Genomic DNA, 280073 nt, shown 5'->3' on the forward strand with positions numbered 1-280073 from the left:
ATAGCTGTCAGAAACACTGCAGGCCAGGAAAGAACTCCTCAAAATGGCCAGACTGCCGCAATGTGGGCAAGAACTAGAAGACAAAAAAAAAAAAAAAAAAAAAGAAGAAGAGGGAAAGCCCTCTGATTTGAGGCCATGCTGGGAAGAGACACAGAATCTTTACCTTAAATATTTCCCCTCCAAGCTCCTCCTAGGCCAGAGGTTTTGAGGGTTTTTTTTTTTTTTTTTTTTTTTTTGTGAACACCAGTCCTAGGAGAGACTATGGACAAACATCCACAGTCAAATCAGTTTGAAAAATATTGAAGAGTTTAGTATGTTAAAGAATCTGAGAATTACTATAGCAAAAGAATCTGCTGACTTTGTTTAACTGAGCACTGACCAAGAACCTTCTCTCAAATAACACCTATTAATATCTGCAGGCCTACAGGAATGCCACAGGGAGGAGCTGAAGAGACCCAAGTTAAAACCTGAGTTTTGTCACCTTCTAGGCTTTGTGACCTTAGTGAAGTCACTTGCTGGGCCTAAACCTGTTTCTTCATCTGTAATAAGGACAGCAAGTTTCGGGTGTTCACTTTGTTATGCTTTAATACTTAGGTATTCTTTTATGACTACTAATAACAACAAGATTTATTTTTTTTAATTTTTTGAGAGAAAGAGAGTGTGTGCAAGCAAGGAGAGGGGAAGAGGAACAGAAGGAGAGGGAGAATTCCAAGCAGGCTCCAAGTTCAACACAGAACCCGTTGTGGGGTTTGATCTCATGACTGTGGGATCAGGACCTGAGCCGAAATCAAGAATTGATTGCTTAACCAACTGAGCCACCTAGGTGCCCCAACAATAACAAGATTTTAAAGGGGTGGACAGAATTAGAATTCCCTTCCAGGCAGAATTAGAGTTGTAGGACCACGTGGTTGGCACCCCTGGAAGCTGTAGGGCTGCTGTGAGAATTAAGTTGGATAATGCAGTATGCCTGGTACTGCACTCCCATTTACCAAGCACGCGACCCAAGACAGAGGGCCCTGGACCACCCTGGGGCAAGCTAGAGACTTGGGCTCAGCACCTGCCAAGGAAATGTGATCTGGGTTCCTTTTGCAGGGATATGCCAGCAGAAGAGGCCTCATGGGTCCCATTCCAGGGCTAGGAGTTCCAGAGCTTGTCCTAGGCTCCTGTCACTCCACATTGGAAGAATGCAACTGTGGGTTGCAAGACTGTTCTGTATAAACACAAGACATCCCCAGAAAGAACTAAATCCAATTCTCCAAAGGTAATCCAAGGCACATTTTTTTTTTAAGTTTGTTTATTTACAGAATGAATGAATGAATGAATGAATGAATGAATGAATATGGAGCAGGTTCTGCACTGTCAATGTAGAGCCCAACATGGGGCTTGAACTCCCGGAACTGTGAGATCATGACCTGAGCTGAAATCAAGACTCGGACACTCAATCAATCGACTGAGTCACCCAGCTGCCCTCAAGGCACATTTCTAAGGCCTGAGCCTACAGTACTGGCCACAGGCAACCTACTGTTAACAAGTATCAGTCCATCTGACGTGGCTATAGGCACCTGGGGTCCTCACCTCCCATCTTCAACAAAGAACCATTTCCCTTAATGCAAAAGGAGCAAAGCCAGACGTTTGTCACACCTTAACTGCCCCCAACCTCCCAAAGGGCTCCAGGATGAAGAATAAGCCATGCCAGAATTCTGCCACTGAGTTCAGGCCTCAGAGGAACTAGTATGGAAGGAGGACTATACAGGCCCCCAGAAATGACCATGGCACTGAACGCACCCGAATGGCTCATTAGCACCGGTCTTCTAGAACTTCCTGGCAGCTGTGACATAGCCCACTGACCCATCCTCAGCACCTCAGGCTCCTCTAGGAGCAGGAGGCTCTAAGTCCTGGCCAAGAGAAGCTCTTCTGGTTAAACTTCAGCAGAAAGTGTCCAACAAAGACCACAGAAGATTATTCACTGCTAAGGAACCTACAAGAGAAACTGTCTGAAAGTCCCAATCTGCCAGCTTGAAACTTAATATGCTCTGGGTCCAGCCCTACCCTTGGCATGAAGAAAAGTTCCAGTGCCTCCTGCTCTTTTGTTTTCACAGGGAAGGGAGAAGAGGAAATACTTCATGCTGGTCAGCCTCCTGCTCCCTCCTGAGCCCTTTCAAGATCTCCCCACCCCACGTAGCAGTGACCACATGCCACAAGCATCAAGAGTGACAGAACCTGGCTCTGCCACCCAGTAGCACTATGCTTTACAGGAACTCTTGAGAGTTGCCCCCATCCCCCGCCCCAGGAAGCTTTCCTCAAATCTCCCAGACTGAGTTCCCCCCACACCATCCACCTACACCTCTCTACTATGTTTGGCCTCATGGAAATTGTGTTTTCTCTACAAGACAAAGCGCTGCAAAGGTCTTATTTATCTCTGCACTCAGTTGTCCCTAAATAAAATGTATGTTAAGCTCAACTATTCTCAGTTTCTACATCTAAAAAACAGATCTCACAGGAGATCCTTCCTTAGAAGATTAGATGGAGGTTAAATGAGGCGTCTGAAAAACTCTAAGGGGCTGTGCAGGACTGTACACCTCTCTTCTAGGAGACAGTTTTGGAGACTGTTAAGTTTTGGTTGTTAAGGCACATTTCCAAGATGGCCACCAATGCCCATCTACTCTGTGCCCTGCCCAGGACAGAACAGAACCAGAGATGGAGGGACTGGCCAACATCACCAGGACTGCCTAGTGACTGCCTCCCTCTAACTACAGCTACCTGCTCTGGGCAGCCCCCAGAGGTCATACCACTGATAGGCCTGCAGGACTAAGAAACTTAGGTTTTTGGGACAGCATGCCAGCCACATGGGCACAAGGGTGGGATTATGAGCTCACACTCATTATAACCAGACCCAAACTTCTGAAAAGACATATGACCTAACTTTATGAGAAGTCCTAGGACTTTCTGATACATAAGGAAGGTTGGCCTGCTTCAGATCCCAATTCTCTACACATCAAGGTATAAATAGATAGTACCTGAGCACAGAAAGCATCTCGTCTCCAGAGACACTTTACCTAAACTTCAAGCATTCAATAATGTAGGAAGAAATTCAATCTTTGGTAACAACTCTATGGCATCAACAGCCCCATTTTGCAGAGGAAAACTAAGGCCCAGAGAGGTTAAGAAACTTACCAAACGTCAAACAGCTAAAGTGGGGACACTGGAACTCTAAGTCCAACTCTGATTGCAGTATCTATGCCATACTGATTTTTGGTTTTTTGGTTGGGGGGAGGAAGTAGATAATGAGGAGTAGAGAGAAAAGCCCATCTGCGTTTTCTGATCACAAGGTCCAATCTGCCCTGAGGGCCGCACTGGCCTCAACAAATGACATTCACATACCCACCATCCCCAAAGAAGAAATCTCCAAAGATGAGCCCATGCCCCCAGACAGCTAGCACCATACCACAGCGATGGATGCACACTGATTGCCCAGGCCAGAAAATGGCCAGCTAGCCCTGAAATTTTTATGGCCTATTTACTTTATGCTTGCTCTGAGTTTCATGATTAAGCCCATGGTTCACCTGCTAGCTTCCTTTCCTTTGCTGCCTTCTGCCTTCTTGTTAGGCTTGGCAGAACGAAGGCCAGTCAACCCCCCTGGCCCAGGGGTCCTCCTGGGAATGCACAGCCCTGACTTCCTCCTAAGGTTCCTCCCCCTCCTGTGGAATCAGAAGATCGCACACAAGAGATGTGGCCCAGGACCTATCTGCCCTACTTTCCCAACTATTTTAAGCCAGAAAGCTAAATTCTGCTTTCAAACAGCTGAACAACATCAGCCCTTGGCCCAGAACGGACAGGGGTGCCCACTCCACCCGATATCAGTTATTACCTGGAAGTCACAGGCTTTGCTCACCTCTGCATGTGCCATGGTTGGATGGTAACAGTCATTTTCAGGCAGGTGGCTAAGGCCTAGGTCTCTAGGCATGTGACCACCACAACCACAGACCATGCAACAGTGATTAAAAGTAGCAGCAAGCAAGCAATTAGGCTTGAGGAAATTATTCTAATTAATCCAACTGAAATCTGTTTTAATCTGCCCATTCACCCTACAGAGAACAGGAGAAGGAACACAAGAAAAGGTGATATGAAAAAAAGATAAAAAGAGACTTAAGTCCCCAGAGAATAGCACTAAGAGGTGACCCAACTAGGCCCAACATGGAAAGGTCACAAAACAAGCAAACAAAAAACAACTGGGCTTGGAAAGAAGTTTGAAGCACTTCCAGAAGGGTCTATGAGGCCTTGCTCTAAATGTCCACATTTGGACACTGCTGAGTCAATGTTTGTCACACGCTAACATCTACACCGACAACTATTAAATATAAAACTGTATCCCTGCCATGTTGCCTCGGACGAGTGCAGACTCCACTGCCACCAACAACCAATGTCTGTGAGGAGAATTACTAGAACCCCTCTCTACCTACAGAGAACCACTATTTTCATCAGTCCCTCCCTTCCAATCTGCAGACTTAGGGCTCATCACTCTGGGCTGGGATACATACCAGAAAGTGACAGAAAGCATCCCCTCTTACCAGTTTGGGGAAGAGACCAAGCAGCATTTAAAGAGAATCACTAAGACAGGTGTTCACCCACCTGCATACCAAGTAAACTAGAGTGTTAAGTGAGCAGGTGCTGGAAGATTAAAATTAGCAGGGCATCCAGAACCCTGAAGCAGAGGCTCTCAACTGGGATGATTTTGCCACCCCGCCCTGGGACATCTGTGGTCATCATGAAGGTGATACTGGTATTTAGTGGACAAAGACCAGGAATGCTGCTAAACATTCTACAATGCACAGGAGAGCCCCCACAAAACAAAGACTCGGCCAGTCCAAAATGCCAATAGTACTGCTACTGAGAAGATCTGACCTAGAGCTTTCCCATGGCATGCCTCACCAGAATCTCTACTTCAGGTCCTGGTTGAATCTGAGGACTAAAGACAAATTCCATCAGCCTCAAGTCAGCATCCACCCGCCCCCCATCTTACCGATGGCCACCCTCTGGTACTGCCACCAAAGATGCCAAGCTCTCCCTGCTTCTTTGCTTGGTTAACTTCTAGTCGCCTTAGTGCCTTACTGCCCTCCAGTTCTATCTTTCTGCTTCTGAAAACTTCTAACACTACAAAATGGCTTAAAAGGTTCTCTGCCCTCCCAACTTCAACGTACTTCTGCAGCTACCTTCCTGGGCTTCCATTAAGCTGTGCACTCCATGAAGAGAAGAGCCCTGTGATAGGGTCCACCAAATCTCTAGCCCCTTCCCCCAAGAAGGAAGCAAGGAATCATTACATGGTTGTATATGAAAGCAAACACCCATTTAAGTGTCTACCCTGTGCCAGGCTCTGTATGAAACACCAAATCACCACATAGGCTTTGGAAGCTGGCATTAGCCCCACTTTACAGATGGGAAAACCAGCTCAGAAAACGCCCACAAGATCCCAAAGCAAATGAGAGCTGAGCTGGATTCAAAGCCTGGGGCAGCACTTTTCAGGACATGACTGAACCTCCCACATTAACTCCACAGCCAAGTCAGAATCCAGGAAGGGACTGGGAAAGCTTTAGGACTTTATTATTCCAAGGAAAAGATGAAGAGAATTTTCCTGATGATGCAATCCTGCTGATCACTAACAGACCTGCATTTTAAGAACTTGAAACTTCTGCTCTCCAATACAAGGGTGTGCATGTGCGGGGAGGGTGGGGGGCAAGGTCTCAGTCACAAACCGCCTCTTATGATCTCCCCATTACACACCCAACAACCACCGCTAGACCTCCTTGAGGATCCATGACTATGCAGAAAATTAATATCCCCTTAAGAGACTAAATGGCCTTTATGTGAGGTCCTTTTAGCATCAAGAGCCATTCTATGAAGTCAGACACCAAACTGCCCTACACAGCAAGCCACTTGTGAAGGTCTGCTCTGGAAATCCCATCTTAAAAGGCTCTGCTAAGACATCAATCTGGGAGCGCCACTTAGATCTGAGGACAAGCTTGGAAGCTCAAATGACAAAGGGGCACCTGACAGATAAATGGCCCTCTAAGTTTCAGATGCCTAAGGAAGCCAGAGTAGTGTTTCTGCTACCACTGACTTCCCAAACTTTCCCATCAGAAGACCTGGAGTATCGCAAAGCTCCGCTGCCACCCCCAGATAGAGAAGCAGCCTCAGCTGTTCAACTGAAATGAGATAGATGACCTGCCTCACGTTAAGAGGTCTCCAAAGACCTGCTTCTCCCCATGACCAGGGCCTATAGCACTGACTTCAAAGGTTAAGCTGCTCACAAAAATTTGGTGTGTCCTGATCCTGTACTAGAATTCAGTGGTCAACCAAGCTGCTTTGAGCAGCTGCAGTCTCGATCCCCTAAGAGGTTTTGGGGATTACTGAAGTACCATGCTAGATTACTTGTTTTAAGGCTGGAAGGGCTCTGCTTCAAAAAACATTTTCTGCTTCATATAAACAACAAAGGTGTCCCAGCAGGCAATCATTTTGGGGGGCCAGACTACGTAATTCTCAGCAGGATCTGGGGCCCAAAACAGGCCAAGAACCTAAGTTCTGTGTCTGACACAACTATAAGGCCAAATCCCAGGTAGAGAGATCCACTTTTGTTTCATATGGCCCCGGTAGCAGGTAACACATTCTTACAAAAGGCCGACGGGCTCTTCTGCAGCCGACGGGGGCGGAATTTTCAGTCTGCTTGCTGCACTCTATTTATGCCCCAACCACTAATCTGTTCAACTCCAGGGAAGTCACTCCCCATATTGGAAATAGAGAACGTGTACCAGTTCAACACTTTTGAGCACGTTCCTCTGTATTTTCTGTTAAGGAATCCTTAAACATTTCCTCTGTTTTAAAAAAACAAAAACAAAAACAACAGAATGGCAGAGTTGGAAAAGCTTTTAAATGGAAATTCAACTCATTTTCTTAAAAACAGATTTGAAAACAGAGGCCCAGAAAGGAAAAGTGACTTGCTAAAATCACACATAGAAAGACACTCCTAAAATCCTAGCCTTCTAGAAATACGCCTTTGCATTAATTCTTGATCAAGTGTGCGATCACTCCAAACCTGCCCTCGGGATACAAAATTCTGATTGGTTCCCTGACCCCTCCCTGCTTTCTTACTAGCGGTTTTAAACGCAGACCCCTTTCCTCCTCACCCTCTTCACCCCAAAAAGCAGAAGAATGGGTCAGACTGTAAAGTGCGGGCCATTTGCTGCTGCCTCCTGGGTGAGGGTGGGCAGCTAAGGCAGCAGGATGCAGGGCCGCCCCCTCCTCCCAGGTGGGTTACCTGAGCACAGTCACGCTTCCCCTGCGCACCGGCAGAGAAAGCACAGGTTCCGACACTCGGATAGGCTTGAACTGGAACTTGCAGCCGAAGCAGAGCGCAGAGTCGCTAAAGAAGGACACGGACACGATGGGGCGCTCGAAGATGTGGATGGGGTCCACGTGAGACACAATGCAGCCGCCGGGCTGATAGTCGTTGATGACGGCGCTGTTGACGAAGCCCTCGGGGATGACGCGGTGCTCCACCAGCTTCTGGATCACCAGCTGGTGCACCCACTCGGGGATCTCGTCCACATCGCCCGGCGGGTAGAGGCGCTCCTGGCCGGGCCCGCGCTTCTGCAGCTGGGCGCCGTACGTGTAGCCCTCGCCGAAGAAGTACTTGTTGCGCAGCGGGGCGCGGTCCACCGTGTGCTCGTTGTACAGGCCCTTCTCGGCGCGGGACACCACCTCGTCGATGCGGGCCTCGATCTTGGCGCACTCGTCCTGGCTGAACAGGCGCATCTGGCGAATGCCGCTCTTCACCTTGCGCGCCTCCTCCTCCTTCTGCAGCTGCTGCTCCTCGTAGTCGCTGCGCTCGGGGTCCGAGTCCTCCTGGTATTTGCGCTTGGCCCCGGACACCGGGTAAGGCTCGGCGGCGGCGGCGGCGGCGGCAGCGGCGGCTACGGCGGCGGCGGCGGCGGCCGCTGCCTCCCGGCTGCCCGCCTTATAGTTGTCCCGGGACGTCATGGACTTGAGCTTCTCACGCAGGTCCGTGTAACCGCTGGCGGCCGCCATGGCCCCCGCGACGCTGCTCTAGGGTCCGCCGGGGCGGGAGGGGCGGCCGGGCATGGCTCTCGGAGGACGCGCCCCGACGCCCCCGGAGGAAAGGGGTTCCTCAGCGCCAGGCCCCCATGCGAGGCCGGAGGGCCCGGCGGGGGGCGTCAAGGGGCCGGGCGCGGGGTCGGGCCTCAGGGGCGGAGGGTCATGCAGCGGTGGCGGCAACGGGGCTTCCTCCTCCTCCACCTCCTCCACGTCCCAAGGAGCAAGGGCGCCGGCAGCGCCTCATGCCGCGGAGGGCCGCTGCGGAGAACCGACCCGACTCCCAGCCAGACCCTCGGACGCCCGGCCCAGCCCGCACTTTAAAGCGCTCCTCACGACGTCACGGGCCGTCCGCCCGACGTCCGCCAGCGCCGCTCCTCAGCGGGCTTCTCAGCGCGCACGCGCAATGCCGCCGGCCACCGCGGCTCTGCGCGCAGCAAGCATGCGCGCGCGTGTAGGCCGGGTCACCAGGGGTGCCGGGCGCAAGCGCAGATGGGGACCGCTCGGCGTCCGCCGCCCCTCCCCCACTCACTGAGGCGCTCCGAGGGAGCACCCTCAAATAGCAACCTGCCTTCTTGTCGTGCCACCTCCGCGACCGAAGGGCTCCCTCCACAGGGGTGCGCTCACGCTGTCAACGCTGTCGCTGTGCTGCGTCACGGCATTGTCTAAATGCTCGAAAACGCCTCAGCCCTAAACGCGCAACCACCGGGGAACCGCCACAACCTAGGCTGCCCGGTCACCGCCCCCTTTGGCGTTTCCTGTTCTTTCATTGGGTCACGGGCCACGCGCTGGGCGGGCCCAGACGGTAGCTTCCGGAAGTTGGTTCGCGTTCATGCCTGTCAATCAGGCGGTCGCCTTGGCTACTGCGTCCGTCACTTAATTAGGTGCGTGGAGGGCGTCGAGGACCCCTGAAGGATGAATAGGTGGCTATGTAAGTGCCTGAATGGGTACGCCAACGGAGAAAAGCCCTCAGACGCTTTAGGAAACTTCTGAAACCAGCGGAAACTTCTCAAACTGCGAGCCCGAGAGCACCAGGCCCCATCTCTGAGCCCGGACGGCGACAGCCCCAGAAACTGCACGCACTGAGGGCGCACCTCCCTGCCCCCCCCCCCCCCCCCAGCCCCGCCGCCCCACCGCCCCGGCGCCCCACCGCCCCCGCCGCCGGGAGTGGACGTTCCACGAGTCACGTCCCGGTGATGGCGGGCGCGTGCGCAGCCGCGGGACGCGCGGGGATTCGGCGTAGGTCTTGCTTCGGGCTAGAGATGGGTGTAGGGGCACCTCTTCGGGAACGACCGAAGGAAACTTACGGAGACTAGTAGGCTCACGGTGAAGGCAAAACTATAGAGAATTACTATAGACGATTCAAAAGTTTCGCAGCAGTGCGGTTGGATAGGGTGCACGGCGTGAGCAAAGGGGTGGCAATTCCGCGCAGCGGGGGGGGTCTCCAGATAGGAGTTTCTTCTTGAAAACCTCCCGTGACTCCCAAGATCGCGTTCCTCTGTTTTGCTTGGCGTTCAAGGCCTTTGTTCAAGACCTTTCCGGCCTTGCCTCCTCTCCCCTCTGCGCTAACTCTGAGCCCCAGCCTTGCTCTGACGCTGCCTGGGCTTGCAGACATACTCCGTCACACCTCCTGGCCTTTGCCCAAGCTGTTTCTTCCTCCTGAAATGCCTGTTCCCTTCTACCCATCTCCTTCATTTTGATTTTTTGAGGCTCATCTCACATCCCTAGCTGACTTCCCAGATTCTCATTGAAATAAAATGCATCCTTGGTTTCATGATTTGGCTTCCGCATCTGCCTTCAACCTCACCGCCCCAGCCATTTTGCTCCCAGCCAGCGTCCGCACCCTCTCCACCACCGTCCCCACACCCCGATATGTCAAGCAACAGACTGACAGGCATGGGTTTGAATCTTGACCTCCTGACAGGCTGTATGAACCTGGGCAAGTGACTCCTCGTCTCTAAATCCGACTTCTGGTCTGTAAAGTGGAACGTTAGTACCCATCTCAAATGGTAGTTGTGAGAATGAAACACAGTCGTGTGGGTGTTAAGGAGACTGCGCATCGGTAGTCGGGTCTCAGTTTCCAAGCTGAAGCGCCTACTGGTCCGTGTCGGGAGATGGGGCATGTTGTAGTTACTCAGGCAAGGCCAGGCCATCAGGGCCTGTGAGATAGGGAATCCTGGACACCTGGTGCCATCCCCAGGCTCCCTGCTGGGCCACCTTCCAAGAAATAGCAGGTGCAAGGGAAAATGGGGCAGCCTCTAGTAAGTCCGGTTCTGGCTCTTTTCTGACACAGCCTAGTGGGGCGCTGGTGCTGGTGGTGGTGATAGGAAGGCAACTACAGGTAGTGAGAAAGTGGCCAGTGGGCAAGGCTGTGGTCAGGTGGCCTGGGCTCCTGCTCCAGTCCTGCCTGGGCCATACTGTGTGAACGCCCGCACAGGGCCTCCTTTCCTGCATGATGAGCAATTAGCCTGTGAAGGCTTGGGCTCTTGGAAAGCCCAGCATCCACCCCTAAACTGCCCTCTAACAGGGCATTGGACTCTCGCACACCTGCTTGACAGAGAGGTGACCATCTCAGTAAGGAGAAAAACTCCCAGCGTCTCCTCTGTGGAGCCCAGCTCCCCTCACCCAGGCAAAAATGAGGCTCATCTCTTCTCTAGGTCTCAACAACCCCTCCCATCCCAGGCACCTCATCCAAAACTTCCATGTGCTCCTTCCTGACTTCTAGAGCCAGAGCCCTCACCTCTCCGAGCCTCACAAGAGAAAGCACACTCTGGAGCCAGCCTGCCTGTGTTTGAATCTTGGCTAGGCTTAGTGGTCACCTGCTTCACTTCTGTGGGCCTCAGTTTTCCCATATGTGAGATGGCAAAAATAGTACCAACTAACTGGGGGTACTTGGAGGGTTAAATGGGTCAGTATATGTACAATGCCTGGTGCAGAGTAAAAACTCGGTAAGAACGAGCTTTTTAAAGAAAAAAATTCCTCCCCACCCCAGACATCTATTTGTATTTTATGCTGGACCCAACGATGACCACTTAGAAGGTATTTGCTCTAACACTTCTGTCAGTGTTTCCAGTTTCCAAAGAAGGGAGTAGAGGCTCACAGAGGGCAAGGAGCTTGCAAAAGGCCACAGAGCTAATCAGCAAACGTGGACTTTGAACACAGGCCTCTCTGGCTTTACAGCCTGGGCCTTCAACTACCAAGCCAAGATTCTCTCAATAGGCTTGTGGGTTCTGGGCAGCAGAGGCACCCCGAGGCAGGGAGGGGAGTATCTGGACACCAGAACCTGACCAAGTCTAGCCTATTGTTGCACACAGGGGTAGCAATGAAGTCCTTCTGGTTACTTTTTGGTGCCCAAATAAGGCACATCCTGTCACACCCATCTGGGACCTCAAGCCTTTACCAGTTGACTGTCTCAGACCCCCATGCCACCTAGACATTTCTCCTTTATTGTTCTCACCACACACTAGTCTGGGAACCCTGAGGCTTGGTCCCTTCGCTCTGGATCTCCCCACACTTACCTGGAGTTCCTGTCTTTCTGGGTCCTGGCCCAGACAGAGGGGCCTAGGACGCCTGGGGAACACACTAGGGGCTGACTCTTCCGTCACCCCCAACTCTCTCCACTCTGCCTTGTGGGGATTGTTACCTCCTTTTACAAGGGCCTGAATTGCTGATGCTATCATGAGTCTCCAGAACAGCTATTAAAAGCATGAGCCATGGGGCACCTGGATGGCTCAGTTGGTTAAGCATCCAACTTCGGCTCCGGTCATGATCTTGCGGTTCGTGAGTTTGTGCCCTGCATCGGGCTCTCTGCTGTCAGCGCAGAGCCTGTTTCAGATCGTCTCTCTCCCTCTCTGCCCCTCCCCTGTTCTCTCTCTCTCTCTCTCAAAAATAAATAAACAAAAAACAAAACAAAACAAAAAAAGCACGAGCCTTATGTCTTAAGGCCCAGGTCCTGAAATCCAAAAGCTCTGGTGTTCTGGTTATCCAGTGCCATGTACCAGGCCACCCCCAAAACTCAGACTTCAGTCACCTGTCCAGCTCACCAACCTGCAGTCTGGCCAGGGCTGGGCTGAGAGGCTCCTCTCTGTCCCACGCGTACCAGCAGGGCCCCTCAACTTCAAGGAGCCACTTCCAAAGGGCCTCACTCACATGGCCCACCTGTATTCTGAAGCCCACAAGGCCTCTCGCCTCTCACCTGGGCAGAGTGACTGTGGCAGGGGCAGCCCGATGGATAACTCACTCTTTCTGCCTCCTCTTTTCCACTTGCCCCATGTTCCCAATCAGCTATATGCACTGGACTCCTTATGTCGGGGCCAGGCTGCTTTCTGGGGAAGCCAGCCTGCCGGGTGAAGGTGGGACAGCCCTGCGGTATGGGCGTGAAGGGCTGTTCCTTGACCTTTCCTGTCTCGAGACAGCTGGATCGATCCCCCAGAGATAACAACTCCTCCGCACTTGTCATCACCAGCAGTGTCTGCACCACAGAGTTTCCCAGCTGATGCTACAGCAGCTCCCCCCTACTTTGGTCTCCCTGTCCCCTACATTCACTCTGCTCTGTGGCCGGGATGATCTTTTCAAAGTATGATCTGAGCAGATTCCCCCGTCTCCCACTGAAAAACCTTTGAAGGCTCCTTGTGACTCTTGGGATGAAATCGTACAACCTTAGTGTAGCCTGCAAGCCTTACTCAGTACCCCCTGCCGGCCTCTTCAGCCTCAAGTCCTCCACTGGTGATGTCCCCTCCAGGGTTTCTGCACATGCTGTTCCCTCCCCTCATCAGCTAGCTAGCTCCCACTCCCAGATTTTGTCATGGCGTATGGTTCTTTAACTGTGAGCAACTCCCAGGGCTTGGCAGCTGGCTAGGACACAGTAGGTGCTTAATAGGTACTGATAGAGAGGCACCTGGGTGGCTCAGTCGGTTAAACGACCGACTTCGGCTCAGGTCATGATCTTGTGGTTTGTGAGTTAGAGCCCCGCATCGGGCTCTGTGCTGCCAGCTTGGAGCCTGGAGGCTGTTGCGGATTCTGTGTCTTCTTCCCTCTCTCTCTGCCCCTCCCCTGCTCATGCTCTGTCTCTCTCTCTCCAAAATAAAATAAACATAAAAAAAAATTAAGGGGCACCTGGGTGGCTCAGTTGGTTAAGAGTATGACTTCAGCTCAGGTCAAGATCTCACGGTCCATGGGTTCAAGCCCCGTGTCGGGCTCTGTGCTGACAGCTCAGAGCCTGGAGCTTGCCTCAAATTCTGTGTCTCCCTCTCTCTCTCTGCCCCTCCCCCCCTACTCACATTCTGTCTCACAAAAATGAATAAATGTTAAAAAAATTTTTTTAAATTAAAAAAATAGGTATTGATGGAATAAATAAATTCTTCCTCGGGCACCGTGGCTCCAGCTACCTATGCCCTCACATACTTACCAGGCCTTCTTCTCCCGAGACCAGTGCTTCCCTCCTTCACAAGTTCCCCAAAGCACCAACACTTTCCATCAACATTTATTCTTTCATGTAACAAGCATTTTTCAAGTGCCTACTCTGTGATAGGCATTGTCCTAGGCTCTGGGGGATACAGTAGAGAACAAACACTGTTTTTGCCGTTTGGAATGTTCATTCCCCTCCCCTCCATCTATTCTTAACGAACTCCTACCCATCCTTCAAAACCCAACCCCAATGTCCCATTCTTTGGGAAGCCTTTCCCAGACTTCTTCCTCCCCAACCCTGACATAAAACTTCTCTCTCCCTCCACTACACCACTCTCAAAACTTGTGTGACCCATCCAATGACGGGGGACTGGGTTGGGGCTACCTAAGAAGTATGGAGTTGGGGGACAGGGCTCTGAAGGGAGAGGAAAGGACAGAGGTCTCTGCAGGAAGCTCTGTTCATGGGCAGTGAGCCAGGGGCACAGCTGGGCCTCCAATTCCTGCCTCCTTCCTTAGGCTTCTTTTCCAGCTCCTCAGCCAACTGGCTGGAGAGAGGAATGGCGGCCAGGCACACCTTTTTGCATAGAAATGACCAAGGGTCACAAATCCCAGCTGAGCGGCTGCGTGGGGAGCACTCAAGGAGGACGCGTGAGGGGCCGAGATGTGGACGTGGTGCAGATTTGAACATCAGAACGTGGGTAAGCCACACACAAAGTCCAATTTGACTGGGCCATTGGTGTGGGGCTTCTCTAGCACAGGTGGGAGTCAGGGGCGGGGCCCACAGTGGGTATGTGACAGAGGGCCCCACAGCCCCGCCTTTGGAAGTTCCTCCTGTTATCTGACCCAAGTTTGCACACTGCAATTCCATCCCAACTCTGCATCTGTCATTTCAGGTTCCCAGGGACTTAGGTCATTCCTCCTACCACCTCTTGGTCTCTCCTCCACCAAGGGTCTGGCCCCTTACAGGGATCACTGGCCCAGAGAGGCCCAGTAACTCCCCTGGGGCCACACAGCAAGCCTTCTGGCAGAGGGCAGCTGGAGGGCTGGGGGCCGGGTCAGAGTAGCGTAATCTCGCTGGGGGGCAGCGTAAGCCGCTTCTCCCGGGCACTGAGCAGGTTCTCCACGTGCACAGCCACCACTCGACACAGCTCCAGGCCCTGCAGGAGAGACCGTGAGAGTCCATGCACCCGCCGACGCTTCCCCGGCTCTCGCCTCGGGGTGAGGACCAGTGGCTCCCACCTTTGTCCCCACCTCCCCCAGGGTCCCGGGAGGAGTGTGAGGAGCCGGAAGGGAGAATTGTTGGGTTAATAGGCTGGAAGGGGTAAGTAAGCAGGAGATCAAGTGCATCTGGTTTGCTTCTGGCCTTGCCGAGTGTGATCTGTGTGACCTGGGGCCAGTAGGGTCCCAGTTTACCAGGGCTTGCTTGCCTCACAGGTTGTGGTGAGGATTCCGTGAGATTTTATTACATGTAAAGCCTTTAAAAATTAAAAAATCTTACTCTAGTCAATGAGTGGTAAGTTTCTAACTATGCGTTGCCATGGTCAACACGGGCACCCACAGCCTAGAATAAGTGGTGGCCCAGCCTCAGGGCTCCTGGATGGGGTACGGAGTAAGAGGCAGAAGAAAATTAGGGCAAATCCACCCGAGTGTGGTTTTCAGACCCAGGTGGTGGTGGGATCCCCGCAGGGACTTCCGGGGGCAGGGGGCACAGGGGCTGCTCGGAGAGAAGGTAAGCATAAAGGGCAGCACTCACTGAGCTATAACTGTCCTGACAGCTTCTGCATCTTACCCCTTCTAGTCCGCACCGTGTCCCTATGAGGCAGACACTTTTAGACTCCATTCCACCGGCGAGGAAACTGAGGACACGGCCATGAAGCCACTTGCCCCAGACCTCACATCTGGTAGCTGATGGGGACCTGAACCCAGGTAGCAGGAGGCCCAAGGCCACACTCCCAAGTGCTCCGTGCTGACTTCAGCGGTGTCTGCCCCACCCCGGAGGGGCCACCTCTCGTAATGAGATCAGAGTACGTATGATGGGCGTCCTCTGCTCCAGTCAGTCCTCCAGCCAACCCTGCCACCCACGTGCTACGATGCCAGGCCTTACTGGGATTGTTGCACGTTTGACAGGGGTGCAAACTGAAGCTCAAGAAGAAGTGGGGCGGGTGAACCTCAGATCCCTTGAGATTCCTTCAAGGGATAGCCTGTCAGAGGTGGGCCACACGGGGACCTAGGACTGTCGGCTGCACTGCTGCTATACTCAGACATCACCTCCTCTTAGAAGCCCTCGCTGATTACATGCCAGATAGCTCAGCTACACCTTTCTCAGCACTGACCACGGTTTACCGAAGAGATTCTTTGACCTGGGGCTCCATGAGGGTCAGGGCTGAGGGGGTCTCAGTCACTTCGGTATCCCTACAGCCAGTGCAGGGCCTGCTATGTAGAGATGTTCAGTGGTTATGTGTTGAATGAATGTGTCCCCCCAACCTCGAACATGCCAGAGGCAGAGGCAGAAGTGGCAGCAGTGGGGTCTGCAAGGAAGTAGAAAAGCCAAAAAGGCCTCCTCTAACCATCCATCCAACTATCCATTTACTAAGCATTTACTACAGGCTCATTGCTGTGCTATGGACACAACACAGACAAAACAGACCCAGCTCTGGCCTCTTGGGGCTGGCGTTCTGGTGGGGGAGACATAATATGTAAGCAAATAACTGATCTGCAAGCCATAATGAGGTCTACCAAGGTGGAGATAGTGATATATCAGGGAGGAGGCTCAGGAAAGCTTCTGGAAAGAGTGATGTCTGTGCTGAAACTCAAATAAAGGGAAGGAGGGAGGGAGCCCTGTAGCGAACCAGGGAAGAGCATTCGGGTGGAGGGAACAGTGAGTAGAAAGGGTCTGGGGCAGAGAGGGGAGGGCAAGCTTGGCAACAGGGAGCTGGAAGAGGCTATGGCTGTGAGCAGAGGGGAGGGGGTGAGAGCAGAGGCCAGAGAGGTGAGGAGAGGAGGGGACAGGGATGGAAAGGACCTCTAGGGCAGGGCCTGAGTGCCTGGGAAGGTTCCAAGGTAAGGTGGAGAGTCCTGTTGGTCTCCGGGGGGAGAGGACGAGGGGTCAGAGCAGGAGACAGAAAGATGAGGGCTGTCACGGCAGATGTGGTTTTCCTAGGGCCAGAAAGGGTGCCGGAGGGAGGGCTCAGACTCAGCAACATTTAGAGGTCATCCAGGAGAGGGGGCAGCAGAAAAAGGAGCCCAAGAAAGAGCAGAAGGTAGGTCCGCTGTGCTGGGAGCTCAGAGAGGAGGGTTCTGGGATGCAGGCTAGGCCAGAACGTAAGGCCAGGGTGGGTGGTGGGCTTGGCGGGAGTGGGATTGGGGCGCGGCAGGAAGCAGACTGGGGAGCTTGGTCCTGAGTTGCAGGCTCTCCAAGGGGCACAGGGAGCCAGAAGGGCTCTGTTGTGTCCCTCAGAGGCAGGGCTGGGGCGGTGGGAGTTCCTCCCTCTTGCCCTGAGAAGTCAGCCCCTCCAAGGCAGGCCCTCGAGTGGGGGCTGATCCTAGGCCCAGGTCTTGAGGGGGTGTGGGAGGCTGGCAAGGGCAGCTGTGCATAGGCCCTAGCCCTGATCCCACCTGTCCCTCGGCTTCAGTCTTCTCTCTCAATGGGGTGCGAACTCTCACTCCAGGGGTATGAGACTTGGAAAGGAGCCTGTCAGTCATGCTTTTTAAGGAGCAGCCATAATTGCTGCAAATATGGGAAGGTACAGGGCAGGTGGACCTGAGTTTCCTTGTCTATCACACGGGGACTCCCCCTCCCTCCCTTCAATCCCAGACCCCACCATCCATCTTCCAAGCCTCAGTCCACGTGAACTTCCTCAAACTTCCTGTGTCTCTGCCTCTCAACAACCCTCTATGGCTGGCTCTCTAGTGCCCTCAGGAGAATGCCCCAGATTCTTAGCTTTCAAGACCTCCCCTGCCCTGCCCGTGTCTCCCCTGTTCCCCATCAAACTCCTCAATATACTGCGAATAACCTAGGCCCTTCTTTCCCTGCCAAGATGCTTCACTGGGAGACCACCCTAATGACCTGTAGTTCTATGCTCAGTTGGGTTAGATCTGTCCCCAGCACTGGGCTGGACACTCTCTGGGGCATGGCCAGGAACTGACCTACTATAGAGCCAGGCCCAGCGGAGAGCCTGGTGAGTGGAATGAAGGGAGGGGCCGGGTGACAAGGCCTGGGTGCCGGGGCTGGGTCACCTGCTCCAGCTGTAGCTGCATGGTGCGCTGGGCTGTCACATCCCCCAGGGCGATCTCCACATATGGGTAGCTGGAGCTGGCCGTGGGTCGCTGGGTCCGAGTGGACTGGATCTCCTTTAGGGGGAATTTCACCATCAGCTCCTGGAGGGGGAGGGGAGGAGACAGGCTTGTGGGTGGGACAGTCTCACCCCTGCTTGCCTCTCCCCTGAGATCACATCAGCAGGAGGCAAGTCTCGGCTGGAGTAGCAGTTCCCCGGCAACTTGCTGGGTGACCTGGGGCAAGTCGCTTTACCTCTCTGGACTTCAACAAACACTAACAGCGTGCCAGGCACTGTCCTGAATGCTTGGGACCTGAGGGTGAGTAAATGCCAGTGGTGCCCTGACCCTCACATCAAAGCTGCTTCTTAGCACCTCCTCTCTTTGTCTGGAGCTTTCTTTCTGCCCCCAGGAACAAACTCGGAGCACACGCAGGGAAAGCCAGAGCGATGAGAGTTAATGCCTTGATTAATGACAGAGGGTGACACGGCAGGGAGATACCCCAGCTCCCTCGCCCCCAGAACAGAGGGCCTCCTCCAAGGGCGTGTTCCTTCCATGCTATCTCCTAGGCCCCCAGCTCAACTGAGCGCCAGTCCCCACAGGGGCCACTTGCTGCTAACACACTCTTCCAGAAGGTGCATTCCCAAGGGCGTGTTCCATGCTATCTCCTAGGCCCCCAGCTCAACTGAGCGCCAGTCCCCACAGGGGCCACTTGCTGCTAACACACTCTTCCAGAAGGTGCATTCCCAAGGTGTGTGAGGGGTCCCTTCCTGGTCTCATTTCCTCACTCCAGCATCTCTTAGAATCACCTCCAAATAAAGTCCTAACCCCCAGCCCCTCAGAATGTGACTGTGTTTGGAGGCAAGGCCTTTCAAGAGGAAATGAATTTGAAATGGGTGCGGTCAGGGTGGGCTCAATTCAAACCTGACCGGTGTCCTTACGAGAAGAGGAAGACACCAAAGGTGTGCACTCGGAGAAAGGGCCATGTGAGGACACGGGGAGAAGGCGGCCATCTACGGGCCAAGGGAAGAGGACTCAGAGGAAACCACCCCTGTCAGCACCTTGGTCCCCCACTTCGGGCCTCCAGACCAGTGAGAAATGAATGTCTGCTGCTGGAGCCCCCGGTCTGCGGACCTTGGTCACAGCAGCCTGAGCAGATTGTGCGCCGTTGGAGCGTTTTTCACGGTTGACCTTTCACCTTCACCACAGCCCCATGGGGCGGGCACCACTATCCCCATGTTCCAGATGGACAAGTGAGGCTCGTGGTGGGGAAGAGATGTTGCCTGAGGTCACGCAGCCACACAGCTCGCCCGCCCCCCGGAAGGCAGTGCGGCTCAGAGGAGAGGGGGACGAGGGGCAGGGCCAGGCTCAGGCCACTCACATGGGTCTCGGTGCTGAGGAAGTTGAGGCCGTTCTGGTTGACGGCAAGGATGCAGGGGGCCGGCACGGCCACGTTGCTGCAGCTCTGGACGAAGAAGAAGGAGGAGCCGAACATGGGTAAGGCGCTGAGGAGGCCTGGTGTGGGGAGAGGGGGGCGGTCGGTCAGGGCGGCGGCCAGGGCCAGCCTGCAGCCTGAGTTTCCCCCCGGCTGTGTCCAGTGTATGGGTCCTCGCCCCAGGGCTCCCCCCACCTCTCCAGCCGCCCCAGCTGCCCAGGGCCACCCAGAGCCTAGGTAGTGCCTTGATGGCAATTTTAGAAAAGTGTTCTCTCCAGGCAGGCGCTCAGCTTGGCTGGCACCGAAAATGCCTCGGTGCGAAGAAAAAGGTGCCTCCGTCCCCACCCTCCGGGCCCCCTCATCAGTAGAGCACCCCGTGATGATCTCCCCCGGCCCCAGACTCTTACCCAGAAACTGGGCACGGGCCTGGTGGGGGCTGAGCGCCTGCGTCTGCTGCCGGTGCTGACCGACCAGGTTGAGCCAGGCCGAGCCAGCCATGGTGCGGTAGAGCTGGGCCGGGATGTAGTCCTGGACCTCTCGCCTGCACGTGGAGGGAAAAGCGATCCTGAGTGGCCACCACCACGCGTGCTCCGTGCAGGGCCTCAGCCCATCCCCACCTCGGGGCAGGGTTAGGCCAAATGGATGTGATCTTTGCACCCTCCCTGGAAGGCTAAATGCTGGCTGTCTAGTGCTCGCTCAGCATCTTGGGACACAGCAGGCGCTCCATAACCCTGGCTGGTACCACTAGGCTCCCTGTTTGGAGAAGGGGGAACTGAGGTTCTGAGAAGGTCCCCGACTAGTCCTCGGTCACACAGTGACTCGGTGAACTGGGGGGCCGAAGCTTGGACCCAAGGTGCGTCAGTCCTTTGTAGCCCCGATTCCCGAAGAGAAGCCCAGGCCACAGGGGTGAGACGCACAAGGGTGGGGGAAATAGCAGGGTAGGCAGAGCAACCACCAGCAGCTGGTCAGAGATGGGGCAGAGAAGCACTGGGTCCCAGGCTGGACCCCTAGGGCCATCAGACCCCCTACTCCAGTCCCCTCTCTCGGACACACGCTGGCTCTCTCGGGGAAGCCCCCTTTTGCCTCTTGGGGCATCTGAGAAACACCAACAGCAATGCCAGCCCATCCCGGCTGCCCTGGGCTACAGACTGGGGAAAGGTTGGGAGAAAGTCTGGGGAGCCTCCTTCCCCCAAGAGACCCCCGGGGCAACAGCTTTCCTTCTTTATACTGCTCGGGTAAAGGCCTGGCATCTGGACCTGGCCTCCCTAGGTTTGGATTCCAGTTCCCCACGATTTACTGGGTAAGCTTCAGTGAGCCGGTAACCTCTGTGAGCCTCAGTCTTCCCATCTGTAAAGGGGGAAAATACAGTGTAGTCGGGAAGATTACCTGAGGTAACGCAGGCAGAGTGCCTTCCAAAAAGGAAAACTCAGGGAGATTTTTGTTTTCCAGGACTGGGGTTATAGCTTTATGTGCTCCCTTGGCCTTTTGCTTAAAATTATAATAAAAAAAGAGCTTTACATATTGAGCACTTACTGTATTACGAGCTCCTGGACATATACCGTACCTACGTCACCTTTACTATTATTCATCCCAGGGGTTCTCGAGGTGTGGCTGAGGGTCTGGGAGGTCAAAGCCACCTGCCTAATAATGCTAAGACATTATTTGGCCTTTTCCTCTCCCGTTCTCTCACAAATGTGCAGGGGAATTTGCCAGAGGCCACATGACATGTGAGATCCCTGCAGACTGAGTGCAAAAGCACATCTGAGAATCCAACGGCCTTCCGTTAAGCCAGCTGGTAAAGTGATCTGCAAAATGTAAAACTGTGCCACTCTTCTCACTGAATTCTTTTTGGAAAATACAGCTTTTTATAAGTTGTTTGCATTAACGCGTAATATGAATTTACACTACTTGAGTTATCCTCACTTCTCACGTTATCACAACATACAATTATTTATGTTCGAGCATAATACATTAGACTTATTTTTCAAATAAGAAATCAATATTTAAATAAATCAATTTCAACTTTGACGCAGGTAAGTATATTGATACCGCAACCCACGTACATGAAAGCTCTTTGGGGTCCTATTTTTAAGGGAGTAAAAATATTCTGAGACCAAAAGTCTTAGGATGACTGATTCATCACCTCTTTGGGGACGTCGGCTTAAAGGCTGCCTGACGCCCCAGAATTTATTTAAGGAACCTCCTGTTGTCAGGGGTTGGGGTTGCTGTTGCAGGTGACACTGAGGTGAACGCTTCTGTGGCCACAGGGTGCGTGTATCTCAAAAGCTTTTTGATCATCCCGTTTTCTCTGAGCTATGAATACCAGCCAGAAGCAACCTATTGTGGAAGGAGGCCGAGTCCCAGCTCACGCTGCGAGGCTGAAGATTTCAGCCCCAGACCCAGGCCAGCCGCTCCTTCCCAGCCAGCTTCCCAGACACTGGTGCAAGAGTAGGGCCCAGGGCCTGAGGGATGGTGGGGGGCTGTGGGGGGAGGAGGCTGACAGGTGGGCAGGTGCTCACACGCTGGGCAGGTACGAGTGGTCCTTGGCCCGGTGCTGCAGCAAAGCCAGCTTGGACACTTGCTGCAACTGTTGGTCGCTGGGCCGGCTGGCCGGCACGCTGCTGAAGAGGCCCTTCAGGTAGTCGGGCAGGACCTGTGGGGGAGAATTCCACAAGGGCCTGCAGGCAGGTATGCGCTCCTGCCTTCGTGAGGGGAAGGTGGGACACGTGCAAGTTTAATAGTTCCAGTCCCACTGGCTTCGGGGCTGGGGCAGCCTGCCCCCTCCCCTGGGCTTTGGGGAATAGGCACGTGAGGGTGAGCTGTGGGGGCCATGGCATCGAAGTCCCTGTGGGAGTCCCCACAGTGGCCAGGAAAGAGTGTCGTGGACACTCTTGAATGCGTGCAGCATTCAGGAATGGCCAGGGGTCCGGGGTTTCTGAAAACTGGGCGCGTACCAGTTGTGCATGCTGGGGAGCACCGCGAGACCCCAATACACTAGATCTGGGGCAGGACTAGAGGATCTGCATCCTCCCAAGTTCCCAAGGGATGCTGCTGGCCCGTAGGCGGCAGCTTCACTAACCCCGTGCCCGGCTGCACAGGGCTGGTCGTCAACAGCCACAGCATGAGGCCATGAAGGCTGAGTGGCAGTATTCTGTACCTGGAATAGCGGAAGCTTTGGCACCAGCTCGACAAAAACGTGAGGCCTCTGTCCGATCCCTCCCACCAATGTGAGCACAGGAGGGGAGAACCCAGGTTTTGTAAACTCCATGGTCCTGACTTACCTGAATCTCAAAAGGGAATAACACGAAGACAAAAATAACAATGCCAGCAAGAGCTGGTCAGGCGTTTAGACAAGGGACAGATCGTGCATTCAGAGGAGGAAGTCAGGAGGAAAGGGGAAGTCAGAGCCGCCTCGTGGAAGAGGTGCTGTTTGGGGCGGCCCTAGCAGCGAGGACTTAGGTGAGCACAAATGCAGGAATCACAGGGCAGATGGAGCGATGGCGGGTGGAAAGGCCCACGAATTAGGTAGTGAGGGCTACATGGTCAGACCGCACCGCAGAGTCCATGCAAGGGAGCCTGGGCATCAGGGCTAGAAATGGGGCTGGAAACATGAAGGCACCAGATGCCAAGTCTGTGCAGTCTGACTTCACACGGGGGCGCCTGGAAGGTTCCAGAGCAGCAGAGTGGACCACACGCGCTGACCTGGTTGTAGTGCATGGTCACATATAGCTCATTCTCGAACTTGAGTGGCTGATCCCAGAGCACACGCCGGAACCAGAGCATGTAGCCACCGTCCACCTGCTCCATCTCCGAGGCCACGTCCAGGATGTAGGCACAGCGGCTGAGCGGGCACACGTGCTGGCCTGTGGAGAGCCGGGGGCGGGTGGACAGCCTATGTGCAGACCCCCGGCGAGGCCGTGGCCCCACTCCAGGACACGGAGTCCTCCCTAAAGCAGAGTGTGTTTGTGGAACAGGGTGCCCAGTGTTTGTGGAACGTCGATGACCAGGGACGGGAATAACTCCAGCCAAAGCTGCAGCCCACCTGGGTCTTGGAAAGTGCCCTGGGTTCTGCTCAAAGGAAGCCTGGCCCCCTCCCAGAGGACACTGGGGACAAGGAGAAGCACAACGGACTTCAGGTCATGAGACCAATGGGTGCCTTTCTCCAGAACTCCTTCAGGAGAGACCTCTCGCCGGGTTCCTGGAACGGGCGGAGGGTGGGGAGGACTGGGGCCTGCCGGTGAGGGGATCTGAGTCTGTGAGGGACGTTTCAGTTTTTCCTTCTTGCGTTGACATTTCTGCTCCCCATCCCGTATCTTCAGTAACATCGTACTGAAGAAGGGACGTGTCATGACGATAAAGGCCAGACTCTTGAGGCCAATCTGCTGGGGTTTAAATCCCAACTGTGTGTGGGGCACCTGGGTGGCTCAGTCGGTTGAGCGTCCGACTTCGGCTCAGGTCACAATCTCACAGTTCATGAGTTCAAGCTCCGTGTGGGGCTCTGTGCTGACGGCTCGGAGCCTGGACCCTGCTTCAGATTCTGTGTCTCCCTTTCTCTCTGCCTCTCCCCTGCTCACACTCTCTCTCTTTCAAATTAAAAAAAAAAAAAAAAAGGAAAAAAAAATAGGATATAAGCTCCCTGAGGGCAGGGCACACATGCTCCCGGCTGAACAGGCCCGAAAGGGCAGAGGCAGGAGTCAGGGAGGGCACAGTCCTCCATGAACTTCGGGTCTGGTAGGCAAGACAAACGTACAGAGCTGGAGGTGCTTGGCGCACAGGAAATTTCTTACACAAGGCAGCAAGGGCTTCCTGGAGGAAGTGGCATCTGACCTGGGCCTTACAAGGCCGGGCCCAGTGTGCTCAGTCCTCCTGACGGCTCACCTCGGTTGGTGACAACGAAGATGACGTACTCGCTGAAGGCCTCGGGGCGAGTCAGAGCCATCTCAGCACAGATTTCTTCTACCACGTCCAGGGCCACCTGCAGGGAGGAAGGTGAGGCTGTGCCAGCCAAGCTGATCTCTGTCCTCCTAGTCCACCCAGGCCCCGGGAGCCCAAGCACAGAGTTCCTCAGGCCCTCTGCAGGGACACAAAGGATCCTCTGAGGACTGCCAACCAGCCTCATGCAGGGAAGGAGCACCGTTTTTGGAGTCTGAGAGACTCAGTGTTCAAATTCTGCCTCTGCAGTACGACTCTGAGCCAGGTCCACCCCAGAGGCTGAGGTGCCCCGACCCCTCCAGCACCTGCCTGCCAGAAACATTCCCTCACTTACGGTGCATGTTTTAATTTTGAGGTGGCGTTCAAGGCCTCCGGGGAGAAGAAAGAGCTGCCGCTTGGAACTGCGGCCCGCCTGGGACAAAGAGAAGGGAGGAGATGAGAGAGGCTAGGACTTGGGACCTGGGCCAGCAATTGTCCCCTGCCATGTTAGTTCCTGAGCCAAGGGGCTCTGGACAGGCTTGTGCAGGAACACTTGTGCACCTGGACCTGATAGGGCCTGACGGCACATCTCTGAGCAGTGAGTGCACACGGGGTCTCTGGACAGGGCTCATGTCTCACACTCATCCTGATGTGCCCCCACCCCCCACCCCCCACTCCACGCTCACCAGCATGGCCCGAAGCTCCATGCTGCTGGGGAGCTCCACGCGGCCACCGAAGCGCAAGGTTTTCTGCACGTTCTGCTCACAGGCCTTGGCAATCCCTACAGAAACAGGGAGTCAAGGCCTTGCCCGGGGTAGGCAGCGGGGCAAAGAGGCTCTTCTGGCCACCAGCCATGAGCCCACTGGCTTCTCTCCACAGCCTATGGGGCATTTACTCTCCTGTTTGGTAGCTGAGGAAGCAGCTCAGGGAGGGACGGTGATTCGCCCAAGGTTGGAGCTGGAGAGCTGGTTGAGGTTAAGAGCTGCATTCGAACCCACAGCTCACGTGGTTAAAGCCTTTTGGCTAGCCCACAGTCCCCTTGGCTGCCTAGGAGCCTTGGAAATAGCCGTCACCTGCAGCTGTTGACTGGCGGGGTATGTCCCCAACAGGCTGCGTGGCTATGGTAATGTGGTTGTGCCCCTGCCAGCTGAGACCCCCTTGCCAACCGCCCTTCCTCACGCAAGGGTCCAGGGCAGAAGATTCCACCAAGTTTCTCTGTTTCTCTGTATTAAATGTGCCCTCACCCTGCTCTGGGGAGGTCGAGGCAAGAGTTCTAGGGCACATTCTGCTGTCTTCATGGGTCTGGGAGCCCTGCCTCATGGAGCTGGGTCTATTCATCTTACACTGTGGGAATGTTAACCAAATCAAAGAGGATGATTCATGGAGTGCCTGGGTGGCTCTTTCAGGTAAGTGTCCGACTCTTGGTTTTGGCTCAGGTCGTGATCTCATGGGATTCATGGGATCGAGCTACACATAGGGCTCTGTGCTGACAGCACGGAGACTGCTTAGGATTCTTTCTCTCTCTCTTTCTCTCTCTCTCTGTGCCCCTCCCTTGCTTGTGTGCACGCTCTCAAAATAAATAAACTGAAAAAAAAAAAAAAGAGAGAAGGATTCAGAGGCAGACAAATTGAGGTTTCCTATCTTCTTCATGACTGCCATGAGGATCACAGAGCCCTAAACGTTTTTAAGGGGAAATCCAGGGGTTGCTTCGGAAACAAGGGTGGGGGTAAGGCCGAGGACCGGCCCCTTCCCTCCATACTTTTAGAGTAGAGAGGCTGAGACCCTGCCACCAGCTGGGCCTCACCCCTGCCCAGACCCACCCAAGACCCTTGTTGATTTGCAATGGCCAGAGAAGCAGGGCCTCAGCCCATACTCCAGGCCCTGCCGCCTCCTTCCTTCTCCCACATGCCACACATTCCCACCTCTAGGCCTTTGCTCCTGCCACTCAGTCCACCTAGAAATCCCTTCCATGTGCTCACTACCCAGGGCCACACCTCCTCCAGGAAGTCTTCCCTGACATGCCACTCTCTGCGTTAGATCGGATAACCCATCACATCAGCCCCTGTGGGACCCCTGCAAATGTTTGGGGACAGAATTAATACTAGTAAACATGTGCATGTGAGGGACCAAGCCCTCTGCGTTTCCGCCCGCGGCTGGCTTCCCAGCCAATCCCCATGAAGACAGGCCCCTCACCCTGGAAGGGCAGGCCCGGAGTCCGGCTCACATCTTGGAGGAAGCGAACAAGGTGTGGCTGGAGGACCTCGGAGCAGCTGTGGTAGGCAGCCACGATATACAGCAGCCTCCAGCCTCGCTGGCAGCTGTCCCTGCAGGAACACACACACAGGGACACACTGCGGGTGGCCACAGCCCTGGAGGGCCATGCCAGGAGTCTCCAGGACGGGGCTGGAGTTCTTTGGCTCTCGGGCAGCTCCTGTCTTGTGAGGATGCTCCTCCTTGGCCAGTGAGAGGAGGGCGGGTGGGCCCCAAAGCCATGCAGGAGGTACGATCTGCTCGGGAAGCCAGGGTGGGAGATAGGGAGAGTAGGAGATGAGGCCCTTGACGTGACATGCCGGACATGCACGCACACACACACACACACACACACACACACACACCCCACGAGGATTCCCCGGTAGAATCCCTCTGTGGAGGCTCCTGGGTGAAGGTCCTTGAAGGAGGGCAAGGGGGTGCCTGCTGGGACTGTGCGGAGTAGTGGTAGGGGAGGCCTGGGCATGTGAAGGGACAGGGGGATGTGCTGAGTGCTTCCAGAATTCCTGGGGGGATAGAGAGCAAGTGGGGGAGGTAGAGTAGACGGGGACAGGAGGATGGATCTGGCGGTAACAAGAACATCACACACTGGGCACTTGCTGGGTGCTCATCCCGCAAGACACAGTAATTCACCTTCACACTGCCCTGGATGTGAGGCTTTCATCTGTGGGGACCTGCTGGTGTCTGGGGACGGCATTTGGGCTCCTTTAAGAAAACACTCACGCCTCCCTAGGTCACTGTGGTTGGGGGATGGGCATGGGAGCCAGGTCTGACCAACTAGAACCCTGCAGTCCGCTGGCCTCGATGATGTTTGGTTTAGGGATGGTTATCTGGTCCAGGTCTGGCCAATTAAGGGTTCGGTCTTCCTTTGGATATGGTGATTGGTTTAGGGACAAATATTTGGCCCAGTACTAGCCAGTCAAATCTCTGTGTCCTCCAGCCATTGTGGTTGACTCAGGGATGGCCAGGGGACCAAGTAAGCCAATAAGACTGGATTGGGTCATTTTTGCTACAAATATTGGGTCAATCTTGCTTTCCCTAGGATTACTGAGCTGGAAAATGTGTCTCCAGAGCTGGTATCTTACCAGCATATTGGAGATACTACTTAAGAACGCTATCAACACAGAGAGAAGCAGATCCAGAATATAGAGAAAGATGCTTCCTAATGACACTTGGATCCAGCTATGCCTGAATCCACGTTTGGACTTTTTAGTCACCTGAACTCTTTTGCTTAAACCAGCTTGAACTGGGCTTCTGTCGCGTGCAACCAGGAACCTGGACATACACATTACTGCTGCCGTTTTATAAAAGAGGAAACTGAAGCTCAGAGGACAACGGCTTGTCCCAGACCCGGCAATTCCAAGTACATGTACTCTGCCTACTGAGTGAAGGAGAGAATGAGGGGGGAGAATCAGGAGGGAAGGCCTGGGGAGGTGAGAGGCTGAACTGGCCCCTCCTAGAGCAAGGACACAGAGTGGGGACAAGAGGGCAGAGGTAAAGGCCCAGCTCACTCACTGCTTGGTGCTGGTGTTGTCTGTGATCTGCTTCACAACCTGGCAGTAACACTCGTCCCGCATGACTTCATGGTCCCCACACAGCTGAAGGAGGGCAGGCCAGGTCACATGCCGAGGCCACGCCAAGGCCCACACCACACACACCAGGCACACGAGAACAGGGTGAGCACCTGGAGAGAAGCCTGGGGTCCCTTCCCCAGCCCCCACCCCACCTGTAGGATGTACTCCTCTCTGGGCTTGCCATCCCCGTGTCCTGCAACTTTGGTTGACAGATGGGGAAACTGAGCCACACAGCAGGAAAGGAAGCATCTGACAAAATCGGCTGGACTGACCTTCAGGAGGGTGTAAAGCACGTCCAGTTCGCTCTGGCCCTTCAGCGGGGCATCGCCCATGAACCTCATCACAGCTGTAGGAAAGACCTGTCCCACTCAGGCCACCAGACACCCAGCTGCCCACTCACCCCAGGGCATCCCAAGGTTGGGTCTGTCCCTGGGAGGCCATGGCCAAAGGCAGCTGGGAGGCTCCTCTTCCCTTAAAGGGTCCCCAGGTCTGAGTTGAGGAGAGGGGAAGACTCTGAGGGCCACAGAAGTGGGATGAGCAGGGTCACACAGTGCTGGATCCCCCCTGACCCAAGGCCCCGGCCAAAGTCCCAACCCCACACCTAGGAACATGTCGGTGGCCATCTTGTTGAGGCTGCTGTCGCTGAGCTCGATGAGAGATTCCTGGAGCGGGGTCTGTGGGGGGAGGGAGGGTCCGTGTCATGATGGCGGACGGACAAGTCAGAAAGAGGAGGGCCACACGAGACAGGAGAGTCCCCCTCACAAAAAAGGAGACAGGTTTGACAGTGGGACGGATGCTGCTCCTGGGAGGAATCCAGGCCCTTGGGCTGCTGAGGGCTGGGAGGGGTCCCACTGAGGACAAGACTGTTTGCCCGAGGGGCCTGGGAGGGGGCTCTGGCGTCATCATGTTACAGATGGGGAAACAGGCCTGGGGCTGGACACCTTGGTGAAGCAAAGCATGTCTTCCAAGGTTCTAGACTCCCGACCCTCCTTGGATTTCAGCCTGAGGCCATCCCTGCAACAGGAAACAGGTGCTACTGACAAGTCTTGTCTCCGAGCCTTTGGCTACATCCTTTTCCCACACAGAATGTTCTTGACCCAATGTCAGTCAACCGGGCACGAAGGCTCCCATGGCTCCCAGAAGCGGAGGCCGCAGGCGGACCTCACATCGGGGTGGTTTCTCATCCCCCCGCCAGAAGTGGGGTCTCCCCGCCTTGGATGGCTGGGAGAAGCCCCAGAAAGACCCTCCCCTCCTCAGAGTGAGGATAAGGGGTGGGGCCGCCACTCACTGGGGTCTCCTCTGAGGGTCTCGGAAATACTTCTGGGCAAACTCAAGCATCGTGTACGGTGGGAGAGTCAGGCCGTCCTCTGCACGGTCAGGGGAGCCAGCCCTGACTAGGGGACCCTGCGGGAGGGCCAGAGCTAAGAGGGCCTGCCCTGTCACACCCGGTCACACCTGGTCACACTCAAGGATGACTCTGGCCAGACCCTCTCAGGCTGCCCCCCACCCCACCTGATCTGGCCCCACCGCCATTCACTTGTCCTGGCACCCTCTGCCTAGTCACACCCACCACATGTCCAGCTGACCCCCTGCCCCCCAGCCCTGCCACATCTGCCCCCACCCCCACCATACACATCCCATCCCGGGGTTGGCCTCCCCAACTGCTTAGTCCTAGCTGACCCTGCCCCTCACTTCTTAGTTTTACCTCACTCCACCCCTCACTGGTTCCATTCCACAAGGCTGACCCTGCCCCATTTGGCTGGCCCCACCCCCTCCCAGGTCGACCACCTGCTGGCCCCCAGGCTGGTCCTGCCCCACGGGCCTCATCACAACCCTTCTGCTGACCCCCACCATCCTTACCCCATTTGGCCACACCTCCAACCACCTCTGGTCAGATGCCACGGGTCACACATCTGGCTAGCCCTACCAAGTTCGCCCTGTCCCGGCCAGGACGACCTTGCTCCGGTCCACCTCCACAGTCGGGCTGACTACCACCCACCCACCTCCGCTGTCTCAGCCCCATCACCTGGCCCTGCCGGTCTCACCTCCCTCCTGCGGCCCACCTCCCGTGCGGCAGCCGTGGAGGCCACCGCAGCGGCCACCGCAGCAGCACGGCCCCGGCCAGGCTCGGCTGGCAACTGCAGGAAGTCAGGGGCGGCCGCAGGCTGCACCAGCTCAGAAGGGAAGCGGCCCACACGCCCGTGGATGGTCCCAAACCTCCAGCCTGGGGGGGGGGGGGGGAGAGGTAAAGGGTCTGAGACAAACAGGAGGGTCTCGTCTTGGGACTCAGGGGACCCTCTAGGTATACTCGAGAACCTTCTTGACCCTGCCTCAGTGCTCTGTGAGGGAGGCATGTCACGGAGCCTATCTGCAGACGAGGAAACAGGGGAAGGGAAGACATTCCCTCAGCGGGAGATGGAGCAGAAAACACGGTGCTTGTAGACTCCCAGGCAGAGAGAGAGAGAGACCTGGGCCACATACGTGGGAACACGAATACTCATGGAGACCCCACATCCAGATATGGAGGCAGAGAGCTGGGCTAGGTGGCCACCAGGAGGACCTGGCTGGCCAGAGCAGGCACCCGAGGAGACCTGGCCGGGCCAGACCCCCCTGGGGCACCGAGAACCCCCCACGGAGCATCTGCAGTGTGAGTGCATGAAACCGGGGCAGACTGTTTAGCTTTTCCAGGTTTGGGAGCATTGGAGACCGGACCGGGGGGATCGGGGATATCCACCAAAGTCAGGGCCTCTGCGCCGCAGCTCCTCCAAGTACACGACCTTCTTGCGGACCACGCATCCGGCACTGTAGCCTGGGGGTGAAGTCTGTATCAGCACCTGGAGGGAGGCCCCCTTGCCCAGCCTCCCCCTCCCGTACCTGCTCTGTCCCACGGCCCTGACCCATTCGAGGTGGCTCCAGGGGCTGCAGATGAATGATGTCGCCCTTGTGGAAGGCCAGCAGGGCCGGGTCCTCGGGCAGGAAGTTCCTCACTGCGACCACGTAGTCTGAGTCCTGCGTCAGCCAGGGGCAGGGTGAGGGGCTGCAGTCCCATCGCCCTCCTCCCAGAAGCCTGGGGCCACTCCCCTGCTCCTCTCCTCCATAGGTATTCCTTCCTGATTCATCAGGGAAGGGAACATGCCCCAGGTGAGAGAGGAAAGGGCCATGTAAAGCACTGGAGACCTGAATCAGATGAACCCAGGCACCAGAGTCCACGCACAGGGCTTACCCATTCCATCCCTCACCTGAGCTTCCCCACTGGGGCCAGGGACCCAGCACCCGAGGAGGGGGGCATCTGTAGGGCGATCCTGACCTTCTTCAGCTCCAGGATGAAGTCATCCACCAGGGTCTTGACCTGGTGGGCTCGGGCTGAGAAGAGGATGACCTTCTCGCTGGCCAAGTTGAACTCCAGCATGTTCTGGGAGGGGATGGTCACAAACAGGATATCCGCAAAGCTGGAGAACGGGAAAGTGGCATGAAGCCAGGGCTCCCTGGCCAGAGGTGCCCTCCTCGCCACCCATCCTTCTCATTCTGCCCTGTACCATTCCCAAAGCCCAGCCCCGCCTCAGCCCCCCTGCCCCTGCCACCGGGGGACCTGAGAACTTGCCCAGCCTCCCCTCCCCATCCTGCCTGTGGCTCCAGCTCACTTCTCATCACCCTTTGAACTGACACTCCAGCCCTCACTACCCTTTGCCTTTCTCTCTTTTTTTTTGTTTTTGCCTCTTGATCCAACCCCCCTGGTTTTGCCCACACACGTATCTCTTTCACCCACTGACCAAGTTCTCTGCATCTTTCACGCGACCGATGAACAAGGCTCTACTCCTGTCCTTGTGTGACAGAGAACAAAAGGGGCTGCTGGCAGGGGAGGGGGCCCAAGGACTCAGTGAGGTCTTATGTCAGAACACCCTTCCCTTCCCGGCTGCACTAAAATTTGGCTGTTCACAACACAGACACCGTTCGCTGCACAGTGAGCTCTGTGAGGGCAGGGCTGAGGTGTGGTCTGAAAGGCAGGAGAGGGTAGTAATGGGCTCCCAGCTCATCCGCTTCCTGGCTGACCTGAGAGCAACTTTTCTCACTGAGCCTCGGTTTCCCCATCTCTAAAATGGGCTTGCTTATAGGGCTTGGCACAGAGCCTGGCACATCACAGGCACTCGGTAACTGGCTGGGAAAGAGTCAGTGAGGAAATGCTAATGCCAGTCCCCTAACCCCGTCTCCAGCTGACCCCATTCTCGCCTGCCTGCCTCCCGGTCACCTGTACGTGCGCAGAACCTGCAGCTGCCCACCAGCCTCCCGGCTGCCCTTGACCATCCGCAGGAGCTTGATGCCCGTGTGGGACACAGCTAGGATCTGCACGCCAGTGCCCACGCTGCCCTGGGGTGGGGATAAGGGACATGTGAGAGTCTCCTAGCCTCAACCCTGAAGCCTCTGGGTGAGCAGGGGCTGGCAGGGGGCTCGCACCGTGGCTGGGAAGAGGCGGGAGAAGTAGACCTCCCAGCTGTCGCGTGCGGTGCTGACCACGGCCCGCTTCACACTCTCTGTTGCCAGCGGCCGCTGCGTGTCCAGCTGGTTCTGGGCTGAGGGATGCCAGGTCAGGTCAGGGATGGGTCTCTCCCCTCCCCCGCCAGCCCACATTGCAGGGAGGAAGGCTGACACCCAGCAAGAACGTATTGGAAAAGTGGGTCCTCACTGGCTACACTGGGAAACTAAGATCCACGGACAGACAGGATGACCAGGGCCACACGCTGTGTTAGGCAAAACTGAACTCAGAGTGGCAGCCTGGCCATGGAAGAGGCCAGGGGTGTCTGGGAGGCAAATGGGGCTGGGTTCGTCCTCTGGAAAGGGCCGGCTTGGCTTTGGCTGGCTGTGCCAGCAACGTCCCTTCCCTCCCCCTGTGGTACCAAACAGGGCCTTCATCTTGAGCCTCTCGTCCTCGGAGATGCGCACGCAGGCCTCGGACAGCGTGTCGTGGACGATCTGTGGGAAGGGGCCAAATGCGGGGAGCTCGTGGGACCCCCCTCACCCCAGCTGGGAACTCAGGCTGGACGGTTCCAGGGTGAGTGGGAAGGTAGAGGGTCCTATTGGTAGAGCAGTGGGGTCATCTGTGTGAATCAGATCTCATTTACTAAGGACCCTCCCCTTTCTCCTCTTTTCCACAACCAGTGCTGCCCTTCCTAGGCCTCAGTCTCCTCATCCACATGGTAGGGCTCGGATTCGACTTCTGAGTCCCATCTAACACAGACAATCCGTGTGTCTGGTTAAATCGAACCGTGGGCTTGCTGACCTTGTCCATGAGGGTGGGAAATTCACCAGAACAACCCCCCATCCTCACTGTGGTCAAGGACCCCAAATCTAAGAGTACAAAAGTGAAATCGGCAGACGGCTAGTCTATGTACCCATTGCCCTGATGAGTACACCGAGCCAGAAAGGGAAGAGAAGTCCTCACCTGCCGGAACAAGAGGTCTAGCTGCACAGGGTGGCTGTAGCTGTCCTTGGGGTAAAACACCTGCGGGACCGGGGCTCCCGTGAGGCCCTCTGGATAGTCCCCTCACTGTGCCTCACACTCGGCCCCACCCCCAGCCAGATACCGCTGGCTCCATACCGCCAGGGCCCCTAGCTCTGACTCTGCCCTCTGGCTCAGACCAGGCTCCTGTGCCCCCACTCCCGCCCCTCCTCCCCGCTCTCTGCTAGGGAGGGGGCCCTGCCCCCATCAGCCCCTGCTTCGGCTCCACCCTGGCCAGGTACCTCTTTGCGCAAGAAGATCCGCCAGGGGGCATCCTGGTAGCCGTAGTAGTTGGGGTTGACTAGGCGGTGCAGACGCGTCTGCAGGGGTTCCTCGGGGGGCTCCAGTGACCGCGAAGGCACCACTGGGGAGCACAGTGAGTGGGACAGGCATGAGTGAGAGAGGCAGGGCTGATGAGGAAGGGGACAAAGGGGCGACCTCCTGTCGGGGAAGGGGCGGGGGCTGGGTGCTCTCCCACACCCCAGGCTGCACACATACCAATCCTGAGGGCACACCTGTACAATCCTACCACTCAACCCTGGCTCAGTCCTTCATTTGACACATACATGCGACACCCTCGTATATGCAGCAGGTCTGTGCTAAAGGCTGGGGGTACCACGGTGAACATTATAGACAAAGAGCCCGCCCTTGTGTTTAAAGTCTCGTGATAGGTGTAGGTAGAACAGACAATTAAGAAACAACAAAGCTCTCAATTCTAGGAGCTGGGCTGGAAATAAATGTGGGCTAGCTGGGAAAGAGTCTAGGGGCTGGTCTGTGAGGGTCCTTTGGTCTCGGTGATCTGGCGTACCTCTCTGAGAAGACACTGAGCCAAGACTTGAATGATGAGAAGGCATGCAACGATCTTTTGAGGAAGAGCATTTTAAGCAGAGCAAGGTCAAAGGCCCTGAGGTAGGAGTGGGCTTGCTGTGTTCCAGGAACTGTGTGTGCCAAGGGGATAGTGGGAAGGGATGAGGTTGGGAAGGTGGGCAGATCATGCAGGGTCTCATAGGCCATAGTGAGGAGTCTGGAGTTCATCCTTAGAGTCACGGGAGAATTTCTGGCACGGACATGATGTGAGCTGATTTACATCCGTTAAGATTCACTGTAGTTACCATAGGCAGAGAATGTAAAGATTAGGGTTCCAATGGTGATGCTAGGAGGGCTGGTTTAGACACTTGATCTGACACTTTTGAACTGTGTGATCATGGTCAAGTCACTAACCTCCCTGCGTCCGTTTTCCATCTGTAACATATAGACAAAAATAGTACTTCCTTGAAAGATTTTAGTGAGGATTCAGTGAGGCCAGAGTGGGCCTGGCCTGAAGTCAGTGTTATTTAAGTGCTGGCACACTTACACAAGTGTCCACCTGGTACTTCCACGTGGGCTCGGGGACAGAGACACACGCACGCCACTGACATGTAGCCCAGGACGCACCTGTGCTCACACAGGCTTCCTCATACACTCAGACAGCAGCCCTTTTGCCCCTCCTCCCCTCCTGGCCCCTCACCTGGAGTGGGTCCTATGGATGGCCGTGGTGTGCTGGTCACTGGCTTCACCAAGGCCACGGCCTCTCTAGGCACCTGTCCCCACCACAAAGAGAGCGCTCAGGGGGCAACAGGTCTTAGCTCATGGGGGCAGCTGGTTGCTGAAGCTCTCCAAGGCCCCACTTTGTCTTTTGCTCTGCTTGGGCCCAGCCAGAAACCGCCCCTCACCTGGCTGCCAGAGGCTGCCGCCGGGTGGCCCATCTGCCCCTTGAGGATCATCAGCGCCTCCTCGTGGGGGTCTGGCCGCTTCACGAACACCTTTCCGCCATCCTTCCTGGTGGATTGGACATGAGTTTCTTCTTCCCAGCCACAAATTCCTATGACAGGGAACTTCTTCTCCCCCGACCCCCATCATTACACATGAGAACCCAGAGAGGATCAGAGACTGGCCTGAGATCACACAGCACAACCTAGAGAGCAGCAGTCTGGGCCTTCCCCTCTGCCTAAAGGGCTCATCTAGATCATAAACAAACTCACTCCCTAAAGGTTGCTGCTAACTGGGTAGATGGCCACACTGCTAATGGGCACTCAGGCACGGTGAGGAGGCCACTCGTCCAGAGGGCTGGAGGGCTGGGGTCGGGGCACAGCTGACCTGAGGGCCTCGGGCCGGCCTCCCCGGGGAGGATGCTGGTACTGCCTCACGATGTTCTTGATCTGCTGTGTGGGCTGCGGGAAGTGCTCCGAGTTGAGTGTTGAATACCGGACCAGCTCCGGGCAGGGGGAAGCTGTGGGCAAGGGGCGGGGACAGGATAAGGCCACAAGGAGCACAACCACACCCCCAGTCCTGTCCTGGGAAGCCCCGACTGCTGGGATAGGACACTCACAGGTTTCTGGACAAGCCCGGTCCTGAGCTAGAATGGGGGCAGCCACGGGCTTGGTGGGGGCTCTTGGGGCCTTGGCCAGAGGGGCCGGGGCCAAGGGCTTTGGAGTGGAGCGCAGGAGCACGGGTTTGGCTGGGGGTCCCGTGCCTACAAACTTCGGCCGCGCCTCTGGCGCTAGGGGTTTCTGCAGAGAACAGGGAAGAAGGTGCGCTTCCTGGGACACATCAGCCCTTTCTCAGGGGCCCCGTGCTTGCCCAGGATGGGCTCAGAGAGGCACCATGATGCCCTGGAGCAGCGCAGTGCTCACCTGGGCAAGCCGGGCTCACCTCTGGGAGCAAGGGCCTTGGGGCGGGACTCAGGGGCTGCTGCTGGAGTGCCATGGCCTGCAGGGTCATCTCCCGGGCCTGGGAAGAGGTGGTGGTGGTGACCAGGCGGGCCCGTGCTCAGGGCACCTCCCGCAGCCCAGCCGGCACTCACCAGTAGCACGGCCTGCTTGTGGATGAAGGCCTGCTGCAGAGCCAGCGTGGAGGCATCCAGGCCTGGGACTGGGGGAGCCAAGTCGGAGGGCGTAGATCCCAAGGGGTGAGAGATGGAGGGAAGTGGAATTCCCTATCTAACCCCCACCCTGCCATTAACTCGCCCCCACCACACCCATGGCTGCCCCCATTGTCGCCTATGAAGGAGCCCCGAGAACCAGCGGTGGGGGGGGGGCCTCCTCTTTGCCCAACCCTGGAACCACCCTGGCGGTAGGCACTGACTTGGCTTTGGCTTTGGCTTTGGCTCTGGGGGTCTCCTGGGGGGGTCTTCAGTGCTGCTGCTGCCACTTTCGCCAGGCCGGCCTCCCCCTTTCATGCGGTAGGCAATGGCTGTTGGCTTCTCCAGGTCCTGGGGACAGCAGATGGCTCAAGTGTCTGCCTCAATGCCATACTCCCGAGGTTCCAAGGCAACGGGCACCTGACACCGGCCACCTCCTCTGTCCCGGGGGCCTCCCGCCAGCCCAGTGTCTGCTCCACGCCCAGCCTCTGCCCCTGCAGCATCCCAGGCAGTACCCCCATAGCCTTGCAAACCCCCAACCCATTCTGCCCTCCACGGAGGGGTAAACAGGTTCAAAGAGGAGCTGTACCCTGCTCAGGGCCACATATCATGCCACGTAGGGGCTCCTGGGAGTTCCCAGAATGAGTAAGGGTGCCTGAGGGGGCTGGCTCTCACCAGAGGAGGGGGCTGAACCTTCAGCCGTGGGTCCTTCTGGGGTCCCAGCCAGGAGCCTCCCTAGCCATGAGGACACCCTCGTTTGGCCCCCAGGAGACCCAGATGAGACAAACCACTCCCAGGCCCTGGCTGGGAGAGGCTCCTGTGTCACCCTGTGGATGTGTGACTTGATGTGTACATGCGGTCCCAGCTGTCTGCAAACATCCCATCCCAAGCCTACCGCATCCCCGTAGGACAGCACGGGGTCGAAGAGGCTGTCCAGGTAGCAGTCCAGTCCCTTGTGGGGCACAGAGGGTTCTCCAAAGCTGTCTGAGTCTGGTGTGTGAGGGAGATAGAAAAGTCAAGTTATTTTCTCCTGCTGATCACCCTGTACAGCCCCCAGGATCCCTCTCCACCAGAGACAGTGGCCACTGCTGGTTGACCTTGGTGGGTCGCTGTCCCTCTCCGGGCCCCAGTCTCCCCATTTGTACCGTCCTCATTGTGGCTGCAGTACCCATCGGAGTCAGCCACTTTGGGCACATATCCCTGGGGCTCCGGTCTGGTGGGAGTGTCCGAGTCTGAGTCCCAGCTGTTCCCAAACACCCTGTAGGGAAGGGGGACAAGGAGCAGCTGACCTCCCGCGAGATCATGGCCCTCCCAGAATGACCACCCCCCCCCCACCACCACCATGTTCTCCTCTGAGCCCTGGAAACGGCTGACTCTCCTCCTTTAAAAATGGGGTGCCTGGCTGGCTCAGGCAGTAGAGCATCTGACTCTCGGGCTCAGGGTTGTGAGTTTGAGCCCCACATTGGGTGCAGAGATTAAAGCCTAGGTTTAGAACTCAGCTCCTAGCCAGCAGTTGGGAGGGGAGCACTGCCCTGGGAGAGGCCATCTGCACGAAGGGTTCAGGTAGCCACCTACGCTCTGGGGCCGCCCCTGCCGGCCACGGGCCCTTCTGCACCCACAATGAAGTAAGACTTCTGTCTCGGGAAATCCCTGAGCAGCTCTAGATCCGCCACCAGGTCCAGCACGTAGTCATGGCCTGCCAGCTCTGCCCACTGGACGCCATTCTTCATGGCCACTGTCCAGCCACGCCAGCCATCTGTCAGCCCCCTGGTGACAGCACATGGAGGGACAGAAATGAGGGATGCAGCCAACAGGTACTGCCTAGGAAAACCCTGGGACATAAGCCAGACCCCAAGCATGACCACAGCGGACCCCACGGGGGATCTGGGGTTCTGCCCCTCCCCTCCCTCCTTCCCAGGTTCACAAGCATGTGCTGGGTGGGGCATTCCAGGTGCCGACCTGTGCCTCAGAATGTCTCCAGCCACTTCTTCCCCTGTGCTCCAGGAGTGCACCGGGCAGGAGAGCTGGTCACCTGGGGGAGCGGCAGGTGCTGGGCTCAGCCAGGATGCATCTGAGGTCCAGGACTACTGCTTCCCCACCTGCACCCTGCTCTTAGGCCTCCCCACTCTTGTCCTGGACCCTGGATCCGCATCCTCGAAGCCCCAGCTCCCTTCCCCCATTCCAGGTCCAGCCCCCACACCCACATGCTGACCTCTTTCCAGAGCCACACCCAGAGGGCTCCTCCCCACTCCAGAACATCCCACGGCTTCTACTGGGGCCCGTGGACTCCAGGTGCCCCTTTGTGCAGGATAGAGGGAGAAGGGAAGGCAGCACAAGGTGTGGAGAGGACAGCTCACCGTTGAAGCAGCCCACATCCAACGCCATGTTGGCCTTCTCCTGGGTTGCTATCCACTCGAGCTGGGTCGGGGGAAAGGTGCGGGCTGCCCCAGAACCCTGCTGTTGGGCCCGGCCCATGGCCTGCATGAGGCGGTGTTGACACACAGCCTGGAAGCCATTCCGCCCGTAATCAGACACAAACCTGATGGGTAAGAGTTGGAACCAGGATGAAGAGGGATCTGTGGCTAGGCCAGGATAGATAGGGATTCTAAGTCTAGTCTGATGGAGGCCCAGGCTAGTCCAGAGCTCTAAGGTGAAGCTGAGAAGGCCCAGCTCTGAGGCTAGATCAGAAGGGTCCCGGGCTATGGTCCAGAGCTCTGGGATGATACTAAAGGGGTCCCAGGACAGCCCTGAGGTCCAGGACTAGGCTGAAAGGGCCTCTGGTCAGTCTCAGAGTTCTGGGGCTAGACTAAAAAAGATCTCAGGCTATCCCAGAGTTCTAGGACTAAGCTGAAAGGGTCCCAGGCTAACCAGAAGTATCTTAAGCCGGCACAGAGATCCAAGGATAGGCCAAAGAGGTTCCAGAAAGGCCCACCAAAACTTGTTGGAGCAAAATATCATTGACAGGCTGGGGGCTACAGCAGGGTATGGGCAAGAACTTGGACTCTGGAAGACTCTGCCTTCCATTCCTTCACCAAGCACCCCTGTGCGGTCATCTGCCCTCTCTGAGCCTGCCTCCAGGTTCCCACCTATACGGGAGATGACCGTGAGGGTTCAGCTTGGCCCAGGACCAACAAGCCTGATCCCTGCCAGGGCAGGTGATCCACATATCTGGCTTCCTGTCCCCCTTCCTGCTGCTGTCGGGCCTGGCCAGGAGCAGCAGGGAGTAGGCCCAGAGTGGCTGAAAGAAGGAACCTAGAACTGTGCCCACAGGAAGCCCCGCACAGGATGGCAGTGGTCCCAACCTGGCAGCAAGACTGACCAAGTGAGCTGCCCACCTACTGCACACAGCCCAGGTGAAGCTCTGTACGCTCTTAGGCTCACACCCACCCCGTAAGGTGGATCCTGTTACCATTCCTAATTTACAGGCGAGGAAAGAGACTCGGAGAAGGGCAGGGAGTTGCCCCAGGACACACAGCAGATAGGTGTCAGAGCTAGGGTTTACACCCAGGGCCTGCCTGAGCTCTTTCTCTTGCAAATCATCCTTCTCACCCAACAGGGTGACATCATCATCATCATCATCATCATCATCATCGGCCTCATCATCATTATCAATACCATCAGGATGCTGACACTAACCTCGCTCACATAGCAATTACAACGCTTTATAGGTTGAGTCGGGATTTGAACCCAGACTCTCTCGAGTCCAGACACGCTCTACTCCCATGACATGAGATCAGTGCCTTTTTCCCAAACTCCCCACACCCCGGTCTTGCCACCCTCTGAGCTCTGCAAATCCTTTATCTAGTTTTACCTGAGCCCTACTCTCCATAGTGAAGACCTGCCCTTCTTTCTTCCTCTGAGCCCAAGAGAGAAAGAGAACAGCCCCTGACCGGCCCCCCCATGCCTCAGCTTCCAAGCACAGAGACCTCACTCCTGGCCGGCCCTTTAACATCCCAGCCCGGGGTCTCATGCCAGCGTCACCGTCCCCATGCCCCGGCCCTGCCCGGTTCCACTCACTTGAGCAGGTACTTGTTGAGGCGCGATGAAGGTGCAAAGCCACTGAGGCAGGTAGCCAGTAAGAGCCAGCCCCGCTCGGCATTGTGGGTGCTGGGGTTGCGCCACACCTGGTTGGCCAGCTGTGCCAAGATCTCATCCCGAAGTTCGGGCACCGCCAGACCCTTCTGCACAATGTAGTTCCCGAAGACATTTTCCTGGGCGCCATACAGGTGGGGGTCGCCCATGAAGCGCAGGATCTGGGCCACAAACAGATTCTCCTGGGCCTCTTGGAAGGTTGTTCCTGCCAGGGCCCCACCCCCGACGGGCACCCCTCTCACGTGCTTCCCATGCGTCCCAGGAAAGCCCACGTAACGGCCCCCTGTGTTACAATATAATTGCCACATCCTATGCCAAATGACCAGGTGGCCCATCCCGACTATGAGAAAAGTCAAGACCCAAAGCACATACTGACCTTCTCACCTGTTCATGAATGTCCCACTACAGCTGCCCATACAGCCCCAGCCCTCCCTGCATCCCTGGCCTCCAGCCAGCCCCTCACCTCCTACTCCACCCAGGCCCCGGAGAGTACTTTCTAACATTCATATCTGACCACACCACCTCCCATGGAAGCACCTTCCTTGGCTCCCTAGGGCCCTTAGAATGAAATCCCAAGTTCCAGATCTGTCAGCCAAGACCTCCTGACCCCTTCTTGCCCCTGCTCTTCTCACTCTCATCCACTGATGTGTCCTGACTACATCAAGTCCCTCTTCCCTCTGTGCCTTCTCCATTTGTCCTGGCTGGTGAATTCTGACCCCTTCCACCCTAGCTCACATGCCCCCTCTTTGATTCTGTCCAGGACTGGATTAGGGGCCCAGTCTGGACTCCCCGGCCGCCATGCCTAATCTCTGTCCATGTTTGTAGTCACTGGTCAGGCCTACTCTACCTCCCCCCTCGGACTAGGCCTACTCTACCTCCACCCTCAGACTAGGAAGTCCTCGAGGAGAGGGCCTGATCTATTCTTGCTGTTCCTGGGAAGCTCCACAAAGGCCCTGGGGCAGCCTCTTTGCCAGGAAGATGGCTGGGAGAAGAAAGACTCCCAATCCTCAAATCCTAGCCCAGAGTGGAGCCCAGATTTTATCTCCTGGCCCCACCCCCACCCCCACCCCCAGAAGTCTTTCCTCCAAAGAAGAGGGCTGGGCTTAAGGGCTTGGGCTAGTGGAGCATCCAGGGGAGAGAGACAAGGCGCCTCAAGGCCTGTGAATTCAGGGGTGACCTGGGCAGACCCATACCAACTTGAAGACGCTCACGGCTTCTGCATGGCACTCTACTGGCAACCGCGTGAGGGGTGTCTTCAGGGGCACGGTCAGCATCCCGAAGGCAGGTTCCTGGGGGCACGGGGCAGGGGCGTGGGGACAGACCTGGGACTCACGGGCACATCTGGATCCACTGCCCTATGCCAGGTGGGGGCACAGGAGCCTGTGAGGTAAGGGCTCCTTTCCCCAGTATATGGATGGAGAAACTGAGGCTTGAAGAGGGGCAGACTCTGGCCCTCAGCAAGCTGGCGGTGGAGACTATCTGCGCCCCTTGGAGAGCCCCCCTTCCTGGAGAGCCAGAAGTGAGAGTAGGGATGACTGTGGCCCTACCGGTTGTTAAATATCTGAAATATTTCCAACTGGTTGGCAAATAGCCGCTTCCTAAGCCCCCGAGGGCCCACTGCTTCTGTCCAGCGCTTCCCCGGGAGCCCCCAGACTCCTCACGATCCACAACTCAAGGGCTCATTACCTCATGCCACAGGGCACGGCCAGGAGCCGGCCCCCGGACAAGTACAGTGTTAGCTTTAACTGGTCAGCGCCCACTGGCCAGAGCCACTTGGGCCTATGCCAGCCATTACCTTAAAGTGGCATCGAACAAACTTGGCCATGGGGTAGTTGTTGATATCCAGGGGCAGTGTGACACGGGGCTCGGCCTGGAGCCGGGGAGTCCGCACGGGGACCACCCGGGGCACCCGGGCTGGCCTGAGGCCTGTGGAGAGAGGAGGGTATGAGGTGCCAGGCTCCTGTGCCTGCCCACGCTCACCCCCACCCCACCGTCCGGCACGGAAGTACCTGCCACGGCTTGTAAAAGTCCCGCCAGCTCAGCGGGTACCTCCAGGTGCCCCACGGCCACCACCTCCCGCTTGCTCAGCTCCTGGAGGGACGGCGCCTAGTGAGGGCCAGGCCCACCACAACTTTACCTGCAAGCCTCCCTTCTTGTGCTGGCTGCCGCCCGGCCCCCACACCCACCTCCTGCTCCCGAAGCCGCGCCTCCTCCGCCCGGAGCCTCCGCTCTGCCCTCAGCTGCAGGAGAGCAGATGGTCAAGGCGGGGAATGGTGGGCAGAGGCGACGGCAGGCCTCGGGCCCGGGGGGCGGCCCCAGCCGGCCCGGCACGAGGCAGCGGGCGAGAGAAGCAAAGGGGGCATCTGCCCCGCCTCGCAGATGGCAGAGGGAAGGCAAAAGCGTGGCCAGAGAAACAGGAAAGGAAGGGAAAAAGAGAAAGAGGTAAGGGGCAGAGGGAGTAATACTTTGGGGAAAGGGAAAGACCCACAGGGGGCTTTCTGGGAAGAAGCCGAGAGATGTGCGATGGAATCCTCTCTGAGCTCCACAAAACCTTCAGTAGAAGCCAGGTGGTTCTTCGGGGCCTTGGGGATTGCAACTGTCGTTCTGGTGGTTGGTTTAGATGACAGTAAGCCAAGACCGGCATTCAGGTAAGAGCAAGACCATATCCGGTGCTGCTCAGGTCGACAAATTCCATCATACCCAACTGCTCAAGGCCCCACCGTGAACCCGGCACAGGCCAATTCCTTCCCGTGTAACAGCTCATTGAACTCACCCCCCTCCAAGACCCCAGGGGGTAAACAGGTAAAGTGAGGATACAGGAGGCCAAGGTCATAGCTAGGAAGTGGCAGAGCGGGGATTCGAACCCAAGACTGTCTGAGGCCAACAGTCTCCTCCTGGGTGCTAAGTGCCTCCTCCCTCTCCCTGCCGCCTGGCTCCCGGGAGGAGGGTGAGGGGTGGGACTGTACCTTGAGGTAATGCCGGTGGTTCACGTATGTGTGTACCAGGGACCGGAACTTCACCAGGCTCCTCCTCATCTGCTGATACCGCTGCCTGGGGGTGGGGAGGAAAGAAGTGTCTGGGGGGGGGGGGCGGAGGGGCAGGGGTTGGGATCACAAGGTGACGGAGATACGGAGATGCCCACGCCAGCCTGGCCCGGGTATCACTGCCCACGGTCAGTGTGGCAGCCCTGTGCTACAAAGAGAAGCTGGAGCTCAGAGAAGGGCAGTGACTTAGCCAAGATCACACAGCACATTAAGTGGCAGGGCCTGGATTAACTTGTCTCCAGCATGTACATCCTACTGGGGCTCCTAGGATGCAGGGTGGGACCCCTCTTGGCTGGAAAGATTCCCGCCCATCAATCACAAGCGCCAAGGGGTAGGTGGGCGGGACGTCCAAAAGCAGAGACCTAGAGAATCCCAACATCCTTCCCGCAGAGGCCCCGACTCTCAGCTTGCACGCCGCCAGGCCAGGGGGCTTACTGCCCAAGTTCAGGTATGGCCTCTCCCAAGCCTCGCCTAGCCCTAGGCCTCCGGGGAGGCCTGCCGTGTCTGGGCTGTACCTGGCCAGGTAGCCACGGGCCCGACTTTGCAGCAGGATGATCTTGCGGCGCAGGGAGCGGAAACGCCGCCGGATGAAGAAGCCGCGGAGGCAGCTCTGCAGCGTGACGGCTGCCAGGTTCAGGACGTGCTCGCGCATGCTCTCCAGCAGCTGGTGTAGGTGTTCCTTCAGGAACAGCTGAGGAGAGGAGGCAGGCATCGAGGCACATAAGGGCCTGGGGAGTGGACTGGGGCCCCTCCCCTCCAGAAGGCGGTGGAGACAGACTAGATGGGGCAGCAGCGCAGGCTGAGTTTGGAGAGGGAGAACAAAGAGGGACGGTGCGTTAGACCGTGGGAGCTACCCGAGCAAAGGTCCAGAGGCAGAGTGAGCATTCCATCGACCAAACTCAACTGCGCGGCCTCCGGGCCAGGGATCTTTAGTTTGGGCATTTCTGACTCCAGAGGCTCCGGTTCTAAAACCCCTGAACGCGGGGCTTCAGGGACCGCGTGTGGGGTGGCACTCACCTTGCTGACACCGACGCGGTACATATTTGGCGTGACCGTGCACAGCCGGCTCAGCACCGACACACACATGTCCCCACTGGCTGGCAGGTTGTGTTTGAGGGCCACTAGACAGCGGTACCTGCAGGGGTGCAAACTCAGCCTGGGGCTAAGGGACCTACCCCCAGCTGCCCGCTAGACCACGGAGTCTCCAGCAGAGGCTCTAGTCATAGTGTCTTCTAATCAGAAATAGGCACTCCATCCCCAGACGCCACTTCTGACTGTCAGAAAATCCCAACAGTTTCAGTCGAATAAGACGCTTTACCGCCATCTGCTGGAAACTTGTCATAATAACCTAGAATTATTTCCTCGGAATCTCCACACGTTAACAATAAAAGCATGAGAAAATTCAAAATAAGAAATGTACCTGCCACGTGACAGCTAGCAGGTAATAATCTTGTGTGGCACACAACCTGAGCAACTGTGCACAGCAAGCTCTGTCCTGCCTTGGGTTCTGTATTCCTGGGGCCATGGGGGAGCTGGATAAGGATCTGGGCAGCTCAGGACCCACCCTGGCTGAGGTACCTGTCGATGAACACCTGGAAGGGCAGGCGCACTGGAAAGCCCTCCTTGCGGATCCGCACGGTCTCCAGCACCCCCGAATAGCGTAACTGTGCCATTACCACATCTGGCTCAAAGAGGCCTGGCTCCTGTAAGGAAAGCCCAGATGAGGAGTTGACACACTAGCCCACCCGTGTGCAAATGGCACTATCGATGACAAATAGCTCCCACAGTGGGCTGGGAAGATGGAGGTCCAGAGAGGCACAGCCACTTGCCCAAGGTCACACAGCATGGGGAAGAGAATATGGCTCTCCCAGGGACCTCAGCCATCACATACCTTCTTGTGGTTGGGCTTCAGGCAACGTACGAACAAGGGGTTACACCTGGACGGAGGTGGGAGGAGGGTAGTATGAGGTCCCAGGGAAGGGAGGTGCTTACCCGAGGGTCACGGGGTGGGTCAGAGGTGAGGCTGGGTGCCCACCCCGCCCGCCATGCTCACCTCTCCATCTTTTCCACCAGATCCAGGAGCGACTGTTGGAACTTAGCGGCCACTGTGTGCGCCTTGTAGAGCCGGGTGACAGAGCTGCTCTTGCCCAGGCGCTGAGGGGCAGCCTGTGGCGCATGGCTGGAGAAGAGGTGTGCCACCACCTGAGCAGGGGCGGGCAGCAGGCCGGGACAGTGGTCAAGGCACCGAGAGACAGGGAAACGGGGAGAGATGGGGGCCGAGAGACAGAAATGAGGAAATAGAGGTTGAGGGGGTGGACAAAAGGAGTTAAGAACAAAAGGAGTCAAATCTCCAAACCGACGTGATCAGCAAACTAACCCACTGGGCCCCTGCCCTCTCTGCAAGGCTGCTGTCCTCCCAGATCACACACCTCCCGAGTCAGGGTGATCTGTGCTTTGCAGAGGACCTATCCCATGGTTGGGCTGACTTTTTTTTTTTCTTCAGTCTGGGGAACACACAGGCACTGACTGTGCACCTGAGTTGGCCTGTTACACACATGGTCATGAACTCTGGCAATGACCTGAGGAGGAGGGTTCCCATTTGGAAGAGAGAAGGTGGAGGTCCAGAGAGTGGGGTGGGTGGCTGAGCACAACAGGCCATTTGGGAGAACTGCTCAGTGAGGGGATAAGGCAGGGCACAGCTGGGTGGGCAGGGCCAGGATGGGCCAGAGGACAGACAAGGCAATCCAGTGGGGCCGGCCAGGGGCACAGACCTTCAGGAGACAGGATCAAGAATGGAAGAAAAGACAGAGCAAGGCAAGACTCTGGGTTAGGGTTGGGGCCAAGGTCAGAACCTGGCCGGCGCCAGGACGAGTCAGAGGCGAGACCAGCACCAGGGGACCTCCCCATTTCCTGGACTAAGAGAGGGGCCTGATGGTAGGCTGTGTGCTCTGGGGCAGGGCCAGAGGGCAGGAGGCGAGGCTTGCTCACCCGTGTCCGGCTCCGCACAAAGAGATCGAGCACATCCTGGCGCACCTGGTCATGGTTCTTGTCTAGGAACTTGTGCACCTGCAAAGGGGGAACAACAGGGCAGTTTGGGTTGGACCCACTGGTAGGCACGGGGGACAGCCTACCCCTACCCCCATGTGCATCAGCCTGTCTGCTCCCCTCCTCCTCCCTGCCTCCCTCCAGCAGGTCAGGGGCTCACAGCCCCTGGGGGACCCTGGCCCTGCCCCTCCAGGCCTCCCATCTCCCTATCTGTCCTAGGAGGTGCTGGATTCTTCTCCCTGGTATGGTCCCCTCCCCTTCTGCCTCCACTACCCTTCCCATCCTCCAGGGAGGGGAGTCCTAGCCAAAGCTTCACATGACCAGTGTGGCTCTTAGCCCCCTCTTCGGTGGAGGACGCTGTCCTGTGTCTGTCCTACAGGTGAGGAAAATGAGGCCCAGGTGGGGACAAAAGCTGGAATGTGTCAGATAACAGTGATGAGAGTGACTACATCACTACTGATAACAGTTACTCTTTCTCACCACCCCCAGCCCCAGGCTTCTCACACTCAGCACGTGAGATGGGCACCATCGTTATCCCCATCTTCCAGATAAGGAGATGGGCTCAGAGAGGTGACGCAATTTGCCCAGGGTCACACAACTGAGGATCGGCAGGGCCAGAACTAGAACCAGGTGGGAGCGTTTGCAGCCCACGTTGCCCTTTCATCTTCAGCTGCGGGGAACAGCGGCACTGGGGGCCGTGCGTGCTGTCTCGGGTCTCACCTGATAGGTGACTTTGCCTGCGTAGTGCTTGATGGTGAACTCGGGCAGTGGCATCTTGGGTTTGGAGTAGAGTGGGTTGGCGCCGTGGTGGTAATGGCACTTCTGCAGGAATGTGTGGTCTGTGGCCTGGGGGCAGGCGAGGGTCAGCGGGTGTGTGGGGAACCTGGGTACCCTGCTCCTGGGCTAGTGACAAGTTCTCCAGGGAGAACTGGTTCCCAGGGAGCACTGGGGAGAAGCAAGTCACAGCTTCCTCTGGCTACCCATTGCCCTGGGTGGGGAGGCTTAAATGGACCCCCCTCCCAGACAGGAGTGTCCCATTAGCTCCCAGCTGCCTCACCCTCCAGCCCAGCCTTCTTTGTACTCTTTAGTCCCACTGCCCAGAGCGCCCACCCTACCCTCGTGTCTTCTAATCAAGAGTTTGAGGCCCAACCTCAAGGTCACCTCCTCCAGGAAGGCTTCTATAACTTCCCAGGCTAGTACCCTCCTCTGGACACCCGCAGCCCCCTCTCCAGCCTCAATCACCCACCCCCAGGTTGTGAATGGCCGGCTGGGTGTCCTGATCTCCTGTCCCCAGGCCAGAGCACAGAAGAATGCAGGACTCGGGCCTGATGAGGACAGGAGGCCCAGAGATGTTGAGCAACCTGACCAGGCTCACAGGGCACCCGTGGCTCACCTGGGGAAAGCAACACTGGTCATCGAGGATGCGCAGGATGCCGTAGGGCTTCAGTGAGATGAGATTGATGCACGGCTGGTTGTCAGCAAAGGTGATCTCCCGCCAGTCGATCTGTTCCCGGATGTACTCCTCCTGCAGACGTCAGGGGCTCAGCCTCCTCACCCTGCCCAGCTCCCATCCACCCACCGCCCGGGCTGGATCCACCTGAAGGGGCCTGACCAGGGGCCCCTCTGCTTGCACAGGAAGCTCCCTCCCCAGAAGGGCAACACGAACCCCCTCTGAGCCCTGCTTCTCCCTCCACCTGGGCCAGCCCGGTACGGGGTGAGAAGGATGCCCTAAGAGGGCTTTTCTCTGGGCTCAGCACCAAGCGTCTTCCCCTCCAGAGCACAGGCCTTCACACGTGCTGGCCCTTGGCTTAGAATGCCTTTCCCTCTATTTCACCTGACACCCTCCGGTTTGCCCCTAAAGGACCAGCATATCCTGTCAGGCTCCGAGGAGGCCCACTGCCCAGTCAGGAGGGGACAAGAGTGCTAAGCGAGGCCCCGTCCACCTGCTCCTCCTGGAAGACGATCTTGTTGAACAGGTACTGAAGGTTCTCATTTGCATAGTTGATGCACAGCTGCTCGAAGCTGTTGAAGCTCAGGTCCTGCCGGGTGGGTGGTGAGGCTGGGCCTGCTCCCTCCTTGGCCAGTAGCCCATGTGTGCCCCTCACCAGGGCCCCGCTCACCCCCGTCTGGCGGCCCAGTGCCCTCCCTGCCTTCCGTGGCCTCAGGGAGTGCTTGCGGGTGAGGGAAGGTGATGGCAGGAGACTGAGGACAGATAACGGTGTGGGCTGTAGGCAGAGACGTGAGAGAGATGAGGTTTTATGTCCCCTGTCCCTCACCCACCCGTGCAGCCCTACCTCAAAGCCATAGATATCCAGGATGGCAATGGACAGCGTGTCCTGCCGTGGGGACACCAGCGCGTTGACCCGGGCAATGAGCCAGCCGAAGAGCAGTGCATACAACACCTTGGCGATGGCATCTCTGCAGCAGAGAAGGTATGGGGCAGGTGGGCCTAGTGCGGGGGGGCCTCGGATCTGGGGGCTCAGGCGTGGAGGACCAGGACTCACCTGGCATCCACGGCACTCTCCACTGTCAGGGGGGTGAAGATCTTCTCTCGCATTGTCTCCTGGGGAGGGATGAGACCCCTGAATGACAGCAGGCTGGCCACCACCTCCAGGAAGCCCCCAGAGGACTGGAGGCGGGACATGGGGAAGGGAGCAGGAACGATGATCTGACTGGTCCTGGGCACACAGTTGGCCAGCGGCGGAACAGGACACCCTCATCCCCCCTCTGCCTGCCTACACTGGCAGGGACAGGGCTGCTGGTCTAAGGGGGGAGACACTGGCATGAGCAGACAGACACAGTGAGATCAGCCTTGGGATGGGACAGAGGGGCAGCGGTTGTGGGAGCCTGGAGGAAGTAATGACCCAGACAGGGGTCAGGGGTGGCCCACTGGAGGTGGGGGAATGCCTGTATCAGGTCTTGAAGGAAGAGTAGGCGTGGAAAAGGGAAGAACAAGCCAGGCAGAGGGAGGAGCCCATGCTGTCTAAGGGCCGGCAGGAGGCTTGGTAGATCCGGGTCCCCCAAGGACTCACGGTCACTTTGAAAGTGATGGCCTTCTGCAGGCCCTCGGGGGAGATCTGCAGCAGCTCCGCCACGGCCTGGATCTCCCGGGCACTCACCACCGAGGCCGTCTCCTGTGCATCTGTCTATGCAAAATACCAATAGGACTGCGTTTCAAACTGGGTTTAAAGTTCATACAAAAAACACAAGCAAGGTAGGGGCGCCTGGGTGGCTCAGGTGGTTAAGTGTCGACTCTTGGTTTCAGCTCAGGTCATCATCTCAGCTCAGGTCATCATCTCAGCTCAGGTCATCATCTAACGGTTAATGAGTTCAAGCCCCTAGCCAGGCTCTGAGCTGACAGCACAGAGCCTGCTTAGAATTCTCTCTCTTCCTTGGTCTCTGCCCCTCTCCCTCTCCCACTCTCCCCTCCCCCCCCCCAAAAAAAACACACATTAAAGAAAATAAAAATTAAAAACATAAGCGAGAATAACCAGGAAAATTCCGAAAGAGTGAAGGAGGCCCTACGAGATAGCCTGACGCTATAAAGCTACGATAATTAAAACAGTCTGGGAATAGACACATAATACATTGGTTAACGAAGCACAACAGAAAATGGGGAATTAGGCAAAAATGTACATAAGAACTTAATACATGGTGAGTAGGTATTTCTCAAATTACAGGATTAGTAAAACTGAGGAATCATGTGGAAAAAAAGGAATTGAATTCCTACCTCAAACTTTACTGGGATAAATTCCGATAAGCCAAAGATTAAATATTAACACACACACACACACACACACACACACACACAGACACGCACACACACACGCACACACACACCCCATAAAAGGGTTTGAAAAAATTATGGGAGGAATCTGTTGTAATTTTAAAGAGATGAGTCTCTCTAAAAGTGATAAGAAAAAAATCTAAAATTTATACAAGATTGATAAACCAAATGCCTGAGAATAATTCTAAAAATCTACATGGCAAAACCCAAACCAAACCAACCACCAAGTAAAACATGAAAAAAACAAATCAAAATATTGGGGCGCCTGGGTGGCTCAGTCCGTTGAGCGTCCAACTTCAGCTCAGGTCATGATCTCACGGTTCATGCATTCGAGCCCCGCATTGGGTTCTGTGCTGACAGCTCGGAGCCTGGAGCCTGCTTCGGATTCTGTGTCTCCCTCTCTCTCTGCCCCTCCCCAACTTGCACCCTGTGTGTGTGTGTGTGTGTGTGTGTGTGCGTGTGTGTGTGTGTGTGTGTCTCAAAAACAGACAATTTTTGAGATTAAAAAAATTTTGTAAACAAAATATAAATGGTAATCCAGGAAATATATTCATAATTCATATCTGAGGCAAAGGGCCGATTTCCTTCACATATACAAAGAGCTCTGATACATCCATAAGAAGATGAGCAACCCCATTGTTTGAGGGAACAAATGATATGTGCGTGGTGGAACCTGAAAGGCAAATACGCGTGGCCCGCAAGCCTCTGAGAAGATGATCTGTGTCCGAGGGTGCCAGGGCCGCACGGCAAGCTGTGGGCTCTCTCACCTCGTACTTCTCAAAGTAGACGTTGCCCAGGTGCAGGATGGATGCCAGGATGCGGAAGATGCTGTCCTGGTCCTCGCCACTGAAGCCCAGCACCTCCATGGCGGCCAGGAGTCGGCGGAAGTCGTCCGAGTCGCTCTTCCCTGAGATCTCACAGTTCCCACCCTGGGCGAGGGCAGGGGCCGGGGGACCTTGAGAGCCCCCGGCCCCTGCCCAGGGTCCCTGAGGGCCCTGGGGGCTGGGGGCTCTCAAGGTCCCTGCCCTGGCTCACTGGCAGTGTGGCCCAAGGCGGGCACTCCCATTCCCACGGGCCAGGAGGCTCTGAGCAGGTGCTGCCCGCCAGCCCCTGTGCAAAGCCCTTGGTGTAGCTTTCCTCATCTCCTCCTCACCGCATCCCTAACGAGTGGCATTATGCTGTCCCCACTTTACAGATGAGGAAGCTGAGGCCCGAAAAGGGAAGTGCAGGAGCTCCAAGCTGCTTAGTGCTGTTCTAAGCTATAGAGAAATGAAGAGTCAGGTAGGCCTCTCCTACCCCCACCGTGGACCCTAAAGATGCCTGTCACCCTTGCCGTGATGAGACACTTTCAATCCAAACTCATGCCCCCAAACCCCATCGCCTACGCTGGCTGGCTATTAGGACACCATGAGTTGGTTCTCTCAGCCCCCCTGGGTGATGGGGCAGGGGTGCCAGGCCGGGGGGCCCTTGGACACCTGCGGGTACTCACCTGGTTCAGGTAGTAGTAGGTCTCGGCCTCCTGCAGACTGAAGGCCTGTCGGAGCTGGGCGGGCAGCCCGGCCAGCAGCTCGTAGAAGATGTGGTAGTTCCTTTCATTTTTGGCCTATAGGGCGGATAGGTGGGTGCAGAAAAGGGAGCCACCACCTAGGTGACCCCCAGACACACACACGATGCCAGGGCCCACAGTTGAGACCAGGCACCTCTGTGATGAGTAAGCTCCCAGCCTGGCACTGGGTGGGGGACTGGTATGGTGGTAGGGAGGGGGCTCTGGTCAAGATTTAATTCCGTTTGGAGAAACACGAGAAAGACAGCCTTTCTTCGCCTGTGCACGCTGGGCACACACACCTGCCTATGCTGTGTCCACAGCCCAGATGTGCACACACGGGACCTCCTGATGGTTTACTCAGCCAGGGTGGCTGAAGGACAACTGTATTCCAGGCCCTGCTGTAGGCCCCTGAGACCCAGTGGGGGAACAAGGGAGACAGAAGCCTCGACCTCACGGAGCCCACCTGATAGCTGGGGAGATAGATACTCAACAAATCACTGGTTAAAACCTGTCAGATAGAGACAAGAGCTCTGGAGAGAAATAAAGCAGGGGAGGGGGTGGGGGGGTTCCAGGGGGGTGGAGGGGGACTTCATTCTAAATGGGGTGGCTTCCCTGAGCAGATGACATTTCAGGAAAGGCTTGGAGGAGGTGAGGGGTTTGGTCATGTAGGTGTCTGGGGGGGGGGGGGGGTTAAGAGTGCTCAGATAGAAGAAACTGTAGGTACAAAGGTCCTGAGGCAGGATCATGGCTGGTGTGCTTCAGGGACAAGAAAAGAGTCAATGTGGCTGTAGCGGGGGAGAGAGGGGAGCAGATCACATGCTCACACGGACACGTCTTTGTTCATTAATTCAACATTTACCCAGCCCTGCCACGTGTCAGGCTCTGAGTATCTGCATACCCCCAGCCCGTCCCAACACACAAGGGTCTGAAAGGGCCTGGCCCACCTGAAACACAATCCTGGATTTCTCGAGCAGGTACTGGGAGGTTATGGCACCAGAAATCACGCCCCTGGAGTGGGGGAGCACAGTCAGCTCGTGCAGGGTGGCTGGGTGGGTGGAGTCGCTGGTGTGGGCTCTCAGGGGCTGCACCAGGACGCGGAGTGCCCTGCAAGGCCTTTGGGGGTCCCTCCACCGTCCCACTCACCCTTCCAGAAAGACCTCCACAAACTTCCCGAAGCGGCTGGAGTTGTCATTCCTGACAGTTTTGGCGTTACCGAAGGACTCCAAGAGGGGTGTTGCCTCCAGGATCTGGACCCCAGAAGATGTGGGAATTGTTCTGGGGGCCTAGAGTAGGGAGCATGGCTAGGGCCACCCCTAGGTTTTCCCAGACACAGACCTCCCCAAGGACCCCCTGTGTGAGGGGCAACCGCAGGTGGGCTCCCTGTAGAACCCTCGGGTCTCCCCAGTGTCCCCCAATGCCTGCCTCATGCTGCCAACCCCCACACTCAGGCCGCAGCTACCCTCTCCCAGCCCCGCCCCTCCCACCACAGCCCCCAGCCAGGACGGGCCTTTGGATGCCTCTTCCTGCGCATCCTGCCTTCGCACACGAGCGTGTGTACCACGTACACACACACAGGCACACGTGCACACTCCAAGTACCTTTATCTTCAGGAGTCCCCAGGATGGAGGAGGAGGAGAGAGGCACAAGAACAGAAGCAGGTCACTTGTAGGACTGACCCCCTCTCCCGCCAGGTCACCAGGGGCCTTAGACCATGGAGGGACCACCGACCCCTCTGGGCCTCCGGGGTGGGCAAACCCACAAATCTCAGAGACCCCAGCTGTCCCGGCCTGGGGCCTGCAGCATGGCCCCAGGGTGTGGGAGTCTGCTGGGCCCACGTGCCAAAAGGCTCTGGGGATGTCCCCTTTACCCCATCCCCATCCCCAGACCACCTCAGGCTCAAAGCCAAGCCTTTGCCTTGACCGCACACCCTGCACAGTCCAGCCCCCGGCTGGCCTCTCTTCTTCCCTCCCCCTCTCTGCAAGGCACCTCAGCCCTTCTGACTGGCCCCTCGATACCCAGGCCCCAGCCGGCCTCTGGACCAGAGTCCACTCCCTCTGCACCACTGGCAAATCCCCTCACTTCTTTTTTTTCTTTTTAATGTTTTTTAATGCTTATTTATTTTTGAGAAACAGAAAGAGATAGGGTGGGAGCAGGGAGGGGCAGAGAGAGAGGGGGACACAGAATCCGGAGCAGGCTCCAGGCTCCAGGCTCCGAGCTGTCAGCACAGAGCCCGACGCGGGGCTTGAACCCACGGACCGTGAGATCATGACCCGAGCCGAAGTCAGACGCTCAACCGACGGGGCCACCCAGGCGCCCCTCGCCTCACTTCTCCCTCACTAGAATGTCAGCCCCCACAGCAGGAATGTTTGTCTGTTTGCAACCTCTGGGACCCCAGCGTCTACACGGGAGCAGGGGCGTGGGAGGCCCTCATAAGATACCTGCTCCACAGATCTCAAGAGGGCTAGCATTTCACGACAGCAGAACTGCCCAAGGCGTAGCCAGTCACCGCTCCCGTTTATTAAGCACCTACCACGTGCCAGACTCTTTGCCCTAATTACACGGGTGTCAACAATCTCAGGAGGTAGGAACTGATGTCACCCGTTTTACGGATCAGGAAACGGACTTGGAAAGTCTACACGAGTGAGATCACAACACCGTGACAAGCATGTGTGTGTCGGGTGTACGGCATTTTCTGGCTGACTCATTTCCTCCCGATACATTCTCAGGGAAGAGGCAGGGAAGGCCCAGCGTCTGCAGAAATGTTACTTTGGGGAAGGCGCCAGCCCCCTCCATCTGTTCACTCTCCTGGTCCCGTTCAGTCCAGGAAATACCACGTCTACCATGTGAAGGGGCAGAATGAGGCGCAGACAAGAGGGGGAACTGGCCTAGGGTGGTTCAGTAAGTTGAGATCCGCCTGGGCCTGAGCGTGGGTCAGCCATTTTTCTGTTCCTAGCGCCCAGCCTGGGGCTGGGGAGAGGACTGGTGTTCTGGACGGGGGAACATCTGGCCCTGTGGGGGCCCCTAGCTCAACCCGCAGGTGGGGTGACAGCCTGCGGTTTGGGCTGGGCGGCATCCAGCAACCCTCCACCCCGTGGAATGCTGCTCACGTTCCTGGCCCAGACGCAGAGCCCGTGGCCGAGGCCTCGGCCAATCAAGACACAACCGGATCCAGTGAGGACACGTGGCCAGAACTAGTCCAACAAAAGGGAACCCTGAGACTTTCCCCAGAACGTTGGAAGGTTTGGGTGGTACCCCGTGGCACTACCCTGCTGACTGATGACAGAGAGGTTGATGATGACGCCCATAGATGGGTAAGGTGGAGCCAAAGCAAAAGACGTTGTTTAAAACCCTAGATTGTCGGGGCGCCTGGGTGGCTCAGTCGGTTAAGCGGCCGACTTCGGCTCAGGTCATGATCTCGCGGTCCGTGAGTTCGAGCCCCGCGTCGGGCTCTGTGCTGACAGCTCAGAGCCTGGAGCCTGTTTCAGATTCTGTGTCTCCCTCTCTCTCTGACCCTCCCCCGTTCATGCTCTGTCTCTCTGTCTCAAAAATAAATAAACATTAAAAAAAAAAATTAAAAATAAATAAATAAATAAATAAATAAAACCCTGGATTGTTTAAGAGTGTGCCTGAAACTGACCCTGGGTAAGGAGTGTCGGATTACACGAGCAGGGCAGAGCGGCGGCTGGGAAATGAGGCGGTGACCATCCCAGCTGGCGGGCCCATCCTTACCTCTACAGAATGCCTGGCACATCCCACGACCACGAGTGTCCTCCCTGACCCCTGCTAAGACAGCTCTCTGCCTTGGGCTTCAAATCCCAGCTCCTCCACCCTCTCACCTGGGGACACTGGGTAAGTCATCTCCCTTCCCAGGCCCCAGTCTCCGCATCCATAAATGGACACAGACATACCTGCCTCCCAGGGCTGCCATGAGGCTCTCGCACGACAACATAATGAAAGCCCCGAGCAAACAGGAGGGGCTCAACGCACACATTTCCCTGCTACCCAGCCAGAAGTCTGAACTTAGATTTTGAAAACCCTGGCTGAAGCAAAGGGAGGGCCCCAGAGGCCCAGGCTGGGATAGGAGAGGCTGGTAGGCCAAGGAAGGCGTCGGGGGCACCGGGGGAAGTAACCCCTCTTGACTCCTAAGCCTGGGCTGACCCAATTCCCACTGAGGGCCACGTGGCCCCCACCTGATGCCCCTGGATCTCCTGCCAAGATTGTCATTGGCTGGGACGCTGCGGCCACTTGCAAATCTTCATAGTCTGGGGCAGGGAGTCTGAGAGGTTCTGGAGTCTCAGTTGGTGGGGCTTCACCTCCAGCCTCACCGTCCCTGAGCTCTAGGCTCATGGTACATCTGCCACCTTCCCAACATCTCTGGATGCCCAGCAGACACTTCAGAGTACCTGTGTCTTTTCTCCACAGCCCTACCCATGTAGCTGATGGCACCTCCACATTGCCTATGGCTCAATCCAAATGCCTGGGGTTGCCCCTGGACCGACCCACTCTGTCACACGCCAATCTGGCCTTCAGCAAGTCTCTGGCTGACCTTTAAACTGCACCCGGGTCTAGCTGTGCTCACCATCTCCATCACCACTTCCCTGGCCCAAGCCACTGTCCTCCCTTGCCTGGACTCCATGATGCCACACTGCCATCCCCTGAGCACACCAGACCTCCTTGCACCCCAGGGCCTTTGCACTTGCTCTTCCTGCTCCCTGTCTGCTCTTCCCCCAGATGTCTTTAGGGCCCACTCTCATCCCTTCTCAGTGGAGCCTACCCTGACCACCATGCTTCAAATTACAACCCCCCCAAACTCCCCATCTCCCTCCCTGCTTTTTTTTCCCTCCACAAATTCCCACCCTTTCACAGAAACACGATTTACTTGTGTATTTTTTTTCTTCCATTTCTACTATAACGAAATTCCCATGAGGGCGGGAACACTTGTCCGCATTGCTGCTGCCATCACCTAGCCCGGACTGTGAGGGACACACAGTATGCCCTCGGGAAAGCTTTATGAGGGTCTAACACTCTCAGGTTTGGAGGACCTAGCACTGTCCACAATGTTCCAATCTTGTGCTTACCCCAGTCCCGTGTCCTCAGCACCCCAGCATCTACTGCACCCCACCCCCTTGACTAGACCTGTCCTTTCTCTTTCACCACCAAGAAGATGAGGCCAGGCAGCAGAAATGGAGTGACTCCCCTTGCCCATGGGGCTTCCTCTCTGGCCAGGCCCAGCACGGCTGGAACCAGAGCTGCCCTGGAGCACAGGCAGGAGTGAGCTCCCTGCAGGCATGGCCAGGGCGGGCAGGGGTGTGGCTGAAAGAGCCAGAGTCCTAGGAGCCCCCCCAGGGCAACCCTGGCCTCAGCCTCGCCATCCTCCAAATGGGGCCAAGGAGCCTTGTCTCTCGGGGAGCACTGAGCTTGGGAGTCCTGGGGAGTCAGACAGACCATGCAACTCACCTGCTGCATGATGCCTCGTTTCTGGTTCATGGCGGCCAGGTAGCGTAGAATCAACTTTGTGGCCTCGGTTTTTCCAGAACCACTCTCTCCACTGACCGGGAAAAGGACCAGAAGGAGACTCAACCAGTTCACTGCCTGTTCTGGGCTCCCCCTACCCCTACCCTTCTTCGACCTCCTATGACACCAGAGGACGTGGGCTGGCTGGCCCAGAGATGTCACGTGATCTTTCCCAGGTCCCATAGCAGGTCTGGCCTGATACAGACCCATCATCTGAGACTCCTCCCATACATACCCCCCGCCCACCCTGCACACAGAGGTCCTCGGCCTGACCCGCTGCTCACCTGATAATTATGCACTGGTTCTGTTTGGCATCAAGCATTTTGGCAAAAGCAAGATTTGCGATTGCAAAGAGGTGCCTAGAGAGACAGGCCACAGGTATCACTGGGACAGGACCCTGCCTCTCAAAACCCTCGGGTAGGAGAACATCTCTGTCCACCTCAGCAGCCAGTTCTGCTCCACCCTTCACCCTGGGGAAATGCTCCCTGCCCCCATTCTGGTCAGAGCCACAGAAGTTTGGGGAGAGACCACTCGGCCGAGCAGGTGGACGACCCGCCACCAGCTGGCCCCACCCTTGGCTCAGGGGCAGGCAGGGACCCAGGGGACCCCGGGACAGCCCCCTCCCCATCCCCAGAGATACTCACGGGGGGTTTTCTCCTAGGGCCCGCCCGCTGTACTGCTGCACCTGCTCCTGCCCATAGATTCCAAACATTCGGTACGGGTTCACCGACACCAGGATGCTGCCGATGTAGGTCTGCTGGGCACACGGTGGTCTCAGTTTCTCTGCCTCCTCATGGCCCTTCTCCCTGCTCCCAGGAGCCCGGAGCCCCGTTCTCACGGGGCCAGATGTGTGGCTGCCTGGCCTCCGTGTTCGCACCTCGGGCCCTCTCATAGTTTGATGGGTCACGTACTCTGGTAGTGGAATTTCAGGCACCGTACCAGGCTGAGGCTGGGAGAAGGCTAAGTGAGCAAAACCGCCCTGCCACAACTGTGCAAAGGTGGCTGTGTCAGCTGCTGCATCCTTCATTTATTCATAGTCAGGGCCAGGCCCCAGAAGCTTCTGCCTCACAGTGAGGTCAAACCTCCACTGCCTGGAGTTGGCAGGGAGTCAGAAGTCCAGGGCATTCTGAGGTGGCCAGAGCCCTTGTGGGTGGCCTTCCCTCCTTCACTGTGGTTCTGGGCCTCTGGCCCTCCGTTCCACTGTTCTGGGGCCAGAGATTTCCTTCCACCTCTCTGGCCAACCCCTTCCTGGGATCCAGGTCTACAGATTCTAGGACTCTGGAAGCTTTATCTATCAGGTCCCCAGTGAACAGCCACTCATTTCTGGGTTTCCTGTCTCCAGGTCTCTCTCCCTGGCATCCACCAGTCTAAGACTCTGTATTTTAGCGTTTTGGATTTGAGAACCCCAGGCTCTAGCATGTCATACTCAAACGGTAGAAACCCCAGAGTTCAAACCAGAAGTCACAAATTTGGCTTCTGTGGCTCAGCAGAAGAAATCTGTGCTTCCCACTGTGGCCCCGAGAGACCGCTACCTCTTGATCTGAGCCCAGGGCAGACCCAGTCCCAGGACTTACATAGATGAGGTTCCGTTCAAATCTGGTCTTGAGGTTGGACAGCACGGTGGTCTCCTGGAGGTCTCTGAAAGGGCACGAAGAGGGGACATCAGGGCCCACCTTCCCCCTCAGTGCAGGGCCTTGGTCAGAAAGCCCTGAGTTCAAGTCACCAACCAATCGTGAGGCCTTGAGCAAGTTCCTTAACTTCTCTGTGCCTCCATTTCTTCATCCGTCCAATGGATATATACTACCTCGTGGGGTTGGAGGATTCTCTGGGGAGCAAACGTGAGAGCTGAGTCACCGTGACTGGATAATGATCTTGACCAGCATAGCCCTCATGTTTTGGGCACCTCCAACGTGCCAGCCCCCTCACAATAACAGCCACCCACCCCCATCTTGCAGATGAGAAACCGAGGCACAGAGAGGCAAAGTAATGCGTCCAAGGTCTCCCAGCCAGTAGGTGGTAAGGCTGGGGTTTGAACTCAGGCCCGTCCAACTCAGAGCTTAGACACGCACACACCGGCTCCGGGACACTTCACAACTCCCACTTTGCAGATGAGGAAACAGAGGCTCTGGAGATGTTCTAGGAGGTGACGGGCACCCCTCGTAGGAGGAGGTGCTCGGGCCAGGAGCGTGCAGCCCTGTGGTGACCCCTTGCCGGCCCCACCCCACTCACTCCAGCTGCGTCATGTCCTCCACACCATCCTCCCGGCACTGGTCACGGAACCGTGTGGTAGGCAGATTGCGGATGGAGTGCATCTGGGAGAGAGAGTCTGTGGTCGGCCTGGCTGGAGAGCGCCCGTGGGTGGCCCCCTATCTTGGACACGCCTGGGACCTGCTCTTGTTCTGGAGAAGAGAACCCCGAGGCCAGGGCCCGGCCAGGTCCTGAGGCCTCCCTGCCGTGGAATACTGTGGCCCACGGAGCCTGCGTGCAGCCCTTACTCGGGGGACACATGCCGGCCTCCTGCCCGTGCATTCCCTGTGGCAGGTGCTCCCAGGGGCTCCCGAGTATCCTGACCCCGGGGGGGAAGCACACGCACACACACAGTGTTCTCTCTGACTGCCTAGAAGGCCTCCCAACCTCAGGCTCTCCCAGCCGCTCTTTCCCTGGGTGGACCCCAAATCCTTGCTTCTGCAACGACCTGATGCACGTCCGGGTCCTGGTGCGTGGGGTCTCTGGGAGGGCTGACACTGAACCGCCCCGCTCAGTACCGTACCCCTGCATCCAGCCCGGGGCGAGCACAGAGACCCTTACACGCAGCCCCGTATGCAACAGCTCATGCAGCCCCCACGCGCACCGGTGGTCTTGCAGAATGCCTGAGGGCATGCACGCAGGCCTGGGAGGCCTGGCCGGAGGCACACACGCTTGTAATACACACTCTCAACGCCCATTTGACACACTCTCGTGTGCACAGAGAGCCGGGGCTGTCTCAACCACACCTGGGGGTCTCAAGACAAAAGTCCCGATGCCACCTGTGGCCTGCGGGATCTCCATCTTGCCCAATGATGTGCACATTCGTGACACCCAGGATGCCACATCCGCGCGGGCCCTGGCACACACACATTACACACACACGCTTTCCTTGTCGGGCCACGGTACGCCTCAGAACGTGTCCCGGGCACAAAGGCCTGCATGTGACCTGCATGTCTGCAAGCAAACGTGTGCTTCCTGCCTCTCCAGCCTCTCAGCTCCAGCCCGCACCCTTCTCTGAGCAGGCAAGGAAAGGGGACACCAGGACAGAGCCCTGCATGCCGCCTGCCTGTCAGCAGGCTGCTAAGTAGGGCACGGCAAGTATCACCCTTAGGCCCTGGCCTCCCGCCCACCCGTCTGGCCATGTGCGCCAGTGGCCACAAACCCTGAATAATTCAGCCACTCACGTATTCCAGGGTGAGGAGGGCCCAGGCATCCTTGCCCCTCACCCCCGGGCGCCCCGCGCCCCGCTCCCACAATGCTGCCGCCCACACAGCACGGGGCACCCGCCGCCGGGGCCAGGGCCCCCCTAGCAGCCAGGCCGCCCCGGTCGCCATCGCCGGGCCGGCTAGCTGCCCGCTCCACGGGGCACCGTCTGCAGAGGCTGAGAAACGCCCACCACCCCCTGCGTGCCCCGCCCACCCCAGGCGTCCCGGGGGAGTCTCCGGTGACCACCCCCCTCCTCAGAGGGCCACCCAGCATCAGGCTCGCGTTCCTCCCTGAGCAGGGTAGCCACGCACGAGCTCGGCACCCTTCAGTTAAGCCACCTGCCCTGCACCCTACAGAGGGCCCAGACAGACTCCTGGCTCAGCCCCTGGTCCCCCGTGTGATCTTCTGGTCCTCATTTTCCTCACCATGCACTGAGGACCCAGAAGTTTGGGTCCTAAGCCCCTCACCCTTGGGCAGTGCAGAGTCCTGCAGCCCAGGGGACTGCCCTTAAGCAGGAATCCAGAAGAGAAAAAAGACTCCAGTCTGGGGGAGGGTCAGCAGGAGACAGGAGGAACAGCACGGACGTGGATGTGGGGATGGGACAGGGTGGACAGGCAAGTCCTAAAGTTGTGCACTCAGCCAAAATCTCTGGGGGGCTGCCGGGGACAGATGCGCCATTCAGCCTGGCCCAGGACAGGGCTGCCCAGAGCACAGGCTGGGACAAGATCCCTTCTCTGAAGTGACTGGGAAGAATTTCGGGAGTCTCTGTACTGTGCCTGCCTGTGCTGGGCATCCTCTTGTTCAATCTTCCAGAGGCTCTGGGAGCCCAAGGCCGTTCTCCTCAGGTCACAGATGGGAAGACTGAGGCCCAAGCAGGCGGCAGCTGACCAAGATCCCGAGGCCGTCCCTGTTTCCCAGCACAGAACCCCCAAGCCCTCCCTCTGCCCTCTGCCCTCGTACCTTGTTCCACCAGCTTTTGGGACCAACTTCTTCCCAGGGGCCCCCATGGTGCAGGCAATTGGCTCCAGGGCCCAGGCGGCAGGACTGGGGGCGGGCGAGCACTCGTGGCCAGGGTCGAGGGGCTTCTGCCGGCAGCCAGAAACAGGACCAGAGCAAATTCCAGGCTCTTGGCTTGGGGCCGGGCTCCGGGTCCCGGCTTATCTGGACAGGGGGCTGCAGAGGGGCAGGACCAACTCGCTGGAAAGCGCTGAGTTTTTGCACCTGTGGCATGACCACTGCAAAACGCCCAGGGCCTGCCTGGCGCCGCTCGCCCACCCTGGGCAGGGGCCCTGGGGCCCCAGTGGGTGCCAAGGGGGCTGGGGCGCTGGGCACTGTCCCCCAGCGGCGCCATGGTGGCCACGTGGCTCTCATCTTATCACATGTGGCCAGCGGGTAGGAGAGGCTGAGCCTTAGCGTCTTCCGCTCTGGCGCGGAATCCTTGGGAGGGGTGGGGGTGGAGGGCTCAGGCTCTGCTGGTGACTGAGGGCCCTCCGGAGTGGTCTCTTCTTCTGGCTTCTCAGGAATCGGGCTGGCTGATTTTACCAAATGTCCAGGCCCTGGGTCGTGGTGCCTACCCAGGAAGACACTGGTCAGGTCGGCGGAGGCTGGGTCCTCAGACTGGGAAGCAGGAGGTGGCACAGGGCCCACGTGCTGGAGGAAGGGGTTTTCGGGCACAGGGGGTGGCCTGGAAAAGCCCCGGCGGCTGCCTGCACCTCCCGGCCAGGGCGACGGTGGGCGCTGGGCGGGAGGCAGGTCCACGTCCCAGCTGGGGGCCAATGGGGGCACCGTCCAGGGTGTCTCTGAGTCCTCAGGCTCACGCTGGCTCTCCCGGCGCTCAGGAGCAGCTGCAGCCACCGGCCAGGACCCTGCGTTGGGAGGCCGCTGAAAGGGTTGGCGCACCCGGGGCTTCACGGCCCTGGTGGGCGGCTCGCTGAGTCGCCGCCATGTGTTCGGGAGGTGAGAAGGCAGGTTGAGGGAGCGACACCGCGAGCTGTGGCCCAACAGAGGGGGCGGGGAGGGCGGCCGCGGGGAGCCCAGCACGGGCGAGCGGGGTGGGCCCAGGCGCCCAGAGCGGCGGTGCGGGGACGGGGGCTCCCGCAGCGAGCGGGGCCGGCGCGGCGGGGGCGAGAAGGGAGGCTGGAAGGGCCGAGCGCGGAGCGATGGCTGAGGGGACGGGGGCCCCACGGGCGAGCGGTAGCCTAAGCCCGGCAGGCTCCTCAGCGAGGGCTGGGGCGAGGGCAGCGGGGGCCAGGGGAGGCCGAAGGCCGCCCTTCGCCGGCGGGAGCCTCTGAAGGAGGGCCGGGGGCCGGGGAAGGCCAGCAGGTCCGGGGGCACCTCCGGGCTCACGGGAGGTGGCTCCACGAAGGCCCACCAGCTGGCGGGGGGCGTGAGGGGCACGTGGGCCGGGGCAGCCCAGGGCGGCGGGTGCCGGCGGAGGGAGCCGTAGGGCGACGCGGGCCGGGGCAGGCCCGAGAGGGCGGGGGCGAAGGGCGCGGCGGGCGGGGGCCCTGGGCCCGGGCTGGGGGGCCGTCGGGCCGCGGGCGGGGAGAGGAGCGCGCTCCAGTGGGAGGGCGGCCGAGGCGCGGGCGCGGGCGCGGGCGAGGGCGGTCGGTGGGAGTTGTTGTTGTTGCGCGTCCGCGCCTCGGCCCTCCTCAGCACGATGGGCGTGCCGGGGCGCTCGGAGTCCATGCCGGCCAGCTTGTAGCCGAAGCGCTTGTAGGCCGCCTCCCGGACTGCCGGGCCTCCCAGCCGCGCCTTCTGGCTACTCCTGAGCCTCGGGATGGGCTTCTTTTCGGACAGCGTCTTTTTGAGGAACCGCGCCAGCGAGGTGGCCGGGCGAGGTGGGGGGCGGCCAAAGTCGGTGCCGAAGCCCAGGCCCCGGTGGGCGCCGAAGGCGGACAGGGCGCGCTGGAGGTTGCGCTGGCGCGGCGTGAGGAAGCCCCAAAAGGGGTGGGCGTAGGGCACCGGAGGCACAGGGGGCATCTCCTCCTCCTCCTCGTCTTCGTCCGCATCCCCCAAGGGCAGAGGGATGTCCAGGGAGGGGGGCAAGGACACGTCCAGCTTCTCCTTCCCGAACAGCTTCACCTGGGGCCGCGGGAAGAGGCGGAACCTGCGGATGAGGGATAGCTTGGACCTGGCGGGCTTGTCCATGCCTTGCTGCTCGAAGAAGGCGGCGCTGGGCAGGCGGAAGGAGGTGGTCTGCCGTTCCGCGCCCACCTCCTCCGGCTCCTCCAGCTCCGCGATGTCATCCATGGGGTGGGCGTACGGGTTGTGGGGCGACAGGATGGGCGGCGGCACCCACGGGTACGCGAAGGCCGGCTCCTCTGGGTAAAGATAGGGCACTTCGGGCGGATAGATGGCCTGGTCTCCGCCGCCATAGATGCCTTCGCCGTACGGGATGCCATAGGGGGCGCCATAGGGCCCCCCGTATGGATCAAAATAGGGCACGTCGTACGGGAGGTCGTACGGGCGGTCGTAGGGCGGGTATGGCGCCTCGTAAGGTGCGTAGGGATCCAGGTAGTAGCCGTGTGGGTACGCCTCGCCCTGGTACGCATCGTAGTAGCTGTAGGGAGACGCGTACCCCGATGGGGGCGCGTATGGGGGCTCGTAATCGTCGTAGCCGTAGCTGTATGGGTACGTGGGATAGTAGGGACCGCCATAATAATCCGGGTGGTAGTAGTCGTAGGGGTCCTCGGGCGGGTACCCGTGGGCGTGGTCTCCGTAGGGTGGCCAGGCCGGGCCGTAGGGGCCATAGGGGCCGTAGCCCATGTAGGGCTCCTGCTCCTCCTCGTACTGGTAAAGCGACTGCCGGTCGTAGTAGTCATCGCCCTCGCGGTGGTAGTCATAATACTCGCCCAGGTCCTGGAAGCCCTCGAGCCCGTACAGCGACTTGCGGGAGCCCGAGGGCCGGAAGGGGACCTCGTCCTCGAAGGGCAGGAAGCCCACGGGCTCGCCCGACTCGTAGATGCTGCGGCTGCGGGGGAACCTCCGGAGGCGGCCTCCGTGCCGCAGGATCTCGGCGCCCGACGGGAAGGGCAGCTTGCGGGAACCGATGCGGGAGCTCGAGCGGTTGAGCCAGGCGTCCAGCGTGGCCTGCTCGCTGCCGGACTCCTCGGCCTTCTTGATGAGGAACTTCTTGGTGAGCCAGTTGATGGCCGTGGATGCCTTGCTGAGTGACCGGGCACGCGGCCGCAGGCGGCCGTAGCCGCGCCGGCCCGGGAAGCGGATGACCATGAAGGACGGCTTCTTGCCCTTCATTGCCCGCTTCTTCTTGCCCATGCGCATTTGTGTCATGAGCTTCGACGTGGACTTGAGCACGGTGCGCGCCTTCTTCTTGCGTTTGGTCTTCTGCGGGCCGGTGTGCAGGCCCCAAAAGAAAGCCGACGCGCTCCGGAACTGGCCCTTCTTGGAGATCTTGGGCGTGCGATCGCGGAAGCCCATGAACAGCCGCGATGTCCCCTTCAGGCTCCGTTTGGGCTTCTCCGGCTCCGGCGCCTTCTTCCCCTTTTTCCCTTTCTTAGCTTTCTTCTCATCCTCTTCCTCCTTCGCCATGGTGGCTGCCTGCTCCCCACCGGGCCGCGGCCCGTGTCACCAGCTCTGGGACTTGGAGACAAGGAGACACCCCGCGTTTCCTGCCCGCAGCTGGACACTCGGCCTCTTCGGGCTGGGAGCAGCTGAGACTGGTCTGGGTGGCCTGGGGAGGGACAGCCAAGCTTCTTCTGGCTGGGACCAGACTACGGGAGGGCGGATCCATAATTCATCTCCTCCAGAGCCGCCTTGGGTTTCACCCGAGTGGTGGTGGAAAGTGCATGGGTGTTGTTTACCAGGGAGCAGGGGAAGCCTGGCCCAGACCTGTGCTGGGGGCGACCATCTTGGCGTTAAAATCGCCAGGAGGGGGACTGTTTTGACAAGTCAAGGTCTCCCTGTGCCTTAGCTGCCTCAGGTAGCTCCCAGGTAAATGCTGGGGTCACGGCTGCTTCACAGAGGGAGACTCTGAGTCCCAGAACAGGGAAGCCACTTGCCCTAAATCACCTAGCATATCTGTACTGGGCCAGAGTGGAGCCACATGCCCTGAGCCACAGTGGGATGTTCAAAGCCCACTAAGTTACCTTGGAGGGGAAACTTGGACCCACCAGGTCCTGGGCAAGGGAGGAGGGGAGTGGGCAGAGCACATGTCCAGCGCTGTGGTCAGTGTAACCAGAGCTGGCCAGCTCTCAGGAGCATGAATAATGCATTGGGGACAACTGGGCTGCCAGCTCAGAAAGCAGGACAAGGTGGGGGGCATCTTGGTGGAACTCCCGCAGGGCCCTGTGAAACCACACGCCAGGGGGCTGGGGTAGCAAAAACAGAGGATGGGCCAGTCCCGGCTCTGACTTCCAGCTCTGCCAGCAGCTGGCTGTATGCCCTCAAGAAAGCCTTTTACCCTCTCTGGGCCTCAGTTTCTTCATCTGTAGGATGGGAGTGATAAGCCATGCCCTGTCTCCTTTATGAGGAAGCAAGACTTGATGGAGCTCCTGGGTAGCCTAAGTGGCTGGAGAGGCCACACGCATGGCTCACATCTGGGATGCCTACCCAGCCCTGGCCTCTCCTCCCAGTTTCTGCCCTTGCTGAGAAGGTAGTGATCGTGCAGCTCCTGCCTTCTGTGGGTGCAGCTGATTGCTCCAGGGTGGACATCTGACCCAAGGCCATGCGCCCACTCTCTGGCCAGTGACCAGTCCACTTTTGAGAATCTGCACTTTAAGTGCTAGGGGTTGTGGCATGTTAGACAAAGGGTGTGTGTGGAAGGTGGGGGGGCAGTGGGGGGCCTCAGGGGCAGCAGCTCTGGAACCTGAGGCCTCAGCACTATCCCTCTTTTCTTCCTCCTCCCTCTGCCCAAGGATCAAGGATCAGGGCATCCTCTGAATGACTGAAAACAGATCTTCAATTCGCATAAGGTGGAGGCAGGGGCTTAACTGAGCCGACTCCAGAGCCTGGGCTTTCCTGGAGCTCTGGGGCTGAAGGCCCTGCTTAAACCACTGGGTAAGCCAGAGACCCAGCCAGGCCTCCATCCATCAGGCACCAGGGCCTCCACGGTGCTTATCTCTGACATACCACTGGAGGCCATGTCCGTGTTCAGGGCTCCCGCCTGGATTCCTCTGTCAGCCCGGCCCCTGCCCCTCCGGGGGTGCTGGAGGCAGCACACATTCGCTGGTCCATTCATTCATCCATTCAGTAGTATTTGAAAGCCTGCTGTGGGCCAGGCACTGTCAGAGCACAGGGGATACAGCTGAGAAGGAAACCGAAGAAAACCCTGCCCTTGTGGCGTTGACATTACAGGGCTGGGGGGGGGGGGATTGTCAACAAACAAAGAAAATGAGAGATGTAATCGGTCAGTTGGTGGGTAAGTGCTGTGGGTTAAAATAAAGCAGGGAAGGGGTGTTTGTGCAGCATTGAGTAGGGGTTGGGGAAGGTGACACCAGGAAGTAACACTGGAGCCAAGAGCTGCAGGAGGTGAGGGCGAGAGCAGGAGACTGGCAGAGAAGCTGCCGCGTGGTGGTCCGGGTGACCGACGCCGGGGGCCTGGCCTGGGCTGGAGGCAGCGGAGGTGGAGGGCGGTGGTGGGATGCTGGCGTATTTTGCTGGTAGAGCCCACAGGATTTACAGAGAAGTCATGAGTACCTCTGAGGTTTCCTTACTGAACAAGGGGAAGGATGGAGAGGCCAGTGGCTGAGAGGAGGAAGAGCGTGGGCGGAGCAGGTAGAGGACAAATGGCCAGATGTCAGCGTTGCACATGTTGGCCTTGCCAGGGGGTTGGGGGGCGGGGCGGCACTCTGCAGAGGTCAGGGCTGATGACATCAGTTCGGGAGCCAGTGGTATCCAGCCGGTGTTGAAGCCACAGCTCTGGAGGATGGCACCAGGGAATGAGTGCAGATGGAGGAGAAGGGATGAACCCCAGGGGCTGCACCGTCTGGGGACAAGGAGGCAGTGAGTGGCCGTGGAGGGGGGCAGGGCGCTGCGGCAAATGGGCACACGGGTCAGGTAAGTTGAGGACGTGCTGGATGTGGCTACGCGGAGCCATAAGGGTGGCCCCAGTGGAGGAGTGGGGGTGAGGGTAGTTACAGCCCGACGGGAGAAGGTTCTAGCTAGAAGGGAACGTGGTGGTCACAGGGGTGTCCGTGCCTGTGAACGTGTCAGACGCCACTGCACCACACACGATTTAGTTGGTAAATCATAAGGTGTGTGAATTACACGTCAATAAAGCTGTTACTGAAAAAGGAAGAGGGAGGGAAAGGGGTCCGTTGCAGGGAATCCATCCTGCGGAGCCCGTTGCGCACAGGGGAATGGCGTGCACACCAAGCTACGCATTGCACGGAGACGCATTCCATGATGGACTGTCCAACAGTGCGTGGCCGATAATACACACCTAGGCCTTTCTTTCTGTCATAGGTGCATGTGTTGGGGGGAAGAATGTACGTTAATTTGCTTTGACTTACATGTAGAGATACTAGGAAAGATATTCACGAAGTTCATGAAAGTGGCTGTCTTGCTGTCAACTGTCCCGTTATCGGTTGGATTTCTGAAGCATGTAAGGGTATTTCGGATCCAGATGAACACACCAAAAAGGAACATTGAAAAAGAAAAAAGGTAGGGGCGCCTGGGTGGCTCCGTCAATCAAGCGTCCAACTCTTCATTTTGGCTCAGGTCATGATTTCGCGGTTCGTGAGACCAAGTCCGGCGTCGGGCTCTGCGCTGAGAGTGGGGGGCCGGCTTGGGATTCTCCCTCTCCTTCTCTCTCCCCGTCCCCTGCTCTCATGCTTGCACGCTCTCTCCCTCTCTCAAAATAAACATTTAAAAAATAATAATAATAATAATAATAAACGTGGAAGTGGAAAAAAGGAATTAAAAACAGTGAGTGGAAACACCCCTTTCGAGGAGCTCTTGGAAGAACGTCAGGGCCTGGAACCACAAAATCCAACCCCATTCTCTGACCGTATGTGCCGTTTGAGGAAACCGAGGCCACGGCAAAGTCATGTAGCCTCTGCCCCTGGGTCTCCTCGTGTTAATAGTACCTCCCACTCCCAGGGCTGACGCGGCATTAAATGAGCACAAGAGCTTGGCACAGTGACTAGCCTGGAGTAAATTGCCGTTATTATTAGTAATATTATTAGTATTCGTATTTTATCATCGTCGTTATTATTTTATTATTATTATTTTATTATTGCTGGAATCGTTAGTACAGCCGGCTGCTCCCGGCTGCTCTGGGAAGGTGGTCTGGGTGAGGGCCAGCAGCAGGGCCTGCTCCCATGACCCTTTCTGGTCTCTGGGACCCAGGCTTGCCCCAGGCTATAGGGATAGTGTCTCCAGTCGACCAGGGCTACCCTTTGTCTGGTGGGCCTGGGTCCCACCTCCTTCTCGGTGTCCCCAGCCTCTGCAGCAGGCACAGAAGGGCTATCGGGGATCACGTTTCTCATCCGTCCATTCATTCCTTGACATTGATTGTGTGTCTACTGTGTGCCAGCCACTGTGTTGGGTGCCGGGTGGGGGGGAGGGGGGGTCACAGGGTTGAGTGGCACCAGGCATGGTCTCTGTGCTGGTGGAGCTCCCAGTGTCACGGGGACTCAGACTCGAAGCAAAAAGCCATACCGAGAGGAAACCGCAGCCATGAGAAGAGCTCTGAAGGCCAGGCCACAGCCCAGTGCATTGGAAGACCAGGAAGGTGCCCCTGAGCCAAGATCTGAAGGATGAGAAAGAGCTAATCAAATGAAAGAGGGAACAGTGTTCCAGGCAGATGGAACAGCACATGCAAAGGCCAAGTGGTGAGAGGGGCAAAGTGATGCAGAGCATGTAAAGCGAGAAGCAGCCAGGATGGCAGGAGGGACCTGCCCCTTGAGACATGGAGGCTGGAGTGGGACCTTGGTCTCCATCCCTAAGGTAGTAGGGAGCCTTGGCACGATTTCAGGCAGCCAGGATGCTATGACCAGATATGCATTTTGAGAGTAAAAATAACCAACACTGACAACTTTTCCTCTGTGCCAGGCTTGGTCCTGAATGCTTTGCTATTATCACTGAATTCACACGATGTCTAAGGTAGGAACTGCTATTCCCGTCTTATAGATGAAGGGTGCTCTATTAGGTTACATCACTCAGCAGAGAATCCCCAGCGAGGAAGTGAGAACTACTGGGCCACACAGCGTTCATTCAACCCTCACTACAACCTCGGGAAGTAGGTACTGTTATTCTTTCCACGTTACAGGTGGGGAAACAGGCCCAGAGAGGTCTAGTAAGTTGCCCGAGGCCACACAGCTTGAAACCAGATTCGAGCTCGGGGAGTCCGGCTCCAGAGTGTCCATGCCCTCAACCACTGCCTCTCACTGCTTCTTGGAAAGTGGTGTGGGAAAAGCTCTTGGGCCACCGTGTGGCGAAGGATGAGGAGGGGACGCACAGTGGAGGCCGGGAGAGAGAGGACAGCGGCTCGATCTGGGACAGCTGTGATGGAGCGCACTCAACACAGCCAGTGAGGGGCTGCGCGGGGGCTGGGGTGAAGGTGGAGCCTGGGGGACCCTTGGGTTGGCTTGGTGCAGCTGCGTGAACGGGGGAATCATTCGCTAAGATGAGCGGGGAGAGGCGGGAATACGACAGGGTTGGTCTAGGACACGGAGGGTTGGGGAGACAGAGGGAAGTCGGGGAAATTTAGACCCGCAGGGCAGATGAAACAGAGGCAGGGGGTGGGATGAGCCTGTGAAGGAGGACAGAGCAAGAAGTCGGGGGCTTCCCACGCCAGCCCTTAACGACTGTGTGGGATAGAGGTGAGGCACTGACTGTGCCAACCTTGCTGGGCCTGGTAAACGTGGTTAGAATGGTCGCCGTTGGGCGCCTGGGTGGCTCAGTCAATTAAGTGTCTGACCTTGACTCGGGTCATAATCTCATGGTTCGTGAGTTTGAGCCCCACATCTGGCTCTTTGCTGTCAGTGAGGAGCCTGCTTCGGATCCTCTGTCCCCATCTCTGCCCCTTCTCCACTGGTTCTCTCTCTCTCTCTCTCAGAATAAATAAATAGACTTACAAAAAAAAAAAAAGGATGGTCACTGCTCAGCAATGTGCGGCATCGGGCCGGGGCAGGGCTGCTCGGGCAGCATGTTGGGGAGGGCTGGTGGGTGAGGAGACTGACGCGGGGGAGGGGTGCTCGGAGCAGCTATGCCAGGAAAAAGAGGTGGCCACGGGGAATGACACGTCCAGGGGCTCGTAATTGTTTCCGTGGAGGAGCTGTGGGCCTGTGAGCCGGGGAGAGAGGCCTCAGGAGAAACCATCCCCGCTGACATTTTGATCTCAAGCTTCCTGCCTCCAGAAATTGTGAGAAAAGAAATTTCTGTTGCTTAGGACCTCCGGTCTGTGACACTTTGGTTACGGCCGCAGGAGCAAACGAATAGACTCGTTGGCAGGTCAATGGGACAGATTCAGGAAGACAGAGGGAGAGAGAGATTGAGAGAACACAGGGAGGATGAATTATCCACGCAGTGTGAAAGCCCTGAGAAGGTGGCCTGGACTTGGCCTCTCCATCATGGAGAAGTGGGTGCAGATGAACACAAGCGTTTGGGGGTGAGGAGTTTCCTAGCTGGGATCCAAGGGGAGCAGGGGGCGGTTAGAAGAGCTTCTGAGGGGGTGCCCGAAGCAGTCGGAGACCCTCCCCCACAGGTGGTTGGAGCTTCCCAGCACTGTTTCCGGGGCCAAGCCAGAGGGCACCTGGAGGGCGGCTGAGGATTCTTGCCAAAGGGGGTTGGGGACAGAGGCAGCGTGGAATCTCAGCGAAGCTGAGGGACAGGGAGGCAGACACACAGACAGGGGTGAACATTCTCGCCCTGGGCTCCTTTGCACCTGAGTCTTGTAAAGCTGCAGGCTGGGCCCTCTGGGAAAGCAGCCCTGTAGTCTGCGGACGGGCCTGAGAGAGGGCTTGGGTATTGTTGACCTTTCCAAAGACAATCAGGTTGTCTGAGCAGGAAGGGACTTCTATCAGCCCGGCCAGAGCCTCCCTAGCACAGAAGGCCCAGGAAGGGTGAGAGGTGGCAACAGGGGGGCCCAAACCTTGGAGCTCACCCTGGTGGGGTGGGGACCTCCTCCAGCCCTAGGGGTACCTCCTCTAGCATCGGGCACTGCAAGCTGCCAGTTCACACCGACCTGGGGGTGCACAGCATACGGTTCCTTTGGCTCTCACGCAGGCCCATGCCAAGCCACCGACCCCGGAAAGCCAAAAATTCAACACAGAGATACCGGTTGCCCTGATCTAGGAACACACAGACCTGGCCCAGGAAATAGTCCGTCCATGGTGAGGAACACGGCGGCCCAGTGGCTGGAGACTCTGACAATGCCTGCCCTGAGCCCATAGCCTGGGGACGCCCAGACCTCTGGCCTCACCTCCCACCCTTTCACAGCCAGCTTGGCAGACAGAATGGGCCTGGATCTGATGCTCTGCGAACACAGGCCCCTTCCCTAACTGTAAGGCAAGAAGTGGCAGTGGCCATCACCCAGGCAGAAATGATTACTTGGGACCTCATGGCCAGGCCTTGTGGCAGTCAGGAGAAGGGCTGAAGTCAGCCACTGAGTACTCACCTGTCTTGGCATACCACCATCACTAAGAGGGGAGCTGTATGGGCATCATGCCCGCTTTATGGACGAAGAAACTGAGGCCCAGGGAAGCACCTCACAGTGAGTTAGGGGCAAGGCCCAGTTCTTCCACTGCCCCCCTCCCTTCTTCCCCTCGCTGCAACCTGTGGGGAGGTACTTGGGGCAGACCCCAAGGGCCCTGGGCCGGGGTCTTCTTACCTGAGTCCTGTGGCCTGCTCCCTGCCTGCATGCCGCCTAACGGGGGTCCTGTGGCTGGCCCCAGGAGCAGGGCCAGCCTAGCAGAGCAGCTCAGTGTTGCGGGGAAGGGAGGCCCAGCCCACCACGCCGACCGCCTGGGGCCCCATGTATATTTAATGATGTCTATTATTCCTGTTTTGTCTCCGGAAAGGAGCCTGAGCAGCTGACAGAGGAGCCAAGAACAGCCTGGAAAGCTGGGCAGTGGGCCTGCTCCACGCTCCAGCTGGATCTGAAGACCCCAGGGGAGCCCTCTATGCCTCCTGCCAGCCCGGTGCCTGGTAGCCCCACAAAACCTGTTACCATTCACTCCCAAGAGGCACACCTCCTCCAGGAAGCCTCCCCTATGGCCCAGAAGACCCAGCTGGGGTCCAAATCCCAGCTCTGCACTTAGAAGCTGTATAAGCCCAGGGCAAGGTGCTGCCCCTAGAGAACAGGCTGCTGTGGAGACAGCTCCACACCGACTGTGGCACGTAGCGAGGACTCTCCAGGCCAAGGCCTGTCGACCTCTGCCTTCCGAGGCAACGGGTCTTCTACCCAGCCACCTTGCTCTCCCCTGTGAGTGCTCAAGGACCTTCTGGGGATGCAGCTTACCTTGGCAGCCAGGCCCGGCCTCAGGAGGTGCCACACGGAGAGCCCACAGCGTCTGGCCAACCTTCTAGGGCAGAGACCGCCCTGGAAGACCCCACATTTTCCTATGCACCCCGGACTTGGGCCTGCTCTTTCCCAAACCAGGCACCACCCCCCTCTGGTCATCACACTCGTTGCTGGCCCTGACCCAGCCTGGCCACAGACTTCACCAAATCGATAGAATTGTCCTCAGTCTGAACAGGAATTGTTTTCACTCTTTATTTCAGAAAGGAGAGCGGAGACCAGGGGCTTAGAGAAAAAAATACAGAAACCAAAAGCCAAAGCCTCTGCTCCAGGTGTCCCTGCAGGCTCTGGGTCCTGGGGTCCGTGCTGGGCAGGGGTTGCCCTCGGAGGGCAATACTTAGGACTCCTCAGGCTGAGGAAGGCATGAGCTGGGGCTTACAGCCACCATGAAGCAGCCTGGGGTGGGGCCGAGGGTCTGTCCTGGGAGGCGCCCTCCCCAGGTGCCAGCAGGCTCTAAAGGGCCAAGGTGCAACAACAGTAACTACGGCTTCCAGGGACCCGGGCAGGGTCAGCTCCTAGCCCCAGCACCAAGCAAGCCATCGATGTCAGGCCCCGGCTGGGGGGCAGCGGGCAACTTGCTTCTCCCGTGCCTGAAGGCAGCCAGGGGGAGGGTTCCAAACACGAGGGGCCAGTCTCATGGGAAATGCCACCAGACCAGCCCAGGTCCCCCAACCATGTCCCTTTGCCCCAACGCTCTTCATCATCTGCCTACTGGAGAAACTTCTGGAGACAGCAGAGACTTGAGAGACCCCTTCCTGGGGTGTATGTATTTGTATTTTTCCTGTTTGGGCTTTGGGGCATCCTGCTGGGGCCAACTCCCCAGGGAGGCAGGGCGGGCAGGCAGGGCGCCCAGCAAGAGGCACTACTTTTTGACAATCTGGATGACATCTTCGTGCTCCATGGTGTGGGTCAGGCCCACCCGCTGCGGGCTGTACTTGGTGCTGGTGCCCTAGGTGGGGAACAAGGCAGACGGGCCCTGTCAGCCTCTGCACTGAGCAAGGCCAAGGCTGATAGCTATTACAGGAGGAAGGTGGGTGGGTGTATATGTTACGGGATAGATGAATGCCAGAGGCTGAAGTGGGGGCCCCATCACTGGCAACACTCCCCCCGCCCCCAGACAGGAGGATGTCCCCAGTGGACTGACCATCCCCGGATCCCAAGATGGGAGAGGCCCAAGTCCAGTACGGGTCAGCACGCACACCCCGTAAACTGGGACACCACGCGGAGTGGCACGAACGCCTTGCTTCTGCCTAACCCAGAGGCTATGCTGGGCATGACTCCGGCCCTCCTCCTTCCCAGAGACTCACCCACACCAGCGCGTACTTGAACTGGCTGGCAAGTGACCGGTGGATGCGGTGGCACTGGGGGACGGGAGAGGGTAACAGTGAGATAAGTACCAAGCCCACCGAGCCTAGCCACACACCCAAGCCCAAGGCCTCCGCCAAGTAGCAATCCCCAAGGCAGGTGCTCACACAGCACTGGCCTTGTGAACACCACAGGCTCAATCCACAGGCGGTCTCGTGCATGGCTGCAGGCTCTTCTGATACTCCCACTTCCAGGTTGGCCCAAAGGCCATGGAGCTCACTGGAAACGTTCTCGAAGCCATCAGAAGAAGGTCTGGACCTGGCTGTCGGCAGGCTTCCTCTGGCCTTGCCTGAATGCCAACCCTGACAGATGCTCCTTCAGATGGGTGACGGTAGTTTTCAGGTCACCCCACCTCAGCCTGGAGTCACCATGCCTGGCCACTGTCCCCTGTGACCTGGAGCTTCACACCCATGACATCATCCGCCTCCACCTCAGGAATCCCAGAGCTCTTAAAGGAAGCTGGAAGGAGGGGAACTTGCAAGGGCGGCCAGCTCTTTCCCGGAGGCTGGGGGCCCCGGGTTGCGCAGGGGAGGGGGGCTGGGGAGACAGCTTCCGTGGGGACGCTGAGCCTGTAAGAACATTTCCTGAGCACATATGCGCAGCCGACCTGACAGGGCCTCCTCTAGGTGGCCGTGGTGGCCAGGACACTGCTGCCAGTAATGAGCACAGAGACCCACACAAGTGGTTCCAACGCTATTTTCTAGAGCAGAGAATGAAATCCGCTGGGGTCCAGCGGTCGTCTCTGGGTTTTATGTCTTCCTCAGCTTGACCCACAACAATGGAGCAGGGCCGCACCCCCGCAAGGACTCCCCTGGGACCCTGACAGCTTTGGGAGCACGGAGCGGGTGCTCCTGCCCTCGAGGCAGACAGGGCGTGCGCCCTCCAGCCTGCCACAGGCCCCACCGCACCCTAGTGTCTGTGACACTAGGAGCCATTTACCACGGGGCTCGGAGAAGTTTCTCCGCACTCGCATCTCTAGCAATGGGGGACAATGGCAGGTCACGGACGGCCGTCTTTTCTACTATGGGAAAGAACGTGTCGTTCGACGACAGGAAGACCACTGCTGCTCCGTGCCCACTGTACCCCCGCCTCTTGAGAGCCCTGCAAGGTCCTCTCTGCCTTGGGGGCTTACGGCCCATGACCCTTTTGGAAGCGAGGCCTTTGTCAGCTCTCACTGAATCCGTACCGGGGCCTAGGCTGGGTGCATCTCAAAGGCCCTGGGGATGGGGGTTCAGTTACCCCCAGATGAGGAAACTGAGGCACAGGGAGGCTGACACAGGATGGGGGAGAACCAGAATATGACCCTCGGTCTGCCTGGCTCCACTGTCTACCTGGGGCCCCGCTGCCAGCATCCAGCAGGCCTGTACTATACTCTGTGGCATCTGGGACAGTTGGGTGTCCCAGGAGGGAAGCACCTGTGGGGAGGGTGAGCAGGGAGGAGGAGGCCAGTCCAGGCTCTGGAGCAAGGCCCCCAGAGCCCCTCCCCTACCTCACTGGACCCTTGTCACCTCCTACCCCCGTGCAGCTGATGACAAACAGCCAGCATTCCCCACACTCACCCCTGCCTCTGGGCCTTGGTACCTATTAGTCCCACCGCCTGGAAAACCCTCTCCTACTGCTATCTCCCGCTTTTCTTCCCGGGAGTGGCTGAAGTCCTACATCCTCTTGGGCAAGCAGCCAGGGCCTGAGAGGGTTGAGGAAAGTACCCACAGAAGGTGCAGGGTAACTCCACAGAGGACCAGCACATGGGGGCACCCGTATCGACAGCTGCCGGGTCCCCAAGAGACACCGCAGCAGTCACAGGTTCCCCAAGAGACACCTCAGCAGTCACAGGTTCCGAAACAGGCCTGCAGCGGCAGGGACGCCCCCCGTCATGAGGAGTGATCTGAGGGATGCGGCTCCTGCCGGGCGTGCTAGCGTTCAAGGCCGAGCCCTGCCCTTTTGTATCAGGAACCTCTAGCTGGCAGAGGCCTCGGGCTGGGCTTGCTGACTGAATGCACGCATGAGCCCAGACGGCAGGCTGGCCCACCACCTGTCCACAGTACACATCCTGAGAAGAAATGAGCTAGATGGAAAACAAACCCCCAAAAAACCAAAGCCTAAGAAGTTGCCTGTGTCGACCTGGAGTATTGTTCCAGGCGCTTGAGCCATCATTTTCTCCCGCAGGGCCCAATACACCTCTGAAAAAGATGGTGCAGGGTCACATTGAAGGGACAGGTGACAGCTGTGCCTGCAACAAAACTCTAGACACCGAAATGCACCCTCCTCTCCCTGAGTCCACAGGCTCAGCCCAGAGCCCCTCTGCCTCAGGACCTCTGCATACCTTGCACCCCTGCCTAGGAGGGCTTCCACCACCCCTAAACCTTCACTGTCAGGTCCTACTTGGTCTACAGGCCCCCATGAGGACACCTCCCCCCAAGACCACCTGGCCTCTCTGTGTAGAGAGAGGCCTCAGGATCACTCCCCGTTCCCTTACTTTGTTCCACTCCCCGTTATGTGTGACTGCTTAGCTCTGGGATTGGGTATTTGGCATCTTTGACCCCGACGGACCCTGTTCTGGCAGGAACCGGGGCTGCTTTATCGTTGGTGCTCGATAAATGTGTGTTGAGTGTAAAAAGCAATCACAGCCATCCTGGGCTGGGGGGCAGGATGTGGGAGCAGGGAGGGCTGCTGGGGGCTGACTGAGGGACAGGAAGCCAGGAGGGGCCGAGGGCATGGAGGCAGTAGCTCTGAGCCGTAGGCACCGGGGAAACACAATGTGGAGTGACAGCACAGAAACGCCCCAGGGCAGTGGCTTTACCTGACAAACACCTGCACAGCTGTGGCTCTGAGCCTGCAACACCCAGACGTGACAGGACAGCGACGACCACCGCTTCCTGGACACCTTCCAAGTGCCAGGCGGCACGCTGACTATTCACACGCTGGACCTCCTTCAACCCCGCCCTCTAACCACCACTGGGGTAGAAAGTGCCAGCCCTGCCGGCGGGAGAGGCCTGGTGGCTTCATACGCAGCAAGAAAGGGGGGCTGGGATGCAACCCCAGGTCTAACTCCAGAGCCCACACCGGGCCACTCTGCTATTGCATCTAAGAGTCAACGGGAGAACCTCAGCAAAACCCTGCAGCAGGGACAGAGAGCTCCCTGACCCCACTGTCCCGACAGGTCTCGGCAACTCACCACGTGCTCCACGGAGGCCCCTTTCCGGAGGATGATGGCATCTGTGAAGTCCGGCCTCTCTGCAAAGGTAGAGGGAGGCAACCACAGTTACGGCCCCAAGCTGCTCTGTGCCCTTCCATCAGGGGACAGAGGCCCTTCCAGCCCCTTCCAGCCTTGGCTCAACCTTCCCCTCACTATTTGGTACACTTGCCCTACAGGTCCTCTTGCAGGGTTCTACAACCTTGACTTTAACACAGAAAATAAAAATAAACCCACATCCAGGAGGGCCGGCAACCCGGTCAGCCATGAGAATAAGTCCAGCCACATGAAGCATCTGGATGGAACTGGTAAGACATGGCAGCCAGCTGCCGGGGACCGGTCAGAGCTGCTACATCTCCTCCCTTGCCGACAAGGTCAAGGCTGATGCAAAGTGCCAGGACTCAACTGCAAGGTCACAGGGTGTGTGAGGTGAGCAACCAGGGGGAGGGGACAGAATGAAGGTTCCTGTGTATTCACTGGCCTGACCCAGGGGGCGTGCTCCTGCTCGAGGAGGCCGGGAGGGGGGTTACTGCTGTAGCCAGTGGGGAACCACAGGACAGCCTCTATCCCACTGCCCCTCCCCGCCTCAGCTCCCAAGCAATTCATCAAGACCAGCAGTCCCAGGAAGTGGCCCTCTGTACTGTAAAGGCTCAGCCGAGGTCTCTAGCAGCCTGGGGTAGAGGGCGGTGACAATTCCGAGATGGGAGAAAAGCTGAGATCTGTACGGGACAGGCTGAGCCAGGGGCACAGGGTCCGCACACAGAGCCGCCCTATGGGAGGGTGAGGCTCAGCCTGTTTCCTGGGCCACACGCCGTCTAACTCACGTCCTCTCTTCTTGGTGTAGATGCAGGTCAGGGCCAAGTATTCCCAAAGCATCTCAAGCAAGTAGTCCAGGTTCAGCTTCATGCCGCAGCTGCCAGGGAGGAAAGCGGCCGGTCAGAGTAGCCCCATGGGCTCTGTTCTCGACAGTGAGAACTGCTTTCTCACTGTTGCAGGGGACAGCCTCCATCTGGCTGGCCCGGGGAGAGAGGCCGGCGTGGCCCATCTGGGACCCGTGGGGAACTGAGCCTGTAGTTCTGATGGCGGCTCGACACTTCAGCTGCCAGCACCTCTGGCCACCACCACGGTCACGCCCAGCAGAGCTCAGCGGTCTCTCCTGGGGGTCCCGGTGGCATCTGTGGAGGGCACGTGGCATCTCTGAGGGACACAGGGCGCCAGGAGGTGGGGCTTCCCTCCTGACACCTGCTGGAAGGAGAATGCTGAGCATAGCTCAGCCCAGGGGGGGTTTTGTTGAGGGGGTGGCTCCTGGCTCGATCGTTTGTAGAGGCATGAGCCTGAGCAGGCACCTTGACCTCCACTGACACGCTGTTGGCATAGCAAATGAAGGTGTGTTGAGGAGGTGACCTCATGCCCTGAGAACCGGCACATCCTTGGGCAGCCCCTCAAGGCAGCCTGGGATATAGCGGCAGGAGAGGAACTGAGGCGGTCTTTCAGGAGGGATGCCAGCGCTCTCCTGCTCTTGGCGGTAGCTGGCAACGCCTGGGAGGGGGTCCGGGACCCTCACCCATCATTTGCACCAGTCACCCCGCCCCCTTGGCCGCTCAGCATCTGGTTCCCCGTAAGCCCTGCCTCAGTGTGAAGGTACAGAATGCCTTGTGATAGCCGGGAAGCCAGAGAGCGGAGCACACAGGTCGGGCTGCTCCCAAGAAGGAACTTGCAAGGACACTGAAAAATGAACTACAGGGGTGTCTGGGTGGCTCAGTCGGTTGAGCGTCCGACTTCGGCTCACATCATGATCTCGCGGTTCGTGAGTTCGAGCCCCGCGTGGGGCTCCGTGCTGACAGCTAGGAGCCTGGAGCCTGCTTCGGATTCTGTGTCTCCCTCTCTCTGCCCCTTCCCTGCTCACGCTCTGTCTCTGTCTCTGTCTCACAAAAATGAATAAACATTAAAAAAAAAAATGAACTACAGTCCCCAGGACCCACCGCTCCAAGGAGGGCAAGGATGCCCCCCACCCCCCACCCGAGGACTTAACTTCCCTCTTCCCTCTGCCATGCAGTGGTAGCCGCATCTTCTGGAGGATTAGGAGCAGCTGGCTCACAGCCTAGGGATCTCTTAAAAATTTTTCTTTTAATGTTTGTTTATTTTTGGGAGACAGAGAGCACAAGCAGGGGAGAGACAGAGAGAGAGGAAGACGCAGAATCTGAGGCAGGCTCCAGGCTCCGAGCTGCCAGCACAGAGCCCGATGCAGGGCTTGAACTCACGAACTGTGAGTTCATGACCTGAGCTGAAATAGGACGCTTAACCGGCTGAGCCACCCAGGCGCCCCTTGGGATTTCTGAGGTCTGCGGTTAACTACTAAGCTACGAAGCCTGTTAACAATTCTTATCCATTTACCTTGGTGGATGAAATCCTTCTGTTATCTTAACCAGAGCCCATCCCACATCATCCACTCTGCCCAGGCCGATCCAGGGTAGGACCAGGCCAAGGTCAAAGCCGTTACTAAGATGGTCTACTCTGGCCTGGGTGCGTGTGGGGGCTCTGCCTGGCCAACGTGGTGGGGAGGCCTGACGGGCTCACACACACACAAGAAGGTGCTGGGACCCTCACCTGATGACCACACTGTTGGGCTTCCGGGCCAGGCGGTCCACTTCTTCCATGGAGATCTGGTCAATTTTGTTATAAACCTGGGATTGAGAAGATGGAGGTGGGTGTCGGGGAAGGAAAAGAATACAGTAGCGCAGGAACCGGGTCCCCAGATGCCGCGGCCCTGCCCACAGTGCCTCCCTCCGCGTGCCGGAACACAACAGGGGCAGGGGCCGATGCCAGCGTCCTCCCTCCCCTGCTGCCTCAAGGGTGGGGAAACGGTGCAGGGTCCTGGGACCGCTGTCCCTCCCCAGAAGGGAAGGCTGGGATAGAACCCGGTGTCAAGCTAGGGAGGTCTGCAAAATTCATGCAGCCGCCAGGGAAGAGGGGCAGGGGGGTGAAGGCAGCTCCATGCTCTTCTTGCCCCTCTGGGAAGCTTGTCTCCCATCTGGGTCACCCCGGGGCCAGCTCCGCTCCCACATGTGCGCCCTAGGGCCCAGTGCCACTTACATACAAGCAGGGCATGTACACCCGGTTGCCCACGATCACATCGATGAACTCATCCGGGGAGCAGTCTTCTCGGAAGAGCACCTCTGCGTTGAAGATCTCTGAGGGGCTCGGATTAAGGGCCACCTGAGCACCAGCAGCCAGCAGCGCCCCCGCAGGAGAGGGGCCCGGATAGCCAGTTAGGAAACACAGTGCCGAAAGGGACCTCGGAGGTCATCTGCTTTGGAGGTTTTACAAGCTCTTCAAGTTTGGGGACTGCTCTCGTTGTTTTTCAAAAGGAGCCACGATACATAACGTTTCAATCAGTGGTTTCAATCTTCTCCATTAGGCAAGAAGAAAAATGGACTTGCCAGAATCCCCAAAGCACCTCAGTGGAACCCCAGGCTTCGGTGCCAGGAGCACTGTCTGCAAGCATTGGTCTAACCCAGCTTCCCTCGTGCAAAGCTCTCCTCTGGAGGCTTGCATACCTGCAGTGACAGGGGCCTCATCACCCTGCACACAGCCTGTCCCAAGGTGACTTCTTCACATGCTGAGCTGCTCTGCCTCTGGGGCCCTGCCCTGTCCTCCAGCACCCCCGACAACCAGCCAGGCCCCTGGTTCTTCCTGAGGCTTCCCCAGGCCAGGAACCCCCAGTCCTCGGGCGCTGTTTCCCTCACCATCTCATCTTCCTTCCAGATGTGACTGGCTGCCAGTGCCTAGTACTTGCCAGGGAGTTAGGAAGCCACTGCTGAGTTCACAGCTCTGGCCCAGCCAGCCTGCAGCTTGGTGAGCATGGAGGCAGGGGGGACAGGAAGTGTCCCATGTCACTACCGCTTTCCTGGCAGTCGCTCAGATGGAGCCGGGGTGGCTTGGGGTGGTCTGTGATCATCCTGGGCCGCAAGGCCTCCCTCCTGTCTCGGGTGGCCCCTCCCCTGCCCTGAGGGCTCTGGGCCCTCCCTAGCTGCTTTTGGGAGGATACTGTACTCATGCAGAATCAGCTGCACCAGCTTTTCCGAGCACTGGGTCAGTGTGACTGTGGAGTTAAAGGAGATGCCACCACCTTTCTTGGGCTGGAGGAGAGAGGAAAGGAGAGCGGCTCACAAAGGGGCAGCTGCAATCATCCCAAACCCGCCCGTGCCTGGCTTCCTGGTGAGGGGGGGCCTCACCTTGAAGTAGATGTTGGGCTTGTGCTTGTTGAGGCGGATACCCACTGATTCCAGTTCCTTTTCCAGCAGAGACCTGGGAAGAACCCCCACGAGCCTTCACAGGTGTCCAGAGGCAGGCCAAATGGCTTCCCTGTCACACAGGAAGCCCCTGCCCTTCCAGAGGGAGGCCAATGCCCTCCTACCCACCACTGGGAACCCAGAACGTTCCTTCTCAACAACCCAAAGCTGCTGAGGAGCCTCTGGACCTTCTGCCCAGTTCGAGGGAGACTGGCTGGGCCTGCGACCGGCACGCAGAGGCAGGCCTGCTGTGTCCCTTAGCCAGCAGGTCAGGGCATGAATAAGGCTTCTGTTGTTTGGGCCTGGGCTCCCACTGGGTTCTGGGCAGCAACTGAGGCACCTTGGCCTCTGCAGGCAGGAGCCAGAGCCAGCATGGGGCTCACGGGTGACACAGGCTTCAGTCGGTGCGGCGTACCACAGTCCCCAGCCTCCAGACATCTCCATGCCAGATGTAAGCCACTCAGAGAGGATGCTCCAGGCTGACTGCACGGGTTTAGCCTGTGGACAGTCCTGCTGCTGCTCCCACGTGTGAGAGGCCCAAGCGCCCCGTGGATCACCCATCATGATCAGGGACACAGCAGCTGGAGCCACAGTGTCCTACCAGCACGCCCAGGGATCCCCACCGCCCCCCAGACATGTTAGCCTGCCCCACCCCCCCCACTCCCCTGCAGACCTCTGCACTTCTCCCTTAGTGGCATCCAGCATCATGATGACGACGTCAGCCGTGCGTGCCACAGCAATCACCTGCCGGCCACGACCTTTCCCTGGACAGGTGGAAGGGACACGGTTACACAGTGACATAGGCACAACCCGTGTGACCCCCACCCAGGCCACGGAGCCCCAGACTCCTGTCCTCTACAGACCCATCATGGTCTCTGCCGTATGCCAGCCCCTGGCTGTGATTTCCTTGCCATTTTTCACTAATCCGTGTGCTGTTTTACTCCTGGAGACTTGTTTTAGAAGGTAATCTGACATCACCACCTCAGGAGAAGTAACATTCTCCTCCTGTCCCTACCCTGCAATAGGCCACACGCTAAGTGCTTCGTGAACATTTCCTCACAACCACCCTATGTAGTCAGTGTTATCAAGCCCATTTTATAGATGAGAAAACTGAGCCTTGGTTTGGAGCTCATCACTTGCCCAAGATTACAAAGCCAGTGTGCTATCAGGATTTGAACATGTCTGCCCTTTCTGGAAATGGGGCGGTATAACCCACCCCCAATCCAAGGGCTGCAGAAAGGATCACATGAGACACCACAGGAAGAGGTACTTTAGGAACTGCCACACAAAGGTCAGACCATGTGGTTACTGCACCACCAGAGAAGTCAGGCGCCTTGCCAAGGTCACAGCGCTAGGATCCAGGTAGTGTACATTTCAACCATGATCTGCCTCCCTCTTTGGAGAATGGGGGGCTGTGTCCAGTGATCTTCACAAGCCAGGGGCCTCCTGTCACTACCAAACGTACTTCCCCCACAGTGGCCAGACCACACCAGGCCCCATGATGCTGCTGGGACAGCAGGTTCCTGGGGGACCATCACCATTTCCACCAGCCCAATTCAAGTAGGCAGGACTCTGCCCTGATGGGGGCAGTGGGGTACGGAAACGTGCAGAGGAGATGGCAACTGGACCCCCAGGGAGGAGGTCCTGCTGCCCAGCCTGGACAGGGTTACTAAACCAGAGAGGTGGGCACCAACCCTGGCCCTGCCCCTTGATGGGTGAAGAGTCGTTTAGGGCAGACCCTTTACCTGTCTGTCCCTGCGGTTCCTCCTGGCTATGAAAGGGAAATAATGACACTTCCTAAGTCACAGGACTATGTGAGACAATGGTCAGCGCAGAGCCCGGCACTTAGCCAGTGCTGGATAACCATCAGCTGGTTACCGTGTCCGCAACGCTGCAGGAAGCCACCAGAAGCCACAGGCATGTTCCTATCTCAGAAAGCAAAGACAAGGGGCGCCTGGGCGGCTCAGTCAGCTGAGTGTCCGGCTCTCAGTTTCGGCTCAGGTCATGATCTCACAATTTCATGGGTTCAAGCCCCACATCGGTCTCTGTGCTGACAGCGCGGAGCCTGCTTGGGATTCTCTGTCTCTCCCTCTCTCTCTGCCCTTCCCCCAGTCACACTGTCTCTGTCTCTCTCAAAATAAGTAAATAAACTTAAAAACTTAATAAGTAAAAAAACTTTAAAAAATATTTTTAAAAGCTTAAAAAATAAACTTAAAAAAAGTTAGTAAATAAACTTAGTACATAAACTTAAAAATAAACGTAAAAAAAAAAAAAAACCACCCTTTTCTTAAAAAAAAAAACAACAAAGATAAAACAAAGGACAGGGCCCCAGGACTAGGAGCATGGCCTGAGCTAGCCAGCTGCTAAGGGGCCAGTCCTTGCAGGGGTCTGTCCAGGGACACACCATGGAAGTGGGAACTCAAACCTGCCAGGTAAGCTACACGACCTTGTACAGGTCCCTTCACCTTGCCGGGCCTCAGTCTCCTCGGCTTTAATACGGGGCCTGCCAGGACCGTATGAGGCCAGAGTCCCTGAAGCACAGGGCATTGAACCCACCCCTACCCGTTGAGCCCTGCAGCCATGTCCAATTTTAACGGTGAGGCCAGTACAGCAAATCCCTACAGAAGAGGACGGGCTGGGGTGCAGAGATCCACCCTGTTTCCCACCTGCCTGTTCCCACTCCCTACCTTGTGCTGCACCTTCAATGATCCCAGGAAGGTCCAGGAGCTGGATATTGGCTCCTTTGTACTAGGATGCAGAGGAGAAGGTAAGGTGAAGAGGGGTGACCGTGGGAAGGGCTTGCCTGAACCCAGGACCCCCACTCTGGCCTGCAGCTCAGGGGCTCTGGGAATCCCAGGGCTCAGCCTCGGGGGCCAGGTCCAAGCCTGCTCAGCCTGGCACAGCTCCAGCTCCAGATCCTGCAAGCTGAGGAGCCCCCAGGCACAGACTCTGGAGTTTTTGTAATCCTACCCACCCATCACTGATGGTAACAGCACCTTACAAAAATATCACTTCACCGCGGAGGCTCTGGGCCATAGGACCCCAGCTACCCGAGGCGTTGAAGCTTCACAGGAAACAGGGGGATACAGCCAACCACCACCAAGTGACCCAAGCCGGGGTGGCGCGGGCCAGTGGAGCACAAAGGGGCACCAGCAAGAGCGGCCAGGTGCTGGCCGGACTCCCGGAACCAGTCAGGTTCCAGGCAGGCATCTCTGGGGTCCCAGCAGCCAGAATCCTCAGAGGTACCACTGCTTGAGAGCAAAGAAGCTCAGTTCAGAACCGCCCCCCCCACCGCCCCCCGACCCCCCAGGGACACCTCCACTCACAACTTACAAATATATAATCGCAAACCCAAGCATGTACCCTTTCCCCTTCTGGAATCCAGCACACCTCGACTTACTTCAATGACTCCAGGGATACATGTCAGGGTTGTGAATTCGTAGGACGCAGCTTCGCTGGCTGTGGAGGTCATTAGACTCAAGAAGGTAGACTAGGAGGAAAAAGAGGTCATTGCAGTGAGGAGTCTTGTCCCAGCCTCCTTCGAGAATCCCCACAGGCCAGGAGTCTGCCGGATGCAGGCATCACAGAGACTCCCTCCTCCGCCTCAGGGTGGGGACCTGGGTAGCTAGAAAGAAAACCACAGCTGGAAAGGTCGCCTCTGGCTCTGCCCAGGGCAGGTAGGGCGCCAGAAGGACACTCTATTCCTCGGAGGCCTCAAGGCCCATCTCAGGTGGACACAGGGACGTGGTTTCTAAGTGGGATCCCCAACTAAATCAGGGGCCCCTCTCTAGCTCCACCAAACCCTCCAGCCTTTCCTGGGCCCCAGAGAACTTCAAGCAGGCAACAGCCTGTGGCACTCAAAGTGGCTGCTCACCCAGGGAGGGGTGAGATAAGCAAGGAGGCAGATGAGGTCTGAGACAGAGCCAGACGGCAAGAGAGGGTGCTGCCAGGCAGGAAGGGTCTTGATGGGAACATTTATGCCACGGTTTGCTGTGGGACCAGAGCCATGGCCTGGTGGGGAGTTAGAAATGTGGCTCCCCTGGGCAAGAAACTTCATCCTCTGAGCTTCAGAGTCCTCACGCATAGACTGGCCATCTGCTCGCTCCCTACCACATGGGGCCACGTGGGGTTAAAGATGATGAGGCACCCGAGGCGCCAAGCCCCGAGCATGGCGAGACCACGGCGATGGATGCAGTGGCCCAGAGGGCCAGCAAAGCAGTGGGCAGAGCCAGAAGGGGAAGAAAGTCAGCCCTGGCCTCCTGCCCCCATCCTAGTCACAGGACACCTGGAATAAAAAGTCTGAGACGCAGTTGTGACGGGGGCCGCCTGGACCGTGCCCCTCGCTGGCAACCGGAACGGCTGGGGGCACATCTCACTCACATATCTTCAGGCCTTGAAGGAAACACTGCCCTCGAATCCAGAAACTCTCCACTCTGGGGACCTCTTAGAAACTCGAGGAAAGATAAAAACCCAGTGGGGTAGACAGGTATGGACAGGTGGGGCAGCCCGAGAGCAACAGTTGCCGAGACACTGAGTGATGGCGGCTGGACGCTAACGGAAGGCTCTCTGGCCTCTGCAGTGGGGAGGCTGGGCCCTCCCATGGCTGGAGAGCCCAGATCCCCAACAGGACGGTGGCATCTGGCCACAGGGCAGACCCTCAAGGGCATAGCCCTTGGTAAACAAGATGGCTTCTCCCAGCCTGGGCTTCTCATCTGGAAAAAAAGTCCTCGGCAGGTTGGAAAGTAAACTCAAAATAAAAGGTGAAAACGGATAGAGTCCATGATAAACACCTGAAGAATTAAATCCTGAAAATACTTACTTGTCACTCTGTGGGACAGCTATGACCCAACATCTTACTGGTCATGTATAGGCAACACATAAGCATTTGTCCCGCCTTTCCAGGAACTTTTTCAGGCTAACCAGACAGCAACACTGATGAGAGAAAGTGCTACTCTCTTGAGGAACATCAGCTAATTAGTGAGGAAGGAAGAAGAGAACTAGAAAGTCGACATCTGCAACCACTAACAAAACTCACAGGCAAGGACAATTCACTGATGTCAAGGACACCAAGAGGATGTCAACGGGGCCTGACTTTTGCACACTACTGTAGGCACACCTTGCAGGGCACTTTGCAGTCCCCTGGGGTGGGGGCGGGGAGGCTAACGCAACTATGCGGAGGGGAGACAGGGTATCCCTCCCCTTAACCCAGTGGTTCTGGAAATGCAACCAGCTGTCAGGGGCTTTCCGGCATGGTGCAAAACGAGGTCTACCCCCTCTCCTATGTGGAACCAAGCCCCAAGTCCCAGGTTCCTACCTGACTTGCGGCTCACAGGAAGAACAACGAACAGACGAAAAGGTTAAGGCACACCACAAGGAAGCAAGCAGACAACTGCAGAGCATGGGCTTTCTGTAGGACCACTGTCCGGTCTCTTGAGAGCTAGGGTCTTGACAAAAGGGACTGTTCTAGATTAAAGCAGATGGAGGAATAATACATACAGGGGCCCCATGTGGTCCTACAACAGACCTCCGTTTGGACAGATCAGCCGCAGAGGTCATTTTGGGGCAAGTGTTGAAATCAGGATATGGTCCAGGCATTAGGTGGTTACTATTTTACTGTTAATCTTGTCTAGTGTGATAGATAGTTTGTGGCTCAGCAGGAAAATATCCTTATCCTTTAGAGATAAAGCTTAAATAGTGGGGTCAAAGGTCACAAAGCATGATGTCTGTAATCTAGTCTCAAATGGTTCAGTCAAAACAACAAAAGCCCACTCGCACACGCACACAAATACACACAAATACCAGGAGATGGAGCAATATGGCAAACTGATGGACCCAGATGGCGGGGACACTGTATTTGTTCTTTCATCTCTCCTGCAAGTCTGGAAATTTCTATTACACAAAATTGGGAAAAACGAGAAAGAGACAAAAAGACAGGGATCTGGAAACCACACCAGGACTGAAGACTGTGCGGGTGGCCAGCTGGCAGAGGGCACGGCTGGGGACAGTCCCACCTCTCCAGAGGGGCTCCTGCAGCGCCGGCTCCTCCTGAGGGGCTGAGGCGGGAGGCCCCTGCGCTGCTCGGCGTCCAGTTGAGGAGTCATAAGCACCATCACTACAGGTATCTGAGCGCTGGCCAGGTAGCCGCACGCCAAACAGGTGCTCGGGTTTGGCACGAGGGTTGAAAGGGGCAGGCTGGATGGACGCCGAGCGGCCTGGGGGGAGGGGGGGGTCACAGTGGCTCCCTTCCAGGGCATTCATCACCCTCGGCTACAGCAACCTTCCCATCCTCATCCTACCTGCGCGGATGATAACGAAAACGACGTTGTTTCCCGAGCCCGCACAGATGGAGGACAGGGGGCAGTGCACCCAACCGGGTACTGATAATAAGGTCCAACTGGGGTAAGAGCGTTCCCAAAGATTAAGAAGCACCTGCCTGTCATAGGGAAGGAACCCTCCTGCAGAACTTGAGGCAGAGACTGGGCCAGCTCACAGCCCAGCGCTGATGCAGCATCACGTGTAGGGGTACGTGAGCAGACACTAGAGACATTCCTACTGTCCCCACGTGGCAATGGCTACAGCTCCTTTGGGGGGTAAATGGCAGTGTGCCGACGGCCATTTCTAAAACCCACATCCTAGAGCTGCTGTGCTCACTTGGCCAAATGCGTCCTCCACAAATACCGGCTCCAGTTCACAAAGATCCACGCACAAGGATAGTGACTACAGCACCGTGTGGGCAAACAAAAGCCTGGGGGTGACCTAGCTACCATGGCAGAGGAGGGAAGGAGCAGACTATTGATGACACTATGACCACAGTGAGGGATTCTAGGCAGCTGTTAAGAGAGGAGGTAACTCTGGGGCGCCTGGGTGGCTCAGTTGCTTGAGCGTCCAACTTTGGCCGCTCAGGTCGTGATCTCATGGTTCGCGAGTTCAAGCCCCACATCAGGCTCTGTGCTGACAGCTCAGAACCTGGAGCCTGCTTCGGATTCCGTGTCTCCCTCTCTCTCTGCCCCTGCCCTGCTCACACTCTGTCTCTGTCTCTCAAAAAGGGAATAAGCGTTAAATATATATGTATATATATTTAAAAAAAGAGAGAGAGGAGGTAACTCTAATGTATGAATGAGACGGATACCCACAGGGGAGTGAAAATGCCAGGGCCCAATGTAGCCATAATCCCATTTTCAGAGAGTGTGTGTGTGTTGTGTGTAGACAGAGCGCAAGATCAATTCCCACCTCCCGTGATACACACACCCATCATATAGGCCAAGGGGAAAACAAAACCAAACCCGTACAAAGCATAGCGCTCAGCCTGTAGTTAGCACTCGGGAAGCGAGAGCTGTTACCAACTTCCCCTGATGCTATTCCACCAGCGTCTGCCCAAGCCACCTGGTCATTGTTCCCTTGGCCTATATCTGAGCTGGGGTCCCCGCTTCCGACCTATTATCTGCTCAACAGCCAGAACGATTCTGCTACAAAGTGAGTTAACACCCAGATCTTGGTTTCTAAACAGCATTCTCAGAAGAAAAGGAACCAGGGCTCCCTGGAAATAACGGCCGATTCTAGGGCTGGGGCAGGGAACATACATGATGAGCCTGAAGTATCTCGGTGGTACCAGAAGGTAAGGAAGTGGTTCAGAGCAGCCTTCCTGAACTCCCTGACATAAGCTCCACCCCTGCCCTGCATATTCCTCCACAACAGTCCTCACCAGTCTTCCACTGTTTGCTTACTGTCTTTTCTCTCCTAAGAAGGGGAGCTCCGTGTGGGCAGGGACAGAACTATCTTGTTCCCTATCGTATTACCAGTGCCTCGCAGAGCCTGGCACAGGGTGTGCACTCAATAAACGTTTGTGCATGATGGATGGGTCAGAGACTGAGCGGAGACAGGAAACGATGGTCACCAGGCAGGATGATAAAGGGGTGGGACCTGATCCTGGGGGAGGCTGGGTCTTCTTGGTCCCTGGAGCGAATTCAGAAAGGCAGCGCGAGGAGGCGCAGGCAGTCGTGTCCGGAAGACAGGCTGCTTCCTCCCCAAGGCCCACGCTGACCATCACTGACCTTACCCACAGAGGGAAATCCAATCAGCGCCACACGGGCGTCACCCGACTTCATGACATCGAAACCCTCTCCTTTGGATGAGGCCGATTTGGACGGTTCCAGCAGCTGGGCCCGATACTTGGCGAGTTTTGCTTTCAGCAGGCCCAGATGATACTCAGTGGCTGAAGGACGGAAAGCAAGGCAGAAGGTAAGTATCCAGGGTATCCAAGCCCCGTGGGTCAGGTGCAACCCCACATACAACCAAATGCTGGCTGGAAACATCAGAACCGGATGGCAATCGTCGAGATCAGCAAAGCAAACACTCCTTGTCTGAAAATGCCACCTTAGCCTCTCACTTCATTTAGGATACAAGCCAGTGTCCTTATTAAGACCGCATGACCCCATGTCAGCACCAGGGGACAGCACCACCCCCTGGGGTGTGCCGGAGGATGTTTTCTGTGGTCAGTGTGATGGTGAGGTCCCCATCGCCATTCACCAGACAGGGGCCAGGGACGCCAGTGGCCCTACAAAGTGTGAGTCAGTCTGGCACAGCCAAGAATTGTCCCGTGTCCCATAGGATTTTTTCACAGCCCTAAGACATCTGTGGAGGGAAAACCTGGGTTAGGAGCACCAGGGCCTAGAGCCTAACTCTCTTTCACAAAAAGAAACCCCCAGGACATTTTCTTACAGTGTTAATAAACACTGAAATTTCCAGGAATGCGACTGCTGTGTACGTCAAGGAAAGAGTCTAGCATGTTGTGTTTCAAACTTTACCCAGAGGTGCTCACCATCTTGGGATCCCAGGCTGCTCACAGTGATGCCTCTTGCAGGGTACCTGAGTCACCAACATAACACACTGCACTGGTGTAGATTGTGGCTAAGCCCACATACCCGGTGATTCTGCCCAGAGGTGCAAATATCTCACTTCATTATAACGTCGTTGTACCTTGGCTGTGCCCCAACACTTAAATATTGAAATAAACGCTATTTTAATTATGAATTACTTTCCTTTCGCTCTGCCTTTGTATTAGGATTAGAGCACAATACTGATTTTTCTCAAATTCGGTGTATACAAAAGTTGCACAATGATGGCGAGTGGTATTTCACGACAGTAAAGGTGTTACAAAATCTTCACTAGAAAAGTGGGCTGTGGCTTAGTAACCTGGTCCCTCACTACTGCTCCAACATCTCCTTCCACTCTCTCTTATTTACTATATTCCAGCCACAGTGGCTTTCTTTTTGCTTCTTCGGGACATGCTGACACCCTTCGTGCCTCAGGATCTTTGCATTTGCTATCCCTTCCATTTCAACCTTGTCTGCACGGGGCCGGCTCCTTCTCGACATCTGAGGCTCAGTTCGGATGTCACCTCTTCAAAGAGGCCTCCCCTACTCAGCCGGAGGGGGCGGTGGGCAGTGTCCCGCAAAGGTAAGTAACCTGTGCTAGAATCCCACCCTATCATTCCTGGCCATTTAACTTTGGGAAAGTTCCTTAATCTTCTTGTCTATCAGTTTCTCAATTTGCAAAGCGGGGACGTTATCAGTAGTAACCACTCCACTGGATTTCTGTAAGGCTTAAAGCACTAAGAATAATGCCTAGCACCATTAAGCACCCAGGAAAAATTGGTTAGTATCATGATCCACAGTAACCCCTGCCCTTCCTCAGGCCCCCGCTCTGCTTCATGACCCCGTGTATGGTCTTCATGGCTCTTATCACCATTTGAAACTATCTTGTTTCTTTAGTTCCCTCACTCAAGTGGGGCAGGATCCCCAGTCTCCCGTGGCGCAGGGCAGGCACTCAGGAAACGTCTAACAAGTGAATGAGTGAATGGATGGCAGGGAGAAGTGGTCAAGAATGGGTTCGGCAACCGTCAGGTTCATCTGGACCTTCCTGTCACCCTAGGTCGTTGAGATTCTAAGCACCTCTTGAAGGGAAGGACTAAGTCTTAATCCTTAAATCACCTTTCCATCCCCTTTTCTACCACTGCCAAAATGGCAGCACGTCTAGCCTCCCTGCTACTTTCCTTGATCCTGTGGAGTATCATCCACAGGGCAGCTGGTGGGAGCTTTTAAAACAAAAATCAGACTATGTCTGTCCCCTGTTTAACACCCTCCACTGGCTCCTGCTGCCCTGAGAACACAATTCAGACTCTTTCCCATGACCTACAAGGCCCGACATGACTGGCCCTTTCCTTTCCCATCACTGCACTCCAGCCCCAGACCTTCAGATCCTTGAACAAGCCAAGTCCGTTCCTGCCTCAGAGATGTTCGTTCCTCTGCTGGGAACCGCCTTGCCCCAGATCGTTGCATGGCTGGTACCTTCTCATTTTGGCCTCAACTCACAATGTCCCCGCCTCATGGAGGTTTTCTCTGATCATTCACCTTAGCAGGCCCAGCCCCCACCTCCACCCTTGCTGTGTCACCCTGGTCTGCCTTCACAGCATGTATTTTTGGATGAAACAATCGTATTTATTTGGACTTCTCAGCCTCCAGAACTAAATGGAGCCAAGGAAGGACAGACACTGAGATTAGCCACCTAATATCCCCTGCTTCCTGCTCCTGCAACCCCAAAGCAGGACTGGCTAGGCACTGGGCTTCACTCGCCCTGGCCAGTCGTATCCCCCCATTACTCCAGATCCTCCTTCTGTTCTAGAATGTTTTAGATCTAGAAGTCCCATGAACACACCACGCTCACCAGGACTCCCATGCTTTTGCCTCCACAGTGCCCCTCACCTGCAGTATCCTCCCCTTAAGCAGCTCAAGCCCCACCTCCTCCTGGAAGCCTTCTCGGGTGTCATCATTTGTTTCTCCCCACTGCTCTTCTCCGGTGAGCTCTTCCAGCCCTTACAATCTGAAGCCTAGATTTGATCCTTCATTATGTGCTACCTCTGTCGGGGGTTTACTCTAAATACTGAGTGCTTCCCATGTGCCTAGTACTTTGCACATGCTATCTAGTTTAACCTAGCTGTGGGCTAAGATGAGACAGGGACAAATGAGGACATTGAGGCGCAAAGAGGTGAAGTGACTTTCCAAGCTTTCATGGCAGGTACTGGTGGCGCTGGAGTTCAAATCCAGGTCCGCCAGACTCGAGTCTTGATGGCCCCTGTTCCCGAGGTGTTGGGTGAAGCTGTAAAAGGGGTACCTCCTGGTGCTGGGTACCTGTAAAAGGGGTCCTCCTGGACTTGCCAGCACAAAGGGGGCGAGCGCCAACTCCCCCAGGCCCGACCACCGGGAGACCCGGGTTTGAACCCAGACCATGCCTCTCTGGGTCAGATGCTGGCTGCGCGCTGGGATTTCTCTACTCGGTCACCTGGTCTGGCACCAAGCAGATCTCACAGGGATCGTTTGCACTTAGACCAGCGCGTTGGGACCCGGATCTTGCCTGGTCCTGCCTGCCTCGGCGCGCTGGGAGACGAGGTCACGTCTCTGGCACTTTTCTGCGGCCTTCGAGCCCGCTTCAGCTCTATCGCTGGAGTTGTTCCCCCATTTTACAGACAGGAAAACTGAGGCGGGCAGAAAGGAAGGCCCCGCCAGGCCGGCCCTCACCCTTGTTCTTCTGCGTCCGAGCGATCTCCTTCTCGATCTCGGAGATCTTCTCCAGGATCCCCATGGTGGCGGCTGAACCGGGCGCACCGACAGAGACGGCAGCGGCACCGGGAATTCCGCCCTCTCGGCGGCGGCCGAACTGCGTGCGCCCGGAAGCGCACAGAGAACAGCGTCCTCGTGCGCCCGGCGCTCCGGGATTCAGAGTCCGGGCGGCCACGTCGAGCGGAGTGCTAGACACAATTGGTTCCGCCCGCTGGGCCGGCGGGGCTGGCCTCCCCACAGTCGCCAACTAAGAACCGGGGCGGGGCCAGGATGGGCTGGGGCGGGGCCGGGGCGGGGCCGGGACGGGGCGGGGCGGGGCCATTTTGTACTGGGCCAGGCGCGATCTGGGCGGGATGCGAGCTTGGGAGACAAAGAAGGAATGTTGGGTGAGGAACCCCGAACTTTGGGTTCCAAGCGCACCTGGCTCTGCTGGTGTCAAAAATCGCTGAGCTGAAAGCTTGATGGCTCCTGTTTTGTGTAGAGGTTGAAAGCGGGTCCCCCTTACCACGTTAACGAAATGTTCCAACTTAGCCTTAACCGCCTGCCATCAGATGCCTCCTGATGTGGTGCATTATAAAGTAGCACCTCCTACGTGGCATTCTTGCCAAAAAATACCGTATCTGAGTTTAGACACGAGGAACCATCAGACAAATGTAGAACGGGGTACGTTTTGTAAGACACGTGGCCAGGGCTCTTCAAAATTGTCAATGACTAAAGGTGCGATAGGGAGACTGTTCCAGATTAAAAAGATACTAAATACGATGTGTGGACCTTGCCTAGAATCTGGTTTAACATTTCAAAAGCAGCTATAAAAAGACATTCTTAATCCAATTGAAATTTCGACTTAGATAGGATATTAGATATTATGGAATCATTGCTAATGTTCATGGGTATGATTATGTAGGAGAATGTCTTTGTTCTTTAAAATTTTTCTTAATGTTTATTTTTGAGAGAGAGACAGAGTGCGAGCGGGGAAGGGGCAGAGAGAGGGAGACACAGAATCTGAAGCAGGCTCCAGGCTCTGAGCTGTCAGTACAGAGTCTGACGTGGAGCTCGAACCCACAAACTGCGAGATTATGACCTGAGCCAAAGTTGGACCCTTAACTGAGCCACCCAGGTGCCCCGAGAATGTCTTTATTCTTTTTTTTTTTTTATGTTTATTTTTGACAGAGAGAGAGATAGAGCATGAGCAGGGGAGGGGCAGAGAGAGAGGGAGACACAGGCTACGGGCTCTGAGCTGTCAGCACAGAGCCCGACGCGGGGCCCGAACTCACAGACGGCAAGATCATGACCGGAGCCGAAGTCAGACGCTCATCCGACTAAGCCACCCAGGTGCCCCGAGAATGTCTTTATTCTTTTTTTTTTTAACGTTTTTTTAATTTATTTTTGAGACAGAGAGAGACAGAGCATGAACGAGGGAGGGGCAGAGAGAGAAGGAGACACAGAATAGGAAGCAGCCTCCAGGCTCTGAGCCATCAGCCCAGAGCCCGACGCGGGGCTCGAACTCACGGACCGTGAGATCGTGACCTGAGCCGAAGTCGGACGCTTAACGACTGAGCCACCCAGGCGCCCCAGAGAATGTCTTTATTCTTAACAGATGTACCCAGTGGCATTTAGGGATTGTCTTAGTCTGCTCAGGCTGCCATAACAAAATACCACACACTGGGTGGTTTAAACAACAGAATGTATTTTTCTCACAGCTCTGGAGGCTGGAAGTCTGAGATCAGGAAGCCAGTATGGTTGGGTTCTGGTGAGAGCCCTATTCCTGGATTGTAGACGGTCACCTTCTTGCTGTGTCCTTACATGGCCTTTACTAGGTGTGTGCACACAAGGAAAGAAGGTGGAGCTCTCTGGTGTCTGTTCTTATAAGAGCGTGGATCCCATTATGACCTCATCTGACCCTTCCAAAGGGTCAGATTCCAAAAGATGAATCTCCAAATACCAACACATTGGGGGGTTAGGGCTTCAACATATGAATTTTGAGGGATACAAACATTCAGTCTATATCAGAGTTAAAGAACATGATGTTTGTATCTTACTTTAAATAGTTCCAAATATGTATACATTTAAAGAAAGGACGCTAAAGTAAATGGGGCCATATGTTAACAGTGTGTAGGTGTGTATTGAATTATTCTTTCAACTTTTCTGTATGTTTTTCATAAAAATTTGGGGGTGGAAAGTGGGTCCTTGGAAATGACTCTGTGTTCAGATTTGAGGTTCATAACAGCGTGAGCTTGGTTAAATGTCTTAATCCCTCCGAATCTGTTTCTGTATCTTCAACATGGGAATAACACGGTTGCTACAAAAACGTGCACGGGGCACATTGTTTGCCCCTAAGTTTTTCTTGAATGTCAGGGCCACTGTAAGTGATTTCTCCCCTGTGGGTCTCACATCCTCCTCAGATTCCACCCACATTTATTGAATGTTTATCATGGGCCAGGCTCTAGGCTCGAGGGGGGCTTCTGGGAGGTTTGAACTTGCAATTCTCACCCACCTTTTACAAAGTGCGATTACTAAGCCATGCAAAGTGCCTGGTCTGGTGGCTCAAGCTATTCAATAGCAGGGCTGAGATTTGAGAGCAGGGCCTCCAATTCCAAGTCCAGTGACCCCAAGGGAACATAACAAAGTAGACTGTGGTTGAGAATACCTGCGTGTGAGGGTTTGGGTAAGCTTTCAAAAAGGTTCTGTGAAAGCCCTCTGAGACCTAGGGAGGCCCATGCCAACGTGGAGGTCTGTAAGAGCCCTTACCCAGGAGTAGGTCTCCAACACTCCTCCGCCTCCAAATTGGACATGACGTGGCTCACTGGGCGGCTTTTCCAACTATGCTTGTGCCTACAAAGTTTCCATTTGGGGAAACAGAAGTGTTCTGAAATATGACTCACCTTCCAAGAGTCCTGGCATCTCTGCTGTTGTGTCTGCTTCGGTCACAGTCCCCGTGGGCCTCAGTTGCTTCGTAAATTACATGAGACTCATTCCTACTTCAAGGGTCGAGAGAGATAAGCTGAATATGAAGCATTGTCTAGGTAACTGGCCCTTTCTGTTCAGAAGGTCTGGGTTCTCCAAACCCAAACCTGGGAAGCCTTGTTTGTTCATCTCACTTGAGGAATCTTTGAAACAGAGTTTACAGACTTTCTGGAGACGCCGCTACCGTGACTGTAGAAATATTTTTTTTAATGTTTGTTTTTGAGAGAGAGACAGAGCGTGAACAGGGGAAGGGCAGAGAGACAGAGGGAGACACAGAATCCGAAACAGGCTCCAGGCTCTGAGCTGTCAGCACAGAGCCCGACACGGGGCTCGAACTCACAAACTGCGAGATCGTGACCTGAGCCGAAGTCGGACGCTTAACCGACTGAGCCACCCAGGCGCCCCTGGAAACATACTTTTTGAATTTTTTAATGTTAATTTAAAAAAAAAAATTAATGTTTTATTTTTGAGAGAGAGAGAGACAGAGACAGAGACAGACAGAGCATAAATGGGGGAGAGGCAGAGAGACAGAGGGAGACACAGAATCCGCAGCAGGTTCCGGGCTCTGAGCCGTCAGCACAGAGCCCAACATGGAGCTTGAACCCACGGATCACAAGATCAATACCTGAGCTGAAGTCGGATGCTTAACTGACTGAGTCACCCAGGCGCCCCTTACATTTTTGCTCCAGTCCAGACATTGTCCTGAGGTTCAGAGCCACACATCATCACCCCTTGGAAATCTAACGCATATTTATCTAGACTTAGCGCATCCGAAGCTGACCTTCTTTCTGCTCTTCCTCCAGACCTCTTCCACCTGCAGCTGTTGTACCTCAGACTGACCAGTTGGTCCCCAAATCGATTCCCCTGTCCTCCCAAGCAACCAGCTAGGCCACCTTTCCACCCTTGTAGTTGGGTGCGGCCGCTGATTAGGGAAAAGCGATGCCCACCCTTCCAGACCCGGCGCATGGAAGCCTGAAGCTTGATCCTCTGCCTCCCCCAGGACGGTTGCGGAAGGCAGGGGTTAAAGATGGCACAGCCTCGTCCCTGATGACTGGTGATGACTGATGGAGAAGAACCCACACCCACCTTGTGCCAACTGGATTTGGTGGGAACGACAAACAGACGTCCATTAGCTCAAGTCCTGAGAGTTCAGGGTGTCTCTTTCTAGCAGCTGGAATACACAACTGTTCTGTTTTCTTTGTTTTTTCAAAGTTTACTTATTTATTTATTGAGAGAGAGAGAGAATGAGCTGGGGAGGGGTAGACAGAGAAGGGGACAGAGGATCCCTGACAGCAGAGAGCCTGATGTGGGACTTGAACTCCCAAGCCGAGCCATGAGATCATGACCTGAGTCGAAGTCGGACGCTTAACTGACTGGGCCACCCAGATGCCCCAACTGTTGTTTTCTTAGATTTATCCCTTTAGCATCCATTCATTACATTACAGGACCCATACTTTTAACTATGTATTTTCCTCTTTTCTTTATTCTTGATGCTCTGGCATTTGTGGCCTTGCTGACTGAGGAGACATAGCCCCTCCCAGGGCCAGCCAATTCTTAAAGATAGCTAAGGGCTCCCCACTTCCCAGTATGCCATTCATGTGCAAACCACCGATCTCCACCCCAGGCCTCCAGCCACCTCCTAATCAAATGCTCACACACCAAGCCAATATCCCTAGCCCTGATCGCCCCAGAGCCAGGTTCCAGACAACTAAGGACAGCCACATGCCCCAAGGCCCACTGGAATTATTAAAACTAGTCAATTCTAGATTCTTTTTTTATTTTTTTGTAATGTTTATTTATTTTTGAGACAGAGACGGAGCATGAGCGGGGGAGGAGCAGAGAGAGAGGGAGACACAGAATCGGAAGCAGGCTCCAGGCTCTGAGCCATCAGCCCAGAGCCTGACGCGGGGCTGGAACTCATGGACCGCGAGATTGTGACCTGAGCCGAAGTCGGACGCTTAATGGGCCAAGCCACCCAGACGCCCCATCAGCAAATCCTTTTGGCTCTACCTTCGAAACACATGCAGATGAGGACCCCTCCTCTCTTCTCTGCTGTGGCACCACCACGTCGCCCAGGTGCACGGTGGCCTCCTGATCGCTGTCTCTGCACGCTTGCTCCTTCAGGCTGCCCACCATCCACCAAAATCCTTTACAACCTGCGTCAGGTCACGTCCCTCCTCTGCTCACATCCTCCAGCGACTCCTGAGTGCAAGCCCGAGTCGTCATCATGACAACGATCTGTGAGGTCCCGCAGGGGCTGACTCTCCTATGTGTCTCTCCACTGCCCCCCCAACGGCCATGTTCTTGTCACCTCTGCCCTCACCTCCTCCTCCTCTTCCTCCTCCTCCTCCTCCTCCTCCTCAGCTTCTTGTTGTTCCTCTAGCACAGCTGGCTCACTGTCTTGGGAACTCTGCCCGGACTGTCCTTCTGCCTGGAGTGCTCATCCTCACACATCTGCTTGGCTCACCCCCCACCTCCAGGTCTTGGCTCAAACGTCACCTGCTCAGTGAGGCCCAGTGAGGCCCGGCAACCCACGCCCCTCCCCCAGCTGGCGCTCCCAGTCTGCTTTTACTCTTCCTGTAAGGCTTATCATTTAACAACACATCTGATACTACGGGAGTTTTTTATGCTATTGTTATGTAGCCCTCCCCTTAAGAACACAGGCCCTTCTTGGGATTTGTTGTGCAAGGACGCATCCCAGGCACACCGAACCGTGGCTAGCACACAGTAAGTGCTCAGAAGCATTGGCCAAGGGGCGCCTGGAGGGCTCAGTCGGTTAAGCATCTGACTCTTGATTTTGGCTCAAGTCATGATCTTGCAGTTTGTGGGATCGAGTCCCGTGTCAGGCTCTGTGCTGTTGGCTTAGGATCCTTTCTCTTGGCCCCTCCCCTGCTCGTGCTCTCTCTCAAAGTAAAATTTTTTTATTTTTTATTTTTTTATTATATGAAATTTATTGTCAAATTAATTTCCATACAACACCCAGTGCTCATCCCAAAAGATGCCCTCTTCAATGCCCATCAACTACCCTCCCCTCCCTCCCATCCCACATCAACCCTCAGTTTGTTCTGTTTTTAATAATCAAAATTTTTTAAAAGCATTTGCCAAATGAGGGGCGCCTGGGTGGCGCAGTCAGTTAGGCGTCCGACTTCAGCCAGGTCACGATCTCGCGATCCAGGAGTTCGAGCCCCGCGTCAGGCTCTGGGCTGATGGCTCAGAGCCTGGAGCCTGTTTCCGATTCTGTGTCTCCCTCTCTCTCTGCCCCTCCCCCGTTCATGCTCTGTCTCTCTCTGTCCCAAAAATAAATAAACGTTGAAAAAAAAAAAAAAATAAAAGCATTTGCCAAATGAGTGAAAGCCCGGATGAACATAAGCACTGACACAAGAAATGAAGTTCTAGATGGGGGTGAAATGTTCACTGGCTCTGTCCACACATGAGCCAACAAGATCAGGCTGGCATTTGCTATTCTGACAGATACTAACAAACTATGTTGCCTCCACACTCCAACCAGCATCCCAAGCCTGAAAGCCCTTCTCTTCATTTCTGTGGGAAGCTCAACCCTTCCCTGCACACTGGAATCATCTGGGAACTTCAAGGCACTGGAGAGGTTGTGATAGAACTGGTCTGGGGTGCTGCTGGACAAAAGCATTTTAAATGAGTTAGGTGATTCTGATGTTCAACGGAGTTTGAGAAGCACTGCTCCAAGTCAGTGCCAGTTCGAGAAGGTGTGGAGGGAGGGAGCTATTCATTGAGCAAATAGGGAGAGGAATGAGGACCAGTGGGTGAAGCAAGCTGAAAAATCAGAAGGGAAAAAAAAAAAATGGCAAAATGAACTTTGAATTTCAGCCTCTGCTCCTCTACAAATGAAAAGCCTTGCACGTTTTGCTTGCTGTGTGCAAGTAGGGAGTTTCAATCTTTAGATATTTTGGAAGAAAAATCTAGAAGAAAGAGCTGCTCAATTGCAATCCAATTTTCGGGCACTTTTCTGTGTCAAAGCCAGCTGCCTGTTTCATTACCGAGCAATTTTAATGCTTTCCTCCTCAGGTGCAGTTGAGGTCGATGCAGGCAGCGTTGATATTTATAATTTCTTTGTCCTGTCCTGCAGTGGGTTTCACGCCTACTACAATCCACACATTTTCCACCATGCCCAAGGATGACTTAAAAGCAAAGTGAAGGAAAGGTTAAAAGTGGGAACCTAGCACTAAGAAAGAGGGTCTTGACTCCTGTGGGGATCAGAAAAACATCAATTTCCACTCTATTCCTGGTAGTTCCCTGAGGCCCCAGAGCGTGGCCTTGGAATGCTCCTGCATTGCCTCAATGCTTGGAATGGCACCTTGCACATGGCAAGCCTCAGCAAATACTTTGTGTCATTATCCAAGCAAGAATGACATGTTACATGGGTGGAGCATTTCTACGGTTTAACAGGTGCTTCCAGGAGCACCTCCTCCAGCCCCTCAACTCTCTGACCTATGTGGAGATTGTTCCTTCCGCTTTCCAGGCTCAGAGGGTTTAGCTGGTACATGGGAGGTCCCTCTAGGCCGTAAAGGTAGATCTGGGAGGGAGAGCCCAGGTATCCCACACCTTACTCCCCCAAAACCACCAGTAAATGGTGTCTTCAACCGTAGGGCTTCAGCCTTGTGAACAGCCGATTCCTTTCTTGACCCGTCTTGGGAGGAAGTTTATTATCACTGTTGTTGGAACAACAGGAGATCAGATGATACTTTATATCCACAGAGGAACTGTGCCCACATGGATGTAAGTTCCCTTAGCATTTCAACTTGCTCAACCTTAAACCTTTTCAACATTATTAACGTTTTCTCAGCATTCACAATGGAGTTTCCGCGGTCTTCCTTGGCGCTGCCTAAGGAGGTGGTACCAGAAACCTAACGCTAGAGCAAGGGAGCCAAGGTGTCCTGGCAACGCCCGTCGGGGTGGTTTGTAAAAATCGGAGTCAGGCCTTACTGGCTGGGCTACGGCCCTCGGCCACAGGGTGCGGAGAACTCAAGGGCCTGAACTTGCCGCTGACATCTGGCTTCAGGACGTTGCTGGTGCAGCCATCTGGGAGCCCGAGTGCGTTGGGGCTCAGGCATTTCCTCTGAGGACCAGTCCCCGTCCGCTTTGCGGGTGCCCGCGCCGGTCTGAGAAGCAGCCAGTGAACAAATACCTCTGTTAATTTTCTGTGTGTTAAGTAAAAGCATACATCCTAAACACGTGCAAAAAAAAAAAAAAAAAAATTGTTCCCACATGTTTAAAGAAGTGTGGAGATTAACAAAACGGAGCTCAAACATCAGTGTTGAGCAGCAGTTGACAACACCGAAACGAGGAGGGACAAGGACATGGACTGCATCCGTCCCCCAGAGGGGACCTCGGCCCGGAAACCTCCCCAGACACAGGGCCAGAAAGGGGGCTGGGTTCTTCTACCAGAACGGTTTTGATTTAGAAATAGGACAAGGAGCGCCTGGGTGGCTCAGTCGGTTATGCGTCCGACTCTTGATTTTGGCCCAGGTTGTGATCTCGCGGTCCGTGACACTGAGCCCCGAGTGAGGCTCTGCACGGACAGCGTGGATGGAGCCTGCTTGGGATTCTCTCTGCCCCTCCCCCACTCGTTCTTTCTCCCTCTCTCTCAAAATAAATAAACTAAAAAAAAAAAAAAATAGGACAAAGTCACTGCTTAAATACCTTTATTATTTTTTAAAAATTATTTGGACATTGATAGCTCTGCAAAATACTTCTCCCATCCCAGACCCTCAAACCCTTTCCACATGTCCTCCCTAAAGAAACAAAATACTCATACTTTGTGCCCATTCAAATCTAATTTTTAAAAACATGTAAGATTCAAAATCAAATATTTTTCTTTCCCAGAACTTGTTAGTAATTTTAAACCACAATGCAACATACTTAATGGCATTTCTTTTTAAAAATTAGCTTATCAGACTATTTTATGAGGAAAAAAAAATCAATTCAAGGCCTTAGAATATAAATTCCCTGTTTCTGAAAGCAAAAGACGTTGAAAAGCCCCTTTGCTCCCCTGGAGTTTGTGATTTCCACGTTATCAACAGAACCAGCACACAGATGGGACTTTCTACTTCATGTGAAGGCTTGCTTAGTTACTTTGGGGCTGCAGCTGAAATGCTGTAAAGTTTGAGAGGATGGGTGGGTGGGGAGGGATAATTCCAGCACAGAGGAGAGACGAGGCTGGGGGTACAGAATGGAAGCTTTCTGAGCAGTGGAAAGAACAGCCAAATCCCTAGGATCCTACCTCATGGCAGGTTTGTTTGGGGTGGAGGAAGACGGTAGAAAATCTGCATCCTGCACTGATTTCTTAATGATGAACACAAGCGTCAGCCAAAACTATTGCACAGAGTACCAGAGGCACGTAAACCACGGAGGAGGTTCAGGAAAGAATAACCACAGAGGGGGGTGATCCCCAACATTCCTTGGGGAACTGAGAGAAAGAGAAGGAGTGGACGTGGATTCTTTGGGAATTACTAAGAGGAGGTGGGCAGGTAATCCCTTCCCTGTCCTCAATGGGCAGATTTTTACGCAAGCAAACCTTCATCTCGGATGTGCCCGAAAGATCTAGCAAAGGTATCACTTGATTTTCCCCAGTACAACTTCATTACCTAGCTAAGAGAGGGAGGGAGGAAGAAATCCTCCAACAGGACCTGGCCCATTTGGCTAGCTGAACAATAGCAGCGTTTCCAAATGGCCTTCCCTGCCCGCTGACTGCCCGGCTGACCTCTGAGCCACACATACAGGGCCCCGATGAGCTCACCTCTCGTTGGGTTCTGAGCGGGGCCTAGATCCTTCAAGGAGCTTGCAAAACTCAGGCAAGATTTAGGAGCCTGCCGTGAGAGGGGATCGGGGGTGAGATGGCCGGCCCGTGTGGCCAGGGAAAGCCAGCACGGCCCCACAGTCTCCTTTTACTGTCAAGCGACGCCTGCCAGCTAAACTGAGGCCACGCGAGTGCGGTCTCCTCGGTACTCTGCCATCAGCTGGTGTGACCACAGCCAGCCGTCCTGATGCCTTCTGGAGTTTCAGAATCAAGAAAACATTTGACTCCTGGCTGGGAACGGACGTGAATCATTTTTCCACTGCAGTCGCCGGGGCAACGTTTTGGGGCTCCAAAACCCTGGCCTCACCAGACGGGTTGGTCTCACCTCCTTAGGACTAGGCATCCTAGGTGTCCCGGTGCCCACTGACTAGAATCCCAAGTACTTGTCCTCTAAGGTTTCCCCGACATTCAGTCTCAGTAACATACAGTACATGTGTCGTCAAAAGGAAAGTCACTTGTTAAGAATAAAGCGTTTCCCTACACCGCTCATCTAGACCGAAGGGCCTTGTGTTTCCTTACACCGCCCGTGGATCTGCAGCTTGCAGCTGGTTGTGCTCCCGTGGGCTGAGGCTTTCTGTCTTGTGTTCTGAGTGAGTCTTGTAAACCGCCAGCAAATGCGATGCCCCCCAAAGCCCGGCCTGTCTCTGCGGTCTACAACTGATGCCAACCTATTAAGCTTTTTAAACATTAAAAAACAAAAACAAAAAACAAAAAAACCAACTCCCCCCCCCCACCCAAAACCACACCCCACCCCAACCCCACACCCCCACACACACTTTGGCACGTGAGCCTTGAGTTCTTCGAGCCTGTTCGTGTTCCCGCCCCTCCCCCACCCCAACATTTTAGAGTTGCTGTTTTAGGAGAATGACGGCCCCTTCTGCTTGACGGAAAAGGTCGCCACGAAGCACTGCTGTTCTGAGTAGCAAAAGGAGGAGGTACAAATGCTAAACTGGCCCCAAAAAACAGCTCTCAAGTTTAGCACTAGAATTTATGCAATGCTGCAAAACTTTTGTACCAGGATGACTAGTTTTAAACTGCTGGTTGATTAAATATACATTTACATATAGATATAGGTATAAAAATTACTAAGTCAACATTTGCTGTTTTCAATGTGAAAACGATAAAAATGTAATTCTGAATAATTGTGCATTTGCCATAGGGTCCTTGTTAAAGGGACCATAAAAATAATTTTGTAATAAAAAAACTCTTTTTTTTTTTCTTTTTTCTTTTTTTTTTTTTTAAGTTTAGTATTGCCCTCAAGTTCAAAAGTTTGGAGCAAACGTGCTGAGTAAGCAGGACTGGAATCCGTTCCTGCCAGGGATCTGGAAGCCTGAAATTTAGTGATCCCCGATGGCAGGCCCGGAGAACCTGGCAGCCACTGACTAGCTTAGCGTGACCGCTGCAGGGCTGGGCGGTGCCAGCGGACCCCGTTAAGCAATCGGCCTCCGCCTCGCGTTTCACTGGCGGGTGCTGCTGGTCACCGATTCCCTGCGCAGAGCTCTGGGGGGGGGGGGGGGGGGGGTGGCGGCGGCACACGTGTGCTGGGGCTCTGCCTTCTCTTGAGCTACCGGACTGAGCAACTGGGGGTGGGGGGCGCAGGGCTGGGGCCTGGGCCGAGACCACTGAGCACCAAGGCTGAGGGTGACTGGGGGGCTGACCTTCTGCTCGGCTGGAGGTGGGGACGGAGGAAGGAATGGGCCTTTCAGTGATACAGAAGTTAGCTGTGCAGGAAGGAAAAGTGCATTTAAGGTAGCTTACAACAGATTAAGACCAAACTGCCACAGAGAGGGAGGAAGCACAGAGAACACTCCCTCCGCCTGCCGTTGGTTGGCCATGCTCCTTGGATTCTGTGGGTTAACATTCATGCTTTCTGATGCGAGTCTGCTCGTGAAGAAACAGGAACACACGTTCTCCTGGTTCTGGCAGGTACACGATTTTCTTGGCAGAGTTCTTTTTTTGCCAAGTTCAGTTTTATTTGGTTCCTGCTCTGAACCGCTGTCACCGGAACTCGTAGATGGGTGCGCTGTGTTCGGGAACGTGAGTTAGATTGAGTGACTGATACCTGCAATGTGGGAAAAGAGAGAAACGGGAGGCAGTCTGAGCATCCTGAAAACCAAACAAAGGATGTCCAAAACTCCCTCCCTGCCACCGGAGCGCCTGACGGGCCACTTTCTCGGACCGGAACGCAAATTCATCTCAGATCCCGTCAGCTGATCCGACTCTGGTTTTATTTGTTTCTTTGGTTAATCCTCCCGAATGGGGGTAAGAGGAGCTGTTTTTAGGCCTTTCCCTTTTGCTCTGACCATGAAGCAACCATGGTACGTCTTGCAAAAGGAGAGGCGGAGTACGCTGTGGGAGAGATGCAGACCGAGGCCCCGGGCCTCATCCTCACCTGCCACGCTGCCCGGCCTCCCAACGGCCAGCACCTCAGCTCCCCCGTGTGTCAGGCTGGAGCACCCTCGGGACTTCGTGGGTAACACAGGCACACCCCACTTCTCATGCAATGCAAACAGGCCATGGAAGAGAGAACTTCCTCGCTAACCGTAAATCTTATTTGACCCTTTGGCTTCATTTTCTCGCCTCCCTAGACACGGCTATTAGACTTTGAGAACATCAGAGCTCTGACGTGTATGTTTCTGCCCCGTCGGCAGGCTGCTCCGAGGAGCTAAGCAGATGAAAGGGAAACGGCGGCTGGGACAATCCACACAAGGGGATGATAACCCCCAGGGACAATCAGAGCTGATGGGGTAGACGTCAGCTCTCCTCTTGTTTCACAGAGGAGTGAGGAGGAGCACAGGAACAAGCAGTTTATTTCTCAACAACAACAGCAAAGAACAAAACAAAACAAAAAATCAAGAAAAGATTATGCATTAGCCATCGGAATATGTGAATCAAAACCACACGACACCTGCAGATGTCGTACGCGCTAGGAGAGCTGTAATTGTAAAGACATCATCATAACAAGCGTTGGGAATGATGTGGAGAAACTGGAGCCCTTGGGCCCTGGTGGGAACGTACCAGGGTGCAGCTGCTCTGGAAAACAGGGAGGTGGTTCCTTAAAAAGTTACAGAATTCCCGTATGACCCAGCAATTCCACTCTTAGTATCTGCCCAAAGGAACTGAAAGCCGGGACTCGGATGCTTACACACCCTCACTCACAACAGCATTATTCACAACAGGCAAAAGGTGAAGACGACCCAAGTGCCCAGCAACTGATGAACAGAGAAGGAAAATGTGGTACAGTGGTCCCCCCCCTTATCTGTGGGGGATACGCTCAGGTACCCCCAGTGGATGCCGAAAACCGTGGATGGTACTGAGCCCCGTACGTATGGTATGGTTTTTCCTGCACATACATACCCGTGACAGAGTACAACTTACAAATTAGGCACCGTAAGGGGTTAGCAACAATAACTAGTCAGCAAATAGAACAACTATAACATTATACTACAATAAAAGTTACGGGAACGTGGGCTCTCTCAAAATACCTTATTGTACCGTGAGGATGTGAGATGACGAAATGGGTGCGGGAGGAGACGAAACACAGAATGACGGAGGTGCTGTGACGGGCTGTTAGGCTACCACTGACCTTCTGACACTGTCAGGAGGACGATCGTCTGCTTCTGGGCTACAGCTGACCGTGGGTAACCGAAACCCCGGAAAGCAAAACCGCAGATAAGGAGGGGCTACTGTGGATCCAGACCATGGAAAGTTATTCAGCAATAAAAATGGGGAGTGCTGACACCTGTTGTAACAAGGCTGAAGCTTCAAAGGCCAGACACAAAGGCCACATAGTGTATGGTCCCATTTATATAAAATATCCAGAACGGGCAGATCCACACAGCGAGAAAGTAGATTAGTGGTTGCCTAGGGCCAGGAGGGGATGGGGAGTCGGGTTGATGGTCAAGGGGTACGAGGGTTTCTCCCTGTGGCGATGAGAACGTTTTAAAATTGACTGCAGTCATGGCTGCACAGACCACTGACTTGTACAGCTTCAATGAGCAAACCAAATAGTGTGTGAATTAGCTCAATAAAGCTGTCATTTAAAACAGGATATAACATGTTTTGAAAACTCATGTGAAAACTGAACAACTACTGAAACCCTGAGAGTTGTGGCTCTCAGAGGCGCTGAGACTGCACTGAGCCACGGGCACGTATTGGCAGGTATCACTGTGCTGCCACTGAACAAGGAAGTTGAGTCAAGCTGGGGTGGCATCACTTACAAGTCACCGAAGTGTGAAAAATTTGGAAGGGAATGAGGGGTCTCTACATTCAGAGAGGAAATCAGGTATTTTATGCTATGGTTCCTTCTTCAGGTACAGCCAGGTGCTTTGAGAAGCAGCGAGGAGGCAGGAGATTCCCCCCCAAGAGGTGACAGAAGCTAGCACCTGAGGTGGCATTCAGTCCTTCACCTCAGGTGAGACACAGGGCAGGACCGCCAGCTCCACGGGGGGACCCTAGGTCACCAGACCGAGATCAAGTGCAATGCGGGGCCAGCATCTGAGGAATGTGACCACAAAATCGAAAAGGCTGCTGACAGCAAAATTCACCCCAGCAAAATTCATAGTTGGATTTTACATTTTAGTTACTGATTACATTTGGGAGGAAATACAAGAGCGGCAAGATTGGGAGAAACATTGCTGATAATACAGAACTGCTTGAAAGCTGTCAGCAATGAGTTCCTTTATCTAGCACTTCACTTTCATCTTGTTTATTCTGCTCCGTGTAGAGGGACAGGAGCCCCTGTACCAGCAACTGAGATCGCTTGGAGAGGCCCTCTGCATGCAGACAGAGCACGAAAGCTATGCAGAGACAGGGGAGAGGTCTTCTTTTGGTTTGGCAAGCCAAGGAAGAGCCAGGGGGACAGCAGCAAGCCGCCCCCTGCGCCTCTGGGGTTCCTTACCATTCTGAACTCCTATGGTAATAGTAGCCCTCTATGGAGGCTGCCGACTTCTGGAAGCAGATGTAATAGAACCCAGCAAAGGAAGCACCGCTGATGTCTTTGATCGTGTGGTCTGGGACCAGGAACTGTTCCTGCACACAGACGGAGGAGGTTAGTAACAGACGGTGTGGCCCGGCCACCTCTGGTGTTCCTCGTTAGCCTCCAGGTGCTTCTAAGGTTCCACTGTCACACGGCCTTGCCCAGACTTGCTGGACAATGGCCAACATGTGCGTTTCAACCCAACCTGCCAATAGCATCCGTGTGTTGCTCGAGTATTCTAGATGCTAACACAGGAGCCTGTGTCTTGAGCTCACTGAGGTCAGCAGTGAAGGGAAGGTCCTATGGTCTACATATCTCGTAAGTGAATCGATACCTACCTACCTTTCAGAGCCCACAGACAGAACCACCCAGGGAGAGAAATTCTCTGCTCCACCCCAGGAACTGGTGCTAGGTTCCTGATCACCTCTAGAACAGCGAGTCACTTCACTCTGAGGGCAGATCACACCCCATAACACCCCTTGAAAAAGCTCTACGCCTCGGCGACAGCCATCAGAACAGCACCTTGGGAAGAGGCAAGCTTGTTATCTCTGGCTAGAGCCAAGCTGAAAGGACCTACTGTCCCAGTAAGATGAAGTCGGTGGCCCCAAGGCTCCAGGAGGTCTCCTGAAGGCCCACAGTGAGTCACCCTGAGAAGTTCTTTTTTTAAGTTTATTTTGAAAGAGAGAGTGGGGGAGGGGAAGAGAGCGAGGGAGAGAGAGAATCCCAATCAGGCTCTGCACTGGCCGTGCACAGCCCGATGTGGGGCATGAACTCACAAACCTCGAGATCATGACCTGAGCCAAAATCAAGCCACCCAGGTGCTCAACTCTTTTTTTTTTCCAAAACACTCTCATCTTTTCCTTTCCTAAACCTCTGAATGGTAGTTTTTAAAATTAATTTTAAAATAAGAACTTTGGAGGATACTTCTTCCAACATGTTATTTCACTGGCACACTTCCCACTAGATGGCAAGCTTACAGGGCAGGACCCCGCTCTGACTCTCCACGCCTGGCAAGCGTCCACTCAGAAAGTGATGATCCCCCCCACCCCCCCCCAAAAATTAGCTATACAAGCTAAAGATTGGGAATCACTGGGGCGCCCCGGTGGCTCAGTCAGTTAAGCGACCGACTTTGGCTGAGGTCATGATCTCATGGTCCATGAGTTCGAGCCCTATGTCGGGCTCTGTGTTGACAGCTCAGAGCCTGGAGCCTGCTTCGGATTCTGCGTCTCACTCTCTCTCTGCCCCTTCCCCGCTCGCTCGCGTGCTCTCTCTCTCTCTCTCTCTCTCTCAAAAATAAATACTAAAAAAAAAAAAAAAAAAAAAAAAAAGATTGGGAATCACTACTCTAAATGATTGGCTTTTCGGAAAGCTGGCGAGATTTCAAGACAAAACGGCTTTTCCCCGCAGATTGGGGACCAGGGGTTGGAAGTGGGTGTCCGTTCACACAGTGATTTCACAAACTGGCTTCATGATTGTGCTATCCTGGAGCTGGAACACAGTAAATACCATGCTATCAAAACAGGGAACACAAAAGCCTTGTCAGCCCCAAAGCCAATCTATCGAGTCCAGCCAGATGCAGTTCTCTGAGGGCTGGTGAGTGGAAAACCCAAATTCCATTCCTGGTCCCTCATTTCCTGAGCTGGAGGGAACCAGACAAGCTGAGACAGCACCGAGCCTTCAGCAAGGACGTGGTGAGGGAGCGGTCCCTTAAGGGGGTGTCGCAGCCTGTGGCTGAGAACCGGAGGTGATGGGTGACTGACTTTGGTTCTCCCCTGAATCCACAGGACACTTGGGAGGACTCCACCTGGACGGTCAAAGGTACCGAGGGGGACCACCCCCTAGCCACGAATTCGTCAGCTGACCACCAAACAGTTTAACCAAAGAGAAACCATCTGGGAGGGCAGCAGTCTGCCAGAGTGGCCTGGAGCTGTGCCCGCTTTCCGTGAGCGTTAAAGGCACCGCATGAGGACAGGGCAGACGGGGCGGTGGGTCCAATGCAGGCACTGGCACAGCCAGAAGACCGCCTGGGGTGGGGCCTTACCTTCCACCTCATGAAGACATAATCTCCGTTCTTCAGCTCTTCGTAATCAAAGTCATCTGAATTAAATGATTTTGCATACTGATAAAAAGCCAGAAACTTGCCCTGAAAGCAAAAGACACAGCATGAGAACTGATCTACGGAGGGAGAGGCTGGTGTCAGAACGACCCTTCTGTGTCCGGCGGCGACTGCCTTTGCAAACGCGTGCCAGTTGCTGGAGGTGGCCTGACCAGAGCAGCAAAGGCCGAGGCCTGGAAGGGGAGCCCAAGGTCCCCACCAGTGACCTCAGAGCTAGACTCCAGCTGAGGCATCATGGGACTACGCCTGCCTAGTTCATGTTGTCCGAGAAAAGGCCCCGGGTTGGGTATGGATGCTATTCTGGGGGCCCGTTCTCAGGACACTTTTGCACAAAGCCAGGAATGACTAGTGACATCTCTGTAAGGGAGTCAACAGTAGCAACAAGAGTCATGCAGAACAACTGAGAGCCAGCATGTCTCACCGAAGGGGGAGAGAGGGCTTACTACAGTGGGGTCCTCTGACAGAGTAGAGTGGCTTGGGGCCAGCTAGTGAAGAAGAAACAGGAAGTGGGTAATATACGATTAATTTCTTTTAAAAAAGGAGACCAGATGGACTTCAAGATGTATACAAAGCGGTTATCATCAAGACAGTATGGTACCGGCACAAGAACAGACACTCAAATCAATGGAACAGAATAGAGAACCCAGAAATGGACCCACAAACGTATGGCCAACTCATCTTTGACAAAGCAGGAAAGAATATCCAATGGAACAAAGACAGTCTCTTCGGCAAGTGTTGCTGGGAAAACTGGAAAGCGACATGCAGGAGAATGAACCTGGACCACCATACACAAAAATAAACTCAAAATGGATGAAAGACCTAAACGTAAGACAGGAAGCCATCAAAATCCTCAAGGAGAAAGCAGGCAAAAACCTCTCTGATCTTGGCCGCAGCAACTTCTTACTCAACACGTCTCCGGAGGCAAGGGAAACAAAAGCAAAAATGAACTACTGGGACCTCATCAAAATAAAAAGCACAGCGAAGGAAACAATCAGCAAAACTAAAAGGCAACCGACGGAATGGGAGAAGATATTCGCAAATGACATATCAGATAAAGGGTTAACTCAACACTCAAAAAACAAATAACCCAGCAAAGAAATGGGCAAAAGACCTGAACAGACACTTCTCCAAAGATATCCAGATGGCCAACCGACGCATGAAAAAATGCTCAAAATCACTCGTCATCAGGAAAATACAAATGAAAACCACAATGAGATACCACCTCACACCTATAAGAATGGCTAACATTAACAACTCAGGCAACAACAGATGTTGGCGAGGATGCAGAGAAAGAGGATCTCTTTTGCGCTGCTGGTGGGAATGCAAACTGGTGCAGCCACACTGGAAAACAGTACGGAGGTTCCTCAAAAATTTAAAAACAGAACTACTCTATGACCCAGCAATTGCACTACTAGGCATTTATCCAAGGGATACAGGTATGCTGTTTCGAAGGGACACATGCACCCCAATGTTTACAGCAGCACTATCAACGATAGCCAAAGTATGGAAAGAGCCCAAATGTCCGTTGATGGATGAATGGATAAAGAAGATGTGGTATGTATATACAATGGAGTATTACTGGGCAATCAGAAAGAATGAAATCTTGCCATTTGCAACTACATGGAGGGAACTAGAGAGTATTACGCTAAGTGAAATTAGAGAAAGACAAATATATGACTTCACTCATATGAGGGCTATAAGATACAAAACAGACGAACGTAACGAAAGGGAAGCAAAAATAATATGAAAACAGGGAGGGGGACAAAACAGAAGAGACTTTTTTTTTTTAATTTTTTTTTTAACATTTTATTTATTTTTGAGACAGGGAGAGACAGAGCATGAACAGGGGAGGGTCAGAGAGAGGGAGACACAGAATCTGAAACAGCCTCCAGGCTCTGAGCTGTCAGCACAGAGCCCGACGCGGGGCTCGAACTCACGGAACGCGAGATCATGACCTGAGCCGTAGTCGGCAGCTCAACCGACTGAGCCACCCAGGCGCCCCCAGAAGAGACTTAAATATGGAGAACAAGCAGCGGGTTACTGGAGCGGTTGTGGGAGGGGGGATGGGCTCAATGGGTAAGGGGCACTAAGGCATCTACTCCTGAAATCATTGTTGCACTATATGCTAACTTGGATGTAAATTTAAAAAATAAATTAAATATATTAAAAAAAAAAGGGACACCAGAAATAGATTACAAAATTGTGTCTCATGATCCTATTTTTATTTAAAGAAAAAAAAAAAAAGAGATCAATACTTGTTTTAGCTTTGGTATTATTATTATAGATGATTTTTTTCCTTTTGTTTTTCTACTTATTCAAATGCTTAAAAACAAGCCTGTAAGAATTTTATAAGAATTACACCTTAAATAAAATTTAAGATACAGAATTACTAACCCATAGAATTTGTCACACATGTATTTCTATCCTCAGTAGATTCAGTTTATGGAATCTGGACTTTATGGTACCACCATGATACCAACTTTATTATCACTCAGGAAAACCTGAGCATGAAATAATACAGTGCCTCTGAATCTAGTTTACAGGGAGTCCAGTTTTATTTTGTTTTTGTTTTTTTTTATGCTTATTTAGAAAAAGAGAGAGAGCCAGAGCATGAGAGGAGAAGGGGAGACGGGGGAGGGAGACACAGAATCTGAAGCAGGCTCCAGGCTCTGAGCTGTCAGCACAGAGCCCGATGCAGGCTTGTACTCATGAACCACAAGATCATGACCTGAGCTGACGTCGGACGCTTAACTGACTGAGCCACCCGGGTGCCCTGGCAGTCCTGGTTTTATTGCACTTCACTTTATTGCTGTTTGCAAATGTTGCATTTTTTTTTTTTACAAACTGCCAGAGTTCCTGGCAACCCTGATCGAGCAAGGCTATTGGTGCCATTTTCCCAACAGCATTTGTGTCTCTGTGTCACATTTTGGTGATTCTTGCAATATTTGAAGCTTTTTCATCACTATTTTATTTGTTATGGTGATCTGTGATCAGTGATCTTTTTTTTTTTTAATGTTTATTTTTGAGAGTGCAAGCAGAGGAGGGGTGAGAGAGAAGGGGGACAGAGGATCCAAAGTGGGCTCTGTGCTGACAGCAGTGAGCCCGACATGGGGCTCAAACTCACGAACTGTGAGATCATGACCTGAACTGAAGTCAGCTGCTCAACCAACTGAGCCAACCAGGCACTCCTATGATCAGAGATCTTTTTTTTTTTTTTTTAACGTTTATTTTTGAGACAGAGAGAGAGAGAGCATGAACGGGGGAGGGTCAGAGAAAGAGGGAGACACAGAATCTGAAACAGGCTCCAGGCTCTGAACTGTCAGCACAGAGCCCAACGCGGGGCTCGAACTCACGGACCGCGAGATCATGACCTGGGCCGAAGTCGGATGCTTAACCGACTGAGCCACCCAGGCGCCCCACAGAGATCTTTGATATTACTATTGCAACTGTTTGGGGGCCCATATAAGGCAGCAAACTTAACTGATAAATGTTGTGTGTGTTCTGACTGCTCCACTCACTGGCTGTTCCCCCATCCGTCTCCCTCTCCTCAGGCCTCCCTCTTCCCTGAGACGTAACAATACTGAAATGAGGCCGATTAAAAAGCCTGCGATGGCCTCAAAGTGTTCCAGGGAAAGGAAGAGTTGCACGTGTCTCACTTGAAATCAAAAGCTAGAAACAATTAAGCTTAGTTGAGGAAGGCATGTCGAAATCCAAGAGAGGCTGAAAGCTTGGCCCCTTGCACCAAACAGCCGTGTCGTAAATGCAAAGGAAAAGTTCTTGAAGGAAAGGAAAAGTTCACTCCAGTGAACATATGGATGATAAGAAAGCGAAACAGCCTCATTACTTGTTTATTTTTAAATGTTTATTTATTTTGAGAGGAGAGAGAGAGAGTGCACAAACAGGGGAAGGGCAGAGAGAGGGCGAGAGAATTCCAAGCAGGCTCCATGCAGAGCCCATTGCAGGGCTCGATCTCATGAACCATGAGATCATGACCTGAGCTGAAGTCAGGAGTCAGGAGCTTAACCAACAGGGCCACCCAGGCGCCTCCTCAAAACTGCCTTATTACTAATGTGCAGAAAGGGTTAATGGTCTGGATAGAAGGTCAAACCGGTCCCAATGTTCCCTGAAGTCAAAGCCTAATCCAGAGCAAGGCTGATTCTTTTCAATTCTGTAAAGGTTGAGAGAGGTGAGGAAGTGCGGAAGGAGAGTCTGAAGCTAGCAGGGGTTGGTTTGGGAGGTTTAAGGAAAGAAGTCATCTCCGTAACGTAAATGTGAGAGGTGAAATGTCAAGTGTTGATGCCAAAGCTGTGGCAGGTTATCCAGAAGATCGAGCTAAGATAACTCATGATGATGGCCACACTCAATGAAACAGCCTTCTATTGGGTGAAGACGCCATTGAGGGTTTTCATGGCCAGAGAGAAGTCAATGCCTGGCTTCGAAGCTTCACAGGACAGGCTGACTCTCTTGCTAGGGGCTAATTCAGTGGGTGACCTGAAGTTGAAACCAATGTTCACTTACCATTCTGAAAATCCTCGGGCCCTTAAAATTTTATGCAAAATCTACTCTGCCTGTGCTCTATTAATAGAAAAAAAGCCTGGATGACAGCACATCTGTTTACAACATGGTTTACTGAATATTTAAAGCCCACCGTTAAGACCTACTGCTCAGAAAAAAAGATTCCTGCTTACTGACAATGCACCTGGTCACCCATGCGCTCTGGTGGAGACGTACGGTGAGATTAATGTTGTTTTCATGCCTGCCAACACAACACCCGTTCTGCAGTCCATGGGTCAAGGGGTAGTTTTAACTTTCAAGTGTTCTTATTTAAGAAGTATAGTTCATAAGACTATAGCTGCCATAGATAGTGATCTCTCTGATGGATGTGGGCAAAGTAGACTGAAAACCTTCCGGAAAGGGTTCATCATTCTAGGTGCCATCAAGAACATTTGTGATTTAAAAAAAAAAAAAGAAAGAACATTTGTGATTCATGGGAAGAGGTCAAACAATCAATATCAATGGGAGTTTGGAAGAAGTTGATTCCAACTCTATAGATGACTTTGAGGGATTCAAGACTCCAGTGGAGGCAGACGGGGTAGAGATGGCAAGACAGCCAGGGTCAGAAGTGGAGCCTGAATGCGTGACTGATGGCTGCAATCTCGGGATGAAACTTGAACGAATGAGGAGTTGCTTCTGATGGGTGAGCAAAGGAAGTGGTTTCCTGAGATAAGATCTACTCCTGGTGAAGATGCCATGAAGATTGTTGAAACGACAACAAAGGATTTAGAATATTACATGAATTCAGTTGATAAAGCCGCAGCAGGGTTTGCGAGGACTGACTCCAATTTTGAAAGAAGTTCTACTGAGGGTCAGATGCTATCAAACAGCATCCTGCACCATAGAGAGATTGTTTGTGAAAGGGAGAGTCGGCCAATCGATGAGGCACACTTCACTGTTCTCTTATTTTAAGAAATTGCTACAGCCATCCGACCTTTGGCAACCATCACCCTCATGAGTCAGCAGCCATCAACATCAGGTGAGACCCTCTACCAGTGGGGCGCCTGGGTGGCTCAGTTGTTTAGGCATCCGACTCTTGATTTCAGTTCAGGTCACGACCTCACCATTTGTAGGATTGAGCCCTACATCAGGTTTGGCTCTAGCAGCGTGGAGCCTGCTTGGGATGCTTCTTGCTTCTCTCTCTGCCCCTTCCCTCCCCCACACTCTCTCTCAAAATAAATAAATGAAAAAAAAAAAAAAAAAGACCCTCTACCAGCAAGATTGGGACTTGCTGAAAGCTCAGAGGATGGTTAGCATTTTTTAGTAATAAAATACTTTATTTATTTATTTTTTAATTAAAAAAATTTTTTTTAATGTTTTTTATTTATTTTTGAGACAGAGAGAGACAGAGCATGAGCAGGGGAGAGGCAGAGAAAGAGAGGAAGACACAGAATCTGAAGCAGGCTCCAGGCTCCGAGCTGTCAGCACAGAGCCTGACACGGGGCTCGAACTCACAAACTGTGAGATCATGACCTGAGCTGAAGTCGGACGCTCAACCGACTGAGCCACCCAGGCGCCCCAGTAATAAAATACTTTAAAATTAAGGTATGTACATTGTTTTAGACACAATGCTATTGCATACTTAACAGAGTACAGTGTAGCATAAATGTAAGTTTTACATGCACTGGGAAACCAACAAAATTCATTTGACTTGCTTTATGGCAATGTTTGCTTTGTTGCAGTGTTCCGGAATGGACCCTGCAATATCTCTGAGGCAGGCCTGCATCAGGTGCTGCAAATCCCTGGCAGACAGAGGTGCAGTACAGAGCTCCAGGAGCCCCACATGGGCATCGGGGACTCCTGCATGGGCTGGGAGAGTTACGGGAGACTCTGAGTCCTGCACAGGTCACCAGACTGCTGGGTGAAGAAGAGCCCTTAGGCCCAGCTTCTGGTCCTCCCCCATCTAGCATGCCGGGAAGGACCCAGGGAGGCCTTCTTAGACGCTCTTTCACTCAAAATATTTCAATTTAGCCTAACAGAGGTAGGAACAGATATTTCCCAGTATTCTAATGGAAGTCTGGAAAATTAAGAGTTGCTTTCTATGTATTTAATTCGTAGCCAACCTAACTTAAAACTGACTTTTCATAGACTCTCAAAAGATCTTGCTTTTTTGCAGAACCAATTTGAGCTGGAAAACAAAGCAGGATGGGAGACAGGCTGTCATTCGGTACAAGAAAGATCAGGAAGATCGTTCTCACGGGGACTGTCTGGGAGAGGAAGGAGCCACCTCGTGAGGTGTCGAGCTGTGCAGGAAGAGCTGGCCTTGGGCAGGGTGGGGTCAGACGGCACCGAGGAGCCCTCCACCACTTTCTGATGCCCACACGACCATGTGCCACTCGGGCTCCCCAACTATTTTTTTTTCAAGTTTATTTAAGAGAAAAAGAGAGAGCGAGCGAGCAGGGGAGGGGCAGGGAGAGAGGGAGAGGGAGAGAGAATCCCAAGCGGGCTCCGAGCTGCCAGTGCAGCCTGACGCGGGGCTCCAACTCATGAACCGTGAGGTCATGACCGGAGCCGAAACCCAGAGTCGGACGCTTCACTGACTAAGCCACTGAGTGATCCCCCCACTGAGAATCCCCAGAGACTTGGCTCTTGTTCATTCTCTAGTATTATAGTATTCTCTAGTATCCTCTAGAGTATTACGCCGTATTACGCAGTATTCTACAGTATTCTCTAGTGTCACGCAAATGACTTTCAGTTCTATTTGCTACAATAGTCAAAACATGTAGCTCACCAAAAAATGGTTTTAAAAGCTTAAGTTTAACTGAAACTCAACATTTGAGAGATGTTCCTTTCCTATCTCAAGTAGGAAACATTAATAAGCAAAGCAGCTAATCTATAGTGATGTTAACCCAGACGAGGGTCTGCGGTCAGGAGTTTTCTCCAAGGACTATCGTGCCAGAATCAGGAGAGACTTGAACAGCCGGGTGTGAGTGGCAGTGGGAAGCACGAAGAGTTCTAGAATCTTCATTACTGACACAAGAATTTCTGGTGGGTTTAGAGGGTGAGCACATTGGACTTCCCTAGTGTTAAACCAAAATTCATCATCGCCCTGGTCAGCTAAACCGGAAGGCTATTTTGACAGGTAGAGAAATGGATTTTTGAAGACACAACAACTCGTGTGAAAGCCAATGAAAAGACTTGAGGGCAGTAACGATGAGCTGTCTCTAAGTGCTCCCTACTGGTGAGCTAGAACACACTCCACTTTTGACACTGAAAAGCAGGGGCACTGGCATTTCTGGTGACATCCTGATGGTACTTCAGCTGAGCCTGGGTGTGTCCGTCAGGAGCTGGGGTGAGAAGCCCAGTGGACAGGTGGGCAGGACGGGGCACGGTGGTAAGACCCCGAGAGCTAAGTCTCTTGGCTTCCCGGCAGCGCGTGGGCGGCCCAGAGTGGACCAAACACCTACTCACCCAGTGTTTCCGATCAACGTCTTCGTCTGCGTCCCACTTCCGCGTTAAGAAAGGGTGTTTTTTGCTGATTATTTCTCCTTCGAAGAAGGTCGTGAGAGTTGGATACTCCTATGGTAAAAACCCAAATACCAAAACAAGATGTTGAACAGCAGTTTTAACCTTTCCCAAAGGAAAAATCAACCTTGCTCTTTAACTTCTCCCTAGGACTCTGAAAAAATGGTCACACTGGCTAAGCAACAACCCAGAGTTAGGTCCAGAGATTGGCCGATGGCTGTGGAGTCAGCTTGAATTGGAGGTGCCCACAAAGTCTCTTGGACGTTATGAACTTTGCCAGAAGCAGAGAACCCTTCCCTGACTTCGTTTGTTATGTACTAATCACTCGAAAAGAACCCGAACAAGTAAATTCTGAGTATTCTAGGATGCAAAGCAGATGGTAACTAAGTTGATTTTACTTTCCAAGAAAAACACCCCAGGAGGCTCCACAATCACAGCATTCACAGCTCAGTCTCCCTGACGCCATGCCCACTGGTTCTCAAACTAGCTCAGTCATTTGTCTCCTGTGCCCGTCCGGAGAGTGGGTTTTTTGTGTTTTTTTTTTTTTGGTTGTCGTTGTGGTTGTTTTGTGTTCTTTTTTTAAAGAATACCTTGATATGTTAGAGTAAGATTTAATTTTATCATATGAACTAAGGCAATTTATACTAGGGAAAATATACATAAATCACATCTGCAATGGAAAATCACAACAACGGGAAAAAAAACCCCACAAAAACGGGAAAAAATAAGCTGTCATCCTAACTGGGTGCTTAGAATGCTCTTGTCAATTTTATTTGCTATTTGTTCATCTGCTAAGAAGAAGGCACCAAAGATTCTGAAAAATACCAATGGAAGAAAAAGTTAACAATTTAATAAGTCCACCATTTCTCTGCATTTGTAAAACCCAATCAACTGACTGACCAACTAACCAACCCTTCAGCCCAGCCTGCCAGCCTCTGGTGCTTCTTGGAAGCATGATAATGGTGGTCAGTGGCCTGGCAAACCACGGATTACAGTCTTAATGTCCTTGGGACTAGAGGTCCCACTTTCTTCTTCAGACACTATGTATGCCCCTCTTATTCTGCATCAAACATCTACGTGTGTTTAAAATCAATCTGTTCTGGGGCGCCTGGGTGGCTCAGCCAGTTAAATGTCTGACTTTGGCTCAGGTCATGATCTCGCGGTTCATGAGTTTGAGCTCCGCACCAAGCTCACTGAGGTCGGCGTGGAGCCCACTTTGGATCCTTTGTCTTCCTCCCTCTCTCTCTCTCTCTCTCTCTCTCTGTCTCTCTCTCTCTGCCCATTCCCAGCTCATCCTCTCCCTCTCTCAAAAATAAATATTAAAAAAAAAAATTTATATAAAAAATAAAATAAAATAAAATAAAATAAAATAAAATAAAATAAAATAAAATAAATCTGTTCCGATGGCTTTGCTATTTCTCTTGGCTTGGCCTGCCATGATGTAGCTGGGGACGTCGCTAAGAGATAGCAGTTCCCAGGAAACAGTATGGCCGCCCGCCTGCACAGGAGCAGACTGAAGGGGCCTGGTTCACTACCCACCACCGAGGCTGGCGGCTGTCTTCACAGTGAACTCTGAGATATGTAACGCCCCCACCCCCCACCAAACCTCAACCCTTTACCCCCGACACGGTGGCCGGGTTCCTCGTTCAGGTATTTATATATATGGAGTGAAGAAATTAAAGAGGAGATTTCCTAAGTGGAAACCTGATTTTAAAGGTATAAATAAATTATCCTCATCTGTTTTAGGAAGAACTGCTAAGGGAGAAAGTTCTGTATCAGTACCTGACTTGAGATTTTAAATTATTTTATATTAATGTTTCTTCTTTTTTGAGAGACAAAGAGAGACAGAGCGTGAGCGGGGTAGGGGCGGAAAGAGGGAGACACAGAATCCGAAGCAGGCTCCAGGCTCTGAGCTGTCAGCACAGAGCCCGACGCAGGGCTGGAACCCACAAATCGTGAGATTATGACCTCAGCCGGAGTCGGACGCCTAACCACCTACGCCATCCAGGCTTGAGATTTTAAATCAGAAGCTATACATATTGATTTTCTGAGGTTTTAACTTTTTTTTTAGCTTCCACAAGAGAGAAAAGAAAGAAATGATAAATGGGCCCTCTTACAATACGAAGAAAATACTTATGGTTCAAATAGAAAGTCTTCCTAGTGAGCTGATTCTGTACTGACATCTCTCTAAAAATATTTCAGGCAGTAGATAAGGGTGACTGCAAGGTACCCCGAACTCCGAGAATTAAAATAAAATAAATACTGCCTAATGAGTGCGAGTCAATATGTACAGAAGTTACCAAAACCACGAACTATCTCTCAGGGCAGGACCAGGAAATTTAAGCACTTGACTACAGCCAAAGTGGCGGTAACGTATAAACTCAAAGGAAAAACTCTGTCTGCGGGTAGGTCGTCAAAAAAACGAGTCAGAGAGAAGAGACACGGCTAGCACCCCCCACTCTCACCCCCAGAACAGGCGTGGGCTGACTACAGTGGGCCTAGCAGTCGTGGCATTTAAGTCGTCCAAACCACTCCCCGCACGGTTAACAGGCCCACCAAAAACTCTCCAGTAATGGGTCTGGCTTTCCGTGTAGACCTGCCTTCTGGGGGGAGTAACACCCACTGGCTACTAAGTCAGAGAGGACTTCTGGAACGTGCATGTACCTCATTTTAGAAATGAGTAAATGAGCATTCTTGTTTATACATCAGTCCTGCTGAGTTTGATTAGCGTGACCTATCTCCCTGGCCTGGCTCAGAGCAGGTCTAGCACAAGCTCAGCAGAAGCCTTCAAACCTGTCTAGTGAGTGAGTGGAGGGCCTGTCCGTGACTCTCCCAAGGCTGGGCTCCTAGGCCCTGTGCCAGCTTCTGGGCCTCCCTAGAAATGTCCCTTCTTTCTGCTGGTGGCGGGCTCAGAATTGCAAAGAAAATGCTACCTGACGCCCATTCTTCACAATTCTGGCATTCCATTTCCACAAGGCACACGGACTTTGTAATAACTGTGCTCGTTCGTGAACATGAGGCAGCCAAGAGACCAATGATCTCCAACTTAATAATTTTCCATGTGGTGTACACGAGGAAGACTATGGCTAAAACTCAACCATTTAAATGGTTTTATTAAAATCAATTACATATTCGATATCCTAACAACTATAAACGTTAAAGCAAACAAACACGAACAGCTGTATTTTAGAATACGGGTATAAAGCCATTCAGAGAATCCTCACCCTTTCTGGCATTTCAGTGATCGTGTCCAGTGACCACGTACTGGATTTAGAATTTCAAAGGCGAGTCCATAGTTGTACCACACCATGACTATCCTAGAAGCCAACGAACTGTACATTTTACTATTGTTTTTTTTAAGTGGGCTCCATGCCCAACGTGGGACTTGAACCCACGTCCCTGAGACCAGGAGTCACATGTTCTTCTGACGGAGCCAGCCAGGCACCCCCTGCACCTTACATGGGTGACCTGTGTGGTATGTGAACTGTATGTCAGTAAAGCAACTAAAAAGGTTCTTAAAACAGATGAAATCCAAAGAACCCTGACGTCCTAGGAGCCTCGGAAACACAGCCGCCTTTCTCTAATTCAATGCCACTTGAGGGCCACACCTGAGTCCACGGCTCAACCCGGCGCAGACCAGTCTGGGGGGCCACGTGCTTGTGACGCCGCTCGTGCGTGGGCGGGAAGAACTGGCCAGGAGGATGGTCTCCTCATCCCTGCCATGAGCCTAAGTCCCCTTCCCGAACCGGCCCCGGCGAAGGGCCGAGCTAGCAGCTCCTCAGGGAGCCTGCTGCTCATGACTCAGAGCTTCCCCCACCTTGTTAGGGTTACCTGCTCCTGATGGAAACGTCACAGAGGTTCTGCACACGGTTTGGGGATTTTTAATGCTACCTGCCATTTCCGTGCAGCTTCCTATGACCAGAGTGGCTGGTTTTAGTGCTAACATTCCAGGTGACAGATGTTGCTGGCTTCCTTATGAAGTTAAGTGTTCGTGTTCTGTGCTCAGTGAATGCATCTGGCTGCCTGTTGTACGAGGTGGGTATACTCTATATTCACTTTTGTTTCCTTCTACCGCAAACTCAAAGGCTGGAATCCTTCATTTTGCCCTCATTTTCTGCCCCTACTAGCTTGGGTAAGGTTCTAGAAGGGAGGAGTAGTTATCTTTTCATGTCAACACCAGACTTCATAGAAAAGTCTCAAACTTCCAATAGAGAAGCAGAACCAGATGGAATCAAAGAGACGGAAACAATGGTTTCAAGACAGAGGATGGTCTGTGCCTTAGTTAGCACCCCCCCCCCATTTGTATTATATTATATAGTCTACACCTCTTACTCTTTTTTTTTTTTCAACGTTTATTTATTTTGGGGACAGAGAGAGACAGAGCATGAACGGGGCAGGGGCAAAGAGAGAGGGAGACACAGAATCGGAAACAGGCTCCAGGCTCTGAGCCATCAGCCCAGAGCCTGACGCGGGGCTCGAACTCCCGGATCGCGAGATCGTGACCTGGCTGAAGTCGGACGCTTAACCGACTGCGCCACCCAGGCGCCCCTATACCTCTTGCTCTGACATTCTCTCTTTCCCACTAGGATAAGCCCCTTGAGGAGACACAGCGGCTATTTTTCATTCTTATTAAGGCCATGGCACCAGTAAAGGGCAAAGCAACAAGGTCACTCTGACCTTTCTATGGCTCTGTGGAGCATTTCTCAACACTGCTGGGCCACGGAGACAGTGAGGACTGATCAGGCCACAGGGCTCTGCAGCCAGGTCGGGCTGGAGTCAGGCGGCCAGTCCAGTCCCCTCCTTCTTCTTCCTGTTTACTCACCAGCAGGAAAACAAAGGATGCTCTTTCTTGTTTTCTATATTCCCAGGGGTTCTGAGATTTAAAAAGTTGGTTCAAGGAAAGGAAAACAGTCTACATTTCCATAGCAGCTACTCCTGTTAGAAACTAGATGATGACTTTTCATTGTTCCAGTGAACTAAAAGGTTTAAGGAATTCCAAAGACCTTGGCCCTGGAAGGATTAATGCTTGCCTTAGAAACCTTAAAACTTCCGACGGCAGGTGAGGAGGGTCGTAGCTGTGTTCTTACCACATTTTTTTTTTTTTCCACAAAAGGATTAAAAATGAAATCAACAGTGTTGGTAACAACACGACGTATTTATAAACTTCTACAGATTTGTGACTCTGTATACTTTCCAACAGGGCACATGAAAACCACATGCTTTGAGCTCACTGTGTGGGAACGACACTTAACAGGGCACTTTAATCAGGCCTCAGAGTTGACTGCTGGTCCTTCACACTCTGAGCACGAGGAGCACGCGGTCCACCTTCCAGTTCTAGTTCGTCTGAGTGAGTGCTTACCTCAGTAAGGCCTTTAATCTTCAGGTACCCACAAAGGTAAGAGTTCCCCGTGTCCACATGCTGGAAAGAAAGGACACACAGCCTCATTACAAACGGAGGAACCACTGGGAGACCAGCTGGGGCTGCTGCAGAAAACCGTGTGCCCGGCCGTCAGAGGCCAGGTGGGCTGAGGGAGGCCCAGAGGTTGGTGGGCGCCTAGCACGGCCAGGGCTCACCTGCCTTTGAGACCTTTGTGAGTCCCCCCCCCCCCCCACCCCCCATGCCTGTTCAGAAGCTACCTGATCTCAGGACCCTCTCAACCTCCTTCAGCTGAGTATCTTGAGACCAAAGTGCCTTTCTGGAACAGTGGGCCCGCTCAACACAGGTCTCCGACTGGTCTAAAAAATGTACTCCTCGCCCATATTTATACTCAGCGCAATCCCGCATTATTTCTTTACGAAATGGGCAGCACATCCCGGCAAGGCATCTTAGGAAGACTTCTCTGGCAAAAATTGCAGTTGTGAACCAAGACGCTGACCCCAGAATGGAAAATACTGGGAGGGGCCACGCTGCCCATTTCATATATGAATGCTTGTGTCTCCCGATGAAGAGTTAGGAGCCTAAAATAAACAGGGGTAACAGGCAACATAGATTTTGAGGTGTAGTATGTACCAATTACGGGTTGCTGCGACATGGCCCGGTACCTACCCTACAACCAAATTCCTCCTTTTCCATGCTGGCAGGGCCCAGATCCTGTTCTGACACCTACCCTGCCCCCACAAGACCCGATCAGCCTGACGGGTGCAAGGCAAACCCGTGCCCCTGTCCCCTTGTGAGTCATCAGTTTGGGGGTGAGTGACCCGATTGTGACCGATCAGGTATGTGTGTAAGTCTCCTGGGTGCTGCTGGGAAAGACTGGGGCTTCCAAAGAGGCTCTCTTTCTTCCCGTGACGGTGGCAGCACCTGCACGCGGTGCCCAGGGCAGCCACGTAAAGACCCTGAGGGGAAACAGGCCGGGAAATGCCAAGGATGGCGGCACGGAAACGTGGAAGGAAACGGGCCGCCGCATGAGCCAGTCTGGAACCAAGCCACCTCCAGGCTTCTTGTAACCTGAGACGGCAGGTTCACCCCTTCTTTTAACTATTCCGAAAAGGGTATGGCTACCTACAGCTGAGTGCACCCTAAATGAGCCATTTCACCCAAATCCGGACGGACTGATCCCCAACAGGCAGATTTTCAGATTTCATGCTGGTTGGGCTCACGGACAAAGCAAACCCCCGGAATTAAAGCAAGACAAAGCACCCCGGTGCTGCAGCACGCTGAGATTTTCGTGTCAAGCGAGGTCTCATTTTAAGCAACTTGGAGAGTCTTGTGGTGTTTATCAGGTCTGGGGACTTAACGACTTCCAATTACACCAGAAATCAAACACTAAGGCCATCTTTAAAAACTGTAATGAATGCAGTCAGCCAGATGAGGTCAGCACCAAAGCAAATGGGCTTCGATAAAGCTAAAACGCTCCCACAGTTCGGTGCTGGTGACAAAGGTATTCCATGTGAAAACCGCCCAGGCATTTAAAATATCCTCATCTCCGAGCCTCGGCGCTGGACGTCATCCAAAGTGGCTGATCTGCACTCACACGGTTCAGCAAAGAACTTTCATTAAAAGACACACAGCTCTAACCTGAGGCCTTAAATTTCACGTATGCAATTCTCACTGAATTCAATATAGTTTGGGGCTTCACAGCTGCTGGAAAGGGTATCAGGTGGCCAGGATACCTGCTAATGAGATTAAAAACTGAACTGTAAATTGGCTAACATTTTGCGTGGATTATCAGGTGCCTGAGAATCAGAATTGCAGTTTGGCCTCCGTTCAACCACGGGTCTCTCCCATTCTGCCCCAATTGATCTTGGTGATGGTGGGTGAACTCAAATACACTACGAGGCAGAGAACTTTCACCAAACGACGGACCAGCATCTCCATGGGAAGGATGACAAGGCAAACGTTAGGCAAGGAAGTCTGACAGCACAGCTGTGTCCAACAGCTGCTCTTTTTAATATGCTGTCACGGTGACCCTGGCCTTCACGTTACTCTTGGCTCTTTGGATGGCAGAGGAGGAACAGAGTCGTCAAAGTAACAACGGCAACAACAAAAACCTAGTCAGAATCTCACGACGGTCTGGGGGAGCTCTTTAAACTGGAATTTCAAGAAAAGAAAGTGCTCCAAAAAAGCACAGGAAAAGATGTGCAACATCGTTAGCCAGTAAGGAGATTCCAATCAAAACCACAATGAGATAACCACCTCACACCCACTAGCATGACTACAATCAAAAAGATGACAGATACATAGCAAGTGTTGACAAGGCTGTGGAGAAACTGGAACCCTCATCGCCCGGTGGGGGGAGTGCAAAATGACGTAGGCACTTTGGACGTCGGTCTGGCAGTTCCTTAAAATGTTAAACATAGAGTTACCATAGGACCCCGCATTCCACTCCTAGGTTTCTACCCAGGAGAAATGAGGACAAGCCTACATAAAAACTCGTACAGGAATGTTCACAGCATCACTGCTCACAAGAGCCAAAAAGTGGAAACAACCCAAATATCCATCTACTGCTCCAAGGATAAACAAAATGTTGTACGTCTGTACAATGGATTATTATGCACCCCCCCCCCCCAGAAATAATAAAGCACTGACATGCTAGGACATGGGTGAACGGTGAAAACATTATACTTGGTGAAAGAAGCTAGACACAAAAGGTCACATAGCATACGACTCCGTTTAGTACAAAGTGGCCAGAATAAGCACATCTTAGGGAAAATAAAATTAGTGGCTGCCTAGAGTTGAGAAGCGGTGATGGCTAAGGGGTGGTGTTTCTTTTGGGGGTGATGGAAGTGTTCTAAAGTTAGACTGCAGTGATGCTTACCCAAGTGCGTGACTCTACTAGAAACTACTGAAATTGTACGCCTTAAATTGGGTGGACTGTATGATACGTAAATTATATCTCAATAAAGCTGTTATGAAAAAAAGCAAGCAAGCAAGCAAGCAGGAAGGAGGCTCAGGTATGAAAGGCAGAAGTATTCTAAGAAGGCTGAGTCTAAGAAACTAGTCCTGGCTGTAAAACCAGATGATGGAATAAGTCACATGTCACTGACTGTCTCAATGATGGACAAACAGGTCACCAGCCCAGAAGTAGGGCAGCATTCCTGGGCATGACCACCGCTCCCACCATCAAGACATCCTACTGGAGTGGCTTCCAGCCATCAGCCAGGTTTCCGCTCTGGGCTACCCTGAGACCAGTCACGCGCCAACTCAATCACCACGTACACTGGTTCGCGAGGAAATGGGCATCTGACAAGACTTCAGAAACAACACACCCATGACAGAAGGGGGTGGCTGCTGTGAGAACCAAAGACAACTTCTCTTTGACACTTAGCTACCCTGCCAAGTCATCCCCTACCACCCCGGAAACCATCAAATGAAACAATGGGTGCAAATTCAAGATCATTCCAAACATGACCCACAACCAAGGATCTCACTTCCAGAATTTTATGATTTGTTGCAGAACAAAAAAAAAAAAGCCTTTACTTCATAGTAAATTCTCACATTTTAAGCAGAAGGGAAGAGGGATCACCCTATCATAGATCTAATTATGGAGAACGAATGGCTCAGTTATTAGTTTTCCAGTTATAATAAATATCGTGGCTCATGATAGCAACTTAAGTTTACAAACCAAAGATACGATTAACGTGATGTTTTCCCAGTCGAAAAAAGAGGAAACTGTTGATTCCCACAAAACAGTAAGAAAAAAGAGGTTAAGGATGCCCTGCTGTTAGCAAAAAGAAAATGTATCCCCACTGACTTTTGGGTGGGAGACCCACTTGCTCAGAGGAGAGGCTGTTTAAGATTTAACATTTTTAAAGAGCCAAGGGCACATAAGGAAAAGACACGGCTTACGTTCTGTCCTCACGCATGGGGGCAGTAAGGTGGCACGCTAGGTCCTCAGAGCTCTTGTGAGGCCTTTCAAGGGGCCAGACGTTTGGAGGGGCTTTGGAGAACAGCCTAGGAGGTGGGGCGTCAGGCTAAGGAGAAAAGGGGGCAAAGGGAGGAGGAAAGTGGGTCCTGAGGCAGGGAGGGGTAGCTATGGAGGAACAGTTTTGCAGGGAAGGGGGAGAGAAAGGAGTAATAACTACTGTTGACCTCTTCCGGCTGGGAAAAAATATCAAGTGTGTTACCACTTGCATGAGAGGGGTGAGGTGCGGAAAAGGGCCAGAGTGGGTAAAGCTGAGCTCCAAAGCTATCAGGGGCTGGCAGCAGGTACTTAGAAATTCAGGTCAGACGGGGGGGAGGTAGAGAGACAGCAAGGAAATACTGTGTGAGAGATAATGCTGGGTGAGTTCGATTTCCCAGCACATGGGTATCAGACACCGGGAGGAAGCCCTGGCTGTGCAGATAAAAGTTAAGACCATAGAAAGAGGGTCCCCTGGAGCCAAGGAGAAGGAAGATGAAGGTAGGGGTTGGGGAGGTATGGGGAGACAGGTCAAGGAGACTGGGAGGGGACTGGAGGTGGCCAGAGAACGGAGATAGGGAGCATGAGAAGAAGCCTAGAGCAGGAGGCCTGGGGCTGCCGGCAACTGGTTGCCTGCGCCAGTTAGAGACTGGGGGGGGGCAGTGGGGGGCCCCAGGAGGCAAGATCGTAACAGACTGGGAGGAGCTCCACCCAGCAGCACCCAGGATGTGAGTGCCTGGTCTTCAGGGGGTACCAGAGGCGAGGAATCAGTTGTGGACTGGGGGCTCTCAGGCTCAGGGGCTAAGGGAGGGAGGATGCTCCCAGGTCTGAGGGGGCACTAGGCTCTCCCAAGGAAGAAATCCCGGGAGGAGGGCCCCAAGGTTTGAGGATCCCTGGAACTGAGGAAAGGGGAGGGGTGGAGGATTGTCTCAAGTCTGGGATAATTTGACACGGGCCCAGCCATGGCTAGGGTTCCCAGGCAGGAGAAACCAACGGAGAGTTCTTCAGGTTCTGGGAGGGACTGGAGGGAGAGCTGATCTTGGGGCGACAGGTCGTGGGGAAGAAGGACTCAGGTCTGAGGGTGGCCAGTCACAGGGGGCTTCCGGATCCCAGGCAGGCCGGTCACGGGCTTCGAGTCTGGGAGAGTGTTCAGGGTCGGCCAGGAGCTGCCCACGACAGGCTCCGGTGTGAGGGGCAGGTCAGGGTTGGGGCTTGGAAAGTGTGAGACACCAGCTGGGCAGGTCCCGGGGGTGAAGCGCCTGGTGCAGGAGGCCCGGCGGCGAGGGCCTGGTCCGCGGCTGCGGGCTCGAGGAGCCGGGGGCGGGCACGGCCAGTGAGCGCCGCGAGGAGGCCCTCGGGCCCCGGCCCGGCGCGGCCCGGCGCTCACCTGCAGCACCACCTCTACGTCGTACGAGTTCCCCTTGCTCTTCTGGTGGCCGCGGAACTTGGAGCCGCTGTAGAGCAGGCTGGTGGCCACGCCGGGCTGCTGGGTGTTGATGGGCGGCGGCGGGATGAGCGAGGCCGCGGAGGCGGCCGAGGCACCGGCCGGCGGGGGACACTCGGTGCGGACCGGCATCGCGGGGTCCCCCGGAGCCAGGGCTGGGGGGAGGGGGAGAGGAACCGCCGCCGCCGCGCGGGAGCCGAGGGGGGTGGCAGGGAGGGAGGGGCCGGGGCGCGCACGCGCAGGGTGGGGGCGGAGGGGGGACCACCCGCCCGCTGCCTGCGGACCAAGCGCTCTGGCTGCCACCGGGACCCCGGGACCTGCGAGCAGGGCCTCCCTGTCCTGAGCTGAGTCCCCCTCCCCACTTGCCCTCGCACACACACCACCCTTCCGATTGGCTCGGGCGCGCCCGGGGGGCGGGAACAGGCTCACGCGGCGCTTCCACCCATTGGCGGGCGAAGAAAACACGTGGCGGGGTGCGCGAGCGGCCCTCTGGGACTTGTAGTCTTCATCCCGAGGCGCGGCGTGGAGGGGGCGGGGCGAGGTGCGTTTGTGATGCTGATTGACTGGGGGTGTGCGCAGGAGGCGCGCCGGAGCGACGGCGCGCCGCTGGTGTCAAGCGGAAGATGGCGGCGTCCAGGGGAGGCTGAGGGCTCTGGGGAGGTGGTGAGCGGTTTCCGTACAGCCCGAGCGTGCGGCTTGGGGATCCCTTCACTCTGCTTCCTGCTCTCAGGTTTCGCGCGGGTCGTCCTCCCAGGCTCTCGGGCGCGATGTGGAGGAGCTGCCTCCGGCTGCGGGACGCGGGGCGCCGCCTCCTGAACCAGCCTCGGGGTGCCCTCACCGCCTCCGTGGGGCCGGGGCCAAACCCCCTGTCCCCTGCCCGGGCCTATGCCCCCCCAACAGGTGAGGGAGGTCAGAGCAGATTCACTTTTGGCCAGGGATCGAGCCGGGCTAAGGTGGGCTGAGGGGTTCGGCTGTGCAGGGCAGGGTAACCGAGGAAGGGTGCAGGCTCATGAAGTTACGCAGTGCTTTCGGGTCCTGCTACAGATGGGGGTGGGGGGAGGGCGAATAGAAGCGCAAGCAAGGGCAGACCGCTTGAGGGTCATTTGGCACGTGCAGCTTTTCTCAACGCTTATGGTTTTCCTTTCCAGTCAGGAGAGCAGATGGCATTCTTGTTTTCAGACAGGGAAATTTGGGTTCTGGATCAGGACTACACCAAGGTCACAGAGCAGACTCTGTGAGAAGTTTGTGGAGGGCAAAGATCGGCCTGTTTTCTGTGTCCCGATGGCTGCGCACAGAAGGACCCTGGAACCGGGGCATTCGGTCGGCATTCATCTTCCATCCCGGCCAGGTTCTCTGCGGGTTTCCTGGCCCTCCCTCCCACTGGCCTACCATGATCCCTGCCATTTCTGCTAAGGAGTTGACCCCGATGCCTCCTTCCTCTACTTCTGACTGATAAGGCCTAGAAGAAGGTAGTGGCTTTGTCACTGCTTCTGGGGACAATTTTTAGGGAAAGAGTGGGAGTGACTGCCTTAAATGAGTGAAGAGTAGTAACACTCTCTTTTCATTCAGTTAGTTTTTCTCTGCTGAGAGCTGGAGGCACGGTGGCCTTCCAGGCCGTCGTGGTCTCCCTCTAATGATGTTCACTGTCAACTGCAGGTTATAATAGTCTGATTAAGCAATAGTGTGTAGTATTTTGTGATAAGGGAAATACAAGGAAGCTGGGAGAACATAAAGAAGCACCTGTTTCCACCTCGGGGGTTTTGAGGCTCTAGAAAGGGTCTTGGATGGGAAGGATGTCTCAGCTGAATCTTGACAGATGAGTAGAAGTTCAGTGGAGAGGAGGAGGAAGAGTGTTGGTGGCTAGAACAAGTTCAGAGATGACAGCAGAGGTTGAGGAACCTTGCTGTAATGCTGCCTGCTTTAGAAAATCTAGAACTCTAAGATAGTTTGGCATTGTGGCCGAAGTACAGGTCTGGGGTTTAATGCTGGCTGAACCTGTGAGGTACCGTGTGATACTGGGCACGAGACTGCTTCCTTTGGGCCTCATTTTCCTCTGTGAGTTGAAGGAGTAGGTTGCCTTCGAGGATCCTTCTGTTAAGTTTCATAATTTTATGCAAATGGAGAGAGTTGGATGCAGCAAGGAGCTGAGCTTTTTTACCTGTCAGGGTCCAAGTTGACAGGCCTGGACGTGGGCCATGAAGAGCCAGTAAAGAGGGAAGGGCATCTGTGATATTGTGAGCTATAAGGAGAAATACACAGTTGGCCATTGAACAACATATGGGTTAGGGGCACCAGCACAACCCCCACCAGCAAAAATTCACATGTAACTGATTCCCCCAAAACTGAACTACTAATAACCTACTGTTGACCAGAAACCTTAGCCATAACATGAACAGTAGATGAACGCCCATTTGGTATGTTATATGTATTATATTCAGTATCCTCAAAGTAAGCTGGATTAAAGAATGTTATTAGGAAAATTATAATAGAATCATAAGAGAAAATAACACGTACAGTACTGTACTGTAAAAAAAAAAATCTAGGTATAAGTGGATCTGCGCGGTTCAAACCCATGTTGTTCAAAGATCAACTGTATGTATTTGGTTTTCCTGCAGTTCCTGGCACGCATCTCTTAAAACCCTTGTAATTACTAAGCAGTAAGACCTACGGAAGAAGCTTTTGTTACGCTATTTGGTCTCTTGTCCTAAAATAGCCTCAGAGATACAAAATCCGGAAGGAGTGTGTTATTCTTAAGGCCCTTTCAACCACACCTGAGGTTATGTTAATGAGGTGGCTTTTGGAAAGCACCTGAGGAGGGTGGGGGGGCTGGTTGCCAGGGGAACCGAGCACAAGATTAGAGTTTCGGTACTCTCAGTTCCACCCCCGGACCTCTGGGGAGGGGAGAAGGGCGGGAGATTGATTTGATCACTAATGGCCTGTGATTTAATTAATCATGCCCATATAACGAAGCCTCCATAAAATCCCTGAACTGTGGGGTTCAGAGAGCCTCTGGGTTGGTGAACACGTAGCGATGCTGGAAGAGGAGCATGCCCCGAGAAGGCACGGAAGCCCCATACCCTTTCCCCCATAGCTTGCCCTGTGCATCTCTTTGTGTGGCTGTTCCCGAGTTGTATCCTTTTATAATAAGCTAGTAATCTAGTAAGTAAAATCTTTTTTTCTGAGTGCTATGAGCTACTCTGGCAAATTGGAGGGGTCCTGGGAACCTCTGATTTATAGCCAGTAGGTCGGCAGCATAGGAGACCGACCATCTGGGCTTGCATTTGCCGTCTGCAGGGAGCCGGGGAATGCAGTCTTGGGGGACTGAGCCCTTGTGGGATCCGATGCTATCTCCAGGCGGATACCGTCAGAACTGAATTGAATTGTAGGACACCCACTGGTGTCACAGAGTTGATGGGTGGCAAAACCCCCACACATTTGGAGTACAGGGTGTCTGTGTGAATGTGTAAAGGAAAACGAGAGTTTCCTTTACAATATCCCAGGAAGATAATGACACAAGCAAAGGGACACATTCAGGAGTTCACTTAAATTGGCACAGGCAGAGGGTTAATTTAGACTCGTGGATGCCACCTCCCACTATGGTGGCCCACGACCCACCATCTCTGCTTCCTTTCTGCTGCATACTTTACTAGTTTAGGCTCTTGGAAGTATCTGGCTCGTGGTAGTTAGTCAAACATGAAAGAAAACAGGAATGAAAGAATGAAGCCCAGTGGGAGGGAGGTACCTGAAACCAGGCCAATGAGTGCACTGCAAAGACATTACCGGTTTGAGATTCTGTGAGTCTCTGGGATGGCGGAATAGTAAACCCAGGTGGGGGACTTCTCCATGAAGACTTGGTTGGCAAGCAGATTGAACTTGGCTCCTTAGGAATGGCAGTGCCGCTGAAGGGTGTCAGAAGGAGAGGAGGGGTTTGGGAAAGGGTCCCTGGGGTGTTGGAGGAGATTTTGCAGCAAAGGAGACCTGTGTGAGGGTGTGGGGTAGTCAGTCCAGCTCTATACTGCTTGTCCGCGATCCACCAGCTCTTTATAGAGGGGGAAGGTGTTCTGGAGAGGCTGCTTGTCTGGCTGAGTGCCATGCCCAGCAAAAGTCCAGGCTGGTGTCCTCTGTTTAAATTGTCACCTGGATGGGGCGCCTGGGTGGCTCAGTCGGTTGAGCGTCCGACTTCGGTTCAGGTCGTGATCTCGCGGTCCGTGAGTTCGAGCCCCGCGTCGGGCTCTGTGCTGACAGCTCGGAGCCTGGAGCCTGCTTCCGATTCTGTGTCTCCCTCTCTCTCTCTGCCCCTCCCCCACTCACGCTCTGTCTCTCTCTCTCTCTCTCTGTCAAAAATAAATAAACATTAAAAAAAAATTTAAATTGTCACCTGGACAAGTCATTTAGCTTCTCAGAATCTCTACCACCTCAGAGGCATTACTTGCCCTGCCTTTATAGAGCGGCTGTGTTGGGTTGCGGGAGATTCTGTAGACAGAGCCCCCAGCCTGCCACCTGTTTTTGTAAATAAAGTTTTATTGGAACACCGCCATCCTCATTTTCGTATAATCTAAGGCTACTTTCACTGCAGAGCTAATTGCAACAGAGACCATATGGCCCGCCAAGCCTAAAATATTTACTCTGGCTCTTTATGGGAAAAGTTGGCCAACCCCTCCTCAGGATGCTAGAGCAATTGGGGAAAAAACGTGTTTAGTGATTTAGCTCATTTACATTAATTGCTATGGCAGATGTATTTGCCCCGAAGAGTTTTTAAAGTGTATTTATTTGGGGGGGGGGGGGCAGAGAGAGAGAGAGAACCCCAAGCAGGCTCTGTGCTGCCAGTGCAGACCCCGGCGTGGGGCTCAATCCCACGAACCATGAGATCATGCCCTGAGCCGAAATCAAGAGCCAGATGCCCAACTGACTAAGCTACCCAGGCACCCCAACCCTGAAGAAATTTTTTTTAACAGCTTTATGGAGAGACAATTCACTTACAATTCACTCATTTAAAATGTAGAATGCAGTGGCTTCTAGTATCCTCAGAGTTGTACAGCCATCACCATGGTTCTCGAACATTTTTATCGCCCCCAAAAGAAGCCCTGTGCCCTTTAGCCATCACCTTTTCCTTCCCTCCCTATCCCTCTAGCCCTAGATAACCACTATTCTACTTCCTGTCTCTGTAGATTTCCCTAGTTTGGACATTTCATAAATGGAATGCAGTCTTTTTGGGGCAGGCTCTTTTTTCGTTTAGACTGTTTTCAAGGTTTATCCAAGTTGTAGCATGTATCGGTACCCTCGTGTTTTTCATAGCTGAGTAATATTCAGTTGTATGGCCATATCACATCTTATTTCTCCATCCATCTCCTGATGAACGTCTGGGTTGTTAACATCGTTTGGCTATTCCAAATGCTGCTCTAAACATTTGTGTACAAGTTGTGTGTGTGTACAACTTTTTATGTGGGTGTATGTTTTTTTTTTTTAATTTTTTTTTAACGTTTATTTATTTTTGGGACAGAGAGAGACAGAGCACGAACGGGGGAGGGGCAGAGAGAGAGGGAGACACAGAATCGGAAGCAGGCTCCAGGCTCCGAGCCATCAGCCCAGAACCTGACGCGGGGCTCGAACTCATGGACCGCGAGATCACGACCTGAGCCGAAGTCAGACGCTTAACCGACTGAGCCACCCAGGCGCCCCTATCATTAACCTGTTTTTAATTATAGCCATCCCAGTGGTTACAAAGTGGTTTCTCCCACTTTTGTTTTGCGTTTTCCTGATGGTGATGAAGTCCAGCATCTGTTTCATGTGCTGATTTTTGTACATTTTCTTTGGTGGAGAGATGTCTATTCAGATCCTTTGACCATTTTTTAGTTGGGTTGTCTTTTTTATTTTCAGGCTGTCAGTTCTGAAATAGATGGTCTGGAGCCGCCCTAGGATTATGGATGGAGTCATGCCCGAAGTCAGAATCTAGCTTTAAGGCTTCAGGCCCACCAGATGGCACTGTTTAAAAAGATAAAGGTGTTGAGACCTTCCAGAGGGCACTTTCTCTGTTCTTGCTGCACTGTGGGAGTTGTAGTTCTGAAGCTTTGAGTCTTTCCAAAGCAAAGGCCTGGCGAAAATTGAGGCTGGTAGAAAGATTGCTCACTGGTCCATGAAGCCGAGGACAGGAGGAGGAATGTAGGAGAAGGGACACAGAAAACAGCTTGTTTCTTTCTTTCTTTTTTTATTTATTTTGAGAGTGAGTGTGTGTGCGCGCGTGCACGTGGGGGAGGAGCAGAGAGAGAGAATCCCAAGCAGGCTCAGTACTGTCAGCATGTAGCCCGACACGGGGCTCAAACCCAGGAACTGTGAGATCATGACCTGAGCTGAAATCAAGAGCCGGGCACTTAACCGACTGAGCCCCAACAGGCCTGTTTCTTTTTATGGATTGAAATGACCTCATAGGAGAAGGACCTGATGGTCATTAATTTCCAAGTCACTCATCACACGAGCAGGTTTTTAAAGTCGCTCGCTGCTTCTCTGTGTATATAGCCTATTTTCTTGGGGCTAGCTTTTAAAATTCAATACTTGTTCACATACCTATGTCTTTATATCTACATAGTCCACGTGTAAAAGGCACCGACCGTGTTTTTGCCACTGAAACAGATGTTCTGTAAAGAGAGCGATTCATACTGAGAACAGACCCAAGTTCTGTGTGATCCTACAAGGCTTAGGTGTTAATTTCATCTTTAAAGATGAGGTCCCTGTTGCTGACAGCTAGTCCTGTGTTCACTGAGAATATGGGTGCTTCTGAGGTTCCTGGTCTCACGATTTATTTTATGTGACCCAAGACCTCTGAGGGTTCAGGTGAAGAACCTCCACCTTTTGACATTGTTGGGGGGCATGGATTCCACCAAATTAGTTTTCCAGATCCTGGCTTTGTTTTCCTATGTGAACCTCTAACTTGGCTCCCTCTGCCTCCGTACTGTGACCTACCCAGCCCCCTCCCCCAGATCTGGCCGTCACCCCCCTCTCTGCGCATCTCGAACCATCCTCTGCAGGATAGCTACGTTCTTGTCCTTCTGACCATCTTTTTAGTTCTCCAAACTCTCATGCTCTCATGAGGCCAAAGATCTTCCTGTAAGCAGTTTCTTCTGCTGGAAATTCCTTCCACACACACCCCCACCCCCCCTCCGAAAAAAGAATCCATCAGTGCAGACTGGCCAACTCCTGCCTCTCCATCAGGTCTCAGATGAAATCTGACTGCCTGGAGGTCTTCCTTTAGCCCACGATGAGATGAGATTAGGCTCTCCTGGTGTGTGTGCGTGTGTTTGTGTGTGTTTCCAGTGTTCCTTGTACTTGGGCCTTCAAAATCACTTTACTGTTTGGCTGGATTCGCGTTCAGCTTCCCAGTAGACAGGAAGTGCCTTGAGAGCAGGGGTGAGCTTTGACTCTGACCCCCAGGTCTTATTCCCCTTCCTGGAACAGGGTCGGTACTCACTGGAAGTTTGTTCTAAGCCTGAAGTTTGCCCCTCCACGTGTCCACTGCGCTCAGGTGAGCACGTGTTTAAAACACGCCGCACGTGGGCCTGCCCTGTCCTGCAGCCCGGCAGACTTTGTGCCCCTTGCGCCCAGGGCTGTCGTCTCTTTCTGCATGGCTTACTGCTGTTTTGAGCAATTTGGGTTGACCCATCCTTGCCCTTCTAGCCTTCCCACTCCCTTCCAGTTTTCTGAATCAGATACAGAGGGGGACCTGGCCAGGACAGAGGAACCAAAGCCTGACCAGCAAAGCAGAGAAAAAAAGACTTGCCTCGTGGGAAACCTCACTGTCCTGCCAGCTTTGGAAGGTTCAGCCTGTGCCGTCAGTTTCTGCCCCAAGTCCAGGTCTCTTGGGCCCACTTCCCGGGGCTGTGTCGCGCTGTGTGCTAGAATGCTCTCTGGTGGCGCTTCCTGCCGATGGGGGCAGATCCTTCCCCCACTGGTGATGAGTCAGCTTTCAGATCTCTTCCCACTTCCTGTCTGGCCTGGCTTTAGACACGTTGCCCAGCTCAGGCATTGGAGAACATACTGGATGTGGTCCGGGTGCCTCCAGACCTATGCAAGGAGGCCTCCAGGTTCGTGTTCCATCTGCTACCCGAACGTGACGGGATGGCACGTGAAGTAGGGGCATTGGAAAGCACCAGGATGGTGCAGACTTTCTATCTTGGAGTCAGATGTGTGAGAGAATCACTGTTATCGTTTCAGGGAAAGGTGGTAACTTGTGCCATAATAATGCAGGAGCATCTCGGTGGCCAGACCCTGCCACTTTATTTTTTAAGTATTTTGACTCCATAAAGACAGGGATTTTTGTCATTTTTATTCATGGTTTTATCCCACATACCTAGAATAGTACCTGGCACCTGGTAGGCGTACGGTTTTTGGAAGTGGGAAACCCGTTGGGCTTTAGTAAAAGCGTGACTGTGGACATGCAGTTTGGACTTGAAGCATCAATGATAGAACACAAAATTTGGGAAAAACTGATGGGTCGTGGAAAACCTGAAAATACCACGTTTGGAGGAAGACCAGATACTCTGCCTCCGTTTCACCTCCCCACCCCCGCCATGCACAAACGAAGCTCTCCTGATTTTCATAGTCTATTTGAATTAATTCTTTTTAATGTGTATTTATTTTTGAGAGAGAGAGACAGAGTGTGAACCGCGGAGGGGCAGAGGGAGAGGGAGACACAGAATCCAAAGAAGGCTCCAGGCTCAGCTGACAGCACAGAGCCTGACATGGGGCTTGAACTCATGAACTGCGAGATCACGACCTGAGCCAAAGTCAGATGCTTAACTGACTGAGCCACCCAGGCACCCCTGAATTCATTTTAACTTATGTTTGGTTTGCTTTTTTTTTTTTTTTTAAGCACTAAAAGAAGTTAAAAAGCATTAAAAACTAAGGAGTTCCCTCCTCCGCATGCTGCATTGTTATTTCCAACAAGTAACTTCACTAATGGACTCTGAAGGCTTTTAGCACCCAGTGAATATGGAACAGCAGGAACGAATGAAAGAGTCAAGGTTTTGTGCTAACAAAGGTTAAGACTGGGTTATGGTTTTTAGCTCCCAAAATGTGACCTACTTGTTCCTTATTAGCTGAAGGAATCTGCATAATTCCTATGAGGCCCTCTTGGTTTTTAAGCCCTCCAAGCAGAAGAGGGGGGATTTGTTTACATTTTCATACAAGATTTTATTCAAGTTATTTTCACATATCATAGGACACATATTCCTCTCCCCCCCCCCCCACTTTTTTAAAGTTTATTTTGAGCTAGACGGCACATGAGAGGGGAAGGGGCAGAGAATCCAGAGCAGGCTCTGTGCTGTCAGCGCAGAACCCAATATGGGGCTTGAACTCATGAAACTGTGAGATCACGGCCTGGGCCAAAATCAAGAGTCAGATGCTTAACCAACCGAGCTACCCAGGCACTCCTGTTTCCCCATTCTTAAAGGAAATGCTTGGAGGGGCACCTGGGTGGCTCAGTCAGTTAAGCATCCGGCTTCCGGCTTCCGTTCAGGTCATGATCTTGCGGTTCATGGGCTCGAGCCCCACATCAGGCTCTGTGCTGACAACTCGGATCCTGTGTCTCCCTCTCTCTCTCCCCCTCCCCTGCTCATACTCTGTCTCTCTCTCTCAAAAATGAATAAACATTAAAAAAAATTAAGTAAAAAAAAAAAAAAGGAATTGCCTGGAGTTCTTGTTGAATACACAGGCAAGCTGGTTAATTAGGTTAATTAATTGGATAGAGAGGATGAGAAATGCTCCTGGGATCTCCCCTTACCACACACGTGCACACGTACGTCCACACTGGCTTTCCTCTCTTGCCTACTTAGAGGCATCATACCCTTGCCCAAAATGGATCTCGGGCTTTATCACATTCGGATACGATCTTTGGATGGGAGCACGTTGTTCTGGCATGGGGGCAGTGCTGGTGGGGGTGGTGTTGGGGGAGGAGCATGCTTAGACGTTAAAGCACAAAGGGCTGGAAAAATCTGTCACGTCAGACAGTCTGCAGCTTTGCAATGCTTCGTGATCAGACTATTCCTGGGCTCGGGGGCTGGCGGGGGCATGACCAGTATGTCCTGTTCCTCCCTCATCCCTGGAGAGTGCATGCCCTCCTCCTTCCAACTTTAATCAGAAGCTGTTGATTATGCCGCGTAGAGTAGGGCAGACCTTGAATAGTGATAGGAAAATCAAGCCAATCAATCAGCATTAGCAGTAATGACACTAGCTGGTCTTGTCACTTCCTGAGCCGTCTCGACGTTATTTTAAACTGCCTTTTTGAAAAATCTTTTTTTACAGAAAGGAAGAGGTTTTATCAGAATGTCAGCATCACACAGGGTGAAGGTGAGTGTCTGAAGTTTTGACTGCCTCTCTTTCTTTCTTTCTTTTTTTTTTTCTGTGAATGGGTAGAAACATTTTTCATCTCTAGCTGGTTTCAGCAGTGAGATTACCCTTCGCGCTTTTGTTGGATAGGTTTCTGTAAGCCCTCCGTGAAGGGACTCAGAGTTGTCTTTGTCTGCACCAATTCAAGTAGCTAAATATAGGAATGGTCACTCGATTCCACTTAACAATCCCTGAGAGGTTTTCATTTGATCTTTCAAGGTGGCTTTGAGATAAACCTGGACCACAGGAAGCTGAAAACTCCCCAAGCCAAGCTCTTTACCGTCCCCAGCGAGGCCCTGGCCATCGCAGTGGCCACTGAATGGGACTCCCAGCAGGACACCATCAAGTTCTACACCATGCACCTGGTAACAAGTTCATGAACGTATACCCCGACTGCTGGCTTCCTAGGGTACCTGGCAAAAATTGAGAGTCTTTTCCAAATTCAGATGAGGCCCTCAGGGGTGGACTCCAGCCACACTCGCCTCCTTGAGCGTGCTGACCCTTCCCCTGCTGGTCTGGCCCGCTGCAGTCCCCCTGCTCAGAACAAGGATGTCATAAGGATTCAATTACATAGAGCAGAGCCTGGTAGTGGAGAGCACGAGACCTGGGCAGCTTCATTACTCCCAGGGCTGCTGTGAGAAGCCCACGGGCCCACGGGCTGTCACACACAGCGTGTGGCACGGAGCTCTCGGTAGATGTGCTACAGCTGGAGTTGTGGAGACACGTGGGGCCGGGGGCTTCGCTTTGGCTCCAGCACTTCCTGGGCGGTGCTGTCTGGTTCTCCGTGTTGCTGTGGTTGGAGGCAGTGTCTCCTGGGACGCAGTGCTTTTTGCCTGGGCCCCGTGGTGGTGACGGGGCTTTTTGCCTCCTGATTCAGACCACATTGTGCAACACGTCTCTAGACAACCCTACCCAGCGAAACAAGGACCAGCTGATCCAGGCGGCTGTGAAGTTTCTGGACACCGACACCATCTGGTAATTGACATTTAGATGGGCATTCCCCTTGGACTGAGTGGGTCCCTTGGGCTGTTTGCCTCATTTGCCCAGACAGTTATCAGCGGAAGACGCAGACCCTTTTCCTTTATCTCAGAGGGCAGGGAGGCGGTCTGCTTGACATCACCACTTAGCCGCCCGCCCTGCGCGTCCCTGGGAGGGAGGGCTCCTCGGGGTACACCAGTGTCAGAGCCCCGGGCGTTCCTTTCTGCAGCCCGGCAGCTGTCCTTTTGTCCGGGCCGGGGTAGGGTAGCATATGTAGCTCTCACGGGCTCCAGGACCAAGGGGGTCACTGGCCAACTCCCGGTGGGGCGTTCGATGCCGGACCTGTGGCCACCGGCACACTCTCACGTAGGCATCGTTGTTCTCACTCGTCAGCTTGGACCCGGAGACGGTCACTCGTTCTCAGGAGCTGGCTGCTTCCACTTCTGAATCCTCCCTCCCGTGCCAGTGTTCTTCAGCTAACTGGGCGGTGGTGTTGAAGGCAAGCTGGGGAAGGACAGAAGTGCTTGAGCGGCACGTGTCGGCCAGCCCAAATGCTCTAGAATCCTGAGCTGTCCCACAGCCTGATCATCGCAGCGGCCCATTTTCCTGCACACTCACGGTGTCTCTTCTCCCTTCTGCTCACGCCGCACGGTGGCCTTCCGGGGTGTCCCCTCGTCTTCCCGCCCCGTAAGGCCTTGCCGCGCAGCTCCCCTCAGCCGACTCCCATTTCTGGGTCTCTTTGTCACAATAAGTGGCACCACGTGGCGTCAGGCATCCGAGCCAGCAGCTGCATGTGTAGCCAGGAGCATGTGGGCTCATGAGGTGCCCACGGGCAATTTGTGGCCAGGGGCACGGTCTCTCGGAAGGGTTAGGGTAGGTAGGGACGCAGTGACTGAGCTGGCACAGCATCCCAGGATCCTGATCATCGTAGGATCAGCATCCTGTGGACCTGGGGGTGCAGCGTTAGTGTTCGGAATGGCATCGACCACGTTGCAAGCCTTGGCCTGTCAGATGACTGGGGACACTTAGGACAGTGGTTCTCAAACCCAAGGTTACATTAGAATCCCCTAGAGGGCTTGTTAAAACACAGATTGCTGGTCTCCACCCCTCAAGCTTCTGCTTTCCATAGATGGGGGGTGGGGCCAGAGAACTGGCATTTCTATCGGGTTCTGAGGTGACGCTCTGCTGCTGGCCCCAAGGCTACACTTTGAGAACTACTGCTTTCAGGAAGGACTGGTAGGGCTGGGTGGGGGGAATTGAGTGGAGAGGTTTTTTCGGTGGCCTTTTGTGTTTTTCCATCGTCTGTCACTGAGTGAAAGAATTGTACTTTTTTAGTAACGAAGGTGATTTTTGCAATGAATTAGCTACAGGGTGGATGAGCCAGCGACATTAGTGGAACTTCAAAGGAACGAGTGGGACCCGATCATCGAATGGGCCGAAGAAAGGTAAGAGGCGCGGCCCCACAGTGTTGGGCAGGCTGGTGCGGTCAGGGGGCACGCTGGACCACCAAAGCCCTTGGCTAATTGACCTACGGAATTCAGCACCTCTCGCATGTTTAGGGACGGGACTGGGCACCTTGGGAAAAAATGCTCCTCAAGTCAGTATCAGCCACCACTCACCAAGCACCTGCCATCCGTTCGCGCTATGCTGAACGTAGGGATGGAGCCCCAGCTCTGCCACGGTTGGCTGCGTGACCCCGCGGCTAGTGCCGTGAGCTCTCTGAGCTTCCTTGTCTGTGAGTGGTCTTCATAATCCCCACCTCTTAGTGTATTGTGAGGAGCAAACAAAGTGATGCCCAGTATCCCGCTTGGTACACGGTAAATACTCAGATCTGGGCAGTTACCGTCTTTATCATGGCCACGAGTGCTGTACCATTAAACTAAATCCGAAAACGGCGTGTGTGATACGTACGCACGTGAGGACGAGTCTGGTAACGTTTATCCTGTGAATGTAAGGCTTCTAGGAATTGACGATACCCAGCATGTTTCCTTAGCAGAAAGGTCCTTTTGTGCAAAGTCGAACAAACTGTTGATGGGGTGGCAACATGAATTCAATTTCATTTCATTCCGGGGGAGTTTGGAAGGGCTCCTACCATGGTACTGCTCTGACCGTAGTATTTTGTAAGCGTACACAGAGTTGTTTTTGGCAAACCATTTTTCACCGAAGTGATATCGGTCAGTCTCATTTGTACGCGTTTCCTGAATGCCCACAGTGTGCCGGGTATCCTTGGGTTTTACAGTAAAAGGCACAGCCACTGCACTAAAGGATCCCATAAAATGTAACCACTACAGCATTGTGTAAGGGCTCTGAAGGCACGGTGTCACTGCAGAGTTTAATGAAATATAACGATAGCGTCGGTGCCTGGAGATCTTTGCTCTGGTACAAAATTATCCGCTTTTGGTGGCACTTGAGATTCTCATCCTTAATGGTTTACAAAACAACCTGGCCATTCACGGTGTTACTATTAGAAATTTCAGCAAGAATATTTCTAAACCAACAGGAAAAATGAGTTACATATGAAAGAAAATGACAAAAAATGCCTTTACTCCATTATGTTTCTCCTGTGCCTTGTATGGTTAGGACCATTCTTGAAAATGTGTCATTGTTGAAGCCAGCTTCAACGCAATAGGCCGCAGCGAAGCGTTTTCCTTGCAGATACGATGTGGAGATCGGCTCCTCCACCAGCATAATGGGGCCCAGCATCCCAGCCAGGACTCGGGAAGTGCTCACCAGCCACCTGGCCTCTTACAACATGTGGGCCCTACAAGGTATTTGTGGCGCTTCCTACGGGCCTGGGAGGGCGGCCTGATGGGCATAGGCATCCGAAGCCCAGAGTGTCACGGGGGCACTCTAGGGGGCGGCCCCGATGCTAACCCTTTTATTCAGTCCAAGGGGGACAGCAGGCTCCCCACCCTCCCAGGAGAAGGTTGGCTTTCTCCTCTTCAGGCATCTCAACTTCAGATCTCATTGGCCTGGCTCCAGTCACGTGGCCATCTGCAAACCAGTCACTGGGCAGAGGGTGGAGCTCTCTTGACAGCATAGGTTCAGGTCCCGTGCCCACCCTGGGCAGGAGTGGAAGTGGGATCACACCCCCGAGGGAAACCAGAGGGCTGTCTAAGAGTGGGGAAAGAATACAGAGCCGACCGCAAAGCGCATGTCCCCTGTGACCATTCTCCCCCAGGTCGTGCTTTTGTACCTCTCTAGGGCTGCAGGGACTCACAAAGTGTAGGTCCAGTGACTGCCCTGTTTTGGGGTGGGGTGGGCCCTGGATCCTGACCTGGCTTGTATCCCCGCAGGGATTGAGTTTGTGGTGACCCAGCTCAAGTCCATGGTGTTGACCTTGGGCCTGATTGACCGGCGCCTGACAGTGGAGCAGGCCGTGCTGCTGTCACGCCTGGAGGAGGAGTACCAGGTGAGGCAGCCAGCGGCCCGAGGTGGGGTACCTCAGGGCCTCACCTCTCCTCTCCTCTCCCTGACTCAGATTAACTGGGGGTGGGAGCTAGCCCATCTAAAATGTTCTTATGTAGATTTGGCCTTGTTACTTTCATGTACACCCAGAAATCAAAACTAAGGGCCGATGAAAGTATTGTCAAGAAATAATAACACAAAATAAGGGCAGGGAGGGCTCCCACTGTGTTCTAACACTATGCTTAGCTCTCCCCTCACGCCTCACCTCTTCTGAACAACCTGGCCAGGTGGGGGCTGCTGTTATCCCTTTTTTACACAGGAGGAAACTGAGGCATGGGTCCCACCCCCGGAAAATGCTGGAGCCAGGGTTTGGAGCCAGGTCTGGGTGACTCCAGGCCTTCCCCACTATCTACAGATAGAGGTTCACAGGCAGATCAAGGTCGTCTGCCCGGGCCCCGAAGAACGGGCCCCGCTAACAGGACTAGGTAGGAGCCACGTTCGTGCTCACACAGAGGCTAAGCTGAGCCTTGGCGCCCTGACTCACACGGTGGGTCATCTGGCTGGCAGAGCAAACACGGGTGGCTGCTGTTTGTGCATAAGTTTTCATTTAGTGGGTTTGAAATTAATATGGTTTCGCTACACTGTCATTTGCATTTTTTAACTCTGAGAATTATGGCGTTCTCTGCAGTCTTTTTACTGCTTTCTTTCCAACCTCAGAAGGTTAATTGCTATTACAAATCGGCTCCTAGCATGATGAAAACCCTTTTGTAATGACATTATTTCCCAAGTCCGTCTAGTCATCTGCTCAGAAAAATGCCAGGGGTAAAAACTGTTTCTCTGTCGCAAAAGAGGCCAGCTAGGAACAATTAAACAGGCAGGGAGTGATGTGTGGGGGTGTGAGGGCTTTGAGAGGTCGGGTGGGGGGGGGCCAGGAAACCTGCCCTCTATTCTGGGCTCTGCATTTGATGGTGGCACCCGAGCCAGGCCATCAGTCTCTGAACTAGGTTCGATCTGCCACAAAACAGGGGGTTACCTGGGTTACGTGTGGAGGCCTCTCCAAAGCTGTAAAGTGCTCTTCAGACGACAGGTCACAGTTGTCCACATTGACCGGGCTGCCCAAAGATCCCAGTAGCTCGTGTGGCGTGGCAGATCCCAAGTTCCTGGATGGGCTGGGGCAGCTGGGCCTGTGGCCAGGGAGGAGCCAGCAGGGCCTGGCTGGAGTCCCGCTGACATCTGGATGGCCACACTGCGTGTCTGGGCTTCTCCCCTGCAGTTGTTAGAGCCCTGGAGACAATCCACAAGTCGGCTCCAGCGTGCAGAGCACAGGTTTCTGCAGCACCCCCGGGGAGTCGGAACTGAAGCGACCATGTGGTCTTGGTTGATTTATTTATCCCACCCACACTGGGGGGAGGGGGGGGTAGGCAGGGGGGCACTTGCAGCCCAGCCCAGCGAGGCAGCTTGCAGAGGATGACATTTTCCAGGCTGCCTCCCACCAGCCTCCTTGTGGGAGGAGGATGGCATTCGGGCTGGGCCCCCTTGGGGGGAGATGCACGTGGCATTTGTGGCAGTGGGTGCCTCTGGGCCCTGGACCTGGACGGCACCCCTCCCAAACTGTCCGCACCCCGTCAGCATGGCTGCCTGCTCTGCCCACCTGCATTTCTCACCTGCCGCCTCCCCCGTGGGGGTCTTGTGTTTTGGCAAGATGGAGGCCCAGTCCGGTCCCCCCACCCCAGCTATTGGGGTGGAATGTGGCTCTGGCCGGTCGGCACGCGGACACTTGGCCAGTCACCCAGCAGCATGTCACGTCCTCCCCTCAGATCCAGAAGTGGGGCAACATCGAGTGGGCCCACGACTACGAGCTGCGGGAGCTGCGGGCGCGCACGGCCGCCGGCACCCTCTTCGTCCACCTCTGTTCCGAGAGCGCCACGGTGAAACACAAGCTCCTGCAGCAGTGAGGCGGGGCGGGCAGCCCCAGCGGGACAGAGGCTGCACGCACGGCCACAGACGCCCCAGCTCGGCGCTGCCCCGAGATGCCCCCAGGACCCAGGGCGGCTGTCGAGGTCAGCTCGAGTCCAAGCTGGGTGCCCCCGCCCCGGCCGGCAGCCAGCGAGCCGGCCAAGCAAACCAGTGACTTCCTCCCAACCTGATTTTATTAAATATTTCTCTCCCCTGGAAATGTGGAGCCTTGTTTTCATTTGCACCTCCACTTTTCTCCATCCCTCTTGTCGTGTCTGGGTTTCACCAAGGTCAAACAGCTTCCCTCCTAACGGCACCTTCTGCTATTTGCCGCCCGTGGCCGGGAGCCTCACGCAATTGGGGAAATCACGTCAACACACAACTCTGTGCAGCCCTCGGCCTGAAGCCTCCCCCCCACCCCCACCCCCGGTTTTTAATCAAACCATCTTTTGAAACTGAGTCCTTTTTGTTCTAAGCTGGTTATTTCTGTTCCTGGTATTTTAGAAGAAATAATTTACTCTCGAAAATAGAAAATCGGCGTTGTTTGTGGGTTAAAAGCCCAGGCAGGCAGGGCAAGGCCACCTGACTTGTGTCCTGCTTCCAGGAGCCCTCCGTGTCCTCCCGACGTGGCCACTTGCTCTGCCCTGGGTGGCAGGTGCGGTCTCCTGGTGCCAGGACCCAGTGCAAGGGAAGCAGGAAGAATCCGAGAGTTTGGGCAGCAAAAGAGTCTGAGTCGCCTGTCCTGGTACCCGAGTAATAAAATGGCATCACCCCCCTCGTGGAGGGGGTGCTTCTCCACACTTCCCACGTGCCCTCCCTGACCCCCTTGACCATGCTCAGAGGAGGCACTGTTGTTGTGCCCCCACCTCATAGACGAAGCTCAGGCTGCAGAGGTGATGGGGGAGGTCCAGCCCATGCCCTTAACCTCCAGAGGGTACTCTGGTCCCCGCAGCCAACCTTAGAGCCACAGGGAGCCACGGCCTCTGCCTTGGGGGGCTGGCCCAGGCCCCAGGGCTATGCTGGGGTCTGCGGCCTCGGGCGTCACTCCTCAGCACGAGGAGAGAAGGGCTCAGACCATGTCCGCCTCCTCCGCCTACTGCCGGCAGCCTGCCCTGGGCGCGTCAGAAACGGTGGGCGCACAGCTGTCACCGGGCCCTGGCCAAGAGTCTCCTGGCTCACTGGCAGCCCCCTCAAGAGGTCGCTCTCAGTAGGCTGGCCAGTTGTTTGTCTTGGACTGTTTCTCCTGCTCAGGAACGAACGGGAATTCTGATTATTTTTTTAAAGACCAGAGAAAAGATGACATAATTCTTTATTTTTCTCTACCCTTCCCAGGGGTGGAGGAAGAATGGGGTTAGGAGGGTTCTGGGTTGAGAAATTCCCAGAAACGCTTCTGAGGCTGTCGGTCGCGTGAGTGTGCTCTCGGGCTGAGGGCTGCATCGGGAAGGACCGTCTGGGCTGGCGCGGCCCTAATCTATGATCTCGCTGCATTCCAGGTTGTCCAGCTCGTTCTGTATGTGGTCGACGTACTGATGGATCTCCTTCACGCGCCTGCGGTTCCTCATGATCTCATCCTTGTGGATCTGAGGGGTGAAACCAAAGCCCGAGGTCCTTAAGTCAGAGAACTCGCTTACGTTCTCTGAGTCCGATTTGGGGGAAAGGAAATCGTTCTTTGAAATGTGCATAGTTCCATCCGCGTTTACTTTAAAGCCTCCTCGATCCACCTATCTGTGTCTTTGAGGCAGGAGTTAGGACAGGTTAGCACGGGGGTTTTTAAAGTCTGTGGGGGCAAACGCTGTCTTCAGTGTGGAATTCTGCCATCCTTAATCCTACTTTATTTCTTTTTTTTAATTTTTTTTTTCAACGTTTATTTATTTTGGGGACAGAGAGAGACAGAGCATGAACGGGGGAGGGGCAGAGAGAGAGGGAGACACAGAATCGGAAACAGGCTCCAGGCTCCGAGCCATCAGCCCAGAGCCCGACGCGGGGCTCGAACTCCCGGACGGCGAGATCGTGACCTGGCTGAAGTCGGACGCTTAACCGACTGCGCCACCCAGGCGCCCCAATCCTACTTTATTTCTTATTGCAAAGAGTCTATGCTACCGGGGAAAGAGTTCCCCTTTCTCTCCGGCCGGTAGCTAGAGACCTGGGCACAGTGCGTACGTGACGCGCGTTCACTCACCGCGTCCACTAAGTGTGAGCACCAAGAGTTGGTCCGCGTCACCAGCTCATCTTCTCGATTGTCGATCTTCAGGAGGTGGAGGTCATGCGACGTCCCAACAGCATTAACAATCGTGTCTTTGTCGACAAAAAGCTGGTGAGCGAGAAAGGTCAAGGGAGCGTGTGTCTCGTTACCACCCCCCACCCCCACCCCGCCCTCCGCCCCGGCACAAAGAGGGCCAGAGAGAAAACCAGCTGAGTGTCCCCTGGCTAGTGGAGGCAGCTGCTCAGCGCCCAGTGGAAAACCCACCTTCGTGTCACAGCCCACCTTCCAGGGACAACGCCTCCTAGACCCGAGCAGCGGCGAATGTTATGGGGAAAGGGCCCACCATGGCGTTGACTTTGCAATGCTAGTTGGGAGTGTGTTTTCTTCAGGGAACCTCACTCAGGACGTCTGCTCTCACAGTGGTTCTCTCTTGCTTGCCCCCAAGCCTGACTCGCCTGAAACCGGCTGGTCAGGTGGGAAGCGTGAGTCTGGCTGAGGGGTCTCCAGGCTGCTCTGAGGACAGGGGGCCCCGTAAATCGATGCCTCTGTGCCCCATGTTGTCTCTCCATTGCCCCTCATGTTAGCCAGATTGAACCTTGGAGTACAGTTGGGGTCTCCTGCCTTCTTGTTCCCGACCTTGTTTTCTGCCTTCTAAAAAGTTGTCGAAAAACGGGGCGCCTGGGTGGCTCAGTCGGTTAAGCGTCCAACTTTGGCTCAGGTCATGGTCTCGCGGTTCATGGGTCCGAGCCCCGTATCGGGCTCTGTGCTGCCAACTTGGAGCCCCGAGCCTGCTTCGAATTCCGTGTCTCCCTCTCTCTCTCTGCCCCGACCCCACTTGTGCTGTCTCTCATAAAAAGTGTTTAAAAAAAATGTTTTAAAGGTTGTTGAAAATGACCACCCCTTCCCAGGCCTGGCCGGTTTTAGGTGTCCACACTATAGCTCTTGTTGAAAATCAGGTGGAATCATTTCCCAGAGTAGGGCAAGGCTTCCAAAGCCTTAGCCAACAGTTGCCCCCACTTTGAAGGAAGGTACTTTGTGTAAGGCAGGGGACCTGAATGTTCTACGTTGTAGAGCAGATAAATACTTGTTTGTTTGTTTTCTGTAATCTAGTAGTGGTTAACTTAATAGTCTCCAAAAATATGTTCTATGGAATCTTGAGATAAAAAACTTTTTCTTTGGCCGAATGCATTTGGGAAAGTCTTGCACACCCTAGGCCCCTCCTGAATTTCACAGGGCGCACAACATTTTTCCAGAGAAGGCTCTGGAAAGTATAAACCCTTTTCACTTTGTTCCTCTTGGTTTGCCAGTTTATTTGGCCACAGGCTTCTTTTCAGAGTAATGCCTGTGAACACCTTGTGGGTTGGTGGTTTTCCATAGAATCCCATGTAGAAAAGCCCGGCTAGCTGGGGCAGGGAATGGGCACCTGGGGGACCGGCTAGCACGGCTACATGGGACAAATGACAAGAAGTTATCAAGATCTTCCTCTGTGCATAGAGGCTCCCAGGCCAGACTCTGGGAAGGGCTCAAAGATGTGTACGCCCTTCCAGCCTGTCAGCTTGAGGCAGCCTGTCCTGGAGCATGTCCTGATGACCTAGAAGTAGCTACAGCCACACTCACTCATCACAAGATGTTCCTGGTGGTTTTGAAAAATGGGTCAGGGGCCCCTGGGTGGCTCAGTCTGTTAAGCTTCCAACTTTGGCCTGGGTCGTGATCTCACGGCTCATGAGTTTGAAGCCCTCATTGGGCTCTCTGATGTCTGCACAGATCCCGCTTTGGATCCTCTGTCTGCCCCCCCCCCCACCCCCACCTCCGCCTCTCCCCCTGCTTGCACTCTCTCAAAAATAAACAAACCTTATACAAAAATGGGTCATAGCAGGTCTCTAAGCCAAGGGGAGACGTCGTCCCCCCCACCCTCTGAGTTTGGATATGTAGAATATGCTTTGGGAACTGTGGAAGTAAAAGTCTGCTTAGAAACTGATGAAGTTAGAACTGGTCATGAAGAACGGTGGCATTTGTAGAATACAAACCAAAGGAATCTGGTTTAAAGAAAGGATTTTGAAATGCAAGTTGCAGGACACCTGAGTGGCTCAGTCAGTTGAGCATCCGACTTGATTTCAGCTCAGGTCATGGCCTTGCAGTTCGTGAGTTTGAGCCCGTGTCGGGCTGTGTGCTGACAGCGTGGAGCCTGCTTGGGATTCTCTCTCTCCCTCTCTCTGCTCCTCCCCTGCTTGTGCTCTTCTGTGTGCACACGTGCGCGTGTGCTCTCTCTCTCTCTCTCTCTCTCAAAATAAATAAGCAAACATTTTCAAAAATTAAAATGCAAATTGTTTCTGGACCTTGGGTGTCCTGGAGTAACTGGGGTGATGGCTGTGTCAGTTTGCCTTCTCAGAGTACTTCTTAGGGGTAGAGTATTCCAGATTCCCCTCGCGGCCCCTCGTAGCTAGACGCCACACGACTGTTCAGAGCCCCGGAGCGAGTCTGACCTCCTTCTGCCCCCTAAACGTGGCAGTGGCTCATCGCAGCACGAGGCTGAGTGCCCTCGGCCCCGGTGGAGGGGAGCAGCGGCGTGTGCTTGCTGCCACGCTGACCTCGCCATGGGGAAGCTGTGGCTCCAGCGCCCCTCCCGCCCCCTCCCTCCAGGCTTGCTCCCGGAGCACGCACGCGCCTTCTGCCTTTCCTTCCAAAGCAGTGAAGGACTTCAAAAGACAGATTTGGCCCGAACTTCGGCAAGAGCTGATCACAATCACTCAACTGGATGAGAGGAGTTTTAAAGAGATAAACAACGTCATCGTCATCGGTGGGACTTTGAGCCGTGATATGCTCACTGATAATTAGATAAGAGAAGCCAGATCCTTTCTTGGGTACGTCCCTGTCTTGCTACAGGCTCTGAATCACACTGCCTGTGTTCAGATCAACTCTACCGCTTCTACGCTGCGTGTCCTCCGGCAGGTTACTCTGCTCTCGGTGCCTCAGTTTTTTCATCTCTAAAAGGGAACCGTAATGGTACCCATTTTAGCGTGTTGATGCGGAGATTGAAAGAGCAAATACGTTGTGTGGGGCTTCTCAGACAGCTGGCCCCGGGGAGGCCCTCGGTAAATGTCAGCTGTTTGTTGTTATTGTTACTTTTTACGGTCAGGGCATCCCTTTTACCCCCCCTGCCGACAGTCCAGCCTGCTTGTTTCGGGGCCACTGAGTTTCAGGGCCCTTCTTTTTCTGTGCGTCTCAGTTATTAGGGAGGGATTTTTCGTTCCTGCACCCACGAGGTGTCACGGACCTGGGAGCCATGCCGTGAGGGAACGGCATGACCCCTCCCTCGGTGGTCCATCCGGGGGATAGCAGAGTGGGCTCTTGGGGGCAGCGTTATTCAGGGCTCAGGGAAAATGACCTCTTCTTGTGTCTGGTCAACAACAGCAGTTGGCAGGTGTTTGGGGAGGCCCCGCCCCTGTGCCACTGAGCTAGGTGTTTGTCTCTGCCCTGGACAGAGGCTGTGGGCGTCGGGACTGCCGGGCTCTGTCTGCGGGACTCAGCCAGCACCGACAGAGCGGGGCTTGGAGAACTCCCGGCACTTGGGCTGAGCTGCGGCAGCCGTGCCGGGCGCCCTCGCTGGCACCGGGGAGGTACATGCTGGAGAAGATGCCACCCCTGCCTTCCCTGCGAGCCTGTATCTGCTGTGAATGGTCACAGAAGCGAATCAACGCAAGCGCGAGAGCCTGAAATTGTAATAAGCGCTCTGACAACGACGGACGGGGTGTGTGATAGAGAGACGGAGATTCTCCAGGGAAGTGACGAGGGAAGGCCCCTCCAAGGAGCTGCCATTTGAGCAGAGAGCTGAACAAGGACGAGCCAGACACCTGGAGACCTGAGGGAAGGGCATGTCTGCTGGGTGGAATATCAAATGAAAGGAGCGAGGCGGGGAGCAAGGGCGCGAGGGGAGGAGGCCGCTGAGGCAGGCGGGCCAGGCATGAGGGTCTGGTGCACTACAGCGAAGTGCTTACTCCAAGGGTCACGGGAGGCCGTTAGAGCGTGTTGTGCAAAGGCGCAAAATGATGTGGTTTTCCAAGGCTCTCTGGCTGCCGCCTGGAGAACAGCCTGTAGGAGGGCAGTGAGGAGGCCAGCGGTCCCCGCAAAGGACAATGTGGCTTGACTGGGTGGTAAATGCAGATGAGACAAGCGCCACCACTGGACCCCAATGCAGGGGACCCAGGGAGCGCCCTAGGTGAGCAGACCCACGAGCTCTGGCTGACGGCTGATCTGGGACTACGCATCACCAAAAGTGCTGGTAGAGGGTGGGAGGGGCGACATGCCGGATCAGAAACGGTGCTGCCCATCGCAGACACTCAAGGGTTAGGAAAACCCGCGGGGGAAATCTCAGAACTTAACCTCTATTTGCAACTGCCTCTCTTGGAAACTGCCAGAAGCCCCGCAGAAACGACCTTTTGGAAACCAACCTGTCGGTAAGTTGAAACCACTTCATTATCATGAGCTCCTCTTTAGTCGGGCCCCACTGAGCACCCAAGGTTGTTCTATTTGTTGGCCTATTTCATCTGCCAACCACCCTGCCAAGGGCATCATTGTCCCTTCTGCAGGTGGGGAAGCTGAGGCTCTGGGAGGCTTTCAGGCTTACCAGAGCCACAGAGCCGGCCCCACCGCATCTGTCTGGCTTCTGTGCCAGTCAGCCTGGGGGGAGCGGTGGGGGCGGGGGAGGGGGGTGTCAGCCCCGTCCACCACCTTCTGCGGGCCCACTGTGCCAGAGCCCCGCCCACCGCAGCCACAGCCCCGCCCACAGTGCTCACAGCGCGCACATCGTAGGGCAGGTCCTCGTCGAGCTCACCCTTCAGTATCTTCTCGAGGGTATTGATGGAGATCTCCAGGAGCTTCTCGTGGTGGTGGTTCTCCAGGTCCCGGCACTGAGCCATCGTGCAGGCAAGTTAAGCAAAGGCCAGGGATCGGAGCAGACCAGGCGCGTCCCCACCCTCCGACCCTCAGACCCTCAAACCGCACGTCTGCAGACCCTCAGACGGCGGGGCCGTTTCCTCCAGGCAAGAACGGACGTTGAAGGGTGGAGGGGCACACCTGGAGGTGCCAATGCATCACCTCCTTCACAGCCAGTGGTACACATGCACGAAATCCCAGGGCCATCCTGATCCCCACTCCCCCTTCCCCCCCCCCCCCATCAACACTCACACACCTGCTCACCACTGACCCTTGGCGCTGGGTTCTCTCAGAGCCTCTCCATCCAACACCTCTCTCTCTGCCACCGCCTCCTGACTGGACAGCAAAGAGCTGGTCTTTCCGCTCTAGGCTTTTCTCCCAACAGCATCCAGCACGCTCTTAAACATAGGTAACCGGACCTCATCCCTCCCATGCTATGGCTCTCCAGGAACTTCCCCACTCTCTCTTGTGGCCTAAAGACCCCGTCTTGAAACTGGATCTCTGTGACCCATCCTTAAGGCCCTTGCACAGGCTGCCTCTTCTGCCTGGGATGTCCTCCCCATTTTTCTGCCTTGTCCCTCTGGCCCACACTCAGGTTCTCAGTGGACCCTCCCTCAGGGAGGCTCCTGGCCCTGATCTCTGTGTGGGCTGCTCACTTACTGCCTCCCTAACTCTGTCTCCTTGCACGACTGTGGACCCAGAAAGGTAGGACTAGGAGGCTACTTCTGGGGTAGAGCATAGCAGTTTGTCCCCTACACGGCAGGGCCCTGAATTCAGGTAGCAGAAAGGTTGGTCATGCCCTAAATGCTCTAACCCTGACATTTAACCTGACGATCTCATTCTAAATGATTTGTCAGTATCTGTCCCACTCCCAGGGTGTGTGTACCTGCGACGTAGGAAGCAGACAGGGATTCTGGGGTGTGGTCTCTCCGTGAACATCCCTCCTTTGAGAACAAATATGCCAGGCCTTATACTGCAATCGATGGGGCCCCACACAGCAAGCCCGGTAGGTATCCAAACCCTTACGCTAACAAGGCACCCTTGTTCTGAGAGATGGGAAACTCCCTCAGACCGTGTGGAACATTCTTTGAACATTCCAAGTAGTTGCCAAATCTCCATCTTTTGAAGGTGAGCTTTTTCTGTGGTGAAAAACTAGAGGATTTCTATTCCTCTAATGTCACAGGTCGAGATTCCCACTAAATGGGGTCCTGTGATGGGGTGGATATCATCTTGGTACAGGTATAGATCTTTCTGTACATCAGACTGGGGCTCAGGTATTTCTGGCAAAAAGTGAAGTATTCTAAAGTATGGACTTTTTGGCCATCTCTGCCAACATGTTTAGGGCCCTGGTGGCAGTGGGAGGGGGTAGGTGTGACCCCAAAGGTGGCTACCTGGAAGGGGACCACTTATTTGCATCCTGCTTAGTTGGTGAAAAAGCTTTAACCCTTCTCTGCCTTTTGTTTCAAATGCAGGTGCTGGGGCGCCTGGGTGGCTCAGTCGGTTGAGTGGCCGACTTCAGCTCAGGTCATGATCTCACAGCTCATGAGTTCGAGCCCCGCGTCGGGTTCTGTGCTGACAGCTCAGAACCTGGAGCCTGCTTCGGATTCTGTGTCTCCCTCTCTCTCTGCCCCTACCCAACTCGTGCTCTGTCTCTGTCTGTCTCTCAAAAATAAATAAACATTAAAAAAAAATAAAATAAAAAATAAAATGCAGGTGCTTCTCCTCTGGCTCCCCTGGAGGCAGGGGGAGCCCAGGTGTGGGCCAGGATAACCCCACGAGCCAGTAGCGTCTCCCCATGGAGGGTCATCTGGGAAAAGGATATAGGCTTTGGACGTTTTCAATAAAGAGTGCCACCAAGTCCATGATGTTCCTTTCAAATGTGTTTATAGTCTCCTGGAAATGATAAAGAGCACAGTTAACATGAATATTTAGACATGAACTTGACTGACCTATCATCAGAGCAAAAGTCACTCCTTAGAACTTAGCAGGTGCCTGCTTTAATCACAGACCTTCAGGGTAAAGACCAACCACCCTGACCTTCCCAGGTAGATGCCTATGAATGGCCCTCTCTCCTGACCTCTTTCTCACAGCTGCATTACTCTCCAGCCATTTCACCTTACTCACTCCCCCACAAGGTTTAATGCAAAGCTTCCTCCGGGCCTTTGCACGTGCTGGTCCCTTTGCCAGAAATACTTGTCCGGGTCCCACCCCCCGTAACCCTCACGTACACACATAGAGCTAACTCCCTTCCTTTGGGCTTCTCGATGATGGCATCTATCCATCACTTCCAGAGAAACAGGGGAGAGAGTTGCTGAGAGACTGCCTGGATCAGTATCCCAGCTCCACCACTGTGTTTAAATGTCCTTGGGGCTCAACATCCTCATCTATGAAATGGGTTTCCTTTGTAGTCCCCATCTCATGGAGTTGTGAAGTTTACATGAGTTACTTCACACGAAATGCTTTGCCAGGTGCCTTGGTGATGCTGGCTGCTGCCCCAGACCTGTCACCATCAGTGTGGCTGTCTGCATGCCTACCACCTCTCTCCGAGGCACCCTGCACTGCTGCCCCCCAGGGCTTAGCTGCCCCCCAGGGCTGAAATGGGACTTGAGTGAGGGAGCAATGGAAGAGGTGATGTGAGGCCTGCTCCCCTGTGAGCCCCAGGCCAGGTCATGCCCCTGATCTAGCACAGACTCCCGGGGCTACAGGGTGGGCCGAGGGCCCCGGGAATCTACAGCAGTCCGACCCCTGTCTGCAGGCCGAGCCAATTATACATGTTTCAAATGTGTGTGTAAACACTGTTGTAATGAATAAAAATGGGGTCGTTAGAAAGCATGACTGCACCTTAGAGCTTTTGGCTGCTTGGTGACACAAGTACGACCGACCATGTACAGATCTGGGGACTTTGGGGACGCTGCAATGGGGATCTCCCTGCATGAAAAGGCTGGGAGCCGCTGCCTAAGCCTCCCCCGCCGCTTGCGAGCTGCTTCCTGCAGCGCTTGAGCACTCCCGGCGGGAGCCGACACCTGCCATGTGACGGACGTGATGGGGAGATCTATCCCTGTCTGAGGTGTCCCTTGACATGTGAGGGATTGATCAGGCGCGATCTCTTGGCCCGACCACGGCAGCATCCAATGAGGTTTGATTCATCACAGCCTTCGGAGGCCCCGGCCTCGGCTGCCTTGTGAACACACAAGGCACTCTGGCTGCTAAGGAATTTTAGAGAGCGGCGCTCTGCATTTCCGCTGCTTCGTGCTGAATCGCAGGCTCCGCGCGCGGCCCTGAGATGCGGCAAATACGCACTGCAATGCGGAGGAGCCTTTGTTTGTCCCAGAGTGGGGGCCTACTTTGTCTTTCAAGCACCCAGATGACTCCTGCGGTCTAATCAGAAATACCTCTCCCTGCTGAGGCTCTGGGTGCTTCCAGGATAGGGGGTACATTCCAGAGGAATGAGCTCACCTCTACATGTGGGCGTGAGAATCAACTGCAATCTAAGTGACTGAAATATATTAAAAGCAAACACAGGACGGATGAGCAAAGAAAGCTTTAGTCCGCCGTGCTGAGTCACACAGCAGAGGAGCGCCTGGGAGGGCTCCAGCTAAAATACCATTCGGGGGCACCCGGGTGGCCCAGTTGGTTAAGCATCGGACTTCAGCTCAGGTCACCATCTCACCGTTGGTGAGTTCAAGCCCCGCACGGGGCTCTGTGCCGTTAGCGCAGAGCCCGTTTCAGATCTTCTGTCTCCCTCTTTCTCTGCCCCTCGCTTGCTTGCGCTGTCTCTCTCCAAAATAAAATGAACATTCAAAAAATAATTATGAAAAAAACAATAAAATAAAATACGGTTTTGCCACTGAATCCACTACGTTCTCGCAAAGGAGACTGGCAGGGCGCGATCTCATCACACCTGTGCCCCAGGGGCTCGGCCTCACCTCCAGCTGCTCTACCAACTGCATCTCCAGTGTCATGAGCATGTCGAACAGCTCAGTGATGTCCTTGCTGTGTTCCGCTACCTTCATCTCAAGGTTGGTCACTTCGGACTCATCTCGAATGGCATTTAAACTCTGGAAACAAAAGCCTGGGTTTTAGGAATCCACAACTAAGCGTAATTAGTTAATGACAGGCGGCGATCGGTTTTGTGGGTACGAATGTGAACTCTGGGCTTGGCCTGTCCACGTTCAAGTGTCGGCTCTGCCATTTGTCAGCTTTGTGGACTTGTGGAAGCTACTCACCCTCCCCATGCCTTGAGGCAGGTACAGCAGATGCCAGCACTAGTCAGTGAGCTCTCGGTCCACGTTAGCTCGGGTTTTCATTAGTGGTGGCTGGGCTGGGTGAAGGAGCAATGGCTTCAGAGTCGGGTGAACCTGAATTCGAATCCTGTCTGGGTCACTTACCAGCAATGTGACCTTGAATGAGCCACCTCCACTCTCTAAGCTTCAGTTTCCTTATGTAAAGTGGGACAGAAGTGTGTGTCACAAAGTTATGGGGATTTAGCAGTGTGTATGAACTCTTGGTTCACAGTGGGGCCTTGGCTAACAGAGTCCAATACAAGGTCCACAGCAGGCACAGGGAGACGGAGAGACACTGGAAATGTAAGACAGATCCAGTCTTTAGGAAACCAGTTGGACCCACAGAGCACCCCACTGAGCAAGGGGATGCCAGCGGTGAACAGATGCTAGGCCCCTTGGAATGAGAGGATGCTCACGGGCCGGAAAACACCCTGGGGTCCAAGCCTGGCACTGAATCCCAGACACTCACTAACAAAGGTTCTGGGGACTCGGCCATCAGGTGCACTGTCAACTTGTTTCTGTTGATATATGGTATTATTATTTTTAATGTTTATTTTTGAGAGAGAGAGAGAGAGAGCAAGGGAGGGACAGAGAGAGGCGGGGAGGAACAGAATCCGACGCAGGCTCCAGGCTCTGAGCTGTCTGCACAGACAGCTTGAAATCACAAACCGTGAGATCACGACCTGAGCCGAAATTGGACGCTTAACCAACTGAGCCACCCAGGTGCCCTGATGTATGGTATTAGTTGGGAAGGAGGACAGAGTACCTTGGCACGATTCGGTGCGATGAATGATATTTATAATAATGGTTACCCCGTCTGGAGAAAAATGAGGTTCAATCCCTACCTCGAACCTTACATGAAAACAAATTTCCCACAGAGTGAAGATTTAAACATACAAAGTGAAGCCATACAGTCCTAGAAGGAAAAATAGACAGACTTTAATAAATAATCTCAGAGTGGAGAAGTCCTTTCTAAGTATAACCAGAAAAAAGACTGATAGGTTGTACTACATAAAATGTGTAGAAATTTTGAATAGCAAAAGCACCATAGCCAAAAAAACGACACGATAAACAACAAAGTGGGAAACATATTTGCAACTCATTTCACTGACACAGGGCTAATTTCTCAATCTATAAAGAGCTTGTACAAAGTAATGATTTCTTTTTAAAGAAAGAGATATAGATCAAAAAACAGAAAAAAATGGATTAGGGCATATTAGAAGAACAAAGAGTTCACAGAAAAAGAAATAAAAATGTTTAGAGGAACCTGGGCGGTTCAGTCGGTTGAGTGTCTGACTCTTGATTTCGGCTCAGGTCACGATCTCATGGTTCGTGAGTTCGAGCCCTGCATTGGGTTCTGCGCTGGCAATGTGGAGCCTGCTTGGGATTCTCTCTCTCCTTCTCTCTCTCTCTCTCAAGATAAATACACTAAAAAAAAAAAAAAAAAAAAAAAGAAACACAAATGTTTATAAAACATGCAATGCTTATCCTCACTTAAGGGAAAATAAACACATGCTCCAAGTGTGCCAGACTGGCAGAGACGAGGAAGCCTGAGAGCACCGGTCTGACAAAGAGCAGGCCGAGGGGCAGAAGCCACGGCCTCCGCGGAGCACGGCTGAGCAGTAACTGGTAAGAGCAGCAATACCCAGGTCTACCTCTGGGACTTCATCCTACAGATCAGACTCGCGCCAACTTACCCACTGCAACACTGCTTGAAAGAGCGAAAGAATGGAAAAAAATGAATTGTCCGTCAGCAGGGACTGGGTTAATAAATCATGGCTCATCCGTGCAATGAGAGATGTTACAACTATTTTTTTTTATTTTTTTTTAACGTTTATTTTTGAGACAGGGAGAGACAGCATGAATGGGGGAGGGTCAGAGAGAGAGGGAGACACAGAATTTGAAACAGGCTCCAGGCTCTGAGCTGTCAGCACAGAGCCTGACGCGGGGCTTGAACTCACGGACCGCGAGATCATGACCTGAGCCGAAGTCGGATGCTTAACCGACTGAGCCACCCAGGCGCCCCGAGATGTTACAACTATTAAAAAAGAAGGCGATTCGAGTTTTGGAAGGATCTCTAAGATGCATAGATAAAAAAGCAAAGGGCAAAACAGCATGGTACACTTTCATCACACACACACACACACACACACACACACACACACACACACACAGAAAGGTTAGACTGACTGTACCCAACCCCCATCTACATTTGTCATTCTGTGCCCATGCTTAGACATGCATTACCTATCTAGAGACTGCCTGTCACAATTTTACGCCTGCTCTGCTTCCCACCTGTCCCCCCCCCCACCCCCCACAGTTCTGGGAGGCGGTTACGTCCATTTCTCTAATGAGGAAACGGAAGCCAGCAGAGGGTCACCAGTGAGGGGTCCATGTGAGCATTCTGCTGACCCACTGACCCCAAGCCGTGCCCCGTTGGGCACCAGGAGGAGGCGCTGAAGGAGCCCTGGTCTAGTGGGCGTGGCAGGAGGAGGATAGGACAAGATCAAGAGGTCCCATGAGGAAAGAGAACTGGGGCCTCAGGCCGACAGAGTCCTGTGAACTTCTAAGACAGCGGGCTCAGCTTGGGCTAGGCAGGAGGCACCTAGGAAGCTCTGGAAAATCCCAGTGCCGTGCCGCACCCCCTGAGCTGGGGCGTCAGCCCCAGCCCCGTGGGGTCCCTGTGGATTCTGGTGTGTGGGCTGCATGAAACCACTGCTCTAGGCTCTAGGAGAGGGGCGCTCAGGGTAGTCTGCTCATCCCAGGCAGCCTTTGAGGGTGTCGCCATTATGGGGGCCGTGGGGCCCGGTGCCTCAGAAGCCGGGGGAGCCAGCCTGCTCCGAAGAACTACCCCCTGAACGTTAGGAAGTCAGGCTTGGCGCCAGCAAGAGCACAGCACTGGCGGTAGCCTGGTCCAGGTCCTGCTTCTCCAGGGGGATGTGTTGCTGAGGGGGCCGGGCCCAGGCCTGGGAGGAGCCTGCTGGCTGGCATCCAGGCCTCCCAAACCCAGCGGCTGCAGGCACCAGATAAGAAATGTCATGGAGGGGGCGCCAGGGTGGCTCAGTCGACTAAGCGTCTGACTTCAGCTCAGGTCATGATCTCACAGTTCATGAGTTAGAACCCTGCGTCACGCTCTGTGCTGCCAGCTCAGAGCCTGGAGCCTGCTTCGGATTCTGTGTCTCCCCGCCTCTCTCTCTGCCCCTCCCCGACTCGTGCTCTGTCTCTGTCTCTCTCGAAATAAATAAACATTTAAAAAGAAGAAGAAGAAGAAGAAGAAGAAGAAGAAGAAGAAGAAAAAAGAAACCTCAGGGAGGATGTGCTGGACAGGGTCCAGGAAGACTGGAGACGTGGCCTGTCCAGAGGGGACAACTGCCACTGAGGCCCTGCTGACAAGTGCCTCCACAGAAGCTGGCAACCACAATTTTTCTGTGAAATCTTCCCATTTTTAACGTCAGCAGGATGTTCAAAACGTTTTAAAATCCTCTGCAGGCCAAATAAAACACATATGTGAGCCAAACGTGTTCTTCTGCTGACAGGCTTGAACTTCTGGGTGAATGCAGTCACACCCCACCCTAAAACATAAGGAGGAGGGTCTTGAGGGTTAAGTCGCGCAGAATGTGAGGTCGTTGGTGAGGCCGATGAGACGAGACCGGGGACCGGGGAGTGAGGAGGGCCGGGAAGTGTCTGGGAGCTCATCGCCAACCCTATTATATCTGAACGTGCATTACCTGGGGATTTTGCTTGACCTTAAACTAAGAGTTCTCAACCTGACGGTGCTTCGTGGGTTCCTTGAAGCCCCTGACACTGCAGGCGAGTGCCCACATACTCGGTGTATGTGGACAATTTTTTGAGGAGAAAGAAAGTCCATAGCTTTCCTTAGAGTCTCACGAAGATCTGTGACTTAGAACAAGAACCCATCTTTAAAAACAATGCTAACTAGGGGCACCCGGGTGGCTCAGTGGGTTGAACATCTCTGGCTTCGGCTCAGGTCATGATCTGCAGGTTGGGGAGTTGGAGGCCCGCATCGAGCTCGCTGCCGTCAGCCTGTCCGCGCAGAGCCCACTTCCGATCCTCTGTCTCTCCTCGCTCTGCCCCTCCCCCACTTGCACTCTCTCAAAAATAAACATTAAATAAAATAAACATGATGCTAACGAAAAGAAGCAAGTCCCACCAAGCGCACATGGCCCTGAGTGGCCTGGGTCCAGCAGGTCCCGAACGACCGAGGCCTGCTCGCTCAGGTGGAATGCCCTTCCTCCACCACCCCTGGCTCATTTCTCTTTGTCCTGTGAGCCTCAGCCTGAGTTAAGGTCCCTCCAGCAACTCCCAGAGGCTCCCTGGGCTCCCCTCCAGTGTCGTACTGATCACCGCAGTGGGGAGGGCCCGGGTCTGCACCCCACACCACATGGGAGCTCGCCGAGGGCAGGAGCCACGGTCAGCATTGGTCTGGCTGCCCAGAGCCAGGCACCGAGCGGAGGCTCAGAAAATGTCTGCTAAATGAACGAATGAACCAAAGCAAAGTAGCAGTTCTTGAGGTTGCTAATAACAGGAGCGACAACGCGAACACCATTGTTGACAGTAAGGATGACACCGCCTTAGCCCCCAGGGGCGTTTTAGGTGAAGGGGACCCACAGGCATCACCCTGGGCTCAGCTCTGGCATGGTGCTGGAGTTGTGGTTGGTGGCACCGGTGGAAGGCTAAACCCTTGGCTCTGCCACTGAGCTGGGTGATTTCTGGCAAACGGGGACAGTGACCGCGGGTCTTAGGGGTCGTCAGAGGTAGAGGGTGTGCAGCCCCTCCAGTGGGGCCAGGCCCGCGGGGTGGGGTCAGCATCTGGAGCAGGAAGCAGGGAGGGGACACGGGAGGGGCAGAGCCTACCATCAAGTGCGTCTCCTCGAACTTGGCAATCCTGCGTTTACCCTGCTCCCGGTTTTCCTGGATGGCCTCCTGGACACACTCATTGAAGGTGTCAAGCTCCACTCTGCGCTTCTCCTGCTGTTTCAGGCCATATTCGAAGATGTTCAGGCAGATGATGACGAATTTGTCCTTGTAGGTGAGGCCGTTAAGGAAGCTATCTTGGGGGCAGGCTGCTGGGAGGATGCAGGTCGAGGGTGGTGGCAGCTCCTGGCACAGGGCCGGGAGTTGAGATTTGGAGTCTAATGTGGTGCTGGGGCATCCCTATCCTCACCGTGAGGGACTGGTCTCGGGAAGGAGGCAGGGGCCATGGGGGGACGCTACAGAGCAGAAGAGAGACATGCTAAGAAAGGCCCCAGGAGAGGCATCCTGGGCACCCAAAGGGGCCGGGGAGGGGCTGGGAGCGCAGGCGGAGCCAGCCCCAGCCAGCGAGCTGGGCAGTGTATGTTTCTGTCTCTGCCGTGATATCTAGGGGGCCTTTGTTGGGCTCCTGTCTTTGTGCTCAGCTGTTGCAGGGGCGCCGAGGGAGCCTACGAAGGTCAGGGGACCACAGGCTGGACGCAGAGAGGTCCGGGTTCAAGTCCTGGCTCTGCTGCTCCTCCTCTCTGGCAAGCCACTTCACCTGCCTGGACTTGGGCTTCCTCACCTGCAGCATGGAGTCCTTGAGGTCAGGCAGGCGCTACGGCCCAGATGTGAGCCCAGGTCACCCAGCTGGGGGATGGCAGAGCCAGGCCGGGAGCCCGTCTGTCTGGCCTAGAGCCCTGATTGTCACCTTCTGCTTTGCCTCACACCCTCTCCATCCCCTCCCCCACCCTTTCCAAAATGTTGAGTTTTTAAGAGAAAGTTTCTTTCTACCCAGTGATAGCGGCTCCACAGACGTACTGTGTGACTCGTTGCCAGTCTCAGCGCTAATTCAGTCTGTTGTGAGTCTAACCTGAGTCCCTCAACGTATAGTTTATGTCAACTGAGGTCATCATGGCTTTGGCCATGACAAGTGCCAGTCACAGCCTCTGGGCTCCAGCTGACTGGAGGAAAGGATGCCGGCTCTTAGAGCGACACACAAGGGCTCAAATCCCAGCTTCTAACTGCATGACCTTGGACAAGTCAACCTCTCCAAGTTTAGCTTCTCCAATTATAAAATGGGATTAATATAATAACAGCACCCATCTGCTGGGCAGTTGGGAAACTATAAACACTGTATGCAAAGCTCACAGCAAGAGACTATAAGTACTACAGATTAGCGCCATAGACCCACACTTCAGTTTTCCCTCTTTGACAACCTGCCTTGTCGAGCACAGCGAACCCCGTGCCATGCTGTGCGTCCCCTGAAATCCAGGCAGCGTTTCCCCGCGCCACTCAGCTGACCTCTTGGGTTCTCCACTGCCTCTTGGGTACATGGCTGTGAAGGAGGGGTTTTATCTTCCAGGGTTTCACAAGAGAAATGGGGAAACCGAGGCCCAGAGCAGAAGGGGGACCTGCCCCCGGCAGGCTGGTGGTGTGGGGCCCGGGCTCTGCCAGGGGAGGTGACCATGAACTTGGAAGGATATGCCTGAAGGAGCTCGCTGACGCCGGGAAGGTGGGCCAGCTTGTTGCCCTCTACGTCCTCAGCGTACATGCTGTCAAACAGGAAGGAGCCGTTCAGGTGCTCGACGAACGCGGCCTGCAGTCAGAAACACAGCAGGGCTTGGGGGACGCTGATCCACTGGCAAGGGCTCCGTGGGTGGGGCCCTGTGCTGGGCGCTGGGGTCAGTGGACACTTTGCAGAGGGTGGGGGAGGGCACGCTACCCTTGGGCTTTAGCCCTCCAGGAGGACAGGGAAGGCACGCCGGGCCAAGGGCCTGGCACACGCGGAGGTCCAGAGGCATCAACTGAAGGTTGCACGAGGCTCAGTGTGCCTGGAGGAAGGGGTGCGGGTTGTGGGGCAGAGTGGGTCCGGGGCCGTGCCGGGGAAGGACTTCAACCTTCCTGGCTGCCCGTGGAACTGCCCTTTTCTTAAAAGGAGCTCCTCCCTCAGATTGTTTCCCTAGGCCCTCGTGCTGGACCTGGCAGGCTGGCAAGGAGACAAGGCAGGTGGCATCCGGGCTGAGACAGAGCTGGCTCTGTGGCGAGCAGAGCAAGGAGGGGACAGGGCGGGACAGGGCGCTGGCCTGTGGGTGATGTACATGCTCTGTCACAGCCAGGAGAGGCCACACGGCGTATGTTCGCCTTCAAGAGCGGTTCTTGGGGCCTGGGCCCTGCTGGCTTTGATCCAGCTGGGCCCGTACCCTGTGGCTGGCATCTTGGAGCCAGGGCAGGGGGAGGTGGGCGGCAGGGCTCCTCCCGACAGAATGTACCTTGTGCTCCTCCAGCTCCTCCCGCTGGGCCCGCTCATCATCCAGCTGGGCCTGAATCACGTTCTCTCGCTGCTTCAGCTCGTCGATGCCATACTGGTGTTTGATCTCTGCCAGCTCCTTCTGAGGGGGGGATGGGAAGGGGCACTGTTACTGAGGCATGTTTGGTCCCTCCCTCCCGGCCATGCCGGCCTCTGCCATCCCGCGGCCTCTCTAGCGGGGGTGGGGGTGTGGACAGTCTCCTAGTGAAGGCTGTGTGGGCAAGGATGGCTTGCTTCCTCCTGGCCTTTTCCAAGTATGCTGAGTCTAAGGGAAATGAGGGGAAGGACCAACAGCATGGGGGGAAGGCAGCACAGGCAGGCGGTGGGGATCAGGGCCACGTCCCGGACGGGTGCACATGCCCAGAGCAGGTGCTCCCGCTCTCTTCCAGGGATGCACGATGGGAAACAGGTAAAGTGAGTTACCCGAGTCACAGGCCTGGTCTCAAGGGCCTCGGACCTTGGCTCTGTGCCCTGCCACCTCCTGGCTCTCCTCCCAGCCCTCCTGCTCATCCCCTTATACCCAGCGGGCACTGCTGGAGCCTGTAGGGCTCAGTCCTCACCCTTCTCGCCTCACTCGACACACCCCAGGTGATTTCACCTGTGCTAAGGTCAAGTGCAAGCACGTCCAATGGCTCCACCCTCAGACAACATGCGGGTCTTTACCTTCAGCCCAGACCCTACCTTTGAGAGCCTCTCTCCCCTAGCTGCCTTGAGAACACTGCCCCCTCACCATGTACAAGATGGACTTCTGTCCTCCCATGGTTCCACTGAGGTGAGTGGCCCCCCCAGCCATCCAGCACCCCGGCCGGAGACCCGGGACACATGTGGGACCCTCCCTCCTCCAGCAGACCCAGGCTGTGCCCTGGCCTGTCTGTGCTAGCTCCTAATCCTATCTCACCATCCTTTCTCTCTGGCATCGACCCCTGCCTCAGCCTCCTAGTTGGCCTCCCCCCGTGCAGCCTGTCCCCTCACCCAGTCTGTCCACTGCTCCCGAGCAAAAAGCCAGAGAAACCTCTGTTAAACGCAAACCCAATCTCGTAGGTCCCTTGCCTGCCCTGTAGGAATTCCTCTTGGCCGTAGGGTAATGACAAGCTCCTGCTGTGGCCTGCGAGGCCTGCCTGCCACCCTCTCTCTCCAGCTCTCTGAGCGCCAGCCATTGGCTCCCTCGCTGCACTGCCTCCTGCCACAGGCCTTTACATGTGCTCTGTCCTAACCCTAGCCCTTCACCAGCCAACTCCTGCTCATCCTACGCTTCAAACCACCAACCCCCGCCTTGTACACCTCCTGGTATTTTCACGTATCTGTGAGAGGATCTGTCTCTGTGCGTTGGCACCACAAAGGAAGGTAAGGGCTTCCTCGGAGTCTGTTCGATTCCAGATACTGAGCTTCCTTTCGGCTCTCCTCCTGTGCTGCCTGAAGGCCATCCCGTCTTACTCCTGAACGTGATGCGAGTATAGGTATCATTATAGTTTTGTGCCTTAACTTGGGCCTTGGCTGCAAATAGCTTATATTGCACAGCTGAAATCCTTCTAAAGAATTATTATTCATTGAGCTGTATGCTTATATTGTTTTCTTACATATTCATACTTTATTTTTAAAATATTTTTAATTCTTTTTTTAAAACTTTTTAATGTTTATTTATGAGAGCGAGCAAGGGAGAGAGAGAGGAAGAGAGACAGAGCATGAGTGGGGGAGAGGCAGAGAGAGAAGGAGACACAGAATCCCAAGCAGGCTCCAAGCTCTGAAATGTCAGCACAGAGCCTGATGTGGGGCTCAAACCCACGAACCATGAGATCATGACCTGAGTTGAAGTTGGGAGCTTAACTGACTGAGCCACCAAGGTGCCCTTATTTTTAAAATATTTTTAAAATGTTTATCTATTTATTTTGAGAGAGAGAGAGAGAGAGAGAGAGAAGGGGTGGGGAAGAGAGAGGGAGAGAGAGAAAGAATCTCAAGCAGGCTCCGTACCGCCAGCTCAGAGCCCGATATGGGGCTTGACCCCACAAACTGTGAGATCATGACCTGAGCTGAAATCAAAGAGTCAGACATTTGACTGACTGAGCCACCCAGGTACCCCTACATATTTATACTTTAATAAGGAAATTTAAATTTTTATTTTTTTAAGTTAATTTATTTTTGAGACAGAGAGAGAGAGAAAGGATGAGTTGGGGAGAGGCAGAGAGAGAGAGGGAGAGAGACAATCCCAAGCAGGCTCCACTCTATCAGCATGGAGCCTAATGTGGGGCTTAAACCCACAAACGTTAGATCATGACCTGAACCAAAGTCGGATGCTTAACTGACTGAGCCACCCAGGTGTCCCAAATTTTTAAAAGTCTCTAGTTTCCGGGCCACCCTTTCTTCTCCATTCCCACAGCCCTGCCTTCTCCCTCTCTCCCTCCCCCCTCCCCCACCTCATCCCACATCTCTTCTCTATATCCTCTGTCTCCCAGATTCCTGAACTGTGGACCACATCAAGAATTCTGCTGAGAACCGCTCAGGGTTCCCCATGGGCCCCCACCTTCAATCGGAGAACCCTTAAACCCCAGCAGGGCCCTGCTGATTGACCCCTGCCTCCCCTGCCTGTCTCCCCACCTCCCCACACAAAGCCCCTCAAGCTCATAGCACCTGCCCATTCCATGTGGTTTGTGGGGGACTGTCCTCTGTTCCTCAGGGCTGGATTGAGGGGAGGGCCAGCCTTCAGGCACAGTCCAGGGCCTCGACTTAAAAGGGGCCTGATGAAAACAGGGGGAGAGCTCCACAGAGCTGAGAGGCACCTCAAGAGCCTGCCCTTGAACCTCTGTCCTCCCACAGTCCCGCTGAGGTGAGCGGCCCCCCAGTCATCCAGCACCCCGGCCGGAGACCCAGGGAACATCCTGGACCCTCCCCTGGTTGGCCTGTATCTGGGCCCAGCTGTTCCGCTGCCCAAGCCCTACAGCACCAAGAGGCCAGGAGCTTGGGGCAGGCTATGGCTGGCCTCAGGGCAGGCAGTAGTGTGACAGGGAAGTTTCGAGTGCCCCTGCTTTGCAGAACTCTGCTCTTAGAGCCTTTTACTCATTATTTATCTTGATGCATCTAGGCAAGTCTCTGAATCATGAAAGGAGCCTTTGTTTCGCTGTGGCACAACAGGGATGTCCAGACTGGGTTGTCTGCCCTTTATGGAAGCTTCTGGGGACTGAGGAGAGAATGCTTGGGGAGGGGCTTTGGAACTGTGCAGTGTCAGGCTGTCCCCTGGTTCTACAACGGACTTTGAAACCTACCCCAACAGCTCTCTGGCCCATTCCAAGCATCGGAGCCTGTGATGACTTCCAAACTATTATCTACATGAAGCAAAAAAATACTTGGGAGTATTAGAATTCGAGTCTCAGCTTTTGGTGCTGTCACGGGAAGCAGAGAAAGCCACGGTCCTCAGAGGGGCACCTCTCTGACCTCACCCTATCTCTGTGGACCTCCCAGGAAAGCACTGGCAAGCAGAGGGCTCCACACTTGGAAGGTAGCCCTGTCCACCTGGGCGCTGGGGCTCTGCAACACGGTCCAGGCCAGGCAGGGTCAGCCTTCAGACCTGTGGACGAGTCCTCCCTGCTCCTGCTGGGCTCTCCCAGGTGCTCCCCATCACCTCAGTGCCCCCAAGCCCAGGCTCCTTTCTCTCAGGAAGGCACCAGCTTCCCGCGAGAAGGAGCAGGCAGGTCAAACAGTCCCGTGGTCTCCGTAGCATCCAACATGCAGGGACATCCGTTTCTGCCACCAAAGGCCTAAGGTATTGGGCCAGGTTCTTTCCTTCCAGTGGGGAAGGCACCCAGAGAAGGATCACACTGCAAAGAGCAAGGGGTGAGCGAAAGGGGGCAGCTCATAGCAGGGGGACAGGAACGCGGCAGCCGTGGACAGACCAGGTGGTAGGTCTGTCCTACCACCTGGAAGGGCCCTCCTCACTGGGTTCTGCTGCCAGGCTGCCTGGCTCCGGCTCCCGGCCCAACCACCACTGGCTGCGAGCTCCCCGGCGAGGCATCTCACTGGTGCCAGCCCTCGGTTGGCCAGCTGAGGGCAAGAGCAGGCCTCCCCCGCCCCCCGGCAGGCTGTAGTGAAAGCGACATCAAACAGCAACGTGTGCGTGGCGAACGCGTATGGGAGGACAGTTAGCTGTTCTATTGCTCCCGGGTTCTGCCACGAGCCGCTGATGCTAACTGCTGGCCCTCGCTTGGTGTCCCCAGCTTCTTCATTCAGAATACCAGAAAGTGCCAGGTGGCTGGACGTGGCCTGGAGGCAACACATGGAGGGACCTGGCCACCGTGAGCAGGCACTGAACGGCTAGCATGAGGGTCCTGCTGGAATGGTGCCCACGGGGGCAGGTCGAAGGAGTTAGACCTCAGAGGGGCTCTGCCCCAGCGCCCTTTTCCGTGCAGTCTGGAGGGCCTGAAGACGGACTCACAGAGCCAGGAGACCCAGAGGAAGACACTTGCCATGTGGTCGTCGATGCGCCGGAAGTCCAGGTACACGAGGTCAGGAAGGTAGGCACAGATGAACATCTTGTAATCCTCCTCCTCCGCGATGGGGTTTCCAGAGAGGCTGAGCGTCCGCAGGTCCTTGAACCGCCGCAGGTAGATGATCTGGGGGGGAAGAGGGGAGAGTAACCCATCTTCCTGGCTGCCGCAGAGCAGAAAACACCTCCAGCGGCCTCTCCCCTCGTCGCTCTGCCAGGGTCTGTGGCCTGGCCCGCGACACCCTCCACGCTGCCTGGGTGACAAGCAGGCGGGGACGGGGGGGGGGGGGGGGGGGCGGGTTCCAGGCTGGACGGCTGTCCTGATCAGCAGGCTTGGGTTCAAAGCCCAGCTGTGGGACCTTGGGCAAGTTGCCTAACATCTGTGAGCCTCTGTTCCCTCATCTGTAAGATGGGCATAAGGGTGCTATTATGTGTGCCACAGGTGTTCCAAGGACCAAAGGAAATGAGCTACGAGAAACATTGAGAAGCGTGCCTCCTGCCTACTCCGTAAAGGGTGGTAGTTGTTGCTGCTGTCGTTACTGCTGGTCCCCCAGAACAAGCGCGCTTTTCCACCGTGAACTCTGTGGAAGGGCCAGATCTCTTAAATTAAATGGAACCCAATTTGTAGTTAACCTTGGATTAGCTGGATGACACTGGGACATTCGCTACCTGCCATTTAGTCTTCCTCTGCTCCATTTTTAGGTAAGTGGGGGAAAAGTCAACAAGAGAGCTACTGTTTCATTTGAGAGCATTTTTCTGCACACCAGACGCTGGACGGTGCAAAAGGTGGGGAAGGAGCCAAGCATGCTTTTCCGGAGGGTTCCTCCCAGTCATCTGTTTGTGCAACAGGATTAAGCACCTACCAGGCCTCCGAGGCAGTGCTAGACCCCGGGGCTGCAGCGGCAACAAAGCTCACGTGGTCCCCACCCTTAGAGCAAGGGCTCACATTCTACTGGCAGGGACCAGGAATGCTTTAAAGAGTAAATAAAATCATTACTGTTGGGGGTAAGTGCTGTAAGAATGCAAAGATGGAGGGGCGCCTGGGTGGCTCAGTCGGTTAAGTGTCCAACTTCGGCTCACGTCATGATCTCGCGGTTTGTGAGTTCGAGCCCCGTGTCAGAGCCTGGAGCCTGCTTCGGATTCTCTGTCTCCCCCTCTCTCTGCTCCTCCCATGCTCGTGCTCTGTCTCCCCGTCTCTCAATAATAAATTAAAAAAAAAAAAAAGAATATAAAAATGGGGCATGAGAGAAAATAACAGGGAGCCCTCTTTCAGTCAGGCCAAACGCCCCACTTCCAGTAGGTCCTCACCTCAGCAAATATTTGTGAAGTGAGCATGGGGCTCAGGGAAAGAGGTTCAAGTACGGACTGGTAGCCACCGATGGGCTCAGTGCGGTGTTTAAACATGATCAAATCTCTGGTAGAATAATCTGGATTTCTGGTTTTTCTAGGAAAAGGGGACGATCTGGAAGGCTAAGGCTGCATTCCCCTCCCCCACCACCCCAGATGACAGACCCTTCTCCCCCACCCCCAGCTACTGCAATGCCCTCGGGCGCCCAGACCCAGGGTCTGCCCTGGGCCAGAGGCCAGCAGGAGCGGCCAGAGCAGCCACTCCAGACCTGGCGCCCGCCGCCCCTGAGTACTCACGTTCATCATGTGGCTGATCTCGTTGTTGCCCAGCGACAACACCTGTAGCTTGACGAGGGCATCCAGAGAGTCAATCTTGGAGATCCGGTTGTTGGACAAGCTCAGGTCCTCCAGGTTCACCAGTGTGTCCAGCCCCTCAATGGCCTCGATGTTGTTGAAGGACAGGTCTGGAAGGAAGAGGGCTGTGAGGGTCCACTGGTTGGGGTTAGGGGTGGGACTGTCTTGGGACAAACCCATCGGGGCTACCTATGCTCTGGGAGCCAGCACCAAGCTGTCAGGCCGGTAACTGACTCACTGACTGACTCACTGACAGTCTTCTAGAAGCCATGCACGGATTCTTTCCTACTGTCTCAAACTTTTACCACCCTCTCCAACTCTGCCACTTGTCTTCCTGGCTGGGCACATGTGGCCAAATACTCAAGTCTGTGCTCTGTTGTCTGGGATGGAAATGATGAATGGGAGGTCCACAATGGTGCATCCTGGAGCAGGAGGAGACAGTCTGGAGGGCCTCCTTCCCTCACATCTATGGGCATTTTCATAATAATACCACCTGTCTGCTTAGCGCTTCCCAGTTTATCAAGTGCTTATGAGTAAGTCTTCTGACAACAGCCCTGAGTGGCAGCTTGGGATTTCTCTCCCCGTTTGAGCATTGGGAAGCTGAAGCTCAGAAAGGCTCAGTGATCTGCCCAAAGCCACACAGCTAACCATGGTGGTGCCAGAGTCCATCCAGGGCTCCTCCCAGGACATGCGGCAGGCCAGGACCCTCCAGCTACATCCCAGCTGACTCAGGTCCTCCAAAATCCCAACCCCGACCTGAGCTGAGGTGCCAGGCCCTCCGTGGCCCAAGTTTCACATCCCGGGAAATAAAACTGCTCTTTTCCCACCGTGCTTTTCCGGGATCGGTTGGGGTTGGAGTTGCAACTCTGTCCTGTAATACCAAGGGCCCAGAGGCCTAAACTAGGAATTTTTCATGAGCTCGGAAATATGCTCATGATAGCTGCAGGCCATCACGTTTTAACGGTGATTTGGGAAGTCGGTTTGTCCACACCTGAATTTAGCCTCCTTGGCGTATCAGGAGACGCTCACTGGCTGACAGTTGAGACTAATGGTAACTTATCGTCCCTTTCTTTTTTTTTTTTTCTTTTTAATGTTTATTTATTTTTGAGAGAGAGAGAGCGTGAGCTGGGGAGGGGCAGAAAGGGAGGGAGACACAGCGTCCAAAGCAGGCTCCAAGCTATCAGCACAGAGCCTGATGTGGGGCTCGAACTCACAAACTGGGAGCTCATGACCTGAACCAAAGTTGGATGCTTAACCGACTGAGCCACCCAAGCACCCCCTTATCGTCCCTTTCTAAGCGTGTCATCTTATCTGATGCTCACAACATAGGCCTCATCTTCTGCGTTTGGTGGAGGAAAACCAAGATTCAAGGGGCCTGGGGGTATATGCCCAACATCACCCAGCACATAGAGAAGCTGAGGTTCAGAAGGCTCCAGGAACTGGTGTAGAGTCAGTACGTGAGCAGAGCTGAGGCTTGAACTGCAGTCTGCGAGATGCCAAGAACACAGTTCTGTTCTTCAGAGGCTGGGCCTGGCCCACTAGAACTGGCTGCGTGCTGGTAAATGTTTAACCGGGGCGGGGGGCGGGGCAGGGTTTGGCAGAGGCGGGGAGGCCCTGAATCGCAGTGCTTGCCCATTTCTGTGGTGTAAATCCTCCCATCGTGGCCAATTTCAAGCTACCGGCTTGACATCCCTGAAGGCGCAGTTGGGACTAGTCGTGCGTAATCAGCTTTGGAGAGCCAGTCCTGGCTGGCTCCGGTACAGCCTCAGCCCTGGGACAGCTGATGTGGCACGCCACCAGCAGGGCCTCGCGTGAGGCGGGGGCTTGCTGAACAGTGGGAGACACCGTCTGCCCCACCCCCTGCACCCCGGGGACCCAGATCTTCCTGGCTGTGGTTGGGTCCCTGGGTGACTAACGCTGTGACTGACAAAGGCCAGCGTCTCTCAGGGGGATGACCTGACCTCTTACCAGAAATGTCCCCCCTGTTCTCTCACTCCCATAGTATCACAGGAGTACTGCACGGGGGCCCATGACACTTGTTTTAGGTCTGAGAGATAGATGGGCCTGGTGGCTCTCTCTTGAAAGCACGGCACTCAGACAGCTGGTACCTGGCAGGTGTTCCAGAGGGGGCGTGGCTCAGGGTCGGGGCTGGCCCGGCACCCTCTTATCCCTCTCATCTCCTACAGAGAAGATGCCTCCTGGCAATGCCAAGGAGGCGGGCTGCCAAGACCAGACTCGGCATTAATGGGTGCTGGGGTGCCAGGAGGGGTTGCCTGGGGCAAAAGACCCGGGCCCAGCTGTCAGGAGACCTGGCTGTGGTTTGCCTCCGCTGCCTGTAACGTGTGACCCCGTCGGGTCCGTCAGCCGCCCAGCGTCAGCTGCTGCATCTGTACCTGCAAAATGGCAACGTAATCCTGTCTGTGGGGCTGCTGTGGGCTGGTGACTGTCGGGGCCACTGTAGCTGAGAGTGTTTTGTAAATTCGGATGTGTGCCGATGCCCCGGGTTGCCCGTTGTCGGGAGCGGCCTGACCAGGCGGAGGGAGCATGGGCTTCGGGGTCACACAGATACGGGCTTGTGTGGCAGCTCCGCTGGAGCTTTGGGCAAGTGCCTTGGCCTCGCAAAATCTCAGTTCCTCTTCTCCACGTTGGGATTGTAACACTCACCGTTTAGGATTGCCGTGGGGGCTAAATAAGACAGTGATACAAAGAGCTCTCCGGCCAGCCCCCTCTCCTCGTTCATCAAAACCCCCTGAGGCCTTAGCAATGAGGGCCAGAGCTCTACACTCGGACAGAGCTCAGCTGGGAGCCTGATGCCCTCACTACTCACTGAGACCTCAGTTTGCCCATCTCTACGATGGGGATGCAAATGGATGGATTAAAAGGCCTCACAAGGAAAGCAGACAGGCCCGTGCTTAGCAGGTAGTCGTGCTCAAGGGACACTAGCAGCTGTGATAATTGTTTCTGGCTTGATCTGGGTCCCCCTGACTGGCAGGGCCCACAGTTGTCTGTCACCCTGGGTCTAGAGTAACTAGACTGCTCCCTTGACTCTCTCCCAGATGGGGAGGTTTGGCAGGTGGGTCAGAATATTCTGGCCTGGTGTGTCCAAGCATATCTTTGCTGGCTCTGCACAGCAAAGGCCCCAGGCTTTTAAAAAGAGCAGCTTTCTTGTTCCCAGTAGACGGACCTTCAGCTGCACACCAGCTAATTCCGGGCGGGCAGCGGAAAATTGCCTGCGAGGCAATGACCCTGGCAGTGCGTCACCTTTGATTAGGGCAGACGCACATGCAGGAGGGGCCCTTACCCAGCCAGACCAGGTGTACCAGACGCTCCAGGCCCTCGATCTTCTCGATGATGTTGTTGTCCAGCTGTAGCTTCCTCAAGTTCTCAAACTGCCAGAGGCTGTCTATGCGGAGGATGTCTGAAACGATTGGAGGAGGCGCCTTGGCTGCTTCCAGCCTGGGGTTAGGGTTAAGAGTTCAGTGCAGGTGCACTAAAAAATTGCAACGGCCAATACTAACCGTTCACAAGGCCCATAACTCCACCGCCCTGATCTGGAGTATGCGACCTGGGGATGTGGGCTAAGCACCCAAGAGTCTCTATTAGTGCAGAGCGGGCAGTGATCAGTGCTTCTACCCAGGAACGCAGCAGAACTCAAAGGCCTACGGAGGGTCGTCCTGAGTGTGGGCTGGACCTGCCCAGGGCATGGGACTCAGTCGTGCCACCTCTAATGTCCATCTAGGAGGCTTCTCAGGAGCCTGCAACACCTCGGGACACAGGACACCAACAGCGTCCTTCCTGCCACAGCGTGACAAATAGAACGAGGCTGCAGGGTGAATGCCTGCACCACCCACCCCTCGTGCACATTGGTGAGCATGTCAACTAGTTCAGCCGTTTTGGAGGGCAATTTGGCCGAGTTAACTGAAATATTTAATGCCTGTCTCCTTTGACCCTGCAATTCCTCTACTCGGAATCTGTCTGCAAAGGCACACTTGCGTGTGTGCCCAAAGAAATACCTATAGGCACATGAGAGGCAAAAAGTTCAGGGGACCCACAAATGTCCCTATATGGGGAGCGGGATAAATCACCCATACGACAGAGGCGGGTTCCTGATGTCACTGAAGCTCCTGACCCGTTGTCCCTAAAGACCACCTTCATAGACACGCAGCCAACTCATTCTTTTTGCTCCTGATGCCAGGCAGAGTTCAGTCTCTGTTGCTGACAGCCAGAAGAGTTCTGAACTACGCTGACGTATAAATAAGGAGATGTTAAGTATGTAAAATTCTGGAGGCCTAAACCTGCCCCCAGTTTCCTCTAGCAGCCATAATAGCTTTGTCGTTTACATGCCCCTTTTTTTCTATATTTGCTTTTGCAAGGATTTCTAAAACTTATAAAATTAGAATACGCTCATTAAAATAACTGAAATAATATAGAAGTAAAAGGGGTTAAAAAAAAAAAGCACACTTAATAACCACACATTCGGGGGCAGTGGTTTCAACATTCATTCAGAGGTTGTGAGGTCCTGGGGGAGGCCAGGTGCCCCCTCTTGGCTGCCCTCCCCAAGCCAGGTGGGGGTGGGGATGGGTGGACCGCATCTCTCTCCCCCAGGGCCCTGCCTCTGCCATTCCCAGGGGCAAGTGGGACTGGTGTCTGTTCCCCAGCTCGCTGTGGCCAGATTTCCCAGAATGATACCCAGGACCTCAGATACCGCCCGTCCTGGTCTGGATTTTCCAGGAGCCTTTTCTGGCCCTGGTCTTAGACTGACAGCTCTTGGCTATGACTGACTTTCCGGAGATGCTGCTCCCCTGGGTGGCTCCCGCACTCCGGGTGCTCTGCCTTGCACACCTATGTGCTGCCTTTTCCTTAGGCATCAGCAGTTCGTGTGGAAAAGCCAAAACAACACAACAAAAAACCAGGATGTATTCACCAGTTCTAAATGAGTTACTAGCAATGACAGGACTGCTCAAAAAGTCCAATTTTAATCTTCAACATAGACATGGGATCTGCCTCTACTACCCCCGGTTTGGTCTCAGCTCATTGCTATTGTTTCCTGGACCACAGCGGCAACGGTCTCACTCACTAGTCTCTCTGCTCTGGCCCTGGGATGCCACACTCTATCCTCCCGCAGCCAGTGGGATCTTGTGAAAAGCTAAGTCCCATCCTGTCCCTCTTCTGCTCAGGACCCTCCTGGGGCTCTCATCTCACTCACTATAAAAGCCAAACACTGCCTGTTGGCCCCCAAGACTGATGCTAGCTGACCTCCTCACCTCTCTGATCTGTCTCCATACAGGGGTGCCTGCCTCAGGGCCTTTGCCCTGGCTGTTCCCTCTACCTGGAATGCTTTCCCTGGATCTCTGCGTGCTTCCTTCCCTCACTTCCTTCTAGTCTTTGCTCAACTGTCACCTTCATGATGAGGCCTCTGACCACCCAATAAAACACCGTGCTCCACCCCCAACTCCCCTTTTTCCCTCCCCTTGATTTTCCTCCATTGCACATATCACCTTTAACATACACTATTTTTATTTTAATTTTCCCATCACCTGGATATCAGTTCCATGAGGACAGGGGTTTTTGTCTTTTTTGTTCACAGTTGAATCCCTAGTGCCTAGAACAGCACCTAGCATATAAGAGGCATTTTATAAATACCAGCAAAATGAACCTTAGGAAGGGGAGGAGGTGAGCTAAAGGAGGCTAAAGCCCCCTCGGGTGACAGCAGTTCTCCAGTCCCTTCACCCCTCCCACTGCTGAGGTGGCTGGGCCCGGGGTCCCTTCCTGCTCTGGGTGGTCAGCCGTGGAGGCCATGCTCTGGGGAGGCCTGTGGGTTCATGAGGCTTGGGCCAGGGCTGTGCCTGCCTTGCCCACTGCTGTGTCCCCGTGGTCCGCCCCAGACTGGCTGAGGCAGGGCCTCAGTAATTCCCGTTGTCTCCTGGATGTCCCGGCAGGCCAGCACAGAACCCCAGGACAGAGCAGGAATGTGAAGCAGCCCGGGTCACTGCTGTGGAGCCACCCGCACAATACACGCAGCATCCTGCCCGCCTCTCTCGCTTCCTCTCGCACCCCCTCTGTCCTGAGCCGCTGGCCTTCTCCAGCGAACACACTGTGCGTGTGTTACCTCACTTTCTCCTCCTAACCAGAGCTTGAGACATGGACTATCATCTTCCCATTTTATAGAAGGGGACACGGAGGCACTAAGGACCTGTCTTCCCACGGGCTGTCCTCCTGCTCCCGAGGCGCCTCTCCTGCTTCCTGCCCCCAGCGCACACCCTCCTCCGCCCCATGGCTTCTTCCTGGCTGCGTGGGACCACCCTTCTGGGTGCCACCTGCCAGGGACCCCGCTCCAAGAATTCCATGTGGGATCTGTGACGGAAGCAGCGGGGCCTTTGGGTTCATTTAGAGTTGGAGTGGGAGAATTTTACCTTTTTCCCTATTATTCAGAATCAGCAGTGCCGTGGATATTCAAATGCGAATGATACTCAGTATTAACTTTTCAAACACTCTCTGCCATTCCTATGCCTTCTAACCCACGCGGGCCCGCCCGCTGATGCGGGTCCCGTGACCCTGGACTCTGCGTGGAGTTCTGGGGCAGAGAAGCCAGGGGCGGGGCGCTGGGCCGCCTGGTGGCCCCAGCCCAACCCAGGATACGCACTTTGGAAGTCCAGCCGCAGTGAAAGCACATCCTTGAAGAGGATGCCCTCCTGCCTGGCCAGCTGCCCAGCCTCGTCCCGTGGGCCCTGTTCTCCCACAGCCAGCTTGAGCATGTCCTCGTCCATCACTCTTGGCTCCACTGAGTCGTACAGCCAGTTCATTTTCCCTAAAAAACACCACGTTCCTCCTCCACAATCTGCTCCTTCCTTGGTTTGAAGACAGGGTTTGGCTGGGGTCTTTTTAAGGTGCACGGTGACAGTCACAGATGCTCTGAGGCTGCCCCCATCCCGGTCCGTGGCCCGCCGCACTGAGAGACTAGTACGTTTGCACTAAGGCTTCTCCAGGCCTTTTCCAGCAACCATCTGTACCCATCCTGCCTGGCACCCATCTGCAGGGGTGCACCCCTTGGTCCCACAACCATGGCTGTGACCCTACCCCACCCCGGGGACTGGTGGTCCACACCGGTCTCTTCAGCCTTGGGAGCTCAGCTGCCCTATGGCCACGGCCGTCAAAGCCTCTGGCTTTCCTCACCCACTGTTACTCAGTGTCTTGCCACCAACCGCTGACCATGATCCTTGGCAGCTCCAGCCAGGCATAGCAGCTGGTGGCTCCCCTTCTGAGGGACTCGTCCCCATCAGGCAGTGGTACCCGTACTCCCCCCATCTCACCACAAACTGCCCAGTGCATGGATATTGGCAGACACTGACCTACGCTGGCCATTCGTATTCTCCCGCTGAGGAATGTGAACTTGGGGCAGTGGGATGAAAGTCTCATCAGAGCTGCCTGTGTGAGCTGGGGAGGAACTGGGGGGGGCCATGGGCTGGCCAGACGTGTGGTTAAGCGGAGATAACAAGAGGGGGGTGAGGCAGATGGACAGAGAGAAACAGAGACGGGAACCTGGGTGATCCAGAAAATAAGACAGAAGGGCGGACAGACTGACAGTCTTTGCTGGCTGTCCCACCCCTAGTGTCCCTAATTCCAGGCCCTGTGAGAGTTTCCTGACTCCTCACATTAAATCCTCTTTTAGTTAAACTGACACCAGTAGGTTTCTTTTTTTTATTTTTTTTCAATTTATTTTTGAGAGAGATAAAGTGGGAAAGGGGCCAGATGAGGGGCTTGAACTCATGAGCCATGAGATCATGACCTGAGTCCAAGTCAACACTTAAACAACTGAGCCACCCAGGAGCCCCTAGGTTTCTACTGCTAATGGGCCAAAGGGATCTGGCTGAGACTCGGCAGGCAAACGGGGGATCTGTGGAGTTGGTCAGTCGTAGGCTGACCCTGGGCTGCTGTTCCTGGCTGGACGGAGCCATGGCCCTGGGAAGTCTGGGCACCCCAACCTCATTCTCATCATTATCAACATCCAGAAGGGTTGGACCCTGCAGGAAGGCACCCCCTATTGGAAGCTCCCAGATTCTGCCTCTTGAACCCTCTGGAAACTCAGTCCTCCCTTCTTCTTTCCACTCCTGTGTCTCTCCTCCCTGCTGGCTTCACCATCTACCTTCACCTTCTTGTGTCCCCAGCACCCAGGCCTCCTCCCTGATGTTGGGCAGTCCCTGTATTATTCCACTGAGTGTTGCTGGAGAGACTCCCGGTGTTGGGCTGATGGTGTTCACTGCAAACTGGGGTGGGCCGGGCAATCCTGCCACCTGGTCTTAGAGACTGCCACTGCCCGCTGCCCTCTTCGGTCCTCTCCCACCATCCACTTGGATGCAGCTTATGTAAATATGCATCTTCCATTTCTGGGCTGTCCGTGATCAAATGTTCCTGTGCCTTTAACTCTCGTGCATCCTTTCCTTCTGCTCCTTAGGAGCCACAGCCTCCCCTCCCCCCCTCCCCCCCCCCCCCCCCCCGCACTAACCCCCACCCCTTCTCCACCTGCGCCTTCCATCTTCCCCTCTCCAGGCTCTCAATGCTGGCTCCAACTCCTTAGGGTGAATGAATCAACTCCCAAAGACATTTCTAGTCCTCCCCCTCTTTCCATCTCCCCAGTCTTTTGAAACAATTTTTTCTAAGACTTCCTATAACCTGACACAAGCTTGCCTTTGGGGAAATTTTAATGTGCTGGATTTGGCAGATGTTACCTGCAAAGTGTTTGTGCGTTTTCAAAGAAAAATGCCGTACTCTGGGAAGTGCTTCTTAATTCCGATTTCAAAACTCTGACTGAATTCTCATCACTCCCACCTCATCTAGGCCTGGCACCTGGGAAGGATCAGGCTTGCTTTCAGTCAAGCCCACAGTCACTCCGCAGCGTGGAACGGTTATGAGGCACAATCTTTTTGTTAAGCACACGAGGGCAGGATTTGGAACTGGAGCGTGCATCCTTCGGCAACTAACCTCACCTGTCTAAGCCCTTGATTTCCCATCTGTAAAAATGGATAATTCCTCCCTCCTACATTTGTTTAAGATCCTGTGTGTAGCCCACACATGTGTAATGAATTCACATTTTTATTCACAGCTACTACAAGCTGTGAATAAAACAGATCTCCTTCCCTCTGTTTCGGATGTGAATCAGATAATCATACATTTAATTACAAACCATGACAGGTTTGTAGATGTAGGGAACCAGGACAGCATACATCAGGGGCACCTGACCTGGCCAGGGGAGACAGGGCCGAGATCTGAAGGATGGGTAGGAAAGAAGGAATAGGGAACTGCACAGTGAGGGCCCTGAGCTGGGAGAGAATGAGACGTTACTTTTGGGCTGAAGGGATGCAAGGTCGAAGAGGCCTACAGGAGTTTATTATTCTAGGATCCCTGGGAAGCTCCTGGGGCTTAATAAGGGCAGTGATGTGAACAGCTTTCAATTTTTTTTTTTTCAACGTTTATTTATTTTGGGGACAGAGAGAGACAGAGCATGAACGGGGGAGGGGCAGAGAGAGAGGGAGACACAGAATCGGAAACAGGCTCCAGGCTCCGAGCCATCAGCCCAGAGCCCGACGCGGGGCTCGAACCCACGGACCGCGAGAGCGTGACCTGAGCTGAAGTCGGACGCTTAACCGACGGCGCCACCCAGGCGCCCCTACAGCTTTCAATTTTAAGAAGCTCACTCTGGCTACAGTACAGAGAACTGCAAGGGTTGTAAGGGGAGAGATGAGGGGAGTGGTGGTCAAATTAAAGGGAACTTAATTTACAGGTAGGACTAATCAGCTGCAGTTTCCAGATGAGGAAATGGAAGCTAGTTGGAAAGGCTGAGTAACATGCCTAATACATCTATATGGTACACGGCGGAGGCCGGAGAGCAGGATTCCAGAGCCTACTTCCTTAATCCTGACTCAATCGTACCCAGGGCACTGTGGATTTTCGTTGTCACAGGGCACAGAGTTTCTCACAGCTGTTCTGGCTCGGGGTGGAGGCCCGACCGCTCCTCCCCTAAGGGGATTTTAGCAATAATTTACCACCCAACCTGGGTTCCTGTTGACTTGCCTGACAATGGTGTTGTTGGTGAAGACCAGAGGCAGGAGATGGGAAACGCAGCAGCGAGTTTTACACCACTGTCAATGGAGCAGCCTCCTCACGGAGAAACAAAACCAGAGTTGTCCAGTGAAACAAGAACTTGGGATCATTTGAATCTGAAAAACAAAGCCCCTATCGGCCATGGATTAATAAGAAAAACCAACTATTTACCGAGTGCTTACTGGGTACTAAGTGCACATTCATTACTTGATTACGGGTCGGCTCTGGAAGCCGTTGGAGAAAGGAGTCCTAATTCTCTCATTTCCCAGGTAGGGAAACTGAAGCCTGGGAGGGGAAGGAAATTGTCCAGAGTCATACAATGAACTACTGACAAGAGGCAGACAAGGAACTCTCGGGTAACTGTATCCCAAGCCAAAATACTTTATACAGCACCAAGGTAAAGAATAAAAATAAAGAAGAGACACAATTTTATGACAGTGAAGAGGTCGGGTATGAGGGTTAAACACCTGAAGAAGTTATCAATGGACCGGGTAACTTTCGATAAAAGAGATCAGGCCAGGAGGCGCGGGGTGGAACCCTTAAAAATCTCTTTGGGCCCTGCTCCCCCAGGGAAATGCTTCCTTAGCGTTTTTCTCTCATCCAAAGGCTGGAAGCCCAGGGTCTCAGCGCGGCCGTAAGTGGCTGACAGAGAACCTGTGTGCTTATTTTATAGGTGAGGAGCGCCGGGCCGACTCCCAGAGAAAAAAGGTCAGAGGAAAGCTTTAAGTCGGGGTTCTGTCTGCCCACGCGAGACCTCCCGCACTCTCAGGTCCAGGGTCTCACCGTCTGAAGCGCCGGCTACCGGACTGGTTCCATGCAGCAGATGCTTCGCTCGGTTGCTAAGGGAACCAAGCGCGGCCAGTCGGTTGCTAAGGGGAAGTCTCGAGGTAGACATCCTGGGTGAAAGTTGACGGTCACGTGACAGCATTTCTTGGGTGGGGAAATACTCCTACCACCAACCAGCAGTAGAAAAAACAAATGTTTTTCCAATCAGCGCCTTCTATGGGCAGGGATATTAGTAGCCCCGCCTCTCCCCCGCCCCCTATTGGAGTGATTGACTCTCCTCTTGACCAATAATAGTAAGGATTCACTAGATTGACCAACATATAGATGAATCAAAATACACAGACTCCCGTTCGGGGGCGGGCCAGGGGAGGTGCCGCTACGCCTGACGGAGATTCCTGTGACCTAGCTCGCCGCTCCGCCCAATCGGACGCCGCGGGGTAGGTGGGGCTTCGCGAAGGAGGTGTGGGGGCCAATCGGAGAAGGGCTTGGCAGGCGTTGCCCAATAGGGACGCGACAAGGGGTGGGGTCAGGGGCCGGGCGTTCGGCGTTCGAGAGGGTGGGGCGGGGGCAAGTGTCAGTCAGGTCGGGAGCGCGGCGGGGGACAGCGGATACCCGGGCGGCTGACAGGGGGCCCGGGCCGCTGCCGTGTTGTCCGCTCAAGATGGAGTTCCTCCTGGGGAACCCGTTCAGCACCCCGGTGGGGCAGTGCCTCGGTAAGGCCGCGCGAAGGGTGGGCAATCTGGGTGGGCGGCGGCGGTGGACGGGGCTGGTGAGGACCGCGGGCCTCTGCCGGGCACCGGTGCCACCTCACCGGCGTGTCGGGGATCCTTGCCGTCGCGCCTCTGCCCACGGGCTGTCTGCGCCTGCTCACGGCGCCGGTGCCACCCTGCCAGGCGGCTCCCCGAGGCCCAACTGGGACTCGGAGATGCTCCGCGCGTCCCTCCGGATCAGGGCCCAGCCCTTCCTGGCTGATAGAGGTGGTGCTGGCTGCTGGTCGGCTTACCTCCTCGCCTCCTGGGAGATGCCAGTGAGTGCGTCCTTATCCAGGCTGACAGTGTTGCTGCCACTGCCGGCAGAACCTCGTTCTCCCACACCCTTCTTCCTCCATCCTTGTCCCTCTTTTCAGTACCAGCAGCCCTCACACCGGGCACCCTCCCAGAGAATACTGCCTGCTCTGAGACTTGCTAATTAGAATTGCAACTCAGCTAGGCTGTAGGAGGGACTGGGATTGTGGGGAAGCGTTCCTAGAGGGTGATTATCTTGGCGTGGGGATGGCATGCCTGACTGCCTCTGGGAAAGAAGGGAGCCTGCGTTATTTAATGATGAGAGCCCTGGACTGGGAATCATGAAACCTGGGCTTTGGTAGGGTCTTTGCCAATGACTTTCCCTGTATGACCTTGTGCGAGTCACTGCTCTTTCTGGTTTGACATTTTCCGTGTCACTGCTCTTTGTGGTTTGAGGGTTTTGGAGGTGAGATATGGTAGGTCCCTTCAAGTTCTCAAGTTTTAATATTCTTTATAGTAGTCTCTGCACATTGACTATTGCTTTCCTGCTCTGTTAAGTTTGCCCAAAGCTGAAGTCTATTGGTGACAATGCAGAGAGAGGGGTACTGTGCAGCACCTGTTAATCCTATATGGGGGCTCTGGACACCTGGAAAAGGGCACCAGAGGTGACCAGTATCCTGGGTAAGGAAAGCCCAAGGCTAGGTAAAAGAACACCAGAATGGCCCCCCTGTATGGGATTTCTTTACTTAAAAGGCAAGTTGCCTTTTCACCCAAGGCAGGAACTTAAGCCAAGTGATTAGTTGAGAATGTTGATTGGTTTCTTTTAAAACCGGGTTCCTCCTAGTTGGTGGAAGGACTGGTAAAACGTCTTTTTTTTTTTTTCAACGTTTTTTTATTTATTTTTGGGACAGAGAGAGACAGAGCATGAACGGGGGAGGGGCAGAGAGAGAGGGAGACACAGAATCTGAAACAGGCTCCAGGCTCCGAGCCATCAGCCCAGAGCCCGACGCGGGGCTCGAACTCACGGACCGCGAGATCATGATCTGGCTGAAGTCGGACGCTTAACCAACTGCGCCACCCAGGTGCCCCTGGTAAAACGTCTTTTATGAGCCGGACCTTTCCTGTCCTTTTGGGCTTGGCTGGTTTTGTCAGTAGTGATTTGATTATTTCCTGCTTCACTTAACGATTTTCCAGTTTACTTATCAGCCTTTAGCGGGGTATGTGAAGTTACTGAGGCCTCTCCTGGCGGCTAACTGGCATTTTGGAGCCTTTCTTTTCTTTGTAGCATAAGGTCTTTGGTGAGGGATGATGGACACTGGGCCCTGGAAGAGTCTCTTCCCACCTTTATGGACTACGATGTCTATCTAGATTTTCTTCATTTCCTTTCCTCAGGGGCTCTTTCACTTGCAGCCATATTCCAAAACCTCATTTCTCACTTGGGTATTGAATTACAGCAAGTTACTGGAGGGACCTGGCGAACTTGGAAGGATTTTTTTTTTTTTTCCTCCTTCCTTTACAGTAGGAAGTTCTACACCTTCAAAGTGCTAAGGTAATTGATAAGGGGTAGAAGTTAAAGGACATTTAAAAATCTACAAATATTAGGGCTATAGGGGTACATAGGGAGTGGAAAGAGCATGATCCTTCTGTCAGGAAGGCCTGAGTTGAATTTTACCTTACCCATTTGTTGGCTGTGTGACCCTTCTGAGCCTTAGTTTGCTGATAAAGAAAGAGACAGAGAGAGAGTCACACAGAGTAGTACAGTTTAAGTGAGATAATGGATATAAAACACTTAGTGTGGTATCTGGGACATAGTAGAGGCTCAATAAATCATAGCTGTCACTGTTAACAACAGAATAGTTAAGTTCAGGTTGAATTTGTTATCTGGAAAGGCTATGTGGGACAACTGGCCCATCTGTGACCTGTGACCGGGTCCCAGATCCACCAGCCCTTATAAAAGACACTTGAACATAAAGAGAGCAGAGCCTCCTCATTGCCAGTTAGCCAACAGGCAAGGCCTCGCTAATTTCACAGTTCAGATAAGTAATTAGAGGATGGAATGAGGTTCTAGTATATATTCTGTGCTGTTGGAGCAAAGCATAAAAGTGATTTTCATGACATTTAGTGTTGTTAGTATTCTTCTGAAAGTATTGCCAGGTGGTTGATGGGAGGGAGGGGATACAGAAATAAAACAACAAAGCTGGTGATTAGCAGCAGCAGTTATAGCTTACAGGAAGCAATTCTACAGCTGTTACTTGCTTCTTAGGGCCACTCTGTAGTGTAAGCTTTATTGTCCTTCCCACTTTAGAGATGGGGAAACTGAGGCTCAGGGGAGTAAAGAAAGCCACTGGTCAACTTGTAAAAGGGAGAGCTGGGATTTCATGGCCGTCCTGGTCCTCAAGGGATTGATTTATGGTATGAAGCGAGAGAGCACAGATGCACAGAATAATGATCACTAACAGAAGGCCACTCCATAGTTAAGTGTTCAGCGGAGTAGTGGGGATTTTCAGTGCTCTTAGGAGTCCAAAAGAATTCACAAGAGCCGGGGAGATGAGACTGGCTTCGTGGAGCCCGAGAGCTGCTCACGACGGTGGGTGGGAATTAGGGAAGAGGACACCCCGTGTGCGAGGAAGGGTACATGAGGCAGGGAGCGGGGTGTGAGCACATCTGTGTTCACCGGTCTGAGTGGAAAAGAGGTGGCTTTGGGGAACAGTGGCAAGTTGGGTTTGGGCCCAGGGTGAAGCCTTGTTTTGGGGGTGGGGGTAACATCAAAGATAACATTCTTTCTCTGACTTCAACTTTCAGTCTTCTCTGGTCCTCAGGTTACCCACTCATGAAATAATACCTCTCAACAGCTGCGTGGGGCTTGTACAGAAAGAATCCTATCCGTTTCGTTCAGTAGGCCTTTTGAGTGCCTGTGGGTGCCAGGCTCTGGGCTACACATATTTACAAGCTGCTCTCAGGGAGCTTTCAGTTGAGGTAACATGTTCACCAAAGGTGTGGTGGAACTGCAAAGCATTAGGCTTGTAGTCTGAGGGCTTGATAATTAGTATTTTTATCATTGTTTTTGGTGGTTTTATATCTTTATTTGACAGTCTGGTTGGTTCTCACCCACATTAACTGTACATTTTGGAAAGTACAGTTTGGTGATAGGTACGTAGGTAGAGAATGTGCATAGCTTGTTTGGTGACCCTTCATGTTTATTACACTTTCTGGACAATCCTGCAAGGTTCCGGCATGGGCCTTTCCTTGTGCCTTTGGCCCAGACAGCTTCGTTGAGCCTGATGTCCGTGCACACATCTGGGAGTTCTGGAGTTCCCATCTCCTTCATGGCAAACTTCTGGATCTTTTTGAGGGCCTGAGGGGCACTCTTCCTGAAACCCACCGCATGGATGCACTTGTGAAAGTTGATGGTGTGTTTTCTGGTCACTGCCTCGTTGATGGCAGAATGGCCCTTCTCACCACCCTGCTTTGTGGGAGCTGTTCTGCTGGGTCCAGATTGGAAATGGGTAGGATAATTATTATTTTATGCCTGGGGCCTCACATGGACATTGTAAGCTGGTGCTATTTGAATGCACAGATAAGCCCCCAGTCGGACATAGTCACCTGTGTATACTTGTTTGCATCCTACCTGTCCTTCTAGAAGGTCGTTCCCTAGTAGAATGCATGGTTTAGAGCAGAATGAGCAGTAGTACAAGGAACTAAGAAGTGTGGAGGAAGAAAAAATACTTTTATTTCTGGATTTTCTCCTCTGAAACAAATTTCCTAAGGTTACTGTATTTTTTATTAAAAATTTTTGTTTTAACATTTATTCATTTTTTGAGAGACAGAGACCGTGTGAGCTGGGGGAGGGACAGAGGGAGGGAGAAAAAGAAGCCAAAGCAGGCTCTAGGCCCAGAGCTGTTATTAGCACAGTGCCCGACGCGGGGCTCAAACTCATGAACTGTGGGATCATGCCCCGAGTTGAAGTCAGACCCTTAACCAACTGAGCCAACCAGGTGCCCCAGTTACTGTCTTTAAAAAAAAAATTTTTTTTAATGTTTGTTTATTTTCAAGAGAGAGCATGCATAAGCAAGCGGGGGAGGGGCAGAGAGCTAGAGAGAGAGAGAGAGAGAGAGAGAGAGAGAATCTGAAGCAAGCTCCAGGCTCAGAGCTGTCAGCACAGAGCCGGGTGCTGGGCTTGAATTCACAAACCGTAAGATCATGACCTGGACCAAAGTTGGACGCTAAACCAAATGAGCCACCCAGGTGCCCCAGGAAGATTTCTGTCATAATCTAAACCCTCCATGACCGCTGGGGGGTTGGATGTCCTGTACCAGGAGTTCCCCAAGTCAGGTCCATGATGCTCTGTAAGAGTTGACAGTTCCTTTTACTGGCTGGAGAACGTTTTCAGATTATTCTTTTTCCAAGAGTGAAGTTTGGAATCATTTAAATTAAAAGATTAGTGAGTAGCTAATTCTGATGGGAATATTGTGGGGGGGGGGTGAGGTGGTTCAGGGAGGACCATCTATTCTCTTCCTGGTTCAGCTTTCATAAACAGGTAAGAAGCAGATACTCTGTTGCAGAGTTTGTGCTTATAGGTTGGGTGGTGTTAGACATAAACAGCCTCCTAGTGCCCTGGGAATGCTAGGTGTTTGACAGCCTGGGGGTTTGTTCCAAGAAGAATTAGTTATCCCTCAGATTGCTATTGTGCTCTGCAATTTGCCAAGCCCTTTTGACTCCTTTTGACTGAAAGGAGCTTAAAATAACCATTAAGCACCTACTGTATGCAAATTCTGTTGGAGGGATTGCATTTAATCCCAATGGCGTTTTCATGGTCTCAGTGTTATTGCTGGTGTGTAATGGTCTCAGTGTTTTGCCTACAAGGAAGCTGAGGCCCTGAGAGCTTTAAGAGCCTTGTGTAGGGCCTTGTGCGAGAGATTGGTGCCAGAGTTAAGCCTGGAATCCACTCCTGATCCAGTCAGTGCTCATTTTGTGCTGCCATGTTGCTTCTTGTTCTTCAGGTCTCATGATTCGTGGTCGGTAGAATCACCTGGAGGGCTTGTTAAAACAGATTGCTGGGTCCTACTCTTGGAGTTTCTGATTCACTAGGTGCAGGCTGCGGCCTAGCATTCTACATTTCTGAGTTCCCAAGAGATGCTAATGCTGCAGCTCGTCCTTTGCTCTACATGAAAAGTTCTGAAAAGTTCTGCTTCCTTAATCTTTTCTTTATCTTTCTTCAAATGGTAAATATGGGTTTTCTTATGGACAGACCATAAGTGGGATCATTTAGAAATTGGTCATTCATTCAGTGGCTCTGTCTTGCCTCTGTGTATGTATCAAGCTGAGCATTTACCAGGATGCTCCATTTAGTAAGGGAGTGAAGACAAGTACCTAAATCAGATATGGTAAAAAGGGGTGGCATTAGACTGGACAGATAAATGAAGTAGGAGAGTGGAGGATGGAAGGGCTTATTACCTCCAGTAGTAACACCAATAGCCAAAGGCTTACTGTGTGCTGGAGACTGAAGTGGTCACTTTCAATGCCTTGCAGCCCTATGATCCATCCACACAACAATACCATGAGGGAGGTACTGTTATTGTCTACATTTTGCAGACGGGGACCCCGAAGCAAAGAGAAGGTCACACAACTAGGGAAGGGAGCTGGGGTGGAACTCCCCAGCATTCTGGCTCCAGAGCTGATGTCCTGTTATGTTGTGCTGCCCTCAGCAGGGGAGGGGTGAAGAGGAACACCTTAGGAAGGAAGGAAGAACTCTGGAAAACTCAGGAGGTGGTGGCTGCTGAGCAGGGCTTTGATGGACGGGTGGAAATGGAGAAGGAGGCTAGGGGGCTCTCTTGGCAAAGACAGCAAGCAGCTTGAGCACAGGCTGATGTTGAGGGGGGAGGTGCATAATACCATGGGTTCTATTGGCCTAGCAAGGGAGTGTGGCGGAAGGTGAGACTGGAAGGTAGGGTGAGGCCTGAGGGTAGGGGGCTTCAAAGGTTGGCCAGATAGTTTGGGCTCTTTCATTAGTGGCACTGGGGAGCCAGGAAGAACATCTAGGGAGGGGAGTAGCATGGGTATCATTACAGAGGCGGGGAGATTTCCCCTTGGCAGTCACCAAAGGTCATTCTTGTCTCTTACCATCAAAGCCCCTATGTGCGCAGGGCAGGGGTCCTACAGGGATGTCAGTAGCAGTCACTGCTCATTCCTCCCAGGTTTGGGGTATGGCCCTCCTTATGAGCCCCCATCAGAGAGGAGAAGTGCTGGGGCAGGTTGCTGGGCCACGGGAGGAAATCTGGGGTTCTGAGAGCATTTGTCCTTAACTGCCTGGACAGCTTATAAAACCCCAGTCAGTCCTGTGGTGAGGGTCAGCGTCTCCTTGTCCTGCCCTGCTTTCCATGTGCAAGACCAAGGAGCTAAGGCACTCACAGGGCTTTGCTGAAGGTGTTGTCATTGCTTAGAGTGGACTATTTGGGATATAAAAAATTCTCATAGAATTGCGTTTTTTAAAGAACAGTGCTTATCCATGTAGGAAATTTGAAAAATGTACAAAAAAATGCAAAGGAGAAAAAAAAAAATGACCATGATCTGTTTTCTTATAAACTCATTGAGATTCTTCTCATTTCATGTAATAAGTGGAATACTTGTATATTTCACCCTGTTTGCTCATGCCTTGGAGGTGCAACATTGTATAAATACTCTTGTGTATTGCTGTGTAATTTACTTGTTTTTTTCTTGGAGGGGGGTGGATGTAGAGTGAGGAAGACTGTAAACACAGTGCCCAGAGGAGTTTCAGTTAAGGGTTATTGTTCTTGACCTAGCAGATAAATCACTCAGAAATTTAGGCTAACCTAGTAGTCTGAAAAGATATAAATAACATTCAGGCTTGCTTTTTTTTTTTTTTTTTTTTTTTTTGTGGTGACCCACCTTGTTGTGGCTAGGAGAGGGGCCGTTAAAAACCATTTTCAGGGTCGCCTGGGTGACCTAAGTGTCCAATTTAGGCTTAGGTCATGATCTCACAGTTTGTGAGTTGGAGCCCTGCATCAGGCTGTGTGCTGGCAGTGCAGAGCCCGCTTGGGATTCTCTGTCCCTCCCCCACCTCTCTCAAATAAAACTAAAAATAAATAAATAAATAAATAAATAAACAAACACCATTTTCAGACTTGGTGCTTATTTTAGTGCTCCCGCTAATCCTCCTGACCTGGAAGAATGTTGCTGATCTAGTTAGCATGTCTGCTGTCTGACAGCACCTGCCTCCTCCTCCAGGAAGTTTTCCTAGGCCACCCTGCTTATGGTGCTGAATCTCTTCTCTGAACTCAACAGTGTTTGTTATTTGCTTTGGGTCTTCCCTCACCTATAAAAAAGCGTATTACTTACTACCCAGGTTTTTGTGAAGATGAAATGTGAGAATGAGAATAAAGTCTCTAGTACAATGTCCTGCACTCAACTAATAGACTAATATACACAGACCTGTTGATTCATTTCGTCCTGCCTGGTGCAGTTTCCTGAGGTTATTTATTTTATGTCTCCTCACGTGTTTTATTCCCTTATTTTCTGAATGAGACTGGAGCCTCCCTTAGGCAGGATGCCTTTCTATTTCTTTGTGACCTTCACAGAATGTGGCAGAATACACTCTGCATAGTTACTCCAAAGTTTCCTTTCTATCAATCTTATTGTTTAGCGTCTTCCAGAGTTCAAAATATTGGGCATCATTTACTGATCCTCCAGCATCTTCTAGGCATCCTGTGACACACATTAGCTTGTTACAATATTATTTTCTCTGAAAACTCCATTAAGTCAGTGGTATGATCTCCATTTTACAGAGAAGGAATGGCTTAGAGGAGAGGAGCGGAGAAACTTGCCCAAGGTTCAGGGGATCAAGCTCCAAGGCTTGTATTCCCAGGGCCTTGTAGATTGCAAGCTTGGTCTGTTTCCATTTAGACAAGGACGGGCCTTAACTGATAGCATGTGGGAGTTCCGGAAGCTAGCATAGTCCAATCAAGGAATTCTAGAGCAATGTGGACGCCGCTGTCCTGTCTTTGTTCTCTTCCAACATTTGACACTTTTTTGTTTTAGATTCGAGTTAGTCCTGTCTCTGGTGTGACTGGCCCGTGTGAGGCCATTGACTATTCTAATATTCACTTCCCTGATCCATAAACAGGGAAGGGAGGTGTGTATGTGACGAGAATACCTGCTCTGTGGTATCTTATGGGGAAAGAGGATCAACGAGATACCTTACGTAAAAAGCAAAACGTGGTGTTACGTTAGAGCTCCTTCTATGCATCAGACTAAATGTTCCATGAGGGCATCTGTTTTTGTTTGTACTTATTTTTTGATTTACTTCTAAAAATTGGGGTAAAATATATCTAACATAGACTTCATCATTCTGACCATTAAAATAAAGTTCAGTGACATTTAAGTACATTCACATTGGCACGCAGCCGTCACCGCCATCCATCTCCAGAACTTCCTTCGTTCTGCCTAACTGAAACTCTGGACGCATTGATAGCTCTCATCTCTCCCCTCCTCCAGCCCCTGGTGATAACTATTCTACTTTATGTCTCTGACTGTGACTACTCACGGTACCCTCACATACGTGGGTCTTTTTGTGACCGACTTATTTTATTTAGCGCAATGGCATTAAGATTGCTTCACGCGGAAGTATGTTTCAGAATCTCCTTTCTTTTTGAGGCTCAGAGTATCCCATTATATGTGTCTACCGTATTTTATTTATCCATTCCTGCATCTTTGGATACTTGGGCTGCTTCCACCTTTTGGTTACTGTGAACAGTGCTGCTGTGAACACGGGTGTGCAGATACCCATTCGTGTCCCTGCTTCCAGTTGTTTCGGATATATATACCTAGAGGAAGAATTACTGGATCGCAAGGTAATTCTGTTTTTGATATTTTGAGGAAGACCTGCCATACTGTTTGCCACAGCGGTTGTACCCTTTTACATTTCTACCAGCAGGGCAGAGAGCCCCGATTTCTCCACGCCATCGCCAGAACTTGTTATTTATTTTATTATTATTTTTTTTAATGGTAGCCATCTTACTTGGTGAAGCGATCTCTCGTTTCAGTTTTTATTTGTGTTTCCCTAATCATTAGTGACAATGAGCATTTTCTCATGTGCTTATGGGCCATTTGTGTATCTTTGGAGAAAGTCTGTCCAAATCGTTTGCTTGTTTTTTTAATCAGGTGGTTTTTTTGTGGTGATTGTTGTTGAGGTCTAGGACCTTTCTCGATATGTTGGATATTAATAGTAGCTACGTGATTTGCAAATAATTGTCTCCCATTCTGTGGGTTGCCTTTTTCCTCTGTTGTTCGGGTCCTCGGAGGCACAAAAGTTTGTAATTTTGATGAAATCCAGGTTTTTTTTTTCTTTTGTTGCCTGTGGTGTCGTGCCCTGATTTTTCAGGAGAGTCTAACACATGCCTTGAAGACCAGAACAATGACGCCAGCACTGCTAGTCAGCATGACTCTTCACCAGGAACTGGGCTAAGTACCTTACATGCATCATTTCCTCTCATCCTCACAGCAGCTCTGCGAGGCAGGTGCCATCATTCACATTTTCTAGAGCAGGGAACCGAGGCTTAGCAATTAAGTACCTTCCCCAAGGTCTGTGGATAATAAGTGGCAGAGCAGGGACTTGAACCCAAGTCTGTGGACTTGAGAGTCTGTGCACTCCAGAGCCAGTGCTCGTTACCACTAAACTGGAGAGCTCAGTAACTATTTGTGATTGAATGAATGAACACCTGAATGAACTTGGCAGCTGAAAATCTGACAGTAGCTGTCCCCAATTCAGATGTGCCTTTGTGTTAGAAATTATTCACCAAGTTCAATCTTAATGTTTCAGTTCACAAGTGTCTGCATCCTTCCAGCACGTTTTCTGAGAGTTCTATTAAAGGATGTGCTTTTTTTAAAAAAAAATTTTAATGTTTGTTTATTTTTGACAGAGAGAGAGAGAGACAGAGCATGAGCAGGGGAGGGGCAGAGAGAGAGGGAGACACAGAATCCGAAGCAGGCTCCAGGCTCTGAGCTGTTAGCACAGAGCCCGACATGGGGCTCGAATTCATAGACCGCGAGATCATGACCTGAGCCGAAGTCGGACGCTCAACTGACTGAGCCCCCCAGGCACCCCAAAGGATGTGCTTTCTTACAACTCAGTGAGGCTCTTCTTGCTCATGAAAGACCTGTGTATACCCATGTATTTACTTTCTCTTTGGATTTACTTTTCTCTTTGGATTAGTTTTAGACCTGCGGTGCTGGAAGGTGGGGGGAGAGGGGATTTAAGCAGATGTTAAGTTGTCTAACTGACCAACTTGCCTTTAAGACGTTACCAGCTGCTGTTTTAATCATTCATGAAGCACCAGCCTTGTAGTCTGGAAGGCACGTCAAAAATTCTGTTTCAGGTTTTGGTTTAAAATCGAGTGTAATGGAGAGAGACGGATTCCTTCATCTCCAAGAATCGGGCTGCACATCTTTGAGAGCTGGGGACAAGGACGGAGCCCTGTAATAGGACGCTGTTGAGTTTTTTTGCCGCTTCTCAAAGGAGAAACCACACAGAGTTCTGGCACATCATTAGTCAAAATAGGAAATGAGGCCTGAGAAATGATGTTGCTTGGCGTTAGGAAGCAGAATTTGCTAGTGGCTTCCAGAGAGTGAGAATCCCTCGTGTTAACTCTGTAAATTCTTAATCCAGCAATTCAGAGACTCATTGAATTCAAGCTAGAGGAGCATTAGCAGCATTCGGTCCAACCCCCCCTTATTTTTACAGGTGAGGAAACTGAGGCCCAGGGAAAGTAGGTCTGTGACACCAACTCAGTGTCCTACAATTCAGTTCTGACCTACCTGGAGTTGTTGCAGATGCTGCTGGTTGAGGGCTCAGTCTGTCTCCAACTGGGACCCCGGTCCCAAGTTCCAGGCTGCCACCTGTCCTTCACGGCTGGCTATAAATTGAGGGTTCCCATGGCCCCCTCCTCAGGTTCAGGAATTTGCTAGAAAGGCTCACAAGATACAGGAAGATACTTTACTTACGTTTATTGTAAAGGATTCGACTCAAGAACAGCCAACTGGAAGAGACGCACGGGACAAAGTGTGAGGGGAAGAGGCGCAGAGGGCCGTGCCCTCTCTGGGCACATCGTCCTCCCCACACCGCAGGGTCTTCGCTAACTCGGAAGCTCCTTGAACCACGTCATGTAGGCGCATTTGGTTAAGTCATCGGCCACTGGTGATGAATTCCTTTTCCAGCCCCTCTCTCATCCTGGAGGTTGGCGGGGGTGAAAGTTCCCAGTCCTCTGATGCCTGATCTTCCTGGTGTCTGGCCCCCATCGTGAAGCCGTCCAGGGGCCCCAGCCAACTCGTCATCCCATTCTCATACAAAAGACACTCTTAGCACTCCGGAGATTCCAAGGGTCTTGGGGAGCCGTGTGCCAGGAACTAGGGACAGAGATCAAATATGTATTGCCTACTGTATGAAAGTGACTTGCCAAGGTCCCACGTGAGTCAGTGGTAAAACCAGGGGCTTGTCTTTCCTCTTACCTCAGGGCCCTTTGCCCAGTTAAGGATATCTGTATATGGGCAGGGAGGCTAAGGAAAGTAGTAGCAGCCTGCCATTTAATGAAGGGGCAGGTTTTTTTCCCCTAAGATTTTATTTCATCTTTTCTTTTTTAATTTTTAAATGTTTATTTTTGAGAGAGGGAGAGACATACACACACACACACACACACACAGTCTCACAGCGTGAGTGGGGGAGGGGCAGAGAAGGGGGGGAGACTCAGAATCTGAAGCAGGCTCCAGGCTCTGAGCTGTCAGCACAGAGCCCGATGCGGGGCTCAAACTCACGAACTGTGAAATCATGACCTGTGCTGAAGTTAGACACTTAACTGACTGAGCCACCCAGGTGCCTCTATTTTATTTTTTATTTTATTTTTTTTATTTTTAGATAGCATTCAAGAAGGGGAGAAGGGCAGAGAGAGAGAGAGAGAAAATCTCAAGCAGGCTCTGTGCTAAGCATGGCACCCTAACACAGGGCTTGATCCCATGACTGTGAGATCATGACCTGAGCTGAAATCAAGAACCGGACACCCAACTGACTGAGCCACCCAGGCAGCCCAAGATTTTAAGTAATCTCTGCACCCAGTGTGGGGCTCGAACTCATGACCCTAAGATCAAAATGGCACTTTTCACCTACTGAGCCAGCCAGATGCCCCTGAAAGGCAGTTCTTGACCCAGGCTCATGAAGGCAGATTTTTTTTTAATGTTTAAAAGTTAATCACACTCACACGTAATTTGGTGGGGGTGACTATTTAGGTTTGAAGGTTGAAATGAAATTAGTTCATAAAATCACCTTTGGTATTTATTCTGTTTTAGCTGCTTTTTCTGGCACCAGTCCAGAATAGACAACCTAATCCCAGGCTGGCCCTTGGGAGGCCTGGCATTGGTCAGGACTTTGCAGCTGATTTGCTGTGTGACTGTGGGTTGGTCATGTCCTACCTGAACTCATTTGGAGAAGGGTGGATTGAACAACAGAGTCTCCAAGTTCATTTCCATGCTGAAAGCTTAAGACCTGAATCAAAGTGGCTTTTAGCTTTTCTTTTCTTTTTTTTTTAACTTTATTTATTTTGAAAATTTTAAAATATATTTATTTTTGAGAGAGAGAGAGACAGAACATGAGTGGGGAGGGGCAGAAAGAGAGGAAGATACAGAATCTAAAGCAGACTCCAGGCTCTGAACTGTCAGCACAGAGCCTGATGTGGGGCTCGAACTCACAAGCTGTGATATCATGATCTGAGCTGAAGTTGGACGCTTAACCGACTGAGCCACCCAGGTGCCCGTATTTGTTTTTAGAGAGAGAACGTGTGTGGGTGTGAGTAGGGGAGGGGCAGAAAGGGGGGGGGGGAGAGAGAGAGAGAGTGAGTGAGTGAGTGAGTGAGTGTCAGTCCCAAGCAGGCTCTGCACCATCGGCATGGAGCCTCATGGGGAGCTCGAACTCAAGAACCATGAGGTCATGCCCTGAGCCGCAGTCAGACACTCAAGCGACTGAGCCAGCCAGGTGCCCCTAGTTTTTCTTAAGACCGTTAGCCTTCATAGGAGATTCTGATGTCTTTTGCATCCAACTTATATACGTGTGTGTGGATTTTTTATTTTATGTACATATTATACACACACACACACAGATTTTGTAACATTTTTCCTTGAGATATAATTTACTTATGGCGAACCGCACAAATCTGAATTGTTAGTTTCAACAAATTCTTGGTTAATTGTAACCCACACCCTTACTAAGATAAAGACTTTCACCCTCATCCTGGGACATTCTCTGCTGCCCCTACCCAGTCAGCCCTCCCCTCCAACACACCCCTTGCAGAGGTAACCACTGACCTCAGCTCTGTCACCAGAGAGGAGTTCTGCCTGCTCTAGAAGCTTCTATATGTGGAGCTGTACAGTGTGTACTCTTTTGTTTGAACCCCAGTAGTATTTTGAAGAAGTGTTCTGCTTTCTCCTTCAGTCCTAAGAAGTCATACGCATTCCCTCCAGCTGCTGTCTTGAAAAGTTGTGTGGTCTGGGGTCCTGCCTGTCCCCGTGAGCTCCTGTGCTTTGAGAAGTGAGGGCCCTCTGCCAGTGGGTCACCATATTGCCTGCTGAGTGTGAGGGAAGACACGGAGAGAACAGCTTGGTTTCCAGATACTGGGTTGGGTTTGTTTCTATAATTATTGGTGTCACAGCCTTCCCACTTGTCAACTGGGCAAATTGGATCTACCAGCAGATGAAAGAGACTAACTCTGACACCCGAAAATGTCACTTGTAATGGCACGTTTCTGACAAGGTGCCCGTGAGATACACTCGTTTCAATCTCATAAATGCTTTTGAACAGAAAGGCAGACTGCTCCAGGGAGCAAGAGCAAAAGGAAGGGAGGGGAAGGCAGGGGAAGGGAGGTCCGGAAGGGCCCAGCAGACGGACTGGGGAGCCAGACGGTGATGGAGGTATTGGGGGCCTCTCTTGGCTGTGGAGCCTAGCGTTAGTGGGAGGGGATTTGTGTGTTTGTTTTTCTTCATAATATCTTTAGCCTTTGTTTCCTTTTCTTAGTTTTCACCTATAACTTAGGCCAGCCCTGGTCGTGCCTGGGCCGTTGGAGATACCTTCCAGCCGGTCTCCTTCATTCCATTCCCCCTCCCTTTCTACACAGTGACCACTCAAAACTTGGGACAAATCTACCAGAACCCTTCTGCAGCTCCGTGTCTCCTTGAGAATTAATTCTAAACCTAGGCTGGCATTCAAGGCCTCACTGATAGAGCTTCTTCCTGTCGGCTCTCTCCCGGACCTCTGCGTGCACCCTCCTTCCCTGCACTCCTCACGCTTGCTCTGTGCGTGGCATTGCTTCTCTCTTGTTCATGCTTGAGATCCATCTGTCCTTCAAGACCTGGCTTGGATTCTCCCACTGCCACAAAGCTAGTCCAGAAACTCATGAACTGTGGCGGCGCTTCTGTTTGTTGCTGTGTATTTAATAATTATGTGACTGTTTTAGTGCACCGTGTAGAGGGGGGTGGGAATTTGAAGTCCAAGTTGAATAATGCCCCAGGCCTGCCCTGAGAGGAGCTTGGTGCACTGGCCCAAAGGGAAGCTTCTGTGTGTGGGGTAGAAGGAAGGGAAGGGACCCAGTCTGCATGGAGCACCTACGTGACCCAGGAACAGTGCTGGGGCCTCCACTGGTTCTATCTCATTTAACCCTCTTGACCTTGTGAGTTGGGCACTTTCACTCCCGAGGTGAGTTTCTCAGAATCACGCAACCAGCAGGACTGAAACCCAGTGAGGTCTCCAGCAGCCTGTGTGCTTCCTACCCACCTTCCCAGGCTTCTGTGGTGTTGGGGACAGGTCATTGGGTCAGGTGTCGGCTGGCTCCATATCCTACTTGTGTGTATGCTGATGGCTGCGACTTCCCTTCTGGGTTGAGGCCAGGTGATGCTAGGGCTCTGCCCCCATGTTAGGCCTTGTTTGGGAACTTGTCTGTTCCCCAAATAAATGGTGAACCCCTTTGGGGGTGGGGACTATGTTTCTTCATCCTCCTGGGGCCAGGGAATGCGGCCTGCCTGCTTGTCTCCATCAGTTTTGGGGAAGAATTCTGAGACCAAATTGCCATTTGCTGATTAATTCATTCTCAAAGGCACAGAACAACTCTGCATACTTTTCAAAAAATGCTATGGTAGGGGTGCCTGCATGGCTCATTTGGTTGGGCATAGGAGTCTTGATTTTGGCTCAGGTCATGATCTCAGGGTTGTGGGATCGAGCCCCATGTCAGGCTCTGTGCTGAGTGTGGAGCCTGCTTAAGATTCTCTCTGTCTCTCTGTCTGTGTCTCTCTCTCTCGGGGTGCCTGGGTGGCTCAGCTGGTTCAGTGTCTGACTCTTGGTTTTGGCTCAGGTCGTGATCTCACGGTTTTGTGAGTTTGAGCCCCACATTGGGCTCTGTGCTGACAGTGCGGAGCCTGCTTGGGATTCTCTGTCTCCATCTCTCGTCTCTCTCTGTCCCTCCCCAGCTCGCACTGTCTCTGTCTCTCTCAAAATAAATAAGCTTAAAAAAAAAAAAATTGGGGCACCTGGGTGGCTCATTCGGTTAAGCGTCTGACTTCGGCTCAGGTCATGATCTTGTGGTTTGTGAGTTCCAGCCCCGCAGTCGGGCTCTGTGCTGACAGCTCAGAGCCTGGAGCCTGCTTCAGATTCTGTGTCATCTCCTTTCTCTGCCCCTCCCATGCTCATGCTCTGTCTCTCTCTGTCTCTTAATAATAAATAAACGTTTAAAAAAAATTAAAAATAAAAAGAAACATTAAAAAAAATTCTCTCTCTCCCTCTGGCCCTTCCAACTCATGTGCGCCTGCTTGCGTACTCTCTCTCAAAAATAAAAATAAAAAGATTGTGTTAAAGTGCACATAACACATAATTTATCATCTTAGCCATTTTTAAGTGTACTATTCAGTGGCATTAAGTACACGCATTATTGTGCAACCATCACTAACATCCAACTCCAGACCTTTTTCATCTGCCAAATGAAAACAGTGTACCCACTAAACAACTCCCATTTTCCCCTCCCCCCCTACGCACCCCCCCCCGCCCCGCCCCGTTCCCTGACAACTCTGTGTCTGTGAATTTGATGACTCTGAGTACCTCCTATGAATGGAATCGTAGCGCATTTGTCCTCCTGCGACTGGCTTATTTTACTTGGCATAATCAAGATTCATCTATCCTGGAGCGTGTGTCAGAATTTTTTTTCCCTTTCTAAGGCTGAATAATATTCCATTGTATGGATACACGACGTTCGCGTATCCATGCCTCCAGCTTTGGACACTTGGGTGGCTTCCACCTTTTGGCTGTTGTAACTAATGCTCCTGTGAACATGGGTGTGCAAATACTCATTCAGTTATTTTGAGTATAACCCAAGAAGTAGAATTGCTAGATGTGGTACCACTATTTTTAATTCTTTTTGGGGAACCTCCATACTGGTCCACAGCAGCTGTGCTATCTTACTTCCGTTCCTCCCAATGTGCACGAGGGCGCCAGTGTCCACACACCCTTGCTGACATTGTTTTATTGATAGTAGCCATCCTCATAGGTGTGAGGTGGTTGCACACTTTTGGGGGGAGTCTGTCCTTCAGGATCTACGTAGATCCAGGATTGTTCGGAGCCGAAGTGAAGGATGTGTATCTGGAGTAAGGCAGAACATCCATCCCATGGGGGGGTATTACGTTCCTTTTCCAGCATGTCCTATTTGCTAAATGATGCTGTATGGTGGTGGTGGTTACACAAAATCGCATTGTCGGTACCCACCTAGCCTTCCGGATTTAGAGGCGATGATGGACTAGAGGAACTTGAGGGGTCCAGTTGTGGGTTCAGTGACAGAGTAACAATTAGAGCCCTCAGTTGGGCTGGTAGCATTATCCTGGCCCCTAGTGAATTGATGTCATCCAGGAGAAGACACCTCCTATCTTTGGGAAAACTCACTGCCCTGGGCACACAGTCAGGTTGCAGTGTGATGGGGTGGGAGTGGGGGGGAAGCGGGACAGCCCCCTGGTGAGACACAATCACCACCCTCAGCGAGTTTTCCACTGAGAGGGAGATAAACACGTCATTTCAGTGCCCAGGGCAGTCTGGGATAGAAGTGGGGACAAGGCCCATGGGAGGCTCAGAGAGCAGAAGGAAGGTTCCCTGAGAGCGCTGCCTGAATCTCTTTTTTTTAAATTATTATTAAATTTATTTATTTATTTTGAGACCGAGAGACAGAATAGGCAGGGGAGGGGCAGAGAGAGAGGGAGAGAGAACCCCAAGCAGACTCTGCGCTGTCGGTATGGAGCCCGATGTGGGACCTGAACTGGCCAACTGTGAGATCAAGACCTCAGGCGAAACCAAGACGCCTGACTAAGTCACCCAGGTGCCCCTGCCTGAACCTGGTTTTGACGGACCAGTAGGAGCTGGCCAGAAAGAGAGAGAACAGAGTTGGAGGAGGGAACCTGCCATTGGGCTTGTTATTGAACTTCTTCAAATGTGTGCTTTTGGGGGCGCCTGGGTGGCTCAGTTGGTTAAGCATCCGACTTCAACTCAGGTCACGATCTCGCGGTCTGTGAGTTCGAGCCCCACGTTGGGCTCTGGGCTGACAGCTCAGAGCCTGGAGCCTGCTTCTGATTCTGTGTCTCCCTCTCTCTCTGCCCCTCCCCCGTTCATGCTCTGTCTCTCTCGGTCTCAAAAATAAATAAACGTTAAAAAAAAAAAATTAAAGCAAATGCGTGCTTTTGTTTGAGAGAATGTCCCAAGGGCTCTTTGGTTTCCAAACTTGATAGACTTAGGGAGAGGGGTGTGAGATGGCATCTGCCTCAGCGTCCTACAAGGGACAGGAGGGTGCGGGTAAAGGGGAAGGGAGCAGCCTTTTGGGTATGGTCTCCCAGAAGCCCCATTGCAGTCCCACTGTGGTGGTCAGAAGGCGGCCTTTGAGAAAGGGCCCCGCTCCCTGGCAGCCTTCCTTTGGTGGAGGCAGAGAGGGAAGGGGAGCCTCGGGGTGGCCAAGGGCCTTCTGCAGCGGGGGCCAGCAGTCAAACCCCCGTCTCTGCGGCTCCTCTACCCAGAGGCTGCCTGCTCTTTATTTATTTTTTTGTGTGCCAACTGTTTATTTATTTGCCTTTCAGTGAATGGGCATTGACCCGTGCACTCCTCCTTGTTTAAAAATTAGACAATGAGAAGTATGTTCTGTGTAAAGTGTGAGTCCCTACTTTCCCACCCCCACTTGGCTCCCCGGAGGCAACCCCGTCAGCTGCTTAGTGTGTGGTCCTTATGCCCTGAAGTTTCTTTTGTGCCATGGGATCCTACTGTAGGTTTCATTTTACAGCCTGCTTTTGTCATGCCTTTGTAGATTTTGGAGCTCTTTCCATGCAGCATATCCAGATGCACTTCATTGTGCATAGCACTCCTTAGAGTGGATCTGCAGTTTATACAGCCATGCTCCTACTCGGAGGCAGCGGATTTTCATCCTTACAAACAATGCTGTAGCAACGTGTCTTGGTCCACTTACGCATTTCTTTGGTTTAAATTCGCAGAGGTAAAAGCCTGGGTCAGACTCTTGGAGCAAATGAAACGGACAGAGTGCCCGTTTTCCCTTCCCCCGCATCCGTGCTGGGTATCTTCCCCGTTTCTGCGCATCTGAGGAGGGAGGAGGCATTTGGTTGGTGGTGGTCCCTGCTCCCTAAAGGGAAAACTGTCTCTGAGATGTGTGGATGAAAGCTTCCGCCTTTGGCTGACTTCCTTCTGGAGCGCCACGTCGTATGGAAATGCAGGGTAGAAAATGCCTGCTGGCGGAGCTGCAGAGACGCTCTGTTCCTCCTGCCTCCTTGGCCTCCCTCTGCCTTCTATCAGGCCAGCCAGGACCTTTGCTTTTCTTGTTGAAGGGTTTGCTCCTAAGAACCCTTTTGGTCAGCATTTTTTATTTATTTTTTATTTTTTATTTTTCTTAATTTTTATTTTTTTTTTCAACGTTTATTTATTTTTGGGACAGAGAGAGACAGAGCATGAACGGGGGAGGGGCAGAGAGAGAGGGAGACACAGAATCGGAAACAGGCTCCAGGCTCCGAGCCATCAGCCCAGAGCCCGACGCGGGGCTCGAACCCACGGACCGCGAGATCGTGACCTGGCTGAAGTTGGACGCTTAACCGACTGCGCCACCCAGGCGTCCCTGGTCAGCATTTTTTAGTTGACTTTCATAGGAAGTATATAGGTGCCTCGCTTCTTGGCCCTTCCTGCCTGCCTGCCAGCCCTGAGGGACAGCTCCAGGGCGGCAACTTTGATGCCCACACTCCTGTTCCCCTGCACGTTCCTGGTGACATGCGAACCTTGAGAATCCACAGGGTCTCCCTCCTTGTTGCTTAACCCAGTAGAGTAAACTAAAGTCTGGCATTGTGCAAATCCTTTCATTAGGGGCCAAGCAGAAGAGTAAAATTCTGGTTTCCTCCAAATCTGAGGAACGTTGTGAAAGACTGGATGTCAGCTTTGGTTCTCTGCCAGAGAGCCAGGGAGTGGGTGAGGGGGAAATTGCCCTTTAGTGAAGGTTGCTGGCCATTCTCCTTGAAGCAACCTTCAAGGCACGCACTGGTGTTATTTTCTCTGATTTATAGCGAGGCTGAGTCACATGCCGGAGACCTCCCAGGGAGTAAGTGACAGAGCCAAGACATGAACCCAGGTTAGCCATAAAGCGCTGTTCTGCTCATAGGTTGGTTCTAGGCAGATCCCAAGAGTTGCCATCCCAGAGATCCTCCCCCTAGAGGTGAAGACGAACCAGGACCTCCTTCCTAGTGGGCCTTCCAGGTCTCTTGGTCACTTGGAAGAAACTTGCGTATCTCCTCCTCCTTTTTCCTGCATGTCTAGGCTCTGTCTGGCCCGGGGTTTCCTGGATACCACTGTTTCCATGAACTCCTGGGGGATCACCTTCATGATTTCCACATATCCAGGGGTCACCTGTGCTGCTATCTGTAGGATATTTTCTTTATATTGAGTCACTTCTTTTATTTGGGCAAATTTGCTTTTAAAGGACCTTTGGCACTACTGTAAATTGAAAACCAGTTCTACTTGGCAGTAATCCAAAATAACATAAAAATAAATAAATACAGAGAGAGCAAAACAAGCTTATTCTAGCTGGATCCTCTTGCCTTGCTAAGGCTCCCAGCTGAGGCCCCCCTCCTTGTTAGAACAGGGAGCATTCATAGTGTTGGAACAGCCAAACTAGGGCAGAAGCAGGAGAATCTCAAGAGAACCGATTCAGTGTTTGAACAGCACCTCCCTGGCCCACTTAAAGTCATCCACTGGTGGTCCAGCCCACTCTTTGGGGAGTGCTCCGTTAGCTTCTGGCTACCCTGGATCGTGCCTGGATCGAGGCGCACTGCCTGTCTCTGAGCCTTCACTTCTGCCCTTGCCTCCACCAGGATGGGTTCTCCTCTCTGCCTCTCTTGCTCTCATGGTCAGGTTCTCCTCCTACAAGGTGTGGCTCCAATGCTACACTTACTAAGACATGGCCTCTGATCCCAGAGCGACTGTCGTCCTCACCCCAGATGTCCTGGTTACTCCAATTACATTTTTCATAGATCTATCCTGGCATCCTGGCACAGGTCAGATTATAGATTGAGTAGGGTGTGTGTGTGTGCGCGCGTTTATCCTGTGCGGTGACTCTGAGCTGTGGGGAGGGGTGCTTTGTAGCCATTTATTCCAATTCAACCGGAAGCCTGTGGGTGGGACAGGCTCTTGATAGAACGGAAGCCTCAGGGTGTGCTGTTCCCTGCACTGAGCCTTCTGTTCCTCCGTGCTAGATGTTCAGGCAGTGTCGCTGGTGAGCTGGGTCTTCCCGGCCAGTGTTCCCACAACTGCCACTCTTGGCTGTAGAGCGGCACCTAGCACTGGGAAGAGGCGGGCGTGGGGACCCTGAGCAGCAGGTGGCAGGAGCAGCTGTCTAGGGTAGAAAGCACCTGTGGGAGAAATGCAGGGCATGAAGCCCTCATGGAGGGTGCCAGCAGCATCGAACAGTGTAGCAAAGTCAGGTTCTCTGTAGATGCCGAGGGGGGCCCTGGTGTTCTCTTGCCTTTGACCTGCTTTGGCTTTCTGGCTCCCACTCCGCATTCACCTGGTCTTTGGGACAATCTCCTCGTCATGTGGTCCCCTCTGGCATTACGACCCCTGCTTGGCATGGTCACTTTGTGGTGTTCCCCACTACCCACCGTCAGTAGGCCTGGCTCCGTACTCCCACCCCGCTCCCAGAGTTAGCATGCCCGCATCTCATGGCCTGGCTGGCTTTGGTCCAGAGGGGTATGGGAGGGAGGCTGTGGGTCCAGGGTGAGGCGGCCAGCGAGGGCGAGAGAAGCGAACGCTCCATCGCTTTCCATGCACTTTGCTGCTCTCCTTCTTGGCGGGAGTGGGTGTGGATGGTGGGGAGAGGCACAGGGCTGCTGAACCCCAGGAGCTCTGGGGCCGCTCCTGCTTTGAGAATGAGCCTTTTTCTCATTTGCTTGAAACTCCGTATGGGTTGGCAGGGGCCCTGGAGAGCTGTGGCCTTCCCCTGCTGGCTTCCGCACCCCTTCCTAGGTAGGGACCAGGTGACATTCATCTTGGTATACAGAGTGCCCAACACTGCCAGTTTCAATGAGAGGCCAGTGCCTAGAGTTTAGTTCAGTTGGTCTTTCAAAATGAAACTATTAGACTGGAGAACTTAATGGAAGATAAAGGTAGTGCCAGGATGATACAGATATTTAAAGTCTCTGTGCCTCAGTTCCTCAGTTATGACTACTATGTATTGGATAATGCATATAAAACACTTGACTCATTACATCAAATGGTCTTTTCCACCATCAAAAATGTTTCTAAGGGGGTGCCTGACTAGCTTAGTTGGTGGAGTGTGTGATTCTTAATCTCGGGGTCATGGGTTTGAGCACCACATTGGGGGTAGAGATTACTTAAAAATAAAATCTTGGGGCACCTGGGTGGCTCAGTGGGTTGAGCATCTGACTTAAGCTTAAGTTATGATCTTACTGTTTATGAGTTCAAGGTCCACATCAGGCTCACTGCTGTTAGCGCAGAGCTGGCTTTGGAGTCTTTGTCCCCTTCCCCCTCTGCCTCTCCCTGCTCACGCTCCCTCGCTCTCTCAAAAATAAATAAACATTTAAAAAATAATAAAATCCTTAGGGGCCCCCCAGGTGGTTCAGTCAGTTAAGCGTCTGACTCTTAGTTTCGGCTAAGGTCATGATCTCACAGTTCGTGAGTTCGAGCCCAGAGTTGGGCTCTGCGCGGACAGTGCAGAGCCTGCTTGGGATTCTCTCTCTCCCTCTCTCTGCCCCTCCCTTCTCAAAATAAATAATGAAACTCAAATGAAAATAACGGGTTTTTATTGTTTTTTTTTTAATGTTTATTTATTTTTGAGAGAGAGAGACAAAGCATAAGCAGGGGAGGGGCAGAGAGAGAGGGAGACACAGAAGCCGAAGCAGGCTCCAGGCCCTGAGTTGTCAGCACAGAGCCCGACGCGGGGCTCAAACTCACAGACTGTGAGATCATGACCTGAGCCAAAATCAAGAGTCGGATGTTTAACCAACTGAGCCACCTAGGCGTCCCATAAATTTTTAAAGTTTCTGAAATGAATGAATCTGGAATTTGGAAAGTGTCGCTAGGAAGAGTACATACTGGGTTTTTAAAAAATGGAACAAAAGTTTTACTTTATTTTAACAGTCTGACCCCTTGTGCTGCAGAAAAGTTAAAAATAGGTTACAATAGTGTACTTTCTGGAAAGAACAAAACTTCGAAATCAGACAAACTTCAGTTTCAGTCTCATCTTTACTAACCTGTTTGAGCCTCAGCTTCCTTATCTGTAAAATGGGGATACTTGTCCTTTTTTTTTTTTTTTAAATGTTTATTTATTTATTTTGATTGAGCGAGAGAGAGCACGCATAAGCAGGGGAGGGGCACTGGGGGTGGGGGGTGGGGAGAGAAAATCCTAAGCAGGCTCCAGACAGTATAGGACCCAACTTCGGGACTCGATCTCAGATCAAGCTGAGCTGAAATCAAGAGTCTGCTGCTTAACCAGCTGAGCCACCCAGGCACCCCACTAGCCCTACTTTTTAAAGAGCGTTTAGGGGTATGAGATAAGTTTGATAGAGGTCCCATAACAAAATATCACAGCCCAAGTGGCTTAAAATTTATTTTCTCATGGTTCTGGAGGTGAGAATTTAAAGATGGAAGTGTCTGCAAGTTTGATTTCTCTTGAGGCCTCTCTCCTTGACTTACAGATGGCTGCCTTCTTGCTGTGTCCTCACATGGCCTAACACTGTTTGGACGTATCCCTGGTGTCTCTTGGTGTGTCCAAATTTCCTCTTATAAGGTCACCAGTCAGTTTGGTTTAGTGCCCACTCTAGTGGCTTCATTTTACTTTTACCATTATTTTAAAGACCTATCTCTAAGTATAGTCACATTCAACATAGGAATTTCAGGAGCGTTGGGCAGGGGGTTAGTGCACATACAATTTTACCCATAACATTTGCAAAACAGCTCAGTGGATGGTGGCTAGCTCTTCCTATTTAACTCTGTGTTCGTGAATTCTTTACTGTTCTTTGCCGCAGATTGTATCTAATGTGTGTGGTTGTCCTGAGGGCTGGTAGTGCTATTTACTATCTTCCGTACTTTCTGTTAAAATTAGACCAATATCGTAGGCTCACATTTAGAGACCAGGCAGGCTTCCTTCAGCTCCTGGGCCAGCTCTAAGGGTCAGTAACTCATTGTTCAGCAAAACCCAGGCTTGACTTTGTAAAGTTAGCAAAGGATTATGCTTTAAGTGTATAAAAATTAAGATAGGAAGGAAACCTAACAAAAGTGCTAATAAACACCGAATTCAGTGAAATGTTATAGTAAGTGAAAGAAGCCAGACAATAAAGGCTGTATACTATATGATTCCATTTATGGGAAATGTCCAGGATAGGCCAATCTATACAGAGAGCAAGCAGGTTAGTGGTTGTGGGGGCCTGGGATGAGGGAGGAACGGGCAGTGACTGCTGATGGGGACGACATTAGTTTTTTGGGTGGAGGAAAACATTCTGGAATTAGATGGTGGTGGTGGTTGCACAACTCTGTGAATATACTAAAACCCACTGAATTGTACTGCTTCAAAAGGGTGAATTTTATGGTACGTGAATTACATCTCGATAGAGCTGCTATTAAAAAATTGAATTAGGGTGGTGGCAGGCTTATGCGAATGGCTTTTCTTCTTTTCTCTGTTCCTTAAGTTTTCTGTAATTACTTTTTTAAAGTGGAGAAACCCGGAGTCCTACATCTCATAAAGATTACTTGGGATCCAATTTTGTGTGGTGCTGAATGCTAGCAATGCGAAGAAAATCCCCATGAAATATCAAGGGGTCACTTTTGCTCCTAAAATATCAACCACTGACTAAGATTTACAGGCCTATAAATAGAGAGGAAGTGGGTATGTATGTGCTGAAGCTTAATAATGAATTTGATGAGCTGTAATGTGCGTCTCCTAAGAGAGGGTCTGTCTTCTCACCAGTAGCAGATCTGCGGTTTGTAGCAGTATTAGCTCTTTGTGCGATGGAGTCCAAACGGTGCCAGGCATTGAAATCCATGTGTGTTTCCTTGTGTGTGTATTCTCTCAGAGAACTGCTAGTTCCCAGTTTGACATTGTTTTCAATCCAAAAGATTTCTGAGCCGTATATATTTTTAATATACGTTAAATAATTCACCAAAGAACGTGTGTGCGCGCGCGCGTGTACTGAAACATTGGTGGCTGCCTCACTTCCAATCTGACTGTTTTCTACCCAATTTTTAACCCCGTTGGCCCTATCGGCAGTCTGTTTCTTGGTTAATGACATGAAATCATCTCTGAAAGAAAAGCTAAAGACTTTTGCATTATCTTTTGCCAGTTTCCGCTTTAAATCCACCCTTTGGTATTTGCAAAGGTCAGATGAGCTATTTTGGTGTCCACGGCTCTGATTAATGGGAAATCATACACTTCCATTGGCCCCCGAGGATGAAGGATTAGTGTGGCGGCGGCGGCGGCAGGCAGGCAGCATCTGCTGTAATGTCAGAAGCGTGGTGTTGGGAATTGCAGGAGCAGCAGGCCCATGAAAAATGTAGGAGGAGGGAAGCTCTTCTAGCGCCAGCCCCTGACGAGTTTTTCTCCGTTTGCAATCATGCAAACATCTCTAGGAGCATTTGTTCTCCTCCGTTAAGCCTTGTCGCTAAGAATTTAATATGGAGAGCACAAGTACCCTTTCCCTGAGAGGGCTGTGGGCCCTGTGTGGAGGTCTCTCGTTACCTGCCAGAAGGTTCCTCAGTTCCCCGAGAGTCGGCATGTTTGTGTTCAGCTTTTTACCCCTCCTTGTAGGAGACGTCGGTTTTATTCCAAGTTAAATAAAAATCGTTGTGTTGGCTCCCAGATTTTCGCAAGAAAAGCAGGTGCCTGGTACGTTGGGGGGAATAACTGAATCCGGGGATCGCTGTCCCCACCCAGGAGCAGATGGTCTGCGTCAGTTCATCTTGTGACCTTTCTTTGCTTCTAAGACATGAAGTCTCTGAGCTCACGGATCATAAATATTCTTTAGGTTTGCAGCCATGGAGGTAAGGGGAGTGTCAAGCTGTCGTTATCATTTTCTGTTTGTCTGGAACCTTTGGAAGGAAACTGTTACGGCAATTTTAGGCACTAAATAAGCCTCCTGCAGCTGCGGGCTGTACAGACACACGAAGGGTATCACAGCAAGACTGTTTCAGCCAAGGTCAGGAAGGGGCCCTCTGCTCAGTGTCCTGCCGTCTTCCCCTGTCCGGTCACTGTTCTGGAAGCCCCTTCGTGCCAGGCACTGTGATGGCTGGCATAGCCTCTGCCTGCCTGCCCGGGAGCCACAGTGTTTAAGACACTAATGGTGATAATAGCCATCTTGTATCGATCGCCTGCTGTATTGATGGGGAGCAACGAGAGGGGTGTTCTCTCCCTGCCCTAGAGCCCATGTTCTCATCAAGAGGCAGTCCCACAAACCAGTGCAGCATGGGGGTGTCCTGACAACAGGGCTGTGCTGGAGCAGAGTGAAGAGGTGACATCTGAGCCGGTCCCCTACAGGAGCTTTTAAGGAGGAGGTGGGGCACGCTAGAAAGAGGGGACATTAGAGAAAGGCACTGTTGGGGGGCGCAGCCAGACCACAGGCTCTGTTGCCTGCATGGGGACCTGGCAAGGGGGGAGGTGGCACTGTGAGGGCTGGTGAGTGACAGTCACCCTGAGAGTCAGGTTGAACAGAGCAGACATTATCTGGAGTTAATGGGGGAGCTCATGGAGGTTTTTAATGTGCAGGGGGAGCATGTGATCAGATTTTTGTATGGGGGAGATTGCCCTGGGGTAGTGTGGAGGGTGGGCTGTAGGAGGGGAGACTGTGGAAGCGAGGCCAGCGAGGGACCTCAGGAAGAGAGCCAAGGAGGTGGCCTGAGCCCCCTTTTTGTTTGACTCACTGCTCCTTCCCCCTCTTTCTTTCTTTCTTTCTTTCTTTCTTTCTTTCTTTCTTTCTTTCTTTGTTTCTTTCTCCCTCTCTCTCTCTCTCTCTCTCTTTCTTTCTTTGTTAGTTTGGAGAGAAGTGGGGGTGGACAGAGCATCTGAAGTGGGCTCTGCGCTGACAGCAGAGAGCCCAGTGTGGGTCTCGATATCATGAACAATGAGATCATGACCTGAACCGAAGTCGGAGGCTTAACTGACAGAGCCACCCAGGTGCACCCTCCCCCCCCCCCCCCCCCCATTTTTATTCCTGCCTTCCCCTTCAGATCATCTAGATCCTCTCCATACCCTGGTCCAGTTTCCTTTCTGAAGCCTTTTCTGGACTCTCCAGGAAGGAAGGCTCCCCTTCCTCTGCACCCCCACAACAGTGTGGGCTGGCACCATTTGACCCTCAGTAGAGACTACCTGCCTCTCAGAACTCCTTGATTCAGAATAGCAGCACTTGGGCTCTCGAGTGATGCCTGTCCCCTCGCGGGGCTGGACTCTATGGTACCGGAGGGCAGGAGGAGTACTTTAAAGCGATTATCACAGTGGATTGGAGGGGACTCGAAATTTGGGGACAGACACACCTCAGCTTGAGATCCACTTCTGCCTTACACATTCTCTAGGAGGTGAAGTGATTTTTCTTTTTGTTTGCACTTTTTGTGGTGGGTAATTTCAAACATAGACGAGAACAGGGATAACAGTGTAATGAACTCCTGTGTAGGTGCCCATGACTCAGCTTCAAAGGTTCTCAACATCTGGCCCATCCGATCTTGTTTAATCTCGCCACCTCCCCCGCCGCGTTATTTTCAGAATCCTGACCTCGTATAGTTTTATCCGTAAGCACTGAAGTCTGTGTCTCTAAAGGAAAGGGCTTTTTGTTGCGCTGGGGATTCTAAGCTGTCTGAGCCCTAGCCTTCTTGCCTGTACAATGGAAATGACAGTTTCCTCATCCAGGGCTAGTGTGAGTAAGGTGTGTGAAGGCCTTCACCAGGATCTATTCCACAGCCGTCTTTTGTTTACGACCTGCTGGGCGCCAGGCACCGTCGTGGCACTAAGAGCACAACCATGGGGGAAGACAGTCCCAGGGCCCTTTTCTCAGCCCCAACATTCACCTCCTGTGTCTTCGGGGGCACGTTACTTAGTCTGAGCCTCCGTGTCCTCATCTTTAAACTTGGGAGGCAGTGATCGCTACTTCCTAGGGTAGTTTTAAGGTTTAAATGAGACTACGTGTCAGCACATAAGAAGCATTAATACACAGTAGTTGTCATTCTTTTAATTTATTTTTTTAGTAGTTCTTATCTTAAACATCCTTTAAATATAGATATCCGTCCTGATTCTCCCAGCAGTCCTGCGAAGTTTTAGTTACTCTGCCCCATTTTACAAATGAAAAGATGGAGGCCTAAAAGCAAGACGATATAACTTGCCTGAGGTCTTGGGGCACATAAATTGCAGAGCCAGGAGTTTGTGCCCAGGTCTGGCTGCCCCCGAAACCCCCACTTTCACTGTGCCTCCTTGTTGAAACCTGCTATGCGGCCTCGTGAAAAAGAACATGCTGAGCTCGGGTCAGGCAGACCAAGGACACGTGGTCCTTACCTTGGCCAGTCCTCGTTCTGTGCAAGCTGAGGATCCGTGTTGCAGACCTACGCTCCTTTGTCCGTGTCTCCTGCCTTTTTCCTGCTGCTCGTTTTAGGAGCTTGTCAGTGTTCGTCAGCACCTGCACTGGAGAGAAATCACGAGAGCAGGACGAGGAAGAAAATTCAAATAAAATGTTCACATCAGCCCTTTTGTGCCAAGTTTTAGTGAAAAGAGGCTGAAACTGTACGGCAAAATGAGGTTCGTAGGTTATCTGTGGATTTTTGTTTTCCCATCGGCCAAGATAGTGAGGAGCGGACAAGGCTTATTTATCCATTTCAACTGTAAAATTGCTAGGAATGGAAAATGAAGATAATGTGGCGGAGCCGGAAATCAAACCCAGACCTGACCAACTCACCGCCTGACTGGGCCCATTGTTCCATATTGCCCCGGGGGCAGACAGGTTCGAGACCCAGAGGGAAGGAGTGGAGAGTTGCTCTCCGGGAGGAAGCACTGGCTCAGAATCCTGTTCTGAAAGATCTGGTCTGGTTCTGGCCTGATGGGAGTGCGCGTCATCATACCAGTGGTCAACATTTTGTCTAGCATTCCACACGTGTTGCGTTTTCATGGTGCGGTGAGGTTCTCATGTTATCCAGCTTCATAAACAAGGAAGCCAAGCAGGTAAGTGAGTTGTCTGTGGCCACCGGGGCAGAGCGAGGACTTGAATGGCATGTTCGGACCACAACCAGCCCTCTTCCTGCACCAGCACAGAGGCCTCTGGAAAATGCTTGTCAGCGGTGCCCCCTCAAGCATGTGAACGGCAGAACTGCCCGGTCGGAACAGAAACTCCAGGGGCCGGGAGCTCTTCCCCAAGGTGCTCGGCCTGCCGTGGTAGGAGATGTGGCGGTCAGCAAACAGAGAAGGCTCGGCTACTGAGATGACCTTTGTCCCCCTGTTTAGTGGAGAGATGGTCTTCTCCTGGGGTTGGGGGGTGTTTCTGGGGTGACCTGTCTGGACAGCCGTCTTCAACAGTGTATTTCCCAGCACTAGAACAGATTTTAGGGGCAGGTTGAGAGTCCCAGCAGTATAAGGAGTGGAGAAGCCTCCCTCCTTTTGGGTAGGGATGCAAAACCCATCACCTCATTGCTGGAATGACAGCCTGGCTTTCTTGGGATTCAGCCAAGAAAACAATTTATGAGACTGACCCACACACTTAACTAGCTAAAGCTTTGGGCTGTAATCCAGAATCCTTATTATGGAAAGCAGAGTTAAAATTGTTCCCTCTGAAACCCCGTGGCTATTTATTTGAATTAGTGAGGTCACCCCAATGACAGCTGTGGAGACCAGTCTTTAATTAGAAGAAGAATTTGCCCTGAACTTCATCAGAGTGGCATTTCTGAGGGTCTTGAGTGTTTTTCTTCCTTCCTTCTTTCAGCCTTAACCTTATTCCTACTCTTTGTTCGCAGAGCTCATTTTTTCCCTTGACATTTTCATTCCTTGTGTTCTCCAGCAGTCACGGGGCCCTTTCCTGCCCTTGGCATGCTCAAGGGAGCCCAGCCTAGACCTAGCTCTGCTTCTGAAATCCAGGCTCTTACCTCTTATTAGCAGCATGACCTTCTGGACAAGTTACCTTACTTTTCTGAGCCCCCATTTCCTCAGCCATAAAATGGGTCTAATAGTATTTATTGCAGAGCGTTACATGAAGCTACCACTTACTGAGTACCTTTGCTGTGGGCCAGGTACTGTTCTGAGTGCTTGATGTGTTTAAGCTCCTCTCCTCTTACTAACAACAGGATGAAGCAGAATTCTTAACGTCCCCCATTTTGTAGATGAGGAAGTTGAGGTGCAGAGATCACACGGCTGGTGGAAACTGCCCGATGCAGAGCCTACTACAGGATAGGCACTGCATAAATACCTGTTGAGTCTAAATGTCTCCCTCATCTTAATGTCCATGCAATGTGTGGTCTAGGCCCTGTAGTTTTTGCTTTAACTTTTCTCTGCGAATACTGAGTGTATCGATCTTACCTTCAACTCTGGGCTTCCTTTTTAAGCTTTGTGTTCCAGAAAATTTCAAACACATACAAAAATAGAATAGTATAATGAACCTCCACTTACCCTTTAAACAACTCCAACAATTTTCAACTCATAGCCTATTAGATTTTGTCAGTATGCCTATCTGTTTCCTGTCCCGGTCCATGTTATTATTATTTTGAAAGTTTTATTTATTTGGGTAATTTTAATACCCCATGTGGGGCTTGAATTCATGACCCCGAGATCAAGAGTTGCACGCTCCTTTGAGCCATCCAGGCGCCCCTCGTCCGTATTATCTTGAAGTATATCCCTCAGATCGTACTAGTTCAGCTGTATAGTTCAGCCGTATATTTCAGTGTGTATCTTAAAAGGAAATGAACTCTTTTTAAAAACAACCACAATACCATTATTGTGCTCAGAAATCACCAGTTATTCCTGAATATTTCATGTTCAGTTAGTATTCAAATTTCTAGGTGTCTCATAATGTCTTTTTTTTTTTTTAAGTTCGTTTGAATAGGATCTAAGAAGGTCCAACATTACAATTAGTTGATATGTCTCCTGTCTCTTTTCGTATAATTTGCTCCTCCTCCATATTTATTTCATTGAAGTTTATTTGCTAAAGAAACCAGGTCCTTTATCCTATAGAGTTTCCCACTATAGAGTTTGCTGATTGTAACTCCATGGTATCGTTGAATACGTTCACATGTTCCTGTTTTCTGTATTTCACGTAACCTGGACATTGGATCTACAGTCTGATAAAACCCAGGTTTAATTTTTTGACGAGACTGCTTTGGAGGTGCTGTATTTCTTTCTCGGGAGGCTCATGAAGTCTGGTTGTCTTTTTTCTTTGTGATGTTTGCAGCTAGTGTCGATCAGTGCCTAGATCCATGGATTCTTTAGGGATTAGAGAATGGTTTCCAAACTGGATTTTAATTACCTGGAGGGCCTGTTCTTCATGATGCCTGTCCCAGGGCTGGACATAAAAAAGACTTCAGTAAGAATTAGTGCTAATTAATGAATTCTTGCCCCTCTTCCAACATCCTGGCTCACTGGCCGGTCATTAAGAAATAGCCCTCTCTGGAGTGCCTGGCTGGCTCAGTTGGAAGCGCATGTGATTTTCGACTCGGGGTCATGAGTTCGAGCCCCGTGTTGGGTGTAGAGATCACTTAAATAAATAAATAAACTTAAAAAAGAGGAAGGAAGGAAGGGCCCTCCTTGTGAAAGGCATTAAATTCTCCCATTGACTCGGACGCCCCACCCTCAGTCGTTCAGAGGACGCTTGGTGTGTGGCAGGACAGGAAGAGGGCGAGGGGAGTGTCAGGCAGCCTGGGTGCTCACCTGGGGTCTGCCTGAAGTGCAGTGTGTGATTGGGGGCAGTGGGTGGTTACAGCCCTTTCTGGCAGCCTGCACCCAGATGAGACTTAAGGTTCCTTCCAGCTGTAAATGCCAGCTGCCAACTTTTTGCCCAGTATCAGTCTCAACACCAAAAGGAAGGCAGTATTAAGGATGGAAAAGTCACACCAGAGAGGGCTGGCCTCACTTTGCATGCCCAGGGAAAGGTTTAATTTAGACGGAAGATTTTTTTTTTAAGTTTATTTATTTAAGTAATGTCTACACCCACCGTTGGGCTCGAACTCACGACCCCGAGATCAAGTCGCTTGCTCTTCTGACTGAGCCAGCCAGGCACCCCCAAATGGAAGATACTTCTGTGTATTGGGTGAAAACAAATTATTTAGAGACTGTCTGCATATCAGGGTTCTTAATTTTACCATTTTCTGAGTAGGTACATTATAACTTACTAGTGGGTAAACTTACTAGTGCTTGGGTTTTGAAGTTGGACAGAACTGGATTCTGGTCCAGGTCCTGCTGCTTGCTGTGTGTGTCTGAGCAGTCATTCGGCTTCTCTGAGCCTCACCTCCCAGGTGAGAAGGAAAAGTTTCCACATGAAGGGCGCCTGGTGGGCCCGGTCAGGCGTCTGACTCCTGATTTGGGCTGAGGTCCTGATCTCAGTTCGTGGGATCGAGCCCCGCACTGGGCTCTGCGTTGGGCTCTGTGCTGGTAACACAGAGCCTGCTTGGGATTCTCTCTCTCCCTCTCTCTCTGCCCCTTGCCCCCAAATAAGTGAATAGACATTTTTTAAGAAGTTTCCAGGTTAGCATTATGACAGGGATTAACTAAAGTAACGAGGTAAGATACCTAGGATATCATAAGAGCTCAGTAAGTTTTGTTGGTGGTATTTTACAGTCATCTGTCTTCTGGAATAAGTCATGTATATGTGGGTAGAAGTGGAGTCTGGAGACATTTGCAGCCTCCTGGTTGATTTGAGTGTCACAGGCTTCCTCCAGGCCAGTCCGCCTTCCATTCCCTAGTGGAGGAGTGAGTGGCTCCTTTATTCTTCCCCAGTGCCTCTCCTGGCAGTCATTTATTGTGTGGAACATCTAATTGGGTGTATGGTTGTTGTCAACGTTACGTTGTGAATGAAGAAGGCAGCTTTGGGCCTTCAGTGAAATCAACGGCACCAGGGTCTCGAAGGTGGAAGGAACCCAGTGGGTTACCAAGGGCAACATCTCTGGCAAAGCAATCATCCCTTCTAGAGCGTTCTGCCAGGTAGCTGCCAGCCCACACTTGTATACTTCCAGTGGTGGAAAGCTTAGTCTCACAGGCAGCGCGTAAGCACCGTTGGCCTCTTCTCCAGTGAAACAGCAAGGCTTGTCTTCATTTTATCTGAAATCTGCCTCCCTTTCGTTTCCACCTGCCAGTCCTGGGTGCGGTCTCCATTGTACCACGCTGCTGTAGAAGGTGGATGACTAGGGTGAGGGAGTAATACGGAGATGGTCTCTGCTCTTGGTGGCACTGTGTTCTTGAGAGAGCCCCCTCAAAGCAGATGTGCCAAGCATGTGGCACTGCCTTTGTGTGGGTAAGGGTGGAGACCTTGCCGTGAGCGTCGTGTCAGGAATGGAGCGTAATTCTCTATCAGACAGTGTCCGATGCAGGTGGATGGGTGAGACATGAGGGGGACTGACGTGGGAACTGCCTTAAGCTTCCGGGCTATGATTTGGAGCCTGGTGTGAAGTGTTAACCTTCTCACATGCCCCCTCCACCCTGCGGCTCTCTCAGATGTCCTTTGTTATGCTCCCGCGTGAATGGTGCTCACCCCTGCATTATTTAGTGCCATTCATCCCTGCGCTCTCCCCTTCCTACAGCCCGCAGGAAAAGACACTGCAGCATGTGGGCTGCGTGTCATTGCCGGGCAGTTTGTCAGCCTCGAAAGCTGCTAGCGAGCAGAGAGCCCACGACACCAGCCGGTGATGCAGAGCCTGCGTGCTGTGGGCTCCTCCATCACTGGGAAAGGCCCTCCCACGGTGGTGACACAGAAAAGCAGGAAGGAATCGTTGTTCCATCCCGTTGTTGTGCACCAGCCTCTACTTGTTAAAGATCTTTGGCCCTCACCATCCACCCCTGTGAAATTCCCCTAATTCCAAACCCGATGGAACCAGATGCCATGCATTGAATGGGCTAGCTATTCATCAGGGGTGGATCTTGACATACAGGCTGCCATTTCCTTGTTGGTTGACTCCTATCAAAGATAAAAGTAAAAATTCTGGTATTTCTTGGATAGGATTATAGTAGAATGCCTGTTCTAAGACCGGGATGATAAATGAGACGTTTCTGTGGGAGGAAGAGGTCATATTCAACAGCCTGCTTAGAGGTGACCAGATAACTTGGGACAGTCTGCCAGGGATTGCTGTCCTTTATCTTTGGGGTGCAGGGACTGATGGCCTCAGCCCTCCTGCTCCCCTGGTATTTGCCAAAACATGCTGTGGGTCAGGAGACCCTGAGCGGAACAGTCCTAGGAGGTCAGCACTGCAGTGGATGGGAGGTGTGTTCACTCCAGCTGACCTTGCGTGGTGTAAGGCCACTTTAGAGCAAGGTGGGAGAATTGGAGAGGTTGAATTTAGCTTCTTACACCTTTGTTTTTTTCCTCCAAGGATCTGAAAGCATGAAGAAATGTAGAGAAGGAGAGAAACACATTCATTATCTTACTACCCAAAGGTCACTATAAACATTTGGCATATTTCCTTCTTGTATGGTTAATGCATTTTTCTTTGCAGAGATTATACTGTAAATACAATTTTGCGCCCTGTTTTTCCCTGCACTTAACATATAGTAAGCATTTTTAATTAAAACACAGCTTATACGTATCATTTTAAAATGACTACATAATGTTCCATCATATGGATGTATTGTCATTGATTTTACCATTCATTACCTAAATGTTGGACATTGAGATTGTTTCTGTTTCTTTTGTCCTGGGCTGTTATAATTAACTCAACAATAAATATGGTAGGGCTTAAATCTTTGTCTGCATTTTAGATGATTTACATATTTTTTTATCATTTCATGGATGAGTTTTTAATTTTGTAATTTAAAACATTTTTTATTTATTTACTTTTTGCTTAAGGCAGCTCTACGCCCAGTGTGGAGCTGGAACTTACAACCCCGAGATCAAGAGTAGGCATGCTCCACCAACTGAGTCAACTAGGTGCCCCTAGATTATTTACTTATAATAAATTCCTTTAAATAGAATTGCCACGTCAAAGGGGATGCTGATTTTTAGGATTCTTACTCCAAAAAATTGGTCCTGTTTTTTATGTGCTCAGCCTTCATTGGGATCCAACCTAACCCGGTCTGGGTTGGGGACCTAAGGACAAGTATGTGGAATGGGGTTGGGGAAGGCTTCCTCAAAGATGGGGTTTTAGGCCATGTTCTCAAGGTGTTGAACATTAACTAAGGTGGAGGCGGATGGGGATCACGTGGAGAGACTGTCCTAGAAATCCAGACAGAGGGAACAGAATGTGCAAATGCCCCAGAGCTGCTAATGAGCACAGGCCTAGAGATGCTGAGGCCAGAGGACACGGAGGTGCAGTGAGATGGGCTAGAGAGGAAGGCAGGACAAGAGTCAGCAAGGCTTGGTGATGGAATGTAAACCGTACCCTAACAGCAGCAGGAAACCATAAAGGGGCTTTAAGCAGGCCAGTGACATGATGAAGTTTGCAACTCGAGAAAGGTCACTCTGACTGCTATGTAGAGGATGGATAGGACAGGGCAGGAAGGGATTCTGGGAGACCGGTTAGGACTGCTGCACACGAGGGGCTTCTCAGGTTTTGATAAATTGGCAGGAGAAAGTACATTTCATCTAAATTTCCATTTCTTTAATTCCTACTGAGGTTGGATACTTTTATGTTGATTTGCCAACTGTATTTCATTATTTCTGACCTGAAGGCTCTTGGAACATTAAATAGGCACCATCCCTGCACACTTCAAGATGGTGTGGCCAGACACATAATTCACCTTTGCATCAGAGCCCTTGGAAACCTAGCAAGGGGAGGTCATGCCCTGGGTCCCTGGGACCACAGTTGTAGCTTCCAAGGTGCACCATCCCCTGTCCTCTCCAGGCCTCCCAAAGCAGGCACCATGACTGGGGCCTTGGAAAGCACAGTACAGCAGGCTCAGGGTCTGTTGACTAGAAAGAGGTCACTTTTCTACCATCAGATTGGGAAAAAGAGGCCCAGGTGCAGTAAGCACCTATTTATTTTAAAAAAATGTCTATGTTTTATTTTTTGAGAGAGAGAGACCGAGAACGAGCAGGGGAGGGGCAGAGAGAGAGAGAGGGAGAGACAGAATCTCAAACAGGCTCTAGGCTCTGAGCTGTCAGCACAGAGCCCGACACGGAGCTTGATCTCATGATCTTGAGATTGTGAGCAGAAATCAAGAGTCAGAGGCTTAACTGAGCCGCTGCAGCAAACTCAATTTAAACCAGGGCATCCTTAGTGATTGGAACAGCTCTGTTGTAGAAGAACCCAGCCAAGGCTGTTTATTGCCAGCGGGCCATAAGCAATTGCTAGAATGGAAAAGGTGAGTAGAGAATAGAGCCTTAGGTGTGAAGTTTACCTCCCCAGACTCGACTCACAGTTCCGCTGCCTCCCCAAAGTTAACATCATCCACCTTGCAGATCATGCCTATTAATATATTTATTAGCTTGCTTGTTTGATAGCCACAGGCTTCCTGAGGAAATTGCAGGCAAGGGTTTGCGAAGAGCATACCCTGATTGGAAAAACTTTTCTTACTAGCTGGATGCTTGCCGTGTTGTGGGGTCTTGTGCCTTTTGGTTCTTCCCAGATGGGGGCTGGCTTTGTATGCAGTGTGCATGGCACCTCCAGTTCCACCCTAATTGCTGTGTGCAGGATAGCTGAGCGCACACAGTGGCTGAGTAATGACCCTGCATTTCTCTTTGCAGCTCCTCGATTAGGAAGTCACAGGGACCTTGAGCCTGTGTTTCATTCTGGAGTGTTTTCCCCTGTTAAATCAGAATGGTGGCAGATTGCTAAAACGCTACCATTGTAGCCAGCGGCTGTGTCACGGTGCCCTACATACACATGGTCATGCCCTTGCTTTGGCTAAAGTCCTTCTTACTTGCCTTTGAATTTTACACGAAGACCGGATAGCGTAGATATGGCATAGAGTTAGATGAGCTGACCCACCAGAGGCCTTCCAAAAGTTATTTTATGATTCCTGATGACTGTTAGAGGTTGACACAATTTTTTTTTTTAAATCCTAAATCTGGTTACAAAAGACATGCATGTTTTTCATAGAAACTTTTGGAAAGTTACCAGCCCTTCCCCCAAAGACCCGAAGGGAATAAAACATAATTACTCTCCCCAGTACGTTGTCCCCTGCTGTTACCAATTAGGATTAGATTTCCAGGCTTTTCTTGCTTTGCATAGCTGTACACTTTTTAATACAAAACTCTATGTAGCATTTTTATCTTGTTTTTTTCCCCCCACTTAATATGTGACGAGTACTTGCCCACCATCAGATGTTTTCCCCCTGACCCAGTGCTGTAAGTGTCAGTAGAGGGCAAGCAAGCCTCCCTAAGCTTGTGTTCCCCTGTGGGACAACGCTGTCATCTCACTCAGGGTATCATGGTTTCAGCCAGATCTGGGCACGCAAGTCACCTTCTTTAAGTACTGCCAGAGGTGACAGATTATCACGCTTTGAAGGATGGATTTGATTTTTAAAACAAGCCAGTGATTTACCACGCCCCAGTGTCCTATGCCGAGCAAAGCAAACTTGAGCTGTGGCTGCAGCGTGAGATTAGGTTTTTCTGGGTGGGTTGTGGGGGAGGAGAGGATGGGTGGGTGTTCGCTGGACGCTGGGATGGCTCTACCAGGCCGAGCACTTGAGAGCCAGACCTAAGCCTCTGCATGAGCACCGTACGCGTGGCGGGGTCCAACAGCCACGCGGTGGCCATCAGAATCTCCTCAGGAGCTTGGTACAGATGCCCACAAGGCCAGGATCCCTAGGGGCACTGGAAAGAGAGGGCCAAGGGGACATGAACCTTCAGCGTAATCGTAGTAGGCACTGCTCATTTGCTGTCTAACTCCCATGCCTCGCTCCTGTAACTGACACAACCTTGATGTTGTTTGGGCTGGCTGTGTGCCTAGCTAAGACGTTTTCTTAGCTCCTGGGGAGAGCGTTCCTTCATAAATAAACGGCACAGCCCTTCGGCCCCCGTGTCACCTTCTGCCTCTTACAGTCATAAGCATGGAAGCCACAGGCCAGGGATGGCAGAGCAAGAACACAGAAGGGTCCTGGGTCCTTCATGTAATCCGCGAGGGGCAGCTCCAGCTCTGTACTGCCTGCTTCTAGATTTCTTCTTGTTCCATGAGAAAAATAACCCCCCATCTGTTGAAGCGACTGTTAGTTTTTTAATTGCTTGCAGCTGAATGCAATCATAACTGATAAGGTAATGTTTTAATATTTTACAAGGGGGAAATGTATTTACATATTGTGTAATTAAAAATGAAAAATAATTTAAATCCCCACAGATTTCTGGGCCCCCCATCAGACACACTAACACAGTATCTTTGGGGATGGAACGCACGTATCTGTATTTTTAGCAAACTCTCCAAGTGATTCTGATGCACTGTAAAATGGGAGAGTCACCTCTGCATTCGTTAATACCATTATTCCCATTTTATACATGAGAGCGTTGAGGCCCAAGAAAGTTAAATAGCTTATCCCAGTTTTTTGTTTTTTTTTTTAATTTTTTTTTTCAACGTTTATTTATTTTTGGGACAGAGAGAGAGAGAGAGAGAGAGAGCATGAACGGGGGAGGGGCAGAGAGAGAGGGAGACACAGAATCGGAAACAGGATCCAGGCTCCGAGCCATCAGCCCAGAGCTGACGGGGGGCTCGAACTCACGCGAGATCTCTCGAGATCTCGCGAGATCGTGAACTCACCGACCGCGAGATCGTGACCTGGCTGAAGTCGGACGCTTAACCGACTGCGCCACCCAGGCGCCCCTATCCCAGTTTTTTTAAAGTGAGATTTACATGTAGGTCTGTCTGGTTGCAAAGTGCACCCCCTTGCCTGCTCCGGGAAGGCCTCACTTTTCACCCCACGACAGAGCCGCACTGCTTCTGAAAGGAACTTCCAAAGTAGCAAATTCAAAGCGGTTTTTGACACAGTTTTACACTGTTGGCAAGGGATGGCGTCACTGCCACATATATGTCCCCAGGAAATGAAGGGATGTATGGTTTCTGGAATGTTTGTTTAAAAAAATGGGCTCATAGGTTCTTGATCTTGCCTTCTGCTTTGGAAACAAAAATTCTTTGAATTAGCTTTTTCCATAGACTTTCTAGGGTTAAGTCACTTAGGAATTACTAGAACATCTCACCCATGAAAGGTAATTATGGTTGTTTTATGAGTGTGGAAGACATATAGCTTGTAAGTGCTAGAGTAGTCTCCTGTGAGTTATTAGAACTCACAGTATTCATGTTATACCAAATTAGCCATCAAGGGCTGATAGATTTTATCTCTGGTTCATCAAGGCATTGGTCAGTGCTATACATTCATAACAATTAAATACACACCAGCTCTCTTCAAATAGGATCTTTGGATAAGGTGGCCACTTCAGGTTGTAATAATGTGATTTGCATGGGTATTTGGAGACCTGTATGATAAGAATGACTTTCTGATGGGGGAGAGGGTTTTCACTGTGGGCAAAGGAAGTCGGAGTGCTTGAGAGCCTCAAGGGGCTGGCAGCATTGTGTGGATAAAGTGTGGCCCGGGAGTTAGGAGGTTTGTGTTTGGGCCTGGGTCTGAATCCACCCCGTGTCAGGATCTCTGACGTAATTCCAAATAGGCTTCCAAAAAACACTCCGTTATCAAGGTCTTCCTATGTGGAAGACATTTGGGGAGGGACTTCACTCTGTCACCTTCAGGGAGCTCCTTTTGTAGTGCAGGAGAGAAGACAGATGCCCAAGTCTGTACATAAGCAGCCATTGTCACGCCCCCTTTTCCTGGGGGCTGCAGTCCTGTGCAGGCCTTTATAGGTGTCCATTCAGTCCTTAAAAAGCTTTGCAAGGTATAGGTATTGTGGTTTTTGTTCTATAGATGTGGAAACTGAGGCTCAGAGAGAGTTAGCTGCTTGTTCACAGTCAATAAATAGCAGCATCAGATTTGAGCTCAGGTCAACCTGAGCTACCCATCCTGTCTGTGCCTGTGTGACCTCCGTGGTGCTCTCCCCTGAGGTGGTGGCAGGGTTGGGGAGGTGTGAGAGGAGACCTCTTTGACTGGGAGAACTGGAGAAATCTTTGCAAAGAGGCAGGAATTTAAGAATTTAGTTTAGGAGCGCCTGGGTGGCTCAGTCAGGTAAGCCTCTGACTTCAGCTCAGGTTGTGATCTCATAGTTGGTGAGTTCAAGCCCCACATCAGACTCTGCACTGACAGCTCAGAGCCTGGAGCCTGCTTCAGGTTCTGTCTTTCCCTCTCTCTCTGCCCCTCCCCCATTCACACACACACACACACACACACACACACACACACTCTCTCTCTCTCTCTCTCTCTCTCTCTCTCTCTCTCTCCCTCTCAAAAATAAATAAACATTAAGAAAAGTTTAAAAAAAGAGAGAGAGAGTTTAGGGAGGGGGCACCTGGCTGGCTCAGTCAGTAGAGCACATTTTTTTGATTCAAACCCCACATTGGGCATGGAGTCTACTTAAAAAAAAAAAAAAAAGAGTTTGGGGCACCCAGGTGGCTCAGTCGGTTAAGCGGCTGATTCTTGATCTCGGCTCAGATCATGATCTCACAGTTCATGGGTTCAAGCCTCAAGTCTGTCAGCACAGAGCCTGCTTGAGAGTCTGTCTCCATCTCTCTCTGCCCCTTCCTCGTGCATGTACGATCTCCATCTCTCTCTAAATAAATAAATAAACTTTAAAAAGAGTGTAATTAAAAAAAGAGTTTAAGGTGAGTAAAGGTAAGTAAGGAGAATACTAGGTGTGTTCCCGGAATGAGAAGTCTGGTTTGATTGAAATATGTAGTTCCTCGTGCGGATGGGAGGGACAGGAAGAAGGAAATGAAGCTGGGAGAGTAACTGGGACAGATTCTGAAGGGTACTCAACGCCTAAGTTATAGGAAGAACATTTTGTATTTTATGTAAAACTGTCGTTGAAGACGATTTGTATTATGCTACTCATTATTCCTTAATGTAAAGGATGGCTGCCGTAATTTTATATTAGAACTGAGTGTCAGCCAAAGAAAATCACCATCTTTCTCAGTGGAATGTTTTCTATTCTGCCTTTATTAATCAGAAAGCAAAGACTATGGAACTCCATATCTTTCCCTTTTTGCCCAGGCTACCAGGGAGCCCAGGCCTGATCTGTTGTTTAATTGTAATTACTGTCTTATCTCTCCAGTTCTTGGTCCAAATTTCATCTTTCAGGGGCGCCTGGGTGGCTCAGTTGGTTGAGCGTCCGATTTCGGCCCAGGTCATGATCTCAGGGTTCATGAGTTTGAGCCCTGCATTAGGCTCTGTGCTGACAGCTCAAAGCCTGGAGCCTGCTTTGGATTCTGTGTCTCCCTCTCTCTCTGCCCCTCCCTGGCTCACGCTCTGTCTCTCCCTCAAAAATAAACATTAAAAAAAAAATTCATCTTTTGTTTTATGTGATTTCCAGTCTTGCTTTTATTTTATTTTATTTTATTTTATTTTATTTTATTTTATTTGCCTTGGGTATAAATTATTATTAAAAACTACCTGAAATTCCTTTTGGAAGTAGGCAGGATATATTCTTTAAGTATATTTTAATGCTAGGTAAGAAGAAACTTAGACTGACTTGTTGCATTGTTATAGGGCGACAAGGAGCTGCAACAGGACTGTGAGTGACAAAAGCTTCTGTGGCGTCTTGATGGGCTGCTTGCAAGAGGCTGCTGGGAAGGGCATTGTATCTTTGGGACAGCGGATGGCATTAGTCAGTCGCTGGGAACCCCAGGGGTCCAGAGAGGCCTCAGATTGTCATGAGGGGCCTACCAGGTGTGTGTGTCTGCTGTAGGGGCTCTCTGCAGGCCCCCCCCCCTTGGCCCTGCCAAGTTGAAGTTGTCCTTCCCATGCCCAGACCACCTTTTCTTCCATGTCACAGCAGTCTCTGCTTTGGTCATTCCCCAGGACCACTGGGACCCAATGTTTTGGCTCTAATTAGGGGAAGGAATTACAGTTACAGCGTGTCGGCAGTTTTCTACACCCCACTTTCTGGAGCATTTAAGGAAACCCTCGGTAAATTGACACTGCATGATGAGTCGGGTGTCGGCTTGCCAGTCCAACGAAAAGAGACCGTCTCAGGGTCCACAGGCCCTGAGGATGTCAGGCTTGGCGGTCTCATGTCTGAAGATCCAGGGTAGATTGTCTTAGCTATACGTTGCCTTCCTCTGGGAGCCCAGGCATGGGCTCTCTGTGTCATTCCTGGTGGTCTTTGTGAAGCCACAGGCCCCTCCCCAGAGACCTGCTGCACATCACTTTATGCCGGTACCTCACATATCACAGCTGCCTTGCTGTAGTGGAAATTCATGTTGCCGTTAGCCTTTTTTAAAGTGTTTTATTAATAGCAGCAGCTAAAGCGCCTGAGACCCTCTAGGGCAGGAGTGGTCTCTGACTGGGGTCAGGAGTTCTTGAAGAACCTGTTGAAAGTGTGTGCAGAATTGTGTACGTGTGTGCACTTTTCTGGGAAGGTCTTACCCGATTCTCAAAGGGAATATATTCTTCAACATTTTATCCAAAAACAGTTACGAACCACGACTATGAAAAATGACCTATGGATTTCTTCCCAACATTCTTGAATATCCGTATGAAACCACTTCCCCCAGAGCCTGCTGCTCGAAGCAGCTCTAAGCAGAAGGCTGGAAAACACCCAGACTGGGTGGGAGCCGCCCTGGAAGGTCTTGGGGCCGGCTGTGCAGCTGCCTGCAGAGCCCTTTAAACTCAAGTGCCATCTCCAGCCTCGATGGGCAGTTCTTGTCCTCCCAGCCTGGGGCTGCTGTGCACCCGCGGCCTTTATGTCTCCGGCTGCGCTCTTGCTCTTGCCCTTCACCGCTGCTCAGCCACTGAGAGCAGCCACACAGCGTTCCCCTTTCAGGTGGTTTAGGAAAGGCCTGTTCTCCAAGCTGTACTTGGGGAATATCTCCAGACTTGGGATTAGGAACCATAGCACTGAGACTTATGACAAGCTCGCAAAACAAAATGAGGCTTTTCTCTGTGGTCCAGGGAGGCTCCGGACCCGGAAGTCACTTGACTTTGTTTTGCCTTGCTCTCCCACGGCGGCAGAAGCACTTTGTGAACCAGAAAGGGAAGCTTTGTTCTCTGGTAGTCACTGAGAAATGCCTTTCCTGAATGGTTACTGTGGATGTAAACGGCTCTACAGAAAAAAACAGAACAAAACAAAACCCAAACCTCTAAGACATAGACAGCCGCTATTTCTGTTCTAATCTGATGGACAAGCATTTATTGAGTACCTACTGTGTGCTGATAGAATTCCTGGAGCACTGGGGGCAGCAGGTCCAGGAAGAGCCATTGCATGGTGATAGGGGCTGGAGAGAATCCACAAGCCAGGGCTGTGGGTCCCAGAAGAATGCAATTAATTCAGCCGGTGTGTGTGTATGTGCGTGCGTGTGTGCGTGCAGGGTGTTGGGGGCCTCACGGAGCAGAGGCAGGAGGTTGTTAAAGGAAGGAGGTAGCCTCCTGTGTTCTCTTTTGACCCTTTTCATTATGTGAGCACGCATTTTACCTTCTGGTGATTAGTATGCACATAATATTTCATGCTGCCTGTTTTTCATTTAGCATTCCTTTACCGATTTCCACTTAGCCACGAGGCCAAAGTATTTATCATTTTAAAAAGCCACGTAGCATTTTTGCCTTATTGATGTACCCTCGCTGCTTGGCCATCGTCTCATTTGTTGGGAGTAACGGAGTTTTTCCGCAATTAGGCATCTGCAGAATCAGCTCTCCCCTCCCCCTAACTTATTTCCTTCGGGGCATACTGCTGGGTCAAAGTTATGAATGGTTCTATGCCTTTCCTACTGAATGTTCTTTTCTTTTTATTAGGGAAATTTTCAGACATGTACAGAAAAGAGAGGCTGTGATGATGAACTCACACATATTAGCAAGTTTGGATAGCTATCAACTCATAGCCGATTCAGTTCATCTACACCGCCCTCCCCCACCCCATCTCCTTTCCTGGATTGTTTTGCAGTGAACCCCAGACATCATATAATTGCATCTATAAATACCTAAGTGTGTGTTTCTAAAGGATAAGGAACCTTTTAAAAGTATACTCATAGCTTCATTATCCCATCTAAAAAAATTAACCAAAATTCCTAACGTAAAATATCCAGTCATCAGGTGAAAGATTAAGATTCCCCAATACTTTATTTTTTTTTTTTAAATTTTTTTTTTTTTAACGTTGATTTACTTTTGAGACACAGAGAGACAGAGCATGAATGGGGGAGGGTCAGAGAGAGGGAGACACAGAATCTGAAACAAGCTCCAGGCTCTGAGCTGTCAGCACAGAGCCCGACGCGGGGCTCGAACTCACGAACCGTGAGATCATGACCTGAGCCGAAGTCGGATGCTTAACTGACTGAGCCACGCAGGCGCCCCTCCCCAATACTTTCTGTGACCATTTTCAGGAGGCCAAATGGCTGTTTGCTCCGGTGTGTACAGGAGGGAAGGTTTCACTTGACAAGCGGTTCGGAGGCTGGGATTGCTTTAGGGAAAAGGGTGCCCTGCCCACGGGTCCTGGCCTCAGAGAATGCGAGAGGAGAGGCCTCTTTTCAGGGCCTCTGCTACTTGTCTTGTGTGATTCGTGCTGCATGTGCTACACGGGGTGATAGGTGCTATCCACCCGTTGCTCAGGCTTCCTCGGATAAATCTGACTGCACTGCCATATCCACATACCAGCCTGACTTGGGTGCGATGTGCAGAAAACGTCAGGCTCATTTCTCCCTTTGGACTCCGCTCCATTGAAGAATGAAATATCCTCATGCTGTTTCTTCGGTGCTAAAGAAGCTAGATAGATACTGTTTCTTTTTCTACAATAAAAATTCCTAGATGCTAGGAAAATGCCTATTCCCCATTGGATTCCCCACATGATCATCTTATTTGCATGTTTCCCTTGGCAGGCTTTGTTTGGTATTATTCAAGGTGACCCAGTTAGAGCCACTGTTTAAAGTCACGTTGTCATTAATAAGTTATACAACCTGTGTGTGATAAGTCTGTTAGCTCTGAATATTGTACAAGTAGGAATACATGCTGTGTCTGGTCTCTTCTTCATATTTAAATATGGTTACATTTAAATGTAATCTCCCTGTTTGTTCTCAATGTTGATATTCCTGATTTTTCTATGTTGATGGATAGGAGCAATTTCCCAGATGATTCAGAACCCTGTTGTATCTGTCTTTGGAATGCTAATCACATGTGTATATCATGTCCGCACCTCCCCTGTGCCAGCCCAGCTTGCTCTCTGTTTGCTCCTTCTTGACTAGCTGGGGCCCCTACTAGGTGGTGAAAAACCGAGTCATGGGACACCTGGGTGGCTCAGTCGGTTGAGCGTCTGACTTTGACTCAGGTCATGATCTCGCAGTTCGTGAGTTTGAGCCCCACATCAAGCTCACTGCTGTCAGCATATCAGCACAGAGCCCACTTCAGATCCTCTGTCCCCCTCTCTCTGTCCCTCCCCTGCTTGCACTCTCTCAAAAATAAATATTAAGATAAATAAATAAACAAACAAACAAACAAACAAATTGGTTCAAAAGAAAAACCAAGTCATGAGTAACCCAGTCTAGGAAAAGGGGGAGTTAATAGGCTTGGTCAGGATGCAAATGCCTTTTAGATCTTAGGGTAAGAGGGCTTTTATTCTTAGGGAAAATAGTCTCTAGAGTCAATAAAAAGGTTTACTTATGTTCAGGACAGCCCTATGCCTGGTGCCTGGCTTTTTTTTTTTTTTTTTATGTTTATTTATTTTTGAGACAGAGAGAGACAGAGCATGAATGGGGGAGGGTCAGAGAGAGGAAGACACAGAATCCAAAGCAGGCTCCAGGCTCTGAGCTGTCAGCACAGAGCCAGACCCAGATGCGGGGCTGGAACTCACGGATCGTGTGATCATGACCTGAGCCGAAGTCGGACACTTAACTGACTGAGCCACCCAGGCACTCCTGGTGCCTGGATATTTTTGATGGAAGAATTTAAATAACTGGGTTTTAGTTTTGGTTATGAACTTGCCATTTTATTTTTCAGTCTGTTGCGGTACAATATTCCATTTCTTTGTTTATAAAACAATAATAACAGAACTCATTAAAAATTTTTGATGTTTATTCATTTTTAGAGAGAGAGAGAGAGCACAAGCTAGGGAGGGGCAGAGAGAGAGGGAGACAGGGAATCTGAAGCAGGCCCTGTGCTGTCCGTCAAAACCCGATACGGGGCTCAAACTCATGAACCATGAGATCATGACCTGAGCCGAAATCAAGGGTTGGACACTTAACTGACTGAGCCACACAGGCGTCCCTGATGACAGAACACGTTTTAAAAGATATGTCTCTATGCCAAATGCTTCAAGATACTGATTATTTTCACTTTTTTCTATTTCTCTCCCAGGCCTTATATCCGGTGCATCTTTTTTTTGTTTGTTTTAAACAATTTTGTGTCTTGTTTGCTTTATGCCATCATAAAATGCTTCTATGTGATTTTAATAATGGCTGTATGATACTCACTTGAGTTGATAAATGTACCATAATTTCCTTAGCCATCCTTTTTCGATTTCATATTGGAGTTTTGTGAGTTTTATTCTTTTTAAGCTTATTTATTTTTTTGAGAGAGAGGATGCAGGCATGTGTGCGTGAGCTAGGGAGAGGCAGAGAGAGAGAGGTAGAGAAAAATCCCAAGTAGGCTCCATGCTATCAGCGCAGAGCCCCACACGGGGCTCGATCCTACTAACCGTGCGATCGTGACCTGAGCCGAAATGAAGAGTTAGATGCCCAACCGACTGAACCACCCAGGCCCCTCTAGTGTTGTGAATTTTAAATAATTCTGTATTGAACATGTTCCTGTGTGTAGCCTTTTCCCCTTTTTTCAACAGCTTTGGTGAGATGTAATTCCCATAGTAGGCAATTCACCCATTTGAAGCGTACAAGTCAGTGGTTTTTAGCGTATTTGCAGAGTTGTGTAGCCGTCACCTCTGTCAGTTGTGGAACAATTTTATCATCCCATACACATTAGCAGTCCATTCCCGTCTCAACCCTAGGCAACCACTAATCTACTTTCTGTCTCCATAGATTTGCCTCTTCTGGACATTTTGTATACATGGACTCCTACAACCTGTGGTCTTTTTTTCCCATTAAAAATGTAACATGGAGCACCTGCGTGGCTCAGTCATTTAAGCCTCTGGGTCTTGATTTTTGTCTCAAGTCATGATCTCATGGTTGTGAGATCGAGCCCGCTTCAGGCTCTGCACTGGTGTCGTGCCTGCTTGAGATTCTCTCTCTCTCCCCCCGTCTGCCCCACCCCTATGTGCATCGAGTACATTAAGTGCATTAAGTGTACATTAAGTGTACATTATTGTACAACCATTTCTACCATCCATTTCCAGAACTTTCTCATCTTCCCAAACTGAAACACTATATCCTTCAACACTAACTCCCCATTAACCTCCCTGCTGCTCCTGGCAGCCACCCTTCTGCTTTCTGAGTCTATGAATTTGACTATTCTAGATACCTCACGTAAGTGTAATCATACAGTATTTGTCCTTTTTTTTTTTTTAATGTTTATTTTTGAGAGAGAGCAGGCAAGCAGGGGAGGAGCAGAGAGAGGAGACAGAGGATCTGAAGCAGGCTCCACGGTATCAGCTTAGAGCCCAATGTGGGGCTCGAACCCACAGACTGTGAGAACATGACCTGAGCTGAAGTCAGACACGTAACCGACCGAGCCACAGTATTTGTCCTTTTATGTTTTGCTTCTTTCACTTGGCATAATGTTTTCTAAGTTCATCCATGTTGAAACACATATCAGAATTTTGTTCCTTTGTATTGCCAGATATTATTCCATTGTATGGATATGCCATATTTTGTTTACCTTTTTCTCACTCAATAGACGTTTGGGCGGTTTCAACTTTTTGGCTGTTACATTAATGCTGTCATGAACATTCATGTACAGGTTTTTGTGTGGACATACGTTTTCATGTCTCTTGGGTGTGTATACCTATGAGGAGAATTGCTGGGGTGGGTGGCTTTTTTCTTTGAGATGTTTCTTTAAGTGGAGTCCTAAAGAGAGTATTAGGTCAAAGGATTAGAATCTTTTACAGCATACCCCTTGGTAGCTATTGTCCAAGTTGTTTTTCCAAAGAGTTCTTAAATGTATGCTACCTTCAAGAACCTGATGTTCTGGTTTCACATCAACCTTCCTAGCAGTGCGTGTTATTCTTTTAACAGTGTGTTAATTTAAGAGTAAGAATTTAGCTTTATTGTTTTACCGGGGCTGTTTTTTATTAGCCGCTATGCCTCCCAAGACAAGGCCTCCAGATGGTAAGACTAGCTTAGAGTTGAGCCTTACTCTGCTGGGTTGCCTTTGACTGCTCCCCACAAATGCCTTTGACTGCAGGGAGAGTGTTTCTCTTTACCTAGTTCTGAAGGACAGTTCTTTGCAGGAGTTAGTCAAAGCACTCTGGCTTTACTGAGCACAGCAGGAGTGAGCCCGGGGGAACTTTGGGGAGTCTTTCTCCCAGCTTGGGCTTGGAATTTTGTAATCGCTCTTTGAGGCAGAAAGGAGACCTTCCTTTTTAGTTTGGTTCAGGATGATGCCTGTGGTCTCTGGCTGGTCTAGTAGGCCGATTGGTGCCTGGCCAACAGAGTGCAGCCCTGTCACGGTCCCTCTAGGAGGGACTTAGGGTGGCCTCCTCAGCCTCTGCCTTGAAGACTGTTACCCCCCGCCTCTGCCCTCTGCACGCGAATTCGGTCTTCCCCCAGGTCCAGGGCGCGGAAGGCGTGTGTTTAGAATTGTAGTTCACATTCCCCACACTCTCCCTGCGTGCTGGGTTCCCCATCTGGTGTTTTGTATCAGTCACTCTAATCTTCACGACCACTCCGCTGAGGCGTAGCAACTCTTTGGCCCCCTTTCATGGCAGACCGAACTGTAGTTCAGAGAGTTTAAGACCTGTGCCCAGGGTCGAATGACCCAGGACTGACGCCTACAACACCAAATTCACAGCCATGCCCTTGACCAAATGCCCTTCCTGTCTCTGCTTTTCCACGGAGCCGGTCTGGTAACCTGCCCCTGCTTCCTGCCGGCAGTCTCTGCGCTCCAGTACAGCCCCCACGCTGCTACCAGAGGGGTCTGTGTCAAACGCAAATATTCTTGTCACTCGGGTTGGAAAGGCCCGTCCGTTGCCTCCTGCGGAAAGCGCACACTCCTTACAGAAAATGAAAGGGCTCTCCCAGCTGGCCTCCTGTCACTGCTTCCTTTCACCACAGCCCGGCGTTTCCGTCCTCACATCTCTGCTCGCTGGTGCTGCGGGCGAGGACCCTTCCTCCTCCAGATTCCTGCCGTTTCGTTTCACAGGCCCTTCCTCCCCTCTCTCCAGCGTGATTAACTATTCCCCCAGTCATCTGTTGCCCATCAGTCTTCCTATTTTCCTCCCTCCCGCACACTCCTGTTGGAACACTCCCCACATTCTGTACTGGCTGCTTATTTGCAAGTCTCCTGCCTGGTGACCTCCTTAAGGGCAGGGGCTCCGTCTTGCTTATTTTTCTGTCCCACTCCAGCACAGTGCCTGGCGGGGGGAGGCCTCTCAGTTAAAGTTTTTGAATTAAACTGAGAAGCCTTAGGGTGGCCTTGCATGTTCCCGCTCCCCGAGGGCGGGCATTCAGTCTCCTCGAGGACGTAGGCCTCCATAATCAGGAGTCGCTGAGCACGGGCAGCGCACAGGGAGTGAAATTTTGCAGGCGCGCCCGTCTGCTCTCAGGGTGCACGGCCCCTTGAGAGGCACTCTGGGGAAGAAGGAATCAGCAGCATATCTGCTCTGCTTTAAGGCAGCTCTAACCTTAGCACCAGCTCCTCAGGGACCTTTTATCTTCCCCGTGGTCCACTGGCCCACCTGCCTGGCTGTTATGAGAGCAAACTGCTGGGCTGGCTGGGCTGGGCCCAGCCCACTACCACACCCTCCTCCTGGCCCCGGGCCTGGCCCTGGCCCTGGCCCCTGCAGAGACCTCTCCTCCCCCCAGTTGCCCACTGCCACCCCAGCCCTCAATCCGTGTCTTCCCCCAGCTCCTCTCTCGCACACTCGTTTACTCCACACATAAAATATTCCAGTAAGTACAAAGAAGAGAACACATCAAACCAGTGGCTCTGCTTCTAGAGAACACACCCCGAATGCATTTTAAAATCTGTGGATCCCTCTCAAGGGAATTCCAGTTAAAAAAGAACTTGGATCAGCAGCCCCGGGCCTGTGTGGCTAACAAGCTTCTATTTTCTCTGTTGTTTGGCTGGCCTGAAGGACTCCTTTGTTTGGGGAGTGGGAGCATGTGGTGTCCTAATTAGGCCAGGGCGTGGAATTGTGGCTCAGACAGAGCTGCCCTTTGGAATTGAGCTCTCCAGACAGGAGAAGAAGTTCGGGATGTTGTGGGTCTGTCCATCTTTAAAGAAAACAGATCAAAAAGAAGGGAAAACTAAACGCAGTGTGGTATTCTGGATTGGATTGTGGACAGAAAGGGGCATGAGTGGAAAACTGGAGAAATCCAAGTCTGGTCTGGAATTTCGTTAATAGTACTGTGCCAGTGGTAATTTGTAGTTTTGATAAATGGACAGTGGTTATGTAAGAGGTTAATATTCGCAGAAACCAAGAGAAGGGCATATAGGGACTGTTTGTATAATCTCTGCAACTTTTCAGGAAAGATAAGATTATTCCCATGTTAAAAGTTTATTTAAAAATTTAAAAAAGAAGGGAAAAAACGGATCCAGCAGCTAATTGGACTTGACCTTTCTTTTATCAGCACTCTGTTTTACATTTCAGACCCCAGGAGTCTTTTAAGCCCTCATCTGTGTGGTCAGGAGGGTTCCTGCATCCAGGAACTCCTGAGGCCACAGGCTTTTCTTTGCTCCACCGTCCTCTGTTTGGGGATGAGTCCAAGTCCAAGGTGCGGTCTACCAGGAAGACCTGGGTCATGACAGTGCTGCTACCTGCCAGCTATGCACTGTTGGACTAGTCACCAATCTGGGCTTGATGATACTCTTCACCTGTTAGAATGGGGCTACCCTGCCCGGAGGGGGAGGGGAGGGTTAAATAAGGTAACACAAGTGAAGAACCTGGCCCAAATAGAATGTTGTGCCAATAGACTTTGGATTTCTTTCTTTTTTCTTTTCTTTTCTTTCTTCCTTTTTTTTTTTTTTTTTTTTTTTTTTTTTTTTTTTTTTGGTGATAGAAATGAGAGCTTGGTTTCCTTGAAGACTTGAGAGCAGTATTTCGGTGCTAGCTTTGAGGGCAAGAAGCTGTCATTGGGAACCTAGCAGCAACATTGTACCCCCCCATATCTCCCTCCCCATGCCCCATTTCTAGAAGTCCAGGAAATGTGATACCTGTTTTGAGTAACTCATGGGGAATCTTCTTATTGGATGGCCTCTCACACCTCTTGGAGTTTTAACATTTGGATTCCTCAGGCAATTGTGCCGTGGCTATTTCTTTACCTTGCTGATGGGCCATGCTGTTTGGGGGCTTCCTTCTGGAACAGGAGCCCCTTGTGGCTTCTGGGCATGGAGCTCTCCTGGCTCAGAAGCTCAGAAAACAGGAAGGCTGGAGATCCTTGTATGATCCTAGGGCACTGAATCTGCTGGGCACAGCCTGTGGATAGCTATTTACCTGTAGGTGGCAGTGGTGACACAGGAATGCTGAAGGAAGGGGCGCCCAGGGGAATGTTAGCAGAATCCCTTTCACAGAAGCTGCAGTAATAATGAAAGCTGGGGCGCCTGGGTGGCTCAGTCAGTTGAGTGTCTGACTTCGGCTCCGGTCATGATCTCGCGGTTCATTAGTTTGAGCCCCACATCAGGCACACTGCTATCAGTTCAGAGCCCGCTTCACATCCTCTGTCTCCCTCTCTCTCTCTCTCTGCCCCTCCCTGTGCTCACTCTCTCTCTCTCTTTTTCTGTCTCTCAAAAATAAAGATTTTAAAAAATAATAAAAGCAATAGCCATTATCACGGCTTGTGGAGGAATGAAAGTCTGTATCCTAGGCTCTGTCCAGTGCTTTGTATGTGTTGTTTAGTCTCATAACAACTGTTGTGAGAAGTGCTGTTACTGGTATAGCACTTTATCGATGACAGAAAGGCTTGGACAGGTCAAATTACTGCCCTGGGGTCACACAGTAAGTGGCAGAACTAGGATTCACCAAAGTCTGAGTTCAAGCCCCCTGTTCACTCTCCACTCTCCACTATCATGGCCCATTTCTCCTGATTCAGAGTCCAAAGGGAGAACACAGAAACAGCTGGGAACCTAGTTCCACTTTTGCCAGACTGCCCAGGGCCTATCACCCAGGGGCCTTGGAAGGGCTTACAGTGATCATCTGACTTCTGAAAGGCCCTCATCAGCATAAGGTTGGGCTTTCCTGAGGAACTGAAGATACCCTGCCTTCATGCAGCTTCAGGTTTAGATATGGAGCCAAGAATATATTTATGGCTCATCAAGCCAGTGAGATTGGAAGAAACTCACAATGCTAGCATTAGAATGGTTTTGAAAGCTCATCCTTGCATAGACTATGCCTTCAAGTGCTGGGAAGCTCCTCTCAGGGCATCACTTGGGGATGGTATGAAAGGCTCTGGAAAGGTTATGGGATTGGAGTGAGTTAGCTGGTGTGAAGGCTTTACAACCAGGGAAGTCTAAGGTGATTTCTTCAGGGCTGGAGGCAGATACAAGGCCCCTTGGATTGCACAGTCCTCTGGATTCTGGTGTACTTCTTGCTTTTACACCTTCCCCGGCCCCGCCCAGCAGATAACCTACTTTTCCGTGCAGTGAGTACTCAGATGGGTCTTCTCTTCAGCTTTGTTTGTTCTTACAGCATATGATCAGGTTTTGTAAAAGTGTGTGTTAGCCCAAGAAGGCCCATTTGCACCAGCTTCTCTTCACCAAGGTACTGGAAGTGCTAGCCAGAGCAGTTAGGGAGGAAAAAGAAATAAAAAGCTTCCAAATGGGAAAGGAAGTAAAATTATCTTTGTTTGCAGATGACATGACCTTGTATGTAGAAAAAAAATCCTAAAGACTTCATGGGGAAAAAACACAACAAAAAACAACTAATAAACAGATTCAGCCAAATGGAAGGGTACAAAATCAACACTCAAGAATCAGCTGTTTCTATACAGTGAACAATCTAAAAAGGAAATTCAGGAAATCCATTTATAATAACATCAACAAGAATAAAATCCTTAGGAATTATCAAAGAGGCAAAGTCTTTTTTTAAAAAATTTTTTTTTTCAACATTTATTTATTTTTTGGGACAGAGAGAGACAGAGCATGAACGGGGGAGGGGCAGAGAGAGGGAGACACAGAATCGGAAACAGGCTCCAGGCTCTGAGCCATCAGCCCAGAGCCCGACGCGGGGCTCGAACTCACAGACCGCGAGATCATGACCTGGCTGAAGTCGGACGCTTAACCGACTGTGCCACCCAGGCGCCCCAAAGAGGCAAAGTCTTGTACACAAAAACTACAGAACATTGTTAAGAGAAATTAAAGAAAACATAAATACATAGAAAGACATCCCATATTCATGGATAGAAGAGTTAATATTTTTAAGATGATAATTCTACCTAAAATGAGCTACAGATTCAATATGGCCCCAATCAAATTCCACCAACATTTTTTGCAGGAATAGAAAAATCCATCCTAAAATTCTTATGGAATCTCAAGGGATTCCAAATAATTAAAACAACCTTGAAAAGGAAAGGCATTTGGAGGACTCAATTCCAAAACTCACTGTCGTCAAAACAGTGAACAATGTGGTACTGGCATAAGGACAGACCTAGACCAATGGAATAGAATAGAGAGCCCAGAAATTAACCCTCTCACATGGTCAATTGATTTTTGACGAGGGTGCCAAGACCTTTCAGTAGAGAAAGGACAGTCTTTTCAACAGATGGTGCTGGGAAAACTGGATATCCACTGACACAAGACTGAAGTTGGACCTTTACCTTATTCCATAGGAAAATTCAAATATGTCAAAGATATAAGCATAGAGGTAAAACTATAAAAGTCTTAGAAGAAAACACAGGGAAATAGCTTCATGACATTGGATTTAGCAGTGATTTCTTGGCTATCACACCAAAAGCATAGGCAACAAAAGAAAAAAGTAGATGAATTGGACTTAATCAAAATTAGGAACTTTGGGGCATCAAAGGACATTTTCAAGAGAGTGAAAAGACAGCCTGTAATGCCTTGGTGGCTCTGTTGGTTAATCCAGTTTTGGCTCAGGTCATGAGCTCACAGTCCTTGAGTTCGAGCCCCGCATCAGGCTCTTGTGCTGACAGCTCAGAGCCTAGAGCCTGCTTCAGATTGTATCTCCCTCTCTCTTTGCCCCTCCCCAACTTGTGCTCTATTTCTCTCTCAAAAATAAATAAATGTCAAAAAAAAAAAAAAAGCAAAGAAAAGACAGCCTATAGAATGGAAGACAATATTTGAAAAAATATACATCTGGTAAAGGATTAATATCCAGAATATGTAAAGAGCTTATGCAACTCACCAAGATGACATGACCTTATGTGTAGAAAACCCTGTAGATTTCGTGAAGAAAGAAAGAAAAAAAACCTCTCAGAACCCATAAACAGATTTAGCAAAACTGCCTAACTCAAAAATTGGCTCAAATAGACATTCATCCAAAGAAGGTATACAAATGGCCGATAAACATGTGAAAAGGTGCTTAACATCACTAAGTCACTAGAAAGTGCAAATCAGAACCATGATGAGACATAAAATAACAGGTGTTGGCGAGGACGTGGAGAAGTTGGAACCCTTGTCCGTTGCTGGTGGGAATGTAAAATGATGCAGCCTCTGTGGAACACAATTTGGCAGTTCTTAAAACATTAAGCATAGAATTACCATATGATCTGTAATTCCACTTCCGGGTATATACCCCAAAGAATAGAAAGAAGGGACTCAAACAGCTGTCTGCACACCCATGTTCTTAGCAGCATTCACAGTAGCCAAAAGGTGGGAGCAACCCATGTGTCCATCCACAGGCAAAGAGATACCCAAAGTGGGGTATATTCATGCAACAGAATATTACTCAGCCTTAAAAAGGAATGAAATTCTGATAACCTGCTACAATGCAGAATAGCCTTGAGAACATTATGCCAAGTGAAATAAGCCAGACACAAAAAGAGAAACAGTGGATGCTTCCACTTCTCCGAGGTTCCTAGAGTCCTCACATTCCCGGAGAGAGAAAGCAGAATGATGCTTGCCAGGGGCTGTGGGGAGGGGAGTGAGCAGACAGTGTTGAATGGAGACAGTTTCAGTTTGGGAAGATGAGGTTCTGTGGGTGGACGGTGGTGGTGATGGTTGCACAGCAGTGGGAAATGTACTTCGTGCCGCTGATCTGCACACTTTCAAAAGGCTAAAACGGTGAATTTGATGTTCTGTGTATTTTACCACAATAAAAAGAAAACCCCACTATTACCAAAAAAGAAGAAAAAGGACACATCGGCCAACATACTGTCAGAATGGGGTGAGCGGCGAGGAGCGTGAGGGTCAGAGATCACGCCGGGCTGTTGGCTTACTTGTCAGGAAAGCTAACGCCCAGAGAAGAAACGGGAGTAAGTAGTCCCGGGAGCTCAGCATCCACAGAGGCCGAGCCAGGATCACTTGACTCCTTGTCCTCCTGTGGGCCAGGAGCTTCGTGAGGGCGGACTCTAGGCTGTCTTGCCTTCCTCTGTGTCCCCAGTGTCCAGCATTGGTAGCTGTATAGTACATTTGTGGCGGCTGGATGACTTTGTTGGCTCTCCTTCCCCTGAGTTGGTGTTCTCAGCCCTGGCTGTATGATGAGCCACCCGGGGGGGAGCTGTTAAAACATGTCAGTACCTGGCTTTGTGCCCGAAAGGTTCGGATCTGAAGGTGTGGACTGGGACCACGGCAGGAATGTTTGTAAAAAGCTTCTGGGTAATTCTAACCTGCAGCCAAGTTTGGGAAGCACTGTCCTACCTCCTGCCCTCCTTGGAGCTCTCTCGCTGGGGTGTGTGAGAGAGAGGCGTGGTCGCTTCCTCCAGGCAGTCACTAGGTCACTGGCTGGTTCTTTCTGGTTTATCTTGTCAACGTTTGTGTTCTGCTTAAAGAAGCTGCTGTTGTCTGTCACAGTGTATGCGCAGGGTGCCATTAATTTCCTCCCGGCTCCTTGGCACCAGGGCACAGGTATCAAAGCCACTCAGAGGGCTGTGGTTGTCCTCTTACAGCTCAGACTGGACTGTACCTTAACCGACTGCCTGTCTGACTCTCCAGAGGCCTCTCCCATTATACTGACCTCTGAAGGTAGGGTCTTCGTCATCTGCAAGTGCAGTGCATGGCACGACTTGGGCTCTGCCAATCTGGAGCGAAGGGCACGGGCACCGTGGGGTTTTATTTTGCCTTAAAGTTACAGAGAAAGCTGCCTCACAATAGTCTACAGGCTGACCAGACATACTTTGTACACCTTCTTCTTGTCCTGTTACCTTCCTTTAGAGGGGTGCGAGAGGAGCAGGGACAGCTGTCATAGAAAAGGACATCCTATAAAATAGGGATGAGTATTTGGAATTCATTCTCTTGTCTCTCCGGTGGATGGGGAGCAGCTGCAATTAACATTCACAAAGCATGTTAGGAATTTGAAGCAATAGACAATAATGGCTCTGTGTAGAATGTCAGGATTGATTTTTCTTTCCACCCGACTGGTATATGCCAACCTGCCTCACTAGCATGTAGTAATCGAGAAGGTTCATCTCCTATTATTGGTGCATATTATCAGAGGAGCTTCCTGCCCACCCCAGCCCCCTTTTCTTCTTCCTCAATACCTGGCATGAAAGAACCCTGAATGATGTTCCTTTGTGCCAGTGCCTCTGGGCTGCGACCCACACTCTTGATTGTTGGGGAGGTAGATAATTTGGCTATTTTTTCTCCATTCTCACCAAAAGGATGTTGCTGAATGCAAAATGCTAAAGCCAGCCCTCTTTTGCCTTCTGGTGCTAGCTGCTCTGAAGTCACTATATTTAACATCAAAGTGTAGACAGCAGCAGCCAAGAAACCAAGCCACTGGATTGTGAGGCTCCTCCCAGCAGGACCGCCTGGGATTTCAGACTGTGGGGGTGGGGGTGGGGGTGGGGGGACAGAAATACCAAGCCTGAGAGAACACGATTATTGCCGTCAGGGTCTAGGCTTCAGGGCATCCTGGCTCCCAGCTTCCACCTGGCTGGAGGCAGCCTTTTGTGAATGGAGAAAATGCTTTGTCAATAGCTTTAGGATAATATACTGTCTTGCACTGAAGGTTTAATGGGAGCTGTGTTTGCTTCTGCCCAGCTCTGCCCATCCCAGCTCTGCCCTGGCCTTCCCAGCTCTGCCCTGGCCTTCCCAGCCCGGCCTTGGCCTTCCCAGCCCTGCCCTGGCCTCCCAGCCCTGCCCTGCCCAGTCCTGTCCTACCCTGCCCAGCTCTGCCCTGCCCGATCCAGTCCTGCCCGGTCCTGTTCAGCCCTGCGCAGCCCTGCTCAACCCTGCCTTGCCCAGCCCAGCTCTATCCTGCCCTGCCCTGCCCTGCCCTGCCCTGCTGAGCCCAGACCTGGTCTGCTCTGCCCTGCTCTGCCCTGCTGAGCCCAGCCCTGGTCTGCCCTGCCCTGCTCTGCCCTGCTGAGCCCAGCCCTGGTCTGCCCTGCCCTGCTCAGCCCAGCCCAGCCCTGCTCAGCCCTGCCTTGCCCAGCCCAGCCCAGCCCTACTCTGCCCTGCCCAGCCCTGCCCTGCCCTGCTTTGCTCAGCCCAGCCCTGCCCTTCCTGCTCAGCCTTGCCCTGCCTAGACCTGCCCTACCTAGCCCTGCTCTGCCCTGCCCAGCCCCAGCGCAGCCCTTCCCTGCCTGGTCTTGCCCAGTTCAGCCCCTGGCCATTAGCATATCACCAGAGAACTCTGAAAGGTCAGCTTTTGCAGCCAGGGTCACTGGTGTTTTGATCTTTATCCGTCCCCAGGGCTGGCTGATGGGAATGACTTGCCCCATCGCTCCCTGGAGCGTTGTGTTTCTGCTGTTGCACCAGGATTTATCTTAGGTTTTGACGATTTACGTGACAAAAGAAATGAGATTGAATTTTGCTTCCTCTGGCCCGGGGACAGGACTGAGTGAGGGAGCACGCTTTGAGTGGCTGCAGTTCCAGGGGCAATCAGATACAACTTTGTTCCCATTGCTGGGAATTCTTTTATGAGCAGAGAAAAATAAGAACTGATTTGAGCTCCTTTGTCAGCCCTACTTCCCTCATCTGTTTCAGCAGAGCCAAATACCCACGGTTGTATTTATGTGGCATTTCCAGCAAAATGAAAAGAAAGCAGCATTCTTTTTGGGTTGGTTCTTTATAATCAAAACGAGTATATATCTTTTAGCTTGGAAACTCAGAATCCCAGTAATTGAATAGAATGCGCTACCCGGAGGATAAGTTATCATGCCTTTGAACCCCTTCCCGGTATTATTAGAGGAAGGGAGCGGGTGAATATAAGGTTAATGGATTCTGCTGCTAAACCGAACTTGGAAATGAGGTTTCATTGATTTAATATTTCCTCTATTAAGCCTCCCAAGACAGTGTCCCTATGGCCCTACCAAAGTGCAGTCACAGACTTTCTTCCTCATGAGCGTCTGTGCCGCAGCCGGTGCTGTGACAGGGACGGATGACCAGCTCGGAGTGGCCGTTTGGCCAGCTGGCCTCTCCCCTGGCCGGCTGAGAAGGGTTGAAAGCCCGGGCCTGCGGGCAGAGTGGCTTTTTTGGGATTGGTCTCCTCTTGAGCATGTGCTCTGCACTCAGGGCCACAGACGCTCCCCTGTTGTGTGAGACCTTGGGGGGGAGTCACATCGTCTGGGAGTGGACACCTTGAAGGGGAGGGCCGTTCAGAGACAGCTGAGCGTGGCAGGGAGAGCAGAGGGCCAGAGGCGCGAATCATTTCGCTCACACAGTTACCGGCTCCAGGACCTGGCTGTGGCCTTCCGCCTCCGGCTGATGCCCAGTGCCAAGGGGACACGCTGCTGGGTGATTCCCAGATGCTGCCTCATGCCTGTCCCCTCTGGCTTCCTGTAGCCTCTGTACTTAGTCTTTTTCTCTAGGCTAAGCTGACCGGTGCTTCGGGCCATTCTTCCTGGGGGCCTGCCCCTACCCTTCCCACGGTGGCTGTTGTCTGTCCCCACCCTCACCCTCCAGGTAGCTCTCTGGCTGCTCTTTTCCACATGCAGGCGGTGGACAGGGCAGGGGAGCAGCGTCTCGGGGACCTGTCTGCCTCCAGTGAGTCTCCGACACGGGTTCTCACCCCTGCCTCTCCCTCTCCACACACACTTTTTTTCTTATAGGCACACACCAGATACTCCCTCTGTCCCTGCCAGCCTGGCACCATCGTGGACTTTGGTTAAGGGTTCCTCAGATCTCGGAGCCTTCCCAGCACCCTGCCCAGTCCGCTGCAGGCCCAGCATTCGCCTGAGACACAGAGCCGCCTCATTTATGGGCGCGCTTGCTTGTTTCAACGGGTCTTTGGGTGTTAAGGTTGATGAATAAAGAGGGTGGAAAAGTTGGGGATGTGTCATTTTTGGCAAAAATTAAAACAATGGGGCATTTACATGCAGACTGAAGCTGTTGCACAAATGTCTTGAGCAGTAGCTACATTTTTGGAGTATATTGTCACTGCTCATAAGTACAGCCTTTGTTTGGATGTGTGAGTTCTAGTATGTTATGTAAAAACAAGTGTCACTTCCCCAGAGCTGCATCCAGTAAAACAAGGACAATTTCAGCATGTACAGAGGTCGTTTGTTTTCTTATCTATCCGTGGAAGTGTGGGTTGTTATGAAGAAAATGGTGGTGATGTTATCCCTCTCATGAACTGTACAGGTAGGATGGGGCACGTTTAGAATTTGTCTAAGCTACGACCCCAGATCCAAAGTCCAGCTTTCCTAGGGGCACCTGGGTGGCTCAGTAGGTTGAGCGCTGGACTCTTGGTTTCTGCTCAGGTCACGACCTTGTGGTTTCATGGATTCGAGCTCCGCGTCGGGCTCTGCACTGGCAGCACAGAGCCTGCTTGGGATTCTCTCTTTCTCTCTCTCTCTCTCTCTCTCTCTCTCTCTCTCTCTCTCCCCCTCTCCCCCTCCCTCTCTCTGCCTCTCCCCCACTTCTGCTGTCTCTCTCAAAATAAATAAACTTAAAAAAAAAAAAAGTCCAGCTTTACTAGCAGGTGGGGCAGGATCATGCAACTTTGTACGCTTTGGAGACAAGCAACCTGAGATTGGACGCCGGTACCCCCAGTCCCAATGATGAGATCCCAGACAAGTACCCAGCCTTTCTGAGACTGTTTCCTTCCTTTTCAACGCGGGAGGGAATAATACCTACCTTAGGGGGGTTGTGAGTGTTTTCATTTAATTTTTGAAACTTTTAATTGTGTCGAAATACACGTAACGTGAAGATTACCATCTTAACCATTTTTTCAAGTGTTCCGTGCGTTCACATTGTCACGCAGCCAATCTCCAGAACTTTCCATCTTGCAACACTCAGGGCCAGATCTCTCTCTGGATGCTCCCTTGTGAAAATAGCACCCTTAGAACTGCTCTGTCGGCCCAGCCCGTGTGCTTGGGAGGGGGGTGTGGTGGTTCTGGCCCCTTCGTGTTTCCTGCCAGGGCCCCCTGATTCTGGGAAAAATGTAAATCCGTTTTCTCTCTGACTTTACAGAAAAGGCAACAGATGGCTCCCTGCAAAGCGAAGACTGGACGTTGAACATGGAGATCTGCGACATTATCAATGAGACGGAGGAAGGGTATGTGTCCCTCCCCCACCCCCACCTCATGTGAAACTTGTCCTGGGGGGGTCACTCAAAGCCTGTCAGGGCTTAAGGGCGGCAGTGTTGTACTTTTTGTTTTGCTTTTCATCTGTTTGCTTTGGCATTTAATAAACTGACACTCTGTCTTTCCTCCTGCCTCCACCACCCCCCACCAGCCCACCCCCCATCAGCAGCGCTTGCCTTAGAGCAGTGACGACCTCTTTTACTAACCTGCTTTGACTCACGAGTGAAACTGAAGTTGCTTGGGTACTTGGTCCCCCGTGGTTGTCACCTCCTCTGGTCCCTCCTCCCTGGCTCTGCCTCCCCTTCCCCCAGAGTGAGGCTGTCTCTGCCCTGCTTTGCCGGGCTGGACCCGCAAGAGGGAGAGGGCCCACAGTGTCCACAGAGGGAGGCAGGGAGCGGAAGTCCGCGTGAGGCACAGAGTGTCTCTTGCCCCACAGGCCACCCCCTCACATTCCTGTGCTGCCAGGTCGGTCCTTCTGGCTGTTTATGTCCTCTTCTAGCTGCATTCCAGCTGCATTCTGTTTACGCTTCTTCCCGATTTGTCTGTGTTTGGCCCTCTGTCCACACCGTAAAAGATGGTATTTGCCGTAGCCGTGCCCTCTCCAGCCCTCCCTAGAGTGATGAGGAGGACAGTCTGGACTCCGGCTTACATCTTGGCTCTGGCCCTTGCAGCCTTGCCCTGTGTAAACCGGGGCTGAACAGATACTTGCTGAGTGACAGCCTCGTGCTGGGCCCCAGGGTGAGTGCCCAGGGCACAGCAGGGAGCAGGACAGACGCCCTTGAAGCCATTACGTGTTCACATTACATGGTCAGTTGGTGACAAGATAGGAGAGAAACGAAGCTGGGAGTTAGCCATTTTAAGTGGAAAAATCAAGGAGAGCCTCACTTGAGAATGTGACATTGAAGAAAGACTTGAAGGAGATGAGGGGGTGAGGTGTGAGGATGACACCAGGGAAGAACCTTCCAGACGGAGGGGACAGCAAGCATGGCAGTCCCAGGACAAAGGGCAGGTAGTAATGTTGGAGGAATCACAAGAGGTCCCTGGGGCCAGAGCGGAGAGAGCGAGGAGGGGTGAGGTCAGACTTGTCCCCATCCAAATAGCGTGGGCACCACGGGGCTCTGGCCTTGACGTGGAGGGAGGGGATTTGAGCAGAGAGGGGCATGGTCTAATGTTCATTTTAAGGAGATCACTCTGGCTACCATGTTCAGAATGGTCTGGTCGAGCGTGGGAAGGACAGAGGGCAGAAAACGGGAAGCCAGTTAGAATAATACAATAACCCTGGTGTGGGGTGATGGTGACTTTGATCCAGAAGACCTTAGAGGAGGGAGAGAGAAATTGTCAGATTCAGAACATATTTAGAAGGTGGAGCCAGTGGAGTTTGTGAGGTGGATGGGGGCATGAGAGAAGAGCCAAGAAAACTCCACTGTTTTGGTTTTTATTAATGTTTTATTTATTTTTGAGAGACAGAGAGAGCGACAGAGGATCCTAAGCGGGCTCCACGCTGACCGCGGGGAGTCCGATGCAGTGCAGGGCTCGAACTCATGAACCATGAGATCGCGACCTGAGCCAGAGTCGGATGCTTAACTGACTAATTCACCCAGGCGCCCCCTCTCCAGTGTTTGGAACTGAGCTGCCATAAGGAGGGAGCAGGCAGAGGGGCAGAGATCAGAAGGTCGGCTAAAATCCCACAGATCTGAGCTGCCCGCTGGGTGCAGTGCTGCTGGGTCCTTGGCACAGAGGGGTATGGAGCTGGGGGCAGCGGCCTGCGCTGGAGGTGTGAGTTTGGTGCTGGGGTCTTCCGTGAACGATGGCATATTGCTGTTCCTAAGTGGCGGTGGTCAGTTTGGTGCCTGGCACACAGCCGAGTCACGGAGAGTTGTTGGGGACTGTGCATTTCTGATACTGGAGCTACTGTGCTCCTTTCTTCCTCTTGTCTCCCACTCACGGCCTCCTTTGTCTGGTTGTCCAGCCACATTCATTGACCCCACAGGGGGAGGTACAGCCATTGCCAGGATGTCGAGATGAGTGTCCCTCACCGGGTGAGGGGCTCACCCGGTGGGGCCGGGCAGGCTGTGACCGAGGTGTGTGCCCTTTGCAGCAGACACAGAGGGGCAGGCTCCGGGCTGGACCTCAGTGGGGCAGGGAAAGCAGTGTGGCGTGTAGATCAGAGTGGCATGAAAGGGCAGTGTGCTGGGGACACGAGCGATCTGGACGAGCAGGGAAATAGTGGGGAGGGGGTGGCCCTTGGGGAGGGAGGGCTTGGCATAGCGCTTCAGATCGGTCGGGTTGTAAAGAGCCGTATTCCTGCGTCATCCGTAGAGTCAGGCTGTAGCCTCCGGGTGCTCTACCTTTTCCCCTTTCCCTCTCGTCCCCTGACTGTCTTTTAGAAGACAAGCCTTCGCTCACAGTAAAAGTCCTGTGAGCTTTTCCCAAAGCTGAACTCTGCGTGATAACCCCGTCCCTCTGCCACTCCGTTTGGGGCCCTCTCCCCTTGTCCTCATCCTTTAACCCCACTGATCTTTTCAATTCCTTGAACTTCCCACTTGCAGTTCTCCACAAATGTGGGCATATATGAATATCTGTTAGAGTGGAGCTTCCTCCTTCCCAGGTCTAAGAGGTGGATCACCTTCCGTTCCCAACCCCTGAGTCCCCTTCTCCCACAGTGGCCCACGCTCCTGTTCCTGAAGTTTTGAGTGAGAGCCCTGGGCCTCACGGACGCCTGGGGATTTTCTGTCTTAGCCTCTGCAATGAGGGGGAGTGTCAGATCTCTTCTGAATTGGGAGAAAAACTCTAAAAGGTCAGCTAATGGTCGGGCACCCCTTCAGCTCCTCCCTGCTTCAGGGCTTTGGTCCTGGTGTTCCTCTCCCTTTCATTGATTAGTTCTGGCATTCACTGGATCTCAGTTTGAATCTCATTTCCTAGACAGCCCTCTCTTGATTTGGACAAGTGCCCTGTCTGTGATTTCACGGTACTGTGTATTATACTACACCCCTCACCATTGAAACTTACATATTTGCCCGATGCTTGTTAGAGTGGCTGTCCCCCTTGGACCCCCCTCGACTGTGCGCTCCATGAGGGCAGGATTCTGTTTCACTGACCATTTTATCCCAATGCTAGCACAGCATACATACACATAATTGACTCTTGACAAGCACTAGTTAAGGAAGCGAGTAAATGGATGGAGTCCCTAAGGGACTTGGTCTGATGAGGAATACAGAACATAATCCTAACACGGCGAGACCAGGGAAGCTGCATATAACTGAGAGAGACTAGAGCTGTGGCAGCTGGCTGGCCCTGGGGCTGTCAGCGCAAAGTTCTTGGAGGTGACACCCAAGTGGAGTCTTACAGCAGATGAGGGCACCAGCCAGGTAAGGTGGGGGGATGGTGGGGGGTGGGGTAGGGAGGTGGCCGCCCGGGCTGGTGGACAGTGTGTGCAGCATGCCCGTAGGAAGGGGAGTGTAGCGGGAGCCTGGAGCCACCTGCCTAGGCCGGAATTCTAGGTCCTCCACTCCTTTGCTGTGCACCCCTGTGTCTCACTGTCCTCATTTATAAAATGGGGGTGCCAGCAGTGCCTATCCCATGGGGTGGTTACAAGGATTAAAGGAGTAAATATTTGTGAAGTGTTTGGCCGTATATGTGTCCATATCCTGCTCTACATAGGAGTTTGCTCTTTATACACGTTAAAGACTCGCATTGGCGTGACTTCTTCACTTTTCATTTGTGGTGTTATCTGGCCGGTCCTTGGTAGTGATCTCTGTGGGTTTGCTGCCCTTCCCCTGTCTGCCATTCTCTGAACACTTGCTGTGTATATGCCAGGCCCCCATGCCAAGCCCTGGATTGCACCGCTCGTGCACTCAGTCCCGCAACAACCCCAGAAGGTAGGGACAGCCTGTTTTAATGTGGAGGAAACTGAGGTCCAGAGTGGTTTGCTCACTTGCCAAAGGTCCCACAGCACAGCTAAAAGGGACAGAGGCCGGACGGAAGTGCAGTCTGCCCCGGCTCCAGCCACCATAGTTCTGCCCGCACATAGTTATTCAAAGCCACACCTCTGGCAGGTGGCGGTCCTGGTGGGTACAGAGTCGGTCACCGGCCCCACAGGCCCCTCCTTGGGCTTTCCCTAATGTCCAAGGCTGAGATCCCCTCCATCCCCAGGTCTTGTGTGGCAGTCCCCCATACCCTGAATCATCCATCGGCCATTAACCGGGAGCGCCCGACTGAATAATCTACCTGGGAATGTTTTAGACCCAGTTTACCAGGCCTCGCCCAGACCTTCCTAGTTAGGGCCCAGGTGTGTGTGGATTTGAATCCCCAGGTGATTCTGATGTGCGGCTCTGAGGAGGAGCCGCTGACCTGGGTCATTTTCATGACCACCTCTAGACCTTTCCTTGCTGATGGCATCTTCGTGCACCAGCCTCTTAAGCTGGAGGGTGTGCGCAGGAATAACCACCTCCATGACTGCAGTAGACCACGATGGCAGCAGAAAGGCGGGGGGGCGGAGCAGGGCTGGAGGATGGGAGGGAGAGGAAGAGTCTGCCGTGGTGGAGGTGGGGTAGTCATGTCCTCCTGGGAGGGAGTAAGGAGCAAGCGGCTCAGAAGCAGCAGTTCTGGAGCCAAAGGCCAAGATGGGTTCAAGTATGACTAGAAAGAAGGGTTCTTATGAGTCTGGGGTGGAGGAGACCTTATGGGAGGCTGAAGATGGCCCAGAGGCCGGATCCTGAGGCCCTGGGTGCTGCCCTGAGGGGCCCCCCTTTCTGCTGAAGGCTGCCAGGGCGGTGGGGCATCTCACGGGGCCCTTCCCCCCCTCCTGCTCCTTTTCCCTGCTCCATCTTGGCTCTTGACTCTTCCTTCTCTCCTTTTTCCCTGTTTCCAGCTCCTTGCTGTCTAATCTGCCGCTGCTGCTTGAAACTTTGCAATTCCTCTGACATGACTTTGATCCTCCTCTCTGAAGCTTCTCCCCCGGGGAGAGAGATAAATACTTGCTTTTGTGCTCACCCAGTCACTCTGAGGCAGTACTTCCCGCCGCTGAAATTTCCATTTTAACTCTAACCCAGGAGCCTGCTGACTCTCTGATTTCCCACCACCACCATCACCCCCACACTGGGAGAGCTCTGCGCGTGCCATGCTCTGTGAGCTAGAAGTGATCGCAGCCCTTGGAGGCTGTGCCCATTTTTCTGCTCCGTGGAAGTTCAAGAGGAGAGGGACGAAGCTGGATGGAGAGGGACGGCAGCCGGGGGTCAGGGCTGACCGTGGCTTGGCAGAGCCTTTGAGAAAGAGGAAATCAATCCATGCTCCTGGCCAGCAGCCGCTGACCTTCACCAGCTCAAGTCCACAAACAGTCCTCAAAGCCAGGAGCTTGTCAAGCCCCGTATTTGCAGAAATCAGCATCCCTATTTGGAAACTGCAGCCGTACTGCAGACACACTTGGCAGGGACCCCTTCCCCAGAGAGCTCGTCCCATCAGCCTTTGGGCTCAGGAGCCAAGAATTCCTGCAGGCAGCCACGTTTCAAGTTGGGAATGGGAAATAGGTGACTCAGTGTTTTAAAATTTCTTCTAGAAGCCTTGTCTTGCTCCTGTGTATTTCTGTCTAAATTGGGCTGATTAGCAGAGTTCCCACCCTCCCTTCCCCCAGCTTCCTCACACATATTGGAAAGGACTTTTTCATTTGGTGAAGAAATCATAAACACTTCTGAGCTGCAGGAATAGGAGGTCCCTGACTGACAGACCTTCAGTTTTTCAAGAGACCCAGATGTACTGATACGCTGGTCAGGGGAGGGCTGGAGCCCACTTACGATAGCAAAGGGCCGGCCTGCAGCTGGCCCGGGGGCTCCCCGGAGCTCGGGTGCTGGGTGTCAGAGGGCAAGGCCTTCATGCCAGAGGTGACCCTGAGGTCCCACAGCTTTGTTGGATCCTGGTTTAGAATAAAGTAAATAAGCTTGTCAGACGCACGGGCTGCACCTACTAGGTGCTTCTGGAGGGCTGGCTGGGGACCCCAACTCCCGGCTCTAATCCATGATTTAAGAAAGAACGTGTTCCAGGTTCCAAACGATCAGCTTATGAACCTGCCTCTGGGAATCCACATCAGCTCCGTTACCTAAAAGCACATAGTTCTGTGGGTTTTGAGGAGACTTAAGTTTTCTCAGGGCAAAAAGGAGCTCCATGGAATTGGGGAGGAGCAGAACAGCCAGGCCTCAGCAAGGACCTGGCCATTCTCTCTTCTGCTTCTGTGTCTGTTGTCTCTTTAGTGTACCCCACGCCAGTGGGTTCATTGTTGTTCTGAATAAATAATACTTGAATTTGAGGCAAAATTCAAAAGGGCTGTAAAAAAGCGGTCCAGTGAAAATCCCACCCCCTCCTCTGTCATCCAGTTCCCCTCTTCAGGGGCAGCCAAAGTTACCAGCTTCTTGGGTCTCCTTTCAGGGATTCTTTTCCTCTGCTGTCACGTGCACTGTGTATGTATGTATGTATGTATGTATGTTGTCCTTTTATAAGCCAAAGAATAGCATACATTGTACACTTTCTACAGATGACTCTACTCACATCTTTGAGTTCCCTCCATGTTGGTGCATAGAGTGTGTCTTTATTCTTTTTTTTTCACGGTTGTTTGTTTGTTTGTTTATTTGAGAGCATGAGCAGAGAGGGAGGGAGAGAGAATCCCAAGCAGGCTGTGTGCTGAGAGTGCAGAGGGCCTCGGGGCTCAGTTTCATGAACTGTGAGATCATGACCCGAGCCGAAATTAAGAGTCGGACACCTAACCAACTGAGCCACCCAGGTGCCCAGGAGTGTCTTTATTCTTGGCTGCAGCTATGTAGTGTTCCATTGTGTGTATAAACATGATTTAAATTAACCTGTTTCAGGGCGCCAAGGTGATCTCAGGGTCATGAGTTCGAGCACCACGTTTGGGTGTAGAGATTACTAAAAAAGAATAAATCGTAAAAAAATTTTTTTTTTTTTTTTTTTAAATTAACGTGTTTCAGGGGCACCTGGATGGCTCAGCTGGTTAAGTGTCTGACTTCAGCTTGGGTCATGGTCTCATGGTTTGTGAGTTCGAGCCCTGCATCGGTCTCTGTGCTGGCAGCACGGAGCCTGCTTGGGATTTTGGTCTCTCTCCCTCTCTCTCTCTGCCCCTCCTCCGCTCGTGTTCTCTCTCTGAAAATAAATAAAGTTACAAAAATTAACGTGTTTCACATTGATGAAGATTTAGTTTGTTTCCAATCTTTTATATTTATAAACATGGCTCCTATAACCTTGTGTATAACATACAACCTCGTATATATGCTAGTCCACACAGACGGGGGTGAATCTGTGGGTCAGTGCCCCAAGTGGAACTTGTGAGGGTTTTAATATGTCCTTCTCTCCAGGCCAAAGGACGCCATTCGAGCCCTGAAGAAGCGGCTCAACGGGAACCGGAACTACAGAGAAGTCATGCTGGCGTTAACAGTGAGTGCTACCCTCATGGGGCATGGGAGTGTGGGGGGAAGCATTTGGGGAAATCCACATTCCTGGCCTTGCCCCACCCACAGAGCCTTCCCACTGTCCACTCAGCACAGCCTCCGGTAGCTGTGGCCTGTGGACGGCTTGGTGCAAGTGCCACTGGAGAGCAGCAGAACCTTCCCGTAGTGACCTTGGGTTTTCCTGCCTTCCCCTGAAATGGGGGATGGGCTGCAGTCTGGTCCATACCAGCAGAAGATAAGGCATGGGCAGCACTGACTGCTACAAAATCCCAGAGCAGAGAAGCCAAAGAAAGGCCTGGGTCTGGCTGTCCTTGCTGCCACCAGTCTGCTGTGACGCAGCGAGGCCAGCTGCCTCTCCAGGTGTCAAGGTTCCTGCTTCCAAACCTGCCGACTTCCACCCAGAACCTGCCTGGGACTGTGCTGAGCTTTTCAGGGGGTAAAACGATTGTTTACAGTAACCTTCCCAAACAGATTTCATCATTCCCTCATGCAGATGAAGAAATGGAGACTCAGAGAGGTCCGGGGGTTCACCCAGACTTCGTGGCTAGTGAATGCCCGGCTGTAAATTATGGGGTAAAAACTGGTCATTGGTACAGAGGTTCTGGAAAAAGTCAGCCTAGTGACTCCTTTCAGGAAGGAACAGATCAGATTTTTGCCCTTTCTTAAAATGTTAGGAAATTCAAAGGGACAACTTCAGGTGTTATTTCTGTCCAGAAAGCTAACAGTTACTCAGATGTGGCAAAATCTGGGCCACAGTGAGTTCTCACAATGAAAACTGTTAACAGGTCAGCACGTGGGCTTTTCTGTAGGTTTGAATCGTTTGTTTATCCCAAACAGCTCTAACATGTTTCCTTTTAAAGCAGGAAAACTGTTTGGATTTTTCACCCAAGTGAAAACCCAAGACTTATTAGGAGAGAGTTCTCTGCCAGGGAATTGGGGTTTGAATAATAAAGAAGAAAAAGACCAGCTGAGAAGTAGTGACTTGAAAGCTTTTGGTTTTTGCTCAGAATTTGATCCTTGGCATTCATGAAACCCAGGGTGATACCCAAAATGAATTGTTTTCAGTAGCTAAAATCACCAGGGAATGAGTTCTAACATATCAGAACATTTTCCTGGTACCTACCCCTTTACACACCCAACCTAATGGTAATCGTGTTGGTTGGATGAAAATCTTTCTAAAGGGGTCTCTGCCTTTACTTCCTTCTGGAAGACCATTGAACGGCATTGAACATTTCCTGATGGTCAGGTCTGTTGTTATTATTATTCTCCCAGTTTTAACGAGATTATTGACATGTAACATATGTAAGTTTAAGGTACACAGTGTGATGATTTGATACATGTGTATATTGCAAAATGATTACCACAATAAGGTTAGTAAACACCTCTGTCTACTCACGTAATTACCTTTGTTGGGGGAGGGGAATAGCATTTAAGATCCAATTTCTTTCTTTTTTTTTTTTTTTAAAGTTTATTTTTGAGAGAGAGAGAGAGAGAGACAAAGAGCACGCACATGCGCTGGAGGGGGAGAGAGAGAATCCCACCCAGGCTCTGTGCTGTCTGCATGAGCCGATGCAGGGCTCCGTCCCACGAACTGTGAGATCATGACCTGAGCCAATATCAAGAGTTGGATGCTTAACTGACTGACACCCCTAAGACGCCCCTGGGATCTAATTTAACTGTCAAATATATACTGCAGTGTTGTTAATTATGGTCCCCATGCTCTCCATTAGATCCCTAGAACTTAGTCATAGCTGGGAATTTGTACACTTTGACCAATGTCTCCCCATATCCCATGCTCCATAGCCACCATTGTACTCTGTGGCTGTGAGCTCCGCTTTTTTAGGTTCTGCATACAAGTGAGAAACACTAGGTATTTGTTTTTCTTTTTTTTAATTTTAGTTATTTTTGAGGAGGAGAGAGAGCATGAGCAGGGAAGGGCAGAGAGAGAGGGAGACTGAGAATCCCAAGCAGGCTCCACTCTGTGAGTGCAGAGCCTGATGTGGGGCTCAAAACTCACGAACCGTGCGATTATGACTGAGCCAAAAATCAAGAGTCATACACTGAACAGACTGAGCCACCCGGGTACCCCTGTTTTTCTTTATTTAACTTACTTCATTTAGTATAATGGCCTCAAGCTCCATGTTGTTGCAAAAGGCAAGATTTCCTTCCTTTTTATGGCTCAATACTATTCCAGCGTGTGTCTGTACACATGGATAAAGAAATACGACGTACACATATATCTCAACGTTTTGTCTATGCGTTCATCTATCAGTGGGTACTTACGTTGTTTCCGTTTGTTGGCTATTGTGAATAATGCTGCCGTGAATATGGGGGTACAGATATCTCTTTGATACCCTGTTTTCATTTCTTTTAGATAGATACGCAGAAGTGGGATTGCTGGATCATATGGTAGCTCTACTTTTAATTTTTTAAGAAACCTCCATACTGTTTTCCGTAGTGGCTGCACCAATTTACATTCCCAGCAGTGCCCAAGGGTTCCTTTCTCTCTACATCCTCATCAGCACTTGTTTCTTGTTTTTTTGATACTAGCCATTGTAACAAGTGTGAAGTGATCTTTTATTGTGGTTTTGATTTGCATTTCCCTGATGATAAGTGGTTGAGTACTTTTTCATGTGCCTGTTGGCCATGTGTGCATCTTCCTTGAAGACATGTCTATTTCAGGGTTTTTTTGCCCATTTTTTAAAAAGTTTATTTATGGGGCGCCTGGGTGGCGCAGTCGGTTGGGCGTCCGACTTCAGCCAGGTCACGATCTCGCGGTCCGTGAGTTCGAGCCCCGCGTCGGGCTCTGGGCTGATGGCTCAGAGCCTGGAGCCTGTTTCCGATTCTGTGTCTCCCTCTCTCTCTGCCCCTCCCCCGTTCATGCTCTGTCTCTCTCTGTCCCAAAAATAAATAAACGTTGAAAAAAAAATTAAAAAAAAAAAAGTTTATTTATTTTGTGGGTACCTGGGTGGCTCAGTTGGTTGAGCGTCTGGCTCGGTTTTGGCTCAGGTCATGATGTGACAGTTTGTGGGTTCGGGCCCCACATCACGCTCTGTGCTGATGGCACAGAGCCTGCTTGGGATTCTGTCTCCCTCTCTTCTCTGCTTCTCTCTCTGTTAAAAATAAACAAATTTTTTAAGTTTATTTATTTTTTTAGTAATCTCTACATCCATCCTGGGGCTTGAACTTACAACCCCTAGATAAAGAGTCACATGTTCCAACTGAGCCAGCCAGGCCATCTTTGCCAATTTTTAATTGGATTGGTTTTGCTTATTTGTTTGTTTATTTGTGTATTTATTTATTTCCTATTGAGTTAAGTTCCTTATATATTTTTGATATTAATCACTTATCAGGTAGATAGTTTGCAAATATTGTTTCCCATTCTGTGGACTGCCTTTTTATTTTGCTGATCGTTTCTTCTGCTGTGCAAAAGCTTTTTAGTTTGACGTAGTCCCACTTGTTTATTTTTATTTTTGTTGCCATTGCTTTTGGTGTCATATCCAAAAAAATCTTTGCCAAGACCAGAGAACTTTTTTCCTGTGTTTTCTTTTGGTAGTTTTACGTTTCACATCTTGAGTTTAAGTCTTTAGTCCACTTCAAGTTAGTTTTTTGAGTGGTGTAAGATAGGAGTCCAGTTTCATTCTTCTGCATGTCATTATGCAGTTGTCCCAATACCGTCTATCAAAGAGACTGTCCTTTCCCCCATTGAGTCCTCTTGCCTCTCATCAAATATTATATGTATATGTGGGTTTATTACTGGGCTCTCACTTCTGTGCCATTGTCTATGTTTATGCCAGTACCATACTGTTTTGGTTATTGTAGCTTTGTAATACAGTTTGAAATCAGGAAGTATGATGTCCCCAGCTTTATTCTTCCTTCTAGAGATTGCTTTGGCTATTCAGAGTCTTTAATGGTTCCATATGAATTTTAGGATTGTTTCTTCTACTTCTGCAAAATCTGTAGATGGCTTTGAGTAGTATGGACATTTTTTTTTTTAATTTTTTTTTTTAACGTTTTTATTTAATTTTGAGACGGAGAGAGACAGAGCATGAAGGGGGGAGGGGCAGAGAGAGAAGGAGACACAGAATCAGAAGCAGGCTCCAGGCCCTGAGCCATCAGCCCAGAGCCCGACACGGGGCTCGAACTCACGGACCGTGAGATCGTGACCTGAGCTGAAGTCGGACGCTTAACCGACTGCACCACCCAGGCGCCCAAGTAGTATGGACATTTTAATAATATTCTTCCAATCCATGAACATGGGACATCTTTCCATTTATTTGTGTCGTCTTTCCTTTCTCTCATCATTGTCTTATAGTTTTCAGGGTACAGATCTTTTACCTCCTTAAATTTATTCCTGAGTGTTTTGCTTTTTTCTTCACTTGTTTGTTAATGATTGCTTAGAGGCACCTTTTGTTATTCTGTGGGCTTTGGCTGCTGGAAAACGGCTGCTGTGTGTTTCATGCCCTACAACCCACAGGGACACCGATTCACCAAAGGTACTTTTGATAGAGTCCCTAGAGTGGCTGAGTGGCCCTTGCCAACCAGGGACGACCTCCTTCATTTCCTCCTGCTCTGCTAGGCTTCAGGGTTGCTTTGTAGCACATGCCATCTCTCTCCAGGGCATTTCCAAACCTGTGTGTGAGCCCGAAGGTCTAGCCTAGGCCACACTGGCTTTAAAGTCTGCTGTCCTGGAAGATGTAAGGGCGTTCTCCCTAAAGGGTGTGCCTGGGACAGGCGTCCTGGCCCACTGTTGCCCTGAGCCTGGCAGGAGAGCCACAGCTGGCCTGCCATGTTGGCCTTCCTGCTCCTCTTTTCTCTTTTTCCACCACACCTGCTTTCTTCCCAGCCTCCTCCCTTCCCTTCCCCACCTCTTCCTGACCAAATAAACCATTCTTCCTGCCACCTGCCTTGGCAGCAGCCTGATGCCTGCATAGGCCAAGTTAGGAGAGGGGATCCTAGAAAGAAGGGGAACTGTGAGTTCCTGGAGGGCAGGAAGAACCCCTCTGGTTCATCCCTGTAGCCCCCGTGGTCACTGTTAAGAGTGAGTGCTGGTTACCTTGAGATCGTCTGGAATTGAGCACGTACAGAGGCTAAGAAAGAGAATGCCCCCCTCCCTTGGCTGTGGATGACCCAAGGATGCTAAGCTTTGAGGTCTTCCTTGGCAAGCCGAGCAGAACCCAGGGTCTCCCACAGTGCAGGCAGCAGTGGGGGAAAGGAACAGTTTTGACTGGCTCTGCGGTTGCCAGGCTCAGGGCACATGCCAGCCCTGGCCTCCTCAGTGAAGTTACTGGCATCTCCAGGCCTCAGCTTCCTCATCTCTAAAGTGGGATAACACCCACCTTACAGGGCTATTTCAAGGACCAGGTGAAAGAACAAGAAATCTAGTACCTGTCACCTGTCATCTGAGGGACTCCAAGCTGATCTTAGAGGAGAGCCATGGGGGGAGGTTGGCCCTGTGGCCTCATTGTGGGTGAGGAGACAAGGGCTCCAGAGAAGCCTGACCCACTTAAAGAGAATCTTAATTCTGTGAGCCTAAAATGAAATGCTGTAATGTGGGGGCTCCCACACGGTGCCTGGCATGTAGTCTATGCTCAGTTAATGTTAAGAGTGTGGGCCTTTCCTAACCGTCACGCTTTGTCAAGGTGACGCCTCATTGCGTGAATCCAGCCCTGTGGAATGGCCGCCTAAGGTAGCCAGTGATCAGCTCACTGTGGGCAAATGAAGATAACTGAGGCAGCCAGAAATGTCCCCTGTTGTCCGTCACATCCCTGCTAGTTGCCTGTGGCATTGGGGGGTACTGGTGTGGGAAGGGCTGGGTGATCGTATGGGTTGGTTTACAGAGAGCTGAGAAGTTCAGAAAGGCGTGTCGAAGGCTGGGGGACACTCCAGTTGGTGCCTCTGAATTCCAGCCAGCCTCTCCCCTGTCGTGTGGGGACGGGAGAGCTTTTCCCGTTCCTCAGGTGTGTACGACAGCCTTCGAAATGATGATCATGTCACCATAGTCCTCCTTTACTGCCCCACTCCTGGCAGGGCGCTGTGTTAGATGCTTCAGACAGACTCCCTCATCCTTACTACAGTCCTGCAAGGGGGCACTCACGTGCCCATATTACAGATGAGGAAGCTCAGCGCAGACAGACTCATTCTGGGCCATTAAGGGAGCAAGTGGCAGGGCTGAGATTCAAGCCCACAATGGCCACCTGGCCAGAACCCACACGCGCCGTGCTTTTCTTAATGCCTACGGCCTGTGTAATTCATTTTTTCCAGACCAGGGATGGGCGAACAGGGTTTGCGGTGAACATGGACCTTGAAGCTGATTGGCAGCTGAGGCCCACAAACCATTTATTCAGGGTACAAAATCCTTAGTCACTGCCAATTTTAGTTGCAGAGGCAGGGTCGTGTGGGGCGTGTGCACCCGTGTGTGTGTGTGTGTGTGTGTGTGTGTGTGTGTGTGTGTGTGCGCGCGCACTTCCTCACATAAAAGGGCAAGTAATTCACAGGGTAATTTGGGCTGTCACAGCAGCCCTCTCTGTGACAGAGCCTATGTCCCATTGGCTAAGGTCTCACACCCAGAAGCCCGGAGAGAGGAGTTAAAATGCTAATTTTCAGGGACCACTCAGTCATTTCGATCTCATTAAAACACCAGCGTCCTTCTCATGCAAAACTGGTACCTCAGTTCCCAACTAATTGCCTGATTCTTGTTCAGGGACAGGCAACTTCAGACAGCAAGGGACAACTGAATTAGAGCATAGGGATGTGGAGCCATCCAGGTCTGACTCTGGAGGAGATGGTGGGAAGGACCATCCAGGAGAAGGAAGGGGGCAGGGTGGGGGTGGAAACTCAGTGGCCTGGGCAGCTCCTCTGGGTCCCACGCTGGTGACCTCTCTTTCCTTTCCTACCTCCTCAGGTGCTGGAGACATGTGTGAAGAACTGTGGCCACCGCTTCCACATCCTTGTGGCCAACCGAGATTTCATCGACAGCGTCCTGGTCAAAATCATCTCTCCCAAGAACAACCCTCCCACCATTGTCCAGGACAAGGTGCTAGCTCTGATCCAGGTAGGGTCAGCTCCCCTTGTCGGGTTTGTTGGCACGGAGTAAGATGGGGCCCTTGACCAGTGGGTCTTCATGCTTTCCCATCATTTGGAGGAAAGAAAGGAGGGAGACCCTTTGGGTTTAAATACGTGTTGCAAAAAGCACCAGTTTTTTACATTCCTCCCGCTGGAATAAAAACCTGAGTGGTAGCTCACAAGCCAACTGACAGAGGTTTCACCAGTTTTCTGGGTGCCTGGATCTCTGTTACCCCCAAGGGCAGGTGGGAGACCTTGATAGGCCTCTGAGCCATCAGGAACATTGTGGGGTAGGAAGGGCCATGCTAGAGTCCTATGCAGGGGCTGGCGAGGCACAGGGTCAGAGCCAGCTCTGTGGCAGGTGGTGCCAGCTTGGGGGAGAGGGTGTTAAGGAGTGATTCACTAAGGAGATGACATTTCTCTTGGACCCTGAAGAATGTGAGGAACTTGGTGGAAAGGTCAGGGTGTGAGAAGTAAGTAGCACAGACAAAGAGAATAACATGTGCGTCAAAGACAGCAGTTGACACGTTTGGGATGTATTCGTTACTGATTGCTCTGTAGCAGATTATCCCAAAACTTAGGGGCTTAAAACAACAGATGTTTAGTAGCTTGTTGTTTCTGTGGCTCAGGAATTCAGGAGCAGCCTAGATGAGCGATCCTGGCTCAGGAGCTCTCATGAGGTTGCGGTCAAGACGGTAGCCAGAATTGCCTCATCTGCAAGCTCGATGAGCTGGAGGAGCCACGTCCAAGGTGACTCACCACATAGCTGTTGGCAGGAGGCCTCCGTGCCTTGCTGACTGTTGGTAGGAGGCCTGAGTTTCTTGCTGTGTGGACTCCTGAGTGTCCTCGTAACATGGCAGCGGGTTTTCCCTAGAGCAAGTGATCCAAGCTGCGGTGCCTCTTGGGACTGAGTCTCAGAAGTCACACAGCGTCTTTTCTGTCATATTCTGTTTGTTAGAAGGGAGTCACCAGATCTGGCGTCAAGAGTGTGAGAATGAAGCTGCATCTCTTAAAAGAGAGGATGTTTTAAAACCATCACGTGGAGCACAGAGTGTAATGAAGAGTGGCTGGGGCTGGGAGAGGAGGCCAGAGGGATGGTCAGGGTCTTGTGGGCCATACATGCTGACGTTTTATGCTTTGTCCTGTAGGCAGCGGGGAACCACTGCACATTTCTGAGCTAGGCATACGCAGACAGATCTGGATTTGAAAACAATTTTTTTTAACTTTTATTTATTTTTGAGAAGAGAGAGACAGAACATGAGCTGGGGAGGAGAGAGAAAGAGGGAAATGCAGAATCCGAAACAGGCTCCAGGCTCTGAACTGTCAGCACAGAGCCCGACGCGGGGCTCAAACTCAAGGACCTCGAGATCGTGACCTGAGCTGAAGTCAGACGCTTAACCGGCTGAGCCACCCAGGCGCCCCTAGATCTGGATTCTAGACAGAGCACCCTGGTGGTAGGCTGGGAGACACATAGGCCAACGAGCACATCCAAGGTGGGGCGATTAGTGCTGTGGTAGAGGAAAGATAGGGGCCTGCGGGAGCCAAAAGGAGAGGGTGGGAGTGGGGCCAGGCAGAAGGCACTGTGATCAGGGGTGGGCACCGGGGCATTCGAGGTGGTGGGGGCACCTGAGGTTGGAGAGGAAAGTGGGGCCCCAGCCGACGGGTCTGCTGGCTCCGTCTGTTCTCTCCCGCATCCTCTGCCTGAAAGCCCTCTTCATCATTGAGACAGCTCCCAGAGCCCTCCCACCACGAGGTTGACAGCACTTCCCCCTCTCCTGTCACCCTCTTTTATGGTCTTCTCTGCTTCTGTGCTCACTTTTCTATCCTCTGCCTCACTCTGAGTTTCCTGAGAGCCCAGGGACATTATATCCCCAGGGTCTAGAACCGTTGACTGTGTAGAGTAGCTGTCTGATAAGTTGTTTTTCTTAATGAGTGGGTGAATGTAGTTTGCTGAAGCTCTAAGGAAGGGGAGGAGTGTGGGTGACAGCAGGGCCCCTTCCCATGGTTCCTTAGGTTTCCCCTAGCTCTTCATTCTGCCCACCTGGCATATCTCCATGTCTCTCCCTCCCTCCCCCTCCCCACTCTAACTCTCTCTCCCTCCACCTCTCTCCATCCCTTTCTCTCTGTCTCTCTCTCTCTCACGCACATACACACACACACACACACACACACACACACACACACGCAGGTGCAAACCACCTTACCCTTTTCCCTCCCCACCCCCACCTCTGCCCTTGACTCCCTCATTCTGGACTTCCCCAGTACACTCCCCTGCCTCAAGACCCCCAGTAATTTGATGGCAAGACAATAAATAGTGGCTTTTTCTCACCAAAGGGGGCACCCCTGCCTGAACCCTCGGCAGGCCCACTGTGGCCATAGGCAAGGTCTTTCTGTAGTCAGACGTGGAAGGAGTCCTTCCTGTGCTTGGCCATCTCCTGACAAGGGCAGCCGTGGCAAGGCTTGTGATCCGTGCCACTGGGACTGTGCGGGGACCTCTGGCTGAGGACACAGGGAGCCTTGTGCACTGACTGTGGCTGTGGTTGTTCCCAGGGGCAGCCCGACCTTCCCATCAAGGTCACCACCTCCTCTCCGCACTGCTTCTCCCAGCTGTGTGACCGCAGCAAGTGTTTTAACTTCTCTGGGCTTCTGCTTCTGTATGCGTACAATGGGGGCCTTGTGTTCCTGCCTAACCTACTCCTGGTCCCAGAGGTCACCCGGAGGCAGCATGGCGGCCGGCACCATGTTCTGAGGGCTCCCCCTGCTGGCCTGGCAGCAGTGCATGTGCACCGCCTGCAGGGGCGGGAGCAGGAAGGGGCCCTGAGGGCCTCGCTCGCTTGCTCGCTCCTGTCCGGCCAGGATGCACTGGACAGTCTCCCTGGTCCAACTGGGAAAACCCAACGGGCTTTGGATAAGGGTATAGTTCCCGGTGGGCTTGCTTACCTGCCTGGGGGGGAGGGTCCTTCTTCTCCAGGTTCTGGAGCTTCACGAAGAACTTTTATCTTTGGTCGTGGCCAACCAACAGAAACAGATAGCATTCAGAGCTGGCAGATGGCTTGGCTTCTATAATGCGGTGAACGAAAGTATAAACAGGATCTTCAGCCTTTTTTAAAATTGAATTATACGTACAGGAAATCACACGTTAAAAAAGCATGTACAACTTGACAAGCTTTTACGAACTGAGCACACACGTAGAATCTAACCTCTGTGACATGAAGCAGAATGTGACCTGCCCCCAAAGAGCCCCGACTGCCTGGGGTGACCACCTCACACCCTAGATGGGTTTTTCCTGTACTTTTTAATTAATTTATTTATTTTTAATGTTTATTTATTTTTGAGAGAGAGACAGAGCACGGGCAGGAGAGGGGCAGTGAGAGAGAGGGAGGCACAGAATGCAAAGCAGGCTCCAGGCTCCGAGCTGTCAGCACAGAGCCCGATGCGGGGCTCCAACTCCCGGGCTGTGAGATCATGACCTGAGCCAAAGTCAGAGGCTTAACTGACTGACTGAGCCACCCAGGCGCCCCAGGTTTTTTCCCATACTTGAACTTCATCCGCGTGGACTCTGCAGCAGCACTCAGTCAGGTCTGTGTGTCTGGGGCCTTGTTTGTGGGCCTCACCTTGTCATTGGTGTGACCAGATAGGCCTCCCGTGCCCCCTGCTCATGTCGCTGCAACGGGTCCCTTTGGCGGAACGCGCCACCGTTTGTGTCTCCTTTCCACTGAACACTCGGTGTTTCCAGTTTGCAGCCTTTGGGAAAACCGCTGCTGTGAACAGCTAGCACATGTCGTTGGGTGAACATACATACATATTCGTTGTTATTAGGTACGTATTAAGGCACGTGGGTGAAGTTGCGTCTTTGTTGGCCAAACACAGTTCAGTATTAGCAGTTTCACGTGGCTCAGCCTCATCCCTGGGAGTGGAATTGCTGGGTGGGGAACGGCCTCGCTCTGGTTGAGTGGTTACTCTGGCAGATCCGTGCTGCTCTTTCCCACCAGCATGTGAGAGCTTTCATTGTGCCCTGTTTTCACCAATGTGTCCTCATTCTGGCCCACCTGATGCCTATGTGGAGGCATTGCATCTTGTCAACCTGTTCTCAACTCCCCCTTTTTTTTAATTAAGAAAATTCTTTTAATGTTTCTTTACTTTTGAGAGAGACAGAGAGAGACAGAGTATGAGCCAGGGAGGGGCAGAGAGAGAGAGGGAGACAGAGGCTGAAGCAGGCTCCAGACACGGAGCCCGACACGAGGCTGGGGCTCACAAACCATGAGAATGAGATCATGACCTGAGCTGAAGTCGGACGCTTAACCGACTGAGCCACCCAGGCGCCCCTCAACTCCTTTGAGGAAGAAGATGATTTTATTTATATGTTTAAAAACTGCACCACCCCCGCCTCCCCGCCCAGAGAGTCTGATATTCCCCCCCGGAGAGCACGTGCTACTCCCACCATAACACAGAACAGGGCAGGGGGTGACAGATCCCTGGACCTTGTGCCAGCCCGTAAATGGGCAGCAGGCCACAGTGGAAATGCAGTTAGACAGGAAAGAGGTTCAGTTAAATGTGTGAGTGCCAGAGCCACAACAGGTTCTTCCTCACCATCCTTGCCATCTGGATGTTTCCTGGTGCTCTCCGGAGTCCAGCTGCCAGGAAGTGGCACCGGCCCAGTCCCAGCCCTGCCCTTGGGGAGCTATCGATTTTATGGAGAGACAGAAGCTTGCAGATGATAGAGAGCCAAGGGCCTCCCCGGGGAGCACTTGAGCTGGCTTGGGGATATTTGAGGGGCAGCCCTAAACTCTGAACGTATCGACACTTGAAAAGCTTTTTTTTTAAATGTTTTAATTTTTAGTTTCACTTTTTAAATTTACATCCAAATTAGTTAGCATATAGTGCAACAGTGATTTCAGGAGTAGATTCTTTAGTGCCCCTTACCCATTTAGCCCATCCCCCCCTCCCACGACCCTTCCAGTAACCCTCTGTTTGTTCTACATATTTAAGAGTCTCTTCTGTTTTGTCCCCCTCCCTGTTTTTGTATTATTTTTGCTTTCCTTCCCTTATGTTCATCTGTTTTGTGTCTTAAAGTCCTCATATGAGTGAAGTCATACGATATTTCTTTCTCTGACTAACTTCTTTTAGCATAATACCCTCTAGTTCCATCCACATAGTTGCAAATGGCAAGATTTCATTCTTTTTGATTGTCAAGTAATACTCCAGCACTTGAAAAGCTTTTGAGGCCAAGGGGTTATAGAGACAAGTGCCCCCCCCCCCACCCTCCCCCCCCCCCCCCCAACCTGGCCCAGGACACTTGGTTGGTGCTCCTGGTGGTTGCGAGACCTGTGGCTCTGACAACCAGGCATGGCCTGAGCCCACTGTCCCTTTGATTGCTTCCCGCCTCTGGTGGGAGCTTTTTCTTTTTTCTTCTCTTTTCTTTTTTCTTTTCTTTTCTTTTCTTTTCTTTTCTTTTCTTTTCTTTTCTTTTCTCTTTTCTTTTTTTTTTCTTTTCTCTGTTTTCATTATTTACTTATTTAAAACTTTTTGAAGTTTACTCATTTTTGAGAGAGAGAGACAGAGTATGAGTGGGGGAGGGACAGAGAGAGAGAGGGAGACACAGAACCCAAAACAGACTCTAGGCTCTGAGCTGTCAGCACAGAGCCCGACGCAGGACTCGAACTCACGAACTGTGAAATCATGACCTGAGTCAAAGTCGGACACTTAACTGACTAAGCCACCTAGGTGCCCCTTCTTTTTTTTTTTAAGTTTATTTTTATTTATTTTGAGACAGAGATAGAGGGCAAGTGGAGGAGGGGTGGAGAGAAAGGAAGACAGAATCCCAAGCGGGCTTTGTGCTCTCAGCACAGAGCCTGATGCTGGGCTTGAACTCACAAACCATGAAGTTATGGCCTGAGCCAAAATCACGAGTCGGACACTTACCGACTGAGCCACCCAGGCACCCCAAACCAGCTTTTCTAACAGTCTCCCTGTTCCTTAGAGAAATGGGTGCTTGTCCTTCCGTGTCCCCATGGCTTCCTGCCCACCCTTTCTTCTGATTCCTTTCCTGGGATGCTGATCACAGGCATTGTTGGCCTGAGGTTGGTCACACAGATGCCATTCCCAGAGCCACATGTTTGCCATCAGCAGCCCTCTGCCGAGAATCCGTGGACACCTGTCCCTCGTCCCCACATCCCAGCCTCCTGTCATCGAGGTGTCTGTGTCCCTGGCTGCCCTCTAGCCATCCGTAGCCACCCCAGCTCCACTGAACCCCCCAAAAGAGACACCCCTCAGGCTGCGTACGCCTGGGGAAGACTGCCCTCCGAGCCCAGTGTGTGAACTGCCAGGCAGGGCAGCTGGAAGCGTTTACCCAGGGATTGACCCGTCTTGAGGGGAGCTGGTCTCTCTGCAGCAAGAGAGCAGGGAAGCCTGGTGAGCCGCTTTCTCGCTCCCAGCCTTTGAACTGCCTGCCACTTTTAGCACCCTCTCCATCCTGGTCCCTTGGCTGGCCTTTGGCTGTGAGCCTTTCTGTTTCTTCTTGGGGGGTCCCATTTGTTGAGAAGATGGGGATACTCGTGCTCTGTGCCATATCCCTCTGCCTTTCCCTTCGGTTGTTTTCAGGAACAGAAATGATACCATCCCAGTAGGGTAGCCTCCTGGTGACCATGCCTATCCTGCGTGCCTCCCCCCCTTACCCCTTGCCCTGCCTCCCCACCCCCCTCCTCCTAGCAACAGAGTCTAAAAATACTCTCTTTCCACTGAAGGGGTTTTTTTTTTTTTTTCCACCAAAGAAAGTGAGCTGACTGGGGAGGAGGAGGGGGCCGGAGCTGCTGGAGGTGTTGTGTTCTTGGAAGGTGTCAGAGACCCGGCGGCCGGACCTTTGGCCAGATTATGGACTGGCAGCTCTCTGGAGACCCTGTCACCGGGAGTAGGAGGTCTGATCTGGGAGCATAAGCAGAACATGGCAGAAGCGAAGAACAGAACCCATCGTGTAAATGAGCAGTCGTTCATTGATCTGAAAGTTGATGATTTAAAACTGTGTTAAAATTTGAGGGATTTAGAAGCAAGTCGGGTACGGTTTGTGTTGGTATAAGGCCTCTGTCTGGGGTCTGCTGTACAATCCCAAGGAGCGAAGGAGAGAGAAGCATGAAATTCTCTCTTCTCTCCTTCCTAGACCTTCCCCTGGGTCTTTCGACCCCCTAACATTGTAGGCATAGGCCTGAAAAGGGAGAATTCCATAAAGAGCAGTGAGGTGGTCACTCTGTTGTTAGCCAGCCAGCCCCTGTGACAGGGACCCCTCAGAGTGCCAGCACTGCCGTGTCACTTTGCTTTCCTATAGGGCAGCCTGCCAGCACCACCCCTGTGGCTCCTTGGCTTTAGGTTGGGGACCTAGAGTAGACCAGACTTCCTGAGGTTTTCCACCTCTCCCCTAGAGCAGAGTCTGAAATCTCAGCTGGGTCAATCGTGTAGAGAGGCTCCTGTGTTGTCACTGTCACCTCAGAATGTGGACAGCCTCTCTGGCCATCTTCCTGTGTTCTCTGATGGAGCTTGGTAACTGTGAGTACGAAATTCAATCTGACTTGACAAATGACGTCTGACTGCCTTCTCTGCAAGGGCGAGACTCGGTGTGTGCCTTCAAACGTCTGACCTAGTGGAGAGAAGACAGGAGCACAGGTATTTGGGCATTGTCCCCGGAAGATGAGAGAGGCATGTAGCGTCTCTGGGTTTCTCCTGGTTCTGTGTTTCCACCTATGACTCCTCCTTTAAAGGTGCCCCTGCCCTGTTCCCTGTTGGCATCAGAATCTTGTTCAGGAGAGAATGCTGCCAGGAACGTATGTGCTGTTAGTGGCCACCTCAGCCACACTGCACAGGGGTCTCATACAGGGGTTGAAACAGTGGCAGGTGGGAAGTGAGTAGCTTAGCCAAGACTGCTTGGTTGCAAATAACAAATTCTAATTCCAGCTGGCCTAGGCAAAGAGGAGAGTCTGTCAGGACAAGGTAGGGCTTCCCAGAACCCTGGGTGTGACTGGACCTGGGAAGGGACAGAAGGGATCAGAAAAGCCCGCCAGTCCTCTCGTCTGTACCTCTCAGCACACTGGTCTCAACGTCCCACGTATAAGCTAGCTCTTGCTCCCTGGTCCCCGCTGGGCACGTGGCTGCCCACATCTAGAGTGGACAGTGTCACCTACCCAAGAAGAGCAGCCCAGCTCTCCCCAAGCCCGGGACCTAGCTCCTGGGTGGAGGGGAAGCTGACTGGCCCAACTTGGGGTGTGTGTTTCCCTCTTGGCGCCACAGAATACATAGTACTGGAGAAAGGGGGCCTGTTGAGTCGCCGTTTGGGCAGGTGCCCCAAGAACTGTCCCCCGTCTGGAGAGCACAGTGATGGTTCTTTAATTTCCATTCTTCCTATCTTGGAGTTGGCTGAGGTGGAGAACAAGATAACTGACAAGCCGTCCCCTGGAACTGTTGGTCCTCCTGTTGAAATCAAGGCAGGAAGTGGCAGCAGGAAGGACCATCATGCTTTTTTCTCCCTGGCCTCCCACCACAGACTGTAATCCTGGCCTTAGACCCTAAACGAACACGCTAGCTGCATTTTGAAGCTAGAGTCGCAGGACTCAGCTGGATTTTGAATCAGGTGGCAGCAGCCAAAGCAGCTGGTGGAGAATGGGGCTCCGGGGCACTCCCTGGGGGGGGCAGGCCTCAGGGGTGCTGCTCTCCAGCTGGTGCTCCAATGGGCCTCCGCAGGCACCATGGGCCCCACTCAGAATCCAGGAGGAAGTGTCGGCCGAGAGGGGCCGTCCTCAAGCGGGCATTAAATCCCTGAGTGTGCACATTCGATAAATGGATCAAGGAAGCCAGGCTGACAGTAATGTTTGTGGTGAGATGTATCAGTCGTAATGAGCAAGGCTTTTTGGAAACTGACCTTTTAACTTCAAGTGGGTCTGGTGGTTAGAGATAGAGTTTCTGGGGCTGCCTCAGGATTGGTTGGAACGCAGTGCTAGAGCCAGGGAGGCAGGGAAATGCTTGTGACAACAGCAGAATTGGCAACGGAACCGTGGGCGCGAGACGCCGCGCTGCCTCTTCTGGGTACGTATAGGGTGACAGGACCGTTTTGAAGAGCTGGGCTTCGTTTTGGGGGAGCCCTTTGGAGATGCTGCTTTTTTGTTTGTTTGTTTGTTTTTGGTTCCTGTAACTTCCAAAGAACCAAATATTTAAATTCTTTTTTGAGTGTCATGAATCAATGATCAGTGTCTACTGGGATGTTCGTTCTTTGCTCTCTGTGTTGTGTTTTCAGCGAAGGGGCTCTTGTGGCCGTGCTTTCCAATGGCTTCTCCGATGTGGGCACGTGGGCGTTGCCACGGTGGGCAGCTCCGGGCTCGCCCTCCCCTGAGCCTCTGCCACCTCCCCTTTCTGGCCAGGCGAGGTGGTCTCCACTTTTGCGCTCTCTGATCCACTGAGGAGACCTTGCATTAGCCTTTATTTCCGCCACACATCAATTTCTCCTTTCCTTTCTGCTCAATTTGCCTACGGTTCCTGCCTCTGCCCACGGGAGCTCTGCCGAGCAGAGCCGCGGCACTCCGGTCCCGATGGCATCCCGCGGGCACGGCAGCGAGGCAGCCTCCGCACGCCCTTCAGCTAAGCATCGCCAGGAATTGATTTCCCGGCGATTAGGGAAATGCCTGCATTTTAGGATGCGCCACAGTGCTTAGGTGTTATTTCTCCGCATCTTCTCCAAGGAAATGCTACACGCTGAATTAAGTTTTTGTGTTTTTGTTCATGCTCAACAGCACCATTGCAAACCCAGATTTCGCCAGCCCCGTCGTGGCAGCGCTGGCGGGGGGCGCGGGGGCAGAGTGGGTTTGGCCAGCATGATTGGCATTTGAGGGTCGGGGGGCACTGGCCTCTGAGAGAGGACCTGGGCTGCCCTTGGTGAGAAATGCTTCCTGACAGGCCCTCTTTTATCCTCCCAGGCGTGGGCTGATGCCTTTCGAAGCAGTCCTGACCTCACCGGCGTTGTGCATATATACGAGGAGCTGAAGAGGAAAGGGGTCGAGTTTCCCATGGCAGACTTGGACGCTCTGTCTCCCATACACACACCACAGCGGGTAAGCTTCCAGCTGGCGTTTTCTAGAAAGACCTATTGCAGAACGGGCAGGCCACTGCCACCACCCTTCTGCTGCTCCGTTTGAATTATTCAGCTTGTCATCACGCGTTCTTAAAGCTCGAGGGCATTTCTTTTTAATAACAAGGGGAATGCAGGAGTGAGACGGCTGGTTGACTGGTGATTAAGTGGCAGCAGTGTCTTCCCCCACCCCCGCTCCCAGTTCTCATCTGACTGTGCAAGGAGGATATAACAGAGGGATCGGTTCCGAGATTTTCCTGGAAATGGCTGCTTGGGTGGAGCCAGCCTGTGAGGGCCCATCCCATGAGGGTCACTAGCACCCGCTTTTCCGAGGGCCCAGGAATCTCCCTTTGGGAGTGCCGGAGCACCTCCATGTCCACGGCAGTGCAGAGGAGCTGGTGACGTCACTGATCGTGGGGCAGAGGGCAGCTTTCAGTTTTTTAGACTGTACAAGCCAAATAGATCTAAATTTTATTTTGAACTGAGTGTTCGGTGTCAATCCAGACATGCTTGAATTCCTCCAGCCTTGGAATTCAAAGCCCAGAGAAGGCCTCCTCCCACTGAAGCCTCTTACAACGTGAGGCAGCTCTGTGCTTCAGAATGAGAAGCACGCAGGTGATGGTGACCGTTCATCCTGGGAAGCGAGTACCTCTACTGGCTGGGAATCAGCGCCTGGCCCCGGCGGGGGGGAAGCCAGGAAGCTCCAGGATCTGGGAGAGAGGCGCCTTGTGCCAGCACACACACTCTGCCTCACTGGCCCCATCTGCCCATCTCCAAAATGGGGACAAGGAGTCCAGAGTGCCTGTGCAGGTCTCTTCTGTGAACACAGTTAACGTTGAGGCTTTCTGAGATGCTCAAAAGGGAAAGCATAAGGAATTCTACTTTGCAAAGCTTTGTTCTCATTATGATCCCTCCAAACCACTTACCATGCCTTGTGGAATAAACGTAACCTGTTTTATTTTTCTAATAACGACACAGAACAGCGTTGTTTTGTGCCTATAATTACAAAGAACATTCGGTAAATTGCATAATTGCTATTTATATTAGTCTACTTGTAAAGGCCAAAATATAATCTTCTGGTACCAGATAGGGATGTGTGATCAGCAAAACTTCATAGCAGCCCCCCTCCACTCGGATTCTGGGGGGCCCTAATAACGGGAACCCTGACCAGAGCTCTCATGGAGTGCCCTTGGCGCTGCCTTTCTGAGTTGCTTGGTTTGTCTGGGAGGTAAGTAGAGGGAGGAGCCCTTGGTACCCCCCATTTGTGGACGGAGAGACTGGGTGCAGAAGGGGCAGGGATTCCCCGAGCTCTCTCACAGGTGAGCTGTAGAGCCAGGCCCGCTGCCTCCCTGCAGGTGGCTGTGGCGGGAGGGGCTGCCGGGGCGGGTAGGCGCCGGGCCCAGCTGCACGGGCAGCCCAGGTGAACAGAGGACTTTGTTGTTGCCGTGCCAGAGCGTCCCCGAAGTGGATCCGGCCGTGACCATGCCCAGGCCCCAGTCGCAGCAGAGGACGAGTGCCAGCTCCTATTCCTCGCCGCCTCCTGCTCCCTACTCCGCTCCACAGGCCCCGGCTTTGAGCGTGACTGGCCCCATCACGGCCAATTCAGAACAGGTACTTGCACACTTCCAGGCCATAGGCAAGTCGGCCGACTGTCCTTGCTCGCCCTTCCTGGAGATGTATGGATGCTTTCCCTGACCAGGCATTGTGCTAGTGTCCGCGACCCACAGACGGAAGGGAGGGCCCACCGTGCAGTGGGGAGATGGGTGCAGAGGCTGCGTGGACAGTGTGGTGGTGCGGTTGCGGGGGCAGGAGCTGAGAGTTAGTGCTACCTGGAGGGCAGCCCCGGGAGCCGGTGCTGCTGAGGCTCTCGAAGCCGGAGCGGGGCTTGTCTGACAAGGCATGCGCCGGAGGCGTGGAGGAGCGGGCGCTCGAGGGAGCAGCAGGTGGAGGGTTTGGGGGATCAGTGCAGGTGCAGGATCGGAGAGACAGAGGCTGAGGCCAGCGCACAGCCATGGAGTTGCGTTGTGAACAGCCTCGTGAGTCACGCGGAGCGGTTTGGATTGATCCTGTAAGAGGCGTCAGCCATCAGAGGCCAGTGACCTGCTCAGCAAGGTGCCGTGAGGCCGAGGCCGGGATGAGGAAGGCCCTTAGGAAGCATTCTTCCTGCCTTTATCCCAAACCCTGCCCACCTTCCCTGAGTTATTTCCTGAGAGGCCAATGCCATTGAAATCCCAACCCTGGATTTTTTTAGACGAGTCGTGGAGACTAGTATTTAGATGAATCTGTAGAATTGCCATTCAGTAAAATTTGAGAACTGATCAGACTTGAAAAAAGAAAATCCATTCCAGTGTTTGTGACAACGTCATTATTTACGGAAGCCCACATAGACAGAGGGGTCAAGCGATGAGGCGTGGTTAACCGAAGTGTTGTGCCAGGGTTGCTCACGTTTCCGTTCTCTGGCGGCCCCGAGGAGGCGAGCAGGAGGAGGTGAGCTGGAGGTCAGGCGGGCCTGGACTTGAGTCCCCACTCTGCTCCTCACTGTGAGGCTTCAGCTGGGTCACTTTAACCTCCGTCGACCGTTAGTAGAGCGGGGCGGTGGTTCTTCCTCTTACCCACCCCCAGAGTAGGCATGAGCTTGTCGGGCAGCTGGATGGGGCGGCCTCGTGATAGTCCCCCCGAGTGCCGCGTGCCCTTTTGAGGAGAGGAGGTCGAAACCCACAGCTAAAACACGGGCTGTACAATAACGTGCTATTCTGTTCATTCCATTCTGCCCTTTCTCGCTACTCACAGTGGCCAGGACCTGTCCCCAGAAGGGAAGCCCTGGGGAAGGGGGTCCCTGGCGGCAGGCTCTGCTGCTACGGGCAAAACTGTGTCCCTTTCTGCCCAGAGGGAAGTCTGACATGTCTGGAGTTGGATGGTCACTGAGACCCTCCACTGACTCTTTGTCGGTTGCGTGGGAGCTTGGGAAGAGCCCTGCCAGCAGCCAGAACAGTCTGGAGAAAGGGGGAGAGTGGAAGAGCAGCCTAGCTTTGAGGACCCTTCTGATCCCATGTGGTGTCTGTTGCATTCCTGAGCTTCCAGGGTCAGAAAGCTCTTCTGGCTAAGTCTGGGGAGGACTTCGCCCACTGGGCAGAACCGGAGGGGAGAAGAGCCTCTAGGGATCTCACCCAATGCTCTCATTGACCATTTGTCCATTTTCCATCCAGTACATATTTATCGAAGTCTCCTGTCGCTATCCCTGTGCTCGGAGTGCAGACCTCAACTCAGCAGAGTCCCTGTCCCCAGGAGGTCAGCCAGGACAGGGGCGGGGGTCTGCGGTAGGAGGTGCGCTGCTTGGTTCTGCCTCAGGGAGGGCAGGGGAGAGTCAGGAGAGGCTTCAGTGAGGAGAGAAGGTGTCATTTGAATTAGGTCAAAGCGCAGTTAAGAGCCATAGCAAACCCAGTTCTCTGGATGTTTTAGTGGAAAAGGGATCGATACTGGGTGCCTGTGGGCCAGCACCTTGCAGGGTTTCACTTGGGTTACTCACAGCAGCCCTGTGAGGCGTCGTTTTCACCTTTGCATAGCTGAGGAACTGAGGCTCAGATTAACACCTGTCCTTTACAGTGTCCCTACTGCAAGAAAGAGGGCCCAGGCCCAGGCCTTGGGGAGCTCTGTTGGATGGGAAGGGCAGGTAGTTTTCAAAGGGACCTTGGTAGGGAGCTGACTTGCAAGGGGGTCTCCCCTGGAGTCTTCTTCTGGTCCCTCTCCCTCATTCTTGCCACACTGGGAAAGTGCAGCTAACGCCAGCCAGCCTCTCAGAGGACCATAGTGCTTAGATTGTGCACTCCTGGGGCCAGAGTCTGTGACGAGGGGGTTCCTTATGAGGACCCCAGTCCTGAAGAGCCCTTGGGGATCACACACTCCACCACTTTCACTGGCAAGAATAGGGACGGAGGCCTGGGGAGATTAATGCCCCACTCAGAGTCTTGCTGTGGGAGGGCCGAGCCACAAGCCAGCTCAGTCCACACTGGACCCGGCGCTCTTTCCCTGTACAGCGCTGCCTCAGTGTCACAGCAGCGTCACCCGTGACAAACTCTTGGTTAACCAAGGGCCCCGTGGGGGTGGCCTCACTCCCACATTTGCTTCTCCCTTAGAGCTGCCATCGCCCTCACACCCAGACCAGAGTGAGATAAGAAGCCGCCTTCTGCCCAGCACATGCAGAGGAGTGACCTACATGTCACAGTGAATGGGACTGTCACCAGACAGGTTCAGGTTGACTGACCTCTCCTTCCTGCTTTCCTCCCCACTCCCACCTCCCCGGCCTAACAGATTGCCAGGCTTCGGAGTGAACTGGACGTCGTTCGAGGAAACACAAAAGTCATGTCTGAGATGTTAACAGAGATGGTCCCCGGGCAGGAGGATTCGTCCGATCTGGAGTTGCTGCAGGTGAGGGGGGGCCTCGTCTTGTGGAAGGTCTGGACCTGGGGAAGCGGCAGTGAGGCAGGAGCGGAGCCCGGGGGGACTGTCGTGGGAAGGGACATGTAGGCTCACACTCAGCCTCATGCTTCCTGGCAGCGATCAGATGCCAGCACCAGGCTCTCCTTTTTACTTGCCTTCATAACATTTTTTGCCCTGATAATAAATTGCCCACTGTAGAACACGTGCCCCTCAAAAGATGAAGGAAGTATAAGGAAGAAGATAACTCATTTTCTTTGATTCCAGCATCCACAAGTAACCCCTGTCGATGTTTTGATGCATTTTTTTCACGTTTGTTTTCATTTCAGGTGTAGTTGAGATCCTGTTATGTGCCCCGTTTTGCGTATTGCTTTGCTTCCTCAACATTATGTCGTAAACATTTGTGACAGGACCTCCTCAACCTTTCCTACATGAGGGAGCCCTTCTAGCCACACTTTATCCCCCAGAGACTCCTGAGACTGAAATTAAGTAGAAGCTCCTTTTCTTTTACTGAATACTGAGGATTCTGGGCTGGGGTCGCCAACATTATGGTTCCTGAGGACCCGTTGCTAACTGGCCTCCTCACCCCCTGGACGCCGAGTGGGTCTGGGGGCATGACAGAGAGGGGTCCAGTAGCAGGGCCAGCCTGCAGGGCCGCCCTCAGACTAGTGTCTGAGCCAGCCAGATCCAAAGCTAGTGACCAGATCTCCACCACACCCATCTCAGACGACTCTGGCACTTGTAGAAAATGGCACCCGCACTGCCCTTAGAAGCAGTGACCTTCTGGAGGGGTGGAGAAAGGGTGCCATAAACCGCAGGTGCCAGGATCTTTTCAGCGGGAGGCAAGATGCTTGAGTAAACAGGTCAGGAGCCAGACTGGCTTGGCGAGCTGGCAGGAGTGCCTCACGACGTGCCTGCTTCTGCTGTTCTTGTCTGGCGCTCAGAGTCGTCAGTCTTGGCCCCCCCAGGCGCCGTACCTCCCACCCTGCTGCTGGCACACAGCTCGAAGCCTATGAAGGCCCGGCTCTGATGGCCCTGCCTTTCAGCAGTGTGCACAGCGAAAGTGACCTGGTCCCAGGCAGCCTCTTGTTGTGCCTGCTTCCTCCTGGGAAGCCGTCGGCTCCTAAGGAGGTGAGGTGAGGGTGGGTGAAGGCCTGTTCTGGGGCTGACACGGAGCAAAGCAGAGGTACATGGAGTGTGGTCTCTGCTCTGGAGGACCTCCCAGCCTGGTGCAGGAGGCAGACAGGAAACAGCTCCTCTCCACGAAGCCGTGACATCGGGTTGCTCTTGAAGCCAAACCGAGTACTCTCAACCGGCCCGAACGAGGAGCCCTGAGCGGCCTCTCGCAGACCTCACCCCTGACACCTGCAGCAGACCAGGTTGGCCTGTTTGGCAGGTCCAGCTTTCCACCGCAGGGGACCCAGTGTCCCCTTAATGCGTCACTGACCTCCATTCCCAGCCTGCATGGGGAGTTCTTCCAGGCACTGGAATCTGAGAGCAGTCCAGAAACAATCGAGAAACTGAGAGGGCCTCTTGAGGCAGCGTTGTGCTGTGTCAGCGTCCGAATTCCTGCTGACAGGGGGTTTGCAGTGGACAGAGCTGAGCTCCTGGCAGCAGGGGGTGGGCCAAACAAAGCCAGCATGCTTCCAGACAGCCATAGCAGACCCAGACAGCAAGCATACTCCGTGCATGCGTGCGTGCATGCGTGTGTGTGTGTGTGTGTGTGTGTGTGTGTGTGTGTTTAAACAAGCCCATCAGCCAAGACAAACAGAACCTAATCTCCTGGCATCAGCTCACAGTTTTCAAAAATAGGTTGCTTCCCATGACGTTTTCCTTCCCTCTGTTTTGTTCCAACTCCAAGCCTACCAGCCCTCCCTGCTATCGTATAAATCAAACAGAGAAGGAACGACTCCGGGTGCCAGTGGGAGGCTGGCCTTCCAACACGGGAGATTCAGGAGTTGGGCAGCTCTGTGTGAACAGCCACGGCTCTCCTTGCCACTGGCCTCGCTCCTCAGTCATTCTTGACATCTTCCCTCTTCTTCTTCCTGGGACAGTTGGAGCCAGCTGGGCAGGGGCTCCCAAAGGCCAGGGCCACCCCAGACAGCGAGACTGCCACATGGGAAAATGCCACCATCTGCTTGGAAAGTGATGGGATTGGAATGTGCCCCGAGGACCCCTCAGTTGAGCTGGAGGGCAGCCAGATTGCTCAGGGTAGAAGCTGTCCAGAGCTCACAGTGCTGGCCAGGGCCATGGAAATAAACCCATTTGTCACCACCCCAAATGTTCACGCCAACAGAAGCTGCTCCCGATTGGAGTGTAAGCTGCTGGGTAGGAGGAGATGCAAAGAGCGGAAATTGTAGGTGTCGGTCCCGGGACGCATCGGTGTGGCGACCATAACCACGGCCGGGGACGTCCCGATTGCTTCCTGTGCCTAGCAGAGCATTTTCAGGTGTGGCCTTGAGCAGAGCCACAGCGAACCTCAGCAGGAGAGCCATTTGCTTCAAGGGAAGCGGAGGCCACTCCTCATGCTGTGCTGTCAGCGTAGCCGGAGACCCTGAGGGAAACTGAGGCAGGGTGCCCAGAGGGAACACTGTGCCGTGTGAGATCCTCCACTCCCTGAGCTGGGAGAGTCGTCCTCGGCAGGCCGGCTCCACACATGTGCTCGGATTCCAGCTACAGCGTGTTGCCTGGTGTCCCTGCCTCATCTTTCTTAACATCTTCTTGACACGACAGGCTGTTCACGTGAGCCCATGGAAGCATTTCGTTTCCAAATGCACGTCCTAGTTAGACTTTGGGAAGCGCTGCGGTGAGGCAGAAAGAGCCACCGGGTTCACATCCAGGCCCTCCCGCTGACAGGCTGGGCGATACTGGGCCAGTCGCCTACCCCTCAGGGCCCAGAGTGATCACACTCAGCTTAGAAGGGTAGGAATCGTCTATTTGAGGTGGCGCACAGGCCCATCATACGCAAGTTGGAGCCCCCGTGATTACCATCGGCACCCCCTTCTATACAGTGAGCTAAAGTCTGTCTCCCTGTAGCTGCTACCCTGGTCTGTCATCTTTGACGACAGAACAAAACAAAGTCTTCTTTGGCAAGGTGGGTCCTTAAATGTTTGAGGACTGCCATAAGCCCTTCCACGGCCCAGTCTCTGTGTGGGACAAACGTGGCTGTTGGCCGCCCACCTCGTAGATGACCTGTCAGTCCTCAGCAGGAGTCGGATGCTGTAAATGGAGAGCACTTCCATCAACACAAAACCTTCCATCTCTTTCTCATATGGCCGGTAAGCCAGGTCTTCCCCCATCCTGTGTGTGGGCACTTGGGTCCGGGCCTGAAATTTGAGACTGCATCTGTGTCTGCTAGAGTTCACGTCCTTAGCCGCAGCCCGTGAGTCCAGTGTTTGAAATCTTTAAAAGATCCCGAGGCTGTCATTCGGTATTCTCTGTCTCTCCCAAATTAGCCTCTTGAGCTTTGTCTTCAAATAGTAATAACTTTTAATTAATCCAGTGATGCCAAAATTGGGCATTCCTACGTGGCCATCCGTCAGATAATAAAAGAAGCCCTCCTCCGCATTGTTTCTTCAAGTAGCAGATGGTATATCCCCTCTTGCGTCTTGCATCATTTCAGCAAAAACCAGGATGTCCAGGACCATTTTCTCTAGAGAAATCTAGTTTATTCTACATGTTTAGCTTCATTATCCCCCCTTCTCTTCAACAAAGAGTTTCTCCTCCTTCCTCCCCCCTTCCTTTGCAGCTATAGAAAAGAGATCTTCAGGACCTTGTTCCGTGCTCCTTAGAACTTGGAGAGGGTTCAGAGGAAATCCATAAAGATGATTAAAAGATTGTTTTATGAGGTGGGGATGAGAATGTCCCTTGAAGAAAAGATAAAGGCATTGGGATTAATTAGAAAGAGGATATTTTAATACGTTCTGATCGATGGAGGGCTTTCGCACAAAGAACACTGACCAGCTGTTCTCCTCCTCTGTTGAGAAGCCGAAATCTTCAACACGTAGGAAATTCCTGTCCTGGCTGTTGCACAGTGGGAAGGACGACCTGGGCAAGACTTCGGGCCAGAAGAAAGTCGCTCCGTTTGGTTGGTTTAGAGATGGAGGTAGGCAGAGGAAGGTCTCCCCAACTGCGCCTGCCCTGGGTCTGGCTGCGTGTGACCCCATGAAGGTCATGCAGGCGGCCAGCTGGTGGTTGGTGGCAGAAATCTCAACATTCTGGTTCTTCTCTCCCCTTTGATCTCTGTCTTTTTTCTCACTGTTTATTTATTTTAAGACGATGGAGCGCCGGGGTGGCTCAGTCACTTAAGCATCCTACTTTGGCCCGTGTCTTGATCTCGAGGTTTCTGAGTTTGAGCCCTGTGTCGGCTCTCTGCTGTCAGGGAGGAGCCCTCTTGGGATCCTCTGTCTCCCTGTGTCTGTGTCTCTACTCCATTCTTGTGCTCGCTCTCTCCCTTTCAGAAATAAACAAACATTAAAAAAAAAAAAATGATGATGACTTAGGGTCACATTCAGTGCTGGCTGGCTCATTCAGTGGAGCTTGCAACTCTTCGTCTTGGGGTTGTGAAGTTCGAGCCCCACGTTGGGTGTGGAGATTCTTTAAAATTAAACAAACAGAAAAAGAAGGTGGTGACTTAAAAACTTGAAGGAAGGAGATGGTAAAACTTTCTCTGTGCAGAGACCCTTGGACATCCTTGATTTAGAAGCTCCAGGCCAGACTCTCGGGGCCAGTTTAGGCAAAGCTCTTTGGGAGGTGTCTGGGGACCTCTCTCGGGTTGGGCCACAGTGGCTTTGCCCATGGGGTGGGTCGGGGGCCATCTCACTGCCCACGCCAGCTGGAGGCTGTGGGAGCAAGGCAGCAGGTGCAAGCTCAGAGCAGGTGTTTCTGGTTTCTGCAGTTCATGAGATCACACATTCTCTGCCCTTGGGTCTCATTCTTCCCAAGAGCTGAGTCGTAATGTTAGAGCCAGGAGAGGTCTCAGAAATCATCTAGCACTTTCCAAACGCCTCTGTAAAGAAATGGAACCCTTTTCTCCACAAGTAAAATTCTCCAGAGAACTGCAGTGTTTATTTATTTTGAGAGACAGCGTGTGAGAAAGCATGAGCGGGGGATGGGCAGAGAGCGAGGGGGAGAGAGAGAGAATCCTAAGCAGGCTCCTGCCACGTCAGTGCAGACCCGGACTCGGGGCTCGGTTCCGTGAACGTGAGGTCACGACCTGAGCAGAAACCAAGAGTTGGGTACTTAACCGACTGAGCCACTCAGACGCCCTTGTACTGTTTAAAATAGATAAAAGCTGCCATGGGGTGGGGTGTCCCAAAACCCCATGCTGTGGAGGCACTTTAGCGGCACTCTGCAGAGCTTCAGCACTTCGCTGACCCCCTTTTCCTTCCCCGGAGAGAAACCGTTCCAGAGGGTGCTGGAGGCTCGGAGAGCTGATCTAGTCAGTCATGGCTGCTTGCTGCCTGCCACTTGGTTCCCAGCACACGGGAGGGCCTGGGCTCCATGGGGGAGACTGAATCCAGCCCTGCCCTTTTTCATCTAGTGGTTCTGTGCTTTGGGCATCTGGAGCCATGTTATTGAGACGCTCCCTGCCACCTTCTGAGGGATCTGGTTTGGTTCTCCGTGGGTTCCGGTAGACCATCCTTGAGGGCTGCTCTGCGTTCGGAGGCTTCCAGTGGTTACGGTGGGGGTAAGGGCTGGTCTTCACTTATTTGAGGCTCTGATGGAGGGGCTCTGGCGACCTGGGGCCGCAGCCCCGAGTAGAGGTATGTCCAGAGTGCTGTGGAAGTCTTGAGAAGGTTGGGGTTGGGGGGAGTCTCCAGAAAAGATCGAGCTCCTTTGGCTCCTCAGAGATCTTTGGCAAACACCTTGAGTGCCGGTCTCTTCTATACCAGGCACGCCATCACCCAGGGAGAGGGAGTGACAGGGTGGCCCAGGAAGGGGTCCTGGCAGACAGCAGAGAGGCAGGCGCTGCGCCTCTTTGCTCTGTCCACTGCCCGGCCTCCTGTGTCCCCAGGCTCCGTCTCTCCCACTCCTCCATTCCCATGCTCTTTGGCTGGTCTCTGGCGTGTCTTCCAAAGCGCTGGGCAGGATCTGCTACCCGAGAATGGCCAAGCGTCTTTTTTCTTTTGGTTGACGGGGGCTGGTCTTTTAAAGTTCATCTAAATCCGTGTTTCCTTCTTGGCCCTAAGCAGGTACTCCTTGAACTCTTAACAGTGTATTAGAAATACTACAATCATTTATACCGTTCATGTCAGTCCTGGCTCCTGGAGTCCTTCATGCAATCTACTGTGATGGCTTCTTTCATAAGTGCCTCTGTGGGCTTTCGTTTCGCTTTGTTTTGTTTTATGTTGATGGCCTGGCTTCATTTTAGCCCTCACTCATGAGCGTACTTTGTGTCTGTAATTTGGGTTTCCACTGGGCCTTTGGCTTTGACTGTTCCTGTGGTGACTGGATTTGACCTGTGAGTGTCCACCAGCATCCATGGCAGTTAGTGTGACAGTCCATCACTCGAGTTCTGGAAAGGCTCCAAGTCCCAGGCCAGTTCCTGAATGCCCCTCTCCTGGCCGGCCTGGGGATACGAGCCATTCACAATGGTAGAGAGTGGCCATTTTGTGGTATTTCACTCTTTACTGGGCATAATGTCTGGTGCAATTCATTTTTGGTATTTGCCTCTTGTTATTCAGACACATGGCTGTATGTTTATAAGTGTTTACTACTGGGTCACTGGGGCCTGGGATGAGTCCTGGAGAGGGAAAATTAGATTCTAGGTGAAGGAGAATTCCCCATTCTCTGAGTGGAGAGAGTGCTAGGTAGAAGGCTAAGCTGACGTGGATAACTGAGTGAGGACAGTGATGGGGAGCTGGTGGTTTGCATGCACCGAGGACTCAGAGCACCGTAGAGTCCAGGCCCCCATCCTTCTTCCTCCAGCCTCAGCCTGCTTCTGACCTCCCCTCCTCTGCATCTCCTGCTGGTGGGAATGCCACTCCCTGCCTGGGCTGATCTGGCCAGGGCTCAGCTGGCACCGGAAGTACCAGCTCGGGGGTAGGGAGAGAGGAGTTTTGACTATCCAGTGATTTGCTGGGAGCCTCCTATTTCCAGGATGATCCTGCCTTCTCCCAAACAAACAATGGGGGTCTTAGGAGAACCAAGAGTGGGAATCTGTTCATAGAAAAAATCAGAAGGTCTAGACACTGGGCTTGCTGTCCCTAGAACCAAGAGAAACATTAGCATTCTAACTCTACAGAGGGCCAGCAACTGGGTAGACCCATGACCAAGGCAGTGTTTCCATAACCAGAGAGACCGGGCGCAACAAGCCAGAGAATCTCCAGATGAAGCTGTTTTTCTGCCGGTAAACACCAGACTAGTTTGTACCCAGCTGTCTAAATCTAGATACCTTCTGTCTTGGAAATTACAGCTGGAATGGGGTGATTCTGGGCTGACCCACGTGGGCTGAGCCGCTTTCCTCAGCTGCCTCCGCTCTTGGGGAAGCAGTCCCCGCAGGCCGAGCAGCCAGGGGAGGGGTGACAGCAGAAGCCGTGTCCAGGCCTGGTGTCTGGCTGG

General features: G+C 52.7%; 7 protein-coding genes across 14 annotated transcripts in view; 2 read left to right on the plus strand and 5 right to left on the minus strand.

Moving 5' to 3' along the window:
- ALKBH5 (alkB homolog 5, RNA demethylase) overlaps positions 1-9096 on the minus strand; it is a 22215-nt gene extending 13119 nt beyond the window's left edge. Inside the window, exon 1 of the mRNA XM_047833100.1 lies at positions 7310-9096. Within this exon, the coding sequence (XP_047689056.1) occupies positions 7310-8079 (770 nt within the window). The 5' untranslated portion in view covers positions 8080-9096. The remainder of the gene's footprint in view (positions 1-7309) is intronic.
- A 4540-nt stretch (positions 9097-13636) lies between these two features.
- MYO15A (myosin XVA) lies at positions 13637-65394 on the minus strand. Its single transcript, XM_047832689.1, has 65 exons — positions 61804-65394; positions 59620-59702; positions 58965-59028; positions 58035-58144; positions 57675-57749; positions 57334-57424; positions 53475-53480; positions 53020-53123; positions 52821-52884; positions 51820-51933; positions 51098-51259; positions 49576-49689; positions 49048-49106; positions 48838-48961; positions 48487-48582; positions 47937-48068; positions 47264-47389; positions 46487-46564; positions 45552-45700; positions 45390-45435; positions 45077-45201; positions 44516-44633; positions 44014-44189; positions 43421-43505; positions 42641-42694; positions 42464-42545; positions 42250-42380; positions 41648-41743; positions 40380-40615; positions 38720-38901; positions 38322-38394; positions 37938-38129; positions 37460-37620; positions 37258-37352; positions 36587-36713; positions 36306-36373; positions 36155-36232; positions 35832-36012; positions 35600-35732; positions 35176-35281; positions 34971-35043; positions 33706-33827; positions 33407-33466; positions 32862-32937; positions 32422-32537; positions 32216-32334; positions 31277-31418; positions 30867-30978; positions 30704-30778; positions 30015-30193; positions 29258-29373; positions 28911-28983; positions 28571-28643; positions 28242-28315; positions 27911-27993; positions 26321-26451; positions 24814-24908; positions 24483-24560; positions 24095-24191; positions 22919-23079; positions 21736-21869; positions 19624-19757; positions 19163-19296; positions 17746-17886; positions 13637-14666 (listed from the first exon to the last, which is right to left on the minus strand). The coding sequence occupies exons 1-65, from the start codon at positions 65392-65394 to the stop codon at positions 14565-14567; spliced, it is 10587 nt and encodes a 3528-aa protein (XP_047688645.1). The 3' UTR covers positions 13637-14564.
- An 8114-nt stretch (positions 65395-73508) lies between these two features.
- On the minus strand, positions 73509-93936 carry DRG2 (developmentally regulated GTP binding protein 2). The gene is made up of 13 exons (XM_047833401.1): positions 93751-93936; positions 90229-90389; positions 85578-85667; positions 84865-84925; positions 82851-82941; positions 82121-82193; positions 81934-82024; positions 80979-81076; positions 80493-80569; positions 78710-78798; positions 77868-77926; positions 74635-74688; positions 73509-74276 (listed from the first exon to the last, which is right to left on the minus strand). The coding sequence occupies exons 1-13, from the start codon at positions 93812-93814 to the stop codon at positions 74190-74192; spliced, it is 1095 nt and encodes a 364-aa protein (XP_047689357.1). The 5' UTR covers positions 93815-93936; the 3' UTR covers positions 73509-74189.
- Positions 93937-104402: 10466 nt separating this feature from the next.
- On the minus strand, positions 104403-129857 carry GID4 (GID complex subunit 4 homolog). Its single transcript, XM_047832903.1, has 6 exons — positions 129430-129857; positions 124061-124120; positions 118648-118755; positions 110608-110709; positions 108489-108619; positions 104403-105650 (listed from the first exon to the last, which is right to left on the minus strand). Exons 1-6 carry the CDS (start codon positions 129616-129618, stop codon positions 105587-105589), a joined length of 654 nt encoding a protein of 217 aa, XP_047688859.1. The 5' UTR covers positions 129619-129857; the 3' UTR covers positions 104403-105586.
- On the plus strand, positions 128681-146425 carry ATPAF2 (ATP synthase mitochondrial F1 complex assembly factor 2). Of its 4 annotated transcripts, none has more exons than XM_047832902.1 (8): positions 128681-128770; positions 139780-139824; positions 140083-140228; positions 140741-140838; positions 142206-142286; positions 143497-143609; positions 144138-144253; positions 144569-145664. In XM_047832902.1, the coding sequence occupies exons 3-8, from the start codon at positions 140220-140222 to the stop codon at positions 144908-144910; spliced, it is 759 nt and encodes a 252-aa protein (XP_047688858.1). In that variant the 5' UTR covers positions 128681-128770; positions 139780-139824; positions 140083-140219; the 3' UTR covers positions 144911-145664. The 4 variants fall into 4 exon arrangements, with proteins under 4 accessions (XP_047688858.1, XP_047688856.1, XP_047688857.1 ...); XM_047832900.1 differs by lacking the exon at positions 128681-128770 and adding an exon at positions 130071-130386 and having other exon boundaries at positions 144569-145159; XM_047832901.1 differs by lacking the exons at positions 128681-128770; positions 144569-145664 and adding exons at positions 130074-130386; positions 146067-146425.
- A 1071-nt stretch (positions 146426-147496) lies between these two features.
- On the minus strand, positions 147497-182085 carry DRC3 (dynein regulatory complex subunit 3). Of its 3 annotated transcripts, none has more exons than XR_007147057.1 (14): positions 181962-182085; positions 181149-181310; positions 177724-177888; positions 174382-174498; positions 171024-171190; positions 169360-169506; positions 164868-164987; positions 164082-164194; positions 162499-162673; positions 157267-157398; positions 155163-155233; positions 153240-153325; positions 148385-148516; positions 147497-147785 (listed from the first exon to the last, which is right to left on the minus strand). XR_007147057.1 is itself a non-coding variant. In XM_047833914.1 (14 exons), the coding sequence occupies exons 3-14, from the start codon at positions 177881-177883 to the stop codon at positions 147672-147674; spliced, it is 1572 nt and encodes a 523-aa protein (XP_047689870.1). In that variant the 5' UTR covers positions 177884-177888; positions 181149-181310; positions 181962-182085; the 3' UTR covers positions 147497-147671. The 3 variants fall into 3 exon arrangements, 2 of the variants coding, with proteins under 2 accessions (XP_047689870.1, XP_047689871.1); XM_047833914.1 differs by having other exon boundaries at positions 153202-153325; XM_047833915.1 differs by having other exon boundaries at positions 153202-153325; positions 181149-181294; positions 181962-182078.
- A 463-nt stretch (positions 182086-182548) lies between these two features.
- Positions 182549-280073, plus strand: part of TOM1L2 (target of myb1 like 2 membrane trafficking protein) — a 120888-nt gene continuing 23363 nt past the window's right edge. For all 3 annotated transcript variants that reach the window (XM_047832066.1, XM_047832067.1, XM_047832068.1), the window contains exons 1-7: positions 182549-182677; positions 243346-243430; positions 250817-250895; positions 257814-257963; positions 267925-268059; positions 269529-269687; positions 272385-272501. In XM_047832066.1, coding sequence (XP_047688022.1) covers positions 182626-182677; positions 243346-243430; positions 250817-250895; positions 257814-257963; positions 267925-268059; positions 269529-269687; positions 272385-272501 — 777 coding nt within the window. In that variant the 5' untranslated portion in view covers positions 182549-182625. The remainder of the gene's footprint in view (positions 182678-243345; positions 243431-250816; positions 250896-257813; positions 257964-267924; positions 268060-269528; positions 269688-272384; positions 272502-280073) is intronic.

The sequence above is a fragment of the Prionailurus viverrinus genome, chromosome E1, assembly GCF_022837055.1.
Source record: "Prionailurus viverrinus isolate Anna chromosome E1, UM_Priviv_1.0, whole genome shotgun sequence".
Lineage (NCBI taxonomy): Eukaryota > Metazoa > Chordata > Mammalia > Carnivora > Felidae > Prionailurus > Prionailurus viverrinus.

Excerpts from the sequence above, each read along its gene's own strand:
- MYO15A (XM_047832689.1), bottom strand. The coding sequence starts at position 65,394 with ATGGCGAAGGAGGAAGAGGATGAGAAGAAAGCTAAGAAAGGGAAAAAG. Across the intron at positions 44,634-45,076 it reads TTCCAGGTGTTCATCGACAG|GTACCGCTGTCTAGTGGCCC; the intron begins GTACCTCAGCCA and ends GCACCCCTGCAG. Across the intron at positions 28,316-28,570 it reads GGCCACCGACATGTTCCTAG|CTGTGATGAGGTTCATGGGC; the intron begins GTGTGGGGTTGG and ends TCTTTCCTACAG.
- DRG2 (XM_047833401.1), bottom strand. The coding sequence starts at position 93,814 with ATGGGGATCCTGGAGAAGATCTCCGAGATCGAGAAGGAGATCGCTCGG. Across the intron at positions 82,194-82,850 it reads ACTAAGGGAGAAGTGCAGAG|GTCTCTGCTGGAAAAGGAAC; the intron begins GTCTGCAGGGGA and ends GGTTCTTCCCAG. Across the intron at positions 77,927-78,709 it reads CTACACCAAGAAGAGAGGAC|AGAGGCCGGACTTCACAGAT; the intron begins GTGAGTTAGACG and ends CTACCTTTGCAG.
- GID4 (XM_047832903.1), bottom strand. The coding sequence starts at position 129,618 with ATGCCGGTCCGCACCGAGTGTCCCCCGCCGGCCGGTGCCTCGGCCGCC. Across the intron at positions 110,710-118,647 it reads ACGTTGATCGGAAACACTGG|GGCAAGTTTCTGGCTTTTTA; the intron begins GTGAGTAGGTGT and ends TTTTGCTTTCAG. Across the intron at positions 108,620-110,607 it reads ATGTCTTCATGAGGTGGAAG|GAACAGTTCCTGGTCCCAGA; the intron begins GTAAGGCCCCAC and ends GTCTGTGTGCAG.
- ATPAF2 (XM_047832900.1), top strand. The coding sequence starts at position 130,254 with ATGTGGAGGAGCTGCCTCCGGCTGCGGGACGCGGGGCGCCGCCTCCTG. Across the intron at positions 142,287-143,496 it reads ATCGAATGGGCCGAAGAAAG|ATACGATGTGGAGATCGGCT; the intron begins GTAAGAGGCGCG and ends TTTTCCTTGCAG. Across the intron at positions 143,610-144,137 it reads CAACATGTGGGCCCTACAAG|GGATTGAGTTTGTGGTGACC; the intron begins GTATTTGTGGCG and ends GTATCCCCGCAG.
- DRC3 (XM_047833914.1), bottom strand. The coding sequence starts at position 177,883 with ATGAACTGGCTGTACGACTCAGTGGAGCCAAGAGTGATGGACGAGGAC. Across the intron at positions 148,517-153,201 it reads TGCCCTACGATGTGCGCGCT|CTTTTTGTCGACAAAGACAC; the intron begins GTGAGCACTGTG and ends CTCGCTCACCAG. Across the intron at positions 147,786-148,384 it reads GCTCACACTTAGTGGACGCG|ATCCACAAGGATGAGATCAT; the intron begins GTGAGTGAACGC and ends TTCACCCCTCAG.